Source organism: Xiphophorus hellerii, chromosome 5 (assembly GCF_003331165.1).
Source record: "Xiphophorus hellerii strain 12219 chromosome 5, Xiphophorus_hellerii-4.1, whole genome shotgun sequence".
NCBI lineage: Eukaryota > Metazoa > Chordata > Actinopteri > Cyprinodontiformes > Poeciliidae > Xiphophorus > Xiphophorus hellerii.
The window spans coordinates 6,595,293-6,834,684 of NC_045676.1; the positions used below are offsets into that span (position 1 = coordinate 6,595,293).

General features: G+C 37.4%; 13 protein-coding genes and 1 non-coding gene across 20 annotated transcripts; 9 read left to right on the plus strand and 5 right to left on the minus strand.

Moving 5' to 3' along the window:
- Window positions 1-1,642: 1,642 nt before the first annotated feature.
- On the minus strand, window positions 1,643-28,790 carry npepps (aminopeptidase puromycin sensitive). The gene is made up of 23 exons (XM_032563366.1): window positions 28,420-28,790; window positions 20,448-20,532; window positions 20,173-20,250; window positions 19,958-20,079; window positions 17,632-17,739; window positions 16,006-16,206; window positions 15,673-15,769; window positions 15,559-15,592; window positions 15,033-15,147; window positions 13,582-13,746; window positions 12,368-12,472; window positions 12,228-12,288; window positions 12,029-12,138; window positions 11,642-11,705; window positions 10,616-10,755; window positions 10,400-10,534; window positions 9,529-9,748; window positions 8,521-8,663; window positions 6,561-6,617; window positions 5,809-5,916; window positions 4,399-4,554; window positions 4,170-4,217; window positions 1,643-3,035 (listed from the first exon to the last, which is right to left on the minus strand). Exons 1-23 carry the CDS (start codon window positions 28,723-28,725, stop codon window positions 2,889-2,891), a joined length of 2,805 nt encoding a protein of 934 aa, XP_032419257.1. The 5' UTR covers window positions 28,726-28,790; the 3' UTR covers window positions 1,643-2,888.
- A 955-nt stretch (window positions 28,791-29,745) lies between these two features.
- On the plus strand, window positions 29,746-36,154 carry mrpl45 (mitochondrial ribosomal protein L45). Its single transcript, XM_032563403.1, has 8 exons — window positions 29,746-29,875; window positions 30,767-30,962; window positions 31,084-31,201; window positions 31,770-31,868; window positions 33,372-33,420; window positions 33,507-33,656; window positions 34,424-34,597; window positions 35,762-36,154. Exons 1-8 carry the CDS (start codon window positions 29,813-29,815, stop codon window positions 35,858-35,860), a joined length of 948 nt encoding a protein of 315 aa, XP_032419294.1. The 5' UTR covers window positions 29,746-29,812; the 3' UTR covers window positions 35,861-36,154.
- A 1,571-nt stretch (window positions 36,155-37,725) lies between these two features.
- gpr179 (G protein-coupled receptor 179) lies at window positions 37,726-60,909 on the minus strand. Its single transcript, XM_032563428.1, has 11 exons — window positions 59,403-60,909; window positions 57,223-57,331; window positions 52,117-52,213; window positions 50,349-50,569; window positions 49,403-49,471; window positions 47,817-47,926; window positions 45,679-45,917; window positions 44,163-44,301; window positions 43,974-44,076; window positions 42,458-42,604; window positions 37,726-41,076 (listed from the first exon to the last, which is right to left on the minus strand). Exons 1-11 carry the CDS (start codon window positions 60,296-60,298, stop codon window positions 38,038-38,040), a joined length of 5,169 nt encoding a protein of 1,722 aa, XP_032419319.1. The 5' UTR covers window positions 60,299-60,909; the 3' UTR covers window positions 37,726-38,037.
- A 2,934-nt stretch (window positions 60,910-63,843) lies between these two features.
- socs7 (suppressor of cytokine signaling 7) lies at window positions 63,844-79,948 on the plus strand. Of its 3 annotated transcripts, none has more exons than XM_032563377.1 (10): window positions 63,844-65,725; window positions 67,339-67,418; window positions 70,536-70,631; window positions 72,127-72,261; window positions 73,310-73,455; window positions 74,244-74,412; window positions 74,872-75,000; window positions 75,215-75,350; window positions 78,447-78,590; window positions 79,450-79,948. In XM_032563377.1, the coding sequence occupies exons 1-9, from the start codon at window positions 64,329-64,331 to the stop codon at window positions 78,565-78,567; spliced, it is 2,409 nt and encodes an 802-aa protein (XP_032419268.1). In that variant the 5' UTR covers window positions 63,844-64,328; the 3' UTR covers window positions 78,568-78,590; window positions 79,450-79,948. The 3 variants fall into 3 exon arrangements, with proteins under 3 accessions (XP_032419268.1, XP_032419269.1, XP_032419267.1); XM_032563376.1 differs by having other exon boundaries at window positions 63,846-65,725; window positions 79,414-79,948; XM_032563378.1 differs by lacking the exon at window positions 72,127-72,261 and having other exon boundaries at window positions 79,414-79,948.
- Window positions 79,949-85,290: 5,342 nt separating this feature from the next.
- On the plus strand, window positions 85,291-99,877 carry sp2 (sp2 transcription factor). Of its 2 annotated transcripts, none has more exons than XM_032563387.1 (8): window positions 85,291-85,349; window positions 88,504-88,577; window positions 90,406-91,134; window positions 92,144-92,362; window positions 93,626-93,923; window positions 95,865-96,042; window positions 97,332-97,525; window positions 98,807-99,877. In XM_032563387.1, the coding sequence occupies exons 1-8, from the start codon at window positions 85,304-85,306 to the stop codon at window positions 98,905-98,907; spliced, it is 1,839 nt and encodes a 612-aa protein (XP_032419278.1). In that variant the 5' UTR covers window positions 85,291-85,303; the 3' UTR covers window positions 98,908-99,877. The 2 variants fall into 2 exon arrangements, with proteins under 2 accessions (XP_032419278.1, XP_032419279.1); XM_032563388.1 differs by having other exon boundaries at window positions 90,409-91,134.
- Window positions 99,878-110,200: 10,323 nt separating this feature from the next.
- abcc10 (ATP-binding cassette, sub-family C (CFTR/MRP), member 10) lies at window positions 110,201-139,306 on the plus strand. 2 transcript variants are annotated; one of them, XM_032563356.1, is made up of 23 exons: window positions 110,201-110,399; window positions 116,609-116,823; window positions 117,894-119,226; window positions 120,387-120,614; window positions 121,706-121,862; window positions 122,550-122,701; window positions 124,702-124,781; window positions 124,864-125,035; window positions 126,135-126,233; window positions 127,169-127,358; window positions 128,726-128,803; window positions 129,000-129,185; window positions 129,788-129,926; window positions 130,042-130,234; window positions 131,693-132,036; window positions 132,685-132,854; window positions 132,930-133,090; window positions 134,528-134,781; window positions 135,676-135,821; window positions 135,906-136,003; window positions 137,132-137,244; window positions 138,842-139,015; window positions 139,066-139,306. In XM_032563356.1, the coding sequence occupies exons 2-22, from the start codon at window positions 116,648-116,650 to the stop codon at window positions 138,975-138,977; spliced, it is 4,605 nt and encodes a 1,534-aa protein (XP_032419247.1). In that variant the 5' UTR covers window positions 110,201-110,399; window positions 116,609-116,647; the 3' UTR covers window positions 138,978-139,015; window positions 139,066-139,306. The 2 variants fall into 2 exon arrangements, with proteins under 2 accessions (XP_032419247.1, XP_032419246.1); XM_032563355.1 differs by having other exon boundaries at window positions 138,842-139,306.
- On the plus strand, window positions 120,046-120,117 carry trnad-guc (transfer RNA aspartic acid (anticodon GUC)). The gene has a single exon. It is a non-coding gene; the product is annotated as a tRNA-Asp (tRNA).
- A 3,665-nt stretch (window positions 139,307-142,971) lies between the features above and the next one.
- LOC116720220 (neuroblast differentiation-associated protein AHNAK) lies at window positions 142,972-157,318 on the plus strand. Its single transcript, XM_032563351.1, has 5 exons — window positions 142,972-143,124; window positions 147,032-147,063; window positions 147,161-147,272; window positions 148,811-148,980; window positions 149,059-157,318. Exons 2-5 carry the CDS (start codon window positions 147,061-147,063, stop codon window positions 156,616-156,618), a joined length of 7,845 nt encoding a protein of 2,614 aa, XP_032419242.1. The 5' UTR covers window positions 142,972-143,124; window positions 147,032-147,060; the 3' UTR covers window positions 156,619-157,318.
- Window positions 157,319-158,342: 1,024 nt separating this feature from the next.
- On the plus strand, window positions 158,343-164,566 carry mrpl4 (mitochondrial ribosomal protein L4). Its single transcript, XM_032563408.1, has 9 exons — window positions 158,343-158,536; window positions 159,442-159,523; window positions 159,627-159,798; window positions 159,881-159,932; window positions 160,621-160,738; window positions 160,904-161,010; window positions 161,905-162,014; window positions 162,101-162,174; window positions 163,059-164,566. The coding sequence occupies exons 1-9, from the start codon at window positions 158,489-158,491 to the stop codon at window positions 163,202-163,204; spliced, it is 909 nt and encodes a 302-aa protein (XP_032419299.1). The 5' UTR covers window positions 158,343-158,488; the 3' UTR covers window positions 163,205-164,566.
- On the minus strand, window positions 163,241-174,395 carry hyls1 (HYLS1 centriolar and ciliogenesis associated). 2 transcript variants are annotated; one of them, XM_032563404.1, is made up of 12 exons: window positions 173,934-174,395; window positions 173,008-173,127; window positions 172,779-172,898; window positions 172,622-172,695; window positions 171,537-171,760; window positions 171,283-171,338; window positions 168,819-168,964; window positions 168,179-168,218; window positions 168,011-168,065; window positions 166,576-166,657; window positions 165,483-165,509; window positions 163,241-163,456 (listed from the first exon to the last, which is right to left on the minus strand). In XM_032563404.1, the coding sequence occupies exons 2-12, from the start codon at window positions 173,105-173,107 to the stop codon at window positions 163,325-163,327; spliced, it is 1,056 nt and encodes a 351-aa protein (XP_032419295.1). In that variant the 5' UTR covers window positions 173,108-173,127; window positions 173,934-174,395; the 3' UTR covers window positions 163,241-163,324. The 2 variants fall into 2 exon arrangements, with proteins under 2 accessions (XP_032419295.1, XP_032419296.1); XM_032563405.1 differs by lacking the exon at window positions 173,934-174,395 and adding an exon at window positions 173,350-173,623.
- Window positions 174,396-178,769: 4,374 nt separating this feature from the next.
- On the plus strand, window positions 178,770-203,268 carry col9a1a (collagen, type IX, alpha 1a). The gene is made up of 32 exons (XM_032563382.1): window positions 178,770-178,982; window positions 180,145-180,219; window positions 181,199-181,237; window positions 181,344-181,406; window positions 184,326-184,379; window positions 184,532-184,567; window positions 184,805-184,828; window positions 185,164-185,217; window positions 185,348-185,401; window positions 186,764-186,796; window positions 187,922-187,978; window positions 188,052-188,105; window positions 188,201-188,254; window positions 188,376-188,429; window positions 190,140-190,193; window positions 190,272-190,325; window positions 190,600-190,653; window positions 191,251-191,304; window positions 192,021-192,074; window positions 192,158-192,202; window positions 192,304-192,357; window positions 193,144-193,197; window positions 193,469-193,522; window positions 195,947-196,018; window positions 196,918-196,953; window positions 197,062-197,106; window positions 197,270-197,302; window positions 198,155-198,301; window positions 199,409-199,463; window positions 199,560-199,748; window positions 201,408-201,485; window positions 202,628-203,268. Exons 1-32 carry the CDS (start codon window positions 178,908-178,910, stop codon window positions 202,831-202,833), a joined length of 2,064 nt encoding a protein of 687 aa, XP_032419273.1. The 5' UTR covers window positions 178,770-178,907; the 3' UTR covers window positions 202,834-203,268.
- Window positions 203,269-206,240: 2,972 nt separating this feature from the next.
- On the minus strand, window positions 206,241-214,633 carry ptp4a1 (protein tyrosine phosphatase 4A1). Of its 2 annotated transcripts, none has more exons than XM_032563423.1 (6): window positions 214,476-214,633; window positions 211,164-211,830; window positions 209,694-209,786; window positions 208,869-208,999; window positions 207,476-207,550; window positions 206,241-207,361 (listed from the first exon to the last, which is right to left on the minus strand). In XM_032563423.1, exons 2-6 carry the CDS (start codon window positions 211,266-211,268, stop codon window positions 207,262-207,264), a joined length of 504 nt encoding a protein of 167 aa, XP_032419314.1. In that variant the 5' UTR covers window positions 211,269-211,830; window positions 214,476-214,633; the 3' UTR covers window positions 206,241-207,261. The 2 variants fall into 2 exon arrangements, with proteins under 2 accessions (XP_032419314.1, XP_032419315.1); XM_032563424.1 differs by having other exon boundaries at window positions 211,164-211,827; window positions 214,476-214,625.
- Window positions 214,634-217,070: 2,437 nt separating this feature from the next.
- lgsn (lengsin, lens protein with glutamine synthetase domain) lies at window positions 217,071-223,498 on the plus strand. The gene is made up of 4 exons (XM_032563384.1): window positions 217,071-217,888; window positions 219,275-219,929; window positions 221,439-221,605; window positions 222,187-223,498. Exons 1-4 carry the CDS (start codon window positions 217,865-217,867, stop codon window positions 223,378-223,380), a joined length of 2,040 nt encoding a protein of 679 aa, XP_032419275.1. The 5' UTR covers window positions 217,071-217,864; the 3' UTR covers window positions 223,381-223,498.
- A 192-nt stretch (window positions 223,499-223,690) lies between these two features.
- Window positions 223,691-237,394, minus strand: LOC116720231 (protein FAM83B-like). Its single transcript, XM_032563375.1, has 5 exons — window positions 237,254-237,394; window positions 235,228-235,672; window positions 231,250-231,414; window positions 228,978-229,102; window positions 223,691-227,118 (listed from the first exon to the last, which is right to left on the minus strand). Exons 2-5 carry the CDS (start codon window positions 235,648-235,650, stop codon window positions 225,168-225,170), a joined length of 2,664 nt encoding a protein of 887 aa, XP_032419266.1. The 5' UTR covers window positions 235,651-235,672; window positions 237,254-237,394; the 3' UTR covers window positions 223,691-225,167.
- Between the last annotated feature and the right edge of the window lie 1,998 nt (window positions 237,395-239,392).

A 239,392-nucleotide genomic window follows, 5' to 3' on the forward strand; every position in this document is an offset into this window, starting at 1 on the left:
CACCTGCTGTTGAAATTAATGATGCCTCTTCTTATTATTCTTTTCTTGTTTTGTATTTTTACTGCCTGCATAATCCCATGTCTAAAATCTCTGATAGCCAAAACTGTTGGACATGTTCTATATCAATATCAACTTGTTGCCTCTATCACTGAGGGGCACCCTGATGTCTAACGTTATGATGGATGCATTGAAAATGTGCCAGCAAGTGATGTATTCCTGATGTCTGTGTTAGACTTTTCATGCTTAATATGAAAAACAGGTGGGAAATGTTAGGAAAGTTATCCTCCTGTTCATTTACTCATGAGTTTATTTTACAAGTTATGTTTTCATATTATTCTTTTCATATTATTCTTTTATATTATTACTCTCATATTATTCTTCTTTTTATATTTACTTAACTTCTCTTTCTTTTGTAGTATGTTATTAACCTTGTTTAGGATGTTTGCTTAGAAGCTAAAAACGTTAAACATTCATGTGTTATTAGTTCCATATGTAACTGATTAGTTGTGGTCAGCCACATGCCCTTATAAGGGCATGTCCATGAGAGGTTCCAGAATGTAAAGACGGTTGGTCAATTCTCTGTGTGACTGTGTGAAGAGAAGCCCAACCTCCTTTTTCTATACAATAAAGAGAAATGCAAAGAAAGAACTGGTAGAATTGAGTCCGGACAGTGTTTGACAGCGATTCGTCGCGTCTGTTCTCAATTCTCCTATTCTGCAGAAAAGAAATCAAAAGAAACCTAATCTCTGTCTCTGGCTGGTTCTTTGCAGGTTGTGACAAAATAAACCTATCAGCTTGGATTATTTTTTTATAATATTTAGTTTATAAAAACAACCAGCTCATTCATCAATGGACCAAAATGGTTGATAATCTAATTCTAAACGCATCTCTAGGGTTGTGGGTGAATTCCTTAAAGAGTTTTATCACCTATTATGGATCCCAACTGTTGCTTTAACAAATAAAACTTATTTTAGGATGGAAAGAGTCTTAGTAGCTGCATTTCCATTAACCTTATAATTGCACAAATTGCATATTAGGAAAATATATCTGCTTAATGGACACGAAAATTTAGAACAAAAACTAATGCTTTCGCTAAATTTTTGCGTTAGGATGAGGTGGAATTTCAGCCGTCTCAAAATTAGTTTATTTCTCAAAACTGCAGTGGAAGCATTTTTCTCGCATAGCAAGTCCCATGATCAACAACCGGCGTCATTATTGGCGGAAATGACGAAGAAAACGACAAGGAGTGGTCAGAGGAGGATGGCGCAGCATGTTTTTTAATTACTTATTGCGTGAATAAACTTGTGATTCACACTCGGGTGTGATTTTAATTGCGTTTCTTATTTAATGGAAACTTTTTTCACATCACACGAGTCATGTGATCAACATTTAGACGTTACTACTGGCGAAAACGACGAAGAAAACGACAGGAGGTGGTCAGAGGAGGATGGCGCAGCATGTTTTTTAATGACTTATTGCGTGAACAAACTTGTTCAGGTGTGATTTTAATTGCGTTTCTCATTTAATGGAACAACGCAATTGTGTATTTTTTACATTAGCGGAATATCGACAAAGTTTTGCACACATTTGTAATGGAAACGCAGCTAAGCAGAAGCTGAATGATGAAAAAAAACACATCAAGTTGGAAATTTTAGATAGATATATTTTTTTTAACAAGTTTGCAGATCCTGCCATGTTGGATACAGTTTATGTTGATTGGAAGTCACCTATTATCTCCACATTAGGGCTTAATATTTACTGCAAACCAATTGGCTGCTTTAAGGCGGCCCAGTTTGACAGTTAAACTGGAAATCAATCCGTCCCATCAAGACAAGTCCGAGTTTCCTGGTGTCCCTTCAGAATAAAAGACAACATAAATGTTGCTATTCTTATTTTTTCCTGGAATAAAGACAATCTAAACACTTAAATAAATCACTGCATCTGTTGTCTTATAAAAAAAACTCCTGAATCGTCATTTAATGGCTGGAAGCGGATAGAGAAACGCGATTAAATTATTATTTTTTTTCTTCGACTCCAACTATACAAACCGATTTAGGTGCATGAAGGGAGGGTGGAGACATGATTTATGAATAGTTTCATTATTTCTTTTAAAAGAATATAAGAAAAAATGCTTGCATTAAACAGTTTACAATATAGTACCATGCTAGCGCTGCTTGCCCCCATCCTAACAATTTATTAGCAGTGAAGAATCAGTGCTGTTGGAAACTACAACACACACTAGTGTTAAGAAGCTCCCTCTGTCCAGACGCGCTCGGCTTTCACCCAATCACAGTACCCCGAAAGAGGAGGAAGAGGAGGCAGAATGAGGAAGAAAAAATAAAAAGAGAAACTGAAGTCATCAATTTCCATAAAGAAGAAAAAAAAGGGAAACAGAAGTAATCAAAGCTGAAAAATGACACTTCATGCAGAAGGAGTTGGGTTCACAGTTTTCTCAGCTATGACGGAGGGATGGAGGAAGGTGTGCATATTGGGGCACTTGAAACGGGTTCTGGACCGGCCGGGTTCTGCTGCATTTGCACAGCTTTAGTAGCGTTGCACACCGACGGATGACGATGGATATGTCCTCTGGTCATGGACAGACTGGGAGCAAACCTACATTCCTGGTCTGATTAAATGGACTTTTCTCATTAAATTCAGCTCCTCTCATCCTCCAAAAACAAACAAAAAACAAAACAAGAAGGTCCGTTCGATCCTTGGCTTTGTCTTCTTCTTTTGTACAGTTCAGAGTAAGGAAGCTAGGAGTTACTTGTGTCTCCCCGTCTGATATAAAGTCCCGGGATGTGGGCGAGACGGCTATGATGATGGGAGGAGGAGAAGCGGGGATGTAGGGAGGAAGGGATGGGGAGCGCATGCAGCAGGCAGGCGGCTCAGATGGGGGGCGCCTTGCGCTGCAGTAGATACTGGTGGATGTCGTCCGCATCGCGCTTCAGCCAGGCGGCGTTCAGGAGGATGTTCTCGCAGCACTGCTCCACGGTGCGCTCAGCGGCCGGCGCAGGGTGACTCTCAAAGAAACTCTGCAAAGGAAACGCACAAAGGCCTTTAATGAAACCAAGGCAGCCTGATGTTTATGAACGGTGGTCTGTTCATAAAACATGTTTGTTTCATTTTTTTACAGAAAGTCAGTGGTCACTTCTGAATATTTAACAGAACTCAATGTTTACGCTCGCATATGAAATGAAAATGCCTCCAAACAGATGCAAAATTATGCGACCACAAATATTTGAAAAGCAGAAGCGGAGCTTCCTGCACAACCAAATAGGATGCTACAAGTGGTTTCTGGATTTTACGTCAACAATAAAACACTTGTCTTTTCCAGCCGCCATTGTACTGCTAAAACTCTGGACTCATTTATAGATTTATATTCACATATTGTCACCTTCCTAAAATTATGGTTCAAGTCATTTTTTGCCAAAAGTAATTTTTGGAAAACAAACAAAAAACATTTTGGCAAAAAAGATTACATAGGCCATTATTTTAGAAAGGCGACAATAGTTGCATACTTGATTTCTATGTATTTAATTAAGTTATATCTAAATTAGTTATAATGTTACGTGTTATAAATGTTATGTCACTAATGGTTAGATTTATATTTACTAATATTTGACAACAAATAAGCAATTTCTTACTGTCTCATCTCCTGTTGCCAAGTTGTAATGCAGATGACAAATGTCAGTAAGAGACGGAAGAATGTAACCTTCAACATGTGTTGTAAAAAATAAAAAAAAATAAAGTTCAATAAAATAAGCAATTTCCCCTTGGTGATCAATAAAGTATATTCTATCCTAAAACCAACTGACCAAATGCTCTGGAGCTCATCTTGGGTTGCTAGGTAACGGTATGGGTTTCGCTGGGTTACTAGGTGAGGGGTAATGCCATTTCAAAAACCTCCAGAAACCAAAAAACATTAAAAGCTGGGGGGGTTTTAAGTGCTTGGGCTGGTTTTAGAAGCAGTAAAAACCCAAATGGAAACACAAAAACATGTAAAATGTGAATTATGCATAATAGTTTCCCTTTTATGGTGGGAAGTTGGGCGGATGTTTTGAAGGTAGGACGTGTTTCTTTAGCTTAAATATTTGAGTCGACAATCTGCAATTTTGTCCGGACTAAAGTTCACAAAGAACATAAAAAGTAAATAGTTTAAGCCTCACCTTGACTTCAGTGGCCATTTTATCAATTGCAAAACCGTCGACTGTGAGCTGCAAAGAGAAACAACTTAAATGTTCAGGAAAGCAGAATAATAAAAGCCTTTGCTACAATAGAAAAACTAAACAAAAGGAAGACATTTTATCTCAAATAAGTGATGATATTCCATACATATAATCACTACAGACATCCAACTGGATGCTTCCAGCAAATGAAAATCAGTTTTCCACTTACCTTGATGAGGCGTGATATAAGGAAGCCTCCTTGGTAGCGGTTGTAAAGCTCCTCCCAGTTGTCCCTGACAAATTTCCAGGCAGCTTTCCGGCCTTGCTTACTGCTTCCTGCCACCCCTCCGATTACAGACACCGTGTCCTGGGGACGAACCTCTTCCTGCCCGGGGCAACATCCACAACGAAAAGTTAAGTTGGAATAAAAACGAATACCACTGAGTTATCCAGTTTACTTTTTTTACACAACATCTGAGGAGGTTTGTGTCATAAGCAACAGGTGAAGTTAAAGTGTCTGTTCAGACTCTCAGAGTGGGAATTAAGTCAAATAAATGCTAGGCTAATGCTAGCATGTTTGCTCCATTTTAATATGACTCAATACTTCAGTTTGTAACATATTTCAGTGCTGTTCAGGTCAAACTTACCTGGATAACAAACAAACAGAAAAGGTAGATTTCCTGCTTCACAAACTTAATGCTTTGACCATTCTAAAGTTTATTGGTTGGTGTTTCAGCTGCTCTCTACAATAGATTAAGGCTAGGCTAAGAGTTTTTAAAATTTGTTTTAATGAGAAAAAAGGAATAAAGATGTGACGTAACCAGCTCAGCAAGTCTGTATTCTTTCTTCCAAACACAGTCGTTTCAATCGTTTCAAAGTTCTGCTACAAGTAATAATTTGATGCTGATGTGTTAAAAAATTAAGAATTTTCTCTTTTTTAAACTGACGCCAAAGTATAACTTCACAAGATTTCTCTTTTTAATTTTTTTATGTAGCAGATGTTAAAAGTTTATGACGTCGTTCTGGCATTTTTACGACTTTCTTCCGGCATTTTTACGACTTTGTTCCGGCATTTTTACGACTTTATTCTGGGACTTTCCAGATTCAAATATACTTTGATGCCAAAGTGTTGCTGTAGCTCTTTAATTCAAGATTTTGAGCTAAACGTCTACGTCTTGCACTTTTACAACTTAACATCATTTCAGCTATTGTTGTAAAGCTAACTTTATTCTAGTAATATTACCGCCATCATACTCCGTCGTAGCTCTCTGTATAGTTCTTCCTCAGATTGTTTTCTGGGGAAACGGTCACATGACAAAAAGTTATTGCATTCACTTTTCCTGTGAAAAAAAGTTTCTCAGCCTCAATAAAACAACAAATCAATGTGTGCTTGATGGGGGGATAGAGTTCTGTTTACTCAGGGAATCCTTTCACAGATTCTATTAAAAATGCGTCAAGCTGATTCGCGGGATTGGATTAGGACATTAATAGTCAATGTAGATGGAGATCAGGGACAGGGATTAAATACTGAAGTTGAACAAAATGAAAGATTTCTCGTTAAATTTCTTTCTCCTCTGTACAAACTGAAACTAAAACACTTGGAAGTATGTAGCTAAACAAACAAAAACAGTTTGCGTACCGAGAGAGCGAAGTTGAGGACTTTCTGGATTAGATCGGGAGCCGAGATGGCGCCGAGAACTCTCTCGATGCGATTTTTCTCCTCCTGCATGTCGGCTTGTTTATGGAGCTGCAGGAGCGAACAGAGAAAACACAGAGAACGGTGAAGAGAAGATAAAACTTTTCATAATCCACAGCTTTCCGAGAGTTGTGTCTCTACATCACAGTTCACCGTTTCTCAGCTGACTGGCAACATTTCTCAGTCTTGCTAGCATAGCAAGCAAGAAATTGAAACAGTTCTGACAAGAAAAACACCAAGACGACCCTGCAGTGGAGAAGACTACTGCAAAAAGCCAGAAGAACTGTGGGAATAAAATAAAATTTGATGCGATTAATATGAAATATTACTTATTTTGTCATAATTAAAAGAGTGGGTTTTGATGAAAAATATTTTATCTGGTAATAAACTTTTCCGCCACAGAACTTGTAGTCAACTAAAATCAGAAAATATAAGGCAGAATTTATGCATAAATGGATATAAAAATGATGGAATAGTGAATAAAAATCACTCTAAAAGTAAATTTTCTTTGCATAATTTGAAGCTTTGTCTATAGGCTTGCAATTGGGTCCCGAATCAAAAACTAATGCCGTTTGGTATGGAAAGGTTTGGGTCTCCTAGATTAATCAATAACAGATAATCGTTCATTGTAGTCCTGGAAGCATGCACTATAGAGAACTAAGTCTGAAATAGAAATGTTTTTTTAACCGGCGTACCTTCAGCATCGTGTCCAATGTGGCGGCGTCTCCGTGCTTCAGCACTGTTAGATACACCTGGTGAGAAAAGAGAGGAAATAGAGACTCAGCATTAAATGTTGATGACTTTGGGGCACAAACGATTCCCTATGTAATCATTTATTTGTCAAATTGCACATTTTTAACTGCTTAATTTTCTTCCTATAATATCTGCATTGAATTCCCACAAAGAGTGACACTGAAAGTATTACTAATATGGTTTTAGATCCATTTTCTTTGTCATTACATTAGAATCTGATTTTATGTTTAATTCTTAACTTCTTGAAGTTTTCCAAAACAGTTGGGTGAATGCCACTTTTCAATCCGTCCTGAACCTGAGCGCGACCAGGAGGTGTCTCGCTCCGGAAAAGGTTTATTGAGGCGTCATCGATCCCGTGCTGTGCGGGTCTCATCCACTCTGCCGTCCACCATCCAGGAAAACGCATTTCTCCACAAGAGATCTCCCCAGTCCTGACAGAGCTGAGGGAGAAAACGTTCTCACCGGGCACAGGAACAGACTTTGAGATATCGTGTTTACTGTAATCTGGCTCGACTGTTTTGGTGGCAGTACAGACAGGGAACTGTACTGGATTCCTTAGAGATGTTGAGTAACGGCCCCCTGGTTGTACTCCCATCTTCCACATCGCCAGACGACATAGCGTCTCTTTAAAGCTGTTGGGCGGATTTGGGGGTCAAACCTATTTGTCCAGGCTGCGGGTCAGTGTTAAATCACAAACACTGCCTCACCGACAACAATGTCCTGGTCTTTTTTCTGCCACAGTCGGCCAGGTGTAATTCTTCAAAACACAAAGTCATTCCCAACCCGAGCATCGATGTGCCAGGAGAATGTGGATCGGAGCGGTACCACCTGTCCTCCGTCATCTGCTGTGGTTCCGACCCAGGACAGTTTTACACCTACTTAATGCGCGGACAGCAGACACTGAAGGCTGTCTTCACTGCAGACCGCCACTGCAGTGAAGACATGTACAGAAGGGGCTTCATGTATGTCTACGAAAAACAAACAGATGAAGAGCAACACCAGGAAATCCCACCGAATGCGACGGTTTCTCCAGCCCCTCCTCCAGAAGACGATAAAGGTGCTTTCGGAGAGGAGCTAAAAATATCTGATTTGGTTGAAGGAAATATGGAAGATGAGAAAATAAGCAAGCATTTTGAGGCTGGAGAAGTGTAAGCGACTGGGACAGAACATGTGTGTCCTGATGGGTTCAGTTACTGAAACATTCACGATCAGAGACACAAAACTTTATGGGATCAAAGGGTAAAAAGATTTTACAGGTTTCTCTCCAGGCGCTCCGGCTTCCTGCCACAGTCTAAAATCATGACTGTTTGGTTAATTGGTCTTTAAATTCTCCATAGGTGTGAGTAAAACATAAATTTTGTGAATAAAACGGTTGCACAGTGGTTCAGTTGGGAGGACTGCTACCTTGCAACAAGAAAAGTCCTGGATTTGAATCCCCTCTCTCATAACCTTCTTTACTAGAGCCTTTATTTCAGAATAAAGGCTCAAAAATAATTAATGTATTTCTGACATTTAATTACAAAATGTTAGAAATACATTTTGCAATTAAATTTCATAAATAAAATATAAAAAAGACATTTGCAGGTTTCTTTCCGGCTTCCTGCCACAGTTTAAAATCGTGACTGGAAAACAAATTATATATATATATTCTATATATAGGAAGCTTATTTAAGAAGATATCATTAAGTGGGGAGTGACATACGGATTAAGACATTTTACATTTTCCATAAATGCCACCCAAAAAAAAAATTTTTGAGTAGTGCATCTAATATAAGAAAAACAAACAACAAAAACAATTGGTAAGGGAAATTAGTAAATTTTTCAGCATGCCCCTTTATTTTATTCATCTTAAACAGATTTAAAACACTCCCATGTGCTGTAAAAACTTTGAGCTACACCTACCGGGCTCCTCAGATCTGCAGGCAGAACCTGCTTCGCCTCCACATGCTCCTTGAATCTCCGTCTGGCCTCCTCCAGTGTGGGTTTGTGTCCCGCTTTGCCCAGTTTTCCCAAAACCAGGCCTCTCAGCAGGGCGTCCAGATGGCCTGAAGTCCAAAATAAATGTAAGAAAAGAAATTAGGAAATCATTTCAGCAGCTGCAGAAATTATTCTTCGGGTCTTGGAAGGATTTGAACAATAACAAAAAGGATAAAATAAAATAAACGTTTTGTTGGAGGAAGCCAAAAAAGTCATAACCTGAAAATGGATTAAGAATGAAACGAGTGGATTCATTTGATATCTAGAATTTTTGTACTGGAAAAAAAAATTTTAAATTGATGTTACACGGGAAAGTTTTTGAAAACTGGTCAAAATGGTTAAGTGATGTTCAAAATGTCAGGCCTTATTTTTGCATAATTATCCGATTCATTTTTAGATTTTTCTCTTTTTCTCCCACTAATGTTGAGGTTTGATTAAAAGTTTATATATGATGTACAAAATCTAAACATTAATAAAATATAGATAAAATATTACGACGATGTTTTAGGGCCACACTAAGAAAATAAATATAAAATAATAAAATTACAAGAAGTTATGGAATTACAATAAAGTCGTTTTATTAAGACTTTACTCTCGCATTATTTTGAATTAATTTTCATAATTTTGACTTTATTCTAATTATTTTATTTTATCTTATTTTTCTATTATGGCCCTAACACTCAGACGTACAAAGTATAAATGATAAAGAAAAAAAAGTCAAAGATTTGTTTTTATACCTAATAAAAAGTCTGTTCTTAAAGCCACTTTTGAATATGCCAAATATTTGATTGATTAAATAAAATAAAAGACAAACATGCTGAGAGAAATGTTATTTTTAAACATGTTATTTAATTAGGTGTTATTAAGAAGGAAAGAAATATGCATTTGGTTTAAATGTGAAGACGGTACTTTTGTGACGCCGTTCCTCCTCACCTTCGCCCGGCTTGCTGTCCCAGCCCAGCTTGATGCCGATCGGGGTGAAGAGGTCCCTGATGAACTCCAGGATGTCTTCGTGAAACTCCGTGTGAGACAGCAGCGATGACAGCACTCCCAGGTTGCAGCTCAGGTCGCTCCAAACGGTGTAGTTCGGCTCGTTGACGAACGCCTCCATCAGCTTCAGCACCTCCACTGTGCTGATCATTCCTGCACGAGACTGAAGCCACAGAACAGGAAGTGAGCAGAAACGCCCAATGATGAAATATAAGGAGTCATGGACCAGCTGCATCCTTTATTCATTGAGCACTATATTTGCTGTTTTATCCAGTTTTCACTCCACGCTGTTGTTTTTTATTTTTAAGCAGTTATAAGGCACAGTGGAGAAACTTTAAACTGCTGCTGTGCCAGTAGCTCCACAGGTTGTTGCTAGGTAACCATAGAATGGGTTGCTAGGTAACCAAAGAGAGTGAGTTAGCTGATTCCACCAACTTTGCGTAGCTGACAGAGGTTTATCAGCTAGAGTTTTTCCTCTGCCTACATCTCCCAGAATGCTGTGCGATTCTTGATTGGAGTTCAGTGGGTACTCCATATTTACTTTTTTATTCATTTTATTATTATTTGAGTTTTGCAACAAAATTCCGCTCAATATGTACATTTAAATGATGTATTATCTATTGATACTGATCATGTATCTTATCGCGATATATAATGCTACTGATTTATTGTTCAGCCCTATCTTGTATTGGTGCAGAAGAGAACGTTTACTGCACAAACAGAGGAGTTCAATACATCTCAACATGGACCTGAAATGTGTTTCTTCTCAGTAAAAACTTCACTTAGAGAGGACGTGTGCGTCAGTGAGACCTACGAGGGAGAAGAGGTCATTCTGCAGGCCGAGTCGGTCCACAGGCTGCAGGCTGAGGTCTCTGACTCCCGGCAGCAGGCTCTCCAACATGGACGCGCTGTACTGGATCCGGTAAAAGCCAACAGTTCCAGGGTTGATCTGCAAACAGAACGAATGTGTTACAGCTGGAACACATCCTCACACTGTGTTTTCAGGGTTTAAAGTGTAACATGAGCGCACCTTGATCCACTGATCCGGACCGACGCCATTAAGAGTCACAGTCGTCTCAGATTTTTCCAGCAAAATCCTGAGTTTGGAGCATTTGGGGTCCTCGCTAGTACAAATACTAATAGGCACCATCCAACTGGGGCAATTCTCACCTGTCCGACAAAACGGGTGGAGAATTTAAATTTACTCAAAGGATAAATAATCTTTGAGTGAAGTCCAAAGGATTAAAAAAAAAAACAGGTAGACAGACAGAAAAATCATCTGGTAACTGAAATCACCCAACTTCAAGTCCTGAAACTTGAAAATCAGATTTTTTTCCCCATCAGTAAACACATCATACTTAACTAATCCAAAGAATTGGTTACGTAGCAAATCACAAAACTCTTCATAGTAGAAGCTGTAACTGTGTGAACAGGACTCAATTTGAGATATTTTCAATATCAGGGTGGTGTTTAAAAATAAAAGCCCTTCAGATTTAAGAAAACATTTAAAAAAGAAGCTATTTTCTACAAAGGGATACTGCAAACAGTATAATGGATGAGCATTGTTGTCATAAAGTCCTGAAGGAGGCATGTAGCAAAGAGTAAGAGCTTCTTAAAGAGACAGACGCCCAATTTCAAAGCGTTAAACTATAAATTCAAATTTCTTGTAAGTTATATTTGATATATAAAGCATTTTTATAACAACTGAAAGCAACAGTAACTTGATTGTGCTATAAAACGGCACAATTTACTTGGAAAATATATAATACTGCCCTTTTAACATTTACTAATGCTAACTGCTAGGCCTGTTGATAAATTGTCCTGGAAATGATTAAAATATATAACAATGTTGTAATATTGTTTTTTTTCCAAGTAAATTAATATTAATAATACGCCCTCTCAAAGATCAATAAATTTTGATTTATAAAGAACAATTTACACTGGGAATTGGAAGATATTTTAAATATCCCAAATAAAAAACAAACACAGTAAAACCCCAAAAACAACTGAAATAATAAATATAACTGATTATTAATCGTAAATAGTCAGAGCTCACCATTATGTGGCCCACTGGCACAGAACTTCTTCTGCGATAGTTTAAGGATTCGGTCATCACCCTGCTGCAAATGACATCATCAGACAGCGACTTTAAGACAGTGGAAAATTACACCAGTAAGAAGACAGAACGTGAAGAAATTACCAAGAGATTTTCATTTCAATCAAGTTCAAAATATATTGTAACCGCTACGGTTGAAACCAATTACAAAATAATCTCAAAACGATGTACACACAAAGTTTTGTAATTTTGGTAATTCTAACTGACTTAAAGCAAGAACAGTTTGGTCAGATTTGACTTCAGACAGTGAGAAAAAAAGACACATCTTTTCATTTAGTGTATTTCCAGATGGTAAATAAATCAACTAAATTAAATAAAACGACTCACCTGCTCCTGGTCAACTACTATGATTGGGAAGCCCATTTGCTTCGTCCATGAACTCATCACTGCAGCAATGGGTTTCCCACTCGCCTGTTCCAGACAATCCCAGAGGTCCTCTGTGGAAAACGGCCCAAAATCAGATCAACAAGTGGCGGCCATTGTAAAATAACTTCAGCTGGACACAATGCTAACTGGCGGGTTTTACCTGTTGATGCATTTTTATGTTGGAACTTTAAAAGATAGGAATTCATTCCTTTCCTAAAGTCCTGTGAAGACACATTAAAAGATCGACTGAAATAGATTGGTGCAGCGACGGCGCTGGGCCACAAGTCGGAGACCACCAACCTTGTCTCCAATGTAGTTGTGCAACATGCGGATCACAGACGCTCCTTTGCTGTAGGAGATGGCATCAAATATTTCATCTACCTCTGATGGATGGCCCACGTTCACCTGAAACACACAGCCAGAAAACATCACGATAATTTCACCCTTGATGAAGTAAACGAAACAATGTGTTCTAGGGCTGCAACTAGTGGTTATTTTAGTAATCGATTGATTATTTTGGCAATTAATCACATTAAAAGAGGCCACATTTTTCCTTTCAGTCTTCTTTAGACCATATTAAAAATACATTAAAAGAAGCAACTAAATAATGTGAAACGCTCAAACCTTTCCGCTTGACTTATCTGGTTAATTTTATAGCGAAAGCTGGAGTTTTTTTTGCCACTTTGAGGAGCTGTAGGTATTTACAGACTATTATTTTCTTTATATGCATCTTAAATGCAAAATGTACATATCGTTTGTTCGATTTTGGCTTAATTGCTGCTCCGAATGCATTTTATTTTTCAGCAAGTGGATTATTATTTTTTTGAGTCTGCATACTCCAGTTAATGATTATTTGATTTCTAAATTAGTTGATGATCATTTCAGTAATCGATTAATCATTTCAGTCTAAATGTCTTATGATTCATAATCACCTTTCAGACAAACCATTTAATGACAGTAGGGTTGAAACAATTCATCTGATTAATTGAGATGAATCGATTATTAAAACGATCGTAAACTATTTTAGCAATCGATTAATCGCCAACTTAAGTATACAGACTCAAAAAAGGACACTTGTCAAAAAACCCAACATATTCATAGCAGCAATTAAGACAAAAATTTACCAAATGTAAACATTTTGCATTTAAGTTAAAAACTTTTTTTTTTCTATAAATATGTTTTAATCAAAACCCCTCAGGTGGCCTCATAGTTTTAGCTTCATCCAGTTCATATTCACTAAAGAAATTCTATGCTATTGCATTTTAGGCAATAAAACAGTTATTTTCTCATTTTAAAAAACAATTGATTTGTTTCATTACATCTTTTAATGCATTTCTAATATTGTATAAAAAAGCTGAAAAGGTTCAATATAATGTGTAGAATGTGCCAATTTTTAAAATCCAATCAATCGATTAATCGTCAGAATAATTGATTAATAAAATAATCGTCAGCTGCAGTCCTGATCAACGGTCTCCCCAGGAGAATAAAACCCGTCCGGTTCCTGGCTGTCCTACCTCTATGGGGTGGCTGCTGTCCAGCGCGTCCAAGTCCAGAGCCCGGGTGTAATCTGCTGAGACAAACTGGGTCCAGATGTCATACTCTGGGAAGCAGTGATCCACACACAGGTACTCAATCCAGGAGGCAAACCCCTCATTGAGCCAGAGGTGAGTCCACCATTCCTGCACACAGACACACATTCAGTCAGGGGAACGTTGTCCATGAACAGCTGCTGAATCTCACACAAGTGATCTGTGGGATAAGATCTTAATTGGGTTAAGTTTCACTTTAAGAGCTTCTATAAACAGACTGGTGAGATGTGCATCATAGGACGATCAATTAGCCAGCAATTCTTTTATACCAGATCCTATTTTAATATTTTCCCCCCTTGCTTTCTGTTCTAAAAAAGATTACAAGTCAGAAAATATTTTCAAAAAGTGGCTTTTATTTCAATCATCCCTTCATTGAGTTGTATGACGGAGTATAAGGGGAAATATTTGTTTAATGACGATGAGATAGTCAAAATATAAACAGAAAAAAACATTTTTTACCAGAAAAAAACTTCTTCAAATTGAGAAAAAACTTGATTATCGAGCTCAGTCAGTGATTCTTTATTAAAAATAGACATAGTTGTTTGCACAATCGTATCCAAACAAAGTACTGATAGTCTTTTAACACATTACATCAAACTATTAAGTTTTCCTATTAAGAATTATTGGTCAAACCTTTACAAAAATGCTCAACATTCATGTTTTTCTCTTAAAATTACATTATTCTTCTAATATTATGACTTTATTATTGTAATTAAAAAAATAAAATCTTGGGCGTGCCGTGGTGGCATAGCGGTTAGCGCGACCCATATTTGGAGGCCTTGAGTCCTTGACGCGGCCGTCGCGGGTTCGACTCCCGGACCTGACGACATTTGCCGCATGTCTTCCCCCCTCTCCCTCCCCGTTTCCTGTCAGCCTACTGTTGTATAAGGGACACTAGAGCCCACAAAAGACCCCCTGGAGGGGTACATAAAATAAAAAATTATAAAAAAAATAAAATCTTAGCCTGGCCCTTATATTTTGTTGACTTGAATTCAAAGTCAAAATAAATAGAAGCTACAAAACATTATTTTCAAACAAGATGGCGGCTCTGGGCGTGCTGACATCACTGAACTGTGGAAACTACTTGTGTAGGAAAATATATACCCATTTCACATCAGCTCGGAAGGCTAAATAGATTCATAAACATAAAAACAAAGCATATTATGTCTATAATTGTAATATTTTTTAGTTAGTTTCATAAATGTACAATATAGTTCCAGTTACCTATAAATTTCCCCCATTAACTGCCATTTTTATTTATTTCAGTTGGCAAAAAAGTTTCAGTTTTCATTAGTTTTAGTTAACTGTAGTCACCTCGGGAGGTGCAAGATAATATTTCCCTTTAAAAGTTACTAGTGAGCGTTCTGGATTATTACCATGGTCACCAGGTTTCCAAACCACTGGTGGGCGAGTTCGTGTCCGACCACTAGCGCCACCCACTGCCTGGATGACGAGCACGAGTTCTTCGGATCGATTAGCAGTGCAGTCTCCCTGGAAACAAATATCAGCTGTGAGATTTATTTGACTTTCTGTAAAATTTACAGCCTTACTGTTGTAAATCTGTTCAGTATTGTACGTTTTGTCTAAATTAACGTAATATTATCGTTCCTTTTTGCCAGATCACACAGTCAGTAGAGTTTATAACTACATTAAAAAATTAACAGCCAACCCATGTGATCTGTATTGCATATGATCAACACTCATGAGCGATTGGTATATTCTGAAAAGTTATAGTTTTAATTAAGCCATGTTAATAGTATCACAGTTCAAAAACCCCAACAAACAATTTTAAAATTGCTACTGCATTAGTAGTTTCAGCCTCAGGCTTTAAAACACTGCCAACGTTAATACCATTAATGTTTTACTACAATCCAAATATAAATGATTCTCACTGAAGCTCACCTGTATGTAACAAGGCCCCAGTTTTCCATGGCACCTAAGAGGCAGACAGAAAACCGAGTTTTACTCTAAATGTTTTAAATTCCTCAGAGAAGGGTAGGTTTGGTAGCTACTCACCAGCAGCAAAATCAGCAATAGCTATGAGATCAATTTTAGGTAATGGATAAGGAACACTGAAGTAGTCTTTGTAGAACGGTAAAGTCTTAGAAGCAACCTGTACAAAATTTTTTTAAAAGCCTGTTATTGTGACTTTTATCCACTGTCAGCACCTGAAAATAAGAAAAACTAACAAGCACACACAAAACATGGCAGGATAAAAGCACAGTCATGCAAGTTTCGGTTACATTTAATTTATTTGCTGCTTCAGTCATGATTTTTAGTGAAAATAAAAGAGAACATAAAGCGAACGGACCCGTTCGGTTGGTTTAATTCCCAACATAATATTCTCACCTCCAATGCAAATTTCCCTTGTTCTGCCTTCCCAACGGGCGTGTAGACCCGTACCTTTACGCCATCTGACGACTGGGTCTCCACAAAGTCATATTCACCGATCACAAAAGCTACGAGGTACGTGGACATGATGGGCGTGGTGCCGAACTTTACTTCCACGAGGTTTACATCAGCTGGGTATGGCTTTTGATGAACGACATCCTGGAAAGAGGAAACCATAACATAAATATATCGTCATTTGAAAACAGCACAAAGAAGAAACGAGGCAAAGACAAAAATTAAAGGCAGAATTTTAAATCTACTTATGCTTAAATTAAATGCAAGTAGAACAGACACTAGCTGTGTTTCTATTGACCATATAATTACATACAAAAAATAAATAAATAATTGTTTTTTGTAAAAAGGTTTTGGGGCAAAGATGAGGTGATTTTTATTTTGGCTACCAAAATTGATTTATTTTGCAAAACAGCAATGGAAACATTTTTATTTTATTTTTTTCAAATCAAACGAGTTATGAATCAACATTGCTGCCACTGGTGCAAAACACAAAGAAGAAGAGAACAAGAAGTAGTTGGAGGAAGATGGAATAGCACGTTTTTTAATGAATTATCACGCAGACAAACATATTCGTGTGTGATTTTAATTGCGTTTCTTATTAATGTAACCACCTCAACTGCGAAATTGTGTTCTTTTCAACATTATCAGAATGTTGACAAAGTTTTGCGCACATTTGTTATGGAAAGACAGCTGGTGTCGGCCTCATACCATGTTAAAAGCAAAGGAGTAAAAATGTGATTTTAAAAGATTTAAAGGCATCAACTTAAAGCCACCAGGGCAAATGTCTGATTCCCCCTCAAACAATTAAAATATTTGAGGTTTAATTTCTTGTTGAAAAAAGATGAAAGCCGGGGAAAATGCAACATGACCATCCAGACTCCAAACGCTTTGAAAGCAATCGGATATGTATCTGAATTAGCACCACATAGAAAATATCGGATTGGACCGTTCGGACTGCCGTGAAAAAGTCGGACTTGGGTCACAATTTTGAGGGAAACCCCCCCGCATTGTTCTGCTGTCTGAATGTAGCCTGAGATAATGCGTGACTTTTCTTCCTATGCGAAGGACAGATAATTTTCTACTCTGGACCAGTTTATAAAATGTTTTATTTTGCAACATTTTGGCAAGAAATTAATTCCATACATACCTAACAAAATGGTGTAAATGAAATAAGACTTACTCGTTAGCTTTGTTAGTCAAAACTTCCTGTGACTAACAAACTCCTAGTTTTACTCATTTCTCAGAAAGAGCCAGATTTATTTACCCAGCACACATCAGTTGAAATGTTAGCTATGAGGGGTGTGGTGGAATATATAACCTCCAACAGATAGTGGCTGCTGATTAAACGTAGATACAAAAGCTTTCACTTCAGACCGACACCCAATGACTAAGCTTATTGCTCATATAAATATAGCAGTAGCCTGCAGCAGAAAATGCCGTCCATCTGCCTAATGTTATGGAAACTGAGAGGACGACAAACACAGATGTCAGAAAGTTGGCAGCAGAGAGCAACTTGGGGAGGCGTGGAGACCAGAGTTTCTGATAATGAGGTGTGAACAGATGACATACCATATTGGACAAGGCGACTCTGTCCTTGGGAACTATCAGAGTGATGTCAAAGGTGGCTTTAATGGCGGGCTCGTCCCAACAGGGAAAAGCTCTGCGGGCATCAGTGGCCTGAAAGAGACGAGAGGGAGGAAGAAAAATTTTAAAAACTTGAGTTTTATTAAGACGTTGCTCAGTTCGGAGGGAGTTGGTCACTGGCTGGGTGATAAAAGAAAAACAGAACATAAGAAAATACCTAAGTAGGGGGCGGGGGCATTTATTGTATCGTTTATCATTTATCATAAATCCATAACAATATATCCCGTTAAACATGTGATCAATATCAATACATAATGAGTCTAACAGAATCTGACAGAAGTTTCACGGCCAGCTAAGCAAATTTGGCGGAATCAACTGACTCGCTCACTCTTTGGTTACCTAGCAACTCGCTCACTCTTTGGTTACCTAGCAACACCCTGTTGAGTAACTGGCACAGAATAAGTTTAACTTTTGCCACTGTGCCTCATAACTGTTTAAAAATTTAAAAAAATAGCATCATGAAGTGAAAACTCTGGATTAAACAGAAAAGGTCATAGCACCAGTTTGGCAGGATTTCATTTATTTCAAACAAAAAACTAGTCAATAATTATCCATAGATGATTAACTAAAAGCAATTAAAACGTAGTCTGATTTAACTTCAGACAGTGAGAAAAAATGTGTGTCTTTATATTAGGTGTATGAAAACATCTGGTTTCAACTGTAAGGTTTCCGAATTTAGACTTTTAACCAAGCATTTGATTAAACTTTATTATTAAACTGTGCAGTTTGAAAATTGATCACTTTCTAGACTTTACCCAGAAATTAAGCACGTTCCAAACCTAGAAAACACCAAACTGAAATTCAAGAACCCTGTTAATTTCACCAGGTGTCGTTTGCCCTCGATGTTGTGTTTATTGTTGTGTTTACTGATCAAAGATCAGCTGATTGAGATTGTGAAAGATTTAACGAGTTGCTTCTCAGGCTCCAGAAAACCAAACCAGTTCTTTTATAGAACCAGTAAAGAACCAGCGCCAGCGCCTTCCTGTCCATGGAGCTGCTTTAGCGGAAACATGGAGGACAGAGAAAGACATGCCCTGAGAGCAAATACCATCATTTTCATTTTTTAAATTATTACACCTTGTTTGTTTCAGTTGGGGTACCGTGAGATCTTTGGATCTTCAGCGCACTAACTGTAATGCTTAATGTGGCCACTAGAGGCGCTGTTGGAGGGAAAATGACGCAGGATTTATCTGCTGCCTCCCAGTGAAATATGATCTCTGAAAATCAGGAAAATATTCAACATCTATACCATGTAAAATCCTATTGTTACTGAAAGTTTTTACTTTTAGCTATACTCTTTAAATAGAGTTGTAATTTATTCAGGTAATTCGGGGCTGTCACTGTATCATTTACAAAGTTTAGGGCAGTTTCGTTTTGACTAGAAAAGTGGCGTCCAAACATTTTGCCTTGCCTCAACTACTGTTGGGACACAAAATTAAAAATGTAAAAATTAGTTTGTTGTGACTTTTTTTAAGTTTTACCGACTCAACAATAAGTTTTTTTATGAAACCTATATATTAAAGATCAAAAACACAAAAAGCAGGTCCTTCAGACTGTTCCTGTTTTACGACAGAATATCAGGGCCACCCTAAGAAGATAAAAAAGTTTAATTATCAGAATAGTCATAACAAAAAATTATTCCTGTGTTTTGCGACCTTATTCCTGCTACATTACAACTTTATTTTCATAATATTACTGTCATTTTTTTCTTAGTATGGCCCTAATACTCTGTTTTTCTTTTAATAATGTGTACAGTTTCCAAGTTTCATTGACACCAATCATTTTGTATTGGCGACCGATGTTGGCAACATTTTTTTAAAACTTGTGCTCAGCGGCCAAACAAAACCATTTCAAGGGCCTCAAATGGCCCCTGGACCGCACTTTTGACACTGCTGGACTTGACACACCAAAGGCTCAAACAGTGGCTGATGCAGACTGCTCTCCTTGATGTCTGCAACATCACTGGTTACAATAATTTCTCCTTGAGAAGTTGGACATGTGAATTCAAACGTTTAGAGAAAAACACATTAGGTTCATCTGTAATTGTTTTATTGCATTTTAGATTCATCCTGAAAGCAGAATATCAGGTATCAGGTATGCCCAATAAGTATTTGGTAGTACAATAAAGAAATAAAAACAAATTTCCTCACCTCTTTGTATCAAGTTTATTTCTTCAATAGCATCTGAATTGAGAGTATAACAATAAATCTGCCTAGTGTGTTTTCCCATCCTGCGGACGCCATCCACTCACCTCAAACTGTGTGACGGCTGCATACCGGGTCTCTCCAGCAGCCGTTGTATATTTACTTCTATAGAATCCTTTCATTTTGTCGTTCAGTTCCCCCACAAATTCAATCTTCAACGTGCCAGAGCCTGTGGAGGCATTCACAGAAAGAGCACCGATATTTGTTCTCGTTTTTGACACGTTTTCTGAACAACTCTTTGACAGGCAAAACCCCTCCATACCTTTCTGTAGGGAACTTGGAAACGACAGGGTGACTTTTTCATCCTCATTTTGATAGTTGAAGCCTGTGGCATTGATTTCTGAACCAAGGAAAACAGAGAAACACAGACAGAGAGAGAGAGAGAGAGAGGAAGGCTGATGACTTGGAAAAAATAACACTAGTGTGACTTTTCAGTCAGCTGACACAGAGGTGAAAGAGGTCAACACAATATTTTAGTGAGGATAGTGACATGACAAAAGGAAGGAGAAAAAGCCAAACTGAAAGTGTGACCCTCACCATCTGCTCCTTCTGGTACGAAGGAAGCTGTGATAATGTCAATGTCAGCGCAGTTCATCACGATCTGATTTGTAGCCTGTATGACCTGTAAATATTGACAGAAAACAGTTTAATCTACTGAGTCACAAAGTGACAGACATGATTTATGGTTGCAGTTTGTGTTTACGCACAATGCGACGTGTGAGAAATGCTCACCCATCCAGCCTGTCTGAGTATAGAAAGCCCTCAAGACCAAAAATAGTGTGTAAATTAACACGTTCTAAACCGTAGATAGCTGGATGAGCTGTTTTTATTTATTTTTTTCCCCACACGCAAATGTGTTGTGAATCTCAATGCACACTGTCAACAAACATTTGACACCAAAGTAAAAAAAACAAATAAAATGGATACCGAAGTTTTTAACCATTTTTTTTTGTTACAGACACTTTGTCTTCATTGTCTCTCTCAGTCTTTCAATTATGGTAAAAAGAAATTGAGCAATTTATTGATTTACTGCTTATTGCAATAGACTTAATATGGACGCCCTAATAAAACTCCCTCTTTAAAGTCTAGTTCTGCTCCATTTAGCTCAACTCTTTTCAGACATCCAGCTTGCAAGGAAACCCAAAGTGTAAATGAAACTTTGTCTGAATCTTGCACTTTGTACTGAAATGGGATCAGAGCCTGGAACACATCCAACATGTCTAAATGTTTAAAGGTTGGAAACGAAACTATTCCCCAACCCATCCAGCACAGAGCAAGGCGAGAGAAAGACACACTTGGCCCATGGTTTTCAAACTGTGGAACCAGGGCCTCCAGTGGTACTCAGGCTCACTTCAATGGGACTATGAAGAAATTTCAGCATTTATTAATTTATGATATAGTGACAACGAACAAATACCGGAAGATGTGAACTTAAACTTGAATCCAGTGATAAATTAATCAGAATCGCACTTAAATGCGCTCCAGTTCCAAGTTGGGAACCCAGATAGATTTGCTCAAAGCTTCATTCAATGATAATGTCAACAATATTAGCAATACAATGATTAAATCTACAAGACAATATAACTTCAGCCATTGCTACGCTGTTTGATGAATGGTTGCCAGATTGGATTTTGGAGTTGTGTGACTACATATATGGAAGATATGGACCTTGACGCAGCTCTCCTGGGTTCAATTCCCAACCCCCAGACACCATTTACTACCTTCCCTTTCTTTTTCTGCCCTTCTAAACAACCATCCCTCGAACTTTATTACTCAGAAACCCAACATCTAAGGACTATTACTTAAATTTCCAATCTTAAAGTTGGAAAAATTAAACTTTTATGTAAAACAAGTTAAATAATAAAACAGAATCATTTAATAATTTATGACAACAAGGCTGAAAAGTGCAGGTCTTTGTTGCAGCACTGCTTTGTAAAGTCTTACATGGAAAAATTGAGGATTAATGCAGCAGATCGTTCTAAATTGTGACGCAAAAAAATTTGTAGAAATGACTGTGAATTTATTGTTAAGGCGAACAGACCCTGGTGCACTGTAACAGTGACATTGACAGTTTGTAGCACGGGAGTTTTGACACGGCTGTCAGCTGTGAGACTGACAAGGCGGAAAACCGGCCGCAATTATGAAACATGACAGAAGGCAGAAAGACAGACTGCTGAGCCTTTGGAGCACATTATGTTAACCCGCTGAGACCTTATGCAACGCAAACTTCTCACTTCAAGACATGGACTGAACCAGGGTTGAAACTTTATTTTAAAATAAATGCTTTTGTCAAGACGTTTTCAAATGAGGTAGAGATTATGTGAAATGTTTTTGTTTTCTTAAGGTTTGTAAAAACTGAGGAATGATCCTCCTGTGTTTGAAATCAACTGTCAGGACAGTTTGCGAGTGAAGGCAGATGCTTAAACCTGAAAAGACATTTAAAATGCATTTCAAACTTCGCCAACAGCTGGATGTACATAAGTGATAGTGTGTAGTGTCTTTTGAGAGGGAAGCGCCTCCCTCTCTAAACTGCCTCTTGTCTATATACACACATTTTGTGATAGCAAAACAAGTGACCATCTGATTTCAGTCCAGTTTCTTAAAAAGTTGCTTTTAAAATTACAAAATCTGATTGTTGCAGAATTTGGTGCAACTGCGGATTGAGCAATCAAACAGGAGGCGTGGAGGGGACTCAAATTGGAACATTACAAATAAAATAAGCGTCAGAAATCAGCAGCATGTGATACTTAATCAACTATGACTGCTACTGAATAACACTAAGCCCAGCAGGACCCTCCCTATGTGTGCTAATGGTGAGAAACATCAAATGTACACAGCAAACAGATGCTCATTGTGTGCTTTCTCTTTCAAGTACCAGTTCTAACTGGCTGCACAAACCATCTGTCATCATTACCCAAAACACCTGCAATGCAACATCTGTTCACCTTTAGTTAAGCTGATATGTTGCTGTAACTACGTTGCTTTGAGAATATAACAAGTTGACTGAACCACAGGCCAGGAAATGTTTTTTTAAATCCTGCTTTTATTTTTTTTTTTAAAGTGGTCACGATTGCTAATAGGATTGCAAACAATCAATCAACTTACAGTTAATTATCGAGTAAAATCTACTTTTTTGTTGCAGTTTGGCCGCCGTCCAGCAGAGGGCGCCACTGGTCATCCCTAAGCAGAGCCAGCTGATACAGGAATCAAGAACGGGAAACAGAAACGGTCCAAAGGGACCCCGGTGTGGAATGTAAAATGCACTTCATGCCGTTCTGTTTTGAAATATAAAGAACTCGACAAGCTCCTTACGTTTCGAATTAATTGATTTAACTAATAACGTCTGCTAAGACCTTCTTTTTGTATTGTAGCGAGGGCGCCGCTGGTCATAAGCGGAGTCGTTAATACACAAACAAAGATGGCGTTGAACAGGAAAGAGAAACGGTCCAGAGTCCGATGCGGTTCTATTTAGAAATATAAACACCTCAATAGCGCTCTTTCAGCCTTGCTCAGCAGCCTCTCATTCAATAATTACTGATACGAAGGTGAGGATGCGATGATAGAAATTTCAAAATTATGGGGGAAAAACATGATGCCAATAGGCACGGTTGATTTTGAGGGCCGTCATGACTTGACACTCTCAAAGCAAAGTTCATGGAACCAGTTCTAACTGCCTGCACAGACTGTCATCATTACTGAAAACACCTGTAACGCAACTACTGTTCACCTTTAAACAAGTAAGCTGCTACCATTACAACTGCTGTGCTTTGAGAGTGTGACAGGTTGACCATAAAAAGCCCAAACATCCATTGGGCTTTTTGTGATCACACTTGTTGATGATCCAGTTGATCAGCAGCCCATAACTACGAATCTATGCTTAGTTTTCCCTCCTGATGTTACAGGAAACGTCATTCTCCATGACTCTGAGATACTACCGGTAAATAAAATGCATATTCCATTAAAATGTTAAATGTAAACTTTTCCATATCTACTGTCAAACAGCAGCACTACATTTGCTTTGAAAATATCCTGCAATATAAAAAAACAGGAGCACCACACAGGACAGTACTCTGCCCACTCCTTTTCACTGTTTACACCTGAAACTTCCACCTATAGTCATAGCCCTGCCACCTGCAGACATACTCGAATTACACTGCAGTTGTCAAGCGCATCATATATGTACAAGATATTGAGTACAAAGAGCAGGTGGACCGCTTGGTGGCATGGGGTGGAAACAATCATCTCTTCTTGAATTTAAAAACAAAAGTTAAGTTTCAGGAGAGACAGGAATGTGTCAAACAAGCAGCAGTAAAACAAAGCAGACTGTACTCCTTGTACTTTAAGTCCTTTGGCGTTTCTAAACTGCATACAGCATTTCTTCTATAATCTCGTTGAGGAGTGTGTAACCACTTCTGTCGTCATCTGTTGGAGTAGCAGCATCACAACCAGTAACTTAAGATGTTTTCACATCAGATAGTCCCGTAGATCCGGTTCCATTGCAACATTTGAACACATAAACACGACAAGTGCAACTTCCTTCTTCACTAAATGTAAATAAAAATGGAGCAGTCAGATTTTGGCAGTTGTAGGATTTCATTTTTGTTGTTGGTAAAAGACCATGAGTGTTACACTCACGCTTTGTTTTGTTTTGGTTGCATTTGCCCAGAATGCCTTGCACTATAGACTGCTTCCTGCTTTTGGAGCGGTCTCCAATCCGCTAGGCGTTCACATATGTGTTGCCAGAGTTTACTACAACTGAATCGAAATCTAGGTTTGTAGCCAGACCAGAGTTCACTTTCTTGGTCTGCATCAGAGTTTGATTGCACATTGACATCTCCCCAAACAAAATGAACTTTCTAGGCAAATGACTAGAGTTTGATTAAAGTGGACTAAATGTGGCTGGTGTGAATAAACCCTTGAAAGCTGAACAAGATGATAAAGTTGACTACGTGCTGTGTCCTACTGTGGAACCTCTGGAGATGACCGTACAAACGAGGACATATTGGACAACATGGACCATCCTCTTCACAAGACCAATAATACAACACCAAGTCATTACCATGTAAAACCACCTGCAGGTCTTTTAGGGTACATCTCTACCAACTTTGCTCGTCTAGAGACTGACATTTTTGCCTGTTCTACTTTACAAAATGGTTCGTGTTTGGTCATGTTAGCTGGATGGTATCCTCAAACAAAAATAATAAAATCTTGGGAATGATTTCCAGCTTGGACCTGAATTTTGGGGTATTTTAACACAAGAATACTCTCGATTGTTTAAAGTCTAGTCTTTTGCTTCCTCCAGTGTCTTTGCTTTGTTTTCTCCAACATTGACCTGTATTAGTTCTAGCCGTCTTCGCACTGAATCTCTGCAGCTCCTCTATAGTCACCAATAATTTCTTTCCATCCATCCATCCATTTTCTTTGCTGTTCTGAATTATGCTCTTGTTGTAAAGCTTGTCAGTTTAGGTGGATACTATAGTTTACTATGTTCACAGTTGTGCAATGATTTATTTTTGGATGGTTCTTCAAACATCATTCAGCAAAAATCTTCCAAACTTGGGATATTGTTTTATAACCTAACATTGCTTTAAACTTCTCCACAATGGTGCGGTGGGTTCCTTAACCTTCAAGGAACACATAGAAACAAACTTCTGATTTTAATTTCACAGAGGTGGAATGTATTTAATAATTATGTAACTTGGAAGGCAATTGGTTTTGCTGAATTTTAATACGAGATACATCTTAAATGCTGAATACAAACAGCAGAATATGTCGCAAAATATATAACATATCCTCTCAGTGTGCACAGTATTCATATTGCAAAGTTCAATTTGGAGGGCAATAATTGTTGGTTAATATTTTCCAAGTGATGGAGGCACTGGTGAGAAAGAGACGAAAGATGATTTCGTACCTGACTGTCATCTCAATATTTATCAAGAGCCAGATTTTCTAACATTGTGCAACACAGTTACAAAACTACAAAAATCTTTAGACTTGAAATTGTAAAAATTCAAGTGTAAGTGGAAGGAAAATGATGCAAGTGGAAGGAAAATGCATAATTTTCCTTCCACTTCATCATGCACTACTTTACTGTTTTACTTTGTGTCGGTTTATCACACAGGATACAATAAAACACACTCACGTTTGTGGTGTTAACTGGACAAAATGTGTAGAAGTTCAACAAGTATATTTACATTTCCAGAGCACAGCTAGCTATATGCAGTACTATTTGCAAATCCACATGTTTATACAAGAAAATAATAAGCTGGGTATTGAATTATGTTCTGTTAATGTGCAGTGAGAGAGAGTTTACAAGCAGGGACATGTTTGCACAGGTGGCTGATATGTTGGTGGCCACACAATGGGCGGAAGTGCACACTATGTAGAGCTACTGATTTTTTTTTTTATTGTGGCCTATTTTACATTAAGATTGGTTTTCTTAATTATACATTGGGTTGTACAGAACTATAATATAGACAGTGTTGAGTAGAGTAGCCAAAAATTGGAGTCGAGTTATAGTAACATCACGCCAACCTATTTTTACTCCAGTACGAGTAAAGATTAGCCGTCCAAGAAATTACTTAAGAGTGAAAAAATATTTAATACAAAAAACTACTAAAGTAATGAGTAGCTGATAACAGCTCATGTAATATTTTAAAATGCTGTCAGACAGCAAAAAATGATAGTTCTGTGCAAATTATGATTCTTCAGAGATTGGACATGAACTAAAACTTTAATTTAAATCGCCAAAAATAATCTTGTAGTGGCTTTAGCATCAATATAGTTTTTTTTAAATACTTATTGGTGGTATTTATGTATCTTTTTTTAGGGATATAAGTACATATTATGCTCCTAAATAGCCTAATCGTAGCTGGGTAGTGTAGCAAAACATTGTACAGAAGAAAGAGTATCACAAAGTCAACATATTTTTACTCCAATAAAAAGTAGCCATCCAACAAGTTACTCAAGAGTACAAAACATGTTTCACAAAAAGGCTACTGGAGTAACTGATCACAACATCTGATTTAATATTTTAAAATGATGTCGGATAAACAAAAATATAAAGTTATGTCAAAATTGTAAGATTTTAAAGACTAAAATAAAAACAAAATTTCAAAATAAATTTAGGAAGAAAAAATATTTCCAAATCAAATTGTTTACCGTTAAACTTATAAAACTAATACTTAAAGAAGATAGTGTTTATATGTTAAAACAAGGAAAAGTACTTCCAGTGACAATAAATAAACACTATGGGTTTTTTTTATCTCCAAGTGGCACAAAAGGTTCAGTAGTCAGAAAATAAAATAACAACAACAGAGAATGCTTATGTTAAGTCGCACGGCCCGATCTGTCATGGTGGAATGCAGTCCGGAAAGAAGGTTCTCCCTGGTTCTGGTCCGTTTATGCCTCATTCTAAAGGGGACAACATCACTATCTCCTTCTCTGTTATTTCAACTGTTAACTTTATGCTTTCTATATCCATAAAAGCTGCATCTAGTAGTCTGAGAAAAATCTGCCAACAACTAAACGTTCTTATTCTCCTTCCATTAACTTTTTACATGCATTTAAAACGTACTCCCACATCAGTCATTCAGTCAGTCTTCTTAACCTCAAGTCGGTTGCGGCAGACGACCCCTCACACTGAGCCAGGTTCTGCAAGAGTTTTTCCTCTCACGATCACTGCATGCTTGCTAAGAGAGTGTGCTGCAAAGTCAATGACACAATGCGATCTGCTGGGTTTCCTTAGATAGAAAACATCTGAAACTAATTTGAATAATTAACTGAACTCCATGCACTGTTTGACGAGTAGGATCAACTGCAATGTATGTATGATTGAATTGAAGTGCGTCGAGGCGTGTTGTGAATTGGCGCTATATAAATAAACAACTGAAAACTAAATTAACGGAGTATTTGTAACTAGATGCTACCCATCTTTGTGCAACTAAACTGCTGTTACAACGGGCAACTGTCAGACAGACTGGGTGAGCGAGTGGGAGGGAGCGACACGATGTTGCCATGATTTAGCAAACACTTGACAGCATTAGTTACGTGTACCTCGGCTTGTTTGAGGCAGTAATAATTATGATTAAAGTAATATTTAGTTGTTAGGCTATCTAAACTGGTCTAACGTTAGACTTGCAGGCAGACGCTGTTAGCATGAAGGCTAGCTTAGAAGATATTTAAACGGTAGGCTATGCTAACATGAGAGTGCAGGTCTGCTACCTTGTGCACAGCTGTGTTAGCTTTAGTGACTAGCCCATTAATAATATACAAAAGTCTCTTGCTGCTTTCCATGCCAATGCGAAACGCTTACAAATTTACATTAGCGACCTTCAGTTAACACACCCACAACAACAGCTAGCGGGCTAGATGTGAAAATTTACTCGTGATCAGTGAACCACGATAAATTGGCTAGCGAGTGGCAACGTTAGCTGGTCAGATTACGTAACAAAATCCCTGCTTGGCAGGCTCAGACAACATCATCCATGTCTGAAGCCAAGCAACTTACCTCCACTTGTGCCTCCAGCTTGCCGTCAAAGGTGAAGTCGATCAGATCTGGCTTCAGACACAACCCGTAGTTGACGGGGCAAACGTCAGTAGGTAACCGCACGAAGGGCCTTCTTTCGGGCATGGTTCCTGTATTTTGGCCGCTTGCGCTGCTGAACGAGGAACTGTGTGTAGTAGCGCCGTTTATCTTTGCGATTTTTATAAACACAGAATTGATGAAGTTGGGTTTCGGCAGTGCGGATGGACAGGAGCTGGTGACTGTACGCGTGAAAAGGAGCGGAACGGTGCGTCCGAAGAGCAGCAACATGAACTGAAACCCTTTCAGCGCTACTCTTCGTTCTTGTACAGCCCAAACAACTTCACTTAATCAGCGTCGAGTTCAAGAGAAGTGACGTCATCGCGTCTCGGCCTACGCTCAGAACGTGTGTGAGGCAGCGCAGACAACAAACTTTTTCTATTTTATTAATCAATTTTTACTAAAGATTCAAAACCGGAGGTGACAAAATAACTCATGTTATTTACTGAAGTATAAGTACAAATACGTCTCTAAAAAAGTCTAATAAGAAAATGTGTACAGGTTCTACAAATTAAGTAAAAAAACAAATGTAACCTCAATGTTCCAAGATAACTCTCTTGATGGACGTTCTAGGGACCCGAAATCTCACAAAACCCGTCTTTCTCCTCACAACGTCCCTTAAAAATACTGGTGTGTTGCTTTTAGATTTGACGGCTTTTAGGTTTTTTAGCAAAACATATTATTTTAACGGAAATTACAAATGAGGTTGTCCTAAAACAGAGAATTTTATTCTATTTATTGATTATGAACGTCGTGACAGCTGAGCAATAAACAATAACAATAAACATACGAGAAGTACGATGGATAAATAAGTGCTATAAGAATATAAAAATGATTATTTGACAAAAGATACAATAAAATGTAACTTAACAGTTTCCGGCTGTACGTTTTAGTGACAAGTGACAACAGTTCTACATGAAAACAATCAAATTGTCTGGACTTTAGAAATCTATTTTTGTGTATTTAAAAAAAAATCCTAAGATGACTTTTGGGTTGATTTTCAGATTCTGGACGTGCAGATAGTTTAATTTCTTTTTGCTGTTATTGCTTTTTTACAAAAGCAGTAGCAGAGAAATGTATAGACATTTGATGCACGTACAAAAACATCTGTAATTTCTTAGAATGAATTAGAAACTGCCGCTGTAAGGTGCTCAAATAATTAAATTAGGTGGAAGTTGAACTAACAATTATGAGAATTACAATTTTTTTTATCAGAAAAATCCACCTGAGCTTTGAAAAAAAACGGTCAATGTGGTGCTTTAAACCTGAAAGGATTTACCCGGAAGCTGCTTTTCACTTTCCGGATAATTGGGGCAAGATGGCGACATCCCTAACGAGGACGTTTGGGTCTCTTCGTATCGTTGCACGCAGAGGTTTAAAGGTACTATGATGTTTGAGATTGTCATAAAGTCAGCATGCCAATAAAGCGTTATTTTTTCTGCTTGTTTTGAACATTGTGTAATATTCAGAGGCCTCAGCGGGGTAAGACATGACGCATGAACGTCTTAGCATCAACCTACGAAGCTCAAGTTTTCGGCAGAAAATTTGTAGCACATATATATACATTTTCCTGTTTAATAAATAAAGCTAGAACAAAAATATTGCGACTAATACTAAAATATAGCTTGCGGGCAGGGCCGGTCCATAGTTTTATAGGGCCTTAAGCGGAATTTGACCAGAGGCCCCTTTTCCTGTTAAGGACTTCATGACTACTAACAGCATTTCAATACAGATTTGGTTTAATCTAGAAGAGGGAGAGAATGGGGCTTAAAATCAATCACAAGTAACTGGTATTGTTTGCTGGGATGTAGTTGTGAACAAACTGAGCTCTTAAGATTTAAGGTTGTAGCATCAGATTGCAACAATGGAAATATTACAATAATTCTCTGCACTTATACAGTGTAAACTTCCCAATTCCTTTCAGTCTTAAATTTGAAAATTAAACAACAAACACCATGCTGAAACTGTCAAATCAATTTTAATACTATTTTCATTCTCAATAAACAGAGATACAAATTTAGATATATGCGGTAAAAGTAGGTATAGCATGTATTGGAGGCCCTCTGATGGTGTGGGGGCCTGACACAGCAGCTTAATTAACTTATTCTTGGGCCGTCTCTTTTTATATATAATATTGTTAAATATCATAAAGTAGTTTTTTAACTGCTTAATCTCCATAAAGGCCATGTTTATTGTCATTTAGCTTAGCATTATGAATCATTTATCAAACATTCTCTGATGATTAATCACTTCTTTAAATTTCCACTCCCAGAATGCTGAATTAGCTCTGAATGTACGGCATCCTGGCCCACTTTTCTTGCCGGTTCGGACCAAGAAGAGGCACTTTATTCCTCCAGCGGTGGGCATGAAGGGGAAGAAGGAAGAAAACCCAGAGGCTAAGGCTCGAGCAGCTGGCATCGTCTTCCGACAGCAGTACTTAGAGAGACCCATTAACATCGCCTGCTCAGGTAAAGTTCTTTGCATGAGTGACTTAAACTCTTTTCTGGTTGAATAAACACATTCTTGTTGAAAATTTCATCTGGATTTAAGACGCACATTAAATGATCAGTTTTGTCCTGTTTTCATCAGCGGGAGTGTTTGACCCGTACATCCCTCCAGAAGGAGACGCACGCCTTTCCACTCTGTCTAAGGAAGGCCTGAGACAGCGAACAGAACAGATACGACAGAGCGCCGCTTCACAACTCGCGTAAGTCTGGTTTGCTGTTCATGTTCTGTTGTTAATAATCTGTGAAAAGATCGATCTCCTCTATCTCCTCCTTGTGGTGCTGTCTGAAGAAATGCACCGCGCAGGATCAAATATAACCAATCAGAGCCAGGAGGAGGGTCTTAGCGCTGTCAACAAACCTCATGTACTCGGAGCTAAATGTGCTAATGGTGGAGAAACAATTTATTGTTTAAAAAAAAACTGCTTATCCACAGTCATTGGCGGTTATGCTAATTAGTCTTAGCATTCATGACAGGCTGTGCTAGCTATAGCGTAGCAGAGATAAAGTGGGAAGGAGGAGTGTGGATGAGCAGCGCCACATAAGATTCTGATTGACAGCACTAAGATCCTCCCCTGGCACTGACTGGTTGTTTCTAGTTAGCACTGGTAAAAGGCAGAGGAGCTCGAGATATTTTCTTTTTTTTCCACAGATAGTTTGTCTCATACCATATAGTCACTGCATAGTGTTTCAACGTAAATGCAAAACAAATATTTTTTAGAAAATGTAAACTGCAGCTTTAAAATAAGGATTTTTAAAATCTTCTTTCAGGATTCGTAAAATCAAAGAATATGATTCACAGTTCAGCACAAAGACTTTTGCAGAGCAAGCTCAAGAGATCTTCATAGAGGCTCACAACGCCCTGACACAGTAAGAAGACGAACTCTTGCCTTGTTCCCCTCCCCCTGCGCAGAGGGCTGATACAGGCAGCCAGCAAAATATGTTTATTACTGTGAGGATTGTGTTTGAAGCTCGAGATATCCTCACACTGTTCTCAGATCTGCTGATGAAACATTAACTGTCATAATAAACAATGATAAACTTATGAGTAATTTATAAGGACCATTCTGGGTCAATGATCTTGTTAGTGCTCACTTAATGTTTTCCTGTACATTTCCATTGGTTATGATGTGGCGCATGTTATCCAGTAGGAGCTGCAGAGCTTGCAGGTGTGCACGTTACTGCTTTTTTTCATTCTTTTGACCCAGAATAGCATAGCAAATAAATATCTGTGACTTTGTAGTTATTTTTGATTTGGTACTCAGAGTAATTACAGTACAACAAACTGATTTTAACTGGTTAGTCAGTCAGGCTGTCTGCAGTAATCTGCTGCTCAACAGAAACACTGCTGGCAGCTTGTTAACTATAAAACAGTGTTACTATATAAGGGTATTTTATTGTCAGCTCCATGTTTGAACTGTTTTTCACATCTGGAAATATTTCCTACACTGCAAAAACATAAAAAAACATGTTTTTGTCTGGTTTCTCGTACAAATATCTTAGTACACTTGAAATAAGACTAAACTAAATTACAAGTAAGCTATAGGAACTTATTTTAAGACAATAGTTACTTTAGTATTGATTTTCAAAAGTACTAGTTCAACTGGGAGATTATTGAACTTATAAGAAGACTGTTAAAACGTTACTTGCAAGTTAGTTTTGTCATATTTAAAGTATACTAAGATATTTGTACTTGAAACTAGACCAAAAATGATTGGTAATATTTTGAGATTTAGTGTTTTTTTAAGTGCAGTGTTGACTTTAAGAACACCCTGTCTGTACTACTGTTGAGTCTGAATTTCAACAGCATTCTGATCACTATTTGATAAATAATTTCAGAAGAAAAGAAAGAACTCAAATAAAAGTGGTTGTGACATTGTGGTATTGTCACATTTTTGATTTCCCAGCCAGTCCCTCAAGTTTTTTGCAGTTCTGTAATCTCAGAAAATCACACACAATCAACAGAATCCCCCAATTTTTTTTGTGCTAATGTATAATTCTGAGCAAATTCTCTGGTTGAATTGACCAACTCCTACCTGCAGGTGGCAGTATTTCTTACTTCTATTACACTTCAGCCTTGTCAAGTTATAGTCCGTGATCAATAAAAATTGAGCTACCTAAGTTCTTTAAGTGATAAAAATGTGTGTGTGTCCCGTCTGTCTACTTGTTTTTAATAAGGAAGAAATATTGCAAAATTCCTTGCAAATATTTCTAAAGTAGAACCACAAAATCAGTATTTTCATCACAACAACAATCTTGAAATTCTGGAGGATCTGCCCACCTGGCAAATACAATAATTTACACATCAATCACTAGTCTGCATGTGGACACGTTGCTTTGGCTCCAAACTAACTAGATGTTTTTGTTTTGCAGATTCAATAAAGAGAAGCTTCATTCTCTGGTTACAGAAAGATGTTATCCTGTAAGTTTTTCCCTCTTCCTGAAGTGTCCACCCGTCCCTGTTTCTTTGTCCTAACTACTGTCAGTGCTGTGCTACGGTGTTTGCAGGAGATGACGAGAGGCAACCGTTACAAGACGATCCGGTGGAGGTTTGTCGAGTCACTGGAACCGCCCAGAGTGATGCATGCCCGCTGCCCCGACATGGTCACTAAAGGCAACCTGTATGGGCAGGTTACAGTTCGTATGCACTCCAAGCAGGTATCACTTTATTTACTAGGAGTTTTAAGTGTAGATGTTATTTACTAATTAGGTGAATCCTCAAAATAGTTGGTTGCATTTGATTTGATTTTGGGGCGTTAGAGTATAGGAGGCTAAATATAAATGTACGCCACGCTTTTCAGATTTTATGTTTTTAATATTTGAAAACCATGTATAATTTTTCTTCCTCTTCACAAATACTTTGATTTATTACGTAAAATCAGAATAATATACATTGAAGATTCTGTAGGTGACATGGATGTAAACGATTAATCAATTTATGATTAATTGTTTATTAATGATTTATTAGATTAAAATTAGTTCCAATTGATTAGCTAATAACGTTCAGTTTTTTAGTGTTGTAATTTGGCCGCCATTCAGCAGAGGGCGCCGCTGGTCATCCTCAAGCGGAGCCGTTGGTACGAGAATCAAGATGGCGGTGGGGGGAAAGAATTCGGTCCGTTGTGTGATGCAAAATGCACTTTATGCTGTTTGTTTTGAACTATAAACACTCAACAAACTGCTCATGTTTTACTACATTCGCCCTTTATGTTATGGAAATACAGTCATTCCTCTTGACAAGAGAACATTTTTAGGGAAACTGACGCTTTTCTATTAATCGCTAGTCGATGCTAAGATCAATCAGCTTTAGATCAACTGATTACTCGTCAACTAGCAACCTTGCAAGTGCTGTTTCGGGTTTTTTGGGGGGTTTATAATCAGGATTTCTGAATACTGGACTTTTTAAATGGCGGTTTTATTTACAGATGTTAGCGATCTATGATCGCTTCGGGCGGCTGATGCTGGGCAGCGAGGAGCAACCAAAGGACGTCCTGGAGTACCTGGTCATTGAAAGGCACCTGGTCAACCCCTACAGTAGATGGAGGCTACACGGGAAAATTGTGCCCTCATGGGCTCCTCCCAAAGACCCAGTTATTAAGGTAACTGTCTATTTTGGACCACTGATAATATTTTTATTTAGACTTTTAGACGGATAATTTTATGAGGACGAAAAATAACAATTGGAGAAAAAGTTCAAAATGGCTTAGATTTAATCAAACAAAAAATGTAGGGGTACTATGACTGGCAACAAACAGCATTTCCTGTTGACATTTTGAGTTTTTACAGGAAGACCAACAAGCACAAGCAGCTTGGACAAACTAGGCTACAGAGTTAGAATAATGTAGAGATAAACCAGAGGAGAGACATTATTTTATAGCTGAAGGTCATGAAGACCAGTGATCAAGATGTTCCGAGTGCTATTGTACTATACGTTTTAATGTCACTAGTAGGGTTGAAACAATGAATCAGTTTTAGAAATAACTGTCAACAAATTGAGTAATTGAGTCTGAACTGGGATATTCAGACTCAAAAAGGCTATTTGCTGAAACAACAACATACTCATAGTAGTAATTAAGCCAAAACTACAAGAAAATATTTACATTTTTCATCTGTAAATATATTCTGCCTAGAACTCCTCAAGTGTCAGTTTTAGCTTCATCTGGTTTAAATTCTGTTTAAAAAATCTATTAAATACATTTTTCTACCCAATTATTGATCAGTCTACCCTAAACATAATCAACATTGTATTAAATTAAGTATTTTTTAGCTGGAGATGCTGCAAATAATCAAGGGTACACTAAAGAAATATACTATTGCAGTAACATGTTTATTTTTTTATTAAAAATGGAAATTAACATTCTGTTTACTTGCATCTTTTAATGTATTTCTAACATTGTCTAAAAAGGCTTAAGTGGTTTAATTGATTACTACAATAATAAGTTGACGCCCTAGTCTCTAGTTTTTTTTATTCTTAATTATTAAAGTAATTAGCGGTTTGTTTTGATATGACCTGTCACTCGGTATAGGTTTACAAATGTGTTGCATAGATCTGATTTGGCCATTTTTTCATTGACTCTAGACACCATGTCCATCGGTTTGTAACCCAGCCTGTCTTTTTAGCGTTTGGTTGCTCAGTAGTGAGGTTACTGTCAGACTACAGTACATGACATTTATTGAATAATTTGTACATGTTCTATATATATTTAATGTTTCTGTTGAGCGACTTGTCGATAAACACTCCTCTGCTCCGGTGTCTCTTCCAGACGGTTGCCATACCTGGTCCAGAGCTGAAGCCATGGGAAGAATTTGATGCCCTCAACTATGAAGTTCCCAAACCAGCAGCAGTACAGTGGAATAAGTAGGTCAGCAGGGGACGCTGGTCATTACATTAAACTGAGGACATTAAGGAAATACTCATGACATTGAATTTTTGGATGGAGTTACTCTTGCTTGAGGAGGAAACCATGCTTTGTTTTTTTCTGCTTCCTTCTATTAAGAAAAAATCTTTTAGATTTTGACGGATGTGAAGAAAAACCTGAGTTTTGGTTCAAACAACCAGCTGTGCTCTGAAGTCACCAGATCAACATCATTTTTTGTTATGCTTGTGAGAATAATTTTATTTGTACATGCGAGAAATAAAAATGCACAGAGCTCTAGAAACGGAGTGGTTTATTTCTGCACCAAATGTACAAGATGCCGACTTCTGCAGTGGAAAATGAATATTGCTAATAATGATGGTTCTACCTGCTTTTCTTCACAAGGCAAATCATGGACTGTGTTGCAGTAATCCATACATATGTTTAAAAAGACGTGATACAAATATGATACAGAGCTTACAAAATAACTTGACAAACACAAAATAGTTCTCGGTTTGATGGTGAATTCTCAGAATAAACCATTTTCTTGAGTTCTGAGATGTACATGTAAGCATAATTTCTCTTATGTTGTAGGAACGTTATTATGCCACAAACATGAATTAAATGAAATGTAAAAATTATTAGCATGTCATCCATGGTAGAGATTACATTTTGATAAAAAAAATTGCATTAATGTTTGACATGGTAAAGTTTTACTTCTAAGGTAAAGAAAGGGTTTCTGTTATTCTGGAAAAAGTAGATTTTTTTCATTTTCTGTGTTTCTAATTTTGATGGGTTTTATAGCTATTTTTAAATCTATACCAAATACCGAAAAATAATTCAAGAGTAATTCTTTTAGATCTATGCTTCTTGTCATTTGGTTGGAAACTATGTACTTTTAGTAGTTAACACTGGGAGTACCAGAGAAAGGTCCTATTTTAACATTTCTACCTTTGGAGCCCAGAGACGGGTCGACTGACCTGAAGGATTTTAGCTAGCACCCTATAAGCAGTTTTGCATGATTTTCCACTCCTCCTTTCTGGCCTGACGGTCAATGGCCACGTTTACAATTGAAGAAGGGATGCTAATTTGAGCCATCAGAATCGTCAGTTTGGACTCAGGTCTTTTGACCCTCTTTCGGGACTTCAGGGAGAGGTCGAAACCCTGGTACTCCCAGTAAGTCTAAAAACAAAAACATGGATCTCTAAAAATAAAATTTTCTGCAGTCGATATTTATGAAAAATAATAAGCTGTATTTGTTAATTTGCAGCTCTAAACAAATTTTATTTATCAGGACTGAGGTCAAAATAATGTCTTTTTGGATCGTAAAGGTTGCAGACCCACAGCCTAGAATTTTAACTAAATTTAAGTTTCCTTTAAATAACATTTTATTGAAAAGTATTAAGCATTCATTGAAAAGCAGGATTCCCATACTGCATTTAAATCTCTCATAGCTGCAGGTTTAAGATCAGACTTAAACAAGCACGCATTAGACCCATAATAAAAAAAACTGACACAAAATACGTTTTCATTTAAAATGGAGAGTGAAAGCAGGAGCTGTTATTGCCATTCAATGTGCGTGCAATTACCTGCAGAAGCAACATAGGATGTAATAAATACGCAAAAGTAGAAAATAAAACTTGTTTGCAAAACATATAAGTAATTGAGTAATCTCTATGACAGATCTCACAACCAAACTCACACTACATTGTAAAAACAAAGTCTTACCAAGTTTTTTTTTTTCTAGTTTCTAGTGCAAATATTTTAATGCACTTGAAATAAGACTAAACTAGCTTATAAGTAACTTTTCAGCAGGATAAAGGATCTGGTTTAAAGTCAATAATTTCTTAATATTAATGTAAAAGTTCTAGTTCCACTGCCAAATTAATTAATTTATCTTGGGGGGGCTCGTTTATAAATTAAATAATCTTCCAGTTGAACTATTACTTTCCATGAAATTTAAGGACTTATTGACTTAAAACAAGCTTCTATATCTTGCTGATAAATTACTTGTAAGTTAGGTTTGTCTTATTTCAAGTGTACAAAGATATTTGCACTAGAAACTAGACTCAAAATACTTGGTAAAATATTGTGTTTTACAGTGTATAGTTCAATGTTAGGGTTGACAGTAACTGCTGCCAACTCAAATAGCAGAAAGCGTTTATTGTTTTATCCTTTTGATTTCATAAATCAGGTGGGAAAACGAGAGCCTCAGCAGCACACTCTGCATCATCTTCCTCATCTTCCTCTGGGATGTTCTCAGGCTCCCATGTAAAGACGTCTGTAGTATTGTCTGTAAATGAGCCTGATGTGCTCCTGATGATGTCCCATGGACACAAAGCGTCACGCCGACCCAAAGCCAAGTTGGCTTTAGACTCGTCCGCCTGCTCCGTGTCCATGTCTCCTGGAGTCTCATCTTCGAGAGTCCTCCGGTTGTCTGTGACATCTGCGTCACTGATGGTAGACAAAACATTTTCTGCAACAGTTGTGGAAACTCTTATGTCATCTCCCTGTTCTTTGCTACTAGATTGACAAACATCTTTGTCTTTAGTTTCTTCTGTCTCCCATGGGCAAACATCTGTCCGTGTGCTGTCTTGCTTTTTCAGCACTTTTGGGTCTTCTGTTTCCCATGGACACACATTTTCTCTAATACTGTCCTGCTTTTTTAAGACATTAGATTCTTCGTTTTCCCATGGACACACGTTTTCTCTAATGCTGTCCTGCTTTTTTAAGACATTAGATTCTTCGTTTTCCCATGGACACACGTTTTCTCTAATGCTGTCCTGCTTTTTTAAGACATTAGATTCTTCGTTTTCCCACGGACAAACATCTTCTCTTATGCTATCTTGTCTTTTCGTAACTGTAGCGTCTTCTGTGTCCCATGGACAAACATCTACCAAAGGATTGTCCTTGTTTTTGAGAATTTTTGGATCATCTGTCTCCCATGGACAGACGTCTGCCCTACCACTGTCTTGCTTTCTTAACACTTTTGATGGGCTTTGCAGCCCTTGAGACTCCATTTTGGACACTTCCTTTTTTTCACAAGACTTGGTCTCCCATGGACAAACATTCACCCTGTTGCTATCTGTCCCTTCAGTTTTTTCAGATACATCAGGTTTGTCTTGATGGCCAGTTTCCCAGCGACACACATCTTTGTTCACAGTCATTTGCAAAGCAGGGTCTTTGTGTGAATGTTCTTTGTCTCCCGCTTCCCATGGGCAAATATCTTCCATGGGTTTAGGTGGATCGGGGAAATCCCATGGACAGCTTTCAGCTGCTTTGGACAGTTGTGTACTTGAATTCAGGGCAGGGGATGTTGTGTTGTGTGCTTTGGTAACTTTTATAACTTCTGTGGATGAACTGGGATAGATGGCAGATTTCATGACTTCTTGTTGAAAAGGTACCATCAGCGTACCTTTGTTTCTTGCAGGATTTAGGTTTTCATATGTACTTTCATCCTTGTCCTGAACCTCCCAGGGACAAACATTTGCATATTCACTGTCTTGTCTTATTGAAATTTGGGGAGTTTCTACATTCTCCCAGGGACAAATGTCTACTTTAAAAGCTTGAGTTTGTGGATCTTTGGATGTCGTAGATTGGGGAGTGACTGGAATATCTTGTGATTCCCAAGGAAATGCTTCAACCCTAGTCTTCTCTTGTCCACTCAAAGTCCCTTGGTCTTGTGATTCCCATGGACAAACATTTGAGCGCTCCATCACCTGGGATTCCTGCGAACAGATGTTTGCTTTGATGCTCTGCTGCTTCTTTGGTCCTTCTCCTGGTTGTGCAGAACTTTCTCCATCCCAAGGACAAACATCTGTGTAAGACGCATTGACAGTTGGCCTGATGCGATTGCTGCCTCTTCGACGAGTTGAAGGGGTTCTTGAGCTGCTTATGGTCTCCCAGGAACTTATGCTACTACGTTTGCTGCTCTGCCTTGATAGAAACACATGTTCGTGGCTGCCCTCTTTTTGAGGATCATCAGCATCAGCAGGGGAAATGGTTGATCTTACAATCACAATCCTTCGTGGGCTTCTATCAGAGGAATCTGTAGAAGACAGTCTGACGGCATTCTGCTTCACAAGGCTGGGCTTTCCATCTGTTGTTGACATACTAAATTTCTGCAGTGACTTTTTGTCCATGCTTGGACGCCTACTGGATGATCCAGACACTGGTGTTGTGGAGGCACTCTCCTGGCTTTTTTGGGAATCCTCCCTGTTTAAATGTATCTCCTTACTGACCTTGCTACTGTCAACAGATGACATAAAAGATTTCACAGAGAGCCACTTATTGGTGGTGCGGAAGGATAAGACTCGTTGATTCTTCGTCACCTGGGGTCTTGGTGTACCTGGTGCACTTGCAGACACAGTTACTGGGGTTTTAGGTGACACGGTGTCAGCTTGGGAGTTTTTGTCCATTGAAGGAGTCTTCTCAACAGGCGTGAGATGGTCCCAGGGACAAACAAGTGCTTGTGGGGAGGGTAACTCCTTTTCTTCACTGTCCTTTGGGCTTGCGTATGTAACATGCTTTGTGTTCTTGTCCCCTGATTGTTCTGGTTCCACCTCCCAGGGACAGACCTCAGCCTTGTCAAATGATTCAGACTGGAGGGCACTCCGCGTCTGATCGCTAATGGAAAGGCTCTGCTTTGACTGCATTGCACTTCCACCAGATATCTTTGGGATGTTCTCTATGGAATGGGTGGTAGAGGAGCTTAGGCTCCAGGATTTATGAAGCCTTGTGTGATCAGGATGCAGCAGATTGGTATCGATTGTCAAGTTCAGAGCACTGGCGGACTTGCACACCCCAATTGGAATATCCAGGGAGTCAGTCTCAGATCGCTGGGAGGATCTCTTCACAGAATTGGCCCTTAACGTAGAGTCACGGAATGAGGAGCCTCTCTCTCTCACATAATGATGATCATTTTGGGACTTGCATATAAACGATGAATGGGATTTTATTGAACTTCTGTAGCTGATACTTACAGAATCTGGCGCCATCCTAAACGAATCGGAGTGACTCCCACGTCTAATGCGGAAGGATCCATCCCTCTCTTCACGGCTGCACTGCCGACTTACGGTTTCTGGGAACTCAGCAATTTTTTTGATAAGCGATCTTCCCAGTGCACATCGAGAACTGCGCTTCTTTGAGAGATGAGGGTTGTTTGCTGTCATCTTCTTCACCTTGTGGACCTCTAACTGGGCATACAACTTCTTAAGCTCATCCTTATTCATGTGAAGAAAGCAGGAAATTGGTGTTGGGATTGAGCAGAAAGTTGAAATGACCGAGAGGAAAAGACAATAAAAGAAACAAGTCAGAGGAAAGTCTAAATGTCATTTTTATGTCAGGAGAAAACATTGGGGGCGTAATGAAGAAAAGGTAAATAAAAGTCATAAATTTGATTCAACATGCCTTCTACTAAATTATGTAAACAGTATCACATTTAGAGATCTTGGGATTTTCTCTACATTTGGTAAATTACAGTTAAACCAAATATTTACATGCACGGTATAAACAAAAAAACCCAACATATTTTGTCCTTTTAAGCTGTATGACTAACCTCTGCCATTTTCCTGACAAGAACCAGTGTTTCTGATTCAGATTTTGATTTCCATGTTGCAAATTTCCCCCTATTTCACATTACCTAACCCTTCAGTCTGAGATTATGTTCACACAGAAGGCAAATTAGATCCAAATCCAATTTTGTTTGCCCATATGCAACTTTTTCCAATTACAACTTTTTTCCCCAAAGGATCTGGCTTGTGCCACTTCATAAGTCGTACTCAATCAGATCTGATAGATTTCAGAACGTTTGCAGTCAGAATGGTCATGATGCATTTTTTCCAACTTTTATGTCAATGATGCGAGACGTGCATCAAAATTCTGCACCAAAAGAAGTGAAACGCTGTACATCTGGGGGTAAACATTGGCTACAGCTAGCAGTGCTTTCTTTTTTCTTAGCTTATCTTGTGGCAACACTGTCGGATCGCACTGCTCAACAACTTCTACGTTCTACTTTTGAGCATCCGGGTCAGAAACTGTTCACACATAAGTCTGAACTTATTAAATGTGGTAACATTTAATTAGTACAATGAACTATAATGTAAAAGAAAAAAAAATCTGATGTTGGGAGAATCAAAATTGAGTTTACAGTATCAAGACTTGCTGTGTGAACGTTTAGTCTCATCAGGGCTACGGGAAGTGTCTCCAAAAACAATGAATTCATTTCCAAACTGTTTTCTGGCTTATTCCTGTCTGAGGGGCCTTTCAGCCCATTTGATATGGCTGTACTTTCCCAGGCCATTTATATTTGCATACAACTGTTTGAACAGATGGCACCTTCAGGCATTTGAAATAATTCTTCCTGATATCTTGCCTGATTTCCTTTGGCTGTAACAGGTGTTTGAGGTGCTGGCTTGAAACACCTGCATAGGGATTATTCTAATGAATCTTATTTGAATTAGGAGGAGGTACTCTTATCTAACTCTGAATAAAGATAAGTTTAGTCTGATCTTAAAAAACGCCTTTTTGGGGTAAACATCTAATTTTAACTGCATGCTGTAGTTTTAAAGCCTCCCTCAGGTGTGAGGGGACATGAGACTTTACCTGAAAGTCATCTGGGTCCATACTGCGCTCGCTCCAAGCAGAACAAAAGCTGTTGTTCAGGTACGAGGCAGAACGTCGCAGATCCATTTCATCTTCATACACTTCTGCTGCTATCTCCTCTCTTCTGGCCTTAGGCTCGTAAAAAAACTGCAGAAGATACACAAGTACATGGAAGCGTAACATATAAGAAAAACTGGTGCTGTATAGAGATTAACAAATAAACTGAATGTTAGGTTTGTCCATATTAAAGAAGCAGTGGAAACCCAAATAGAATAACAAAATCTTTCAAAATGTGAGTTTTGTATAATATGTCCCCAACTGTATGTGGCTAAGTCAGAACAAAACTGTTTTTATTTGGCGACAAAACTACCACTAACTCCGATTTCTGACTATTAAATTCAGCGACTGTCAAATAATGTAGGGATCACATTCAAAAAGGATTTAAAATTTAACATATCATCAAAGTAGTTCAGTCTGGGTTTTATCATCTACACCAGGGGTCCCCAAACTCGGTCCTCGAGGGCCGGCATCCTGCATGTTTAGTTCCAGGGAGAGTTTGGAGACCCCTGATCTACACCAACTATGATCACACTTTTAACTCACACTTCCAGACGGAGAAACAATCGGCTTCACGTCGATTTTAGAATAGGTTTTAAACTTTTATTAATTGTTCCTAAAGCTCTTAACAGCCTTGCTCCCCATTATGTATCCTCGTTATTGAGCTTCTCTATTTGCACCAGCTCCTTTTGGTCAGTCAATATTTACTTATGGTTCTTACGGTTACAAAGTACTTATGTTGATTTGACAAAGCATTTTGGAATAAACTTTCACTAGATCTTTAATCTATAACCGAATTTGGCCTTTTTAAATAAAAGCTCAAAACCTTTTTTATTCAGGCAAGTTTTTAATACCTAAAAATGTGATGGAACTTCTGGTTTTATTTACCTTCTTTTATCTACCTTGTTTTTACCATGTTTTATGTTAAAACAGAAAACATTTTAAATATTTTGTTCACCAATGTTGCTGATGTGTAAAGGGCTATATAAATAAATACTTGATTGGTTTTGTGAGGATTTGAGTTTTTCTGTGTGTTTATTTAGGTTTCTGTTGTCCCGGCTACCCCTTGATTGTTCCCAGCTGTGTCTCGTTTCCCTGATTACCCTCTGTATTTAATCCCACCTGTGTGCCTTGGCGAATCCTCGTCTAGTGTAGCGTCAAGTCTGTCATCTAGTCCGCAGTCTATGTGATTATTACCAGTTGCTACCAGTTTTGAGCTATTAGCCTTCTGCTCATCTGTGCTGCCTGGATTATTGTACTGATTCATCATTAAATTCATCATTTCTCAACACTACCTGGTCCACTGCATCTGCCTCACCACTCTACAACCACTATTCATGACGGGTTTAAGTATAAATGAAAATTTTATTATCTCGGAGCAAAATTTTTTAAGTTGCATTGCAACTTTTGCTTTTCTAACAAACTGCAAACCCATACATTTCATGTAAAAGTTAAATACCTTTGGAACGAGGAGCAGCGTAAGTGTAACTGTGATGGTGACATGGGTGTGCATGAAGGAGAGCAGCAACATCCAGTCAGGATGCAGAGACTGAAAGGTGAACCTAATGGAAGATGGAAACACATTAACGGTCGCTGAGCACAGTTTGTACTTCAGAGTACACATGAAATGCTGAAAGGGTTGCCTTACCGAAACAGGTGGAACATGGAGGAGAGCAGGAGCTCGTTGTGGATGGCGATGCCCATGTAGCGAGGCTCATGAAAGGCTGAGGGAACCGGCCTGACAGCGGTCCACAGGGAGCTGCCCCAGCACAGGAACAGGAGCTCAGCTGGAGTAAAAAATGGACCGAATTAGTGTTCGATTAGTAAATAATAAATATTTATTAGCTATCATTTAACAAACTCACACCTTCTGAGTGAGAAGGAACCATTTTCTTCCAGTGCAAACATTTAGAAAAAGACAATATTTTGTTGCACTGCAAAAACACAACACTTTACCAAGTATTTTTATTTAGTTTCTAGTGCAAATATCTCTTGAAATAAGACAAAACTAACTTGCAGGTAACTTTTCAGAAAGACATGGGAGCTTGTTTTAAGTCAATAACTCCTTAATATTGATGAGAAAGGACTGGTTATAAACGGAATAATCTGCCATCGGAACAGTGGTTGAGTGTTTCAGCATCTTCGCAGTTAGAAGTTTGTTCTAGATTTGTGGTACATAGAAGCTGAATGCTGCAGAATCCATACAGCAGCTTTAAAGTTTCATGTAACTTTAGTATTTTTTTTATTTGTTGAATTATCATCATGTCTTGACAGTATACTATGATACAGATAATCTGTCTTCTCCCAGTGCGAACTAGAAACAACCAATGACAGCCTCATGAGCAGCGCCACATAATCTCGTGTGCCGCTGCTCATCCCTCTCTACTTTTACCTGCTAAGCTGCAGCTAACAGAGAATGACATGAATGCTAAGGCTAGTTAGCATAGCCACTGATGACAGTGAATAAACTGTTTTCCTGTAATGTTATGTCACTTCTTTGCCATTAGCACATCTAGCAGCGCATACATGAGGATGATTGACTGTGCTAAGACCCGCCTCCTGGCTCTGATTGGCTGTTTTTGGTCAGGAGAGAAGTGTTTTTTCAGATGGCAATAGCTCTAGGTGGATAAGATAGATTTTTTTCCACATATGATCAGTTTTATAACAAACTCATGACATGGCGACAGTTTTAACAAATCTTTGAAAACCTTTTTCTTTATCAAGGTTACATACTGCACCTTTTAGTCTATTCTCTGAGATACAGAGAGTCAGTGTAAGGACTGTAGATCTGGAGTGATGTGCTCCATCTTCCTGGTTTTAGTCAGAAGCGAGCAGCAGCAATTTCTATCAGCTGTAGCTGTTTAATTAATTCGTGAAGACACTGTTGCAGTAATCAATGCGACTAAAGATAAAGATTATTTTCTAGATCTGCAGCAAACTGTTTTCTGCTCTCTGCTGTTATTTGATCTCAATGGGATGCGGTGGAACAACGTCTTGTGAAAGCAAAAGGTGTTCCAACCGGGTAACAACAAGGTATATCTCGCAAAAGATCCAATTTTTAGTAGGCTGCTTAGTTCGTATTCATTGCAGTTGAAATAAATAACTGATAAATAGTCTAATAGTATTTACCAATATCCATAATCATGTCTTCTGCCCACACTCACCCACAGCCATCATGTAGTCCCAGCGGTCCAAGTAGCACAGGGTGAATCCCTGGCCGTCTGACGTTGTAGCAGTAACAAAAACAGGGATGTTCCTGTCTCGGTTCTGGAGTACACCCACGGTCCACGCACACAGGAACCAGCTGACCGTCATCAGCATCACTCCCAGAATTCTCAGCAGGTGGAGGCTGGACATGTAGGGCATTCTCTGGGCCGTCCGAGAGAGGAACACCTTCAGCACCCTGGTCAGGGAGAGAGGCAGTCAGAGTTGCACTGCACAGCTTTAAGTTGAGATAAAGTCCAACCTGTCTATTATTATTATTTTTTTTTTTTTTTTACAGAAGGGGGAAAATAATGTGACCTTCATGAACAAGCATTTTGATAAATGGGGCAGTATTTTGTGCTATTCATTTTATAGCACAATCGAGTAGCTATATTAGTCTCAGTAGTGTTAAGAGGAAAGTTATTATTTAGCTTAATTTTGGAAAAAGCATGGCTCTCTTTCACTCCTGTTCTCCCGGGTCGCGAATGGATGTCGTCACGGCTGCAAAACAAGGTGAGGCACAATGACGTCACAGATCACAGAGTTTAATTCATACAAAGCACCGCTTGAATCCGTTAACAGAGCTGCAGAGGTACAGAGATATACATTTTATACAGACAAGGGGAAACAGACAACACGAAACACAGAGACAGACAAAGGCGCCCACGTGGAGAGAAAAAGATGGTAAAAAACTCTGTTTCTGGCTTGCTGACCTGTATTTTTAAATGTAAGAGGCGTTTCCCTATTTAATATATGCAAAAAAGGCGTTCTGCTCTTCGACCAATTAGAACTCCCTCAGGCCCCCAGAGAAAGCCGGGACTCCCTGATTTATAGCAAAGGTGTCTGTTTTTTATCTAAGCAAAGGGCGGACTACCCCGTGGTCATCTCTGCCTGATACGGAAGATCCCTGGCGCCAAGAAGTCTCTTCTGCCCCATCGGAATGTAACTTTATTGCTCTGTGTGTGGGGGAGGCAAAAGGGCCCTGCTATATCAGTTCCCACATGTTCAACAGAAAACTGTTCCAAATAAGAGTGTTGGCTGTACCTTTACACATGTCGTATATTAGCTGTATTAAACGCCAACAAATAATCATTTTCCTTTACAATCCCCCTTTTGAGGTCTTTATCAAAAGACCTCAGTAGTTATAAAAATGCTAACTATAACTAAAAAAACAATTTCCTTTTTTTTAACAGATTGAAATTGGGCCTCTGTCTCTTTAAAAACTTCTGTTCTTTGTGAAACTCCCTTCAGGAAGTCATCGCCACCTGGTTCCTCTATTAACACTTTAACATAGTTTTAACCAACGTTTCACTAACAAGGAGGTCGTAAATTCATGTAAAGCTAAAAAAAAGAGTTAACTTTACATAACACTGCTCCTTTAAATATGCGGATGATAGTGAGAAGCTGCGTTTTCATGAACCAAAAAAATTGCTCAAAATGAAATTAAGAAAATAAATTCGACAAAACTAAACAAAATTTTGACTAAAAGTTTTTGCGTTACAGTGAGGTGGTTTTTCAGCGTATCCAAACACTTTTTTCACGTCACACCCGAGTCGAGCGGTCAACAGCCGGATGTTACAACTGGCAGAAGAAGACAGGGAGAGGATGGAGGATGATGGCTTGTTTCTGCTTTTTACGGACTGTGTGCAGCCAGCTCCTCCAGGGCTCTCACAGCATCGCACAGTTCATAAAAAGCTCCGTCATTCGAACGTGTTGAACCCAAAGCTCTTCTGTAAAATGGCCGACTACAGTTTTCCCAAAACGCCGCTTACGTAGCCGCAGCCAAATACAGGAGGTTTGTTGCTCCTCTGATGGCTGAGACGATTACTAACTAGCGCCATGACTGAATTATGAATATATGTCTCATGTAAATGTTCACATCCTACTAATGACTTATCGCATGAATAAGCTTATTTATGTGTGATTTTTTTCATGGAAACCCCAAAATTGTGATTCTTCTGTGACATTAGCAGAATAGCGACAAGGATTTGCGCTAGCAGTGGAAACCCAGCCAGTGCCTGTGGTTTATTGGAGAAGATTAGCCGGCTGCTAGCTAAATGTTGATATAATGTTTTTCTGACGTCATATAATTCCTTACCTGTACATTTTCAGTGTGATCGTGCCATAAACAACGGAGAAGCCAAGCATTCGGACCCAGCGCAGAAGAATACATCTGAACGTGCTCGGCTTGAAGTACAGAATGAAGACCTGCAGGGGGAGACAAACTCAACTCTCATACAAGTACTAATGTAGCATAAAGGTGTTGATCAAAAGTTAGCAAAGTACCTGAGGGAAATGGGTAGAAGTGGCTATTTACAATTTAACTTACTTACAGATGCCTGTATTTTAGCAAAGTAAGTCAAATATTTCCACCAATGTAAATTATTTTTATTTATGTAGTTAGTTAGTTAGTATTTCAGGTGAGTAGCGTAGCCAAAAATTGTACTCAAGTAAAAGTAGTACTACTTCAACAACATATTTCTACTCAAGTAAAAAGTAGCGAAAATGCTACTCAATTACTGTAACATATAAATAGCATAGTTAAGTGTCAATAGGCATTATTATTTGTTTTGTAATTTTTTTCCGTTTTTACTTTTTATTGTCTGTATGAATTAAATACATAAATAATTACAGAATAGCAAAATCAGAAAAAAGAAATATTTTTCCAAATCAATTTGTTTCAATGTAACATTTATGAAAACTTCAATTTAATCACAGGTGTGTTTCTGTGTGAATGTTTGGTAAAAACATGTTTGTTCTTCATTCAGTGAAGTTACTAACAGTGGGAAATTTTACTCATGTAAAAGTAGCAATACTTCATTATGAAGTTACTCAAGTAAAAGAAAAAGCACATAGTAGTAAAAGTATTCCTAAAAGTATTTTTATTTTTCAAAAATGTTACTCAAGGAAATGTAACTGAGTAAAAGTAACCAGTTACTACCCAACTATGTTTATTTTACCGTACAAGATACATAGCATCTTAGTGAAAAGGGAAGAAAGTACTGTGCGTTAATGAATGAATATGACTGTGTTAATACTGACACTATCAGAACGTAAAGAAATTAAAATAACAAGTAATAATAGTGACAATAATAAATAAACCAATTAATTATCTGTAAGAGGCAAGTAAATGTAGACATGCAATGGAGGAATTTAAAAATGTTGTTCTAATAGAAAATATTTTATAATTTAACAGTAGATTATTAGAGGTAGTTACAGTAGCTCATAATATCCACAAATAAACACAAACGGAGTACTCTTCTACCCCATAAAAACACTTTGTAGTGTAATTGTAGTTTGTATAATAATTTATTATACAAACTACAATTTGTATAATAAATAAGTTTAGTATTTCTGTACGGTGGCTCCTCTGTTTGTACCTCCAATGCTGCTTAGCTGTTAAATGCTGATCACTTGTTATTTTTAGAAATGACTGTAAGTAGTTCAGAAGGGCAGAGCGGCCAGCCCATTAACAAGTTGACACGTTAAATCACTTCCCGTTAATGTGCCGCTCTGCACACACTGTCTCAGTCTGCAGGAACAATCCCTCATCAGCAGAGGCAGATAAACCAAAAGAGCATGGTAGATGTTACAAAATGAACATAAACACTGAGAAATAAGTTATGACTGAAGCTGAGAAACGCACACGTGTGTTTTGCATGAGGAACTTTACATCGTATTTACCGGGAAGTAAAGGAGCAGAGAGCCGAACAGGATGGTTTCCAGCAGCAGGAGACTGGAGGCGCGGATCCTCTGAAGGCAAAGAGGTGGAGGAAGAGACAGAAAACAAAATGTAAAGATGAAGCCCAGAGTACACTGCTAAAACACAAAATCCTACTGAGTATTTTTGTTTTGTTTCTAGTGCAAATATTTTAATACACTTGAAATAAGACAAAACTAACTTCTGAGTAAGTTTTCAGCAAAATTAGGAGCTTGTCTCATGTAAATAATTCCTTATTATTAATTTTAAAAAGTACTAGTTAAACTTGTATAAAAATACATTTTCCCATGTTGTAAGTGAAATAATCTAGTACTTTTTCCTCAATATTAAGGAATTATTGACTTAAAACAAGCTCTTATATCTTACTGAAAAGTTGCTTAAAGGTTAGTTTTGTCTTATTTTTGTGGACAAAGATATTTACTCAGGAAATTGGACAAAATACTTGGTGAGATTTTGTATTTTGGGAGTGTATTTTAGTTTTAATCTTACAACCTACTTCACTAGCTGCTACATATTCTCATACATTTCAAAATGTTTTATTTTACTGTAATTTGCTAATCTTGTCCTGCACGTTTTTAGTCATGCTATTCTGATATACAGAGTAAATGTCCAGTAATCCATAAAAACTTTGTGAAAAATATGAACTTTGAAAGATTAAACAAAAACATGATGGCATTATTCACTGCAAAAATACAAAATCTCACCAAGTATTTCTGTCTAGGTTCTAGTATTAATGTCTTAGTACACTTGAAATAAGACAAAATTAACTTACAAGTAATTTTTCAGCAAGATATAGGAGCTCGTTTTAAGTAAATAATTCCTTGATATTGATGAAAAAGTACTAATTATAATCTGCCAGTGAAACAAATTCATATAATTTGCCCTGATTCACCAAGACATGTGACTCACCCGGTTTTGACGGTGCTGATAGGACACCAGCATGCTGACAAAGACGAGGAACATGAAGACTCCCTGGAGGGCCAGCACCCCGGCCCTGAGGAGCTTGTCCTCCTGCACCCAGCAGGGGGTGCTGTCCTGACAGCTCTTACAGCCCGGGCAGCATGGGAGACAGATGGGCATGTTCGGGTAACACGCATCGCTGCTTTCGCTGCCATTTATAGGGTCTCCATCTGCAAAACAAATGTATGCATCTGCACCACCTACGCAAAGCCCTGTGCAACCTGCAGCTCTCTCATGCACCGGTGAAAGAAATCATATCTCTAAAGCTTTTTCTCTACCTGTTTTGAAAATTATCAAAAGTGTCACAGAAATAGATGCACACACACGTTATTCCCATCATGTTGCTTAAAACCTAATTTTTATTTTCTTTCTTTACATTTTTCAAATGATATATAGTTTTTCTTGTCTTCTCTTTAAAGCTGCAGTATGTAACTTCTATTTAATAAAATGTTTTTGATATTGGTTAAAAATGTGACCATGTTGTGAAAGTTTAATATGAGAGAGATCATCTATGAAAATATCGACCTCCACAATCACCTCCCTGAGCTACTATTGCTGTCTGAAGAAATGCACTGCTACCGACAGAAAACAACCAATCAGAGGCAGGAGGCAGGTCTTAGTGCTGCCAATCAATGCTGTTCAGTGTGCTAATAGTGGAGAAGCAACTTATTGTTACAGAAAAAACATTTGTCTGCTGTCATTTATTGGTCATGCTAACTAGTCTAGCATTCATGACAGACTCAACTGTCAAGAAGAAGCTGCACTCCATGGTGATGAACAGCGCTAAGGCCCGCCTCCTGGCTCTGATTGATTGTTTCCAGTTAGCACTGGGAGCACTGGGAAAAGGCAGAGGAGCTCGATTTTTTTCATACTAAACTGTCCCGACATGGTGACAGTAGTAACAAGTAGGCTATGAGCAGAGTCGTTCCCATAGCAACTGACTGACAACAGCTCCACTAGTGAATCAGGATTCAACACCAAGAAGCAACAAACATTTCCCACGGATAGAACAGAACATTCAGTCCATTACTGTATTGTGTTTTCAGGGTTGATATTTATTTTGCAACTATGTATACAGCAGTGCTAGATTAGCTAATTTAAACACCTTTTAACGTAAACTGACCCAGAACTCACCAAATCCCACAGCACATCTACATGCTAAGACTGTCATAGTCAAACTACCATTATTGACCTCCCTCCCTCTCTCTTGCTATTTTTTAATGAAAACTTTTTAACCAGTCTTGTTGTTGTCTTGATAATTAATAGCAAAGCACTCCATCCATTTTTCTTTTACATATCAGGCGCATAATTTAGGTTTAGAGCGTTATTTTAACAACTTGATAGCTAAAACCAATGATAGTTATCGTTTGCAAACTGTTTTTTCTTCAGTGTGTGACGTCCCGCTGCAATGTGTCTAGAGGCCAATGGCTGTAAAAATGTGATATGTGTGTCTCATTATGTAATTATACCACGGGAAAACAGAATGTCATGTAACTAACTTGAAGTTCCTTGAAACTTTCTTTTGTGACCCTGATGATTGCTGACCAGTCCAGAGTGAACCCTGCCTAATCACAAACAAAAATCTTCGTCCATTTTTAATATTCGTAATTTTTTCTATGCAAAAATAACAAAATAACATTAGTGTGTGCAGCAGTAAAGGTTGTAGCTTCTCTGATATTCATCTTGAAATTGATTGATGGTTTCCTGGTTGACTTACCTGAATCCTCAAGAGAGATTTCCGGGTTGTAGTATCCTTCCTTGCAACGGCAGCAGTACTGACCGATTCGAAATCCCCGGCCTGGAACCGGCACACACTGAAAGAGAGACGCTGCTTTCACTCTTTAAGTTCATTTACTTACAGGTTGTCTGATTTTGTTATTCTGTGTGAGTTTGTGGTAATCTTAAGAAGATAAAGAAAAGATTGTCATATTTTGTTTGTGAGATAGAGTCCATCTGATCCAATGGACCTGACTATGTCACTGATCTATTTATTGATCCAGATACAAAGATCCTGCGTTGATATATTTTTCTTCTTACCTGCTTTCAACCTGTTTTCGTGTCCTTTTCAATAAGAAAATATGATGCTATTTGTAATTAATTATGTAACTTTACAAATAATCTGTCTCATATTAACTATCCCAAGATGCCATAAAAAATTATACTTGTAAACGTTACATACTGCAGCTCTAAATCTGTAGTTTAGTTTGAATTTCTCTTCAATATATTAACTTGTCATAACTTGATGGATTTTGGAAAGCAGAGTTTCAGAATATACAACATCTATGAAGTCAGATTATGAGGGAGTGAGATTAATGACACTGGAGCTTGAATTGATCGTTTACTGAACTCCAACTGAAAACAACAGTAGCACCAAAAACCATGTATTTTTTAAAATCAAAACATCCTGTAGCCAAGTTGTGAGTGGAGCCCCCTGGTGGTCCGCCACAAGATTATTGATAATTAATCAAACATTTAATCTAAACCAAGCGTGCCCAGCTAATTTTCATTATGAAAAGATAATAAATGACCTGGAATGTCTTTAAATATGAACAAATAACTCTGTATTCAATAAGTACTTCTTAAATTTAAATAATACAACGTGAACATCTTTTCAAGTTGATGTAAATTGGCAGAATTCGGTTAAAAACAGCTTTGATTTGATTGCTAAAATAATATTTAAAACACTCAACTGCTTTCTCAAAGGTTCTCTAGACTCTTGAGGACCACTTAAAAAGCTATCGCGGGCAGGATTTGGCCCTCGGACTTTGAGTTTGACACGTGATCTACACAAAAGCAAAGACAATGGAGTACCTCAGGTTAAAAATAAAGAGGATGTGAGACAGCAGCACATTTATTCTGCACAGAGAAGCTAACAGGAACTGACTGAATGAAGGTTAAACTCAGGGTCACGTTACTCAGTCTCATTTTACTTCTCTCTTATGCTAGCATCAATTTAGCCAGTCAGGATACAGACACTAATACACACTCACACACACACTTACTTAGATGCTGTGTGTGTTAATCTAAGCTAAAAGCTAAATGGACACATAATGCCTCAACTGAGAGTATTATCTTTTTTTAGAGAAATCCTGTTCTCCAGCCTAGACAAACACACACGAACACACACCGACTGCAGGGATATTCAAACTCACAGCCTCTTTATTGAATGCTCAAAGACCTAATGGCACTAGTTGACCATTAATGTAGCATGGATTATACGCAGCAGTCATCTTGATTCTCTCCATGCCCACATCTACATTCAAATCTATTCCTCCGGCATGTTTAAGTAGAAATAACCAAAGCTTTACAACTTTATGTCTGCTCAAAAGCCATTTTATTGTTTACTACTGTGTTTGTAGTAGTAGCATTAGCTCTGACCTCCAAAGTCTTTGGCTTGATTTTGTTGTATATACAGTTAAACCCGGATGTATTGCATACACTGTATAAATATAGAGTATAAGTATTTCTTCCTCTCTGTCTTACATTAAAGCAGACCAAACCTCTCCTGTTATGGGTCAGTTAATATCATCAGTATCAGTTTCTATTAGCTAAATGTCACAGTAAGAGTGACATAAACTTTTTGTGTTTTTTATAACATTACTGCAGATGTGAAGTTCGCCAGAATTGGTTTATTTATTTTTCAAATTAGTTTTGTTTCGTAAACAAATTATTTTCTCTTGATGTTAAGTTATGCTGCTCTTGACGGATGGAGGTTACCATAGAAACCAGTAACGACTGGCTCCTCCCCCTTTTTCTGAGACTGTGTTTTTTTTTTTTACCAGTGCTATATATTTGTCTAAAGTATATTTATCATATACTTTAGACAAATTTAGTTATATACAGGGTTTCATATGTAACTTTGCCATGTTTTGTATATGTTTTTAACCATTATCCATTTCAGCTGTGTTTAGTTCTACAACTGTTAACTGTCATGTCAACTATTCATTGGGAATCATTGCTCTGTAGTTTATTTATGTTTATTTTACTTTATGTATAGTAAAGTAATACTATACATTATTACAGAAGATGCTGGCGTGATGTTAACCACCGTCTTGATTTTCTCTCTCCTTAGATTAGAATAATTAGAAAGCCTGAGTCTGTCCTTTGTGACGTCATCCTACTGGACCTGAGACAGAGGTTATTACACAAACACTAATAAGATTACTATGCCTTTAGCGATTTTTTTTGTATCTTAAATGCAAAATCTATATATATATTGTACAGTTTTCGTTTCATTGCTGCTCTAAATATGTTGTTTTTTCAGTAAATTGTATTTTTTGAGAGTATTTACTCCAGTTACTGATTGACTGATTACTAAATTATTTGATTATTATTTCAATAACTGATTCATCACGATTAATTTGATCAATCATTTCCTCCCTTGTTTCCAGATGCCTGATGATGCCGCATTCATTTGTTTATATAGTTATATGCAAGTATAAGCAGCATGGCAAAGTCCAGCTCTGTGTTCCAGAGATTAATGTGTCAGAAAATGCCTTTAGACAGTGAAACCAGTCCTGTACCAACATGGGCTGAAAGGCTGCTCAGCAAAGAAGAAACAAATAAACATAAAAACATAAAAAGCCAAATTACAGTAGATATATTAATGCAGACAGGGACCAATGCCTTGATTGTCCTGTGGTCTGATGAAACTACAGCTGAAGTGTGAGGCCACAATCAATGTCTCAAGACCTGCCAGAAAGTTTAAACTTGGGCACAAATGGACCTTATAAATGAAAAATGACCCTAATTGTATCACCAACGCAGTATAAAGTGACTTAAAACCCTCAAAAGTCCCAACAAAATAATAAAGTGTGTGTGAGCAAAAAGGCCTTCAAACCTAACTCAGTTACAGCAGTTCAGTGAGAAGGAATGGGCAAAAATTACAGAAAACTATTTTGAGAAGCTTGTTGGAAAGGTATGCAAACATTTGACCCAAATCATACAATTTAAAGATGATCTCCTTGAAGAGGTTAGGATAGGTCTATGGTTTATACAAAACATGTTTGTTAGATTTTTTTGTACAAAATCATTCTTTGATAATGAGATTTTAGTCTGCTCAGTTCTGCCTATTTTGAGCAGTTTCCAGACCTCTGTCACTTTAAATAAGCTGCTGCTGGCCACGCCCCCCAACTCAACGTTTACACTCTCACGTGAAAATGGTTGCAAACAGATGTGCAATTATACAACCCTACAGCTTTGAAAAGCAGAAGGGGAGCCTCCTGCACAACCAACAAGAATGCATCAAGTGGTTTAATGTTAGGGGCTAGATAATTCAAACATTGATGGATTGTGTCAAGTATCAAGATGATACTGCTTTAGGAATAAAAAATGTTTTTTCTGGGTTTCCTTTCTGTATATCCAGAAAAGAATGGCGTATAATGGGAGGTTTCTTCATATTTTATGTTATTCCTCTATAAGTATCAAGGCTTCACCTAAACCTTCAAAATCAGGTGATGATCTCAAATTATAAACCACATTTTGGCATTGAAAAAAGCATTGAGATGAAGAACAGGACAGTCCATATCCTGTCCAGTCAGTAACGTAGAAGTGTCAAAGACTGAATCGGGATGGGAAACTGGAGCCATGAAGTGTCAGAAGATTTTTCAAATGCTCTTCCCTTGGGCTTAGACCTCTATGAAAGAGGAAGTATGTCAGTGTGCTAGATTATGGCTATAATCCATCAGATCATCCTGCTGCCCGCCACCAACCCCATCCACTTTTAAATAGATGTCAACCTATCAGAGAGAAGGAAGCTGATGCAGGGCTGGTTGGGCCAACAGCCAACAGATGCTAATTTTGTACCTAATTTTGCAAGCTCGGCAGTAAGTACTACAGTAAATGTCACTGATATTTATGTTAATATTACATAGAGATGGGTAGTGTACTCAAAAATTGTGGCCGAATAATAGTTTTACTGTATTTATATTATTGATAAGTTAGGAAGAAGGGGAGAGCTAGTTATTGTGGCTTGTTTATTGTTGTCATAGCAACTGCCTGCCAAGATTTTGGTCAGTTACAAAGGTCATGCAGGTGTGACGTCACATGACAACTACGTTTTAACCAGAGGAACTGGGCAAAATTTGGATCCTGCTACATAGCAGAAAGCTTTGAGTGCCAAGGTCAGTGAGGGTAGGACGGCGTATCGGGGTCATTGTAGATCGAAAAGAGGAGTAGATTTCTGCCAAAAAAATTCAGACATTTTTGAGAAAAAGCAAATGTCTGAATTTTTGAGTTTGAAAGTTGAACATTTGCTTGAAAAAACTCAGGTTTTTAGCTTAATCCAAAAAAATTTTCTAGGAAAAGACTTCTGAGTTTCAAAAATCGAAAAATTTTGACTTTTGAGACTAAGAAAAATTTCAAAACTCAAAGATTTTGGTAGGGGTTTTTTGGGGGCAAATTTTTGACTTTATAAACCCAGAATTTTTTTTTTCTGGAAAATTTTTGGGATTAATTAAAAAATGCCTGAGTTTTTTGGTGGAAATTTACTCCTCTGTTTTCTAGCTCTAACAGACCACCATAGTGAGATAAACTCACTGGACAAAGTGTCAATGTATGACACTTGAAAAATTATAACCTATAAGATATTACATTCAAGCTGACCTTCATCATTGCAATACTGCGCACACTGATATTACAATGATGATTGCTATTCAAAATACTATGCTTCAATAACATTTAATTTTATCATAACTTCTTAACATAAATATTAAATAAGCCACCCAACACAAGGTCAGCTGGATGGGCTAATTCTTAATCAACTAAAAAAAAGAAAGTACTAAATCATTGTCTGTCTTGCTGGGATAATTTCTCCTTTGTTTACCTCCATGCTGGTGCGGTTGCACTGGTGAGTATCAGCGAACCAGCTGTCACCTGTTGCACACTGATCCAAGTCGATGTCCTGAATGTTCACATCCACGCGTACAACACCTCTGAAACACAAAGCATGGCCAACAATATGATTAAAGATAACAACGCAGCTTTAATCATCAATTCTTAACTGCTTTTTTGATTCAACCATGCCAATTAATCCTTTCTCCAGAAAGTAAAATCTCATTCTCCAAGAAAATAAAAATAGAAAATAATGAGAAATGTAAATATTTATTCTTATTTCTTAGTTTGTTGCTTGTCCTAAACTTTTTTTTTTAGTTTTTTTTTTAGTTTTTAGGCAAACTATCCGGTTTTACTGTCAGAATAGCAAGCAAAAACAGTTTGCTTGCTAATTTTGTAAAGGGCGGAATGTAAAATCTGGCAGCAATAACCTGTTTAAATGTTCACACACTGAAACTAACTGATTGTTGAAGCACATTTTGATTAAGCTACTTTAGTACTTGATTCTTTTCAGCTTTGTGTCAGGTACAATTTAGAAGAAGACAACAGGAAGTGGTTGGAGGATGATCGTTTATGTTTTTTAATTTTTTTTATTTGGACAATGTGCAGCTGACTCCACCAGAGCTCTCGCAGATTTGCACAGTTTATAAAACGTTGTGTCATTCCAACGTGTTGAATCCATTGCTCTTCAGTAAAATCATAGACTACAATTTCCCCAAACTGCCTGATTTTAATTTCATTTCTTATTTAATGGAAACTCTGCATTTGCAAAATTGTGTTTTTTTAGGCATACAGAATATAAACAAAGATTTGCGCACATTTGTAATGGAAACACCTTTACAGTTGCTACAGATTTGCCGGCTGCACATCCATGATGGGAATCTTCACCACATCCCAGTGATCAGCAACAACACTTAGGTAGGGTGTGGTGTTTACATTGGTACTGAGCTACTGCAAGAGTGCCAAGAAAATAACCCCCCACACCATTACGTCACCACAGCCAGTCTGGACTGTTGATACAAACAGGATGGATCCATGATTTCATGTTGTTTACACCAAACTCTGATCCTACCATCTGAATGATGCAGCTGAAATGAAAACTCGTTGAATAAGGAAACATTCTTCCACAATGTCATCATTCCATCTTGGTTAACCTGTGTGGATGCACTCATAGTTTCCTGTTTTTATCTGATAGCATTAGAACCAGGTGTGGTCTTCTTCTGTTGTTCTTCTTCAAGGTTTAATGTGTACAATCTGAGAAGGTATTTTGAATACCTTAGTTGTAACGAGTGGCTGTTTGACATGTTATCTTAAGTCAGTCTGTTCTCCTATTGCCTTTTACACCAACAAATTAACAACTGCTGGTCACTTCATATTTTCTCAATTTAAGACGAGTCAAAGTCACTTACATCCCCTTTCTTCTTTAAACTGTCTTCACCAAAAGTGTCTTAATCAGAGGTGGACAGAGTACCCAAAAATTGCACTAAAGTAAGAGTAGCAAAAAAAGTACTTGGTAAAAGTACAGAGTAACTGATCAAATTATCAATCATTTAATATTTAAAAATTACATAATCAGACAGACCAAAAAAAATATAAAGTTAAGTGGAAATTTTGGCATTTTAAGAACCAAGGTGATAAGAATTCATATAAATGACAAAAATTAACAAAACAAGGAAAAAAAAAATCCAAATCACTTTCTGTCAATCCAAAACTTATGAAACTTTATCAAAAATTGCAGGTGTCTCTGTGTCTGGTGAGTTTCTGGTTGAAACATGTTTGTTTTTCATTTAGTGAGTAGAGAATCCAGAAATTTCACTCAAGTAAGAATAGAAAAACTTCATGATAAAATTACTCAAAAGTAAAATGTACAGTCTAGTAAAAATACTGCTATTAGTAATTTTTTTCCAAAAAGTTACTCAAGTAAATGTAATTGAGTAAATGTAACTACCCAACTCTGGCCTCTATCCATTGAGTTGCTACCTTATGATTGGATGAGTTGCTAATTGTATTAACAAGCAATTGATCAGATGTATCTGATAAAATGGTCACATCAAAACTTTTTGAAGCAGTTTATCAGTCTCATTTTTAAATCACAAAAATCAGGCCTTTCACAAGGGATTTGTTCGCTTTTGAGGTTAGCCCTCATAATGTTGAGAGTGAGGAGGTACTAACCTGAACTCTGGTGTCAGGTCTGGCTTCAGTCCGTAGAAGGAGGTAGACAGGGTGAGAATCCACCCAGGCTCAAAATACCCGTCCTTACAGTCCAGAAACGGGGCACTGGCATACTGTACCCCGGTTCGGTTGGTCACGTAGCTGTCACCCTGTCCCCACTTTGGCGTATCTAATGTGGTGAGGTCATTGAGGAGAACCCGCTTGGACAGGGACGCTGTTGGTTGGCCGGACTCTGGGAACTTCAGTTTTCTAAACCAGCTGTCATCGGGGGCAGGAGATGGAGGGTGGAGACTCTCCCAGGCCTTGGATACGTCCTGAAGGAGGATGGCCTGCTGTTTGCCAGTAGGGTTGCGAGTCGCGCGAAGAACCAGCTGTGGCACCAGGACAGAGGGGTCAGCGTCAAAGGTAAGCAAAGCCCGTTGAATAAGCAAGTCTGCCTCCAAAAGTGAGCGGACCAGGGCGTGGTACCACTCCATATCCTCATCTACTGTACTCTCCCGAAGGTCGCTGGCCTGGAACACCATGTTGAGAAAGTTGGCGGTGTTAGCCAGCGCATCCTGAGCTGGTTGGAGTGGGGCGTAGAAGTTACTCGGCAGAGATCCAGTCTGCGCTTTGGTGCTGTATGCCCGCGAACAACGAGCCATATTCAAAGTGGAGGGGTCTCCGGTATACAAAAAGGTCTCTGCTGGTGACCAGTCATCCTCCACCTCGGTGGGCGCCTCTGATGGTGTCTCACCAAACTCAGGAAGCTCTGTGGGGGATTCCTCAGAACTTCTTGTGGTGTTTGTGGAAAAATCTGAGCTGTTGGCCATCTCCCCGGACAATACTGCTGGTAATTTTGGAGTCACTTGCGATCTTAGGACGGGTGCAAGCAAAAGAAAAAGCCAGATATTCATTCTGACTCAGTCTATAAGGTTGAAAAGGAACAAAGACGGCGTCAACAACTGGAAATCTGTGATCTTTTTGAAAGATCTTTTAGGAAAAATGCCTCATTTCACAGGTGTCTTGGAGGATTTTGCTGCACAGTTTGTAACACTCTTGCCAACATTTAGAGTAAACAACTACATGTGTGTGAAGTAAAGTCCCACAAGTTTTCACTCATCTCTTCTTTAAAGGACTTTTAAGCAAGCAGTGTTCTGTAGTTGGTGACAGATGAAGAGAAGAACCGCCATATTTCTTCATAGTCCACCAGGTTTTTCCAACTTTTCTTGTTCCATAGTTGTTGACAAGAAACAAATGCAGTCTGCTCTTAAATATAACAATAAAAATTAAAATGGCTCCCAAAATTCAAAGCAACATGTTGATCTGAAGAGATGAAACGTGAGTAAATTTCCGTTATTTTCCTCGACTCCTCTCGCTCTAGAGCTTCCAGCTCAACTGATAGAAACTTGAAAAGCTCGTTCACCCCCTCCCCGACTCGCTCCTCTGCCTCTCGCTCACCCCTCCTCCATATTGATGGGGCTGCTTACCAGTGCTGAAAGGTGATGAGAGTGGTCCATCTGTTGAGTGTGTGTGGCTTCGGAGAGAGGAGAGGATGATTCGGTCTGTCAGAGATGAGTGTTGGGCTAAGCTGTGCTGCATTTGGGCATCCATCAAAAATCACCCTGCAGGACGGATGGATGGATGGATTAACCCCTCCTACAGGAGAGTGGATGGGCTTTTTACTGCTTTCTGTCTCTCTTCTAAAGCAGATCAAATGTGGAGTGTTTAGAATTTTTATGAATGCAATTGTAGAAACAAAACAGGCATCTTGGTAGGTAACTGCAACTAACTGTCATGACAGTTGCCATGGAGTTGCTATGACAACAATAAACAAGAAGAAATGCACCAATGAGAAAAACAACCAAAGAGCAAGGAGGAGGGTCTTAGTGCTGTCAATCCAATTCATGTGCTTGCTGCTAAATGTGCTAATGGCAGAGAAACAACTTACAGTTACAGAAAAATTGTTGTTACAGGCTATGCAAGCTGCAGCGTAGCACAGAGCAGGGAGATAGAGGGAACGAGAGGCCTCCCACAAGATTGTGATTGACAGCACTAAGACCTGCCTCCTGCCTCGGACTGGTTGTTTCTAGCTAGCACTGGGAGAAGGCAGAGGATTATCTGTCTCATACAGTCACAACACGGTGACTGTTCCAACAAATATGTAAAAAAAATGTTTTAATAAAAGTCACAAAAGAATGAAACAAAAAAACGGGACAATATTTGATTGTTTAATATATGACGAGGGCCTTAGAGTCACTTGTGGCTACAGAGCTGCAAGTTGCAGACCCCTGATCTAACTGATGGAACTACACCTGAAACTCAAAGTGCAACAATGTAAATTAATTTTATTAGTAAGATAAAACTGCAATTTGTTATTGGTCCCTTATTGGTCTGTCTCAGCACATATCATCATAAGAAACTGTTGTAGTATTATCTCCTCAGGGCCACTGGCCCCGGTTGGCCACCATCTTGATTCACCCATGGCTGCCCACATTCATAAGAACTTTCATTATGTGATTTTGTGAAGATTCCTGAAAATTTACCTTCACAATTTTTGAATTTGAGACATTTGAACTGCCAGAACCTGAAATATTATTTGGACTAGAGCTGCTGCACTAAATTTCTTTTTTGTTTAAGAGGTGGCTGCATAAGGATTGCTTTATTTCAGTGAAAGTTGCTAGTTTAGCATATAGTTTTGAGGAGATGAGTGATGGGGGAAGGGTCTGTTCAAGTTGAGAAAAGGCTCAGCGAAACAATGAAAAATGAATGTGATTAATTTGTAATATTAATGCTGCTGAACTATGACCTCTGTGTTACATCACATCAGTGCTGAGCTTTGCTTGGCAGGTTGTTAGTTTGATTACTCCACAAAAACCTCAGATATGAGCAAACACTGCCACGTCTGGCTTACATATAAACACACGCGTACACGCACGCACACACACACGCACGCACACACACACACACACACGCCGCGTGGATTAATGGCCCCTCCTTTACTTTCCCATCATGCACTCTGTCTCAGTGGCGTCACCAATCAGTATTAAATGGTCTATATCGCCATCTGCCTGCCAGTTGGCATTAATGCAGTTCTCCAGCTCTGCTGTATGTTGTGACCATACATTAAAGCTGCAGTATGAAAACATAAGAAATATATTATTTTACATATTTGTCACCATGTTGTGACATTTTAATAAGGGACAGGTAATATGTGAAAAGATCAATCTCCTCCACCTCCTCCCTGAGTTACTATTGCTGTCTGAAGAAATGCATCACTCTCGACCAAAAACAACCAATCAGAGTCAAGGGGAGGGTCTTAGCACTGTCAATCACAGTCATGTACTACCTGCTAATTGTGCTAAACAACCTGTTGTTACAGGAAAACTGTTTATCTTCAGTCATCTGTGGCTACAGTCTATGCTATAACAGAAAGAAAGAGGGCGAGAGGCAGAGTGATTGGCAGCGCTAAGACCCGCCTCCTGGCTCTGATTGGTTATTTTTAGCACTGGAAGAAAGCAAAGGAGATAGATTTTTTCTCAGATTATCTATCTCCTAACATTTTGTCACGAAAGTGACAGTTTTACCAAATATTTAAATGTATATACAGTACAGACTAAAAGTTTGGACACACCTTTTAATTCAATGAGTTTCCTTTATTTTCATGACTATTGACATTGTAGATTCACACTGAAGGCATCAAAACTATGAATAACACATGTGGAAATATGCACTAAACAAAAAAGTGTAAAACAACTGAAAATACCCCTTATATTCTAGTTTCTTCAAAGTAGCAACCTTTTGCTGTGATTACTGCTTTGCACACACTCTGCATTTTCTTGATGAGCTTCAACAGGTAGTCACCTGAAATGGTTTTCACTTCATAGGTGTGCCCTGTCAGGTAAATAAGTGGGATTTCTTGCCTTATAAATAGTCATGAAAATAAAGAAAACCCATTGAATTAGAAGGTGTGTCTAAACTTTTGGTTTGTACTGTATATATTATAAAATGTAATATTTCGATTGCTAATTGAGTTGGTTAGGTCTGAGCTAAATGTTTGGTTTGGAAAAAAGTTTTTGTTTGGAAATTAAATGTTTAGGCTGAGAAAACAAAGATTTAGTTTGGAACTAAATATTTTATTTTCAACTAAATATTTAGGTACAATATAAATGTTTATATAGGAACTAAATATTTAGACTCCTAATTAAATATTTAATTTGAAAGCTACATATGTATTTTGCAAACTAAATGTTTCAAACAAAATAAATGCAAAATAAATATTTATTTTGGGAGCTAAATACTTAGAAACTAAACGTTTAGCTTCCAAACTAAATATTTAACTGGTGAATTAAATATTTAATTTGGAACTCTGAAATTAATAATTGTATGAATAACATAGTAAAAATACGACTTAAAAAAATTAACACCCATATTTTTTTCTTCATGACAGGCGAAATAAATCAAATTGTTATTTTTTTCACTTCACCCCACACTGATGCAATAACATTTAACTGTGATAAATGTTATTAATAATAGTAATAAAATCAGCTGTGATGCTGAACCAGAGTCAGTTTGTGGTTCCCATCATCGTTGCTGATCTGGATGCTGAGCCGAGCGGGTGGGGCCTGGCTCGGTTCAGAGACAGACTGTGCTCACTGACCGGAGACTCCTCCAGCTTTTTATTTCTCCAGCCCAAAATCAAACTGCATGTGTGACCCAAGGTCGGCCTGCTGCTGCTGGACCGAAGCTGCAGTCATTTTCCCGATCAGCCACAGATGGATGTTGCTCTGTCCTAAAGGAGGAGGAAGCGAAGGATAAAAAAAACCCACATTTGTTGGCATTTTCGCAGGAAAGGCATGACTCTTTATTTATTGTAAGGACGACATCTCCGCTGTTAGCAATGCGAAGCGCCTTGTGATTTTCATTTCGCGATCCTGTCAAATAATTATGAACAACGCGCAAGATATGTCGCCCGATTTCGTGTTGATGCGCCTTGTGTCCGCAGCCGAGGAGGACCGCTTGGAGGGAGAAAACGGGAATTTGCCGACGGGAGGAGTGGTGGTCGGGCTGGGGAAGGATGTCCTGGCTTACAGCGGCGTTAAATCGGCTTTGGATATCAGCCGAGATCCGACGGAGACGGCGGGGCTGGAGCATCCCAGCAGCCTCCTGAACAAAGGCCAGCCCAGCAGTGACACCACGGCGGCACCTGACAGCGGGGGAACGGAGGGCCGGGCCCCGCAGAGCTCCATGGACCCCCAGGGGTTCGACTTTGTCCCCAGCCCCGGCCTGCGACCGCAGCTGCTTGTCTTCTCCAATATAATGCGCAACGGAGATGGGATTTTGGATTTAGACCGTCGGGATGCGCTGGAATTGGGCCCAGCTGTTAACAACAACAACAACACCCCGAGTCCTGGAGACGTCGAGCGGCACCACGACCTGCTGGATCAGAGACCATCAACCTTGCAGTCTTCCGCCGATTCATCTGCGGAGAGTCCGGGATCTGCCGAGATGTGCCACCGGCATCGATTCATCACCAACCCCCACAACTGGCCCCTATTATCGGACAGATCCGGACCCCTTCCCGGAGGGGACTCTAGGGGCCAAGAGGACGCCGTGTTTGAGTTGGCAAGGCGGTTTGGTGAGCTAGGGGTCGAACCCAGGATGCTGTTTAAAGGAGCTGAGCTGCCGCAGTGCTCCTGCCAGGGCGCACAGGGTTCGGTAGATGGACAAGCAGAACCAAGAGACGACCCAACCGAGACCAGCGATGCCCTTTTGGTCCTGGAGGGGCTGGGGAGCAGAGGCATTAATGGCTTGGGTATAGAGGAGTGTCCAGAGGTTGGGTTGGATGATGAAAACGGACACGGTGAGTTTTTACTCAAAAGGAAACGGGAAATAATCCATAAGATGTCCGGGACTTTCTCCATCAGCAGCTTCCAAGTGGAACTGAGGACACAGATCGAAAAGATGGGCCTGCCGACGACCCAAGCAGGTTCTGAAGGTTCTCCTCAGGTTTTAGCTAAGTCATCGACACCTGCCCAGAACTCACCTTGGACCACCATGCCAAACCCAAGCCAAGCTTCTACGCCCAGAAGAGCGAAGCGGTGCACCAGTGCGCCCCGGACTCCCACCTACCGGGGTGCAGGTGGAGAGAAAACGTTCAAAGTTCCGGGGAAGTCCAAAAAGAACTCGTTAAAGACCCGATTGAGTAAACTGTTCCGGACTAAAAGCTGCAGTGGGTCGAATCACATCCTGGACAAGAGACCCTCGGTGTCTTATTCAGTGTCCTCAGCCATGAGTCTGGTGGACATGGAAGGTGGATCTGGAGCCGAGCAGGATGCCGACAGGTGGGAAACCTTTGACATACTTTATAATTAAATCAGATTATTGGAATCTTTTTATCGCTGGTAAAAACAGAAACAACACATGTCCAAATATACAGAGTAGTAGGGGTGGACTATCTTCCTAAAAAACATCACGATATAAGCTAGTCCATATCATAATTATTGATTATTTTTTTGTTTTAAAAAGTTTGAAATATTACTAAGGACTAACCAGCGACGTTAGCTTTCCTGTTTTATCCATAGTTTTCACTCCAGCCGTTGTTGTTTAATTTTTAAGCAGTTGGTGGGGAAACCTGAAACTGCTGCTGCAACTGGCTGTTGCTAGGTAACCAAAGAGTGAGTGAGTTGCTAGGTAACCAAAGAGTCATTCCGTCAACTTAGCTAGCCAGGAGAGTTTGAGCAGCTCTTCCCTTTGTTTACATCTCCCAGAATGCTGTGTGGTTCTGGATCGGAATTCAGTGAAATTCTTGGTTATTGATCACGTGTCTTATTGTAACATCTTGTTATTGATTTATTGTCCATCCCTATACAGAGTAGTCTCCAGTTTAGAAAATGAGACTTTATCCTTTTAAATAAAACATAATGGAAGACCCCAAATTACACATTAAACACAACAGGTTTTTACAAAATTGGAGCCTGAAACATAGGGACAGACAAAAAGATTTAAGGTTTGTAGTGATTACTAGAGTTAGATGTAACAAAAGTCTGGAGTCATCATATTTCAGTTATTTACACTTTTACTTAAAATTTCAGACGTTTAAAGAAGTATTACACAGGAAACAAAGCTAGAAGAAGACTGTGACACATACGATGTTCTATATACTCAAAGACGGACATTTGAAGCATTTCTAGCCAATGTAGCTTTCTGATATAAACATATAGTAGTATACAAAGCAAAACATGATTACATTAATCTGACTAAGTGTTCATTTAAATAATTGTCAACTAATTTAGTAATCTATTAATTGTTAATTGGAGTATACTCAATAAAAGCCATTTGCTGAAAAAAAAACACAAATTCACCATAATTACATAGTAATTAAGTCAAAGCTGTGCAAAATATATGTATATGTTGCATTTAATTAAGACGAAACCTTCCTTGTCTGTTCTACACAAAACTCCTCAAGTTCACATTCACTAAAGAAATGCTCTGCTATTATATTTTAACCATTAAGATGTTTATTTTCTTATTTAAAAAAAAAATTGAATTATTTGTTTATTTGCTTGTTTAATGTGTTTCTAATGTTGCATAAAAAGGCTTAAGTGGTTAGATTAAAAAAATCGTTTAAACCTGCCGTTCTTTGTCCAGTTAGCTGATTAATTGTAATCCACAGTATAATTTAGTACTAAAACTATTATTTGTTGCAGCCATATGTATAAATGATTAATTTTTATTTTATTTTCCAGACTGATTTACTTTTCGATTTGGTAGTTAATCTGACTGAAAATGCAGTTCATGTTGCACAGTGGAGGAACATAAAATATTGGTGGTGTATCTTATTTTCCCCACTGTCAAAACAAACAAAAACAAACAAATTTCCTCAGGGTATGCAGACCTTTTCAACATTTTATTGTCATGTCCTTCTGTTTCTCCCGTGTGGATGGCTGACGTGCAGCCACAGGGAACCCAGACTGACCAGGGCCCACAGTGCCTTCTCCCCTGCCTCCCTCTCTGCCTCCCTCTCAACTTTCACTGGTAAGAACTACTTCATAAATTTCAATATTTAACTTAAAGAAACGTTATTATAAAAATAATGCAATAATGCCCCTGAATGAGTTTATACTTTGATTTTACGCTTCTGCAGGCATCCACCAAGAATAGAGAGATCAATCTGTGTTTGCTGTCAATCTAGGTGCACATATTGTGGCGCTATTTGACATTTTGAAAATAATTTTGCTTAATTTCAAAAAGTCTCTCGTTTTTCGTGCTAGCTTGGCCGTAGCGAAGTTGGTTTATTTGCATCACAGGAGTCACATCATCAACAACCGGATGTTTCCACTGGAGCAAACCAAAGAAGCAAAGAAGACGACAGGATGTAATTAGAGGATAATGACAAATTGGGTGAACAAACTAATTCGCCTGTGACTTTAATTGCGTTTTGATTTAATGGAAACACTGCAATAGCAAAATTTGACATCAGCAGTTGCTACATGCGAAAACATTAAAGTTTCAGGAATTATATTTTCACATGCTAGTCCACAGATGCAGAGACTATGAATAGAAGAACTTCCACGGAACGTAAAAGCACATTTTTTGAAAATATTTTATTTTATATTTAAGTTCATTTCTCTTCATTTTCTGCTTTCTTTCTAAGAAAGCAAAAAAAAAAAAACCCAACATTGATTAAAATTGGATTTGGATTCTTTAAGTGCGATCACCCAGCCCTACTTGAGTATCAGTTTAATGTTCCTGTTAGAAACTGGTTTTTAGGACTCAGTTTGGATAGTTTCTTTTAGTGTGCTGACAGTATCATTACTAAAATAATGCTGTGAGAGGAGGAATCAAACATACAACAAATAAAAATACAATATTTAAGACCTGTGAAGTAAAAATTGTTTTATTATTTCTCTTAACAATTTTATTTAATTCTTTTATTCATTTAACCACATTAGTATTGTTCAACCTGTTAGAGTATGTAGGCTAGAAAGTTTCTGCAGAACCGGTCAGAAGGGTCCCTGCAGCAACTGCAGCAGGCTGATGGTGACTAATGCATCACCATACATACCACAGCAAGGCACCAGTATTTGTTAACAGATAAGAACAGATAGTTTAGATAATTATAGTTATTATTATTACTATTATAGTGTGATGGAATAAGCCCTGAGTCTTAACAAGTTTCTCTATGGAATATCAGAGTTTTAAGAAATTGATGCACTTGCTGGATATTCTGGTTTGACAATGTTCTTGTTATGCAAAATTGTTCCATTAGCAAACCTGATTTTTGGAAACTCACATATTTGAACAAGAAGATGTTTATCATCCAAAGAGTTAACTGAAACAGGAGTGACCACATTGTGTAACATAAGTTCTATATATTGTGAGGACTTGCAGCTCCAAATCAGAACTCAGAGCAGCTCACTGCTGTGTTGTTCTCCGTCTGCAAACAAAATAAAGCTTTGCTCTTTGCCATTTTCCAGAGTCTCAGCCTGATCTGTTATCACACAGATTTGGTCCACAGACCAGTCCACTTGGGAATCAGAAGTCGAATCTACAATAAATCCAACAATGTATAATCTAGGACATAATATAGATACAAATCATCACAGCCTTTAGCTGACCCGATCATTTCCCCACTGCAGCTGGTGCAAAAGGATTTAGGACAAATGTAAAAGTGACGAGGAAGCTTGTAGCTCAGCATAAAAAGCTATTTGCTCTCTGCTTGCTTCAGCATCAAAGTGCTGCCTCACATTACTTCACATTCATGTTTCAGCCGAGTGTTTCTGTGTATTAATCAAAACTTCATTCATCATTAATGTCTGCTTTATTCAAACTTTTATTCTACAGCACAGAATTTCACATTACTCAGTTGTCTTGGAATCTGCAGAGCCATGGTGTTCAAAGAGCGGTCCGGTGGCCATTTGTGGCCCTCGGAATGATTCCGGGCGGCCCTTTATCACAGTTTAAGAACAGAAATACATTTGTTTTAAAATCTTGAAATGGAAAATGTGAGGTGCAAAGCAAAATATTCACCCATGTTTTTGCTTTGAATTTAATTTATTAGTAATAAAAACCAAAAACATCCAGTGGCTTTTAACCAAAACGCAGATTTAGCCGTGTCCATTAAAAACACTCAGCAAAGAAAAAGCAAAACTGAGCCACATTGTGTTCTTGTTGCTAAAAAGACACAAAAGAAATCCAGAAAAACATGGATATGGTTTGCTGTTTCCCTTGTCTAAAGAAATATGACTGACACATAATATTTGTATGAAATAAAGTATTTTATAATATTATGACATAAAATATAGAATATTTTATCCACATATATTTTATTGACATAAAATATAGAATATTTTATGTTATGATTTTTTTAATTAAATAAAAATATTGTGTTTAGTTTGTTGATTAAGCAAGTAAAAATAATAACAACGTATTTACAATTCTAAAAAAAAAAAATACTAAAAATATTATGGCACCCAGGATACTTTCAGCTTGACATTTTTGGCAACCCATACAAAATTTGGACACTACAGCTCTAGATGGCGTCCTGGAAGCAATGCATTCTGGGAATTCATACCAGCTTGAGTTAAGGGTCAATGATTGATCTTATAACAATGTTTTCCAACCTGTGGCATTATTTCTACACGCTAGTGAAACGAGATAAATGGAAGGGTATGGAGCTATATTGGGGCCATAAAGTTTGTTCAAAATAAAATAAAATAAAACCGAAAAAAATTTTGAAACTGAAATTATTTTTGAAACAGAAAAAAAAAATTAAGACCAAGATCATGAATCATGAAATTGCAAGTCACATGAGCTAATGCTAAACCGAGCTAACCTGTAGAGAATAATAATGGATGAGATTACATTTGATTGGTTTTACTGCTCCTATCAGTTGATTTGAGTTTTTCCTGGCTATAAAACCGTCTCCAACAAGCAAAATTTCACTGAGGTAAAGTCAGTCTGAATCATTTCGATTAGTCTGTTCTTTATTGGAGTGGTTTGAGCTAATTCACTCAGTAAACGTCCTGCCTGGTTCTGCTTTAAGGGGCATAATGGACAAACACCAACATTAATTTTATTTTCTGTTTGTCCTGTTTCCTGTCCCTCTTTGTTTCTAAGCTTTTCCTCCCATTTGCCACTTTGTGTCCCCAGGCGAAACAGTTTCTCTGGTGGATGTGGATATTTCTCTACGAGGGTCGAAAACGTCGCATCCTCCAGCTCCTCCACGCCGAAGCCTCAGTCTGCTGGGTAAACTTTTTTTTTCTTATCCACGCAGTAGTCATGGCAAATCAAGTAATAAAAAAAGGCTTAATTGTAGGATCTGTATTTAAAAAAGAGGAAGCCCAGACAGGTGTGTGTGTGTGAGGTGCCTTTTATTAAGTTACACAGTAAAACACTGACAGCAATAATTTGGTTTATTTAGTCATAAAGACAAAATGTAGATGTCAATTTTTAAAAATTATATTTTCACCATGTATTTCATAAATGTCTAAATATGTAGTTCACCATCTAAATATTTAGCTTACAAAATAGATATTTAACTTGAAATTAAATATTTAGTCAGGAAACAAAATATTTAGTTTGCAAAATAAATATTTAGTACCCAAAGAAATACTTAACATGGAGCTAAATAGCTAAGTTTCAAAGTAAATATTTAATTTGAAATCTAAATATTTAGTTCACAAACTAAACAGTCAGTTTAGTTTGTAAACTAACTAAACTAACAAGTAATTGTTACTTTACAAATTAACAATTTAGTTTACAAACTAGTCATTTTAAAAAATTAAATATTTAGCTGGTGAGTTAAATATTTAGTTTGGAAATTTGGCATTAATACATGTAGGAATAAGATGCTGAAAATATGACTTTGAGAAATGAACACCTACGTTTTTTTTATGACTAAATAAATCAAATTATTGCTGTTCATTTTTTGTCGTGTGATGGTACAAATGGCACTCCACAGTTTTCATTTTAATCTTTCTATCTCTACCAAAGTCAAATTCAAAAATACTTTATTGATCCCAAAGTGAAATTAAACATTAGTATGCGTAGATAGCGTGACATTAAATAAATGGACGTCGGTCCATCATTTATCCCGTCACTTGATTTATATACAGGGCGGCCTTACCAGGTGGCGGCGGTAATGTTTCCTTTATTTTTTTGCCAACTAACAAAGAAGGGACTTAGGTCACTGCGCATGCGCCAACAATGGCGCTAAGTGTAGCACTTCTAGCTAGATAGCGAGTGTCCTCCGATTTTTAGCCCTCGGTTTTTCTCTTAAACTTAAATATAAGTGAGGGAGCTGGAGCAAGTAAGAAAACAAAAACTTTTCACATTTATGAATAATTAAATATATAAAGAATTCTCAATATATGTATAAATAAATATACGTTTTTGTATTTTTGTAGTAGGTAGATCATTTTGACTTGGTAATTTTTGTAAGTAGTTCGTATCGCATGCGGGCTGCGTTGTTCTCTTTGAGAGCTTGGAAACATCTCAGTCAGTTCAGTCCGCCATGTGAGAATGGACAGACTGGGGCACAACCAGGATCATCCATCTAAACCGGCAGGCTAGACATTAGCAGTAGAAGAGCTGCTGGTAATATAAAGATATAAAGAATATAAAGAAGGCACCTCCTTTCTTTTCTTTTCCTAATGTCGACTGCTGTTGTTTTTCTTCATTTTTCCCACTTTTTTGTCTTTTTATCCCCTTCCCTGATCTTTCCCTGTTGTCATTCCTCCAGATGACATAGCGGGGCCTCAACCGGGGCCTTTCCTAGTTAGTATTTTGGGCGCCTCCCTGCAGTCTCTCCCTCTTCCTCACCCTCCTCTTCCTCCTCCCTCCCACTCCACCATCCAGCACAGTCTCAGCCTCAATGGTAAGACGTCTATGATGGGAAAAATCCTCTAACTTCACGTCTAAATAACATAATATGCAGAAAATGTACAGTTGAAACAGTTTATTAAAAAGAACTCCCCCTTTTTCTGACTGATTATTCGATTATTCAGATAACCATCAACCAATGTAGTAATCGATTAATTGTTAATTGGAGTATACATGCTCAAAAAACACCAGAACAAATAACAGAGCAGTAATTAAAACAAAATTGTTCAAAAAATGTATATATTTTTATTTTACATTAAAGATTAAAAAATGTGTAATTGTTTTAGCTTCACCTGATAGAAATTCTGTAAAATTTAAGCAACTTTTACTATCCAATTATCAATCTGTTAATCGAAAATTAATCAGCAGATTATCTTTACATTGTATTTATGTGAAATCAAGCAGAAAGTGTAGATGCATCCTTTGCTACAAATTATTAATCACTCACAGAAGGAATATTATGCTATTGGATTTTAGGCAACATAATATTTATTTAATCATTTAAAATTTAATTATTTGTTTTTTCCATCTTTTAATGTTTTTTTAATATTGTATTAAAAAAAGGCTTAAATGTTTAAAACCTGCAGAATGTGCCAATTTTTCAGTTAATCGTCAGAAATATCAATTACTAAAATAATCGTAAGTTGAAGGCCTGGTCTGAAGTCAAATCTACTTTAGGTCAGATAGAATCACAAAATTATTTATTTTTGCTAAATTTCACAATAACGATAGAAAGAATATGTTAAAGATTTGTTTATTAATGTGTTCTAAATCACATTAATGATTTGTTAACTTTTAAATCGATTACTAAAACAATTGGTAGTTGCGAGCCTAGTATGAAGTTAAACTTCTTTTGTTTCAGGTCAATTAGAGTCACGACAATTATTTCTTTTTGCTAAATGCCATACTAACAATAGATAGAATAGAATATGTTCCAAATGTATTAATTTATCCAAAAATCAGACATTAATGGATCATGTGTCTTTGTATTGATTTGCATGTAAACCTTAAAATGCCTCATTTTCTACGTTCTCCTGACTCAGATGCCTTTTTCCGGGCCCTTCCTCATTCGAATCCTTTGCCGTCGGACGCCACTCCACCAACGAGACGGGCTGCTCCTCCGGTGCTGTGTGCGCTGCGGCGATCCGAAGCCAGCAACTTCACAGCCAGTCTGAGAGAGCTGGAGAAGGTCAGGCTTTTTGTTCAAAAACTAGAACTAGACTTTTTCTGCGTCAGTGCAGCTGTTCTGGGAAGGCCTCAGAGGTTTGTTAAAGAACATTAGAGAACAAACAGCAACAGGAATCCCAAAAAGACAGGCAGAGTAGGGTGGAAGCTGAGGAAAGGTTTAAGCTTTGAACATATTTTTTCAGTCATAAAACAGATAAACATTTAGCATAAAATTTCTAGCAATCAAATTATGGTTAAAATATTAACAGGTGGATGATGGGGGCAACTTGAATAAAATAAAAAAATTTCCTTGAAAAATTCACAAATTTTGAAATTATTCAAAATGTTCTAGAAAGAATATGGGACTTTTCAAACTCAGAAATTTCCACTTTTTTTCTCAGAAATATCTGAGCTTAATCTAAAACCTTTTTGAGTTTCTTTCTAGCAAATTTTCAACTTTTAAAACTCAGAAATGTCCTTGTTTTTTTTCTGAATTTTTTGGCAGAATTGTACTCCTCTTATTTTTTTTATATCCACAACGGCCCTATTATGCTGTAGTACATATATACCTAAAACTTGTTTTATTTTTTCTTCCAAGAGACAATTGTACAATGAATAGTTTATCTTGTTTATGTAGACATACCTGGCGTATTTTCCACCCATGTACCATGACTACCGCTCCTTTGCCCTCTCATGTAAAAGTTTCTGCCAGTCAGTTTCCACTATCAGGTTCTTTCTGCAGAATGATAGACAGAAGCAGAGAAGCTCTTACTGTTCTGCTGGGTGGATTGCTGGTGTCTCTGCTTGCAGTGCGGCTGGTACTGGGGTCCTATGAACTGGGAAGACGCTGAGGTGAAGCTGAAGGGTAAACTCGACGGATCGTTTTTGGTCCGAGACAGTTCTGACCCCAGATACATCCTGAGCCTGAGCTTCAGGTCGCAGGGAGTCACACACCACACGCGCATGGAGCACTATCGAGGTAAGAAACACTCACAGTCATGCAGCGTTTCAAGAAATCTGCTCCATAAACCTCAATCTTCATGATTGGGACTTGATAAAAAATTTAAACGCGTTAATTGAATGTTTGTACGATTTTGCTGGTCAATAAATCGTCCCAGTAGGGATTGCGATAAACAATAATATTGTTGTTGTCACACCGTTTTCAAGTAATATTTTGATAATAATGCAACTTCGCCCTGTCAGAGACACTAAGTCCTAATCTGAAGATGAATCCTTTTCTTCATCATTCTTCCATTGTTTACTGTAATAATTTCCAATTTAAGCCCCCTCTCAAAGTTAAGAGTTCGACAAGCTAACATAAACATGAAACACTCCTGTCTTCCAAATTCAGTTAAAGTTTTTATATTTTCCATATATTTGTCGCCTCAGTCTGAAACTGTTCCTTAAAGGTTTGTCTAAAGCTTCTTTCTGCTTCCAGGGACATTCAGCCTGTGGTGTCATCCGAAGTTCGAGGACCGCTGCCATTCTGTGGTGGAATTCATTGAGCGCGCCATCATGCACTCCAAGAACGGCAAATTCCTCTACTTCCTCCGCTCCAGAGTCCCAGGTAAAGAAACAAAGCAGCAGATCTCCCTCTACGTCTAGATATGAACACTGGGCCAGTTGAGCGCCCTAAACAGAAATGCAACTCGCGAGCATCTTCCCGTATCTGTGCTAATGACCAGCAGAGCTCATTAGCACAGATCAATCCAGTGGGGGATTAGAATTTGACTTTGTTAGCAGAATGATGTTGACTGTTTGTGTTTTTTTGTTTTTTTCAGGGCTCCCACCAACTCCAGTTCAGCTCCTGTATCCTGTATCCCGCTTCAGCAACGTGAAGTCCTTGCAGCACCTCTGTCGCTTCTGCATTCGGCAAATAGTCCGCATCGACCACATCCAAGAGCTTCCACTGCCCAGGTAACGTTCATCTAAGGCTCAATATTTTGGCTTCATTTAAATTTTAAAAACTGACTTGTGACCACAAACTTGACCTGCACCTTTAAGCTTTAAATCAAATTTGTTTATGGTTTGTGAACACAGCATGCCAAACATTACCAGTTTACTGCAACAACACTCTTCAGAGTGGACGCCTGTACTGAGAGAATACTTTAATTTAGTTAGTTAAATGACCGACGGGCTTAAAATTTTCCCGTCATTTAAAAAAATAACCGGTTAAACACGGAAAATATTCCGTTAATACGACCTCTGCTCTACATGTAGCCGAATATCCAGGAAAGCAGATACAATCTTATGCATTTTGTCCTTTCATCCACACAAAAACTGCACTTAACATCACTAAAAATTATTATTTACAAAAACTCCAACCAAAGTGGAGATCTGAGAAAACTCTGTATTTGTGTTTGTGTGTTTACATTGGAAAACTGTGATTTAGAGTCAACATGCGCCAAGTTATCCACATACTAGCCTTGACACAATTCCCAGTAGACATCGTTTTGTGTTTAATTAACTTTATATTTCAATATGCTAATTAAAAGTAGATAAATATAGACGCGTCTATATTTCAATTAAATAAATCATTAGATTCTGTGTTTGAGTCACTTTCCTACTTCCTAATGGGCTCTTTGCACCTGCCGCGCTGACGACACAACCGCATGCGCAAATGCGGCTCTCTTTTTTCCGCTTTGAGTTACCATGACAGCTAGAAAAGACAAAGTCGTATTTCAGACGCAAATAAAACAATATTATGAACATTGTTGTCTTCCTAATATAATGGGCTTTTAAGGTTTCATGGATTTCCAAGCGGTCCTGAATTAAGAAGACGATGGCTTGTAAATATTCGTCGCTACCAGTTAAAGCTAACGCCGCACAGCAAAGTTTACAGCCTTCACTTCACTCCGGATCAGCTTCTTCAGCCTAAAGAAGAAGGTAAAGGAGCCTCCTGTGTTATTTCCATGGAATCACTTCTGTACTCAGCCTGAAAGAGCGAGTTTACGGGAACGAGAGAGCAGACTAGAGCCAGACAGCCGAGCAACTGATCTGCCTGTACACACTGCTGTAAACACCGTCCTGCTTCACAAGAAGAATGCAAAACTAATAAAGCGAAGTAACACGGAGACCTTAAGGAACACGGCCATATTTTTCTAAAAGCAACAACTTTGAACCTGAACCGTCAGCTGAAACTCACCTTCGTATCTGTGAACGTATAACGAGGCGAACATGTTAAAACCTTTCTCCAGCTTACTTGTCGGGGCTTCGGATCGATGTACATCATTAATTGTTACCTTGGACAAGCCCTGCAAACACCCAGTGTAAAGAGCCTTTTTCAATAGATTGGAAACGATTGAGCCGCTTTTCCCCGAACGTGGAAGTTGAGGTGCAAAGAGCCCATTTCTCTTTTAAATGTGCTAGGTCAGTGGTTCCCAAAGTGTGGGGCGCACCCCCTAGGGCAGGGGTGTCCAAACTTTTTGCAAAGAGGGCCAGATTTGATCAAGTGAAGATGCCCGGGGGCCAATAGTTTGTTCGGACATTTTTTAACTACAAAAGTTTCATGCAAATACACTCTGTTATAAAACTATTTTCATTGTCACAATTATCTTTATCTTTCAAATGACAAAAAAATAAGCCACTCAGGCAGATGAGAACAACTCTAAAAACACAAATTCTGCAATTCTTTCATATCTGGAGAGTCAGATAACATTGAACAAACTGTATGAAATACCTTAAATTTACATGAGTTTAAAAATATCTTTGCCTCAAGAACATTTTAAACAGGAGTTATAAGTAATGCAAAGTTGTCTGTTATTATTAAATCTTAAAACAAGTTAATTTTGCTCTTGTCATTTACAACATCTTTCAGAAAGTAATAGTTTGTGTCACATCTACAGGTTCATAACATCAACAGTAATAACCAAATCTTACTCAAGAGTTTAATAAAAATAAATGCCATAAATCCAAGTGCATAAATGTTCTTTTGGCTCTTCACTGTTGATAGTGACAGATGTTATCGTTCAAAATACTCAATTTCATGTCCTCAGCTCTCCGTGCCACACTGTTACGTGCCAGGCAAACATTCACAAATTCTTGCTTCTTCTCAGGGCAAATGTTCTCCACCATTTTCATAACACAGTCTTTGATAAATGTATCTTCAGTAAAAGGTTTGCCATGTTTAGCTATTAACATGGCCACTTCGTAGCTTGCTTTGGTGGTATTTTCTTTTGACTCAGGCCTGCGTGAAGAATTGCTGTTGTGATGCCAGTGCAGCTTGGAGTTGCTTCACTTTTTCAGCACGGTCACTCCCTGTTAGCTTGTTGTATGCGTTAGCATGTTTAGTCTGGTAGTGTCTCTTTACGTTGAACAAGGCAACCGTCTCACAAATTAGACAAGCACAATTGCCTTGATTTTCAGTGAAGAAGTATTGTAATTCCCATCTCTCTTGAAAGCGGCGGCTCTCACTGTCAACTTGTTTTCTTTGCAGTGGCAGAAATGAGCGGAGAGCGGTTCGCTGCACGAAGGCAGACTGATAGTATTAAAGTGGTACTGCCACCATTTGGTGAAAGGAGGAATTACAGTTTCAAGTTTTATGATTTATTTATTCTGTTTGACAGTGCAGGCGGGCTATAAATAATACATTATAAGACCGAAGCTGCGGGCCATATGAAATCTGACCGCGGGCCGTGATTGGCCCCCGGGCCGGACTTTGGACATGCCTGCCCTAGGGGGTGCGCGGGAAGCGGTATGGATGAATGAAAAAAAAAAAAAACAGTTACACAAAAGTGTTTCACTGTAAAGACGGTTTGTAGTTTGTTTTGTTGCAACCTGAAGTGTGAAATAAACTTCAGTGGAGTTTGAAAACAAAATATGTGTTTAGGTTTATGTCTGGTTGAACGATGTGTGCGCCCAGTTGATCTTCTTTTCCTTTTTTGTGCGGGATTTTATTGTAATCCATAGGGGGGCCCAGAAAATCTTTGGGAACCACTGTGCTAGGTGAAACTATTTTTGCCAGTAAAAAGTCCTGATGAATTTTTTTTTCTTCTTTTTTTGTGTCTTTTTAAGATCACTGATCTCCTACCTTAGTAAGTTTTATTACTACGACCCTGAGGAGGAGATGTATCTGTCAATCAATAGCATCCGGAGGATCGTAGCAGCAGAGCAGGAGGCCAACCCGCAGACGTAGCAGCATACATATCCTAACCCAAAGTGAGTTATTTAATTTTTGTTGAATGTGTTTTTTTGTGTGTAACAAAATAGTTTGGGGGATTTTTTTGTTATCACATTAGCCTGTAATTCAGGCAAACCTCCATCATTCTCTGAGTAGAGGTTGCAATTTGTTATAGTTAATACAAAATTAAATACACAAAATAAAGTAGTTAAATTGATAGTCAACAAGTTGACGCTTTTCAGTTAAAATTAAACTGACTAATTTAATTTATGATAAATGTAAACAAATAAATGGAACTACAGAGCTGACCATGAAGTGTCAATCATTACAAATCTTTGCTTGTTAAAACATTTCTGCTCTCTTTATTCCAGTGTTGATATGAACAGCTTAATTTTTTGAACACATCAGCATCAAATTATTATCCGTAGTAGGAATTTGAAATGATTGTACAAAAGAATCACAGATTTAAGGTTGTAAGCTTTGCTACCTTTTAAATTACTTTTTTCTCGTAGTTTTACAACTTTCTTTTGGTCCTCTTGCATCTTTAACCTACTAATATTGCAACTTTACTGTGATAATATCTTGATTTTATTCTCATAATTTAACAAAAATCTTAGTCTGCCCATAATACTCCGTCATATTTAAAAGATTATGTAGTTCTTTATTCGTTAAAACAATACCAAAGTTCACAAGATGTTCAACTTTCCTGGTTGAATCCTGGTTTTTGGATTGAAAATATTGCTGATTTGGTTGATATGTAGTTTGATTAAAAGCAATTAATTCATTACAGGCTCATTAAAAATGTTAATCAAGTTCATTGACTAATACTGAGATATTTTTGTCTCCACTCACTGCCTGCAGGTCTCTAATGGAGGATTTATCTGCGCTGTTCTGCAGGTCTTCCAGCATCGGTCTCTGGAAGAGCGTATACAGCCAAACTGGAACAGACTCTACGTACGCAGCTCATCGCTTTCTGGAGAAAAATGATGGAAAAACCCCCCCCTGCTGTTTCTAAATCAGAAGAACTAAGAGAAAAGTTACTGACAGAAACTAAAAGAGCCTCGGTCAGCTCTGCTTTCCTGTTTCCTGAACCAGTTTGACTTTTAAAACATGATTCACTGGTCGATTTGTATAACTGTTGTTCCAAGGTAAAGGCCTTGTTTTTCTTTCTATTTTGTAAAAACCTGGGATTTTGGATTTAGAGATGCCAGCAGGATAGAAACGTACCTCGAGGCAAGCCAAGCCGGCCACCAGCACTGACAAGAAAACCTCAGACCTCTCCGGAAGACGGGTTCCTGCTTTTTGTGGATGCAGTGATCGTTCCTTATGTTGCTGTCAGTCAAACATGGAAAAAAGATGTTATATTTAGGAATAAAGACGCCCCTTCAGCCTCCTGCTTTATCTGCTGTGGTGTTTGCCAATCAAATAGTCATAAACCTACGGAAGCTCAGAGCCGATGTTTTCCACGTGGATTTTTTCAGATGGTTTTCTTGAGATGACGAGTCAATCTGGAGAAAACAAAGCTTGTTTTCTCAACATCACGAGGCGATTGGTGTGTGTTAAATTTGAACCCATCCTACAAATGCATGTCGTTGTGCATGCATGCACTTCTGGAGAAAACCATCGGGACATTATCTCGTTATCTCAAGGAAAGCATTGGAAAATTAACTCATTATCTCGAGAAAACAATCGTGAAAATTAATTTATCAAAGTCAAAGTTTATTTATATAGCACATTTACAACAACTCCAGTTGACCAAAGTGCTTCACAATAGTCACATCACAGGTAGATAAATTCAAATTTGGTAAAAATAATAAGACAATTACAAAATTGGCAAAAAATACCAAAAACTAATGATATGAATAAAAATCTAAACGATTGATGTAAAAAAAAAAACATCGGGAAAACACGGAAAACGTCCGCTCTTAACTTCTGTATAAACCTATAATGTTGCAACACATCTATTTTATCCAGTTATTGAGAATCTTTAGATAAGGATTGTTTTTGTTTTGTTTTTGTACCAGCCAATCTCCTACACTCAAACTGACATGAATTGAAAATACAAATCATGTAAAAATATGGTCAGAATATGTTATAATCAGAAAAAGGCTGAATTGTTTTTGGTATAGTATCAGGTTATCAACCAGATGTTCCAAAATACAAAAGTTTTGTGTTGTGGGTTTAAGGTTTTTTTAAATTCTTCTCACGTTTCCATGATATAATGAACAATCAAAAATATTACTCGGGTTTTAAAGGCTTTTGTCGGTATTACACCTAATCTAAGAATGTTTCTTTATTTAGATTTTGACTCAAAATTCAGATTTTTTTCTTCAATGGCCCTAAACCTCTTCTGTAGTTTCATTTGTACAGAACATAATTACATCAGTGTGAAAAGATGCTGGAAATTATTAAATTATAAGAAGAATAAATTGAATGCAGAGAGATTTTAACAGTTTGTTAATGAGAATACATTATGCCACAAACGGCTCTTTGAGATTAATGATCTTGATGTGGCTCCGTATATGAAAACAAGACAAATGCTACTCAAATGTTCTCTCATTGGCCCAAAAACCAAAATATCCATTTATTTGTTTGTTTCATTCATTTACAGTTTAAAATGCCACATCTTGACATAAAACTAAAGTTTTGAATGAAAAGGAGTAGTTTGAAGAAAAAAAAATCTCATTATTACAAATATATTGTCTTACTACTCTATGCAGAAACAAAGATTTAAATTATTTTTTGTTCCACTTACACTAAAAGCATATGTTCTGTTTTGAGTTTTAGTTGGGCAAAAACAAACTCTGACGTCAAAATATCAACATAATTTGGAAGTTTGAGGTTTATCACCAATATGGGTGCGAATCATTAAAACACAGTGAGAATTTTAGTATATTGCCAATTTGAGCTCATTTTAGCCACATAAAAGTTTTATTTTTGGGTGTCAATTAAAAGCAAGACTAATTTATTCCAATTGTTGTTGGTCTGTTTAATCTAATATTTTTTCTATTTTTAACGAGTTAAAATTTTAATTGTCCTTTGACTAAATGAAGATATAGTAGCTCCTAAAAAACTCTGTTAACTTCTCACTGCAGTTGCCATGGAGATAATTTTAGTTACATATACTTCAAATGAAAGACACTTAACTATCTCCATGGCAACTAAGCTCTGGACCTTGATGCAAAGCTTTGCTCTGTCTTCATGTTTTTCTTTGTGCTACTGATTAAAAAAATACATTTAGGTGAAATAATTTGACTAACACATAAAGACGGAACTTTTCCAAATATGTGGATTTGGTCACTTTAAATTCACAATATCTTCTTTTAAAAATCTTGTTAGGTTAGACTGAAATAATAAATTACAACTGAAGGTTGGGGATTTTTAATACATTTTTTGCACTAGTGAATGCAGCACTGTTTAGCGGCACAATAAAGGCGCTTCAGTCTACTGGAGGCTTAAAGACAACTTTGTGTTTTTAATTTCACATATTTTCTTTAAATGTTTAAGACTCAAATCTTCCTGAGGGGAATTCACAAAACAAAGTAATCATCTCCACTTTTTCCAAATCTGATTTTTTCTATTTCTGCTCTGGATTCACAATACAAATTGCTCTAAATACAAACAGGAGCAAATATATATATCTTCAAAACAGTAAGAACAGCACCTGATAGGGTATGGAGGACTAAAACTGACATAATTAAAAATAAAAACAGAAATCTACATTTTTTGTTTAAATTTCTTAACAAAATGCCTTTGTAAGAAAAAGGAAAAACACAAAAATATAGATTTCTTCTTTTATTTTAAATTATATCAGTTTGATCCTCCATAAAAATGTTGGAATGATGTTGGAAAACCAATAGGAAAACGAGTGATACTTGATTTTAAGTCAGGGGTGAACAAACTTCGTCACAAGGACCAAAATGGTCAAAATCTTTTTTTACATACTCAGCAATAAACTAAGCTTGCAATACTTTTATTAACCAAATAAAGTAGTCAAATTTGTTTCAGGAAAGGGATGTGCAAATTATTGTACAGAGTTAAAACTTTAATTTTGCAAATTTTCTAGATATTATTGGGGAAAAAATACAAATAAAGAAAAATTGTGTATCCTCTGCACTTTGAAACCCCTTGCAATGATGCAAAAAGGGCCCAGTAAGAAGAAACAAGTAATCATTTTATGAGGTTAAGTACATTATTTGGCAAAGACTGACTGTAAATAAAGACATTGTGGAGGGAGTGAGTAACAGAGAGACAGGTCTAAACAAAGTGCTGAAGCTCAGCTGATGCTGAGGACAGACGGGACTGACATCCAGAGGCACTGCAGGAATCATGTCAGGAGGTCTTTGTGACAAACAAAGCTAACAAAAAAAAACAAGTGTTCAAGTCTTTTCCAAGTCCCAGCCACCAGGTAGAGGCTGTGGCATATATGTTGCTGAAAATGTAATGTTTTTTAAAGAAAGAAATTGCTATTGGACTGGAGATGATGGTTAATTATGGATAAATCGAGAGATGAATGCAAAATATTATTCGACATAATCGTTTATTAGATTAAAATTAGTTCCCAATCGTTTAAATGATAACGTCTGCTTAGCCCTTTCTCTAGTGTTGTAATTTGACCGCTATCCAGCAGAGGGCGCGGACTCGGAGCCAGTTACAGAAACAAAGATGGCGGCCATTCCAGAACAGAAAGAGAAACGGTCCAAACACAGTTGTTGAATACAAAATGTACAGTATGCGGTTTTGTACTGAAATATAAACACTCGACAAGTTTCACCTTGATAGCGCTCATTCAGCCGAGCTGCATGACGAAGCTGCGTCAACTTCTCATTCAAAAATTACTGAGGTGCTACGATGACGGTGAAGGCCATTGTAGATAGAAAAAAAAGGAATACATTTCCGCCAAATAAAAAAGATTAATCTCAGAAATTTTCTAGACTTTTTCTACATTTCTAAGCTTGAAAAGTAAAAAAAAATTTTTTTTAAATCGTCAGAGGAATCAATAGCATAATTGAAATAATCGTTATTTGCAGCCCTATTTAGCTTTAAGAAATAGCTAGTGGTCAGAGTGGCCAGAGCTGACCACTCTGACCACCACAATAAAAAGCCAAAATCTATTTATTAATAGTTCTAAAAATAACTGTACTAAAGATGGTTCTGAGCTCTAATGCAGGTGCAAAAAGGCAAAAAACAAAACCTGCTAGATTAAAGGATGAACAAAAACAAAAGGCAGTGGTGAAGAACATCATTCCTCCCTGGAATGAACCCAGGACATCGGTCTTTGTAGAGCTGAATTTAAAATTAGGCTTCTTCTTCTACTTCTTTGATGGTTCTGGTTGGTGTCTTACTCTGTCATCCCTTCATTCTCTCTGCCTCCTTTTGCACTGACTTTAGCAATGAGATCACACAGAAATCACACCATCGTGATGTCATCAGGAGATTAAATGTTGCGTGTTCATGGCATGTGACCAATCCCAACATGGCAAAGGGTTTTATTTCTTCAAATCTTTTAATCTACATTTCAGGGGGACTGGGTTTTAAAAACAACACTTGGACATCATTGAGAGGAAGCAATACTATCTCAAAGTCTGAGACAGGCGCTGAAATATTGAAGTCAAGGACAACTCACAGAGTTTGACTTGTGGAGTAAGATAATTTATGTTAAAAAGCATTATTTAACTTTCAGAGATACGCACTGAAAAAACACAAAATCTTACCAGCATTTTTGTCTAGTAGTCCCTTTACACAGTACTCTGTGTTGGCCTATCATCTGAAATCCCCTTAGAGAAGAACTCTGCCACCTTCAATATATTATATTTAGTTCATACAAACTATACAGTCATCTTTTTCAATCAATACATGGCAAAGCAAGTTTATTTGTATATAAAACATCAAACAAGCAATAAATATTACATTTTAGTTGCAAAATAAAGAAAAACTGGAATGCAAAGTACAATCAATGATAATTAAAATGTGGATGGTCTGAAATGTTGATATGACAACAGATCTATTTACAGTCACAATAATTTAGAATATCACTGAAAAACCCATTTATTTGAGAAACTATCTTACATTATATAATTTTATTTAAATTAGAATACTACACCAGACTAAAATTACCTAAATGTGGGTTTAATAAAAATATATGTTCAATACCTCTTTAATGGTTATTTTAAAAAAATACTTTTAATCTGACAAGCAGTACTCATAAATCTATCAGTCTATATTGTTTTATTGTCTGATTGTTCCACCCTAAAATTTATCTGATCACTCCTGTTCAAATTTTCTTGGAGCGCCACTGCTAACATTATGGCATATGAACACCTTTTACCTAAATTTATGTCAACTTTACATAAAAACACACTATGTTGTCAAGTATAACGGTCTGCTCTTTAGGATTGCTCCTGAGTTCATTTAAACAGCACAGACAGGAGCAACTTAACGTTAATTGCTCCACACGGTTGTCATTCTTGCTTCGGCCGAACTGCCCCTCCAACATCACATTGGTCGCCAGCCATGTCAGTGAACGTGTAATCTCGCTGTAATAGGGTACTGGATTATCCTCTGGGAAACGCCCCCTTCAGCTCAAAGGCGACATCCTATTGGTTGAACCGTCGGACGTACAGAAATAGCCTTTTAGGAGTGGTTCAGTACTTTTCAGTCACTAAATTCCACAAAGCTGATTGGTCTGTTTGGCTGTCCATCAACCCGTTGCTGACCGTTGATTGGTGGAGCCGCGCGGGCGGATTCCTTCATGTCTTGGTCTTCAAGGCTGTGGAGAGCGAATGTCGTCATGAGCGGTGGGTAGGAATGAAAACATTGGTGTTTATATTACATTCTACTTCATAAACAGTGTATTGTTATTGTGGAGTAAAGCGCCGAGTGCTATGTGCACATATAGCCGTGTTTTAACAGAACTGGGTTGGTTCGATGCACTACAATGAGCCACGAACTTCCGGAAAAGGGCTGCATTTTTTTCTGTAACGTTATCAAAGAGTTTCACTGGCTAGCTGCGAATGCTAAACATTGCTGTGTAGCTGGTGGTTCACTTGTCCCCAATTTTTTCGCATTCAGTTGCTCCTCGTCCTAATAAATCATTTAGATATTTTGATTGTGCTAGTTCAGTTTTAATTGTAATTCGTGTTACAGGAGGGGGAAGTTGCACAGATGCTAAACCCGCCTGCTAGCTCGGCGCTTTCTTGCTAACGCTAGCAGCTTGTACAGAGGAAACTAAACCCAGCTGCTTGGGCTTTGCGAAAGCGCCGCTTTTGAATCCACAATGTGTTATTTTTAATATTTTTGGTTTTGTTCAGTTTTGAGAATTATTTAAGTGGCGTTATTATCAGATGAAGAATGCTGAAATCAGGTGTTATTTGCTGTAAAACAAAACTAGGAGGTTTCTGTTTAGTCTTTTCCTACTACACCTTGACAGAGGTGGGTACAGTACCCAGAAATTGTTCTCAAGATTAGCACTACTTCAATATATTTTACCATAAGTGGGTAGTAGCTACTTAGATATATATATAAGTAATGTTCTGTGGAAAACGATACTTTTAGGAGTAGTTTTATTGCACCATAATTTAAACTTTTAGTAGAGAGATATTAAGAATAGAGGTGCACCAATTACAGTTTTCTGGGAAATCACTGAAATTTAAAAAGCCTGACCTGCCAATTCTGATTTTAGCCAAAACTATTTTTCTTTTGTCTGAAATGTTGCCAAATATAGCAATAAAGTTGCTGAGTTGGCAACGATGGGGTGACAATTGTTAACTGCAAACATACAGACATGACCAGGTGGGCCGGTCTGTCAGTCAAACTTCTCGGAACAGAGGACAGAGATTGACTTTTTGACCTTTCCCGAAGTAGATAAGATTGGTGGATAAGGTCGGTTTCACATGTAAGTATCAGCTGAACACCGATCTCGCAAAATTAAGGATAACGGGCCGATTTACCAACGCAGCCTTAATTAAGAAGCTTTGCTACTCTTACTTATGTAAAATTTCTGGCTGCTCTACGCACTGTGAAGTAACTTCACTAAATAAGGAACAAACATATTTTAACCAAAAATGCACTAAACACAGCAACAAACCTACTGTTTGTTGACTTGAGACTTGTTATTCTCTATTTATATAAATGCTCAGTGGAAACCGTTGAAGCACTACTGCTGAATCTTGGTTTGCAAGCTGCGTTTGTTATGAATATTTTAGTATGTAGTATCAATTTTAATATTGCTGTGATTTACTATGTCATTGGTGAAGGTTGTGATAAATAATTCAATCATTCAAGTTTATTTGTACAACAAGGCATTTCAAAGTGCTTTACATGATGAAAACATTAAAACATCATAAACACGTTATACAGTCACTGATTGTAAAAACCAGTAACAAACATTTTGTCAAGTGCCATCATTAAAATCTTCAATACACATAAAAATGTTGGTTAACTTTCTATTTATAATGTTTCAAAAGTAACTCCAAACAGCTGGGTTTTTAGTCTAGAGTTAAAGGAACTCATTATTTCAGCTGTTTTGCAGTTTTCTGGAAGTTTGTTCCAGATTTGTGGTGCATAGAAGCTGAATGCTGCTTCTCCATGTTCTGGAGATGCAGAACCAGAAGACCTGAGAGGTCTGGAAGGTTGCCATGACAACAGCAGATCTTTAATGTATTGTGGTGCAAAGCCGTTCAGTGATATATAAACTAACAACAGTATTTTAAAGTCTATTCTCTGAGCTACCGGGAGCCAGTGTAGGGATTGTAGAACTGGGTGATGTGCTCTATCTTCCTGGTTTTAGTCAGAACGCCAGCAGCAGCGTTCTGGATCAGCTGCAGCTGGAGGATTGATTTTTTTTTTTTAGTCAGACCTGTGAAGATGCTGTTGCTGTAATCAATGCAAATAAAGATAAACATCCTGGATGAGTTTTTCTAGAGCTTGCAGAAACATTAGTCCTCTAATCCTGGAAATACTCTTCAGGTGATAGAAGGCCGACTTTAATTAAACTGTTCACATCTGTAGGCATTGGTTTCATAGCACATAAACCCCAGATAGAGAGTCTATAAAACTAAAGGAAAAATGAAAATTATGTCCAACTCCATGAGGTTTTATATAAATAGTTGCTTCTGGCTGATTTGGCTGTTTTGGTAATGAAACAACTTAGTTTTTTAATGACTGCACCAACTTTTTACTTTATAAATGTTCATGTGCTTCATCAAATAAGCGTCACCAAATATATTCGAGACATGAAGGGCCTGAGTGCTTTGTACATTTTTCTTTCACTTGAGTAATTTCATTTTCAAGTATTGCTACTTACTTAAATAAAATTTCTGGATTTTCTTCCCACTGAATGGACAAAAAAAACATGTTTTATTCAAAAATTCACCAGAGACGGACACACACCTGCAGTGTTTGTTAAAGTGTTGTAAGTTTTATTTTCAAATGAATTGATATGGAAAACCAATTCTTTTGCCTGATTTTTAAAAAATAATTATAAGTATGAGTAATTTTCAGTTTGATCTTTGAAATACCAACTTATTTTGGTCTGTTTGATGATGTAACTTTTAAAAGTAATGTTTACATCAGTTACTCAGTACTTGAGTGGCCTTTTTAACAAGTACTCTTTTACTTTTACTTGAGTAGTTTATTGAACGGATACTTTTAAGGTTTACTTCAGTAAAAATATGTTGAAGTACAGCTACTCATACTCTATCCACCTCTGTGCAAAACGCCTAGTGTTCTTTAATGTCTGCATTTATTATAGTCTAAATGCAAACATAATTAAGTTAATGTGAAAACAGACAGGCACACAGTGAGTATGTGAAATTTTTTCATCTATTAGCAGGATAACTTGGGTTTTTATTCTCTTCTGAGTGCATTAGATGTCCACATGTTTGGCTCATCAACAGCCAAACCGTACCTGCTGCAGGCATCCTGTTTCTGACTCTGCTTTGTGTTTTCTAGAACAACAGGACAGTATGGCCACTGTTGCTGTTAGTCCAAGTGAATACCTTCAGCCCTCCACTGCTTCTACACAAGTAAGTAACTGCATACGCTGCCACTCCATGCATTCTGATTATACTTATTATGTTAGGGCTGCACAAAAGATTAATAACAATGCGTATCGCGATAGACACGTGATCAGTATCAGCAGACGTTACATTCTATAGAGCATTCAGTTTTCACTGAACTCTGATCCAGAACCGCACTGCATTCTGGGAGATGTAGGCAGGGGCAAGGTTTTAACTGCTAAACTTCTCACAGTTAAGCTAAGTGGGCATGTTTGTCAGTGGGAGGGTGAAAGTATTGAACATTTATTTGTGGAGTGTGATATTTTGGTTAGATTTCCAAAAACTACTTACAGAAAAAATTGGAAAGAACATTGTTTTATAAAATTTGCTAATGTATCTCATCTTTAACAATTCAGCCTTTTCTTCAGATGAAATGTATATCCATCCATCCATCCATCCATTTTCTGTTCACCCTTTGTCCCTAATGGGGTCGGGAGGGTTGCTGGTGCCCATCTCCAGCTACGTTCCAGGCGGGAGGCGGGGTACACCCTGGACAGGTCGCCAGTCTGTCGCAGGGCAACACAAAGACATACAGGACAAACAACCATGCACACACACACACACCCCTAGGGAGAATTTAGATAGACCAATTAACCTAACAGTCATGTTTTTGGACTGTGGGAGGAAGCCGGAGTACCCGGAGAGAACCCACGCATGCACAGGGAGAACATGCAAACTCCATGCAGAAAGACCCCGGCCGGGAATCGAACCCAGGACCTTCTTGCTGCAAGGCAACAGTGCTACCAACTGCGCCACTGTGCAGCCTGAAATGTATATAATAAATGTATCTAATATTATGTTCACAGGTTGAAATGGAGTGAAATAAATTCCCTCATTTAATAATTTTAAAAACATATTCTTCCTCTGTTGAAAAATAATCAGAAACTTGTAAAAGCAATAACTCTTCTTCAGAAATTTAACTTTGTCTCAAAGCAGATCCCTTGTTATATTCTTTACATTTTTAAATATTTTTTTTTACTGTAACAGACCCTTCATTATATGTATTTGAATAGTATTTGTGGACACTTTTTGTTAAGAAAATAGTATTTGTGCAGACTGAAAGGTAGACATGGTTTTATTTTACCCACTTATGTATAAAAAATTTAAACTTTTGTTTTTTACTTTCTATTTTCCAGATTGCAACACACTAATGTCAATATTATTAATGCCTGTGGTTCTTTCTTATTTTTATTATAGTATTGTGATATTTGTCATTGTGTTAAAGATCCTCCATCTAATGTTATTTGTTTGAAACAAAGTGAAAAGAAAAAGTTGGTGGAATCAACTAACTCACTCTTTGGTTACCTAGCAACTCATTTATTCTTTGGTTACCTGGCAACAATCTAGTGAGTAACTGGAGCAGCAGCAGTTTAAAGTTTCTCCACTGTGCCTCATTGCTGCTTAAAAGTAGAAAGATAATGTTGCAAACTGAAAGCTGTGGATAAAACAGGAAAAGTTACATCATTAGTTTGACAAAATGTCAGACATTCTGTTCTATTCTATTATAAAGACAAATCGCTACAAGGGATTTTTCCTGTTAACCGTCATTCTATAATTCTTTGAAGAATTTAAATTAAGTCACAACATTTAATTTCTCTTTGGGATCAATAAAGTATTTTTAAATTTGAAATGAATTGAATTTGAATATTTAAAACAAAAAAATTCATCAATAACAATGGATATCAACTGATGTGAAACCCTTATATCGTAATACATTTCCCAGCCATATTGCCCAGCCCTAGTTCATAATGAAATGTATTAAATCAGATTGATTTTATTCCTTGTTTTCTCACAGCAGGACACACAACCGTCTCCTCTGGCCCTTCTGGCTGCTACTTGCAGTAAAATCGGACCTCCCGCCGCTCAGGCGCCCGTCACCTCTCCTCCAGCTCAGCCGCAGCCTCGCAGGCTTCAGCCCATAAAGCCCGCCCCCATCGCACCAGCTCCGCCCAAAAACCTGGGTTTCCTCTCAGCGAAGGGCAATGTGATCCAGCTGCCGCCCGGTTTGAGCCCATCCGCTCCCGGCAGTCCCATCGTGCTTACGATCCAGCAGAGTCCCGCTCGCACCAACGCCGCCGGGCCCGCCAACATCCAGTACCAGATGATGCCGCAGATCCAGGTGATGCCGCAGGGCGGTCAGATCCAGCTCATCCCAGGCACCAACCAGGCCATCATCACCACTCCCATGACCATGCCGGCGGCCGCTGCGGCGACTCCGGTCACGCCTCAGAAGACCGTAGCCATCAAACCGTCGCTGAAGGTACGGAAGCCAAACAGCGCCGCTGCGAACTTGATGCAGCTGCCCGCCGGACTCACTCTACCCCTCAACGTTGCAACCGGAGAAGTGGGCGGGTCTCCGGTTGTCACGGAGACGGCCTCCTCGCCTCCCATGCCTGGAAAGGGGCGAAGAGGGAGGAAGAAGAAAGTGGTTCTGCCAGCCGAACCGCCGCCGACTCAGGCCGCCTCGCCGCCACCGGAGCAGATGGAGACCATTTTGATTGAAGCCGGAGATAACATAATACAGGTTAGACTTAATCAGTCTAGGCCTGTCACAATAAATCAATAAATGAATTAATTGTGTGATCAAGTAAAGCAATATCAATAATTTCCATTTGGTTGATGTATCGTTTTCCTCTTTTCTCTCTTTTACCAAAATTTGGATGACAAAAGTCTTCAATCTGGTGCCTTGGTCTCAACTAGCCCTTTTTTTGAAGGATAATTTTATTTACGGAGACTTCATTATTCATTTTATTTGTTGTTTCTGTTATTTTATTTATTTTAAATATTTAAAATGTATCCCAGTTGTAGTGATAAATGTCCATTATAATTTAAAGTTTATTGATCTTTGAGAATGTTTTTGCATTATTATATTACTTGAAAATGGGCTCAAAACTACAACATTGTTGTTTATCCAATAACTTCTGTTATTGTCCAGCAAAATTTGTTATTGTGACAGGCCTAAATGATTCTACCTCAAAAATGTTCTCACTTCACCTGGTTGTTTGGCAAAGAGTTCATCTGGCAATCTTTCAAAACAATGTTTGTATTTTGTTTCTTGTTTGTTTTTTGCATTGCTGTCAAAGCTTGAGTGGCACAGTACAATGGCTGCTGGGAAATGCAAAACTTTTGTTGTTGACTTACTGTCCAGAAACTACTTACTCCATTCTTTTTGTTTGTGCGGGAGGCTCCACTTATGCTTTTCAAAGATATACGGTTTTACTATTGCACATCTGTTTGCAGCCATTTTTACATGTGAGTGTAAACTTTGGGAGGCGTGGAAAGTTTATACTCACGCCTCCCAAAGGCGTGAGTATAAACCTTATTTTGAGTTTAAAGTAACAAGAGGCCTTAAAACGGCTCATTCTGAAAGGGTAGAACTGATCGGGCTAAGATTTCACTGTCTAAGAAGAATTTTGTTCAAAAACTGTAATGAAAATGCTTTGTATAGCCATAGACGTATCCTAACCTGTTCAAGGAAGCATAATTTAAAGTTGTTGACATCCAACGATAAGTTTTCCTGTCTTTTTGTGAAGGCGGGAAACAATTTGCTGATCGTCCAGAGTCCTGGGCAGCCACCTATGGTGCAGCAGGTCCAGGTGGTTCAGCCCAAGGCAGAGTCTCAGTTGATCCAGATTCCCCAGCAGGCTTTGAAAGTGGTGAAAGCTGCGTCTGCCACGCTGCCCCCGGTCCCACAGAAACAGCCTGTCACTCCGAGTCTGCAGGTGACTCCACCGGAACCAACATCAACCCAGGTATCGTCTCAGTCCGTATCGCTACAGACTGAAAGGAAGTCAGCTGCAGCACCAATATTTAAATCGGAGATGTTTACGCTCCGTCAACTTTGCTTGAAGTGTCGTGTTTTCCACTGGTGGCCACATTTTACTAATCCACTAATAGCAGAACAAATTTTTTGTTTAGCCTTTTGGCGCTTTTGCTAACTCTAAAATATTTTATATGTTAAATAATTTGATTGTTTTTGTTGTGACACCATCTGGTTATGTTCTGTGTTTTTGTCCTAAATGTATACATTTTAATGTGTACCTATTTTCTTTGTTTGTTCTCTTATGGCTGTTATTTTGTAGATCAATACCTCTGTTTGTTAGTCTGTAATGTTTCTTTTATATGCACTAATAGGTGAAAAAATGAAAAAGTAAAAAAAACCAAAACACTTGGAAATATTTTAGCTCTCTCATCTTCCCCTAAATTAATTTTTTCAGATAAATAGTAAAGTGCTAATTTACTTGGCTGAAACTTCATTCAGCTTTCAGTTGAATAAAGTTGGACATCGACTGTGAAGAATTACTTCAAGTAGATGATTATACCATGCTCTTATTTTGAAGGGGATGAAGACTGTTTACGCCCGGCTTCCATTTCCTGTTCTCATATTACATTAGACGTTAGATATAAACATAAAACAGTATCTAAGGGCATTATAAAATATACTGCTCAAAAAAATAAAGGGAACACTTTAAGTGTTAAACACCTGTTTAAGTGTTCCCTTTATTTTTTTGAGCAGTGTATAATATATAAGATATAATTTGAAGGTTTTGCTTTAGCATTAGCTTCTGCTAAATGCTGTGTTGGTGTCGTGCTTTAGCATTAGCGGGACTATTATTTAAAATTTGTGCTTTAGGGTTAGCATAACTAACTTTTTAGTTCGTGACCACTACTGATTTTGTTTTTATGGAAGACGATGTTCAACATGTCAGATATTAATACTATAAAATATTTTGGAACAGTATGATTCATAGATAAATTAAACTTCATAATGGAGAAACGCTGCTGTGATAACTTATGGGAAAGAGTAGGGGCTTCTGAAAGAGACGGAGGCCAGTTTTAATGTTTCGTTATACAGCATTTCTATAGCAACTGAAGGGAACATAAACACTTGATTGTACTATAAAAATCCACTGAGAGCCTGGAAATTACATAATGCTGCCCCTTTAAGAGAAAAACTCTGTATATCGCCTCACTGCATTTCTCATTTTAATATTTTTAATTCTTTCTTTTCTTAGATCCTCTTCAAAACAGCTTCAGGCGAGTGGCAGTCAGTTCAACTACAAGACCCAGGCTCAAAGACCACGAGCCCTACCACCTCTGTTGCGCCCACGCCCCCCACATCGCCCCCTGCTGGCAGCAAGAGGACGCAGGCCGGGGCGCGAAAGGAGCGCACTCTGGCAAAGATCGCCCCAGCAGGAGGGATGATCGCATTCAGTCCGTCGCAACTGTCCTCTGCAGCGCAAGCAGTGCAGACGATCAGCATCAACGGGGTTCAGGTCCAGGGGGTTCCAGTCACCATCACCAACGCAGGAGGTGAGACGATGAGGCGTTCGTTCTCATTACTGAGAAGTTAGTTTACAGCACAGATAAAATAAGGTGTTACTTTACATTTTTGAACTGCCTTGTTGCTGAAATGTGCTGTACAGATAAACTTGATTATTGAAATAATGGCCAACTAATTTGGTAATTAATTAATTGTTAACTGGAGTATAAAGTAAGCAAATATTTTAGTAATTGAGTAATCTATCGATTAATCGAGTAATCGGATAAAATAAAGATAAAGTAAAACATTGGTAAATCTAACATAACAGCAGTATTACTATCGCATATCAACATCAGTCCAATTTTTCTCAGTTGAGCTTCCCTAACAATAACCTTTCTGTAGTTTAGAAATTTAACTCGTAACTATAATAGCTCACTTTCTATGTTAACCTGAAGAAAAGTTATACAAGAATCTGAAATTATATTCAATTTAATAAAAAAAGAGGCAGGCTCACAAATACGCTTATAAAAAATATCCATACTCCAGCTTTTTGTTTATACATTCATCTTCAGTCAATTTAATAGATGAACTCTCACCTTGTCCAGACATTTATAGCTTTTGTGTTTATGTTAGCGACAGGATTTGACACCTTCATTCGTCACAGAAACATCTACCAGCTATGTGCCGCCACGATGAGCTCCGCCTCACATTCATTGAGACCGGGATGATATGAAATTTATTTTCCGGTTCATCCGTAAAGCTACATTTACGTTAATTATCTAATGCGCAGCCGTCCGCAGTGTTCAGTCTATCAGCTCACCTGTATAAACACACCTGCAGCGCTCTTCCCCGCTGTTCGCGCTGAACCACCACCAGGCAGCAGCTCCGGGAGGAGAAAAGCTGCCGTACTCCAGGCATCACGTCAGTCATTTTAAGGATGCTTATTGGTCCCCCGAAAAACGACAAAGACCCGGACATCATGAATCAATAAAATCCTCCCAGGCCAAACTTGAAAACTGGACGTTATGCTGCTAACAGTTATCTTTCGTCAACAACTCAGGCGGAAGTGAGAGCTCCGCGCAACGCAAGTAATAACCCGGCTGGAACACGGTGCGCTAAATAATAAAATATAATTAACGAAACTTTGATGCAGATAAATTTTCCTTGAGGAATTTTAATAATCGAGGTACTCGAATCACTCGAGGAATCGTTTCAGCCCTAATATAAAGACTCAAATAAAAGCAAATTGCTGAAAGAACAAAGTATTCAGAGCAGTACTTAAACCAAAATTGTACAAAAATATATAGATTGTGAATTGAAAAAAAAATCTTGACGATCCTGAGGGATCGTTTTAGTTTGCCTGCTTCAAATTCTGTATTATTAAGCACATTTTGTTATCCATTTTTTAATTGGTTAATAAAAAAATGCTGCAAATGTTTTAGAGTTCACTAAACTAATGTATTTATACATTCAGATGTATTTATACAGGACTTTTAAAAACAGGTTAAAACTGCACAAAATGTTGCGTAAAGACAAAAACACTGTTACATTATTTTATTTTAGGCAAAGTAAATGTAATTTTTTATTTCAAAAAGGAATTATTTTAATGTATTTGTAATATTGTATAAAAATGCTTAAATTAAAAATCTGCAGAATGTGCCAATTTTTGTCTCATAAATCATCAGAATAATTGATAATTAAACTAACGTAAACATAATTGTTAGTTACAGCCCTAAAGTACATTTATGTAAAGAAAAAAAAAATCATTCCTGACTTTCATGTCGGCATTTTTTAATCTTATTTTTCGGGCTATTAGCCGCTACTTTTTCCCCACGGCATATATAATCATGCCGCTTATATATGTAAATTTCTAGTTTTTTAAATTTATTTTATTTTAAACTTTGTAGATGCGGCTTATAGTGAGGTGCGCTCTATAGTCCAGAAAATATGGTAATCCTGCTGCGTATCATTCATTGATGTGCTTTAATTAGGCCAACAGCACCTGACGGTGCAGACGGTGCATGGCGGAGGCCTGCAGCTGGCAGCAGCGCAGGGCCAGCCGACCATCCAGGTAGACCAGACGCTGACGCTGGAGCTGCCGGGTCAGCCAGGGGAGAAGAAACGTCGCATGGCCTGCACATGCCCCAACTGCAAAGATGCAGACAAGAGGTGAGCGCGGCAACAGACAAATACCTGCTGATGTAGTGGATAACTTTACAGAGACAAATTCAGTTGGTCACAAATATGTTTGGAAAAAAGGTTTTACATCCTGTTGATACTTGGTATGTTTCTTTAAGTGGACCTATTATGATAAATTCACATTTTACATGTTTTTGTTCTTCCATTTGAGTCCCAACTGCTTCTAAAAACAGCACAAGCGCTTAGCCATAGGCCTGTCACCATAATCAATTAATAATCAATCAGTCAATAATTTCCATTTACATGAAATTTGGTCTCTCTTTTTCTACCAATATCTTAATGACAAAAGTTTTCAGTCTGGTTTATTGGTCTCAACTAGCCTCAATTTTATTTACAGTCTTCATAATACATTTTATTTGTTGTTTTACGTATTTATTTTGGATAATTAAAATGTCTTCCATTTCCAGTGAAAAATGTTCTTTAGAGTTTAAATTTTTTGTCTTTGAGAATGTGTTCCTGCATTATTCTGCCATTATATTACATGAAAATTGCCTTAAAACAACAATATTTTTGTTTATCACGATAATTTCTGTGACAATTTATTATCCTATTAGACCTACCCAGCTTGCACCGTTACCTAGCAACCCCAGCCTAGCCCAGCCTCGTTACCTAGCAACCCAAGTAAAGTTCCAGCAGCTTCGGTCAGTTTTGTTTTACTGCCCTCTGCTCTGTACAATAGACCAACATTTTGATTTCTAAGATGACACTTGTGTACTGGTTTTCTCAATTGTTGACTGTGTTGTGTCTTCCAGGACTTTGTATTTTAGTTTTTTTATGATGTAAAGCACTTTGAACCACCTCCCGAAATGTAAACTAGATTGATTAATTGATTATCCTGGTAAAATAAAACAAAACTAGCAACCCAATCAGAGCTCCAACACGTTTGATCAGCAGGTTTTACTGCTGCACGCACTGCACAATGGCTGCTGGAAAAGAGCAGCGGTTTTTTGTTGACTTACCATACAAAAACGGCTTGCTGCATTTTTGTTGGTTGTTCAGGAGGCTCCACTTCTGCTTTTCAAAGATGTACGGTTGTATAATTGTGAATCTGTTTTCACATGTGAATGTAAACGTTGAGTTGGGAGGTGTGGCCAGCAGCAGCTTATTTGGATTTAAAGTAACAAGAGGCAGAACTGAGCGGACTAAAATCTCATTATCTAAGATAGATTTTTTGCTAAGAAATGTAATGAACATGTTTTGTAGCTATCCTAACCTGTTGAAGGAAGCGTGATAAGCCACCTTTAACATTTGCTGTGCAGGCCCGGGGAAGTGGGGAAGAGGAAACACATCTGCCACGTCGCTGGCTGCGAGAAGACGTTCAGGAAAACGTCGCTCCTCAGAGCCCACGTCCGGCTGCACACGGGGGAGAGGCCTTTCGTCTGCAACTGGGTTTTCTGCGGGAAACGTTTCACACGCAGCGACGAGCTGCAGAGGCACGCGAGGACGCACACAGGTAAACGCATCATGAGATAAGGCATCCCTCAGGGATTTGTGCTGGTTCTGCACAGAGTGGTTCAAGATGAACTAGTGGGTTAAATGTTGGGCTGAAAATAACAGTTGTTTTAGTAATTGATTATTCTGACGACTAATCGGATTGGAAAAATGGACACATTCTGCAGATTTTACATTTAATTTAACCCTTGTTTATACAATATTAGAAATTTATTAAAAAATGCAATCAAATAAATACATTTCTTTTTTAAATAAGGAAAATGCATTTATAGTCTAAAATGCAACAGCGTAGCATTTCTCTAGTGAATGTTTGATAATTTGTAACAAAGGACGTCTGCAGCTAAAAAAAATACTTGAACGCATGAAAAGCTGAGCCTTTCTCTTGACTTAATATCAATACAGTGTATTGCTAATCTATTGATTATTGTTTGAATTAACCAATTAGTAACTGAACATCAGATGATGCTTTTTTAATATTTTATTTTACAAAATTTGAACCAGGTGAAACTAAAACTATGGCACTGGTTGAGCTATAAGTACAACATATTTAGAGAATTTTATTTATTATTTCTCATCTTAAATGCCAAATGTGTATATTCTTTGTCAAACAGATATTGTTATTTATACACTAATAAGATTATTTTGTCCTTAAATAATTTTTTTAATCTTCTATGCAAATGTTTATGTATTTGAACAGTTTTGGCTTTAGTCCCGTTCTGAGTGTGTTCTTTCAGCAGTCTGTACTCTGCTTGACGATTAATCGATTACTAAATTAGTTGACGATTATTTCAATAATCGACTTATTACAATTAATTGTTTCAGCCCTTTCTGACTGTCTGCGAACTCGACCCACAGACAGACTAAGATATTAGTTTCACTTAGACTTTATAGTGATCAAAATGTTGAATGTAAAAAGTGTAAAACGCTGGTGAGGACGGAAGGGGAAAAAAAATACAACGAATATGTGAATAAACCTAAAAATATCCCAACAATCATTTCTGCATGGTTTTACATCACAGTTCTCACACAACCAACCCACAGGCAACCACAGACTCCTCCATGCAGATAAACATGTCGGTAACAAAAACAATCTGAACTTCTGATTCTGCAGACACATTCTTTCTCATAATTTAGCAAATAGAAATAATTTTAATAGTTCTAACTGACCTAAATGAAGAAAAGTTTGGTTTGATTTAACTTCAGACAGTCAAAAGTTTTATGTCTTATTAAGTTGTGCTTAAATTCATTCCTCATCATTTCTTTGCTTCTTTTTTTTTCACAGGAGACAAACGCTTCGAGTGCAGTCAGTGTAAGAAACGCTTCATGAGGAGCGACCACCTGACAAAGCATTACAAAACTCACATAAACACCAAGAACTTATGAGGTTTTTTTTTTACCAAAACACTCAGAACTTTACCACAGGAAGGAGTCAGGAAGTCTGTGCAACTCACACAAGGGAAATAACCCAGATGAAGCCCCCCAAAAAATCTCCTTTCACTGACTTGATGTACAAAGAAATTCTCCCCTGAGGCTGATCCAACAAAGCTATTAATTACAGTTTAAATCCATTTTAAAAATATTTTTCTGCTGGTGCGAAAAGCGTCTGAATGAAACTCGGCTTTAATTCTGCGGCTTGCAGGTGTTTAATTCCGTGTCGTCAACCCACAGAGTGATTCAGAGATCAACATGCTAACGGGGAATCTGCGATGGTTTCTGTCTCTGTTGTCTCTCAAAAATCAAGAAATGTTTTTTAAATTGCCCAAAATAAATGTTGCCTCAGTGGAATATTATTTAAGTTTTGGTCACTTTTCAACATATCATTTTTGTCGTTTTAGGAAAATCAATACGTTTAGTTGACATTCACTATTTTATGAGGGTAGCCAACAGCCTCCTGTTACTATAATTACTACTACTACTACTAATAATAATAATAAACATTTTAATGAAATCTTACACACTGATTAACTTGACTAGACCTTGGCTGAATCATTGGTGTCCAAACATTTTGTCCCTGTGTAAAAACTGGCAAATTTAATTGACTCACAGGCATCAAAATTAAAATGTGTTTATTTTGATTTTTTTTTTTTACCGGCTCGATAATGAACACAATTTTTATGAGATCTATCAATATTTAGACATCCAAAACATAAAAAGGCCTCAGATTGTTTCCTTATTAAAAGAAAAACAAACAATTTAGTTGTTTTCTGTTTTGTTGGCCAAATTTTTACCATTCTTGATCAATCAAAATCATTTCAACGCCCACAAATGGCCTGCGGACCACATTTTGGACACCCCTGGGCTTACTAGAGATTTTTTTAATTTACAGGATTAATATAACTTGCAATCAGAATGGAGGATTACACTTTCTCATTTTGATAGTTTTTGTTTAATTTAAAATACAGTACAGACCAAAAGTTTGGACACAACTGTGTGTCCAAACTTTTGGTCTGTACTGTATATATGAATCTCCTAACAGAAAAAGGCCAGTAGATCCGCTGTGAGTGAAACAGTTCAGTTATTGCTACAACCTACTGCTTCAGAGTGACCTGAACGCAGCAACATCAACATTTTAATTCAGTCTAAGATAAAAAAAAATTTGAATTTGGGATCAAATATAACTGATATGGAAATGCTAAAGTTACCAGGATCCCAGTTTGAACTGATTTGGAAGTTTATTAAAGTGATTTGTTGTGATCCACAAAAAAATGTTTAACTGCCAGAGTGAAGGAAAAAACAAAACAGGAGCAGCATTTTGTTAAAATGAGTAACTTTTTCATATTAAACTAGTTTTATATGTTGTTATAAGAAGATTTCTCTAATTAAGATCAAAATATGTTGTTTAATTATTATTATTATTTAAATTCCCTCTGGGATCAATGAAGTATTTTTGACTTTTGAATTAAATGAGAAAGACCGTAACAGCGAGAACACGGAGAGTCACAAGGAGCTAATTTATTCCATTTTAAGAAAAGAAAAACAACGTGCATATATTTGTCTTTAAATTGAAATACTGCGCCTAAATTTATTCCCCGTCTCTGGCGGTAAAATGTTTTCGTATTGATCACCTATCAAACCATTAAAACGAAACAAAAACTGTTTTATTCCCAAGATGTGAAGCAACAGGAGTGAAACTATGAAATGACACAAAATTCATAAAAACTTTCGCAGCTCTGAATAAAATAACTCATCTGTCCAAACGCATTTAGAAAATTGTCAGACATGTTGAAAATACAGAAACTTTTATCAATTTGAGTTTAATTAAGGAATTTAAAACAAGCCATTAATTTAAAATCGTCATTCAATCAGCTTACATCTTCTGAAATGTTTCCTTAAAGGTTTGAAAAAATTTAATTTATGTAAAATATTAGAGATTAAATGATGAGTAAATGACTCGAACTTTAATTTTGTTTCCACTGTTGGATCCAGGTACGGTTACATCTGATGAATCAGATCTCGATACGTTCGGTACTGTAAAATCACTTTTTCTCTTGTTAATCCGGTGACTTTTAGACTTTATTCCGCACAGGTTGTGAATTTTCTACTTTACTTTCTACTTTAAGATTTTGTTATAAACTAGAGAAGCAGATTTTTAGCAACACTAGAAGAATAAATAATAATCAAACTGATCTGTAAACAGCTGTGAACTGATTCGTCCTCCCAGTACGCCGACATTTTATCCCCGTCGCACCTGTAAACAAACCGCAGCATGTTTTTATCTCTCCTTGTTTTTCATGAAGAGATCTTAAAATGTCAGAATTCCATGTTTGATTTAACTGAATTTGAGGTTTATTCGCTTGCATTTATTCAGGTTCTGATCTTATTTTGCCTGTTGGTTTTCATAAAATATGACAGATTGCAACTCCTGATTAAACAAAAATTACTTTAAAACGTCAGCTGTCAAAGTGGGTACAAGTCGACGCATGACTGGTACAAAAAAGTTACGAAATTGTACGAAATGAAAGGGGCTAAAAGCCCAGCGCATATGATAGCCAGTTTATTTATTGTTTGATAAAGCTGTTAAAAACGTAAAGAACTCTGTGTAAATTTGATTATATGATTGGATCTGTTATTATGCGACAATCAGTCACAATATGCAATAAAATGTTTGTTTTTTTCCTTTTTATTTTTGTTATTCTCCACCATAAATCAAATCATAATTAACAGAAGATTCTGCTCTGATTACATGCGGTCCGTGTTTGATAAAACAGGAAGTGCCGACTTCCTTCCAGCAGCCTAAAATTGTTGATCCGTTCCTAATATTTATTGATTGGTTCACAGTTTACAAACCTTTGGCTTAATGTATGCCATTAAAGTTCAGTTATTTCACACAGGGTGACAGATTTCTTTAGTTTCGGGTGGCCAATATTTGTTGTAATATATTTTAAAAGTTGTCTGGAGACTTGTGGGTGGAAAAAAATATTTATGTTTTTCATAAATATGTAAATAGTGTTTTTTGGAACCAGTAAATGTAGGCTATCAAAAAAGTTACATAGGTATTCGGTTGGAAGGAAAGAACTTTGTACAGTTTGTAAGTTAAAGTATATAAATATATAAAATCTAAATATATATATATATAAATTGTGACATTGTATAGATTCATTCCTGCTTTGTATTATTTGTTTAGATTTTTTTAACTGAATGAGAGATGCCTTAGACAGCTGCGCCCAGTATTTAACTGTTTTTGTTTGTTTTTTTTTTGTCTAATCCTGGTTAACCTTTGTAAAACTGGCTTTGTGTTTCTACCTTATGTTATGTAATGTCACGAGCACTGATTATAAACCCCTAGGTTCCAAATTTTGTACAAAATTATTGCTGATTGTAATTAAATATAATGCTTTTTTTTTCTAAATTATGGCATTTCTGGTGCTCAATTTCTGTAAATGAAGCAATTCTTCTTCAAACCCAACATAATGTTCTTCAGCCGCTTTGTGTGTGTTTGCCAGAAGGACACAAAGAACCAGCAAATAATCATCAATATTAAAGGTGCTAACACACATTTGCTCCTTTTCTACAGTCACCTCAATAAAAAGTGCTCAAACCAGTCTAAACGCTTCAGTTCATTTGTTTTGGGGAAATCAACAGAAGTGATCAAGGCTAATTAATGATAGTATTTGCTAAATTATTATTATTTTTTAAATACCTTTTAATATGGTGATTATCAGTTGCCTATTTGCATGTGTGTAATTGAGAGAGGCCCAAGTGGACGGTGATGTTACAAGGAGGAAAAAAGGTAGGATTTTATGTAAGTTTTAAGTTGGTCAACAAATGTTGTGGAAAAGAGGTGAAAAATCATCTATTTTTAGGAAACATTTAAATTTGGGTGGGAGCAGTGTGAGATTGTAGTTGGTCTTTTAAATGTACTCTTTATTTTCTCCTTTCAGTTTTCTGTTTGCTCCTGTGAATAAAGAAATTTCTTATTTCTGCACATTAGAATAACACGTATGTTAAAAAAAATGACTGCAGAATAAATAGAATAATCTTTTATGTGCAGAAGATGTAAATATAAAAATATTTCACAAAATATATTTTTAAAAAAAATATTTTTTCATACTTTTAAAATGATTACAGATAGTAATTAATTTTTATTTAACAATTAAAATGTTTTTTTTTTTTATGTTTCCCTGTTATTGGACATTTTTTAAAAATAATACCGAGTCATTTTCATTCCAAATATGCAAAACAAGTAAAAAGTAACCAGATAAAAAGGCTAAAGCTGATTTAAAAGAAACAAAGAATGTTCTGTTCTGGAGACTAGATCTGGAGATTATGGTGCAGAGAAAAAATCTTAATAAAATCAAGAAAATTATTGACAATCTTCTTTGTAAAATTGTCATTAACAAATGTTTCCAACCCCCAGCCATTAGCATCTGTATCAACTCTTTGAACATTTTTAATTAATATGAGTAAAAACATTAATTTCCCTTTTGGGATTGATACAATATTTTTGTACTAAACTTGAACCGACAAATATAACTAGAAAATTTCTGAAGAAATTTAACCGGGGCCTGCCAAAGCGTGCCCGTCGGTTTGGGCCCGGCGTTGTCATGCTAGAAATTAGCATCAATGCTAAAGAACGCTGCAATGTAATCAGTAGCATGTGGAGAATCACAAGAATGTTAAGTAAGGTGGCCGTGCACCATTCAGTATGATTTAAAATTTTTGTCAAGGCTTTTATTTTGAAATTTTTGTAAAACTTCATTTCAAAGGGCCAAACTAAATCCATGTATAACAGTCATTGGATAAAATCAGTTATATAATGCTCAACAGAGCAATTACCTGATTTAAAAATATTCAAGGCTTTTATTTTGAAATTTTCAGTATGCTTAATTTTAAAGTTCCAAACTAATCCCATGTGTAACAGTTACTGAGTTAAATCAGTTATATACAGCCCATAGCAGCAATTAGTTCTAAAGGCCAGTTCAGTCCTGATCTGTTTCAACTGAGGGTTCCACTATAGATAGAACTACAGTGATGCGTATTTGTAGTCCTAATCAGCAGCCAATAGCCTCTTGAGATCCGTTGCTATGTTAAATAAGTTTCTCACCAAGGTGTGAAGTGTTAGTGAAAGAGCCTCAGACAGCCTAGAAAATCCTGTCGCATGACTTTGCTCTGAAGCACCGTGACAGAAAACCGTACGATCTAGATAAATTTCGAAAACATTTTACCGGAGCAGACAGGCGTATCAATGTCAGGACCGATTTTGATACCAATCGTGTGATATTTGTGGGCGTGATGGCGATTTCAAAATGATTTGGGGTGAAAAATTGTCTTCATTTCTCACTCTAGCAGAGGGGCACTCAGGAAGATTCACACTCTAATTTTAGGAAAAATGAGAAACTTTGGGTTGCTTAGAGACAAATTGTGGACAAACCGTAATTGGTATCGACGAGCCGTCTTCACTTTGGAAGAGATCACAGACGTATCTACAAAATGAAATTTGAATGGCATTTCTACGTGAATTCGTGACGACACAGAGAATCCTCAAAAATAGAGTATTTCTAGGATTTTTCCCATTGACTTATAATGGGGTTTTTTTTCATAGTTTTTTGCGAATTATGTCGCCATGTTAACCCCGAATCCCACCAAAAGTAATAGCTCCAATGGCGTGAATTTTCTGCACGTTTTGATACCTCATTTGTAGGTGTGCACCCAGCGGTATGAGCCGCATTAACGGTTACGGATGAAAAACTAGAAAATTTCGGAAGAAATTTAGCCGGGGCCTGCCAAGGCGCGCCCGTGGGGTTTGGGCCCGGCGTCGTCATGCTACAAATTGGCATCGACGCTAAAGAACGCCGCAACATAATCAATGGCACGCGGAGAACCACAAGAACGTTAAGTAAGGCGGACGTGCACCATTCAGTACGATTTAAAATTTTTGTCAAGGCTTTTATTTTGGAAGTTTAGTTAAACTTCATTTCAAAGGGCCAACCTAATCCCATGAATAACAGTCATTGGATAAAATCAGTTATATAGTGCTGAAAACAGCAATAATCTCATGTAAAAATTCTCAAGGCTTTTATTTTGAAATTTTCAGTATGCTCCATTTTAAAGTTCTGAACGAATCCCATGTGTAACAGTGCTTTGGATAAAAAAGTCACATAAAGCCAAAAAGCGCAATTACCTGATGTAAAAATATGCAAGGCTTTTATTTTGAAATTATTATTATGCTCCATTTTAAAGTTCCGAACTAATCCCATGTGTAACAGTGCTTTGGATGAAAAAGTCACATAAAGCCAAAAAGCGCAATTACCTGATGTAAAAATATTCAAGGCTTTTATTTTGAAATTATTATTATGCTCCATTTTAAAGTTCCGAACTAATCCCATGTGTAACAGTGCTTTGGATGAAACAGTCATATACGGCCAAAAAGAGCAATTACATGATGTAAAAATATTCAAGGCTTTTATTTTGAAATTTTCAGTATGCTTCATTTCAGAGGGCCAAACTATTCCATTGTGTAACAGTGCTTTGGATAAAAAAGTCACATAAAGCCAAAAAGCGCAATTACCTGATGTAAAAATATTCAAGGCTTTTATTTTGAAATTATTATTATGCTCCATTTTAAAGTTCCGAACAAATCCCATGTGTAACAGTGCTTTGGATGAAAAAGTCATATACGGCCAAAAAGAGCAATTACATGACGTAAAAATATTCAAGGCTTTTATTTTGAAATTTTCAGTATGCTTCATTTCAGAGGGCCAAACTATTCCATTGTGTAACAGTGCTTTGGATAAAAAAGTCACATAAAGCCAAAAAGAGCAATTACCTGATGTAAAAATATTCAAGGCTTTTATTTTGAAATTTTCAGTATGCTTCATTTTAAAGTTCTGAACTAATACCAGGTGTAAGAGTGCTTTGGATGAAAAAGTCAAATAAAGGCAAAAAGAGCAATTACGTCATGTAAAAATATTCAAGGCTTTTATTTTGAAATTTTCATTATGCTTCATTTCAAAGGGCCAAACTAATACCATGTGTAACAGTGCTTTGGATGAAAAAGTCAAATAAAGCCAAAAAGGGCAATTACATGATGTAAAAATATTCAAGGCTTTTATTTTGAAATTATTATTATGCTCCATTTTAAAGTTCCGAACTAATCCCATGTGTAACAGTGCTTTGGATGAAAAAGTCATACAAAGCCAAAAACAGCAATTACATGATGTAAAAATATTCAAGGCTTTTATTTTGAAATTATTATTATGCTCCATTTTAAAGTTCCGAACTAATCCCATGTGTAACAGTGCTTTGGATGAAAAAGTCATACAAAGCCAAAAACAGCAATTACATGATGTAAAAATATTCAAGGCTTTTATTTTGAAATTTTCAGTATGCTTCATTTCAGAGGGCCAAACTAATACCACGTGTAACAGTGCTTTGGATGAAAAAGTCACATAAAGCCAAAAACAGCAATTACCTGATGTAAAAATATTCAAGGCTTTTATTTTGAAATTATTATTATGCTCCATTTTAAAGTTCCGAACTAATCCCATGTGTAACATTGCTTTGGATGAAAAAGTCATACAAAGCCAAAAAGAGCAATTACATGATGTAACAATATTCAAGGCTTTTATTTTGAAATTTTCAGTATGCTTAATTTTAATGTTCCAAACTAATCCCATGTGTAACAGTTACTGAGTTAAATCAGTTATATACAGCCCATAGCAGCAGGTAGTTCTAAAGGCCAGTTCTCAGTCCTGATCTGTTTCAACTGAGGATAGATAGAACTACAGCGATGCGTATTCGTAGTCCTAACCAGCAGCCAATAGCCTCTTGAGATCCGTTGCTATGGCAAATAATGGTCTCAGCAGGTGTGAGCTCTGAGCTCTGAGCTCTCAAACACACAATTGTGTGTTTGAGCAAACACGTTTTACTGACAAAAAAGCATTGGAAACAAATCCTTCTTGTTCGGGAACCGTAATACATATTCGAAAAGCGTTTCGAGCGTATGAGAGGGCAATGTGTCTTCTGCGATAGTCCCGAGATTCATATCTGTACCTCACTCAGAGCATTTACAGCGATGAGAGAAAGAAATGTTGTGCCCAGATCTGAACCTAGATCGGCTGTCACTCTAATTTGAGCAAAAATGAGAAACTTTGGGTCGCTTAGAGGCAAATTGTGGACAAACCATAACTGGTATCGACGAGCCGTCTTCACTTTCGAAGAGATCACAGACGTATCTACAAAATGAAATTTGAATGGCATTTCTAGGTGAATTTGTGACGACACAGCAAATCCTCAAAAATAGGGTATTTCTAGGATTTTTCCCATTGACTTATAATGGGTTTTTTTTCGTAGTTTTTTGCGAATTATGTCGCCACGTTAAGCCCAAATCCCACCAGAAGTAATAGCTCCAATGGTGTGAATTTTCTGCACGTTTTGATACCTCATTTGTAGGTGTGCACCCAGCGGTACGAGCCGCATTAACGGTTACGGAAGAAAAATAAAGATTAAAGAGACGCTTCTCTCCGACAATAGTAATAGGTTCCTGCCATTGCTTTGCATGGCAGGCCCCAATAAAGAATTGGGAGAATAGCAATAGGTTCCTGCCATTGCTTTGCATGGCAGGCCCCAAATATAGAGAGAAGGACCTCGCTGCAGCAAACAGAAAGGGGCGGGGACGGACCACTGTCAGTCACATACCTTATTTGGAAATGGGACCATTGCACTCCGGAAATGTAGGGGGCGCTATTTCCTATATTATCCTCGGTCTCCCATTTTTATTTTCTTTTGAAATTTGTGATATATCTTCCTTTAGAAAGGAGTTTCACTCTCAGCATGTATTTGAACTTCTCTCTTTTATTTACTTCAGCGCAGCTCACAGTTCTTAACAATTTATTTATTTACTATATCAGAATAACAATGCCAATATCAAACAAGTCAATAACAAACATTACAAACAAAAAAATATCACCACTCCTACTGTTAACAGATCTAATTGATACAGAGGCTAGAGCAAAGTATTAAAGTTAATGGGGGAAAAAAATGAAAAAAATGAAAATAAATTCATTAGGGGGGACTACTAACTGAAAATCTTCCCTTAACTCAAACAATTTAATTGCGTTTAAATTCAGCATTTTTCTCAGACACCTTTTAAAAAAGGAAAGTTTGTTTTGGAGAGCAGAGATTGAGAGGGAGCATTTTGCATAGCGACATTTATGGATATAAAATTTTGTTACAATCATTAGAACATTGACTAAAAATTCCAAATTTTTTTCTTTTATAGATAAACCGAACTGAATGTTTTGTAAGGAAATAAAATCCACATTTTTTGCTTTAGAAGACAGAAAGGTGTAAAGTTGATCCCATAAGTTTAATACTTCTTCACATTCGTAAAGCAAATGTTTAGTTGTTTCCAATTGAGTTTTACAAAAACCACAATTCTCAACATTAAAATTAAATCTCTCTCTTAAGAACTCATTGGAAGGATATATGTTATTAATTATTTTAAAATGTAATTCTTTATATTTGGGAGGAATTGGGAATTTCAAATAATTTGTCCTAATTTTGACTATCATAGATTTGTTAAAATTTTGTAATAGAACTGTGCTTTTTGTTCTTCCTGGGTACATAATATTAATAGGATACTGATTCAAAAACTTGTTGCATTTATTATCTCTAATGTCCACGTGCTCAAATTGAATCTTATGGAGTCTAGGAATAGAGAAATTAGATAAACTGTTTTTAACTGATAAAATGAGGAAATTAGGGATACTACCTAAAACGTTTTTATAAATTGTTGGTGTAAACGCAATTTAAACGCAATTAAATTGCTTGAGTTAATGGAAGATTTTCAGTTAGTAGCCCCCTTTAATTAATTAATTTTTGTCACTAACTTTAATACTTTGCTCTAGCCTTTGTTTCTAATTAGATCTGTTAACAGTAGGAGTGGTGATATTCTTTTTTGTAATATTTGTTATTGACTTGTTGTTTGAGATTGTCATTGTTATTCTGATATCAATGACATATTGTCATATACGTATATATATATATATATATATATATATATATATATATATATATATATATATATATATATGTATATATATACGTCATATACGTGATATACGTATATATATATACGTATATGTTATTCTGATAACAATGACATATTGTCATATATATATATATATATATATATATATATATATATATATATATATATATATATATATATATATATACATATATATATATATATATATATACATTCTTCATATATACTGTATATGAAGAATCTAGACCAGGCATGTCCAAAGTCCGGCCCGGGGGCCAATCACGGCCCGCGGTCAGATTTCATATGGCCCGCAGCTTCGGTCTTATAATGTATTATTTATAGCCCGCCTGCACTGTCAAACAGAATAAATAAATCATAAAACTTGAAACTGTAATTCCTCCTTTCACCAAATGGTGGCAGTACCACTTTAATACTATCAGTCTGCCTTCGTGCAGCGAACCCCTCTCCACTCATTTCTGCCACTGCAAAGAAAACAAGTTAACAGTGAGAGCAAAATTAACTTGTTTTAAGATTTAATAATAACAGACAACTTTGCATTACTTATAACTCCTGTTTAAAATGTTCTTGAGGCAAAGATATTTTTAAACTCATGTAAATTTAAGGTATTTCATACAGTTTGTTCAATGTTATCTGACTCTCCAGATATGAAAGAATTGCAGAATTTGTGTTTTTAGAGTTGTTCTCATCTGCCTGAGTGGCTTATTTTTTTGTCATTTGAAAGATAAAGATAATTGTGACAATGAAAATAGTTTTATAACAGAGTGTATTTGCATGAAACTTTTGTAGTTAAAAAATGTCCGAACAAACTATTGGCCCCCGGGCATCTTCACTTGATCAAATCTGGCCCTCTTTGCAAAAAGTTTGGACACCCCTGATTCAGGGGTGCAATCCTGGTCCTCGAGGGCCGGTGTCCTGCAACTCTTAGATGTCTCCTTGGTTCAACACACTTGAATCCAATAGCTGAATCACCTCCTGAGTGCGGTCAAGTTCTCCAGAGTCCTGCTAATGACCTCATTATTTGACTCAGGTGTGTTGAAGTAGAGCTGCATCTAAAAGTTGCAGGAGACCGGCCCTCGAGGCCTGGAGTTGCCCACCCCGACGCTGCTAAAACAAAACAGGCAATCATGAGGGCAGCTAAATGTCTCTTCCTGCTAGCCTGTCCTGGTCCTTTATTGACAGTTACCGTGGTTGCCATGTCTATTTTGTCTTGGTCTATGATGGTTGCCATGAACGTAGAGGACATCTAATGTCCATAGTGTTCACCAGCACAAAGTTCTCCCACTCAGAGGATTTATAAGGCATTCTGCGGAAACCCAGATTGCCGATGCTACCCGGATGAAGTCGTCATTTACCACCACTACAGGTAGAACTATAACACCGGTTGTATGAGAAGACTTCTGAGCTGATTTTCCATAACTGGTGTTAGATTTATTTATCTCTAGTTCAGCGGTTATTTGATTTGCAACCAGCTAACTTGATAAATAAGTGAAAAAGTTTGATAATTCGCCTAGCTGAGCAATCCAGGTAGCTCTCTTTGTTGACATAATTGTGACACGTCTGGTTTAAAATCTTAACAGCCGGGTCCGTGTCAGTGTGCTAAATTAACACATTTTTGCTTTTTGGCTACTTAATATTATCACAATATTATATGTTTTATTACGATAGTGATAAAGTAATGATAAAAAAAGTCCTTAAAAACTTGTGGTAGTCTTCTCTGGTTGTATGGCTGGGATTGGTCTCCACTGCAATATTTTGAATTTAATTAAATTGAATCAAAGCCCCGCAAACAGAAATACTGCTCTTATTTAAAAAAAAAAAAAAAAAGAGAAAACAATTAACCAAAGGAAAAAGTTGCATATAAATGAATAGACCGTTTCAGCACACCACACAGACTAAGTTGGAGTTTTAGCCTGCAAATAGTAGAAGATATTGATATTTATTGCTGCTCTCAACCCGACAATTTTGTCGTTTGGGGTTAGTAAATATTGCAATTATTGTTGTCATGATGATTTTACTTATGGAGATTTAAAAAAATCTCTAATACAACAATTGCCCATCTGTTTTGCCAGGCAACCAGGCTGAGGTACTGCTGGATAAGAAAATAATTTCCCCCATTTTCTCCCAAACTCTGTAAAGTCCATTTCAATGTGCATTCCTCTCTAGGCTGTGGTTATCTCTATTGATTGTGCATTTTATCCTTCCACACTTAAGTTCATTTAATTTTCTTTTCTATTTCATTCACACAATAATAAATTTGAACAGTTCATGTAACAACTAAAATAAATCATGAATGAAACGGAGCAGAAAGAAATATAAATCTATAATGTCTGTCACAATTCTCTTCTGCTGTTGATAAATTGTTTAGCTGAAGTCAAATCTTGGATGGAACAAAACTTTCTTCACCTCAATCAAAGTAAAACTCAAGTTATATTATTTGGTCAGAGTCTTCACACTACAAATCCAGATCTGATTCTTGGCTCTTTAGCTCGGTTTTGTCAGACCTCTGCTAGGAATCTTGGTTTTACTTTTGATAGTTGTTTAAAGCTGGATAAACAAGTTAGCTCTGTCGTTAAATCAAGTTTTTATCACCTGAGGATTTTAGCAAAAGTTAAATCTTATTTTTGTTTTAAGGACCTTGAAGGACTTATCCATGTCTTCATTACATCTCGTTTGGATTATTGCAGTTCATTATATAGAGGCCGGATAAATCACAGATGCAGCGACTGCAAATGATCCAGAACGCAGCAGCACGACTTCTTACAGGAACCAGGAAGCGTGACCATATAAGGCCCATCCTGGCCTCTTTACACTGGCTGCTCGTCTTTTATCTAATAGATTTTAAGATTCTTTTATGAACTTATAAAGTTTTAAATTGATTAGCTCCCCCTTGGGGGTGGCAGCTCCTCCATGGGCTGCCACCTTATCGTGGTGGAGGGGTTTGAGTGTCCCAATGATCCTAGGAGCTATGCTGTCTGGGGCTTCATGCCCCTGGTAGGGTCACCCAAGGCAGACAGGTCCTAGGTGAGGGACCAGACAAAGAGCAGCCCAAAGACCCCAATGATGAAGGAAAACTTTGGACTTGGTGTTCCCTCGCCCGGACGCGGGTCACCGGGGCCCCACTCTGGAGCCAGGCCTGGAGGGGGGGCACGATGGCGAGCGTCTGGTGGCCGGGCTTTTACCCATGGAGCCCGGCCGGGCTCAGCCCGAAGAGGAAACATGGGCCCCCCCTCCCATGGGCCCACCACCCGTGGGAGGGGCCAAAGGGGTCGGGTGCAGTGTGGGATGGGTGGCAGCAGAGGGAGGGGACCCTGGCGGTCCGATCCTCGGTTGCAGAAACTGGCTCTAGGGACGTGGAATGTCACCTCTCTGGTGGGGAAGGAGCCGGAGCTAGTGCGTGAGGTCGAGAGGTTCCGGCTAGAAATAGTCGGTCTCACCTCGACGCACGGCTCTGGTTCTGGAACCAGTCTCCTTGAGAGGGGCTGGACATACTTCCACTCTGGAGTTGCCCAAGGTGAGAGGCGTCGGGCAGGAGTGGGCATACTTGTTGCTCCCCATCTCGGCGCCTGTACGTTGGGGTTTACCCCGGTGAACGAGAGGGTAGCATCCCTCCGCCTACGGGTGGGGGGACGGGTTCTGACTGTCGTTTGTGCTTACGGGCCGAACGACAGTTCAGATTACCCACCCTTTTTGGAGTCCTTAGAGGGGGTACTGGAGAGTGCTCCTCCTGGGGACTCCCTTGTTCTGCTGGGGGACTTCAACGCTCACGTGGGCAATGACAGTGAGACCTGGAGGGGCGTGGTTGGGAGGAACGGCCCGCCCGACCTGAACTCGAGCGGTGTTCTGTTGCTGGACTTCTGTGCTCGCCATGGATTGTCCATAACGAACACCATGTTCAAGCATAAGGGTGTCCATATGTGCACTTGGCACCAGGACACCCTAGGCCGCAGCTCGATGATCGACTTTGTCATCGTTTCATCGGATCTGCGGCCGTATGTCTTGGACACTCGGGTGAAGAGAGGTGCGGAGCTGTCCACTGACCACTACCTGGTGGTGAGTTGGCTCCGGTGGTGGGGGCGAAAGCCGGTCAGACCTGGCAGGCCCAAACGTGTTGTGAGGGTCTGCTGGGAACGTCTGGCGGAATCCCCTGTGAGACGGAGCTTTAACTCCCATCTCCGGCAAAACTTCGAACACGTCCCGGGGGAGGTGGGGGACATGGAGTCTGAGTGGACCGTGTTCCGTGCCTCCATTGTCGAGGCGGCCGATCGGAGCTGTGGCCGCAAGGTTGTCGGTGCCTGTCGCGGCGGCAACCCTCGAACCCGCTGGTGGACACCTTCGGTGAGGGATGCCGTCAGGCTGAAGAAGGAGTCCTATCGGGCCTTTTTGGCCTGTGGGACTCCGGAAGCAGCTGATGGGTACCGGCGGGCGAAGCGGCATGCGGCTCGGGCGGTTGCTGAGGCAAAAACCCGGGCGTGGGAGGAGTTTGGAGAGGCCATGGAGAAAGACTTCCGTACGGCTTCGAGGCGATTCTGGTCCACCATCCGGCGTCTCGGGGGGGGAAGCGGTGCAGCACCAACACTGTTTATAGTGGGGATGGTGTGCTGCTGACCTCTACTCGGGACGTTGTGGGCCGGTGGGCAGAGTACTTCGAAGACCTCCTCAATCCCACCAACATGCCTTCCACTGAGGAAGCGGAGCCTGGGGACTCTGGGTCGGGCTCTCCAATCTCTGGGGACGAGGTCGCCGAGGTGGTTAAAAAGCTCCTCGGTGGCAGGGCCCCGGGGGTGGATGAGATCCGCCCGGAGTTCCTTAAGGCTCTGGATGTTGTAGGGTTGTGTTGGTTGACGCGACTCTGCAATGTCGCATGGACATCGGGGGCAGTTCCCCTGGATTGGCAGACTGGGGTGGTGGTCCCCCTGTTCAAAAAGGGGGACCGGAGGGTGTGCTCCAATTATAGAGGGGTCACACTCTTAAGCCTCCCTGGCAAGGTCTATTCAGGGGTCCTGGAGAGGAGGGTCCGTCGGATAGTCGAACCTCGGATTCAGGAAGAGCAGTGTGGTTTTCGTCCTGGTCGTGGAACGCTGGACCAGCTCTACACCCTCGGCAGGGTCCTGGAGGGTGCATGGGAGTTCGCCCAACCAGTCTACATGTGTTTTGTGGACCTGGAGAAGGCGTTCGACCGTGTCCCTCGGGGAGCCCTGTGGGGGGTTCTCCGGGAGTATGGGGTACCGGGCCCTTTGATACGGGCTGTCAGGTCCCTGTATGACCGGTGTCAGAGTCTGGTCCGCATTGCCGGCAGTAAGTCGGGCTCGTTTCCGGTGAGAGTTGGACTCCGCCAGGGCTGCCCTTTGTCACCGATTCTGTTCATCACTTTCATGGACAGAATTTCTAGGCGCAGCCAAGGTGTTGAGGGGATCCGATTTGGTGGCCTTAGGATCTCATCTCTGCTTTTTGCAGACGATGTGGTCCTTTTGGCTTCATCAGATCGTGATCTGCAGCTCTCGCTGGAGCGGTTCGCAGCCGAGTGTGACGCGGCCGGGATGAGGATCAGTGCCTCCAAATCCGAGGCCATGGTCTTGAGCCGGAAAAGGGTAGAGTGCCTTCTCCGGGTCAGGGGGGGTGTCCTGCCCCAAGTGGAGGAGTTTAAGTATCTCGGGATCTTGTTCACGAATGGGGGAAGAAGGGAGCGGGAGATCGACAGGCGGATTGGCGCAGCGTCTGCTGTCAAGCGGGCGCTGTACCGGTCCGTCGTGGTGAAGAGAGAGCTGAGCCAAAAAGCGAAGCTCTCGATTTACCGGTCGATCTACGTTCCCACCCTCATCTATGGTCATGAGCTTTGGGTCATGACCGAAAGAACGAGATCGCGGATACAAGCGGCCGAAATGGGTTTTCTCCGTAGGGTGGCTGGGCTCTCCCTTAGAGATAGGGTGAGAAGCTCAGTCATCCGGGAGGGACTCAGAGTAGAGCCGCTGCTCCTTCACATCGAGAGGAGCCAGTTGAGGTGGCTCGGGCATCTGGTCAGGATGCCTCCTAGACGCCTCCCTGGTGAGGTGTTCCGGGCACGTCCCACCGGGAGGAGGCCCCGGGGAAGACCCAGGACACGCTGGAGGGACTATGTCTCTCGGCTGGCCTGGGAACGCCTCGGGATTCCCCCGGAGGAGCTAGAAGAAGTGGCTGGGGAGAGGGAAGTCTGGGCCTCCCTTCTGAAGCTGCTACCCCCGCGACCCGACCTCGGATAAGCGGAAGAAGATGGATGGATGGATGGATGGATGGATGGATAGCTCCCCCTTATCTTGGGGACTTTTTACAATTTCAGTCTGTGTCCAGAACGCTACGTTCAAATAATCAGCTATTACTGACAGTTCCTCGGACCGACTTAAGAGGAAAGGAGATCGGGCTTTTTCGGTTGTTGGTCCTATTCTATGGAACAATCTACCTTTCCAAATTAGATCTGCCCACAGCCTGGATCATTTTAAATCGCTCCTCAAAACTCATTTTTATTCTTTGGCATTTATTTGAAGTAGTGTTTTGATACTCAGTTTTTTATCAATTTGTGCTATTGTCGTTCTTGTACAGCATTTGGTGCAGTTTTACACCTGTTTTTAAAGTGCTATATAAATAAATTTGACATTGACATAAAAATAAAATTAGGCATTCAGCTATGAAGACACTTTTTCCTTCCACCTAATTTTCAACGCATGATGTTATTCGACAGCTATCAAGTTCGCCGTGTTTCCCGTGATTATGTGGGTCATGCTTTTCTATTTTAAAGATACTTTTTCCTTGCTCTTGTGTGAACTTTTAATCTTCCAAGAAACTGACTTTTATTTCTTAAATCATGATATGTAAACTGTGGAAATATACAGAGGTGGACAGAGTACTTAAAAATTGTTCTCAAGTAAGGGTAACAGTACTTCAGCATATTTTACTCAAGTAAAAGTAAAAAGTAGATGTCCAAGAAATTACTCAAGAGTTAAAAAGTATTTGGTAAAAAGTCTACTCAAGTACTGAGTAAGTGATCAAATTATCAATCATTTAATATTTAAAAATTACATCATCAGATGGCCCAAAATGTAAAGTTAAGTGGAAATTTTGGCATTTTAAGGACAAAAATAACAAGAATTCATAAGTAACAACAACAAAAATATTCAGGTAAAAGAAAATTTTTCCAAATCAGTTTCATTCAATAAAAAACTTATGAAAGTTTAACATAAACTGCAGGTGTGTGTCTGTCTGGTGAATTTTTGGTTAAAACGTTTTTGTTTTTCATTCAGTGGGTAGAAATCCAGAAATTTTACTCAAATAAGAATAGAAATACTTCATAATAAAATTACTCAAGTAAAAGTAAAAAATACAGCGTAGTATAAATATTCCTGAAAGTACTCCTCCCTGAATGTAGCTAGTTACTCCCCAACTCTAGAAATGTATATATTCCTCCTATGTATGATGAATTTATAAAGTTTAGGTTTTGCATACTGAATTTGACTTTGGATGATATTGTAATTTAGTGACCTCCACCTGTATGAACCTATAAAGAAAAACAACTCTGTTCTGGCACACTTTCTCTTTCTACAGATGTGTTTTGAAATGGCGTCCGTCTAAAAGGAGGTCAGGATGAGGGACTCCTGGCTCTCTGAGCTGGTCTCAGGCCTGTGTCACACGCCGGAGGACGACCCTTTTCCTCTGTGGCAGGATGGGAACCTCAGTCCCTGCTTCAACCAGCTCGTCCTTGGAGCCTTGCCTCACGCTGGGATGGCGGTTTTCAGCGCCTGCTACCTTAGCATGGCTAGGTAGGTCTGATCCCCAGTTTTAACTACCTTATATACACATCCCTGAATATTTAAAATGTATTTTTGTTTTAATACGTGGTTCAAGTGAATGAGTTAGTAGACGTAACAGGCTAGCGTAAAGTTATTTTATGATAAAGTTAAATAAAAATGCAAGTTTAACAATTTAGACAAAAATCTAAAACAAAAAACACTATTATTTAAATAACTATTCCCGAGGTCCCAATAAATGTGTAATTTAGTACATTTATGTCTGTGTTTTAAAAAAAGAAACGTTTTAAGTCAATTCTTCACTGTTTTTTGTATTGGCCGATGCTAACCCTCAGATATCGGTATCTGTATTGGAAGTGAAAAAAGTGGATCGGTGCATCTGTAGCACTTCTTTATTTGTCTCAGGTCCAGTAGGTTGACTTCACAACAGACGCACTCAGGTTTACTGTATTTATTCTAACAGAGGAAATCAAATTGGTGGTTAGCATCAGTCCAGCAGCTTCTGCCCCTGTACATTAAATAAAATACATTAAATAACCCTAAACAAACCACACAGTAATAGCTCCCAATGAGCAGTTAACAGCATTTAATAGTAAAATTAAACACAGCTAAAATGAACAACATTAACTGTAATAGCAATTAAAAACATATACCAAATGTGTATATGTAAAAATTACACAGAAAACCCTGTATATAAATACATTTGTCTAAAGTATGTGTTAACATATAATACATGTAAAAGAAACAGAGCTGATCCTGATACATACCACAGTTAACAGATGGCAACAGAAAAAGGGGGAGGAGCTGTCAGTTACTGGTTGCTATGGTAACCACCAACTGCCAAGAACAGAACTTCAATAGCAATGAATGTCGAGAGAAAATACGTTTTCAACCCCCAAAAAATAAATTTGACGAATAAATAAACAATTTTTTACAAACTTCACATCTTTAATATTACTAAAATAAGATCATGTTTACACATTCAGAATAATGGACTCCAACAAATAATAAAAATTAATGAAATTAATAATAATAAACTAAAAAATAAATATGAATATTTCACTTTTTTATCTGTTTTTCAGAAGCAACCTCCTCCAGACGTCGGCTCCGTGTGGCTGGACGCTCCGACTGGTCTCGGCGCTGCTCGCCGCGCTACTCTTCACCGCAGACGCCATCTTGGTGGGCATCCTCCAGCAGGCGGACATGTACCTGGATGTCTTGGCTGACGGCTCGGCCCTCCTGGCCTGGCTGGTCCACTGTAGCGCCATCGCAGTGCTACTCAGGTCTAGTTTCAGGAGAACCAGAGGACCGCCGCTGCTGCTTGCTATCACTCTCCTGTTGGTGCCCAACATTGTCATCACCTTGATGATCTACTACGACAGCCAGGAATATTTTACAGAACCAATTAAACTGACCAGGTTGGTCCTCACCTCAGTCAGGGCGTTTCTTTTACTCGTTTACCTTCTTGCCTTTGCTTTTCCTTGCATCGGTGAGGCTGATTACACCCTTAATATAAACACAGTGGATGGCTCCCCACTCCTTCCAGAGCCAGACACAGGTGAGATAGTCGCAGAGGACGGAAGCGACTGCCTGTCTCGGCTCTTCTACCTCTGGTTGAATCCGTTGCTTAGGCGAGGTCGGCAGGGAGATTTGGGAAGACCGCAGCATGTGTATCACCTTCCCTGGAAGCTGCGCACCAGAGTTGTTTGGCGATATTTCCACCAGTGTTGGGAAAGGTGTCGAAAAGGGGCAAAAAGAAGCGACCAGCAGGACCAGCGGCCTCAACCGATGAAAGGTTCGGACTCTAAGGAGGAGCTGTTGAAGCTTGAGGGGGATGTTGGGTTGTTGAGAGTGTTGCACAAGGCGTTTGGGTTGCGGTTCTACCTCCTGGGTGTGCTGAAGGTGACGGTGATCTTATCAACGTTTGCAGGGCCTCTCTTACTCAGCAGTCTGGTGAACTTCATTGAAGAAAAGGAGGCTCCTTTCAGTCAAGGCGTTGCTTGTGTGTTGGGCCTCTTTGCCACAACCCTTGCAGGTTCTGTTCTCCGGAACATCTACACCTTTCAGGTCTCCAAAGTGTTTCTGTTGGCATCCGCCTCGCTTGTGTCGGCCTTCTACGACAAAACCCTGCAGGTGAGCAGCTGCAGCCTGACCGAATTCACGCTGGGAGAAGTGGTCAACCAGATGAGCACCGACATCATCCGCGTTCTCAACTTCTTCAACAGCTTCCACGAGCTCTGGAGCCTGCCCTTCTGTTTTTTTGTCACCCTCTACCTGCTGAACCTCCAGGTTGGTGCAGCTTTCCTCGGGGGACTCGGTGTGGCGCTGATGCTGGTGCCGTTCAACAAGTTCCTCGCCTCCCGTATCCTTAGCAACAACACGCAGATGCTTAAATACAAAGACGACCGCGTCAAGGTGAGATATTCATCTTTTTGTTTTGGGCAACACTTTTAGAAATTACTGTGAGAATGTTATTATCATACTGGCTTGTCATATAATATCAAGAGGCGGATAGAGTATCCAAAAATTGTACTAAAGTAAGAGTAGTACTACTTCAACATATTTTTACTCAGGTAAGAGTAAAACGTAGCCGTCCAAGAAATTACTCAAGTTGTAAAAAAGTATTTGGTAAAAAATTTGAATAACTGATCAAATTATCAATCATTTAATATTTAATAATTGCATCATCAAACAGACTAAAATATAAAGTTAAGTGAAAATTTTGGTATTTTAAGGATGAAAATGACATAATTCATATAAGTAACAAAAATAACAAAATCATTTTTCCTAATCAGTTTTTTTCAATGAAAAACTTTAACAAAACCTGCAGGTGTGTGTCTGGTGAATTTTTTAGCTAAAACATGTTTGTTTTTCATTCATTGGGTAGAGAACCCAGAAATTTTACTCAAGAGTAGAAATACTTCATAATAAAATTACTCAAGTAAAAGTAAAAAGTACAGCGCAGTAAAAGTACGCCTAAAAGTATTTTTTTTAATAAAAAAGTTGCTCAGGTAAATATAACTAGTTATTACCAAACTCTCATCATATCTAAGTCGCACATAACAATCTGTGTGATTGAAATAAAAGTTTTTGTTAAATTAGGGTTTTGTTTTCAGACCAGTCAGATGTAAAAGGTGTGAGAGAGACATTTTAAAACAAAAACAATTGTAGAAAACCGTAGAATGTTTTCTACCCTGTAGAAAACTACCACAAAAAATAAGTCATATTATATTCTCCTCGTTAGTACAGTGGTGAGTATCCCTGCCTGTCATGCGGGAGACCGGGGTTCGATTCCCCGACGGGGAGTGAAGTTTGTTTCAGGTCGCCCTTGAAAATGAGATCTAGATCTCAACGGGGATTACCTGATTAAATAAAGGAATAATAAAATAATAAATATAATTGTGAACTGATATTTTTTTTAGTTCATTTATATTGTTTTTATCTCCAAAGTGTGGTACTGGAAAGGTTTGAAAACGTAATCATGAAAATGCTTGAAAAGTTCTTGAATTTTACTGAGTGAGAGAAATTCTAACCCTGCGTTTCAGAACCTAAAAGGCTTTTTGTTTCTTCCAAAGTTAATGACGGAGATCCTCTTTGGCATCCGTGTCATTAAGTTCTACAACTGGGAGCCTCATTTCACCCAGAAGGTGGCCAGGTGTCGGGAACAAGAGCTGGCACACCTCAAGAACCTCAAGTACCTGGATGCCATGTGTGTGTACATCTGGGCCGCTCTGCCTGTCATCATCTGTGTCCTCACCTTTGTCATATACGTGCTGCTTGGACACCAGCTAACAGCTGCCAAGGTAGAAACTATTTTTACTCTACTGGCTGTCTCGAATGTTACTATGCTTTTATGTGAAGTTGATGTTTATGACACCTTATTTTCTGGATTTTATTCAACTAGGAATCTCACACTGAGATGCAATAATAATATCTTTCATACATAAATTGAAAACTCAAAGACAAACCGTGTTCACTAAGCAAAACAAATGGAAATAAACCTTTATTCAAAGGGGACCTATTATACAATACTTACATTTTGAATGTTTTTATACTTCCATTTTTGTTTCTACTGCTTCTACAAACAGCCCAGGTGCTTGAAAACAACACCCAGCCATTTTTAGGAAAATGAGACATTTCAAAAGCATCCTGATTGTTGAGTCACACTGCGCCGTTACTTAGCAACCCCGGCTGAGCTCCAACACATTTGGTCGGCTGGTCTCACCGCTGTATGGACTGTACAGTGGCTGCTGGAAAAGACAAGTGTTTTGTTGCTGACTTACCATCCAGAAACCACTTGCTGCGTTCTTGTTGGCTGTGCACGAAGCTCCACTTCTGCTTTTCAAAGATGTACAGCTGTACAATTGCACATCTGTTTGCAGCCATTTTTTACGTGTGATTATAAACGTTGAGCTGGGCAGTGTGGCCAGCAGCAGCTTATTTGGATTTAAAGACATCCTGAAACAGGCTTTATGTATGTTTTGTGTATCCTAACCTGTTCAAGGTCACCTTTAAAAAAAAAAAAAAAAAAAAAAAAAAAAAAGCTATTTTTTGGCAATAAGTTAAAGTTTTTTGGTGTCAGGAAAACGAGCAGTTTGCAGCGTATCCAACACAGAGAGCGAGAAAAAAGGTGGTTTTGAGTTGTTCATCGGTTTTTCTGCGTTATTTTCCCCTTTGCTGTGGCGCACTGCACTGAATGAATAATTCTTACGTCTCCAGGTTTCATTTAGTTAACGGGATTGTTTCACCGCAGCAGCGCGGCTACAGACGACACGTGGAAGAATTATCTTTTTGCTCTCCAGCGCTGTGTGGATGTAAACAATAACATGCTGGGGGTCCATAAAATATGAAAATGGAGCATTTAGAAGGTTTTGAGGTTTCCTGCCCCTTGCAGGTGTTCACCACCGTGGCGCTGGTGGGGATGCTGATCACGCCTCTCAATGCTTTCCCCTGGGTGATGAACAGCATCCTGGAGGCCAAAGTGTCTCTGGAGCGACTCCAGCGCTACTTCAAACTGACCAACCAGGATCTGGAGGCCTACTACACCCAGGGTGGGATTCTGCTTTTTTATCTAATACACAAACCTGTAGCAATTAATCAGTCATTGAAATGAGCATCATCATTTTCATTTAGATGATTAAATCTGAATTAATTATTATCACTAATCTGGGTCAGTAAATTTTCTTGTCCTGTTATGAGTCAGTTTGTAATCACTTAGTTTAATTAGTTGTTTTTTTAGTGCAGTAAATTGAATGAAAACCTTAACATGCTTTTAAATAAAGATTTTCGGCTCATTATTGAGTCGGTTAATGAAATACTTCATTATATTGAGATAGGGGTAGGATCAAATAAGTCAATCATATAACGAAGTGTGATTTATATCTTTAAACTCTACCGTAACTGTATTTAATCAAGTTTTTAATTTTATTGGTGTTTATTGAACAAACAGTGAAAAAATAAAAAAAATACAACATTTAAAATTGTTATTTAGTTCCAGTGTGAAGTAGAAGTTTGTATTTATTGTATATCATGATCAATTTCTTATTGTGATAATAATTTTGATTTATTGTAACAATAAAAATCAATTATTCATAATTTTTCTCTTTGGGTGAAGAGAGAAAAACGATAAAGATTGAGCTCATTTTAATTGATCATATAATTAATTGATTTATTGCTTATTGTAACAGACGTAATCGGTGTTTTTTTTTTCTGCTGAAACATGAATTATTTGTCCACAGTGTCTTCTGAAGACACCAACCAGACGTCCATCCTGCTGAGCCAGGCCACGTTTTCCTGGCGGCTGCCTGACGGCGGTGAAGTGGGAGAAACAGGAAGTGGAGCTGGGACAGGAAGTCTGCTGCTGCAAAACTTGAATCTACATGTAACTAAGGTGGATTTGTTGCTTCATGCTTTGATTGTCTTCATTCCTTCTTGGCTTTTTGCTCTTCAACATTCCTGCAGAACTGGTTCAGACAAATACATGGTTCAGAGACGTAGCCGAAACGTGTCTCCAACGTTTTAGTTATTTACATTCCAACCACTTTTATAGTATTACATTATGCATTTTTAAACAATTAAACAACAATATGTTGTGTAACTTTGACTGGTTTCACATAAATCAGTGAGAATTACATTACATCGAATAATAATATGTATTATTTTTAGACTTGCGACTAACAATTAATCGATGATTAATTGACTAATCACAAAAAAATTTTCACATTCAGATTTTTTTATTTAACAACTTAAGCTTATCTTATACAATATTAGAAATACATAAAATAAATGATTTAACTCCTTTTTCAAATAAGAAAATAAACATTTTATTGCCTAAAATGCAATAATATAAGTTCCTTTAGTGTATGTTTGATCATTTGTAGCAAAGGATTCAATAAAAAAACTTCTAACATCTAATTGAGATAATTTCTTTTACAAAATTTCAAAATTATGCGACTCAAAGTGTTTTGGATCGAACATATTTACAGACAAGCATTTTTAAAAATCTATTTATGAAATGTATATCTTTTTTGTGCACCTTTAGTTTTATTGCTGCTCTAAATATGTTTATTCTTCAAGCAAATGGAGGTTTATTGAGTCTTTAGGGGTTTAATCGATTACTAAATTAGTTGACGATTATTTCAATAATCGATTCATTATGATTAATCCAGTAAAAATTTCAAGCCTAATTATTTTAATGAAAGAAAATGGAAACATTGTGATATTCTGGTTTCAATCTGCTTAAGTTAAAATTAACAGTTTAACAGCAGCTGTAATTCTAGTTTTTTGTGGGTTTTTGTTCATTTTTCCTGTCTACATCCTGACTGTCCTTCTCTGGACAAGTTCATGTTTGTTAGCCACCACATTGTTTTTTTGTTTTTTGCTTTTTTAAACATTTTTACACAGCAAAAAGTGCAAAATCTTACCAAGTATTTTTGTCTTATTTCAAGTGGAAATATCGTATTACTCTTGAAATAAGACAAAACTAACTTAGAAGTTATTTTTAAGCAAGATATAGAAGCTTGTGTTGAGAAATTAATTGAATAAGAAATAGTTCTTATTATTCAGATAATTTAACTTATAACAAGACATTTTCCTCATACTATAAGTGATATAATCTGCTAGTGGAATTAGTAGTTTTTCATTAAGAATTATTTACTTAAAACAAGCTCCTACTTGTTTCTGAAAAGTTACTTATAATTTAGTTTTGTCTTATTTCAAATGTAGTAAGATATTAGACACCAGACAAAAAATACTTGGTAAGATTTTGTATTTTTGCAGTGTGTATTGTCCTTATTTTTGAATGTGTCTGCTTTTGTTTGTAAATGCAAAATGTTTATATTTAAGTCAGATCAAATTCATAATCTTTAGCTTGGAGCTAATAATGGTGCAATAAATTTAAATATAATAGAGTATTTGGGTAACACTAATAGTTCGTCAAACACTGCAAAAACACAAAATAGAAATCTTATTTGATCTTCTTTGATCTTAAAATAGAAAATAATTATTTTTTTCCTCTACTTTCTAGTGCACATTTTTAAATAAACTTTAAACAAGATAAAACTAACATATAAATAACTTTTAAACAAGATAAATAAGCTTGTTTAGAATCAATAATTTCTTAATATTGATGAAAGAGTTTTAGTTCCACATAAAAAATGTTATAAGTGAAATAATCTGCCAGTGGAACTAAAACCTTTTCATCAATAATAACGAATTATTTACTCAAAACAAGCTGAAAAGTTACTTGTAAATTAGTTTAGTCTTATTTCAAGTGTACTTAGATATTTGCGCTAGAAACTGGACCAGAAATACTTTGTAAGGTTTTGTGTTTTTGTCAAATCTGTTCATTTTTCTGGTGTCCATGTGAGCAGCATCGTGTGTTTTCCTCAGGGCTCTCTGGTGGTTGTTGTGGGGAAAGTCGGCTGTGGGAAAAGTTCCTTACTGGCGGCCATCACTGGAGAACTCAACAGGTACCGAAACTGTTTCTATCTGCAGAATGGACTTAAATTCACAGCTTTATTTGAGAGTATTTAATTGTCCTCCGCTCTGCAGAATCAGTGGCGTTCTCTATGTGGCAAACAGAGAGGCTGGTTTTGGTTTAGCCGCTCAGGAACCGTGGATCCAACACGCTTCAGTACGAGACAACATCCTGTTTGGAAAAGACTACAGCGCTGCTCTCTACCAAGCTGTGATCGAGGCCTGCGCGCTCTCTGACGACCTCGATGTATGATTTTCTCATAACTATTTAAAAAACTGTAATTTCACTGCATTTTCTTATTGATTCTTTCATTTGTTTCCAAGTTGTGTTCGTCATTTTGCCACTTTTTAATTTTTTTTGGCATTCAGAATGAAGCTGTCTCCCATTTTATGTTTTGTACCATCTGTGCATTGATTCAAACATCCAATTATTTAAAGTACACTGTAAAAAACGCCTTTAGTTTAAGGTAAAATACCGACAGCTATAGTTGCCTGTATTTTACCGTAAGTTAGATATGTTTTTTTTGTTTTTTTACAGTGTAGCATCTTGTTGTTTGATGAGGGAATATAAAGTATTCAGGGACATGATTTTGAGTATTTTTTGTAATAATCTCTCTGTATTAAATTTAAAAGCCCAAATATTCATCACCATTATTTACTGTATTTCAGACACAATATATGAATCATATAAAGATAAAAACAAACTAAGTCACAGTTAAAAAAGATTCTCAAACCCCACTGAGTCCATGAAGTAGAAATATGCTAAATAGAGCTTAGTCGTAGTGACAGTGTATTAAGGCAGATAAATTGATATATGATATGAATATAAAAGGATATTTTTTTATGTGCAGAATTTGGAAATAGGAAGTAAATTGGAAAAACCCAAGATGTTACAAAGTATTTTTAGTCCAATTTGTAGTGAAAATATTTTAGTACACTTGAAATAACATGTAAGTAACTTTTCAGCAAGACATCGGAGCTTGTTTTAAGTTAATTCATTTATATTGATGAAATTGTACTGGTTCCACTGGTAGATAATTTTACTTATAACATGGGAAAATGTATAATAATAAATCAAGCAATCTGCCAGTGGAACTAGTATTTTTTCATTAATATTAAAGAATTATTTACTTTATCTCTGTATAAAATCTCTGTATCTCGGTGAAAAGTTACTTCTAAGTTAGTTTTGTCTTTTTGTAGTGTAATAAGATATTTGCTTTAGAAACTAGACCAAAAACACTTGGTAAGATTTTGTCTTTTTGCGGTGTGATGAAAAGGTGAAGCTCAGGTCGAAATAAGTTTGTGTTTTGTGGTGAATTGACTGGGATTCGTTTGTGTTGTTGCAGGTTTTACCAAACGGCGATAAAACAGAAGTGGGAGAAAACGGAGTGACTCTAAGTGGAGGACAGAAAGCCAGGCTGGCCCTGGCCAGAGCGGTTTATATGGTCAGTCAATAATAATTATAATATTTTATTTAGAAACCACTTTATATTTAAGGTAAAGTTTTACACTCACTGAAATGATCTTGTTTAGTGTTCTTACATCCACTAAACAGAGACAGATCAGATCAAGTTTCACCTGCATGTCCAGGAGTTAGAAACTCCAAGAAACAGCCAGCAAAGAAACTCAAAGGTCTCTGATAAAAACTGAATCTAGCATTTGCACAACTGTAGCTGCAAGCTAATCATGGCTAGGGCTATCTATATGTGTGGGGAATGAAGGGAAGATTAGCAGATATGATAAAAACAGATAAAATATTAGTATTATATATATTACTGTTGTTAGTTTATAAATCACTGAATGGCTTAGCACCACTATACATTAAAGATCTGCTGTTGTCATAGCAACCCTCCAGACCTCTCAGGTCTTCTGGTTCTCTGCATCCCCAGAACCAGAACCAAACACGGAGAAACAGTATTCAGCTTCTATGCACCACAAATCTGGAACAAACATCCAGAAAACTGCAAAACAGCCGAAACACTGAGTTCCTTTAAATCTAGACTAAAAACCCAGCTGCTTTTTGAAACATAATCAGTGAAACATTAATGATGGCACTTGACTAAATGTAATGTTGCTGACTGTGATTTATGATTTTGTATTTTTGTATTTTTATGATGTAAAACACTTTGAACCGCCTTGTTGCTGAAACGTGCTGTAAAAATAAACTTTGGTTTGATTTGAGTCCTCATGAATGTTTATGACTGCTGCCATGAAGTGTCATTTGAAGTATATATATGCTTAAAGGAAATCTGCCTTAGTAATTTGCCAGTTTGAAATTGGGCTTCTGTCTCTTTAAGAAGCTCCTACTCTCTCCGACACATCATCACATCAGTGTTGTAATCATGTGAGCCTCCATCTTTTTTTCTGGCCTCCTCATAAGGACAAAGAGATCTACCTGCTGGATGATCCGCTTGCAGCGGTCGACACAGATGTGGCTGAACACCTGATGAAGAAATGCATCCTGGAGCTCCTCAAAGGGAAGACCAGAATCCTCTGCACCCACCGCATCGAGTTTGTGGACAGAGCCGACATGGTCGTCCTCATGGACAACGGAACCATAATTAAAACAGGTAGCAGCTGAACTCTGTTTACTGAAGACTACGGTTGTTTCTACGTTCTGAGACGCTACGTCTTTCTTTCTTGCTAAAGTTTTTAAACTGTCACAGCAAGTCGGGAACTCGTTTTTTTGGGTCCCCAAACTGCAGTTCAAGTAAAATTATTACAGAAATAATTTTCTTACAATGAATAATATTGTATCCATTATATTTGTCTTTTTACATATTTTTATCCACATGAAGCCACACAAATACACCCGTTAGCTTTGTTTTATACATGCCAAACCCATAGGGGGCAGTCTAGTGCAAAACTAAAATTTATATCAGCCAATCAGATTGGGAATCATGTCAAAGCAAGTCTGTGGATATATTGACACATTATTTGTCGCGGGACCCTAAATTTCAGTTTTTCCTTGTATACACAAGCTTTTCTAATATAAAGAGCCATGTTAATCCAGAGACTTTTACTCAAATTCCGACTTTGCTTGACTTAAATCAGCTTTTTTAAATTGTTTTATTAAACTTTGTTAAATTTACAAAGAGACCCAAATCCTGTTTTTATAACTGAGAGTAAATTTGTTCAAGCGAACCTCAATGAATTTGAAAACTAGATGTCTTACTTTTAATACAGAAAACGTTCAACATTTTTTACAGTTTTGGATCTGCCATGAAAAACACGACGGAGTGTTAGGGCCTGGCCCAGAAAAAAAAACCAAAACTAAATTACAAGAATAAAGTCACAGTACTACGGGAACTCCAACACAAAAAAACAGTCTTAAAACTGTGGTAAAATGAGGAAGGTTGAAAAAAATAAGTTATTCTTTGGTTTTATGAATAAGGAAATACTTAATCTGTCAACACATCAACATCAGATTATTATAATATAATAAGATAATAATTTGATGCAGATGTAGTATTTACTTTAATTGTATTCTGGTAATATTCTGACTTTGGTCTCATATAATTATGACTTTATTCTTGTGTTACTACTGTGACGTTATTCTTGAAACATGACTTTATTTTTGTAATATTATGACTTGCATGAGGTTATTGTCATAATACTATTACTTTATTCTTATAATTTTATTACTTTATTCTTGGTATTTTGTTTATTTTTTCTTAGCGTGGCCCTAAATACTTTGACGTAAAAAAAGAAAACTTTTTTTTTTCTTAAATCATCACTGCGCTACCATATGAGTGCCGTTAACATATTTATTTTGTGACACAAAGAATTTATCTCAAACTATTCCTGAGTCACTATAGATTCATTTTAGTTTTTGTTTCAGTCACTGTGACCATATTACTGTAATCCTTTAGTCCAACCAGATACATGGAGGAAGAATTTGTAGTTTTATTCTGCAGAGTTACTTTTTGTTTTACAGGAACGCCAGTGGAGATTCTCCCTCTGATTCAGTCTGAGCCAAAAATGGGGAAAAAGGATCCCAAAGCAGATCAGAAAGGTACGATGAGGTCCTGACCAAATCCTGCAGAATAAATCTCTGATTAGGGATCATCTCTGATACTAAATACTTTAACTTTAGCTGAGACAATACAACTGTGTGCTGAATCAGCTGTAGCTACTAAATGAAAGCTACTTTAACCTGATGCTGCATGATAAGAATCTAATTTCTGTTTTATTTTCCTGATTGAAACCAGATGAGCAGCAGAGTGAGGATGAGCTGGCTCCTCTCCCTGATCTCTGTGTGGACGACGATCCTGATCTGCTGGGCGCGGAGCAGAAGCGAGTGGGTGGACTGGCGTGGGGAGTCTACAGGACCTACTGGTTTGCTGTGGGTGGGATCCTGGCCGCCGCCATCTTGATGTCTCTGCTCCTCATGCAAGGTCTGGAAGACCAGAAAAGACTCGCTGCTCTGACTCTAAATGCTTATTTACTAGAAAATAACCAGGAAAAAATATAGCAGTCGAATCTCAACGCAGTCGGGCTGAAAGCAAACGTTATGTGTGATTATATAAGAAACAAAAAACAACAGTGGGTCTGGGACAATCTACAGCATCGATGAGAGACGATCTTAGGACTAAAATACAGTAGACAAATTATAAGAATATTTAGAAATTAAGGTAAAACAATCTTAAAGTGTCAGTAATGTGTAAAAAAAATAAAGTTGTATAGCTGTGGCTGATATTTCTGAATAAAATATTTTCCATTTAGAATCAAGTTATTTATCAAAAATTATACATTTTTGTTTCTGCAATCCTGTCAAAACATTACGACCAAAAACCTGCAACGTTGAAAGTCATTCCAAATCCCACCAAACTTAAATACAAAGAAATAAATTGATGTTCCAAGCATAACAGAAAATACAGGCGACACTATTGGGAAATTTTAAGATATTCTTAATGGGGGATTGTAGCAGAAATACAATCTGTACAAATTATGATAATATCTGCTATTAATTTTGTGCTCTGTAAATTTATGTTTTAAGCCTCGAAGAACGTTTTTGATTGGTGGCTTTCCCACTGGATCTCCTCACTGAAAACCAACGGTTCCAGTTCTGCGAACGATTCGTCTTCAGTCGGTCTTGTTCCTCCTCAAGTCCTTCTTTTCTCACCCGGAGGCTTGATGTAAGTTATTCAAATAGAAAAAATCCTTTAAATAAGATGAAGAACTCAGTATAAATATTATTTAACTAAAAGATTTGAATTTACTGAATTAATATATTTTCCTCCCTCCATCCAGAAACCCTTTGCCCTCTGTGGAGGTTTTTGTTTCCACCAACGCCACCAGTGACGTTAGCTTCTACCTGACCATCTACAGCTCCATAGGCGCCTTCAACACCGTGTTCACAGCGCTTCGGGCCTTCCTCTTCGCCTACGGAGTCATCTGTGCTGCTTCTGCCATCCACAACCGGCTTTTGGACCGGGTCCTCCAGGTACACTGCGGCGTTTGGCAGCAGTGGCTAACGGTTAGCGGTTATTATGGGATGACTGCTAAATAGAAAACATCGGTTAAAAGCAGTGATTTGATTCACACTTCTTGACATTTTGTCCTTTGTTACAAATTTCTGTGTGATTTATTGGGATTTTACATGAGAGCTCAACACAGTGGATTGTGTGTTTGTGTAAAATTGTGAAGTGGTGAAGAAAAGGGTACAGGCCCGAGACGATAACAAAGTTTGCTAGACAATAAATTATCCGAGAAATTATTGCGATAAAATATATTGTTATTTTGAGATCTGTTTTCAACTCATATAATGACAATAGCATAATAAGCCAAGCAAGCCCTCCATAGATAATAAGCTTTCATTTCTAAAGAATTTCTTAAAGGGGGCGTATTGTGAAAAATTCTAATTTTGTACGTTTTCATGTTTCCATTTGGGTCTCTGCTGCTTCTAAAAACAGCTCAAGTGCTTAAAAAACACTCACTGTTTTTTTGGCAATAAATTTATGTTTTTTGGTGCTTGAGAAATGAACCCCAGCCTAGCCCGGCCTGTTGCCTAGCAACGCAAGCAGAGTTCTGGAACGTTTGCTCAGCTGGATTTACCGCTGTATGCACTCTACAATGGCTGCTGGAAAAGACAAGTGTTTTGTTGTCCAGAAACCACTTGCTGCATCCTTGTTGGGTGTGCATGAGGCTCCACTTATGCTTTTCAAAGATATATAATTGCATAATTTGTACTTTTTATCAGAATTTTGACATAAATCTCAAATTTACCAAATTTGGGGCAGGCTTTTATTGTGGATAAAGTACAGGTTTACTAATCCTATAACAAGGAAGAAACAGCTATGTGATTATTTTCATATAGTCAGAACATAATTGATGTATATCTAAGAATGTTTGGTTATTTATTTGGATTTTAGCATAAATTGACACAGAATTAGAATTCCAAGGGGAAAAAATGTGGTACTAATCTTTTTCTCAAATACAAGACAAGATTTGTTAAAACAAGTTAAATTAAAATATACATTCTTAGTTGAATGAGAACTATGAAATAGGCATGCATTGATTTATTGACACCGATTTCCTTAATTTTTTATATTTATTTTGAAGCCAATCTTATCCACTGATCTTACCTACCTCAGCAAGTGTCTAAAGAACCGCCGCTGTCCTCTTCTGTTCTCCTGTTAGAGCGGTTTGGCGGACAGACCGGCCCACCTGGTCATATCTGCATGTTCGCAGTTAACAATAGTCACAACATTGATGCCAACTCAGCGACTTTCTTGTTATATTAAGCCACATTTCAGACAAAAAAAAAGGGTATCGGCCAAAATTGGAATTGGCAGGTCAGACTTTTACAATATCGATAATCAGAGACTGGCCAAAAAACCTCAATCGGTGCATTCCTGCTATTAAACAGAGTAAAGAAAACCTGTTTTGTGTTCCTCTCCAGGCCACGGTGACTTTCTTCGATGTCACCCCGTTGGGTCGCATTCTCAACCGTTTTTCCTCAGACTTGTACAGCGTGGACGACAGCCTGCCGTTCATCCTGAACATCCTGCTGGCCACCGTCTTCAACCTGCTGGGCATGCTGGTGGTGATCAGCTACGGCCTGCCCTGGGTGCTGGTGCCGCTGCTGCCCCTGGCTCTGCTCTACTACCGGATCCAGAACTTCTACAGACACACGTCCCGGGAGCTGAAGCGCCTCTGCAGCCTTACCCTGTCGCCAATCTACTCGCATTTCTCTGAGACGACTACTGGACTGGGAACCATCAGGGCGAGTTGCAGCGCTGCCAGGTAGTAGGCCGGGAATTACAGTAATGTTTCTCCTGTTATAAGCGAAACAATATCCCAGTGGAACCAGAACTTTTTCATCAGTATTAAGAAGTTATTGACTGGTCAATGTTTCAGCAACAACATATGTAGCGATAGACACATGATCAATATCAATAGATAATACATTTGATGGAATATTCAGTAATTTCACTGAACTCTGATCCAGAACCACAAAGCATTCTGGGAGATGTAGCTAGATGAAAAGTTTTAGCCGCTAAACTTCTCACAGCTAGCTAAGCAAGGTTGGTGGAATCAACTAACTCCACCAACCTTTGGTTACCTAGCAACAACCTGCTGAGTAATATGTGGTTACCTAGCAACAACTTGTTGAGCAATTAGCGCAGTAACAGTTTAAGGTTTTGCTTCTCTGCCTTTTAGCTGCTTCAAAATAACACAAAACACACAGTGGAGTGAAAACTGAATAAAAGAGGAAATGTCAGCCACCAGTTTGGCAATATTTCAAATATTTAAAACAAAAAAAAAAATCCTAATCAATAATTATCGATATCGGCTTATGTGAAACGTTTATCTAATTTTTCAGCCATAATCATATGTGTGACTCTGTTTTGAAGAAGGAAGAACAATCTGGAGTGATTTCCCCTATGTCAGGTTCAGGGAGGAGAACTTCGAACGTCTGGACCAGTACCAGCGCTGCCTGTTTGCCAGCAACGCCGCCATGCAGTGGCTGGACATCCGCTTGCAGCTGATCGGCGTTGCCGTGGTGACGGGCCTCGGAGCGATAGCGGTCATCCAGCACCAGTACAGCGTTGTTGATCCAGGTGGGATAGATCGGACACCAGTAAAGGAGGTGGTTTCTGCTGCTCAGACTGACTGGCTGCCGCTGCTCTGCTCAGGTCTGCTGGGTTTGGCCCTGTCTTACGCGCTGTCCATCACTCAGCTGCTGTCTGGCCTCATATCCAGCTTCACAGAGACGGAAATGCAGCTGGTGAGTGTGGAGAGGACGGAGGAATACGCCACTGAATTACCAACTGAACCACAGCAACTCAACGCCCAGGTAAGAGCTACACTTCACTGCAAAAACACAAAATTTACCAAGTATTTTTGTCTAGTTTCTGGTGCAAATATCTTAGTAGTTAGTAAACAAGACAAAATGTACTTACAAACTGAGGTGGGCAGAAAAAGTAGCTCTACTTCAACATATTTCTACTCAAGTAAAAGTAAAAATTAGCCATCCAAGGAATTACTCAAATAAGAGTAAAAAAGTGTTTGGTAAAAAGTCTATTCAAGTACCGAGAAACTGATCAAATTGTCAATCATTTAATATTTAAAAATTATATAGTGAGATAAATAAAGTTAAGAAGAAATTTTGGTATTTTGAACTCAGATTGAAATTAAAATAATTTATAGATTTATAAAATAAATTGGGCAAAAGGATATTTTTCCAAATCAGTTTCTTTCAAAATAAAACTTATGAAACTTTAACACAATCTCCAGGTGTGTGTCTGAGTCTGATGGATTTTTGGTTAAAACATGTTTGTTTTCATTCAGTGGGTAGAAAATCCTGAAATTTTTCTCAAGTAAGAGAAGAAATAGTTCATAATAAAATGACTCAAGTAAGAGTAGAAAGTACAGCGTAGTAAAAATACTCCTAAAAGTACTTTTTCTTTTTCCCCAAAATGTTACTCAAGTAAATATAACTAGTTACTACACAACTCTGGTTTAAAGTAACTTCTTAGCAAGATTTAGGAGCTTGTTCTAAGTAAATAATTCCTTAAAGAGGCAATATTATTATATAAAGTTTTTTAAAAATCTTCTGTGACTCCCCCACCCAGCTCCTTCAGACTAGCCAGCAGCAATTAGCAAACACCTGGTGGAACTGCAAATCTGTACAGCTCATTATAGGAGTTACTTCTGAGTGAAACGCTGGTAAAAAATTTGTTAAAGGATTAAGAGAGGAGCGATGGTGAGGACTTCCTGAAGGCGGAGTTTCAGGAGATTTTAAGACAAACTGACATAAAACCTTAAATTGTTTCATATCAGTTTTAAAAGTCAAGAATGTTAAGAGAAACTTTGACTTTAAAGTCAAGTTTCTCTTATATATCATTTTCATAACAACTGAAGGGAGCATAGTTATTTGATTAAATGGCACCAGGTGCCTGGAAAATACATATTAATATTGATCAGATTGATGAGATTATTTCACTGGTAAAATATCTTGTTATAAGCAAAATTATCTGTTTTTTTTTTTAATCAATATAAAACAAGCTCCTTTATCTTGCTAATATACTTGTACGTCAGTTTTGTCTCATTTCAAGTGTGCTGAGATATTTGCACTAACAGCAAATAGACCAAAAATACTTTGGTGAGATTTTCTGTTTTTGCAGTGAAGGACCACAAGCTAATAACTAAAGCAGCGAGTTTTAGTTCAACCTCAGCCATAAAAACTAAAGAGGAAATCCTCATCTCGTCCTCTTTCTGGTTGTGACTCCAGCTGCCGGCCGCCTGGCCCCAACATGGCTGCCTGGAGTTCTGCGACGTGGTTCTGGCCTACAGAGAAGGTCTTCCTAACGCCCTGGACGGAGTCAGCCTGGCAGTGCGACCCGGGGAGAAGATCGGCATTGTGGGACGCACGGGTTCTGGAAAGTCCACCATGTTTCTGGCCCTGTTTCGCATGGTGGAGCTCAACCGGGGGAAGATTCTCCTGGACCAGCTGGACATCAGCTCTGTGGGCGTCGCCCAGCTGAGGTAGGACTGGAGCCGCCGTGGAGGCGTCTAAAATCTGACGAAACCAGTCTGTCGGTCTGAACTTCAGGTCTGTGCAACCTGGGAGGACCGTGAAACGTTTGTAGTGACTATCAAATGTTTACGTATCCATGACTGTAATAACGAGACGAGGCCTTTTTTTGTGTAGCATATTTTATCAACAAGGCAATAATTCAAAGTGCCTTACATGATTAAAACATAAAATAACAACAAAATGCAGTGGTGTAATAGGAAAGTGATGGAAAGTTAGGATTTTAGCAATATTTTTTGTTTTTAATCTATTCATTTATAATATGAATTATTGTTTCTTTTTTATTCTTTAAAATAAAATATTTTTTAACTTTGTTTTTTAATTATACTTAAAAAAAAATGCTTATTTTCAAAAGAAAAATAAAAGCAAATGGGATTTTAGCCTGTTTGTGTTATTTTACTTTATTTGATAAATTTATATTTATTAATTTTTTTGTTCATTTAAACAAATAAGTTTTGAGCCTTTTTATTTTTAAAATTTTATATATATATATAAAATATACAGCATTTATACATACAGTATAGATATAAATTAAAAAGTGTTCATAACCTGTTTTTATTTAGTTATTTTTTTATTTTAGCCTTTTATTACAATCAGATTTATAATTTTCTTTAGTTTTTTTTAAAATCTTATTTTGTTTTTTCAAGACAAATTAGTTTTTTTTTAGCTTTGATTTAAAGGAACTCAGTGTTTCAACATCTTTGCAGTTTTCTGGCAGTTTGCTCCAGATCAGATGAAAACTGGTCAGCAGGTCCAATCAGATGAAAGCTTTTCCCTCAGTGTCTGTATAGATCTCTGTGTGAAAGAGGCTCATCATTCTGTGTGGTTTCGTTCTGGTTTTGCAGATCTGGGTTGGCCATCATTCCCCAGGATCCCTTCCTGTTCAGCGGGACCGTCCGGGAAAACCTGGACCCGTGTGAGAGACACGAGGACCAGCAGCTGCTGGACGTTTTGGATCAGTGCCACCTGAGCGCCGCCGTCAGCAGGATGGGTGAGCGTTACTGGCAGGAAGTTCACTCTGTCCCATGATGGACTGGTGTAGACGTAAACACCGGTTCGGGTCTGTGGGTTTCAGGTGGCCTGGACGCCGAGGTCGGGGAGCGGGGAAAGTTCTTCTCTGCAGGACAGAGACAGCTGCTGTGTCTAGCCAGAGCTCTGCTAACTCAGGCCAAGGTGAGTCTCACATTTATTTCTTTATTTAAACAGACAAAAGTAAAAACAAGAAAAAGGAAAAAGAAAATTAAAACAAATCATCATCATGCCAAGTGACATGCAATTTTATATTATCTGTTTGAAAAGGAGCAGGTAGAAGATACAAGATCTTATAATGTCCTGCACCTTTCATACTCATCAACTTATAATCAATTAAATATCCAAACACCAGAAAAACATAAATTACTTATCATACAACTGTAACCAAACACTTAATTAAAATTTTAACACAAAGAGAAGGGAAGACAGACAAAAAGGGAAAGCAAAAAAATCCATCCATTTTCTGCTCACCTTTGTCCCTAATGGGGACAAGGGCCAATAATTTAGGCCAATAATTCCTTAATATTGATGAAAAAGTTTTAATCCCATTGACAGATTATTTTACTCATAACAAGACATTTTTCCTTGTTATAAGTGAAATAATCTGCCAGTAGAACCAGTACTTTTTAAAAAAAATCAATATTAAGGGATTATTGACTTAAAACAAGCTGCTATTTCTTGCAGAAAAGTTACTTGTAAGTTAGTTTTGTTTTAATATATTTGTACTGAAGACTAGAACAAAAATATGTCGTAAAACTTAATAGGATTTTTTTGTTTTTGGCATTGAAATAAGCTCCATTTTAAACAGTTTTTAAAGCTGGTTTATATTTGCACTTTGTTTGAAATAATCCTTTAATCCATTAAATAAATCTACCCCCCACACTGATACACAAAACAGTTTTTGGTTGTTTTAATGAATAGTTTTTTTAATTTCCTTCTCCTCTTAACCTAAAACATGTTTTTGTGATTTCTTACTTTAAACATGAATTGTACAGTTTTTAATTTTACAAGGTCCCAGAATTTAAGTACATTTGATTTAAAAATAATGGTAATGGATTCATATATTCCTAATTTCCTGCTTCATGTTGTATTCTGATTGCTTTTTTTTACGGCTGTAAATTTGTTTTGAGTTTTTTCTTACTTCTGTTTTCACACGATCATTACCAAGTTTCTAGTGGTTCCTGCACCTCTGGAAACCCTTCTGATAAATAATCTGACCTTCAGATGTGAATATTTAAGAGTAAAATGCTGATTCTTTCCTCCATGAAGGTTCTTTGTATCGATGAAGCCACAGCCAGCGTGGACCAGAAGACAGACAAACTGCTGCAGCAGACGATTAGAGAGAAGTTTCAGGACAAAACGGTTCTCACTATAGCCCACAGGTTAGATGCTCTGTCATTTCATTTTCTGTCCCCCAATTTGGTACCAGAATAAGACAATTTAATCCCTACAGAGTGTGATGTTAGGATTAAATTATAGTTTAATTTCTGCTTCTCAGCAGAACCACATCTCACTGTTGGATGTGTCCACCAGAGGTCGCCATAACTACATCCTTAACTAAATTACATTTTTTATTATTTGTCTATACAGACTGTTTAGTGCTTCATGTTTTCTGTTTATTCAATGTTTTACCAAAACCAAGCAGGACTCTCCTTCAATTTCAATCAGTTTAATTTCAGTTCAAATCATCTTCTCTAAATGTAAGAGTAATTTGATCAGAAAGCTTTCTCCCACAGGAAAAACTGAGCATTAAAAGTTAAAACGTACTGTGAAATTTTACTAAACATTAAAAAAATCTGGGACTAAATTCTGATAGAAACAAGTGTTTGTTTTAAGACAACACCTGCTGAAATTCTGTTCAGTTTATTTATGTTGAGCCATGTACATCAAATTTAGACACATAACTACCAAGGTTATTATGGTTAAATAAAACTAACCAAATAGCAAAAACTGAAATTGAGAAAATATTTTTGTTAGCTGAAATAAAAACAGTAATTAATGGGGAAAACCATAACTAACTGGAACGATATTGGGTGTTTATAAAACTAAAACTGAAATTATAGATATATTATCCTTCATTTTTATGTTTATGAATCTATTTGTTACAAGAGTCAGTTGGTTGTTCAACAATAACGTAATATTTATTTTTGAAAATGGCATCTTCTGTTGAGTATTCATTACCTTATGTATACATAATCCATATAAAAGTCAACAAAACCATGAAAAAGCTAAAACCACTAATATAACTCATAAAAACTACGGTAACTGAATTAGGCAAAGCAAAACCCAAAATAAAACTAAACTATAACAAAAAACCCAAAACTGTTATAACCCTGATAAATCCAATCAATTAAACATATTCAGTTTTATTTTAGTTATTTATTAGACAATGTATCAAGTTGAGGTCAATATTCAAATTTATAGAAAAAATATTATGTAATGTAGGGGTGTCCAAAGTGTGGCCCGAGGGCCATTTGTGACCCTTGAAATTATTTTGTTTGGTCAAAAATAGTAAAAACAACTGATGGCAAAAAAATTAATAAAAATAGAAAAATGTCTGTTTTTCTTTTAATAAAGCTTATTAAATTCTTATCCTTTAACAAGGATAAAACTAAAGACTTGTTTCTGTCAAAATTAAAACATTTTTCTTTTACGTCATTAAAGGTTCACCTTTAATAATGAAACTTTTTCAAAACATGAACCTTTAATGACATAAAGATTTGACAAAAATTGTTTATTGTTGAGCAGGTAAAAGAAGCAAACAAACACAAACCAATAACATAAATTTTGCACTTTTAATTGAATGAATTTTGTGGCCCGCCTGTAGCTTAACTTTGCCACTTTTGGCCCCTGGGCCTTTACGTTTGACCCCACTGACTAAAGCAAACCCAGCAGATTGCATTGAGTCGCAGCATTGCAAGTGTAGCGACAGTGAACAATCGCTAACATTGTGTCGTCATGATCTGTTTGTTTTGTCAGGATCAACACCATCATGGACTGTGACCGTGTGCTGGTGATGCATGCTGGGAAGGTGGTAGAGTTTGACACGCCCGCTGCTCTCTGTCAGAACGATACTTCCATCTTCCACAGACTGGTTGGTGGGCGAGGAGATTAGTTCATCAAGAAACAAATGATGAATGAATCCAGCTTTTCTACTTTATCCTGGACGTTTTACTGAGAACTCAGTAAAATGTATGTTTTATTTACTGCATCTTCCTGTTTATATGTTGCTTTTATATTAGAAACTTGAATACAGAAGGAAAAAAGCACCTTAATGCCTGTGGACATGGATGAGATACTCAGGAATACATTACTGCACGTTGTAGGATCTTTTTGTATAACTCTGGGGATTTATCTCCAGTTTATATTATTGGTAAGGTGAGGAAGACATCCTGGTTTGTGTTGAAACTGACTTTGTAATAAATATACTAAAATATTATCTCATAAGATTTCCATTTGCCTTCTTCAATCAGATGCGGTTGCTCTTACATTATTAAAAAGGGACCTATTGTGTTTTTATTCTACCATTTGGGTTTCTACTGCTTCTAAAAAACAACTCAAAACACTTAAAAAAACATCCAGCCTTTTGTTGGCAATAAGTTAATAATTTTTTGTGTCTGCTTCAATAACATCAAGAATATAACGTCACAAATCAGCAGGCTCTGCCCGTTACCTAGCAACCCCAGCCAAGCCCAGGCCGTTACCTAGCAACCCGTCGTGAAAACTGGTATAGAGTTGTGAGATCTTTCCAGGTATACGCAGAAAACAGATCATAAAGGCCTGAGCGACATAAGTGATCTTGCATTTTGATTTACTGTTGATTAAAATATATAGATATTCTGCATTTTAATTAGTGATTGGAAATAAATTCTTGTATTTTGATTTGTTAATGATTATAACATGAGGATTTTTGTACTTTGATTTACTGATGATTATACAAAGAGTTGATATAATAAAAAGCAGATCAAGAAATGAATAACACAATGAATGAATGATGAATAGAATTAACCTCAGATGATTATTATAAGAAGTTATGTTTGAATTAAAACAGAAAGTTGATTATGTTTAATGATTTATGATAATCTACAGAATTGTAACTGAAGTAATGATACATTGTGAAGCGAAGTGACATGTTTTTCTCAGACTGTGTTGTAACTAGAGCAGACGTCAAAACTGAGCTGAGCGGGGAGGCAGGGGAGTTTCAAAGAGTAAGTAAGATGTTTTCTTCTAAACTAGATTGGGGAAGTTAGCCAGATGGTCGGTGGACAGGCAGCAGAAAAGGGGAAGAAAGCCAGATGTTGACTGCTGTAAGAATTGGTGCTTTCCACAGACCCATCGAACGTTCGAGAAATCACGTAGGCCATCACCCCATACACAACCATGGGATGAAAGAGTATAAAGACCCATGAAAAGAGGAAGAAGTGTTCTTAGTCCGCAGTGCTGAAGCCAAGCCAACAAGAGGACGCAGATCAGCAGAGGACCGCACCCTGGAGCCACGGGGAAGTGAAGACTCCACGCTGCTAGAAGGGACAAGACCCATCGACCCTCAACCCTGGTTCCTGATTCGACTGCCTACTCTGCCTCAACCCAAAGATCTCAAGGCTACTGCAACAGACTTGGAGAAAAGACAAAGGTCACTGAGTGATGAAGATCCGGATGTTGGAAGACAACAACCAGTTCTGCTTTGCTTCTATTCAAAAGAGGATTTTGCCCTAAAGACAAAGATTCTGACCAAGAACATTGAAGTTTTCTGTTGCCGAGATCAACTCACATCATCTGGCTGTGAGTTGAACTGCTCCCCAAAGCCTCGCTCAGTATATTAGTGACACAGTCTAGTGAAAAGGTTAGGATAGATTGAAGGTGGTTTGTAATGATTTTAATTTTTATTCTTGATTTGTAATCATTGATAATTATTCTGTCTGTCACATACCCTTGCTAAAAGCTTGCTTAAAAAAGATGCATTAAAATTTTAATAAGATCGGTGAACAGTGAAATTAATTGAGTCATCAGTTATTTTATGGTTCTCCTAACTAGTGTAAAATCAGTGAACATGATTCTTGTAATGTGGTGGCTTTGGAGATTCCTATAGTGTTGGTAAAATAATGACCTTGGGGCTTATGTTGAGCCACTAAAAATTATCCAGCCTGTAACAAATGCTCGTTATTGATAGAGAGAGAGCTACTGTTTACAAGAGCGGTTATTGAAGTTATGCAGTTGTGAGGGCTACTCAGCTGATTGGTTCTTAACTGAAAAGGGTCATAGCTCTTGGATTGTAGGTAGTTAAAGCTACATGAATTTCCCTCAACACCAGCTTAGACGGATTATCTCTCCTAGACCTGGTTCAGGGTAAGACTCGGGGGTTTAGAGGGTTTCCGGACCCATTAGACGGAGAGCTGGTCAGTAGTCAGTCCATGGGAGTTGTGAGGTTTGGGGCGGGGCTGGCTACTGCGCAATAACAGCAGAGTTCCGCCTGTTACCTAGCAACCCAAACTGAGCTCCAGGACACATGGTCATTTGGTTTCAGTGCAGTATTCAGTTTAGTTCAATTAAAAAGTACTTTATTCATCCCAAACAAAATTAAATGTTGTAACTTGTATTAATTAAAAATTGATTGTAGAGTTATTGTAGGTGCTGATGGCTGTGGGCAGAAAAGATCTCCTGTAGCTGTCTGTATTACAGCTAACTTGAAGAAGCCTCTGACTAAAGACACTGTGTTTTTTTAAGGCAGTCTCAGGAAGAGAATGCTCAGCAACCCCTTATAGTCCATACATACATAGTCTTGTACATCTGTAAATAAACATTTATATCTCGTAGAGCACTTCTGGATAGATGCAAACTACATCTCGTTGCTTGTACTTGTGACAGTGCAATGACAATAAAGTTGAATTCTATTCTATTCTATTCTATTGTCTATAATTTTCTTGATTTTTATGTAAAATCATCTCTACACCTTCATCTCCAGTCGTTCTGCAGTTGTTCCCAGAACAGAGCCGGCCTTCATCTGGCTATCGAGCCTTTTTAGATCCCTGCTGTGATGCTGCTGCCCAACAGATGACAGCAGAAGAGATGGTGCTCTCAACGATAGACTTATAAAAGATATCAGTTGTACAATGGCTGCTGGAAAAGACAAGTGTTTTGTTGTTGACTCCAGAAACCACTTGCTGGATCCTTGGTTGTGCAGGAGGCTCCACTTGTGCTTTTTCAAAGATGTATTGTTGAATAACTAGGCAACTGTTTGCAACCATTTTCATGTGCGAGTGTAAACGTTGAGTTGCGGGTCGTGGTCAGCAGCAGCTTATTTGGATTTAAAGTGACATGAGGCCTTTTCATTCTGAAAGGCAGAACTGACCAGACTAGAATCTCATATCTAGAATGATTTTGTGCAAAAAATATAACAATCCAGACCTATTTTAACTTGTTCCTGAAAGAATAATAGGCCCTGTTAAAGTAAACATTTCACCTTTTGATTGCAACTCAAACTAAACATTGAACCAATGACTTTCAGATTTATTTGCATTATTTATTATGCCAAGGAACAGCTTCACAAGTGCTTTTTACTTGCATGTGATTACTAAGAACAACGGGCCCCCTGGGTGTAAACACAGCCATCCACCCAGTTTGTTCCAGTGGGGTGTGTCTGATAATCATTATTTCCTATTGTATTATCAGAGGTGATGTTGCGCTGCAGCGATACCAGCGCAGCGCAACCCTAACCCTGTAGGTTTGGGTCGGGACTCTTGTTTTTGTTCCCAGATTTGCTCAGACAGCAGTCTTTGTGCCCAGCCTGAGACTGTAAGGAGCGTGAGTCATCCGGTAAACGCCCGCCGCCGCTCCCTTGGCTCAGGTCAACATTCTTCTCACACCACTCACGTTGTCAGGAGGAATGTTTGGGTTTTGTTTTCCCTACTGTCCGCCGTTATCATACCCAAAAAAGTGTCTTACCTGTAGCAAAAAATAATAATAAAAAGATGAGATGCTGCTTGGTGAAAAGCGGGTCAAACTGATACTTTATTCCCGCGCCGCAACGTCCGCTTTGTGTTTGCATGCATGTGAGACGCAGGTGTGTTGCAGTTAAGGCGTGTTTGCAGGAGGGAGGATGAAGTGACGGTTTTCCACATGGTGGCAAGATGTTCCAGGCCCAACCTGTTTGTCTGCTTCAGGAGGAGTATCCACCTGCCTAACATGTGCTCCTCTCAGTGACAGCCAGGTGAGCTGTCAGCACGGACTCAACTTCAACCTGGACCGGCCGGATGGATCCCCAGGTCGGCTTGGCTTTTAATTTTACTAAGTTTTATCTTCATTTTTTTCAGGGAATGTGCTGCATGGGCTTTGTTGATGTTTTGATGAATTTGGAGGTGAGAAAGCTGCTTTCCAGGTGTTGGAGTTTCTGGAATGCAGGCAGTTTCTGTCAAACCAGCATGAGATTTGGGCTTTGCTCCAGGCATGCTGTACTTCATCCAGCAGGTTTCAGCCACAGATAAACATCTTCATAATATGGTGTAATGTTCAGAAGAGCTTAGAGTTGCTGAAAATCCATCTCCATAAGAGTATCACTACTTTCTACTCAAGTAAAAGTGAGAAGTAGCTGTCCACACTGCAAAAACACCAAGTCTTACCAAATATTTTTGGTTCACTTTCTAGTGAAAATATCTTAGTACACTTGAAATGAGACAAAACCAACTTATACGTAACTTTTCTGCAAGAAATAGCAGCTTATTTTAAGTAAATAATTCCTTAATTTTGATGGAAAAAGTCCTAGTTCCACTGGCAGATTATTTCATTTACCAAAGGGAAAATGTTTTGTTAAAAGCTAAATAATCTGTCAATGGAACCAGAACTTTTTAAAAATCAAAATTAAGGAATAATTTACTGCCATTTCTCGCTCTAATGTTACTTGTAAGTTAGTTTTGTGTTATTTCAAGTGTGCTAATATTTTTGCACTAGGAACTAGACCAAAAAAACTTGGCAAGATTTTGGGTTTTTGCAGTGTAAAAAAATCTTCCAGTATTTAGTAAGAAAGACTAATTAAGTATTGCATAATTGATCATAAAATCTGGCCTAATATTTAAAATTATTGACAACAATGTAACTTTATATGCAAATTCTGGTGTTTTAAATAGTAGATTGGACTTTTAAAAAAATATAATAATTACAAAATAACAAGAAGAAAAATGTTTGAAAATTTGCTTTTTTCTATATAAAACAGTAGTTAATGTGCAGAATAAAGAGCTTCCAGTGACAATGTGAATAGTTTGCTGTATCTTCAGATGTCTAAATGTCTCAACAAATAGAAAATAAGATAAAGACAAAGCTGGTGTGAAAACATGAGGCTTCACTTCAATATAAGCTGTAGATTTGTGTCTGTATCTGGTGCATTTTTCGTTAAAACGTGTTTGCTCTTTATTTATTGATGTTACTCGCAGTGGGTTGAATATTCAGAGAGTTTACTCTATTAAAAGTAGTCATACCTAATAATATTGTTCAAGTAAAAGTAGAAAGTATGTTCCAGTAATTCATGTTTTCTTTTTTTCGTTGCTAACTTTTGGTTTTGAAGAAGATATAATTAATTTACACACACCTACAATTTGAAGGAAACTCCTGGTTTCCTTCAAAATACTGAAGGAAACCAGTATTGATGGTGTTTCCAAACACCATCAAACTTATTCTGAAACTGATATGGAGAATGTTAATAAGTTAGATAACCATACAATTTACATAACAATTGCTTTGTTGAATGTTAATGCATTAGCTCAGTATCAACGGCCAATGAACAGATGTGATTTTGAAAGTTCATTATGAATCTGCACTGATGCTCAGATTATTTTAGTTTTAGTTTATTCAAATTATTTTAGTTTTAATTTAAGGGGTTATGACTTTTTAACTTTCAACTTTTTAATTTGAGCATTTTTAAATAAATATACCTTTTACCCAGGGAGTTACATAATGTGCGATTTAAGTCTCAAGCCACTACCAGCAGCTGACAGTTGTAAAATTAAATAGTTAAAATGCACAACCAAAATTATAACTGTTAAAAAACAAGGCAAAGCTACAAATGAAACTCTGTACATAATTACATTCGGTTACTGGTTGCTATGGTAACCACCGACTGTCAAGAGCAACGTTACATAACTTATGTAGCAATAAAGGTCAGGAGAAAATTACTTTTTGACCAGACTAAATTAATTTGAAGAATAAGTAAACCAATTTTGACAAAATAAAACCTTTTTATGCACAAATGGCTTTTCTGTCCATCCTGTAATTCCTCCCGTAGCTTAAAGGCCTGGCAGTTTATCTTAGATGAGCCTTTAAAGCTCTTTAAAAGCGAGTGAACATCTTTCTGTCAGTGGAACGTGTTCTTCAACTGACACACAAGACATTTCTTTTTTTTTCCAAGATCCAAAGTCTTTCCCAACTGTAGTGCGTAAAACTGTATTTTTTTTTTTTACAGCAAGGTGATTTCCTGAGTACATTTTCTGCTGTGTATGGATAAAAACATGTAAAGAACAAAAAAAACAAAAGACAAAAAGATATTTTTAGTCTGAAAATCCCATTTAGAGGTAAAATTTCAAAAGTGATTATCATTAGAAACTGGGAATATCCAGCAAAATCAGACGTGAAACCGTTTTAACTGAGCAATTTTGAGAAAATGGCAGTTTAAATGTTAAGTTCCATAAAAATTAGACTAATATTTAGTAGTAAGAGATTTTATGAACAATCTATTGTTTATGCAGAAGTTACCTTTCTGCATAAACTTATTTAGTTTATGCAGAAAGGTAACTGCACATAAAAGTGTAAAAAATCACTATGTCTTAAAACATAATAACAACAACAAGATATTGAATGGGCAGTGTAGGAACTTTGGAACGTCGTAAAGATGTCATGAATAGTTACGTAGACCCAAATGCAGGAAGCAGCAGGCAGAAAAAGTGAAAATGTCTTCATATAAATAAACAAAAATCTTATATAGCTAGGAAACTAGCAACAACAACAACAAAAACAAAAGTACCAGAGACACAGACGAAAACAGTAGAAACCAAAGAACAAGTGACTCAGAGGGAAAAGGGAGGATCTGACAAAGAATCAACAGATAACTGAGGTTTATAGGTGAGGAGGGTGATTACTGGACCAAAAGACAAATGAGTCAGATTAACTGACAAACATTTAGAAGTGAGCTAATGATCAATAATAGCTTAAAACAAGTACATGCAAAAAAAAAAAAAAAAAACCAGAGCAATCAGGGAATTTAAACAAAAGGAAAACAAACTAAGCCTATAAACCACACAAGGTAAACACTGATAGAAAGGACATCACTAAATAAAATCAATCCATAGTGACACAAAACTCAAAACTGGTTCTAACACACTGACAACCAATCCTTAAAGTTTCTAAAAAAAATCACATGAATGTTTGTCATATGTTTAGGCTCTGCTAAGAAATCAACATGAGCATTAAAATTTTTTTTACTTATGTCAATTAGATGCAAATTCAGTTTTTGACTTATTTAGCCATTTTGTTTGCATTTGTTTTCAATCCTTTCTTGCAAGACATAAAGAAAGGAAAGATGTTTCAGCTTTACTTTATTTGTTAAACAATAAGTATGAAGTTTATCTAAATGTTGTTTTTATAAGAAACTCGTCCAGCTCATTTTGTGTGATTATGAAATAACATAATGCGCCAGGAGGTCTGCTGTATTAGAAAGCAGTCTGCATGGTTTCTCTGACTGTTTGTTTACAATAAAGAAACGCCTAAAAAAAAGCAGTTGCACTCAACAGGAACCGGTTTCTGGTCTCCTTTAATGACCCAACGGCTAAAAGGCATAACTTACATACTTACAAAGTTTCCTGGGTGTTACTTATCTAAATACACATAGTAAAAAAGAAGAAAAATACATGTTATTCCTGAAATCTTCCAGATTTTAAAATATGTTTTAGGCAGACACATGTATTTTTCTACTTCTTTAAAGTGAAAACCTCAGTAAAGCTTTTTTTTTTTATCATTTGCTGAACTCAGTGAGTAAAAGAGCAGCACCTGCTGCCAAGATTTAAGCTTTTATAGAGGCAACATGCATTACGTTTTGAAGACGCTAACTTTTTGTCAGTTGTGGAGAGTTTGATCATATTTCTATGACATCCATTGACTTTTATTCTTGACTTTTATTCTTTTTTCTAGGTTTAGATCTACAAACGACCATCAAAAATATGGTAAGAAAATACAATTATGCCACAGTGCTTGAGTTTTTGTTTACTTTTTCACTTGTGGATAATCACGGACACTAATTAAATAATATTTTGCATCCAGGCAACACATCGAAGGGGGCGGAGCCTCTCTGAGGCCTTGACCCTGGACGAGTTGGAGAACGGGGCGCTGGTCATTTCCAGCACTACCGAGTCCTCCCACAACCTGAAGGAAGGTATGAGCTCTCACTACTTCTTGTCCTCATTTCAAAAGTCAGATTGTTGTCATAAGATTGACAATTAAAAACATGCTGAGTGTAGTAGTTGAGGAAATTATTGTCCCCTGTACTAAAACCCAACTTTTCTTTTTTGGCTATTTCTGGAGTTATATGATGAGTGTAGCTTTAATTATGTGTGTGATTGTGACATTTCCCCCTCATATTTAAAAAATATTCATTTGGACCCAGCACTGTTTCTAAAGAATCCATTCCACTTGATTGATAGAAGGATGCTCATACTGCTAAAACTCCACTGCGGGTTTTCCTGGTTACCTACAACCAAATAATGAAAACAAAGAACATTTTGCAGAACTGCTTGTACCAGGACAAAAAACAGCAAACAGTAAAAATCACCTGAATAACTCTTTTCAGGATCTTAGAAACAATAAGAAGGTATTTTATTTACTTTTCCCAAAAATATATATATATATATTTGTATTCCCCTCCAAAAAAGAAAATGCTATTAAACCAGGTCACTTTAAATACAACAGTGCCACTTAGTGGACAGAAAAGTATATAAAACAAACAACTGTAACGCCCATACCTGCTGAAGATAATAAAAACATAAATCAGCTGTCTTCTGGCCTTATATGGAGTTCTGGTTTCTACATGTGCAAAAAGGCATCTGTGAAAAATAAACTAACGGCAAACTAATAAAACGCAATTACAATAACTCGCCACAAGAGGGCTTGAAATGGCAACCATTGGACACAAAAGAGTACATTAAAAGTTATATTTACGGTCAAAATAGCAGCAAAGTGTCACAGTAACAATTGAGAATATATCCTGAACAATAGCCCGTCATATTTAAAACAAAAGAGGAAATATGTACAAAACACCAGCACCGTTTCGAAATATAACCTACCCTTACAATGCTTAATAGTGACGATATGAGGGAGAGGAAGTCACGTAGGCACAAGTTGACAAGCGCACACAATATCGGACCTTCAAAATAAAAGCTCAAAAGAAAAAAATCACACATTTGAAATAATTAATTCAATAAATAGTAGCATAAACTGTTTATTTAACAGTGCATTTTTAACTCTTACATGTGCTCTGCCAAGAAGTAAATGTGACTTGTGTCATGAGGTGGTACAATCTCCTGGTTTATCTGTGCTAGTGGTTTAGTTGAAGTAGCTTGAAAGCTAATGCTAATGCACCAAATATAACCATGTTGATACCCACCATGTTTCAGTGACACATCATGTGCTACAACATAGTATATCCCCCTCAACAGGGTTAAATTTGTTATTCCACACCTAACTGTACCAGTGGATTTATTGTTATTGTTGACTATTGCTAACTTGTCTGTTAATTTTGCCTAACTGGCCAGGGCAGTTTTGATGAAAAAGTTCAAAGGACATCAGTAGAGTTTAAACTATTTATTTGCTTCACCGCATCACAGGTAGAGAACAATGGCCCTAGCCAATGTGTCCACCCCTCCATATTGAACAAATGAGTCAATATTTACACAAATATCTCATTTTCTTTCTTAGGGGATGAAATTTTGGGAGCAACGATCAATTTTAATCAGCTGTCGAAAGAGGAGGTGATAAATGTGCTGAAACTGATGGAGCCATTTGATGACAAGGTCAAAGTTCTTACCAGAAGCTGCCTGAGCAAGAGTGTCGACAATTTGGACCAGTGTGCCAGAAATCCAGAGGCAGTATGTTGAACTTGATAGCTTAAAATTGATGCCTTTGACATTACGTTCTAACCAACTAGTTTTGCCTTCACTTTCTAGATGCTGATGGATTCCTATACTAAACTTTACAATGCCAAAATAAAGAGGTTTGTGAAAGATGACTCTGCTGCTGGTAAAGCCGCCTCATCTAAGGTCAACCTAAAGCGTGACATGGGGCTGCCTCGCCTTGGAGTTGATTTTGGACTTCTAAAATCCACATCGTTGAGTGCAGATGCTGATGCAGATTCTGAGTTTGAGGTCAGAGATCTGATGGATGGCACCAATCTGAACCTTCCACCACTTGGTGGCAATTTGAATGGACCAAGACCAAGACTTGATGCTAGAAATCCACAGTCTCATCTTGGAGACTACCATCTCTCTAGGACATTACCAGATGATTTAAATGGCATGACTGCAGCTGGTGGTCTGAAAATGCCAAATCTTGAAAAAGTTCTGGATACAGGATTTGGCTCAAAAGGTTCAGATGAGTTCCTTCCAGATTATGATATAGAGGTTATGGGACCAGATGGAATGTCAACAGTTCCTAAAGGTAAACTCAGTCTGAAGCATGCCAAAAGACTGAAAACCCCAGATCTAAATTTAGATGATCCATCTGGTCTTGTGGAATCACCAAAACTTAGGCTGTCTGGGACACTACCTCAAATGGACCTAGGAAATGTCAATGTGGATACTCCATGTGGGTCAGTCCAATTGCCTAATATGGAGTCCCCTGGTGAAAGTGTGGGTGCTGATAAAACAATTGATTTTAGTGTTAGAACCCCTAAGATAAAAAGTGGCATGTCTGCATCTGATGCTCATTTATCCAAAGTCGACTGGAAGGGAATAAATTTGGCCACTGATACTCCTTCTGCTAGTGTCAAAAGTAAAACTGGAAAGTACAAGGCTCCTAAATTTACGATGCCCAAATTTGATTTGCCACATATTCAAGTCCCAGATTTAGATATGGATATTTCAGGTCCATCTGGGAAATTTAAAAAGCCCAACCTAAACATCCCTGACTTGAGTCTTTCAGGTCCAAAGACAGGGGGTCCGAACTTGGACCTGGGATCACCTGATCTGGATGTCTGTGCACCTAATCTCCGAAGTGACTTTAAAACCCCCAAACTAGACCTCAGTGGCAAAAAGACTGACTTAGACATGCCCTCAGGTACCATAAAAATGCCTGAATGTCCCGACTGGGATGTTAAGGGTCCTTCTGGAAAACTCAAGGTGCCCAAAACCAACCTTTCAAGTACATTGCCAAAAGGACCAAATTTAGACCTAGATGCAGATCTCAAGTCACCAGATTGGAGTCTCAAAACACCAAAGATCAAAGGTGGGATAAATGCTCCTGATCTGGACTTGCCTGACATGGACCTTAAAGCTCCCAAGTTGGACTTAAATACACCAGATGTGAACACACCAAAAGGAAAGCTTAAAATGCCTAAGATGAAAATGCCCAAATTTAGCTTCCCAGGTATCGAAGGGCCTGAACTTGATGGCAACCTAAATGGTCCAGATATAGATGCAAATGCACCTAATCTAAACCTTAAGGCACCTAAAGCTGATCTAGATTTGAACATGCCTGACCTGTCTGGGAAATTCAAAAAGCCCAACCTGACTATGCCTGACTTGGGTCTTTCAGGTCCAAAGATAGATGGGCCCAACTTAGACATGCCGTCAGGAAAGCTAAAAATGCCTGATATTGAAGGTCCTGATTGGGATGTTAAAGGTCCATCAGGAAAACTCAAGATGCCGAAAATGGACCTGTCAGGTACATTACCAAAAGGACCAAATTTAGACTTAAACGCAGAGCTCAAGTCACCAGATTGGAGTCTCAAAACACCAAAGATCAAGGGTGGGATAAATGCTCCTGATCTGGACTTGCCAGACATGGACCTTAAAGCTCCCAAGGTAGATATGAATACACCAGATGTCAACATTGGATCACCCAAAGGAAAGCTTAAAATGCCTAAAATGAAAATGCCCAAATTTAACTTCCCCGGCATCAAAGGACCTGAACTTGATGGCAACCTAAATGGTCCAGATATAGATGTAAATGCACCTAATCTAAACCTTAAGGCACCTAAAGCTGATCTAGATTTGAACATGCCTGACCTGTCTGGGAAATTCAAAAAGCCCAACCTGACGATGCCTGACTTGGGTCTTTCAGGTCCAAAGATAGATGGGCCCAACTTAGACATGCCGCCAGGAAAGCTAAAAATGCCTGATATTGAAGGTCCTGATTGGGATGTTAAAGGTCCATCAGGAAAACTCAAGATGCCGAAAATGGACCTGTCAGGTACATTACCAAAAGGACCAAATTTAGACTTAAATGCAGATCTCAAGTCACCAGATTGGAGTCTCAAAACACCAAAGATCAAGGGTGGGATAAATGCTCCTGATCTGGACTTGCCAGACATGAACCTTAAAGCTCCCAAGGTAGATATGAATACACCAGATGTCAACATTGGATCACCAAAAGGAAAGCTTAAAATGCCTAAATTTAAAATGCCCAAATTTAGCTTCCCTGGCATCAAAGGACCTAAACTTGATGGCAACCTAAATGGTCCAGATATAGATGTAAATGCACCTAATGTAAACCTTAAGGCACCTAAAGCTGATCTAGATTTGAACATGCCTGACCTGTCTGGGAAATTCAAAAAGCCCAACCTGACTATGCCTGACTTGGGTCTTTCAGGTCCAAAGATAGATGGGCCCAACTTAGACATGCCGTCAGGAAAGCTAAAAATGCCTGATATTGAAGGTCCTGATTGGGATGTTAAAGGTCCATCAGGAAAACTCAAAATGCCGAAAATGGACCTTTCAGGTACATTACCAAAAGGACCAAATTTAGACTTAAACGCAGAGCTCAAGTCACCAGATTGGAGTCTCAAAACACCAAAGATCAAGGGTGGGATAAATGCTCCTGATCTGGACTTGCCAGACATGGACCTTAAAGCTCCCAAGTTAGATATCAACACACCAGATGTCAACATTGGATCACCCAAAGGAAAGCTTAAAATGCCTAAAATGAAAATGCCCAAATTTAACTTCCCAGGCATCAAAGGACCTGAACTTGATGGCAACCTAAATGGTCCAGATATAGATGTAAATGCACCTAATCTAAACCTTAAGGCACCTAAAGCTGATCTAGATTTGAACATGCCTGACCTGTCTGGGAAATTCAAAAAGCCCAACCTGACTATGCCTGACTTGGGTCTTTCAGGTCCAAAGATAGATGGGCCCAACTTAGACATGCCGTCAGGAAAGCTAAAAATGCCTGATATTGAAGGTCCTGATTGGGATGTTAAAGGTCCATCAGGAAAACTCAAGATGCCGAAAATGGACCTTTCAGGTACATTACCAAAAGGACCAAATTTAGACTTAAACGCAGATCTCAAGTCACCAGATTGGAGTCTCAAAACACCAAAGATCAAAGGTGGGATAAATGCTCCTGATCTGGACTTGCCAGACATGGACCTTAAGGCTCCCAAGGTAGATATGAATACACCAGATGTCAACATTGGATCACCCAAAGGAAAGCTTAAAATGCCTAAAATGAAAATGCCCAAATTTAACTTCCCCGGCATCAAAGGACCTGAACTTGATGGCAACCTAAATGGTCCAGATATAGATGTAAATGCACCTAATCTAAACCTTAAGGCACCTAAAGCTAATCTAGATTTGAACATGCCTGACCTGTCTGGGAAATTCAAAAAGCCCAACCTGACTATGCCTGACTTGGGTCTTTCAGGTCCAAAGATAGATGGGCCCAACTTAGACATGCCGTCAGGAAAGCTAAAAATGCCTGATATTGAAGGTCCTGATTGGGATGTTAAAGGTCCATCAGGAAAACTCAAGATGCCGAAAATGGACCTTTCAGGTACATTACCAAAAGGACCAAATTTAGACTTAAATGCAGATCTCAAGTCACCAGATTGGAGTCTCAAAACACCAAAGATCAAGGGTGGGATAAATGCTCCTGATCTGGACTTGCCAGACATGGACCTTAAAGCTCCCAAGGTAGATATGAATACACCAGATGTCAACATTGGATCACCAAAAGGAAAGCTGAAAATGCCTAAAATGAAAATGCCCAAATTTAACTTCCCCGGGATCAAAGGACCTGAACTTGATGGCAACCTAAATGGTCCAGATATAGATGTAAATGCACCTAATCTAAACCTTAAGGCACCTAAAGCTGATCTAGATTTGAACATGCCTGACCTGTCTGGGAAATTCAAAAAGCCCAACCTGACTATGCCTGACTTGGGTCTTTCAGGTCCAAAGATAGATGGGCCCAACTTAGACATGCCGTCAGGAAAGCTAAAAATGCCTGATATTGAAGGTCCTGATTGGGATGTTAAAGGTCCATCAGGAAAACTCAAGATGCCGAAAATGGACCTGTCAGGTACATTACCAAAAGGACCAAATTTAGACTTAAACGCAGATCTCAAGTCACCAGATTGGAGTCTCAAAACACCAAAGATCAAGGGTGGGATAAATGCTCCTGATCTGGACTTGCCAGACATGGACCTTAAGGCTCCCAAGGTAGATATGAATACACCAGATGTCAACATTGGATCACCCAAAGGAAAGCTTAAAATGCCTAAAATGAAAATGCCCAAATTTAACTTCCCTGGCATCAAAGGACCTGAACTTGATGGCAACCGAAATGGTCCAGATATAGATGTAAATGCACCTAATCTAAACCTTAAGGCACCTAAAGCTGATCTAGATTTGAACATGCCTGACCTGTCTGGGAAATTCAAAAAGCCCAACCTGACTATGCCTGACTTGGGTCTTTCAGGTCCAAAGATAGATGGGCCCAACTTAGACATGCCGTCAGGAAAGCTAAAAATGCCTGATATTGAAGGTCCTGATTGGGATGTTAAAGGTCCATCAGAAAAACTCAAGATGCCGAAAATGAACCTTTCAGGTACATTACCAAAAGGACCAAATTTAGACTTAAATGCAGATCTCAAGTCACCAGATTGGAGTCTCAAAACACCAAAGATCAAGGGTGGGATAAATGCTCCTGATCTGGACTTGCCAGACATGGACCTTAAAGCTCCCAAGGTAGATATGAATACACCAGATGTCAACATTGGATCACCAAAAGGAAAGCTTAAAATGCCTAAAATGAAAATGCCCAAATTTAACTTCCCAGGCATCAAAGGACCTGAACTTGATGGCAACCTAAATGGTCCAGATATAGATGTAAATGCACCTAATCTAAACCTTAAGGCACCTAAAGCTGATCTAGATTTGAACATGCCTGACCTGTCTGGGAAATTCAAAAAGCCCAACCTGACTATGCCTGACTTGGGTCTTTCAGGTCCAAAGATAGATGGGCCCAACTTAGACATGCCGTCAGGAAAGCTAAAAATGCGTGATATTGAAGGTCCTGATTGGGATGTTAAAGGTCCATCAGGAAAACTCAAGATGCCGAAAATGGACCTTTCAGGTACATTACCAAAAGGACCAAATTTAGACTTAAATGCAGATCTCAAGTCACCAGATTGGAGTCTCAAAACACCAAAGATCAAGGGTGGGATAATTGCTCCTGATCTGGACTTGCCAGACATGGACCTTAAAGCTCCCAAGTTAGATATCAACACACCAGATGTCAACATTGGATCACCAAAAGGAAAGCTTAAAATGCCTAAAATGAAAATGCCCAAATTTAACTTCCCAGGCATCAAAGGACCTGAACTTGATGGCAACCTAAATGGTCCAGATATAGATGTAAATGCACCTAATGTAAACCTTAAGGCACCTAAAGCTGATCTAGATTTGAACATGCCTGACCTGTCTGGGAAATTCAAAAAGCCCAACCTGACGATGCCTGACTTGGGTCTTTCAGGTCCAAAGATAGATGGGCCCAACTTCGATTTGGGATCACCTGATCTAGATGTCTCCGGACCTAATCTGAGAGGTGGAATGAAAATGCCCGACATCAATATGCCTAAGGCTACCTTTAAGACCCCCAAACTAAATCTCAGTGGCCCAAAGGCCAATTTAGACATGCCATCAGGAAAACTAAATATGCCTGAAGTTGAAGGTCCTCACTGGGATGTTAAAGGTCCATCAGGAAAACTCAAGATGCCGAAAATGAACCTTTCAGGTACATTACCAAAAGGACCAAATTTAGACTTAAATGCAGATCTCAAGTCACCAGATTTTAGTGTCAGAGCGCCGAAGGTCAAGGGTGGGATGAATGGCTTTGAAATGCCTGATGTAGGGTTTGGGAGCCCATCAGGCAATCGTAAAAAGTATAATATGAAAATGCCCAAAATTGGATTTTCAGGTTCAAAGTTAAATGACTCTGATCTTGATATTCCAAAAATAAAAGGTGGACTTGATTCTCCCAACCTGAGTTTAGCAAACAAAGACTTCAGAACCTCCATGCCTGATTTTGATGTTCCAGATGTTGATTTTGGTAGTTCACCATTTAAATTGCCAAACTTGAAAATTCCTGATGTGGGATTTTCTAGTCCAAAGCTAGAGGACCCTAAACTTGATTTCACATCACCAGATTTTAATGCTAAATTACCAAAGGGACAAAATCTGAAATTAAATCCGCACCTCAATTCTCCAGAACTGAATCTCAAAGCGGCAAACATGAAAGGTGGAGTCAACTCCTTTAAGCTTGGTGCACCAAACGTCAACCTCCAAGCTCCCAAGTTGGATATTAACACTCCAGGTGGCAATGTTGGTTTACCTGGTGCAAATGTAAAAAAGTCCCAAATGAAGATGCCAAAAGGCCTCAATGCTAACTTAACAAGTGACTTTAACATGCCCAATATATCTGGTAATAGTCCAAAAATATCAGGACCAAAACTGAGAGATTCTGATTTTAGTTTGCCAGCTTTAGATCTAGCTGAATATGGAATAAATGGTCCAAAGCTGAGTGCAAAACAACGTAATTTGAGAGTAAATGGCAACATTGGACCATCAGAAATGAACATCTATGACCCAAGAATGAAAGGAGATTTAATTGGTGCACACATGGGTATGAATTCTTCTTTGACAGACATACGCAGTCCTCATTTAAGATCTCCAAATCTTAACATTGATGATGCTTCCATGAATTTCAAGGGAGCCTCGTATAAGAATCGCAGATCAGATATGGCAGGTATGAGTTTGAAAAGACCGGACTTAGACATAGATCAAGACATTCGACTTAATAAAAAGTCTACTAAAACCAATGTGAGGTCCAGCTACCCTGCAGTGGATCATGCCTTACACCAATACATTGATTTTAACCATTCAGATCTCAACATTGATGATTTCACAGGGAGAGACCATGTGCTTAGAGCTAGGGGTTCACAACCAGACCTCCGAGCACAATCTAAACATCAACAATGGATCCCGTCTCCTGGGGTTCATGTTGACCCCAGAAACAGTGGAGATCACAGTATGCATGGTTTACCTCAAAATGACCCTGACGGTTCAGGAGGATACTTTGTCACTGTTTTCCCCAAACAAGCTCTTCTGAAGAGTAAATACAACACAACCAGTAGGCTTGGGTTGCCAACAGCAAAAATGGACCTTGATGTTCCAGATGAAAACTACCTAAAGGGCTCAACCTACTTTTTCTCCAACCTTGTATAATCATGGGAGCACTCGCATGTCTCTACTTTTGTATATTTCATATTTTGCTTGATTTCTTTATTTATTGTGACCATTGTTCCTGTGTGTGTTTTGTATATTTTTGTACATCAAATCATTTGCAATTTGGCCGAAGTGCATTGTAACGGATATTTTCTTCAGTTGTTTTATAACATGCTACAACAATTTTTTTTACTTTTTTTTTTTTTTTACACAATACTTTCTCAAAATATTTTATGGCATTTTAAAACTTTTTAAATAGTATTTTATTCGTTATTTAGTTGTTTTGATGTTGAAACTCCTGGATAACATTGTGCAATCAATTGTTTTTATTCTATTTTAAAAAGAATCATAAGTTTTAAATCGTTTGTTGCCTGTTGTTCTCTGTAATCGAAGGATCATCGGATGAAATAGTTAAGCATACATATTTTCAGATTTTAGCTTAAACTGAACTGTGATTTCTAATATAAAATGCATAAATGATGAAGTTATTGAATTGCTTGTATTTCCCCCTTAATAACAGAAAAGTAGTTTCTTTTTTAGTATGGCATACAGTTTTGTTAAAAAGTCTTGGCAATGACATAAATGTATTATGTAACTTTTGTACCATTTTCATGTTTCTGGTTTATTTTACATGTGTTCACATATACTACAGTATACAGAATAATTAAAAATCATAAATAAAATTCCTTCATTTTCATGACTTCTGCAATTTCTTCTGTCATACCGGATAACAATTTTTGGTGATACACTGCGATACAGAGTTTTCCTACTTACAAAAAATTGAGAGATTTGCTATTTTGGGGAGATTTGCTTTACATTGTAGGCACATTTTAATTGTGAAATGTACAATTAATTTAATTTCCCTTTGGGGCTATTTAACTTTCCTTTAGGATCAATAACGTATTTTGAATTTGAAACACCAAATCTGAAATAAAAAATCCAGAAAATTACCTTGTATGATTTTTAACTAATTAACATTTTATAGCACAAAATAAGTATTTAACCGTCTACCAACCAGCAATAATTTTGACTCTTACAGACCTGTTAGTTTGTCTTTAAGAAAATTTACCATTGTCATTCATTCTCCATCTTATAACAATTTAAAATGATCTTTTTTGTAGCTTCATTTTAAAAAACTGATTCATATCTTTACATTGTTTCAATCAATCATTTAATCCATTCCAAAAATCCACCTCACTTATTATTTTCCTGCTGAATGGACATGCTGGAATATTTTTTTTTTTTATCTTAACGCTTTCTAAGTTTCTAAGCTTTCTACCTGTCAGAGAACATATTTGGAAGATTCTCTTAAAGCTCTTTGTATCTTGCTTAAACATAAATTGTGCAGTTTTGTACTGAACCAAATCACAGCGTTTCAATATATTTGACTTTAAAAGAATGTTCACAAAGTCCTACTTGTGCTATGAATAATTTTAAATAGTATAATTTGTGTTTTCCAGCAGATTTTGTGGTCTAATAGCACCCCCAGAAATATAATTTCTTTTTTCTTTCTATTTCAACTTTATCAATAATTTTGTTTGTATATCTAACAATATTTTTATATCTAAATTTAAATCTTTATTTTTGTCTTCTGTATATTCTGAGTTTTGTATTTTGTATTCTTCTCGAATATAGCTTGTTATTGTATTATTTGTAAACAACGTTTATTCTAAAAAGGCTTTTTGTGAACTGCGCATGTCTGAACTTCCATAAACGTCATCAATATGCGCCTCTATCTCAGCTTACGGAAAAGGCTGTCACACGACCTTTCCTGCTGCCTCCGTTTACCATGTTTGTTGCTGTAACTTGGAGTTTTTAAATGTAACAGGGATAAAAGTTTCTGTTCGTAGAAGAAGAAGAAGAAAAGAACATGCTTCGTTTCTCTTGTTTAGTTTTCAGCAGAGGAGCGGCTCGAAGGGTGAGTTATTCCCAGCTAGCGGTCTCCATGCTGCAGTCCGTCTGTTATTACCGTCATATGTAGTGAAAATGACAGAAAGATAACACCGTTAACCTGCTGTTAACCATGACAGGAAAGGTTTAGTCCGATTTAATTTTACATAAAGGACAAAAATGATATTAAGAGTCTTTTTATGCATTTTTAAGTGAATATCTGGTCTCAATAGCAGTCAGAAATCAGGGTCAGATAAAGTATCCTGTTCAGCAGATTCATACTAAGGTAAAACAATATAAGGATAACAGACTTTAGAGTAAGAACAAACTTACAGCATAATAAAAATACTGTACAGTTACTAAAATGGCATGCTAAGATTCAAAGAGCTCTACAGCTGGGTAGGGTAGTTTAAATAAATATGTATAAGATGTGCATTGTTAGGCCTGTCAGAATAAATCAGTTAATCACATGATAAATTAACACTATCTCCATAATTTCCATTTCCATGATTTATTTTTCTTTTTTCTCTCTTTCTACCAAAAACTGGATGGCAAAAATCTTCAGTCTGGTCCTTTGGTCTCAAGTATCTGCGTTTTTTAAAAGACACTTTTGTTTACAGAGACTTTATAATTCCTTTTATTAGTCATTTCTGTTGTTTTGTTTATTTATTTTTTATATTTAAAATGTCTTCCAGTTCCAGTGTTAAATGTTCATTAGAATTTAAAGATTATTGATTGAGAGTTTTCTTCCATTATTTTGTCATTACTATTATATTACTTGAAAATGGTTTCGAAAATAGCAATTTTCATGAAAGGTCTACTCATCTAGTATTCCTGCATTCAGCTGCAGCTAAAGTGTTTGATTACATTTTAAAACTTGTATTTCTCTTTATGCAGTATTTCAGTATTTTTATTTATTTTTTCTCTCCTCAGTTTGCCTCATCTTTCTCCAGTGAGACCACTCTACCTCCAAACTTACGCCTTCCCTCTAATCTTGTGGATCCTGACAGATTAAGTAAGTCTAACATGGAGGTTAATTAAATGACTTTGATCTTAACAGCTGGTTAACACAAACATGTAAATTTTTCTCTCTTCACTTGTTTCATTTATCCTTGCAGAGCGTCCTCCACCTCCAGTAGACTCCTCCCTTCCTGTAATCAGGAAGTGCGATGCGGCACTTTCTGCTCACCTGAGCCCCGTGCGGACGTGGGTGGACACTCTGGAGAGTAAGGACAGCGAACCGTTGGGTCTGACTGAACTCCACCCTGATGTCTTTGCAGTGACTCCAAGGTATGTAGAAACCTTTCATCATGCTGAATTAAGATTCTCAGACCACTGCAGGTTTAAACTGATCTTTGTTCTCTTAATACAGGCTTGATATTCTACACGCTGTTGAAACCTGGCAGAGAAATTACAAAAGAATTGTAAGTTAAATACAGCTGAAACCAGAAGTTTACCTACATCTTTTTTTCTCATTGTCAGTTAGAATTATCAAAATTATTTCCATGTGCTGAATGCTACAGTGTGTTATTAAACTGTATGATTAATTAGTTAATTATTCTAATTGGTTTAAAAATTTTAACCAAAAATCTGGGTTTCCTTATCTAAGGAATAGCTGTCATAATATTACAAGTGTACAGTTGTACAACAATAAAGTTTAATTAATACAAGAATAAAGTTTTAATATTACCAGAATAAAGTCATAATATTAGGGCAATGAAGTAGTAACTTTGAGAACTCCTGCACAAAAAATACCAGAAAATTAAAACAGTTGACAATCTTGTGAAGTTATACTATCAGTTTTACAGATAAAGAAGCAATAAATCTTTTCACACAACATCATCAAATCATTGTCAGTAGGAGGATTTTGAACTTTTTGATTATGCCACTAATAATACTAATACTCTGTCGTACAACACAGAAGGGATGATTGAAATAAAATCCACTTTTTGAAAACAAAAAGTGGATTTTAAAAGGTAATTTCTATTTTTTGTTTTTTCAGAAAATGATCTATTTAAAAAACGTTTTTAGAGTTACTTTGTTTTTCTAAGTTTATTTTCTTGGCTGTGATGAAAACAACTAATAATCTGACATTATTTTAACATTTCACAGAGTCATGCTAACACAAAGGTGAGGTCAGAGGTGCGAGGCGGAGGCAGGAAGCCATGGAAACAAAAAGGAAGCGGAAGAGCTCGCCATGGAAGCATCCGATCGCCGCTGTGGAGAGGAGGTAGCTTCATCTGCTGTTTAATTTAGTTTTTAAATAGGTGCCCTCCACTTAAACTAAACTGTTGCACTTATAAAGATGGCTAACTTCTTTCCTGAGCCATAAATTCAGATGCAGCTTCCTTTACTGATGTGATCTAGAAGGATTCACATTGTTTTTTCCCCTCAGGTGGAGTTTCTCATGGGCCAAGAGGACCCAACAGTTACTACTACATGCTACCCATGAAAGTACGAGTTCAGGGGCTGAAAGTGGCACTAAGCTCCAAGATGGCTCAGGTAAATATGATATTCAGTTCAGTTGGTTATAGTACTGTCAGCTGTGGCATGGAAAATAATTAATGTCAGTAACTTATGTTAAAAATATGGAGTTTATTAATGCTAACCAGATCATGTGTGCAAACAGAGGATGATGGATTGTTCTTCAGCAAGTACAACAAAGGATTCTGTTGGCAATAAATGTAGATTGTATTCAAGTTATTCTGGATTAAGTTGTTGCGTTACATTATTTAGTGGTGCTTCCTATTAGATTGCAGAGTAATAACTGTTTTTAAAAATAATTTAATCTTTTTTTTTATCGAGCAGTATGCAACACAAAAACAATCGCGGTGTCATTTGTCGTCTCCACACCTTAGCTAATGTGCTAATAGCTGAGCAAAATTTGCGTTTAGCACTTTAGCTAACTTTGAAAATAATAAAATAAATTCTGGATAAATTCTGAAGCGCTAATTGGCTCCCCTGTTTCTTAATCTTTCGGTTGAGAAAAGTTCGACAATCTATGTTGACATTTTTATGGACCGTTAATTCTTGAAGTAGTCATGCTCTTATTTTGAAGAGGATGAAAACCGTTTGCGCGGTAGTTCCGTTTCCTCTCCTAACATTTTCTCTCCCAATAATTTAGTTTCACACAAAATAAAACAAGAATAGTTATTGTATTTCTTTATATTATAGAACTTGTAAATTATGTCAAAATGACGTTGTTGCTGAAGAGTTGTGTTAGACTTAAATTGTAGATATAATCTGAGTCTAGCGCTGTAGCATTAGCTTCGGCTAATTTCAGTGTTAGTCTATCAGTTTTGGGTCAGTGCAGCTACAGTACATTTTCAGTTAGTCTTGCCCATCACTCGTCTCCATAATATTTTTTTGATAACTCTGACCTCCTGTTTTCTGTAGCAATACCTCCACGTAGTGGACTCCCTGAACATTCCCACGCCAGACTCCCAGTACCTGCTGGAGCTGATCAGAAACAGACACTGGGGAGAGTCTGTGCTGCTGGTTGATGTGTGGGTATCTTACCTTACTGGTGTAAATCAGAACAAATGAGCTTACATAAATGATCTATTCCAATTTATTCTATGGCTGCGTTTAGGTCTCAAGAGTTCCCTGAAAATATCCTCCAAGCTACAGCAAACCTAAAGACAGTAAACCTTATTCCAGCCATCGGTGAGTAAAGTACTACCTGTGTATTAGAGCCATTGCAGATAGAAAAGAAGTAAATAGCTGCCAAAAAACTCTGAAATTCTGGAAATATAAAAGATTTCTGAGTTTTAAATGTTGAAAATTTGACTTTTCTAACTCCAATGTCCAAGTTTTTTTTATATAAAATTTTCAAAACGTGCTAAAAAGAACCTCAGATTTTCTAGAAAACTTACAATTTCTGAAATTCAAAAGTTAAAATTTGTTAGAAAACCCAATTAAAAAAAAAAATCTGTAATTTTCTAGAAAAGGTCTAAACACTAATTTCCAGATTTCTTTAGTTTTTTTCTAGCAGGTTTTCAGATTTTGAAACTCAATCTGAAATTTTATAAGTGTGAAAAGTTGAATATTTGACTTTTCAAACTCCAAATTGGAGATTTAGATTCAGAAGTTGAAAACTTGCTAGAAAAAAAAAATCTCAGAAATTTTCTGGGGGGAAAAAAAAATCTAGCAATTGCTAGAAAGCTAAAAATTTTAAAATCTCAAATTATCTTGAAAACACTTCAGAAATTTAGATTAATTTCAAAATTTCTTGGTTTTTTTCTCTCAAGTTTTCAACTTTTGAAACTCAATCTCAGATTTTACAGAATAATGTTGAAAAGTTTAAATATTCTAGAAAAACTTTGGACATCTGAGATTTCCAAGATTCTTGGAATTCTTAAAAAAGCTGATTTGGAAACTCAAAATTCTGAGTTTTTTTTCTAGTGTGCTTCAAGTTTTTTCCTAGAAAATGTAATTAATTTCAAAACGTTAGTTTTTAATCCCAGATTTCCAACTCTTTTTTTCTGAATGCTTTTTTCCCCATTGGGTTGTTTTAATCGAACTGAATTAAATGTTGTTTTCCCCGTCAGGTCTGAACGTGCACAGCATGCTGAAACATGAAGCCGTCATCCTGACTCTGGACACGGTCAGGTTTCTGGAGGAGAAGCTCCTCTGGCACGACGAGCGTTACACGTTTCTTTACCCGTTCAAGCTGCCGTACTCCGACTTCCCTTAGGACAACTGATCTGTGTCAAATTCACTGACAACAAGACTGTTTTTATTTGTTTATTCTGAATGTCACAATAAATAATTATACTTGTAAAAAGTACAAAAACAGTTTTGAAAATTGTGCAGCTTAAAACTGAGAATTAAACTTTTGTGGGAGGCGACGGTTTGCCAGATCGTTCCTGATCGTCCAGCGAAGCTCGGAGCGTTTCTTCTGCGTCGGCACCGTGTAGGTGTTGGGAACATAAACCCTTCGGGGCTTCTGCTCAAACACAATAAAGACAGCAGATTAGAGCGCCCTCCTCGTCACACCTGGGCAGGATGCTTTGATCGTTTCTTCCAGAACAAGGTGTTCTATTAAGAGCAGGAAGTGGGAGGTGACGCATTGTTTAAACTTGAGATCTCATATTACTTAACACATTCCCAGCGACGTTACATCAGCTCTTAGACATGTAGTTCAGATTTTTTTTTACCTCACTGTCTGAAGTTAAATTAGATCAAACTTCTTTTTTTAGGTTGGTCAGAATTACCAGGATTATTTACATGTGATAAATGCTACAATAATGAGAAAATATGTCAGATTTATCTATTAATGTCTTTAAAGTCAGAGGTTTTGCAATCTCTTTAAACAATGGTGATGTCCAGACTTTTGAAACATGTTTGAGTTAATTGGAGGCACACCTGTGGATGTATTTTAAGGCCACACCTGAAACAAACTGCTTTCTGGTTTGACACGATTAGAAAGTCAAAACAAATCAGCCGAGACATCAGGAAGAGTCTGGATCACTCTGTGAAGGTGATGCGTTCATCTGTTTCAAGGAATTATGCACAAGTATAGACGTGATGGGAACGTCCAATTATCAGGCCTTTCGGAAAGGAAACGGGTTCTGTGTCCAGAGATTAAAGTTTTTGGTCCAAAATCTGCAGATTAGCCCCAAAACAAAAGCTAGATACAACGTGAAGATTCTGATAAAGCTGGTCATCATTGCATCAATATTAAGTGAAACGTGTCCTGTACCAACATGGGCTGAAATGCTGCTCAGAGACACAGAAGCCATTTTAAAAATCTTCATTTTTGGAGACATGTGTTGTGGCCTGATGAAGCTAAAGTGGAAATGTTTGGACATAATTACCATTTTTACAATTGGAGGAAAATTGAGGAAACTTTTAACCATCCAAACTGAAGTATGGAGGTGGCACCATCATGTTATGGGACTGTTTTGCTGATTGTTTTCTTACAAATTTCTGACTTTTCAATATCAGAGAAAATATGGTTTCATCATGAATTGATGCAAATTTATGGCTTTTTGACTAAATATATTCAAGTTTTCACATAATTGTAAAATTAAACTCTAAATTTATTTCTCCATGATCACATTATTATCATTTTTTAATCCATAAAGCAGAGTTGTACGTGTGTCTGTGCATTTCTTTCCTCTGAATGAGGAGGAATGTGACTCAGCTAAAAAGTTTTAACTCCTGGCATTTCTGCCCAGAAGCAAAACTGGTTATTATGCAATCAGCAGAGGCTATGCTGCCCTCTTCTGGTCCAGATCTGACAGTGCATTCATAAATCATAAATCCCTGTAAACAGATGCTACTACTGCTACACATAAAAAAAAAAAAAAGCAAAAACAATAAAAATTCAAACAAAAATCTTTCTGATGCACCAGCTTAACACTAGAACGTGATTGTGTTGCAGTCAACTCTCATTTGTTGATAAACTTCTTTATTTTGGTGAATAAAACAGTTTTGTCCTACATTTCTCTTTTGTATGTTTATCTGTAAAATCCTTGACTGCATCAAAACAAGCAACATTGTGTTAAATTTTTCATCCTAGAAGAGTTAAAATACACCCAGGGATAATTTGAAGAAGGTTGGAAGAAGTCTGAATGTTACATTCTGATAAAAAATACTTAAAACGTCTCAGTTTAAACACTTTATGCTCTTCTTAGACTACACTCTGAGTTGAATTTATGATTTATCCTTTCAATCATATTTATTAACTTCATAGTAAATTAATTTGCACATGTCCTGAAAAGCTCCATGATGAAAACAAAAACCTCAACACAAATATGTTTGTTTTTTTTACAAAGTGAAAATAGTTCTGTTTTAAAGTGTGCATAAAAATCTGTCATGGAGTCAAACATGTTTCCCATTGGTGTGATATCTTAGCTGAACCACATAATAAATTAAACTACAAAATGATCCGTGTAACTGACCAAAACTGTGAGGAAAACTAATTCTTTATGCTACAGGTTTCAGGACAAATAATGGCGAATACTTACCGGGAGAGGCTGGAATGAAAGTTTTTCCTGAAAAACAAACAAAAATATGAAGTAATTTAAGTTTATTGACATTTACCAGGTATTTCTAAACTTAACACTACTACTAATGCACCAATCCACCAATTTTTTTTACTTCCAATACAATCCAAAACAAAAACAGTTCTGCATTGAAATAAAATGTTTCTTTTTTTTTTTAAACAGACAACTAACTGAACTTAGTTGGCGCATTACTGCCACCTAGAGGTTGGTGAAAGAACCAACCAAAGAAACCTGGGATGCACCGATCCACTTCTGTCACACCGATGTTGTTGACCAATACCGATCCGATACAGAAAAACAGCGCTGAATTCAATACATTTTTTTAAAAACAGACATAAATGTACTGAAGTACAAATTTATGCACCAGTAGAGTAAATTTAAACACCAACAGCTTCACAAGCCTGGTCAAACATGTCAAAACAACTTTAATATTTTCACTCATTAGGAGTAAAACATCCAATGTAAAATAAATAATAAAGAGACTGACAAAAACTGTAAGCTGACTACCTTGGTCGAGCATGTAAAAGTAAAACACAGCAAAAACTAAATATTATCATGTATTTCTGGTTTAGTTTCTAGTGCAAATATCTTAGTACACCTGAAATAAGACAAAACTAAATTATAAGAAACTTCTGCTAATAGAACCAGTTCCTTTTCATCAATAATATGGAATTATTGACTAAGAACGAGCTCCTATATCTTGCTGAAAAGTTACTTCTAAGTTTTGTCTTATGTCAAGTGTACTACACTGTTTGCACTAGAAAGTAAATTCTACAAAAAGTAGAATTTATCTCTCAGAGGATAAATTAGACTCAATAGATCCGTTCAATTTAGAATTTGTTTTCCAATATCTGGACTGATACAGATGTTAATATCGGATCTGTGAATTTCCACTTAACACAAAGAAACATTAAATGTGTAATTTATACAAATACTTCTACATCTTTGAAAAACTAAATTGTACGAATGTGATATTGGTGCATTGTTCCAGTAAAGCAGTTAAACCGAACATTGCTCAATGAGGAGAGTTTGAAACACGGCCATGTTTCCGTACCTTAATCTCCCATCGGAGAGCTTTCCTGACGTTGTCTCCAGGCACCTGGAACGCGTCCCACATCTCCTTGTACTGGAAATACCTGCAGAGGCAAAAGTATCCACAGCAGCTGGCGTCAAACTAGAGCAGCAGACTCCAAAAGCAAACAGTCAAAGCGAAAACGGATTTTTGAAGACCTTTATACCAAGGATGACGCCAATCAAAGACTGCAGTGTACACTACACAATTCAAGTCTGGTTTTATGTATTCATTGTCATATTTTCTGTCACATCTTTATAATTTCTAAAAATTATTTCCACAAGGTTTCGGAGTCCATTTATGGGAATTTTCCACCGTTGTCCCAGTAGAGCATTTGTGAGGCCAGACACTGATGATGGATGAGAAAAACCATTTGTGTCTTAATCAACCCCAAAGCTGTTAAATCAGGTTGAGGTCAGAATCTGTCCAGTTGAAACTAAAGAGACCAAAACTAAAATCTTTCTACGAAGCTGGGAGTGTGAAATTGTCCAAAATGTGTTAATATGTTCAAGAACCAAAAGTTCCCTTCAGTGGAGTTAAGTAGTCAAAACCCAGCTCCATAATCCTCCCCCACTGAATGGGAATCTGACCTTTTCTGCTGGACCTGGTGATTTAAAGGTGCAGTATCGTGTAAAATCAACTTTTTTGAGCTTTACATCATGTTATAATGTTATTTCCTCATCAAAAGCATTCCTGGAGTGTTGCCTTGATTCTTTCATGCGTGCTTGAGGAGTCCTCGAATCTCCATGGCAACCATTAAGCTGTGAAAAACACCTGGGTGGACCGTCAAGGAAGGCAATAAAATTCATTTTAAATCATATTTGATATTTATAGCATTTCTTTTTTTTTTTTCTCCGAAGAGTTTTTGCAGCGCTAGTGGCTCGTATTTTTTGCAACAGTAGGCAGACAGGAAAGAGGGCAAGGAGAGGGGGAAGACATGCGGCAAAGGTCGCAGGGACCGGGAGTCGAACACGCGACGTCCGCGTCGAGGACTAAGGCCTCCAAACGTGGGGCGTGCTAACCCCCTGTGCCACCACAGCACGCCCCAGCATTTCTATATCAACTGAAGGTAGTTGTTATAGAAACAGGGTGTCAACCATAGTTACTTGATTATGCTATAAAATGGCACCATGTGCCTGGAATACATAATACTGCCCCTTTAAGGCTTCGTACTGGTGCGTGCCCAACAAAACCCTTTTAAGGAAAATCTACATCTTGAGATCAGAAGCCTGTAATTATTCACTCTGCAGACTCTTCAAACTACATGTGGTTTTAGGAAAAATTAAGAGGTAGTTTTGCTTAATTTTAAACATTTAGCTCTTCATTTGACACAATAAAAAGATTATTTTATTGTTTTCTTAGATTTGACCCAGATGTGGATAAATGTTTGTGCTTTGCAGAGATATTTCTAACTTACCTAGTCACTGGATCATTCTTCTTAAAGGCTTTTTGGCACATCACCGGGCGGATGACTGAAACACAAGTTATCAAAAAGTTTAAGTATTTTACAACAATGTATGGAAATAGAGAGATCTAGAACGATAAAGCTTAGCTGTGATCAGTTCCTTCATTGATGGTTACTTACAGGATTTTGGTTTGGGCCGTACTTCCCGATCACTTTGAGTCTGAAGGTAAAAATGTCAAAAATCAGGCATTTTAACATTTAGAACTGCAGAACGTAACTTTTGTAAAAGTATGTTTTTTCCATATTTATTAAAACTGTCACCATGTTGTGACAGTTTAGAATGAGACAGATAATTTGTGAAAAAATAATCAACCTCCTCCAAATCCTACTTTTGATCTGCAGAAATGCTCCAGGTCAAAAAAACAACCAATCAGAGCCAGGAGGTGGGTCTTTGTGCTGTCAATCATCCTCTTGTAGGCTGCTCAATGTGCTAATGGTGGAAAAACAACTTATTGTTACATAAACGTTTATCAGCCATCATCGGTGGCTGTGCTAAATAGCCTTAGCATTCATGGCATTCATGTGAACCAGCTGTAGAGAGTGATTGACAGCTCTAAGACCCTCCTCCTGGCTCTGATTGGTTCTTTCTGACTAAGCTGTGTATTTCTGTTGTTAGTACTGGGAACACTGGGATAAGAAGAGGAGCTTGATTTGTTTTCACAGATACCGTCACCAGTGATAAATACGGAAAAAACTATTTTTTAAATAAAAGACATACTGCAGCTTTAATAAATGTAACTATGAAAACTGCTTCACTCACCACGACGTCAATATACGATTTTAAGGCAGTGAAGTCGACAGCTTCGCTCTCTGAACCCTGGGAGTCGTTCTCATCTGCATCGTAATCTTTCCGATCTGAGATTAGATCAAGCTCAGCCATTCGCTCTTCTAAGCAGCTCGAAACATCTGATAGACAATGAACAAAATTACGCTTTGCTCTCAAATAGTAAAGCTCTGGTTTTGAAAGCATGAGCAGGAGGTTGTATTTGTATACAGAAGTGAAAAATGAAAAAGGATGACTGCAGTCTACAGATAATGTTTAGTTTTTTTTAAACGTACAGACATCTTTTCATATGACCACCAGGTAAACTCTAGCCTGGCCATTGTCTTATGCAAGCTAACTCGATTCTCATTCCCCTTCATTGCTGCGTCTGGGATTTCTCCCATTGACTTGGATTCTTCCGGTAGAACGTCAACCTGGCCAGCCAACAAACAGAAAAATAAATTTTGAACAATGAAGTCAATTGTAGTTAGCCTGTAGTTTTAGGAATGGTGGTGGAGGAAGCAAACAAAGCCGTTCAGTCCATGTTAGCTACGCTTCTAAATATTGAATTAACATGAACAGCCATTTTGTTTGGCTCTGCATTTCCCTCTTGGAGGACGGTTGTTCAGTTGGTTGTTCAGCACAGGCAGCTTCAAGTTAGCTTCATAGCGGCGAACTGGTGCATTACAATGTCACAGTCAATTGGGTAAATTTAAGAGTTTGTCAAAGTCCACACCTGCAGGAAGCAACCGTTTCTCAATAGTTGAGGGTTCAAACCCTCAGTATGAAGCAAAGCATAAAAAAGGGGTGTCCAAAGTGCGGCCGCTTGTGGCCCTCTGGGGGATTTTGGGCGGTCCCCTGACCTGCAGCATAATTGGTTAAGGCAGACGGACACTTTTTCATCTGGATAAATAACATTAACAGATTCTCATTTATTAAAGTCTTTGCATTCATAGCAATTTAGGAGCAACTGCAATCACAATTATTGATTGCTATTCCTCAAAAGCTAGTCTTACAGAGAGAGAAAAAATGTAAAAATCAACCCCGAATAAGAAAAAAAAAAGAAAATCAACCCCAAAAATGTAGAAACTATTGGCCTGTCTTATACTAATGCAATCTTGCAAGATTGGCACCAGCAGCCCTCATGATTCTGATGGGATAAGAGTGTAAGAAAATGAATGGATGGATGAGTTAAAATAAGCTTTTATATCTTGCTGAAAAGTAACTTATTAGTTTTGTCTTATTTCAAATGAACAGCGATTTTTGCACTAGAAACTAAACCAACGGATAAGCGGAAGAAGATGGATGGATGGATGGATGGAAACTAAACCAAAAATACTTGGTAAGATTTTGTGATTTTGTAGAGTAAATTTTTGTAGCAAAAAGTTTGGACAACATTTGTGCAGGTTTTTACCAGGCAAGATAAAATTCTTCATGGAGTTGAAGAACCTGACACCTTTGTTTCTTGAAGATTCGTCTTTAACATCAATCGCTGACACGCTTTCTGCCTTTTCCTCCAGATTGTGCAGCAGTTTCTCCTGTTTTTCTTCTTCGCCTCCATCTATCCCATCTTCTAAACCCTTCTTGTGAAACAAGAGCGCATCAGTGTGAAGATGCTGTTCCTTTGGTTCTGGTTCTACAGGTAGTTTCCCGTCAACTACGCCATCGGACACAAACTCCACAGGCTCCCTTACATCCAGTCTATGCGTCGGTTCATTATCAAACTCAGTGAAGCTACTGAGCAGTGAGACTTCTTTATCGTCTCTGAACTCAGAAAGATCTTCTTGGCTGTTTTGAGTAAACCTGTTCACAGAATGATCGTCCCTCTGGTCTGCTTGGTTCTGCTCCTCCGCTCTGTATGTGCCATATCCAGAGGTCATTGGGCTTTCTGCTGCACCATCAGTAGTTTTCCCATCATCACTATAATCACTTTCCTCTTCCAGAGTCCCCTCATTAAACAACTGCGGGCTTTTTAACTGTGGGTGTTCCTCCCCTGAACTCTCTGGAGGTGAATCCTCTGAATCATTGACGGGTCTCATAATTTCCACGTCCTCCTCCTTGTCTTCCGCCTCTCCATCCGACCAGAAAGAGGAGTAAAGGGAATCCTTCTCGTCATCGCTCTCTCTGTCCCACTGATCATTATACATTTTGTACATGGCGGCAGCACGCTTGGCTGAGGTGTGTGGGGTGAAGGATCAACAGAGGCAGGAGGTTGGAGGAAGGAGCTAAGAGGATTAGCTGAAATCCAGAGACCTTACACGCCTCTTCTCACAGCTGAAACAGCCCCAGCTGCTGGAGACTATTTGGTAGTATCTCTTGATTTGTTTATATTGATTTGTTAACCGATATTTACTCTACTTTGTGATTGTTTTAATCAAATAAAAATAAATTCACGGAAAACACATCAAAGTTTGTGGTTGAAGGTGGATGAATACTGGGTATATAAATTGGTCTACATTACCTGAGTCATCTGTGTAAATCGATTCAGAACAGATGAAAGACTTTCCTTTTCGTTTTCTGAGAATAAAAAGTAAAAACAATGACATCAGAAATCACATGGTCAGTGTTTCTGTAAAACCTCTGCAAACACCTAAGTGGTATAAATTATATTGATTATAACTTACATTTTATTAAAAATGTACATTTCAGGGTTTCCCCCACACCTAAAAAAAAGCAAAAGTTGAAAAGTTTGAGCTTTCCTCAGCTTAAACCCACCTTAAAACCTTTCTCTTTATTAATCGCCTCTGCTGGTGGTCTGAACAGGAAGTGTAGCTGTCAGACAGCAGAGAGTCCAGGGTGTCTTCGGTATCTGGCTCCTCCTGTAGCCTGTTAGGAGCATCAGCTGAGAAATGCAGCCTCGGACCCACAGACAGTGCAGCGTATGAGTCGCCACAGCTAAGTGACCGTCCACTGTGTTCGCTCTTCTGTGTATTGGACAGCTGTGCATTTACAAAATTGAACAAGTCAACCAAATAACGTTAACTAGAGTGTTTTCTTGGCAGGAAAAAGCAATTACAAATCAATACATTTATAGTTTTTCTTGAGATCTTATTTGTAAAAATAATAATAACTTGGATCAAAACATTCTTGAGAGAGACTGGAGGACTATTTTGGTTAGGGGTGCACCGATTGTTTTCTGGCTGATCAGCAATTACCGATCTTTAAAAATACTTGACCTGCCGATTCCGATTTTGACCGATACCAATTTTCTTTTTGTCTGAAATGTTGCTCAATAATGCGAAAAAGTTGCTGAGTTGGTAGCAGTGGGATGACAATTGTTAACTGCAAACAAGCAGACAAGACCTGGTGGGCCGGTCAATCAGTCAAACATCTCTTATAGGAGAGCAGAAGAGGACAGAGGCTGATTTTTAGACCTTTACTGAGGTAGATAAGATCGGGGAATAAGATTGGGTTCACATAAACGCATTGGCCGATTACCGATCTCCCAAAATTAAGGAAATCAGGGCCAATAAATTGGCTGACCGATAAATGGGTGCACTCCTAATTTGGTACTGGTGACTATTTATTATTGAACGATAAACAAGCCTCCAGTCACTACGTGGCTGCAGGGCAAAAACTAATCAACAGGCTGCCTTTTCAACCCAGTAGAACTTTTATTGGTGTCGCAGGCACACCAGTGTAGAGAGCTGACGGAGGAGGAGAGATGAATAAGTTTGTGATAGTGAAAAGAAAAAATGGAAGAGGTGACAGATGTAAGTAAAGCAAGTGATGGTAGCCAGCAACTACAAAGAACAGTGAAAAAATACAACTACATCTGGGTGTAGCTTCATATTATTTACCGTTGAGTCACGGCCCGTTTTTTCTTCATGTAGAAAAAATCCATCCCCTGATTTGTAATTGTATGACAGGTTGACTGTGGGGAAGTAAAGCAAAAATTAAGGAAAACTCCGCTACCAGCATCATGATTAGGTGGGTTTAAATAACTGTGCCGCTCACCTTTTTCTTTAGTATAAGCAGGAAGACTTGACAGAGATGCTGCTGCCTGAGCATGTATGCTTATAGGTGTGGGAGAGGCCAGGTTTTTCCATTGCCCATGGCGTATCAGTTCATCAAGATCTGACAGGATGCATACAAGAAAAATAAAAGATTTGTTTTCTTGTTCAGCACATAAATATCTACAACTTCAAAATCTTCCAAGCAGAGGCATATGGCTCATGAAGATGACCTTGCTTAAACTCCAGCAGCCTGTGTTTTGGTATGGTCTTATAGCCAAGTATAGCCAGTTGCTGTTGAATTTCTTCTTCTGAGAAGTCCAGGTTGTCCATAATGTTGTCAATTTTATGTTCTTGAGAGAGAAAGTAAACACACAAAAGCCTAATATTAAATTTTGTTAATTATTTGTACATCTGCACCAGAAATTGTACATAACTTCATATTTTCTGTCTGTCAAATGGTATCATTTTTAAATATTAAATCAGATGTTTTGAATCACTTAATCAGTGCTTACGCAGCCTTTTTACAAAATACTCTTTATTATTGAGTAATTGCTTAAATGGCTACTACTTACTTGTTTAAAATTATGTTGAAGTAGTTTTACTCTTGAGTACTCTACCCATCTCTTCCTATAACAGTTTCCTTTTAAGCTCAAGCCATATTTATTGGGTTTATATAGCCCATATTTCAGCCACACTTCTTATGTCAGGGTTAAACAAAGTGCTTTTTATATACGGGAGGGTAAAGAAAGACACACAAAGTATGCTACCGTTAGCTTAGCACAAGTTAAGGTGATGTACAAGCAACTACGCCCTAATGGACATATGTAAACACCTCATGCCTAAAATTCATACACACTTTAGCGTTATTGCTTATTATCAATATTTTAAAGAATGTATGTTTCAAAAAATATCAAAAATAGCATTAAATATATGGTTAAAATGTAACGTGTAATCTGAAAACAATAAGTATTACCGTAACAAAGATTAAATGTCAGACTGAGCGCTGTGTGTATTTTTTCAAGAAGACTAACGTAATTTATCATTTATGCCATTTTTGTTTTGATTTAGCCTTTTAAGTTATTGGTCGGCGATAAGTAGATTTACTATAACATAGGCTGATGCCATTGTGTTGTGGAAAATAAAAAATTTGACCTACCTCCGCGAAAATCTGTTTAAAAATTCGACACCATAAAAAGTAAGACAGCGGTTAACTGAAAAATAAAACAACCTTCGGCATAATGGTCGCTTGTGTGTAAAAATCAAGCTCTTTAACAAGGTTGCTGCCTAAAAACTCAGCAACATTAGCTAATAAACGGTGCCGTTTAAAAGCGTACACACACAAGCACCAGGACAACAGCCGTTAACGAGCTTTGAAAATAACGCCATCTTCTTCTTCCTCGTCCTCTCTAATGCTTTTCGGTAACTACCGCCACCCACTGGTCAAGAGCCTGTAAGATCACGTCAGATTTTACTTGTTCGGGCATACTAGAGCGTACGGATTGCCTAAAATGTTCTTGTGACAAATTCTTTAATCTCCCAACTGATACTAGCACGTTTGATGAGTTGGGCGCCTAACTCTGTTTTTTTCTCCATTTTGAAGCCTCGACAGACCCCGTTCTCTGCCGCTCCCTCCTCCACAGCTCGGAGGTTCACTTAGGGACCGTCAACAAATTTCCGAACCAAACTGAGAAGCAAAAGTAAATGGATGTCTTGCCTTGTGACCATCTGGCACAAAAATGCTAATTCGTGTTATTACATGAGGCATACTCATTCTATTTAATGTAAAGTAATTTAAAATATTAAAAATAATTTTCACATTAAAAAATATTTATTTTCTTCATTAACTTCTCAAAATCAATGTGAAATTATTTTACTAAATTGGATAGATGAGGCACATTCATTATTCCATTTTAGGTTTATTCTACATTTTATAGGTAATTTTATATTTTAAAAAATATGTTTTTTCTTCAATAGCATACAAGTCACGTGACCTATTGATTTAAAATCAATGTGAACTTACTCTACTACTCTGGCCAGATGAGGTACAGTTATTTTTTATTCCATTTTAGGTCTTTTAAAAAATATCTTACAAGTAACTTTATATGTAGAGAATAAGATTTTTCTTCAGTAGCTTCCACCTCATGTGACCTACTGACTCAAAATCAGTGTGAAATTATGCTATTAGACTAGGTAGATGAGAAACACTTACTTTTATACCATTTTTGGTCTTTATATATTTTTTAGCACTTTTTTCTGTCTAAATTTATGATTTTTCTTCAATAGCTTAAGGGTCATATGATCTATTAACTCAAAATCAGTGTGAATTTGTTCTACTACACTGGAAAGACAAAACAAAAAAACTAATCAATTATTATTGATAGACTGATACAAAACACTTCTTTTGTGATATGTATTTCAGCCATATTTGGTTTCTAACTGCTGGTTTAAAGTGAGCTATTTCTTTTTGTTGCCGTTTCATAAGATGAAGATCGACAAATTATCAACCAATTACGTTTTCCTGAAGCTAACAGATTAGTGTTTACAATCTGCTGAATTGAACAAAATTGATATGTTTGCCTTGTAAGGAAGCTTGATATAAAAAAAATTCTGAATCACAACATGAAAAGTGAAGTGAACTAAATTTATAGAAATTTAGAAAAATGGATAAGTAAAAAAAAAAAGAAGATTGAATCAAACTTGACTTGTTTTGACTTGCATTTCAAAACAGCCTCCTTGTGAGTCCAGAGGTTGGTGGAATCAACTAACTCACTCGCTCTTTGGTTACCTAGCAACTCACTCACTATCTGGTTACCTAGCAACAACCTGCTGAGTAACTAGCACAGCAGCAGTTTAAAGTTTCTAACTGCTTAAAAATAGAAAAAAACAACGCAGTGGAGTGAAAAATGTGGATAAAACAGAAAAGGACACAGCACCAGTTTGGCAGTATTCCAGATATTTCAAACAAAAAGCTGTTTCTCCCTGTTATCGTTCTATAATTTGAAGATCGAATTATGTACGACAACTTAGTTTTACTGAAACTAACAAATTATCGTTTGTGATCTATTAATTTATTACGGTAATAAAATTGAGCGGTTTGCCTTGTAAGGAAGTTTGATATGAGTGACTGAGGGTCACTGCGCGTAACGGAAACCCTGTAAATTCTAGACACTAACAGGTACCATAGAATTGCACAAAAATCTGTGAGGGGAGTCCCTGCTCGAAATTCTGTGAAAGAGGTGTACGGAGCCTTGTGCCAGAAGCCCATTAAAATGCTGCCTACGTTGTTTTAAACTGCGATTGTGAACGTGAGTGGGAATAAAAATAGCAACAGGTATTTTGTTCCATATAACACAGTAGGAGTGTAACAGGTAAACCTTCTATGGATGCAAACTCGACTAAAAACCCACCTGTTTAGGATTGTATTTGAAACGTAATCAATTACAAATTTATTGATGGAACCTGACTTAATGTCGTGTTTTGATCGTTGATTCTATGTTGCTTTATGTTTCTGTGTTTGATACGATGTAAAGGACTTTGAAATGCCTTGCTGCTGAAATGTGCTATACAAATAAAATTTGATTGATTGATTGATTTATATATTCTTTTTTCTGAATCACAACATGGAAAGTGAAGAGAATTAAAATGTTAGAATTTTTGAAAGATGGTTATATGAAGAAAAACTAGAAAATTTCGGAAGAAATTTAGCCGGGGCCTGCCAAGGCGCGCCCGTCGGGCTTGGGCCCGGCGTCGTCACGCCACAAATCGGCGTCGACGCTAAAGAACGCCGCGACGTAATCAGTGGCACGCGGAGAACCGCAAGAACGTTAAGCGAGGCGGACGTGCACCATTCAGTATGATTTAAAATGTTGTCAAGGCTTTTATTTTGGAAGTTTTGTTAAACTTCATTTCAAAGGGCCAAACTAATCCCATGCGTAACAGTCATTGGGTTAAAATAGTTATATAATGCTCAAAACACAAGTAGCTGATGTAAAAATATTCAAGGCTTTTATTTTGAAATGTTTGTTAAGCTTCATTTCAAAGCGCCAAACTAATCCTATGTTTATCAGTGCTTTGGATGAAAACGTCAAATAAAGCCAAAAAGAGCAGTTACGTCATGTAAAAATATTCAAGGCTTTTATTTTGAAATTTTCAGTATGCTTCATTTCAAAGGGCCAAACTAATACCATGTGTAACAGTGCTTTGGATGAAAAAGTCAAATAAAGCCAAAAAGAGCAATTACGTCATGTAAAAATATTCAAGGCTTTTATTTTGAAATTTTCAGTATGCTTCATTTCAAAGGGCCAAACTAATACCATGTGTAACAGTGCTTTGGATGAAAAAGTCAAATAAAGCCAAAAAGAGCAATTACGTCATGTAAAAATATTCAAGGCTTTTATTTTGAAATTTTCAATATGCTTCATTTCAAAGGGCCAAACTAATACCATGTGTAACAGTGCTTTGGATGAAAAAGTCAAATAAAGCCAAAAAGAGCAATGACCTGATGTAAAAATATTCAAGGCTTTTATTTTGAAATTTTCATCAAGCTTAATTTTAAATTGCCACACTAATCCCATGTGTAACAATTGCTGGGTTAAATCAGTTATATACAGCTCAAAAGAGCAATTTTCTGATGTAAAAATATTCAAGGCTTTTATTTTGAAATTTTTGTTAAGCTTCATTTCAAAGGGCCAAACTAATCCCATGTGTAACAGTTACTGAGTTAAATCAGTTATATAATGCTGAAAAAGCAAGTAGTTGATGTAAAAATATTCAAGGCTTTTATTTTGAAATGTTCAGTATGCTTCATTTCAGAGGGCCAAACTAATACCACGTGTAACAGTGCTTTGGATGAAAAAGTCACATAAAGCCAAAAAAGAGCAATTACGTCATGTAAAAATATTCAGGGCTTTTATTGTGAAATTTTCAAAATGCTTAATTTTAAAGTTCAAAACTAATCCCATGTGTAACAGTTACTGAGTTAAATCAGTTATATACAGCCCATAGCAGCAATTAGTTGTAAAGGCCAGTTCAGTCAACCTCTGTTTCAACTGAGCGGTCCACTATAGATAGAACTACAGCGATGCGTATTCGTAGTCCAAACCAGCAGCCAATAGCCTCTTGAGATCCGTTGCTATGGCAAATAATGGTCTCAGCAGGGTGTGAGCTCTGAGCTCTGAGCTCTCAAACACACAATTGTGTGTTTGAGCAAACACGTTTTACTGACAAAAAGCATTGGAAACAAATCCTTCTTGTTCGGGAACCGTAATACATATTCGAAAAGCGTTTTAAGCGTATGACAGTTCAATATGTCTTCTGCGATAGTCCCGAGATTCATATCTGTACCTCACTCAGAACATTTACAGCGATGAGAGAAAGAAATGTTGTGCCCAGATCTGAACCGAGATCGGCTGTCACTGTAATTTGAGCAAAAATGAGAAAGTTTGGGTCGCTTAGAGGCAAATTGTGGACAAACCGTAACTGGTATCGACGAGCCGTCTTCACTTTCGAAGAGATCACAGACGTATCTACAAAATGAAATTTGAATGGCATTTCTAGGTGAATTTGTGACGACACAGCAAATCCTCAAAAATAGGGTATTTCTAGGATTTTTCCCATTGAGTTATAATGGGGTTTTTTTCGTAGTTTTTTGCGAATTATGTCGCCACGTTAAGCCCAAATCCCACCAGAAGTAATAGCTCCAATGGCGTGAATTTTCTGCACGTTTTGATACCTCATTTGTAGGTGTGCACCCAGCGGTACGAGCCGCATTAACGGTTACGGAAGAAAAATAAAGATTAAAGAGACGCTTCTCTCCGACAATAGTAATAGGTTCCTGCCATTGCTTTGCATGGCAGGCCCCAATAAAGGTTGAATCAAACTAGACTAATTTTTCCTTCCTCATTTAGTTTCAAAATGGCCCCCTTGTGAGTCCAGGGGTGTATTCGCTCCTCCTTCAGCCCGCTGAGCCTCACCTTCTCAGGAACAGTCAGGACTTTCTCACTTCCTCCCTTCTAGCAGGCGGTGGGCTTTCAGTCGGGGGGGGAGCACCGGTAAATGGACTGACCGAAAGCCTCGTCTAATCTGGTAGAAAGGAGATTTTTTAGTATCTTCCTGGCTCTTTGGGAAAACCATGGCTGTCTTCAGGACCCATCAGGAGCCTCTGCTGGTGGTTTTACTGCAGATTGTGCTGATTTGCTCGGCTCAGGTGAGAGGCGTTTTTCATCACTGCTGCATGAAAATAGATAATGAACTTTTTGTGATTTCTCTAAGCAGGATGTTATTTTTTTATTTACCAAGTCACTATATTTTGGTACCTAACTCGCCTTTAGCTGCTTACTAAAGGTTGAGTGTATTTTCTAGGACGTTTTTTTGTAATGTGATCCCGTTAGAAATTAACTTTAACTAATTTATATACATTTGAGGCTATAAGTCATGGACTTAAAGTTTTATCACAATATTTTGTGTTGATATTGTGATAATATTATGATATTTTTTAGATAACTTTTTGGTTCTGACTGCATGCCACAGCAATTATAACCCCCAAAACACAAATGCTGCTCTTGAAAAACATTCCCATTTGTAATACGCTTCTTTAGGTCACCAGTCACATAAAATAGTGTGATTCATGTTACTAAAATGCACACATATTTTAAAATTTATTGATATTTTCATTGAAAAAACAGCGGAGAAAGTAGTAAATATAATATTCCCAACAACATGGACAGTTTTGAGAGGGTTTAAACATCATTTCTGGAATTTGTTTTGTCACAAGAATAAATCAAAATTCTTTTCATGATAAGATATTTATCATGATAAAAGATAAATGATATGATAATAAGCAATACTTCAGAACAGTTTGTATTGAACATCATCACTTCAACGGAACAAAATCTCTAGTTAAAATAAATGAAACTTATTGAGGATGCTAACATTTTATCACTGACATTTTTTATTTAAGCAACTGAGATGTTTATTTAGCATTTTAAAATATTTATATCAAAGAATGACCTAAAACGCCTCTTTATCCCAGCATGTTCAGCAGTGAGGTTTAGACAGATACTTTGTTTTTGTAGTTGTTTGGTTTTTATCTTGTTCTGCTGCTGTCTAACCCAGGAACTAAGATTTTATTTTATTTTTTTTAATCTGAGTTAAATAAAGATTAAATTAAATGAAAACAAAAATGAAAACCGTGGTGCTACTTAAGCAGTTTAATGGGTCTAAAATGAAAGCCGGGTCGGGTTTCATGACCTTTCCTCTCAGATCAGCGGCACAATAAGTCTTTGTGTGATCGTCCTGCGCAGTACAGCAGCACTGCATGATGTTTAAGGAGGAAAAATGAAAATCTGTTTTCTATGTTTGTTTAAAAGAGGAGCCTGGTTGGTCCCACAGGCCCCCCCGGGCCGCCAGGCATCGCTGGAGTACCTGGAGTCGACGGAATCGATGTGAGTGTTTATTTATTTTATCCCTCAGTGAAGCCAAACATCAGCTGTTTCAGATTTACAATTTTTCTTACTATACATTAAAACAACTTTCACTCATGTAAAAATGCTTACTTCTTCTTCTTCTTCTGATAAAAGGAGATTAAGGAAAACACTCTAGTAAAATCAAATAATACACTGAAAAACAGAGGATGGAACTCCAACTTAAATTTGTTACATATAATTGAATTAAGTTTGTCAAATTTAATTTATTTATGTTTATTTAACATGACAAACTTACTTGGATAAACTTAATTTGATACAAATTAACTGAATTTCATAAAGTTGGACCGCCTGTTTTCCTTTTTCAGTGTATAGTTACAAATGTGGGACTATTTGAGGAAAGTCAAACAATAACTAAGAAAAATAATAAAAAGAGATGAGGCAAAATATTCTAGTAAAATAAAATAATATGGTTAAAATCTGACAGAAAAATTTAGTTTTCCATCGTGTCATTTGGATTTTTGAGACATTTATTCAGTCTTTATTTATACACAAAGGTTTTGCTTATAAATAGGAGGCAATGAAAAGAATGAAACCAATATAAATAATTTGTTTGTAGTTTTGTTTCCAAATGAAGGTAATTTTCAGTTGTTTGGCTTCAACTTTGCTCTGACTGAGAAGAAAATCTTTCGTTTTTCATAACTTTTATCTAAGATACAGTTTAAAAACAACATCAATCAGCTGTTGGTGATCAGGAAATCTTAATTTAATTATTCCAAATATACTTGATTTATTTTGTTTTGGGTTTTTCTGCATTATTTGAATAGTTTTTTTCACCTAAACATAACAAATATCTCACAAATATCCATTTGAGAATGTTGTTAAAATCACATATAAAATCATAAACAATGGGTTGAGTGGCCAATTTATAAAACAAAACCTCTACATGTATAATTATTGTTTTTTGTGTTAATTTTAAATTTTTTTCCTGCATGTTCAGGGTGAGAGAGGGGAAGACTCCACTCTAACTGGCCCAGTAGTGAGTGATTTTCTAATTCTTACATGTAGAGTTTCATAATGAACACAACATTTTAGGATTTATTTATTAAAATGCATCATAATGAGTTGAACATTCCTGTTTCCAGGGTCTTCCTGGAGATAATGGCAAAGATGGGTCTTCTGGAGCTCCAGGGCTTCCAGGAGCAGATGTAAGTAAAAAAACAAAAACATGTAATTGAGAATGTGTGTATTTATTAAATCTGAATTAAAAGGATGTTTTTGACATCTTGAAATCTGAAGTCGGAGAACTGGGGTTACCAGTGTCTGCTGGTATCTGAACTGTTTGGATTTTCCACCTGTGGGCAGAAAAGTTGAGAGAGGAAAAATGTCCCCCTGAATAAATCAGTGGGGCTATTTAGGGTTGGGTCTCACGTGGCTTCCTGACAGAAACAGGGGTCTTTTTGTCCGCACCTGAAAGGAGTTTTGGGGGGAAAGGCTGTTCAGAAATGGCTGACAGGAAAGACATGTGGAGTGGTAACAGGGAGTTTTCTGTCTGTCAAGAACGCCAGAGTGATATTACACCATGAAGGTTAAGGGTTAAGCTAGAGATCTAGAAGCAACACAGTTTATTTTTGCCAACTGTTAGGATGGAGAAAAGCGTTTTGGTCGCCTTTAGATGGGTAACTGCTATTTTATCACTCATGCACGGAGAACGGAAGTTCAGTGGAAGGCAAACACTGCAAAAACACAAAATCTTGCATTTAGTATTTTTGTCTAGATTCTAGTGAAAATATCTTAGTCCACTTGAAATAAAACCAAATTAACTTACAACTAACTTCTCAGAAAGACATATGAGCTTGTTTTAAGTAAATAATTCCTTAATATTTGTGAAAAATGACAAGTTCCACTGGCAAATTATTTCACTTGACACGGGGAAAGGTCTTGTTATTAGTGAAACAATCTGCCAATACAAGTACTTTTGTATATCAATATTCAAGAACTATTTACTTAAAACTAGCTCCTACATACTGCTGAAAAGTTACTTGTAAGTTAGATTTATCTTATTTCAAGGGTACTAAGATATTTGCACTAGAAACTAAACCAAAAATACTTTATAAGATTTTGTGTTTTTGCAGTGAAGGGTAAAAAAAGACACCAGATTTTTCCCAAAACATAATTCAAAGAAAGAATGCAAACAATGTTTAACTGAAGAATGAGGTAATCTGATACATATATTTTACTTAATGTGTTTGTATTTTCGCAGATTTATTTTTGTTAAATTTAGTATATCCTGTTTGGTAGAATCACCTTTTAAACTGTATGAGTTGGGCCAGACATTTTGCTGAAATGTCTGACATTTTGCCGAACTTTTGGCCCATTCTTCCTGACAGAACTGTTATAATCTGCTTTAACCTGAGACCCTGCATCCTCATATGAGGACATTACATTTTTGCTGTTCTGCACCATGATACTTAATTTGTAAGAATTTTGACCAATTGCCCTCATCTGGGGGCCCTGCCTGCACCACCTAGTGGTCTCATAATGAAATTACACTCATTTGAAAAAAAACAACATGGCGGGGATAACAGCGAACGTCTTCTACGGCAGCTCCCGACAGAAACATGGACAAGGTAAAAATCCTAATCAAATTTTATGATTGAAACTAGTTTATTTATGCACAATAATGTCTGTAGCTTCACGTGGCATGCTTATTTGATATATTTGAGTAATATTAGCAAGCTACAACGTCTGTAAACATGACGTACTTCTTTAAGGACATCAGGTCTACCTTCAGTGCAAAAACGTAAAATTTTTCCAAGAGCATTTGTGTTATTTCTAGTCAAAATGTCTAATTTCTAGTCAAAATAAGTCTTATTACACTTAAAATAAGACTCATCCTGTAAAAAGTAACTTGTTTTTAGACAATCACCACTTGTTTCAAGCGAACTTTCACTAAAAAATAAGTAGAATAATTTGCCAGTGGAGCAAGTTTTTATTTCCTATTACAAGGAAATAGATTGTGCATTTTTATCATTACATTATTGTTTGAGTTTGCTATGACACGTTCATAATGATGCTCATAAACGTTGCACTTTTCCATGCAAAGCCTTTCACATAGGCAAGCAGGAATACTTGAATTAATGACTGAGTTCGCTATGACATGTTCATAATGAAGTTCATAAAGTTTGCACTTTTCCATGCAAAAGCTGCACACTTTTATCTGCACTTTTATGTTTGTTGACAGTATAAAATAAAGTTTTGTACTTTGTTAACCAATGGTGTCTTCATTATGAAAGTCTGGACAGAAAGCAGCGTAAATGTACATACTGTGAAACACAGATGTAAATAATAACATTGATTGAATGGTCTTATCGTCACACAGATAGACCCAATGTCATCGTCTGAGGACATTGGGTTTTGAGATAACCACTTATTGTAGAAAGCTAAAATTTCATTTTTAGGCTAATTGGGTCCTTATGATCCCAAATGACAAGGAAAAAATGTATATGCAAAAACAGACCCATTGTCCTCATATGAGGGCATTGGTTTTGACATAGTTCAAGAGCACATAGAAAGCTAAAATTTAATTTCAACTAAAATTAGGTCATACTAATCCCAAATAGTAAGGAGACATAAAAAATGCACATCAAACAAAAGCCCGGGTCTCAGGAGGTTAATCAGTATTTCCACATAATCCACTTACGTCTCCACATGATGCTGCCACCCATTCTCATATTTCACAGTTGTGATGGTGTTGTACTTCAAATATAACGATGTGTATCACAGCCAGACACTTTATTTTTAACTTCATCAGACCACATGACACGTTTTAATGTCTCTGACCCTGAGTGCATTTGTAGAGTGTGATCTGGCTAATCATGGTGCATTTGGAGTAATTGTTTAGCTCTTTCACCAGATTCAGAAAGCATCTTAATTTATTCACAGGTTTATTTACATCTTTATATAACAATAAGAGTGGATGTGTCACTGTCAAGCATCTGGAAATTGTACAAATGTAGATGCATTAGACCTTCAGTTGGAGCGAGCTAGCTAGCTAGCTAGCTAGCTAACGAGCTAGCTAGCTAGCTAGACAGATAGGATTTTAATGAAATGTGTGTCGTCTGCAGGGACCTGTGGGACCCCCGGGAGATCCAGGCCCTTTGGGCCCAAAAGGCTCAAAAGTAAGTTTGTCATATTTACAGCATCAATAAGAACTTTTCAGAGCATTTTCAGCAGCTGTGGCTGTAAAAACACTGATCACTGATTTCTAATAACTTCTGTGACTCTGAAAACGACAAACACAGACAAAGTTTCTGCTCTCTTTTGGTTTTAGGGGGAACCTGGAGCTCGGGGACCTGCTGGAGAACCTGTAAGTAAACTTTTTCAGCATTTCTGTTTTATATCCACACTCTGTTTCAAAGAGATAATCTCAGAGATTATTATAACATAATAGAATATTATAATCTCCTAGTTGTTCCACCTAACCTTGCAGTAAACTGTAGCGTTGCTGCAGAGATTATTACTGCTCCAGTTCGCCTTTTGTCTGATTGTATCTTCTGGGTTATTCCAGATTAAAACATCCTAATCTCTGATTTGTCATTTGCAGGGAGTAGGACTTGATGGGACTGATGTGAGTAAAGAAGAAGTTACAGACACGTTTCATGGTTATGCTTTGTTATTGTAAAACAAAGCTCTTTGTTCTATGGAAATAGAAAAAAGAAGAAAATAATTAAATTCATAGTTTAAAAGGAAACTTATTTTATTTTGTCTATCAAACACAAAACCTTATTCTGTGAGTAATACAAAAATATCCACGTCAAAGTAAAATCAGTTTGAACTTTTTCAGTTTTTGTCTGACTCTGGAAATGGCAATTTATTATTGTTTTTTATGAAGCAAACATCAAGAATCTGATGTTTGGTACCATTTTTGAGAACACATTACAGTTTTTGCTGGTTCTGCTACAGGGTATTCCTGGCACGGATGGGCTACCAGGTGAACTGGGGAAAGTAGGACCGCCTGTGAGTAAACAACACCTAGTAGAAACTTAAAGTAGTCAACTGAAATGGAAACTTTTTTTTTTTACATAAGAATATACTTTTTTTTTTAAGGAAATAAGATGACTGATGAAAATTTCTTTTTGTGTTTCAGGGAGCGAAAGGGAGGAGAGGTGCCGTTGGTCTGCCTGGTCCTCTTGGTCCTCGGGTAAACATCCGTCTACATCCGTCTGGTTCACTTTATAGACACGTTGCTTGCTATTGTTTACATCTGGAAATAATGCCGCGCTGCTGCGTGGAGCAGTATCTTTAACAAAATGAAACCAGGACACGTATGTATTATAAGTTTAGTGCAGTGCACAACAGCAGAAAAGGGAAAAATACGCTGAAAAACAGTTGAAGAATAACTGAGTACCACTCATGTTGTTCTGTTTTCTTGCTCTCGGTGTCGGCTACGCTACACACAGACTGGTTACCATAGCAACCGACAGACAACAACAGCTCCACTAGTGTTTCAGGATTCAACACCAAAAAACACGCAAACATTCCCCACACAAAGAAAGGAACTTTCAATCCGTTACAGTTTTATATTTTTATTTTTTCAGGTTTACTGTTTATTTTGAGATTGTCAATAAGTGATTATTGCACTGCTATTAGCTAAATCTAACACTGATCTACTGATGATCTGTCAGTGTGTGGGTTGCTTTTTTTAAAAACTAAACCAAAACACACCGAATCCCGTAGCACATCTATTGTCAAAGTCAAGCTGGCATAACTGACTAACTTACCTATTTTCCCTTTACTCACTATTTATTTTTATTAAAACTTTTTCTTGACCTGTGAAATGTGAATCCATGAGTAAATGGAAAGTGTAGAGCACTTGAAGGCCACATTTTAGAGAAAAAGAAGAAAAAAAGAAAACAAAGCATTTACTTCTTAGGGCATTTGTTTTTATCTCTAATAATATACTATTTGACAATATTTCAAAGCAAATTTTTGTAGAAAATGAATTTGTAAATCATTGTTGATCCAAAATGTTAGCAGTATCCTCCACAGTTTCTGGATTAAATGAAAAGTAAGTATTTTCTAAAACTATTTTGGGGTTTATTGTCCTTGTTATTTCTTCATGTTTCATAACAAAAGTCCAAATCAATTTAAAAATACTTTATTATTTGTAACAAAATGTAATCAAACATTAATTAAAGAAAAATACTTTGTCTTATACTTGAGTTAATAAATGATTAAGAAGATTTTATTGTCCGTAAAAAATTATGATTTAATTGCGAATTTGCTCCATTTATAAATTCTGGACTGAGGGACCAAAGAAAACCATCCAAAGGCCTCAAATGGCCCCCAGGCCACATTTTGGACATCCCTGTCCTCCTTGGTTACAAACCAGAAGTAACCTATATATTTAAAAATGTTTCAGTCACATCTTTTTTATAGAAATGAACTTAAATGTTGAACTTTCCAAACTAAATAACTAAAGAACGCTGCACATCCCTACCAGATGTTTGAAGCAGAATATTCTCCCACAACCATAATCTAATTTCATTTTTTGCATTTTTAGGGACCTCCAGCTGTTTACCAGGGTGAGGAGCTGGTAAGTGGATTTGTTTTATGTCCATTTAGAAGTAAAATAACATTATAACGTGATTAATCTAACAAAGGAACAGGAGGATAAGAGACCTTTATCATCGACTTACGCAGGAAAACTGGATGTTTCAAAGTGATTGGTAAAAAAATAATTCTGATTATTTACTGTTAAAGTAACTCACACCCTGCAGAGGATTGAAGTGTAGATAAGGGTCATGACCTCAACACAAACATTTTTACAGATTCAGTTAAAAAAGCGGCACAATTCCAACACAACCATCAAAAACAGCCAGTATGTTGCATTTATTCATTTTCATATCCGTTTTAAAAAAATCTATTACATTTCTGAAATGCCAGCTGTTTCTTTGTCATATTTTGGTATTTGGGTTCATTTTAAATTCTAATTCGGTAACTCTTTATTTGAAGGGATGTGCATACACTGCAAAAACACAAAATCTTACAAAGTAATTTTGTCTAGTTTCTAGTGCAATTAGCTTAGTGCACTTAAAATAAGACAAAACTAACTAAAGTTATAAGAGCTTGTTTTATGTCAATAATCCCTTAATATTGCTGAAAAAGTACTTCCAGTTCCACAGGCAGATTATTTCACTTATAACAAGACATTTTTTCCATGTTATAAGAAAAATAATCTGCCAGTGGAACTACTAATTTTTCATCAATATTTAGAAATTATTTACTTTAAAACTAGCTCCTACATCTTGCTGAAAAGTTACCAATAAGTTAGTTTAGTCTTATTTGAAATGTACTGAAATATTTGCATCAGAAACTGGACCAAAAATACTTGGTAAGATTGTGAGTGTTTTCCCTTTTTAAAGCAAAGTTGCATTAAAAGTCCATTAAAACTGTTAACTTTGTATTAAAAGTTTACAGAATGACACTTTATGAATGTAATAAACATTCATGAAGACTCATTCATGTTCATGACTGTTATTTCAGTTTTATGAACACCCCTTCAAATAAAGTGTTACCTCAAATTCTGTATTAGTTGTTTTTTTTCTCTCTTTTTTGTTGGTTTTGTGTATTAGTTCTTTCTTCAGTGTTTCCTGTTTCACCTGTGTATGGAAAGGTTCAAAAATGATCGAAATAAATAATTAAATGTTGTATTTTCCAGTGTCCCAGTGCCTGCCCAGCAGGACTGAATGGATATTCTGGACTCCCAGGGATGAAAGTGAGTTCACTTTTAAAGATCAGTTTCAGTTTTCATTTTTGAGTTGATTTTAATTTGAACTTTTACTCCTCAGGGCCACAAAGGGGCTAAGGGCGAATCAGGTGAGCCCGGAAGACAAGGACACAAGGTGATGTCATGCCAAAGATTATAACAGATAAAAACCCCCCCCCCAGAAATAACTCTATAAAATTAAAACATTTCTATAACTGCAATAATTAACAGGGAGAGGAGGGCGATCAAGGACCGGCTGGTGAAGTTGGAGCTCAAGGACTGCCAGTAAAATATTTCATTTTTGTCTCCAAAATGGCCGCTCCTTTCTAAACTGATAATGTTTATTCTCAGAGAAATGATTTTAATCCAGCATACTAACTCCTCTCTATCTGCTGAGTAATTTTAGGGCCCGGCTGGAGCAAGAGGCCTTCCAGGAATAACAGGCCCCAAAGGAGATCGGGTAAGAAAAAATGGGGTTTGAATCAGTGATGTTCTCCAGTTTACTCATCATGGCTAAAAACCTCTAAAAGTTTTAAAATTATTGCCAATTTGTTGTTTCAACCCAGTCAATAATAAAGCGCTTATAAAAGATTTACAAATCTCTGTTAAAATATTGTTTTCTGTTATGTGAAAAGAAATTAGGGTTTGTTTTTTTTGCAGCCACAACATGACTTTTATTTTCAGTCAAATCTATGTGAAAAAATAAATAAAAGCTGCAATAATCTGGCGACACAAGTCTGCATATCTTTAAAATAAAATGTTGTTGAACAACCTTTGACTGAGTTCTGGGTTTTGGCTTTGGTTGGTTGGAGTCTATCAGTCTGCTTCACACTTTGATCTGGCTAAATTTATTTTCTGTTAGAGAAAAAAATCACTCTAAATTCTGGCCTTTTACAAAAGTTTAGCTGTTCTTTTATAATTTGGATGCTTACTTGATGCTGAAAAATCAAATAACTTTTCATTTTGTGGTTTGAAACAGGCTAATGTCTGGGATTGTTTGATTTTTTTCAGTCAACTTGACCAAAAAGTTCCAGTTCCAACTTAAGAAAACTAACCCCAAAGTATGACACTGCCAGTACAATATTTCTCAGTGCATAGGCTGCTGTCCTCCTGGTTATGTACAGGGACATTTTTGAAATTGATTGGTAGTTTGGTTTTAGACCAGAACACAATCTCCTCTAGGATTTACTATTTTCTTTATGAAAAATGACTTTTGTCTTGGAGCCATTTCCATTTCCATATTTTTTGTTGTTGTTGTCTTTCAATAGAATTGTCAAAGATATGTCATACTATTATGAAAAGTTTGTAAACATTTATTATGGTTTGTCTTTTTTACATTTCCTAATTCTTGCTGCTTAATTAGGGTAGAAACTTATTATAGTTATATTATTTCTTTAACACTAATCAAGATGCCAAAAAATAAACTCTTATTGTGTTTGGGGAAAAGTAAAATCATGTTAGATTAGGGCTGAAAAAGATATCGCAGTACAAACGTTTCATATCAGCCGATATTGATAACTACTTATTAGGTTGGTTTTTTTTGTTTTAAATATCTGAAATACTGCCAAACTGGTGACTTAACCTTTGCTGTTTTATCCACATTTTCCTCTTGAGGTGTTGGACTCATTTTCTCCTTTCACTCAACGTCGCTGTTTTTTATTTTTAAGCATTTTTAAGCATTTATGAGGCCTTATAAACCTTTATAAACCTTAAACCTTAAGCTGTGCCAGTTACTCAGCAGGTTGTTGCTAGGCAACCAAAGAGCGAGTGAGTTGCTTGGTAACCAAAGAGCGAGTGAGTCAGTTGACTCCACCAACTTTGTTTAGCTGGCTGTGAGAGGTTGAGCAGCTAAAGTCTTTCCTCTGACTACATCCCCCAGAATGCTGTGCGGTTCTGGATTGGGTCTCAGTGAAATTATTGAACATTCTAGACTCTGTGGGTTTTCTATTGATATCAATCATAGTAAATATTGTTATTGATTTGTTGTCCTGCCCCATGTTAGATCTTTATAAGGAGATCCAACTTTTTTCCAGTATAAAACAAGTTTTTCTATGTATTTTAAGTAGATATACTCCAACAACATATGAAACAAGTACTAACAAATAGAGGGAGTAAATCATGGTGAATCAGTTAATTAATCTTTAGCTGTTTCTACACTTGATCTGAGCAGGGACCTCGTGGAAAACCCGGTGATGTTGGTCCGAGGGGAATTCAGGGAGCACCAGTGAGTGGAAATCCAACTGACTGTAGAGATTAATCAATTAATCAATCAATGTTACTGATGAATGTTTTCACTTTTCAGGGGGATCCAGGTCAACGAGGAGCAATAGGGGAGAGCGGACAAATAGGAGCGCAGGTAAGACAATTAAAAGAGTACAGAGAATATTAAAAAGCAGGAACTTTTTATGGTTTATCTCATCTGAGATAAGTACTTTCACGCTTTCTTCACTTTCTCTTTCCACCATAAAACCCTGATTCCCTTTTTGCTTGTATTGTAAATGAGGTGAAATTGAGATTATTTTCATTATTTTCTCACAGATAATAACTGAAATTGTGCTTTTAAAACAAAAACCAAACATCTGCACCAGTTTTTTTTTTATCAATACTTCTTATTTGTGTTATTTTTTTAGGGGGAACGGGGCCCACAAGGAATCAGGGGGGTACCAGGGCCAAAAGGAGAAGCTGTAAGTCACACTTCATCGTATTTAAGCCAGAAATGCAAATGTTTACTCTTGTGCAGTCGAGGCGCACATCCCCGGCTCTTTCCAATCCACCAGTTATTGGTTATTATAGTCTGGCTGTTATTGCTTCACCACAAAAACACCAAAGGATTTAAGTTTGATAAGATATCAAACTTAAATAATAAAAAGTAGCATTTTGTCATACATTTTAAAAGACAATTATCCCCGATAGAGACCAAATGTATGTAAACATTTAATAATAAACAATATATAGAAAAAATCCTTATTAAACTATTAAAATATAGGTGTTTCTGCATTTGATTAGTACTTCTTAAAGTTAAATAATATTGACATCTTTTCACATTAATGTAATTTGGCAGCATAGAGATAAACACTGCTTCAATTTGATTAATAAAATAATATTGTTTCCTCGAAGGCTGTGTTTATATGTCTATCTAGAGTCCTGAGGGCCACATAAAAGCTTATGGTGGGCCGGATTTGGCCCCCGGGCCTTGAGTTTGACAAATCAAAACAATGGTAAAGATATCACAGACAATATTGAATGCAAAGATTTCTCATTGCTTCCTCTCTTGTTGACAGGGCCTTTCTGGTCCAGATGGCCGTGAGGGAATACCTGGACTGCCTGGCTCAAGGGTAATGTTGTTATTGATGCTGTACAGTGAAATTATGCAAAACTACAGTTAAAAATAAAATACTTTATTCACTAGTTTAGGTTTTTGTAAACACAGTTTAGTTCCCTCCTAACCTGTTTATCACTAGCTGAGTTTCCATTAAAAATGTACGTAACATTTTGTCTATATTCCCCTAATACCGAAAAAACATAATTTTATAATTTCAGTGTTTCTATTAAATAAAAATCGCAATTAAAATCACACACACTTCAAAAACACAAAATCTTGGTAAGTATTTTTTGTCTAGTTTCTAATGCAAATATCTTAGTACACTTGAAGTAAGACAAAACTAACTAACAAGTCACTTTCTAGCAAGATATAGCAGTTTGAGTTAAGTCAATAATTTCTTGATATTAATGAAAAAGCACTAATTCCATTGTCAGATTATTTAACATATAACAAGACATTTTTCTGATGTTATAAGTGAAAATAATCTGCCAGTAGAACTAGAACTTTTTCATTAATATTAAGGAAACAAGCTCCTATATCTGCCTGAAATGTTACTTGTAAGTTCATTTTTTTCTTACTTCAAGTGTACTAAGATATTAGCATTAGAAACTAGACCAAAAATACTTTGTAATATTTTGTGTTGTTAAAGTGCATGAATAAATTTGTTTACCAATAAGTCATTAAAAACATGTCATGATCTGCTCTGCCTTTCCGTTGTTTTATTTTCAGGGTCTTCCAGGAAAAAGTGGCGCTCCGGGTGACGCAGGCACACAGGGACTTCCTGTGAGTTTATTTTTTTTATTATTAATGTTTTTGCCTTTTTTTCTCAAGCTATAATGTTGTTGAACATCATTTTGTTCATTTAGGGTTTACCAGGTACATATGGCCAGAAAGGACACAGCGGCACAAAGGTATGATCAAAACTTGTGCAGCAGTTATTATGGTAGAAAAACTTTATAAACTCACTAGACAGGTTGAAATTAGTAAAAGTTATTCCTTTTTTTCCAACAAGGGTAACTCAGGAGACCCAGGAGTTGTGGGACTGATGGGATCTCCAGGGAAGCAAGTAAGTTTAAGCAAAATCAAACCTTTATTGTATGTATTGACTAAATTTGTGTATATTCACTTCAAAAACACAAAATCTTACCAAATAATTTTGGTGTAGTTTCTAGTGTGAGTATCTTAATACACTTGAAATAAGACAAAACTAACTTACAAATAGTTTTTCAGCAAGAAAAAGGAGCTTGTTCTAAGTAAATAATTCCTTAATATTGATGAAAAAGTGCTGGTTCCACTGGCAGATTAATTAACTAGACATTTTTTCTGTGTTAAAGATGAAATAATCTGCCAGTCAAACCAGTAGAATTTCATTAATGTTAAGAAATTATTTACTCAAAACAAGCTTCTATATCTTGCTGAAAACTTACTTCTAAGTTTTAAAGCTTATAGTTTTAAAGTTCAAATGTACTAAGATATTTTCACAATAAACTAGACGAAAAATACTAGTAAGATTTTGTATTTTTGCAGTGCAAGTCATTTTGACTTTGTTTTGTATAATCTGTGTTTATTTTCATCAAGACAAATTACTTATTGTCCAGGGACAACAAATGAAAAGTAGCTTTTTGGCTAATTCTGGTGCCTTTACATAAATAATACTTAATGTGCATTGTGTCTCCCAAATAAATAAATAAAATTCAATTAAAGTCCAAAATGTTACAGCAACCATTCTGAGACGAAGAGGTAAATATTCTCTTTAAGTTATTCAAAAGATAGTGATTTTAAACTGTTTAACTGAAATAAATGTCACCTGAAGTTTAAATGATTATCTCATTAGCGTCGTATTTACTTCCAGGGGGAGCGAGGAGACCAGGGGGAAGTGGGACCCGTGGGACCCAGAGGAGGACCTGTGAGTTTTACATGTGTCGACTTCATATTTAAAGTTTTATAGCGAAACTTCTTCCTAAAACATGAAGTTTATTTACTGCACACTTGATTCCAGTTTGTTCTGATAACTCTGTGCCAAACCACTGATGGGAAATCTGGTTAATCAACTGAAAACATTCAGAGTGCTTAGCAGTTGTACTGCAACAACCTTTTCACTCTTACTGCTGATTATTTTTAACTAGCATACACTGTTAGACAAACCACATACAGTTTAATATTCTGTCCTGTTGTAGGGTGAACGTGGGGAGAGAGGACCTGATGGACCGCCAGGATTACCCGGAGGCAGGGTAAGACCTGACAGGTGGCTTATTTCAAGGGAAAAATATGAAATGAAATTTCCTCAGAGGTACATTTCAAGTGGAGTGGATGTGAAATATTGGCAATAATTTATTTCTAAGACCATCATCCTGACCTGCATTAACATAAAGAAAGGTTTGTGACTGCCCCATCGAGAAGAAACAGGAAGAAATGTTGATTCCTCACTTTTGTCTGGTCTGAATAAATCAGATCTCATTACTGTGCAAATCTAAAGAATTGCTTAAGAGTAAACTATGATATTTGTGAAGTTATTTTCATAAGTTTGGAGACAGAAAAAATGGAAGATGTGGCCAGAGAAGCTCTGCCTCTCTCAAAAAGGAAGTGGTCTTAGTACAAAACCCTGAGGAACTCCAAATTGTAGTGACAGTCAGTTCACGGATGATCATATTAATAATTTCGGCTTTTCTCATTTTAACAGTAGCGTACTGGAAACATGTTTCACTGGAATCTGTTATAAATATTTATGTTTGTTCTGAAACAGATGAGAATAAACAGAAGTGATGCAACGGAAAAACTAATGTAGAAAAGTATTTCATTAATAACATAAACTCCAACATTGAATTCTCCAGCCATGTTAATATTGCAAAGCCTTATTAAACTCCTGATGGCAGAAAGACAAAAATGGGTATTAAGGTTAAACCATGGCCTCCCCAAGTGTCATGTTTGGTTTTAAGGCACGACCCACATTCAGAGTGTAATAGAAAAATTAAATAAACAAAGAACTTAAACATTGGGCAGAGATAAATTAAGGAACAGGCAGAGAAACACTGAAAAAGATGGAGGAGCCAGTGGAGAACAACGTAGTGGAGAATGACATGAGAACCAGAAGAGCTGATCACAAGTGAGTAGAAGCAGCTGGAGAAGGGAGCAGGTAAAGGCAGACGAAGAAGTGAGAAACAGCTGGGAAGAGGAGCAGCCTGGCAGGCAGAATGAAGGAGAAAGATGGCAAAAAACATTTTGTCACATGGACCAAAATCATCAGCTAAAAATTTCTTGCGGGTCAAAAAATATCATTTTCGAACACTAAAGTCACCAAAATGATGTGATTTTTTAAAAACCTACTCAATAATGAACTAAGCATGAACTATTTTAACTAAACAAAGAGATAGTAGATCCAAAATTTTGAATGCTTTTTACATGTTTTCCTTGTTAAATGAAAGTCATCCAGTTTGTTTATTATTTTGGGCTCGATTGAAGAAAACAGAAAAAATATTTTGTCTGTTGTCAGCAATAAAAACAAGATGTAGGCCAGTCTTCATTTGAAATGACTGTCTGTGTTTGCCAAGTTTTAAAACAGAAATTAAAAACAGATTTGAGTGCAGTCACTTGTAATTTAGAGATAAGTCAATAAGTAGATGTGGTTCTATTTATCATAAAATCAAAAGAAATCCAGAACGCTTGGAAAAGATTGTCACTTTGTGTCACATCTAACATTTTTGTAAGTAGAATTTAATTTACAAGCCGTAGTCGTGTCGTAATTTATTTAAATTATACTTGAATTGTAGTCGAGGGCCGCACAAAGTCATCCCAGGGACCACAAATGGCCTCCGAGCCATACTACGAACAGTCATAAGCAAGAGTAAATGAACCAAAACATCAAAATCTAAACACAAGTAAAAAAACATCTAAGGAAAGAGTGATCCAAACACCAACAAGACAAAAACAGAAAACAAATATGAACTAAGAATGAGCATAAATAATAAAAATGGCGACCAAAGAGAAAAGAACAAACCAAACAACCTGGAATCCTGACAGCAACAGAGCTAATTCTGAAAGAAAAGCAACAAGATCCCAATGTGGCTTGTCGAAAATATGCAGATAAAATCAACTGAAACTAGGTTTTAAAAATGCCAAAAGTCAGAAAGACTGTTGGAACCTCATTAAAGCTTCATACCTCCTGATCAGAGCTCTTAAGCCTTCAGTCAGCGGAAAACATGCATGGTCTCTTGTTATGGGTGTATTATCCAACATAAGAATACCTTGCAAAGTTAAGCTCTGGGTCTTGCTCAGACACCCATTGTGTGTGTTTTGTGCTTGCAGCTAAGTCTGTAATCCATCTGTGGGTCGGCATGAAAGGCCGTTTGTTGCAGGTGTTTTTTTTTTCTGCAGCTCAGAGGGGATTCGGGACAGGAAAAGAAACAGAGAGGCCCTCAATGAAATCTCTGTTCTCCAGGAATGCCCACATACCCAAACCCAGCCTTACCCACCCGGAGCGAAGCATGCTAGCTGGGCGGCTGGTGGAGCGGCCGTCGGTGCACATGACCTGAAGCATGAATGTTTTTTGGTTTTTTTCCTGTGTGTTTACGCTGAGGCTTTAAACACATTCGGTTCTGTATGGGTTCTGAATGTGTGTCAGTGTTTTCTGCCTCAGTTTATGCATATGTGCTTCACAGGGAAGCAAAGGGGACCCAGGCTTTCCAGGACTTCCTGGTCCTGCCGGTTTCCGAGGCCAACAGGGAGACAGGGTAAGAATTTCACAAGGATCTTTCATCAGATAAGAAAGATCATAAAGGGGACCTAATTATATGAAATACACATTTTGCGTGATTTTATACTTCCATTTGGGTTTCTATGATTCTAAAAGCAGCCCAAGTGCTTTAAAAAAAATCACCCAGCTGGTTTTTGGCAATATGTTAACGTTGTTATCTGGAAACTGCTTCCAAATGCAGCGTCACAAATTACCAGGCACCGCCCGTTACCTAGCAACCCCAGAGAAGCCCAGCCCATCACCTAGCAACCTAAACTGAGTTCCAGGACATTTTGTCAGTTGCTTTTTACCACTGAATTTGCTGTACAAATGCTGCTGGAAAAGACAAGACTTGACATTAACAACAAAATACTAGCGCCAGATTATTTCACGGATAACAAGACATCTTTCCCATATTACAAGTGAAATAATCTGCCAGTTTAACTATTATTTTTTTCATCAACATTAAGCTTACTTGGCTGAAAATAAACTCCTATGTCTTGCTGAAAAGTTACTTGTAAGTTAGTTTTGTCTTATTTCAAGCTTACTAAGATATTTGTACTCAAAACTAGACCAAAAATACTTGGTAAGATTTTGCATTTTTGCAGTTACACTTGCTATTATATCAATATAGCCATATGGGCCATATAGAGTGCATGGACAGAATTGTATATATACTTACAGAATAGCAGCTGTGGGCCAAGTTGCTAAGTGAACACATCTATAATTAATATTGCAAACGGAACAAATTAAGATATTTTTGGTTATTTTAAATTCAAAATATGTCTCTTGTCCTTTTAAGTGGTCAAATCTGACTTGTTGATAGTATAAAGAGATTCAAAACTGATCTTAGTGTGTCCTCTATATAATCTTAATTCTTACCATTCTGTCCATCAGGGTCCTGTTGGTCTCGATGGCCCCAAAGGAGACCAGGTATTTTTAATAATAACTTGTATTCTCACTGCTGTTATCCAGACTATGTGATACAGATGATAGATGGTTCAGCTGGATTTAATAATCGGCCTTTTGTCTTTACTCCAGGGACCTTCAGGTGCTGAAGGGATACCAGGAGAGGGAGGTGAAGTGGTGAGTGACACACAGACTGAGTGACATAAGCTAACAAATCCTGCCGTGAGAAACAATAAAGGTCTGTTAAGATTATATATAAATGAAAGTCTGGTAGAAAAACCTTCCTCCACATTTACTGGAGACATGAAATATTAATGGATGTTCTTCATTTTCATTTCAGGGTGACCAAGGAGAACCAGGAGAGAAAGGATCGGTATGTAGGCCTGAGCTACAGATCTGTATCTTCCTGAAATATGTTTATAGCTGTTATACTATGTAACATGAGTCAGCAAATTGTAAAGAGCAACTGCAGTGAGGATGCCTAACATATCAGAAAAGGCTTTTTAAAAATTTTCTTAAACCTTTCTTGCAGTGTAATCATCTGTTTGAGTATTTTCTATGGTTTATCTCGTTTTTATTCACATAGTTTTCAACATTTTAAAATTAGCATGGTTTGAAATGTTAAAAAGTCAATTAGATTTTCAGACTCACATTTACAAATTTCAGAGTTTTGTTGTAACTGGTTGCACTTAATCAGTTGCATTCACTTGAGTAACGTTTTGGAAATATATTTTTACTACGCTGTAGTTTTTACTTCATACTTTACAAGTATGAGTAAAACTTCTGTACACTCTTCCCACTGTGAGTAACTTCACTGAAAGAAAAATAAACATGTTTAACCAAAAGGTGGAGGGTGATCCACCGGAGGCCCCGGGAATGCAAAACAAAACATTAAAATTAGGAAAATGAAATGTCATCCAGGCCTTTACATCATCAAGGCACTCAAATATTGACTGCATAAAGTATCTTTCCTCTTGTTTCAGTGTAAAATAAACCTGGCAGTCATCAGTATAAAGATAAAAAGAACATTTGTGTTTTCTAAAGATGGGAGTAACTAAAAAAAGGAGAGGCCCAAGAACTGAGCCTTGTGGAACTCCATTAAAAACTGAAACAGAGGAAGATTTTAAATATTGCAGGCTACCACAAGATCTATCTATCTTTAGAAATGATTGTGATGGGTAGTTTCACAAGTTCATCTCTCTTAATTCTTTTGTGTTAACTGCAGCTCGGTCCACCAGGAGAAACAGGAAACAAAGGACCTGAAGGCGGCCGCGGGCTGCCAGGCAAAGAGGGCAAGCCGGGTCAGCCAGGACCACGAGGCATGCAGGGAGACACGGGGGTGTCGGGACTACCTGGACACCAGGGACAGGCGGTGAGAAAATGCAACTGAATTAAACCGTATAAAACCAAAGAAAAACATATGGTTGTAATTGTGGAGAAAATATAAATTAGAGGTGTAAGTAGATTCTCCTTCTCAACTCCTGTGCTACTAAAAAGCCTTTCCTGCTAATCTAACGGCTGTTGTTTAAACAGTATTGAGTATTGTTTTGTTTAGTTTCTGTCGCCCTTAAAGGTCATCAAACAAATTTTAATATCAGACTAATAGCTTTAGTCTGATAGTCAAAAGGAAAGGCAGTTTTCAAACCATTATTTCATTTACACTACAAAACACAAAATCTTACCAAGTATTTTTAGTCTAGTTTCTACTGCAAATCTCTGGGTGAGCTTGAAATAAGTCAAAACAAACTAACAAGTAACTTTTCAGGAATAAATAAGAGCATGTATATTCAAAGGTCAAAATAAATATATCAGAAACGAAAAAATAAGAACGGGAGACTGTACAGCAAGGACAAATTTACAACACAGGAGAAATAATACGGTACCATTACTAAAAAAAAAAGCATAATCAGGTTAAAAGAAATTTGTAAGTAAGTTGGGTAATAAAATATGTATCTGTACAGCAGGACAATCAATCAATAGCAACATATATCACAATAGACAAATGACCAATGTCAACAGATAACACTACTGACAGAATATTCAATATACAGAATATTCATTGAACTCCGATCCAGAACTGCACAGCATTCTGGGAGATGTAGGCAGAGGAAAAACTTTAGCTGCACTACCTCTTTCTGCCAGTTAAGAAAGATTGGTGGAATCAACTTACTCACTTACTCTTTGGTTGCCTAGCAACTCACACATTCTATTGTTACCTAGCAACAAACTGCTGAGTAACTTGCGCAGCAGCAGCTTAAGGTTACCACACCATGCCTTACAGCTGCTTAAAAATAAAAAAACAACAGATTGGAGTGAAAACTGCATAAAACAGGAAAGGTCACCTCACCAGTTTGACAGTATTTGAGATATTTAAAACAGAAAAAAGAATCAATAATTATTAATGTCGATTGATATAAATCGACTGATATAAAATGGTTATATCGTGATACGATTGTCAGCCTTATTGTCATACTTTCAGGGCAAACCACCAACAGACAGGCACATCAAACAGGTCTGCATGAGAGTAATGCAAGGTAAGTGTTTGTCATCTTCATACTAACTTGGCTTTAGCATTCAGTTGCTTTAGCATCATCAAGTCACCTCATATAACTCACATGTCTATGTCACAGAGCAGCTGGCCCAGTTAGCGGCCAGCCTGAGCAGGCCTACATCAGGCATTGCCGGACTTCCCGGCCCCCCTGGTCCGCCTGGCCCACCGGGTCCATCTGGAGAGAACGGTTTCCCAGGCCACTCTGGGTCGAGAGGTCTCCCCGGTTTGAAGGGTCCACCTGGGCTAATTGGCCGCAAAGGACCAAAAGGTGAAATCCAAGCTAAAATCTCTTATCTGTAATTTGCCCTGTTTACTTTAAGAATGTCCATAGTTATTAAGATAGTTAATAACAACCAAGTGACATTTACTCAGTTTGCTTGAGTAACTTACTGGGAAAAGAATTTACTCTTAGGCATATTTTTACTTTCGCTTGAGTAATTTTATTATGAAGTATCGCTGCTCTATCGACTGTGAATAATGTATGAAATGACATCATCAGAGGGACCAAAATATAAAGTTATGTGGAACGTTTGGTATTTTAAAGATCTAAATGAAAGTAAATGATATAAATAACATCATTACAAAATAAAGCCAAGAAAAAGAAACATTTTACTCACTTTTTAATGAAACTTTAACTTCATAAAAAAAAGTTAAACTTTTGTTAAAGTTTCATAAAACTTGAAACTTTAGGTTTCAAGGTGCACTGCAAAAATACAAAATCTTACCAAGGAGTTTTGTTCTATTTTGTGTCTTATTTCAAGCATACTAACTTACAAGTAACTTTTCAGTAAGATAAATCAGCTTGTTTTAAGTCAATAATTCCTTACTATTAATAAAAAAAAACAACTACTAGTTCCACTGGCAGATTATTTCACTTATGACAAGACATTTTTCCCATAATCTGCCAGTGGAACTTCTTCATCAATGCTAAGGAATTAATGACTTAAAACAAGCTCCTGTATCTCGCTGAAAAGTTTATTGTCAGTTAGTTTTGTCTTATGCCAAGTACACTAAGATATTTACACTAGAAACTAGACCAACAATACTTTATAAGATTTTGTGTTTCGGCAGTGTATGTCACAACAAAAACATCCTTCTGGTGCAGGGATGCAGTGATTCTTTGTTGGCGCATTACTGCCACCTAGAGGTTGGCAAAAGAACCAACACAAAAGAAACATGGGACGCACCGATCCACTTCTTTCACACCGATGTTGTCGACCAATACCGATCCGATACAGAAAAACAGCGCTGAATTGAATACATTTTTTTTTAAACACAGACATAAATGTACTGAAGTACAAATGTATTTGATAAATTTGCACCAGTAGAGCACATGGAAATAGACTAATGGCTTTTAAAGCTTGGTCAAACATGTAAAAACAACTTTAATTTGTTCAGTCAGTGGAATTAGGAATATAACAGTCAATGTAAAATAAATAATAAAAAAAACTGAAACTGACATAAACAATAGGTTGACTACCAAGGAAAGTGCAACAATTCTTCATTCAAATGGTTCAGAAAAGGGCAATTAGGAATTTTAAATATAATGTAAAACAAGTCATAAGTGATAGGTAAACATGATGTTGTTCAGAGCACAAAGCATAGAATTAGACTGAATAGACTGGCCCTTATGGATCGGGAACATAGTCACCGATACCCAATCCAGAATTTATTTTTAAAAATCAGAATCATCTCTAAGAGAAACTGAAAACTCAATCACAAGAAAAAAATGATGAGTTTTAAAATTAGATAAGAAATCCTTGAAGCAACAAACATCTGAAAATCTACAAAAGGTCTCTGTTTTCTCATAATAAGAGTCTGTTTTGTCATTGTAATCAGTCATTTTATTGCTAGTGTTTTAGTCCAGGTTGCTATGGTAACGTTATTGATGTTTGCTCATGGTGATAACTGCTGTCGCTTACTGCAGGTGACCAGGGGGACATTGGGGATAGAGGGCCCACACTCAGGGGACACAAAGGGGAACCAGGAGTCCCTGGACTACCAGGTAAAGCAAAACTCGCTGACATGACTGTCTTTCATTAAAGTATTATTTAATAAGCACTGTTTTTTTAAATAGTTTGATAGTTTTGATTAAGATTTCCAGAATGCTTTAGCTATTATGCTATAAACCACAGGAAATCCCAGTAGCATACAGACACTGTAAGTTGTTTGAAAAATCTAAATTTTGGAATGACCCCATATTCTGTTACTTTTAATTTTAAGACAAACATTCCAGTATGTGACAAGATGCCCTAAAATCGCTTATTCTGGAAGGAGCTGAATGTAGGAAGAACTTATCAGACTAAAATGTCATTATCTAAGAATAATTTTGTGCAAAAAATGTCAGCTGCTATCAAAGAGGCAGTTTTAGGGCCTCCTGACATTAAATCCACATAAACTGCTGCTGGCCACACCCCTCCTCCCCAACTCATTGTTTACATTCACATGTGAAAATGACTGCAAACAGATGTACAATTATAGTACACTTGAAATAAGATAAAACTAATTTAAAAGTAACTTTTCAGCAAGATATAGGAGCTTATTTTAAGTGACAAACCCTTAATACTGATCAAAAAAGTACTAGTTCCACTGGCAGATTATTTCACTTACAACATGAAAAAAATGTTGCTATATGTAAAATAATCTCCCAGTGGGACCAGTACATTTCACAAATATTTAGTATATTTAATATTAGTAATTAAATATTACTTGTCTTTTACAGCAAACAGAGAGGTAAAACCAACTGACAAAATATCCTGGAATTCTGTTTGGGTTGCTAGGTAACGGGTTGGGTTTTGCTGGGGTTGCTAGGTAACGGGCAGTGCCTGCTGGTTTGTGACTTTACATTCTGAAGGATTTTGAAACAGTTAATTTTCCAGACAACAAAAAACACGAACTTATTGCCTGAAAAACACCTGTGTGTTTTCTTTTAAGCACTTGAGCGATTTTTTAGAAGCCGTAGAAACCCAAAAACCCTTTGACAACATTTGTGATCTTGATACTGCCCAAAATGAAAATGAATTTGACACTCCTGGGCTACACTCAGTACGAAATGTAGTAAAATGCTAAATCAGTTTTCAAACAGTGTTATGGTCATAAAAAAACAAAAACAACTGGACTTCTTATCTTTGTTCGCTCATCTTCCAGGTGAACCCGGCCGACCGGCTTACGGCACGAACGGCCGCGACGGAGAGCGGGGGCCGCGCGGCGTTCCAGGAATCAACGGCGTTCCAGGCCCTCCGGGTCCCGCTGGCAGGAATGGCTACTGTGAGCTGTCGCAGTGCATTCCTCCCAGGGTGGAGTCACCCAGCCTTCGAAAAAACTCAGAGACAAAGGGCCCCAGCGACGACTGAGAGGGAGCAGAACTAAAAAAACTAATCAGCAGAACAAGAGTATGTTTTTAAGCCACAATTGGAGGTTACACTGACATTAATGCTCTAAAAACCAACCAACCAGCTTTTCCAAGTTCTTGTTTTTACCTCAGTTTTTCCATCTCTGTACTGTAAAATATAAGGAACCAAAATGAAATAACTGTACAGTCTCACCTGCTCAGTTTCTGCCCTGTTTCTCTGTATGTTTATGTAAATGTGTCAATATATATAACTGGATAACAGTAGTTTGATAGTATTTAAGGTGGTTTAAGTTGCCATCATTTCTGGACAGAAGGGGAAGTGATGTATGAAAGATCCTGACACAGTTTTGTATGATTTCTTATTTATTATATCAAGGTTCAATGTCATGTCTGCAAGTTGTACAAAGGAGGAAATATACACATTTTGGTTACCTTTTCTGTGAAAATATTCTTTCACAAACAGAATATAACAGAGCCGGCCCAAGGCAATCCAAACCCAAATTATCAGGTTCAAATTTTAACACAGTTTTAGTGTATTAAGAATGATAATGTTATTAAATTTGCATAGATCTAGTAAACGATTTTTAAATTAACAATTTTAATTTAAGATGTACTAGATGCTTAGTGTTATTGTTGCCCTTCAGCCCAGAGTCAAATCTTTTGGACTTTAACCAGCTTCCGACCATCATACTTATCTCCTGCCAAAGAAAAAGAAAACCCGCGGAATGATGCTGCTTCACCACAGGTTGATGTGCAAGGTTAAAGTTGAAACCAGAAGTTGAAATACACTCAATAAAAAGACACATCTTCTTTTTCTCACTGTCTGAAGTTAAATCAGACCAAATGTTTCTTGTTTTAGGTCAGTCAGAATTTCCTAAATTATTTCTATTTGCTAAATGCCACAATTATGAAAGAAAGAATATGTTAGAGTAGTGTTTTCCTATAGTGGGGTTCACCAGGGAGCATTATAGGTACCTCTGAAATATTGAAGAAAACAAATGTAATTTTTTTTTACATTTTGAAATCATAAATTTAAAATAAAGTAATACATTTTTCAGTAAGTATCATAAAAAGTAAGTTTAAAAAACTCATTGAAGTTGGAGTTAGAAGACTGAAATAGCCTTTATTGTACCATAGACGGGAAAGTCAGGGAAACGTTAATTTGACATTCTCATCTTTCTTATTTAAGCAAGCTAGAAATAAACAAGTTTCTGACAAGAAAAAGACAGAAGGCGCCTCTGCTGCGGCGGACACTGCTGAAAATAATAAGATGTGGAGATTAAATGAAATTTAATGGGATTAATCTAAAACATATTATTTTAGATTATTTTCTATCAAAAGAGATTTTTTTTTTATCTAGTAATGTATTAAGCATCAGATTAATAAAGTATTAATGTATTATTTCCAAAATAGAACTAATTTCTTGCTGAAATCAGAATATATGAGGCAACATTTATGCTAAATGAATGTAATAACTACTGACTGAAAGTGAAAACAAGTTTATTTACCGGTACATATTTTGCAGAATTGTTTGTGGCTTTCCAGAGGGAATGTCTGACCTGAAGCTAAAGCTGTTTGGGGAACCCCTGTTTTCAATAATGTCTTCAAAATTAAGAGTTTAAATACCGAATAACTACTGTCTCCTTAAATGAGAGAAAGCATAAATGATGACGTTATGTGTTTGGAAACAATGTGATAGGTTAGCTGACATATTTGAGTTAATAGGAGGCTCACCTGAAACATCCTGCTTCCTGGGCTGACACGGTGCTAACCTGGTCATTTCCTCTGGGAACAACAATCTCGCTTCCATAACAGTCCAGGTTTTCTCCCATCGACTCGGATTCGCTCCTGTTAAAATTTCTACCGGGCCAATCGGCGAACAGAAGGACAATTGTGAACGATGACGTCGATTTTCTAGCTGTTTTAGAATGGTAGTCTTCCTCTAGCTTTAGCAATTGCAGCGGAGGAAGTTAAGGAAGCTGTTCAGTCGTTGTTGGTTCCAAATATTGAATTAACATCAACAACCGCCATCTTGTTCAGTTCAGCTCTTCTCTCTTGGCAGTGGAGGACGGATGTTAGCAGCTCAGACGACTTCCGGTAAGCTTCTAAGCTTCAAACTCACTGGCGCATTACTTATGTCACGGGTTCGGTTGCTGCTAGAGGTCTTCTGCCGGCCTGGTTGTATTAGAATATTTCTGCAGCATCATCATCATAACAGCAAACTAGTAAAACTTGTCGTTATTAAACTGGTGCATGAAGACCAAAATTCCTGTCGAAGTAATAATAATATTTAAAAAACGGTTCTGAATTCAAAGATCTTTTTATTTATTTATACATTTTTCTTTTAATCCAGTGTTGTAAAATTATAATGTCTCTATTTCAAACAAAATTATGCAGAAATATTTACTTTTTTCTGGTTTTCACCCAAATTAAAGATTTACCCTGTATTGGTCAGTCTTGGAAATATAGCAGATAGGAATTGTGCATACCCTCAGGGTGACAATTACTGCACTGTACCAGATTATTCAAAAGAGAAGTTAAAAGTAAAACGTCTTAAGTGAGCATTACAATGTCCAGAATGTATGTACATATGCAATTTTTGGACTTGAAAAATGAAAACTAATGTTAGATTAGTATTACATTTTCAAAAACCTTACAAAAAAATCTTGAAGTGAGATGTTGCGCTTGTGCCTAGGTACTCTGACAAAAACTAGAGCTCCCCTTGTAGTTAGTATAGAGGAAGGTTATAAAAGTGGTTATTGTTTACAGCTAACATAACTTCCAAAAATGTGTTTCTAACAAAAGTACATCAGATTTTTAATTTAAAATATTATGGCAAACACAATATGGATGAACACCATAATTAGTTGTTTCAGCCATAATCACAAACTAATTTAGTAAATGATTAATTAACTGGAGTATACAAACTCAAAAAAGAACATTTGCTAAAAGAAAAATATTCAGAGCATTAATTAAGCAAAATCTGTACAAAGATATACACATTTTTGCATAAAAGATTAAAGCAAATATTCACTGCATTAAGCCAAAACTGTACAAAAATATACATTTTGCATTAAAATTGAAAAAATGTAAATATGTTCTACCCAGAACTCCTCACATGGCAGTTTTAGCTTCACCTGGCTCAGATTCTGTAAAATAAAATATGGCACATTTTGGATGTTATTAATTTGTTTATCCAAACCTGACCTACACTGTATTAATGTTAAGTCAAGCAGAAAAAACTAAGCTTTTTACGATTGCCGTAGTATTTTTTTTGGCTGCAGATGAATTATTTGCTACAAATAAGAGTATAATAAAGCATGCTGTGCTATTGGACTTTAGGCAACAAGTCCTACATATAATATTCAACCTTCTTTCCAACAAATAACTCAGAAAATGAGATGTCCATTTGTTTTTTTTCAGTGTCATTTAATGTAATCTCACAAGTTGGTGAACAGGTACAACTTTGTCGCTCACTGTACTAAATCACACATCCGTTGATAGTATAAATAGCCAACCTAATAATAGTACACATTTTCAAATACATAAAATCATCAAGTATGCAAGTTTTAAGTTATGGACATCAACAGAGAAAAAAAAAAGGCATACACATTATCGCAGATGGAGGAAGTCCAGTTTGAAGCTGAAACAGCTTGAACGAAGATTTAAAAAAGAAAAAAGGTAACCAAATGTTGTACATGGCAGTGAAATATTAAACAGACGGTTTGATAAATAAAATAAACTCATAGACGTTCAACTGATAAATATGACAGCAAGGTAATTTAAATGAAAAATTAAATGAAAGGGAAGAAGTGTAACTTCCTGCACAAGACAAAGGCAACAGGTTGTTTTTTTTATTATTCCAAGTAGAAAAATGAAACACCTTTCTTTCCCAGACGCCAGTGGCACGACTGCCTTGGTTTCACTTCGTAAGGCATTTATGAATGATCCATGTGATCTGAAGGAAGGCATATCTCTTTCTACTCTTTTGAAACTGAATTAAAAAACAAAAAACAGGAGGAAGGGAGAGTGGACTTTAAATCGTCACGACTTTTTTCTGCAGTACTTCAACGTAGTGGCCAATTAAAATCTTTGGGACACTTGCAACAACTATAAATCCAACATTTCACAAAGATACAATGCAGCACTGCCCTTTATTTTTTTTAATAGTTTTAATTTTTTATTGGGCAATGTGGTTCACACAACTTGTTATCCCTCAGACACTTGTGATTTAATTAAGCCTTGAGAGGGGAAGTTGAATTACAGCACATGGTTTTTCAAAGTAAAATACTTCAACACGATGACAAAAGACAAAGAAAAAAAAAAACCCTGCCAAAAAAAGCAAGCTAGTGAGGAAGAAATTAGTTTTTCAGTAATGAGTTTTAGGGAGGTTTTGGGCTGGCATGGCAGGAGGGAATGGGGTTTGGCTCTACTGGATGCAGCAGTTATTGCGATGGCGCAGGCGCATCTTTGGACGATATTTCTCCAGGTAGAACAGCTGCTTGCTGTTGAACGCTCCTCGACGCTTCCTGGAAGAAAAGACGGCAGCAAGCCGACTCAGTGTTCAAAATGTCCAAAAATAGAAAGTTTTTACAGCATTTTTATGACACTAAATCCCAATTTTACCGGTTATACAAACTTACTGTCGAATGAACTGGACAGCATCTTCATATTTCATCCCACATTCTATCAGTGCGAGCGCCACCAGGACAGGAGCTCTGCAGGAAGACAAAATCTATTAAAAACTTGAAACTTCATTCATTATCCTAGGACATTTTCTTTCACTATGATGGGAGAAAAATCAGAATTATTTTATTATTATTATGCAATTACATCACAATGATCCACCGAAGTGGGAAAAACCTCAAACTTTCCATCAGTGAAGAATTGAAAGTATATTAAAGTTAATTTTATCACGTCTCTTCTTAAAAGAGTAACCAAACCCCAAATCAACTCTCTAATTTTTGCCTTTAAGCCACACTGTATAACTTTTATAAAAAATATATATATATATATAAAATTGTGCGTTTCTGATATGGGATACATGGGCAACCACCCAGGGCAGCATCTTGTCAGAGGAGCAGCATTTCTGAAGAGAAATTAATTTGTATGATGATTGCATTTATGTTATTATAAAAGGGAAGAAAAAACATGCATGACCTGAAGCTTCACAGATATTTTATAATCCACATTTGATCTCAAAACCAAATTACTAAACATTACAGATGCACCATAATTTTGCTGGACAGTAAATCGTCCTACTAATTACTGTGATAAACGATAACGTTGTTTTGAGACAATTTTCAAGTACTATGTTGATAGTGGAATAATAACGCCAGTTTGTCCTCTCAAAAACAAAATTTTTTATTTTGAAAGGAACAGGCAAAACTGGAATTGGAAGATATTCTACATATCCAAAAATGAAACACAACCAAAAAACAAACAAAATGAATTGTGATGTCTGTAAATAAAATTTCCCTCAAAAATATCAGAATGTAAATGAGCTCATTTGGACCTAAATTAATGTAAATTGAGCTAAATTTACACTAAATGAATTAGTTAACACTAACATTTTTAACTAATACTCAACAGTTTTGTCATTCCAAAGGCCAATAACTGATTACATACCTGAAAACAATAAAAATTAGGGAGTAGAAATGTAAAGCTTTCACATCAATACTCTCATCAAGACCAGAAACAGTTGACTCTTTAAAAAAAAAAAGAGAAAATTCTGAGAATTTTTTGTTGTTGCTAATTTAAAGTTTTCCAAAATATATAAAAAACAAAACAGTATCTTTATATTGGGTCGATAATTATTTTTTTGTGGCACTGGTAGCTTTTGTTGACAGTCTGATGGAAAACGTAAGGAAGAGAACACAAAAGAAACAACCTGTGTTAAAAAGGCCAACAATACAATTCATTCATTTTGGATAAATTAGTGGTATTTGGTTGTTGCATATTATTATAAGAGGATATTTTGATGAATTGAATTGTTGCAAAAAGAGTCCTGCATTATTAATACAGATGGATTTCTACCTCCCAAGTCCTGCCACACAGTGGACAGCAATGCAGCAGCCAGGCTCCTCTCTGAATTTCAGCTTCAGCAGGTTCAGCCAATCATCCACGATCTGGTTGGAGGGAGGAGCGCCATCATCAAACGGCCAATCCTGCAGGAGATGAGGGGAAAAAGAAAAAAGAGGAAATGATGTCATGCATCCTTGTTCTTGGAAACAAGGAGTGGTTGAACTGGTTACAATGGAAAGAAAAACATTGGAGGTGGAACCTGTTGAGCATCCATGTCTAATTATACATTAAATACTGACATAAGATTTGAAAAATATGCTGATGTGACATTTTAACAAGATATTTTACAGATTTAGATAAAAACTGGATTTTTGTGATCATTATTTTACATTTTTAACAATGCAGCAGCAGAGATTAAAACCCTCAGAAAACACAAATCTTTATCAAATTATTTATAAGAACTGAAAATAATATTTCTGTTGCTGCTTTGACCTGTCACTATAACAAATTGTCCCAGAAATTATTGCATTATTTTGAGACCATTTTTCAAATAATATAATAACAGCATAATATTGCAAGTTCATCCTCTAAAAGACTTCAATATTGTAAAGAACACTTGACACTGGAACTGAAAGACTTGTAAAAATTCTAAACAAATAAAATGAGGGAAAAAACTCACCTACAATCAAAACCATTAATAAAATGGATTATGAAGTTTCTATAAAGTCTCTATTCAAAACAATATATCAAAGTGGAAATGATCAATTTATCTTGAGATTAATTTTGACAGGTTTACTGCTGCTGAACTGATCAGTCATGCAATAGGACTGGACTTACCAGAACCTGAATCCCCTCTTTTACCACCAGGGTGGAATCATAAGTGGCCTCACAAACTCTCACCACAGTGGTGACACCATACTTCTTCAGCTCCTGTGGGAAAATATTGACAACTGATTAGGAAACCTGATAGCGGAACTGCTTTTCCATATTTATCCAAATTATATGCTTCTTTATATTTTATGACTAACTGGTCATAGGCATGCAAAACAGTTTTAAAAGCTCTTGAATCAAAATAAAGGTTCATAGCAAGAAATCTAGACAATATCAAATATCAAATACTTTCCAAATATGACTATCTATATATACATATATAAACCTTGATGCAAACATTTTAGTTTATTAAGTTCTTCATGACACTGCTGCTCCACCTTTAAGAAAATTTGTCTGAGATCAGATGACATGACTGGAGTCCACAAGGGCGCCCTCTGGAGGCGAGTGCAGCATCCAAAAATGTAGGACTGATTTTACAATAAAACTCTTCTCCTGTTTTGAGGGGTCACGGGAATAGTTTGCCACATTCAAAATGCTGTAGTTATAAAATGTTTGCACATTTGACAAAAATATGTCTATCAAAGCTGCAGCATGTAACTTATAAAAAATATATTTCTTTACATATTTGTTAAAATTGTGACTGTATGAGAGATGATCTGTGAAAATATTGATTTCCTCCAACTCCTCCCTTGGCTACTATTGCCATCTGAAGAAATGCACCTTTCTCAACCAAAAACAACCAATCAGAGCCAGGAGGAGGGTCTTTATGCTGTCAATCGACTCATGTACTCACTGCTCAATGTGGCAAGGGTGGAGAAAAGAACTTAGTGACAGGAAAACATTTCATCTGCCATCATTGGTGACTATGCCAACTAGCCATGAACATTCATAACAGGCTGTGCTAGCTGCAAAGGAGGGTGATTGACAGCACTAAGATCCACCTCTTGGCTCTGATTGGTTGTTTCTAGACAGCACAAGGAGAAGGCAGAGGAGATACATTTTTCAACTAGATTATCTGTCTTATACTAAATGGTCACCACATGGTGACAATTTTAAAAAAAATATGCAAAATATATTTTATAAAAGTTACATATTGTAGCTTTAAATAAGCAGATTTGCATTCATTATTAATGAAGCCAAAGAAATTGTTTTATGAATAGTTTGTTGGTTTATAATTTTGGTTTGGTTGGTTTTAGTGAAATCTGAACGAATGAATTCTTAGAAATTTATGCAATTAATTATACTGGCTTTTCGCCAATTCATGATTTGTTAAATCTTACATGATTACATCAACATGTCGGGGGGGTTCAGATGGAAATTAGCATTTTTTGCTACAACCTGCTACTGTTTTAATTTTTTGTATTTTAAGTTTATAAGACAACAGCAGCATTACTCAACAAAAACCTAAAAGTTTAAATCCTATTTCACTGATTCATACTGATTTGGCAAAAACTCAGAATGGAGATTGTGTCTCACCTCAATGAACTTGGTCAGGGTGGCATTGGTGGGATTGTGGGTAATGAGGAACCTCATGTTTTTGTAGGTTATCTCAACAGGGGCTGGTCTGTTCATGCGAGCCATTGTAACAATGTAAAAATGGTTAAGAAAAGGTAAACTTATTCCAAAAAACAAGACAACACAAGTGTAAACAGTTAGAGGGAATGTAAAACAAAGGTCCAATGAGCTCAAGGAAGCCCAGAAACAAAAGATCCCCCGGTCTTCGTAGAAGGTTGGCAAGGCTTAATCATCAAAAATGGCGGGCAACTTGAAGGAGATGCCAGTTGACGAAGTGGCAGGCAATTAGAAAAGCAACTTAAAATCCTCTCCTTTGGGATGAAATCAAAAGAAAAGAAAGCAAAAAAACAAAAAAAGGCTGGTTCCACCTTGAGTCTGGCCGGGTGGAAGCCAACGAGGGCAGTGTGCAGCGGGTGGAGTTACCCCATCCAGGCTGAAGTATCGCTGGTTCTGGGAGGTTTCCCGGTCCTGTAAACTTTCCAGGGTCCCTCCGGTGGCTCAAGTATGTAAAATGGATGGCAAGTTTTGCTGTTCACTCGTCTGCATAGGCAGCGTGCTGAGCCTGGCAGTAGTCTCCACTGCCCTTCAGAAACTCCATAAATGTGCGACCCAGAACACCACAGAACTGCTGCGAAATGAGACAATAAAAAAAACAGAAGAAAGTCCTTAATGATCTATTAAAACACAGAAATTTGGTTCATGACGCATAGGCCTGTTGCACATGTTAGATTAAATTCCTCTGGACTCATTTATAGATTTATTTACAGATGAACATATTTCCAAGACTTCAGTTGGTCAAATTCTCACGGATAGCTAAGCAAGGCAGATGGCATCAACTAACGCACTGATTCTGTGGTTACCTAGCAACTCACTCACTATGTGGTTACCTAGCAACGCGAGCTGAGTAACTTCTGCAGTAGCAGTTTTTTTAAAAAGCTGCTTAAAAGTAAACAAAGGAGTAGAATGAAAGGAGACTATTGCAATACCGACCCAAAAGAAAATAAATTATATCAGCAGTTTGGCTGCAAGTTAGATATTTAAAACTAAAAAAAACTTAATCAATGATTATTGATCGACTGATATGAAACGCTTATATTGCAATACATTTTTCAGCCATATTTCCCAGCCCTGGTTTCTGATCTGTTTTTAATTCACATGAACGCTGTTTATATTATAAGCTGTGGGTATAAGTCTCTGTGTGAGTATGTCAATAATCTACTTATAATTACAATATAGCCTTTTAAGTCTTAATCAAATTATGATTTCCACCTCTGGCGCTGAAAGGCGGAGTAGAGCAAAATGGTTCGGATTTGGCCTTTGAGACGTTTTACCTTTGCCTGTGATGAAAAATGACTATTAGAAAATGAGTATTAGAAATACTGGCAGCCTTTTGGAAATGTAACTGCTAAAGTAGTAATCAAAATTTTCTACGCTGTCGTTTGTAATGCTAACCACACTAATATAAAGTGATAAAGCTAGTTTAATATGAACTCTCCATTATTATTTTTGCTTTAAGACAGTAAAATAGTGTTTTGTAGTGTCTGACTACAGTGACCTCATTCACACAAGGTGATGTCACCTCTGCTCAAAAGACGATTAATAACTATTCCCAGCTGGATGGCCTTGAGATAAAATATACTTTCTACATCTTCTGCTAATGTAGTTCTTGAATAAAAATCTTAAAACCAGATCAAATTGGAATTGGTAGTGCCAGAAAATTAGAAAAAGACATGAGAAATCAGAAAATTCTGTATGGCTCATGTAGAACAATGTTTCATAAACTCCGGTCTCCATGTTTTAGGTGTTTTTAATGCTTCAGCGCACCTGACATCAAATGATATCCGATTAACAGGCTGTAATCACCTGAACCAGGTGTGTTAAAGCAGGTAAGCATCTAAAATATGCACGGCAGTCTGCACTGAGTATCAGGGCTGGGAAACACTGACGTCAGTCAAATTTTTCTGCTGAAAAATATGTCTACACACCTCTAGATTGTTATGTGTGACAGACTTAGAAATATCTAAGATATTGAGAGAGAAATGAAAATATACTATTTAGAGCAAAATCCTGATCTAATAGTGAAACAAATGTCAATATAAAGAAATTGATTCAATGCATAACTGTGATTTAAAATTAAACTCTATAAAAGGTCTAAAAGTAAAAATGTGCATGAATTTATACACAACAGGTGGTAAATTAATCAGTCTTAATGGGGTTGTCCACTAAAACTAAATAATTTGCAGCAGAGCAGATGATATGGAATAAGGGGGAGAAAAAATCACCTACAGCAATGCTGTGTAGTATCGTATGTAATGGCCACCAGTGTTATACAAAGGATGTCTCATTTCTGACATCTATGCCAGATTTTTGTTTTTTCATGAGGCCTCCATTACAGATTTCATAATATTTATTGTTTTAATTTACCATCAAGCTTATGAAATTGGTTTTTACTGTGTTTTAAGGTGCTAATGTTTCAGACCATTACACTAACGAGAACTCGGAAGCCCAGTTTTTCCACCAATGGCGCTTTTCCTCATTTATGGCAAATCTAAAACCTAAGCTCTTCAATTATGCTGCGATAATCCGCTATTTTCTGGCTGAACGGTAGCATTTGGTGGACATTTTGTGGATCGAACAAAGAAGCTATTAAAAAGGGAGGCGATATATAAAGATAAAACTTGGAAAAATATATTCATCCTTTATTAACCAATATAATTTCGCCATTTCGTTAAAAACTTAAAACGTGTCCTTCCAGCTCAGATGGGGCGCCGTCACATAACAGAGGCCTGAAAACATAGCCTTCTTTTTACGGTAAAAAACTAACGCCTTTTGCCAACTTCACCAAAAAAAAGCAGTGTATAAATCCAAAAGGAAGGTATTGGCTGTGTTTATGATTGATTTCATCAAAAGATACGTTAACTTCAACCAAGAGAAACTTCGAGTGACCGGCTAAGACCGGTTCAGCTGCGCATCCGACCGCTGCTTCCAAAGCATGGCGACCAGCACAAAAACCTTCACCACCGTTAAAAACCCGGACAGAAGTAGGTTTACTTTGACTTTCAGCAGCGAAATCCCCAAAATTAAAGACTCTAACGTCTGAGTAAGGAGAAATTTGATTTAATTTGTGCCGCGTAGGCCGCGGTTTTATCGAGGAAACGTGAAGGCCAGCTGGTGAGAGCTTCCGTCCTGATTTTAGAACAAAACCCGAAGAGGTGAGCCTGGAAAAAAACACACACAAAAAGCAAAATGGCAGCCAGAAAAACCGCTACTTACTGGGATATGCTTACTCATTGAAGATTGTAGCTTAATCATACAGCCGGTCCCAAGAAAAACGGTCAGAATATGAAACGGTTCTCCACCATACAGTCCGGTGTTGTTTCTCCGAGCTGAGCCGAAGTCTGCAGATCTGCCGGGGAAGAAGACGCTGACACGAACCGGAGATGAGGCACAGCCGAGTGACGTTTCCGATCAGGACTTTCACAATAAAAGACCAGCATTTCAAACTGAATAAAAACAGTCACCAACATGCAATATTTAAAACACTCACAAATGACTCATATCAAGACTAACTACCTTTTATTGTGAATGAAATTAGGCTTTATTGCTGTATAAACTTAATGGTTTATCACAATATTTTGTGGTACTATTGTGATAATTACAAAAGTGACGATAAGAACAATTACTATTTATAGGTAACTATTTTTTAGTTTTAAAAAATCAATTCATTGGAATTTATTGTGTCAACAACAAATCAAAATCTTGTTACAGCAAGAAATTTTTATAATAAATGGTAATACGATAAATACTTCTACTTTAAATTGTCTTACAGATACTTGGAAATCTATTTATTACTATGAAGAGAACAAGTATTATAATCCCCAGTGAATTATGTTGTGCTGCAAATACAAAGTTGTCCTTTTTAGTCATTACATGCTTAAGCAGGATTAAATGTCTCATGCAGTTACATAGACTTCCTGAAGTATATAATGTTTTACTAACTTACCTTTTGTGATCAGATGACTTTGTGCTGAGTTACAACTTGGATTAAATTGCATTGTATAAAAATAGGAATGTGACCCTGATTGTTTTGTATTGCTATGAACTTAAACAGTTTTTTGTAACTCCATATGAATTGGACCTTTAAGAAAAGTTCCTTGAAATGATAGCAGCTGTAATTTGATACTCTATTATAAACTTCATTTACTAGAATTTTTATATTGTGCAGGTTGATACAATTTTCATGTCATGTGCAATATTTGTATAATTCACATCTTTTTTATTTAAACTTGTAGCACAATCTAAACATTTGCATCCGTTATTTTTATACATATGCTATTCTTTCAAAAGCTGTCTTTCAGATGCCATATGGCTAATTGTTCACAAAAGAGAGTGTAAATTTTACAAATTGCAACCAAATCAAGAACTAAAGCTGTTTTCTTGATACAGAGACTGCAGGGTGTGTAAGGGCTCTTCAGATATGAAAACTCTACTGGTGCAATCGGTTATTCATTGTTTTTCTTGCAAATATTTGGTGCAAATTCTGCATCAATGTCCTTATTTACTAAGATAAAATCATTATCAAGAGCTAGCAGGACCTGCTGATCAGACCTGCTCTCCACAATGTCTATAAAATGTGCTCTATAAAGAGAACTTTTATGATACAGGTACTTTTATTTTGAACTTTCTGCTTCCGGTTTCGATTGCTTTTGTGTTTCACTGCCAGTGCCTTGATGCAATCCCTGGAAACCCCACCCTGAAAATGTGCGGCGTTATGCCCAGACTCATCCCGAGGAGGCGCAGGTCAGGTGGTTTCTGACGCCCGGGACATTGGATCACCACACGACTCAAAACTCAACCCGAACACTTTACTGCGAAACCATGGAGCCAGTTTGACTCGTTTCTCAACAACAAGTCAACAGCTTAGGAAGAAAATAAAATTTGCTAAAAATAAATATGAGATCATTACTGCCGGAGGAGGTTTAGTCAAGTCATTATGGGATACAACAGCAACAAAACAAAAAACTCTGCAGAATAAACTGTACAACTCAAAATTCAATTGTCCTTAATATTTTTGCTATAAATCAAGCAGACGAAAAAAAATCACTGAATTACTGATTGTAGAAGAAAATAAATCAAGAATAACAATCAATAAACATCACAATTAAACATATTGCATATATATTCCCCATATTTTATTTTATATGTACATTGGGGTGGGCAATATAGACTTAAAAATTTATCACAATATTTTGTGGTACTATTGTGTAATAACGATAAAGAACAATTTATTACTTTATAGGTAATCATATGATTGTGACTGCGGGACACAGAAATTAAAGCCTCACATAAGCAAGTTCTGTTGAAAAAGATTCCCATTTTACTTCTTCAGAGCACCCGTCACATGAAGAAGTGTGATTTATAGCACTAAACTGCACACAGCAATTGAATTTAATCATGTTTTGAAATTTATTGGTATTTATTGATACTTAGAACAAACAAGGGAGAATATAGTGAAACTAACAATCCTAACAATACAGACAGTTTTTAAAATGTGTTTAGTCAAAACAACAGAACACAAAAAGTCTAGAGCAATCTCTGTTTGGCACTCATCAAACTTAATTAATACTCTTGATTTGATTTGTTGTTCAATTGCATGTTGAATAGAAACATTGGTGTATATATCCATAGTAATTATTCAATTAAATTAAAAAAATTCTTAAAGATCCCATGGGAAACGGGTTTTTTTTAAAGTAAAACAAAACAAAATAAAGTAGCTAATAATGTTCATTGTATGTGTTCTTTCTCCACACACTTTTTAAGCAATAGTTAAATGTTCAAACTACATTACACAATAATGTTTCATGTTATTGCCTCCTGGTGGAGACAAGTCTAGCTCTGAATATTGTCCTACTTTTACAGGATGTGTAAATTATTAGATGAATTATAATCATAGTCATTGCGTTTCATTTTTGTCACTATTTCAGAATTAAAAGGTGTAAGTTTTCAATTGTTGAACTGATAAACTCTTATTTAACTACTTGTATAAAATTCCCAGTTTTTCAGAGCATATTTTCCAATTGTAAATTATAGGTGTGTTTTTGAGATTTTCAAGTTATTTGTAAAAAAAAAAAAAAAAACAACAAAAAAAACAGCCATCTGAAGAGTACTTTCAAATAACACCAAGATCATGTGTGTAGGTTAGAAAATTAGTGTTTCTGGAAGCTAAAATTAAGGGTTATTTATCTCCTTGAGTTTACATCAAAACCTGAAAAAGCTAAGAACCAAAATCACATGAAAAGGTCAACAAAAAACTACGATAATGTTCTGCCTTTTTGGTGACTAAATGTCAGTTAACTGACTTCCACCAGACTCTGGATAATAGGTTTAGAAATCCTGATCTTTCTTTCTGGAAACTGCTCAGATCTGCAGTTTCAATTATTCCCGTTTTCCACCAATGGGATGAGAGCAACATTGTTTCAGTCCCTGCCAGTGGCTGGCTGGTGCCAGTTTGCAGCTGGTCTCCAGTGGCTGTCGGGGTTGGAGAGAATGTTCTAATCCGTCACCATTGTACCAATTGTCTATAAAAATTAATGTGCAAGTGAAGCTCTGCCTTCAAATGGGGGCAAATCAAATTCCAATTTCCAATTAATCAGCACAAAGACATGAATGACTCTGAAGATTTCAAGGTAACAATTCAACATCTATTTTTTCTTTATTTAGTTGAATTTACTGTAAAGGTGTGCAACGAATATAGATTGTATTTTAATCGAAAAATATAAATTAAGCATTTTTTTATTTTCAATGATTCAAACATTTTTTATTGGTTTTTGTCTCTTATTTTATTGTGAAGTACAAAATGTATCTTCATAACTTTTATTACATTTCTTGTTGTACTAGCCTGACTGTTTATCTCGCCTCTAATCTTTCGCCCACTGACTTGGATTCCGGCCGTTAGAATTTCAACCGGGCCAATCAGTGAACAGAAGTCGATTGTCGACGTAGATTTTCTGCGCCGTTTTAGAATTGTAGCCTACCTCTAGTTTTAGCAATGGCGGCAGAGGAAGTGAACGAAGCCGTTCAGTCTGTGCTTGCTACGCTTCAAAACACTGAATTAGCATTAACAGCCGTCATGTTCGGCTTAGCAAAGCTAAACGTTGTTTACAGCACAGAACATCGGCAACTTCCGGTAAGCGTTATAAAGTCGAACTGGCGCGTTACATACGTCACGGGCAAACGTTAGCGATTGGGTAACATTTAAAACGTCAACAAACAATCGCTTCTCAACAACTAAGGCGGGTAAAGTTATACTCAAAAATTATACTCAAGAAAGAGTAGTTCTACTTCAACATATTTTTAAAAAGTAGCTGTCCAATAAATTACTCAACTAAGAGTAAAAAGGTTTTTGGCAAAAAGCCCAGTCAAGTACTGAGTAACTGATCAAATTATCGATCATTTAATATTTAAGAGTTACATAAACAGACGGAACAAAATATAAAGCTAAGTGGATATTTTGGTATTTTAAAGACTGAAATTAAAATAATTTATATAACAAAATCAGGCAAAAGAAAAATTTTTCCAATTCAGTTTCTGTCAAAATAAAACTGATGAAACTTTAACAAAAATTGCAGATATATGTTTGTGTCTGGTGAATTTTTGGTTAAAATTTGTTTGTTCTTCATTCAGTGGGTAGAAAATCCAGAAAGTTTACTCAAGTAGGAGTAGTGATACCTAATAATTTTACACTCAAGTAACAGTAAAAAGTACAGTGTAGTAAAAATACTTCTAAAGGTATATTTTTGCTTCAAAATGTTACTTAAGTAAATGTAACTAGTTGCTACCCAACTCTGTCAATAGCCGAGGGTAAAGCAAAGCGTAGAACAAGGACCTATTTTTATAAGGCTAATCGTCTTCGTAATATTTATTACAAAGATGTTTGAACAAACAACAAAAATGTTGTCTTGTCATTTTTCAGTGCCAACACATTTTTATTGTAGGAATCCAATGACAAATAAAATCCTTTAATTATTGATTTGTCAGTGTCTCAGCATCAGTTTTGGGACTTTTTTTTACAGGAGAGTCACAGCAGAAGCAAAGACCAAACAGATGGAACAAAAATGAGTCTAAGCAAAGAAGAGAAAGGAGTTAAAGTAACTAAGAAGTATGTACCTCTGATGGGTCAAAGTTGCAGAGGAGGAGATCCATCTCCTGACCAAAGTTTGGCCAGCTCTGAAACTCCGTCAGTGCCTCTTCCATTTTCCGCATCTGGTCCCCAAGATGAAGATCTGCGACTGGAGGAACGTCCACATAGGGAGGACTGGATGAAGGACGAATCATCCCAGACAAAGGTGTCGTTTGGTGGACTGGGTGTCCACCAGCAGACCATGGAGGAGCTGAAGAGCATCCTGAGGGACAGTCATCTGCTCAGCGTCCGAGGGAGAGAGGAGGGGAAACCAGGAAGTCCGTTTACGTACCTCCATGGGAGCAGCAGCGGCGAACGCGAGAGACGGGGGGACGATGACAATCCTCACAGGACGTTCAGCACCTTCAAACCTCAGTCTGATGCTTCCAGAAGGGGGGGCAACTCCAGAGAAAGTACGCCTATTCATCTGCCCCCCACTGTGGATGCATCCAGCTCAATCAGGTCTGCAGCCAAAACAAATAGGCAGCCTGGAGTCAGGATCTGCACACATTCAAGCAGCAGAGCCTGGGGAGAGACGGGAGATTCAGGTGAGTGACGCTCAGAGTCGGGCAGTAACTAGTTAGTTACTTAAGTAACTTTTTAGAAAAAATTTATTTTTAGGAGTATTTTTACTACAATGTACTTTTTACTCTTACTTCAGTGACTCATCATAAAGTGTCATCAGAGTTGGGTAGTAATTTACATTTACTTGATTAACATTTTTGGGGAAAAATAATTACTTACAGGAGTATTCTCACTATGCTGTACGTTTTACTTTTACTTGAGTAATTTTATTATGAAGTATTTCTACTCTTACTTGAGTAAAAATTTCTACCCACTGAATGAAAAACACGTTTTAACCAAAAATTCACCAGACACACACCTGCTGTTTTTGTTAAAGTTTCATATGTTTTTTTATTGAAAGAAACTGATTTGGAAAAAGATTTCTTTTACCTGTTTTTTTTTTGCTACTTGTATGAATTATTGACTCTTTTTTTTTTTTTTTTTACCTTAAAATACTAAAAAAAAATTTTTAACTTTATATTTTGGTTCATGAGATTGTATAATTTGTGAAAATTAAATGATGATAATTTGATTAGTGCCTGAGTAGATGTTTTACAAATACTTTTTTATGGCCATGTTTTACTTTTCTTGGGTAAAAATATGTTGAAATAGTATTTTGTGTAGTCTGCCCATCTCTGATGATACTTTGGGGGAAAGACAAGTTAGTAGAAATATTTATAAACAGATCAAGATTTAAAAAATAATTTAGCTTTACCAGTTTTTATGGTTGTAGACAATGACAAAGCATAATGCCTAATAAGCTTCATATTTAATTTTATTGTACTTTAAAAGCTTTGATCATTTATTTAGACAAGGTCCTTCTAGTGCATGGGTGTTCAAAGTGTGGCTCTAGGGCCATTTGTGGCCCCTGCACTGGTTTTGTGTGGCCCCTGACCACAATTCAAGAATAATTTAAATAAATTAGGACAAAACTACAGCTTTTAAATTAAAATCAACTTTCAAAAACTGATAATCTTTTCCAAGCTTTGTGTTTCTGTACATCATTGACTTCTACTTCAAAGTATACCTTGGGGGTTGTAGGCCATCGAGTTTCCATGACAACCACCTGGAAAATATCGACATGACAGGGGATTGTTTGAGAGTCATGCCTAGAAAAGGACTTTTTTTGTTCCACCATCACAAATATAAACATCTGGAACCTGCTAAACTGTTCTAGAACTTTTAAAAAATATATTTTTTTAGACTAGTGGCCTTATTGAATGGTAAATAGACAGGAAATATGGTAAAGAGGAAAAGAGAGAAGGGGAAGACATGGAGAATTGAACGCAGTTGTCCACCAATAATTGTGGCATTATTGATTTGTTCCCCACTGAGTAAATTAACTTAACTGATTTTTATATCTTTAACTGGAGGCAAACAAACGTATCCGGTGTTAGACTTTATGTTCGTAAAAGTTCTTCAGAGAACACTTGAACAATAAGTTTTAAAAATACAACATTTATTCAGGTCAGATGTTAAATTGTTTTCCACAGATAACGACAACAAAGCCGTTGAATTCTCCAGCAACTTGAGGTTTTTCTCAGCCATGGAGCAAATCAAGCAGCAGATTGCTAGAGAAAACATCAACTTCGTCCGTTTTGAGGCCACCGATCTCCACGGAGTGTCGCGGTCCAAGACGGTGCCTGTCCGCTTCTTCCATGTAATAAATTCAAATAATTCTTTATCGTATTTATTCGGGTGTATTTATCTATAATGACAGAGACAGAACTTAATTTAAGTGTCAGTTGGTTTCTGAGAGTAAGGAGAAGAAGAAAAGGTATTTTGTTTCTCTAACTTAGGCTACGTTCACACAGCAGGTAAATGCAACCCATATCTGACTTTTTCACCGCTGTCTGAATGATCCAATCCTGATTTTTTTCACAGTCCCTCTGTACCCCGTCCCCAAAAATCCAATCTGTGTTACTTCAATATCTGTTACTAAATCAAATATATACCCGATTGTTTTTGAAGCGTCTGCAGTCGCTTCAAAACTGAGCTTAAAACAAGCTTAAAACAAGCTCACATGTTTTGCTGTAAGTTAGTTTTGTCTTATTTCAAGTGAAATATTCACACTAAACTAGACAAAAAAAATTTTTTTGTCAGATTTTGTTTTTGCAGAGTGAACAGCCACACACATAAAAAAAAGTCTGAACTGCTGTGTGAACATAGCCTAAAACTAAACCATCACTAAAGGCTCTACAATCCTGTAAAGTTTCTAAAATGTTTGTACTGTCATCACAGGAGAAAGCAATATATGGGGTTCCCATGCCAAGAAGCTATTTGGAGCTGACCCTGAGCCCAAAGAGCAACGAAGTGGACCACGCCAACACCGCCATCTTCAGCAGTGATGTTCTTCTGATCCCTGACCTTTCAACTTTCAGAGTCCTGCCTTGGGCTGAGCAGACAGCACGGGTCATATGTGATCCATGCACCATAACAGGAAGCCCCCTCCGCACCTCGCCTCGCCTTATAGCGAAGCAGCTGCTCGGCCAGCTCCAAAGCTTGGGATTCTCCCTGCACTCATCGTTCACCTACGAGTGCTGTGTTCTGGGAGCGCCGGACAGAATCGGTCCAAAGACGCTGCTGTTCCCTGCCACCACGCTGCTGAGCAACCACGACCTCCCGTTCTTCCAGCAGCTGGTGGACAGCATGTACTGCATGGGCGCAGACATCGACAGCATCGCCTCTGCTAGTGGACCCGGCCAGATGGAGATCAATTTGAGGCCGGAGTTTGGGATCGCAGCTGCAGACAGCGCCTTTACCTTCCGTACTGGCATTAAAGAAATGGCTCGTAAGCACAGCTACATCGCCAGCTTTTTTACCGATGACGGTCTGTATAACGCCGGTGTGCTCTCCCATAGCCTATGGGACGCTAATGGGCGGCGCAGTCTCTTCCAGAGTGGCGAAAAGGAAGTAGATCTGTCTGAGATTGGTAGAAAATGGCTGGCGGGGCTCCTCACCCACTCTGCAGCGCTCAGCTGCCTGATGTCACCCGGCCTGGGCTGCCGGAGCCACATCGCCAAAACCATAAAAGACCCCAAGCAAGTTCTGTATGCCACCTGTGGCTGCAATGACAACAGCAGTTCCTTCAATATCAAATGTCACGGCGGGAGGGAGACACACATCGACAACAAGCTAGGTTCAGCTATGGCGAACCCTTACATTGTCCTGGCTGCTACGGCGGCCGCAGGACTGGACGGCATCAAGAGAAACCTGAACATTGAGAACATTCTGAACAAAACCCCCGGCCAGCAGAGGGAGTTCGCCATTCCCGTGAAGCTGGACAGCGCGCTGGAGGCGTTGGCGGAGGATCACGTCATCTGCAGCGCCCTCGGAGAGCCGTTTGTTCAATACTTCATCGCCATGAAGAAGTTTGAGATCGAGACCCAAGAGCTGGACGATGAGAGGAACAAGTGCCTTGAGTATTTCATTTGAACTTATTTGTGGTGTTTTCGCTCATAATTTTACAGATGAAACAGTTTCTCTCGTCAAGCAAGACAAAGTTTTCCTCAGATATTTTATTAAAAATGAATAAAAGTGAATTCTGAAGTCATGAGATGTATGATTCATTATTGTTTCATCAACATCATAAAAACATGATGCATTTTACACAATAGCAAAATGGAGAAGACGCTGTTATATTAGAAAGCAGATAAAATCTGCTTTAATATTATAAAGCATTTTCTTCATCTTGTGTCGTTTGCTTACATCCACCTGAAGCCACATGTAACGTGTGATCTAAAAATCTTGGAGAAAAAAAATTATTTAAATTGACTACATGGCTGAAAGAGTTCATGAATAGAGACTTTTGTTAAAAAACAGAATTATGTTTAAATCATGACACTGTGGGGAGAAGATGCCGAATCTCCTCTCTTTCTCTCTGGGGACATCAACCAAATTATTTAAACAAAATTTGCTAAAATATTATAAAATGTACACTTAGCCGTGGTAAAAACAACTTATTCTCTGTTTTAAAATATAAAAGATTTTGTCTTTACAAAACACAAATTTCACCACATCATAATTTATTAAAACAAAGATGGAGCAAAATGGAAAAGTACTTTCTTTTTACCATAACTGTACAGTAATATTTAATATTTACATGGATTTATTTGAGACACGTTGCAGCTTACTGTTTCAATATTATTAGAAAATCCCTGCTTTGTTACAGATTTCTTGTCCAGTAGAACTACTGCAACACATTTAATAAAAATAAAAATACTCTTCAACAGAAAAACTTGCAAAGTGCAGATATGTAAACATTAGGTGTGTAAACATCAGGGTTGGGTACGGGATCCAAGCAACAACACAACGTAAGAGAGAGAAGCCTCAACTTCTCTTTGACCTTTCACCTTTCATCTCTCTGTATCCCTGCTGTCTATCTACATGTAGCAGTTTCCTCCCTTCCTACTTCTCTCTATTACCTGTAAGCAAAGCTTTTCATTCTCTGTATTTCATGACATTTGGAGACACATAATCATGGAAATGTTAAAATCCAGCCCTCTTGTCCATTGTCTGTAAATGCTTATGCTTGCAGAGGCACGGGTGTCTGGAGGCCTTTCTCCGGCGGTTATCGGATGAGAGACACCCTGGACAGAGACCAGTTAGCCACACAGTTGTGTTTTTGGACTGTGGGAGGAAGTGGGAGTACCTGGAGGGAACTCACCATGCTCTGGGAGAACATGCAGTCTCCATGCAGAAAGGCCACATGTTGGGGTACCAACCCAGGACCGTCTTGCTGCAAGGCAACAGTCCTAGCAACTATTGCACCATGCTAAAGTCAATGCTAAAATCTCACAAATAATTTAGTAAAATAGTTTATTTGCAAATGCAGAAATTTTATTATATTTTTGAACTATGATGACAGGTCTGCTTTATTGGTACTTAGTGTCAGGAATATCTTGAAAAACGTAATTTTGATTCCTTTGTATGTCTGCTACATGTGAAGATTGAAGAATCTCATTTATTTTGGATATTATGTGTATTTTTCAATTTGCCTCTTGTTAAACATGACAGTTTATGACCCCTGCTGCTACTGTTGATTTATCCCATTGGATTCACATTAAGCTATTAGTAGAATATAGAAAATTACCTTCAATCATGAAGGTATGGATTGACACATCACCTGTATGAATTGTCCCACAGTGGGACATACTGATCAAAACTACAAAGGTTCAACTTAGAGAAGGATCAAACTGACCAGCGCCCCCTACCGGATGTGCCTATTTATTTTTATTCATCAGATTTCCCATTCGCTGCATTAGTCGCCCCAGTTTGTTGTCAGCGCCCCCTTGTGTCTGATGCGTACGAAAGTCGTCACCCCGTCTAGTTAGGGACAAGCTTTTCAATTTGTCTGAGCTCTTCGTTGACCTTCCTGTCTTATCCAGGTGGATGTTATCATTGCTAATCAGGAGCTCATAGCGACTGTAAGCCCTTTCTCTCTTGACTTGAGAGCCCGACGCTGCTTCTTTGTCCGGAGCGCCTGTTGAGCCTTGGTCCTGATCTGCAGAAGGGGTTGTCTTTCTTTTGCTTGATCGCTGAGAGGACAGCTTTGAGAAAGGAGATTTCTGTTTCTCTGTCCGTCTTTCTGTCTCCAATAGCCCACTGAGAGAGTTTTGCTGCTGGGACGTTTCTGTTGACGGTTCTTTCATATTCAGTCGCCCTAAAGAAGACGCTTTAAAAAGGTCTGCCTGGAGCTCTCGGTTTGAGTCCGAAGTGTCCTGGGATTTCAGTATGGCCTGTTTCTCTTTCATGGAGATTTTCTTTTCCTTGTCTGTAAACTCCTTCAGCGTGTGCTCTTTCTTTGTAGTAACTCGACCAGATTCTGCTGAGGGTACATGAAGGGATTTGTTTCCTTCTCTTGGAGGAGGTGAGTCTATTTTATTTTGGATCTTACCATAACTTTTACCAGCCCTATGATGATGATTTGATTCTACAGGTAAGCTTGATTTCTTAAGGTGTTCTCCCTGGACAACATTCTCATCTTCAAATCTCATTTCATTTTTGTCTCTAAGTGCTGATTCAAAGCGATCACCACGAGCGTTTAATGCCTCTTTTTCTTCAGGCATCTCGGTCAAAGACTCCATCACCCTGGACTGCCTGAGACTGCCAGAAATTAAACTAGAGATCTTGAGAGTTGAATCACTGAGTTTTGAATCTAATCCAGTATCTGATTGTGTCCCTGCAGGAGCATAGTTGTGCACAGGCATCGCCTTTCGATCGGCACCCATTTTGATATTGCTGTGAGAGGCCGAGCGTTTACTATCCATGAAACTTTGTTCTGTTCTGTCAGATTCCTTAAAGAGTTCATTGTCTTTCAGATTGAGAGTGTTTTCTGTATTTGGATTCATTTCTACACCCCTCGGTCTTCCACGATGAGTTCTCATATGTTGCGGTCTTTCTGCAGTTGAGTGCAAGGATCGCAACGATTCTTGACTTTGCCTGAGATTGGCATGCTCCTGCAAGCTTAGCCTTTTTAGCCTCGTTTCCTCCATTCTAGACTTAATGTTCATCGACCTGTTGTGAATCATCTGTGACTGATACTCATTTAAGCCCATGTGACTGCTATGTGGACTACTCACAGGGGGCTCTGCATCAGGAGGTATATCGCTCTGTATTAGGTATGTGTCCATCTTCCATTTGTTAAGAGATGTTTCAGAGTTGAACGGTATCAGATTGTGGTCTGTGCCATAGCGAGTCTGGTGCCTCAGGTGCTGCTGAGATGCTCTGTTTGGTTGCTGCACGTTTCTGCTGTGCCTTGGGGGGGTGCCAGAAAGAGGAACTCCAAGGTTCTTGGTTCCCATTCTCAGGCGACTCGTGGAATTCAACTTCTGCAAATCTCCACCATAACTGTGACCTCTCATTAAGTTCCCTGTGTCTGTAAAGTGAGACTGATGCAGCATCTCCTGCACACTGAAGCCCCTGTTTAAAGTGGCTGCATCATTAAACCTGTCGTTTATTGAAACTGTCATGTTAGGTCTGGATTTCATGTGAAGATTGAGAGAAAGCTGACTGGACTTTGGGTACGTAGATGTAAGACTCCCAGTGGACAGAGCTTCAGGAATTATGGATCGACCGTATAATCTTCTGAACTCCTCATCGTAGGAAGAAACTAGTTGACCGGTAATAACTAGGACCATGCTCAGGTTGATCTTCTCAAAGGACCAGGTGTAGCTTGAAAAACACAAAAGACACAGTATATGAGGGAGTATTGCAGTATAAAAGATGTTGCTAATAGCTAACACAATAAACATCTACATGTTTTAGCAGTCAGCCATGACATAGCTAGAGGGAAGGCAAGGTAAGAGCCATGGCAAGATGAGACCCAAAGTAAAATACGAGGCAAAGCATGAAGTAAGACAAGAGGAAAGGCAAGGTAAGAAGCGAAGCAAGAGGAGAGGCAAGAGGCAAGGCCTAGTTTATTTGAATAGGACATTTCAGCAACAAGGGCTCCCATGTAGGCCTATTACAGTTTGGGGCCAGTCCCCAAATTTGAGGGAAAGCAAGAGGCAAGACAGGGCATGGCAAGAGGCAAGCTAGGCAGAGACTTTTGTATTTTTATAAAACATTTCAGCAACATGGGCTCCCATGTAGGCCTATTGCACCAACGACTTAGGGGCCTGTTTCGGTTCCCGAACATGTTTTAAAATCAATTTTGTGTTTTTTCCACAGGTTCAAATTGGGCACTGCTGAACGGTTGTTTTTTCTGTGCAACAGTCACATGACAGATCATCTGAACAAAGAAATGCCTAACAAAAATGCCAGAGAATAATGTGCAGATGTGCAGTGGTCTGTTGAGGAAACCCAGCTACTGATTTCATTTTGGGCTCAAAAGCAAAGTCATGCCATCTCCGTTATCACCTGGTAAATGCGTCACTGTACAAAGTTATCAATTTCTCTGTTGTTTTTTGACATTAGCCTCTGTAACGGAGAGAAAAATGTGTGTGTATGTGAATTTTACCCAAAATATTAATAATAATAACAGTATGTATTTATAATGAGATTTTTAATCAATGCATATGTTCAGAACCACCTAGTGGTGTGATGAGTAACTGCATGCACCGGGTCCTTCGGTCTGAAGCAGCTCTTCACTACTGTTTTTTTTTTTTTTACTTAGGGTCATATTTTTCTAGTTCAGCAATTAATGAAATACTGTAAGAACTTCTAACATCTAAGAATATAATTTGTAAAGTTTTCTTGTGGTTGGGCTGGAAAAATATGACCCTATGAGTGGGAGCTGCGCCAGCTGGTGACTGACCACTCAGTCGCATCACTAACTGTGTCTTTTATTTTTCAGATGTGGGGCCACTTGCATGCAGTCAGAAGTCACATTGTGAAGAGTGTTTTATTCTTTGTCGTATGAGGTGGGTTCAAATATAAATTATTGATTTGTTTTTAAAAAAAAGTGTTTTGTGAATATCGTAACTGCTTTGGCAGTTGTCTGTTATTTTACTGTTTTGTGTTGATGGATGTTATTTTTGATTCATGGAATAAGAATGTTTTGTTTTGTGGAATTAACTGTTTCATCGTTTTAAACTATACGATCACATCTATAAAAAAAACAAAAAACAGAATCCTGAGGAATGCTGGTGGAGCTGTGGGGCCACTTGCATGCAGTCAGGAGTCACATTGTGAAGAATGTTTTTATTCTTTGTCGTATTAGTGAAGAAGGTGACAAACATCAAGCGAGGAAGGCTACACCTGTCTGTTGTATCTAGTAAGAGTGAACACTGTATTGGTGATCAGATGAAAGTTCAATGGATGTGGAAATTAAACGAAGACATGTAAACAAAGTAATGCACACAGCTCAGTCGGTTCAGCCATCTTGCTAGTACGCTCTCCTACCACGGTGTGTAACACCCACTGTGGACAATGCATGATTGGTTCCCCAAACAAAGCACCAAAGTTTGAAGGCAAACAAACTGAATCAGTTCAAGAGCAAGAGTATTTTCAGTGGAATCATGCTAATAATCTTATGAGCAGGGCTTTTATGGACCCAGCATATAGATTTTGACCCACCAAGACTGACTCACCTATATGTTCCATATAAAACCGTCTGGCAGTCCACCAGAATAAACCGCTGTTCCAAGCCTCCATGAAACTTCGCTGCCGACCGACACTGATACTGTTCCCCCTGAACCGTCCGAACACGAAGGCTCTGAAAGAGACGAACAAAAAGTCCAGTTAGAGGCTAAGGATATCTATCGATCCATTATCTTAGACTTTTTTCTGCCTGCGGCTAGCAGCTGTTTTCCTAGACTGTAGCAGCAACCCGAAAGATCTCTGTATCAGGTAATAGTGATGGATGTGGCCTTGATTCATAAAAATTAAATATAATCATGTAAAGGAATCTTATGTGATCAGACTGAGCTAATTCAGGACTGTTGTGATAAGAGGTTGTAACTAGCATAAAACCGGTACGGTGGCGTAAACAAATTTTTGTGTTATGTCAGCAGCCTTTTTGAAAGAAAAACTCTGGATTATAACTGGAATGTGACTTTGCCTGTTTCAAAGCCACTGGAGTGGATGGAGGCTGCATAAAGCATGTTTGACATCATTTACAAAGAAAAAGAAAATAAAACAGGAACATTTCCAGCGCAGTGGCTTTTGTTTTCTGGGGTATTTCAGTATCTAACCATTTGTGGTTAAGCGCTGGGTGTTTTTAGATAACAGATCCCGTGTGCGGTGAAAAACATGCAGCAATAAAACAAAGATTCACATTTGGGATATTTGTTGCTTGAATGTTACAGCAACACTGAGGATTAATAGTATTTAGAGCTCTATATTGTGACTCCCAGAAAGAGTCAAACCCAAATTAGTCACTTTAATGTAAATAGTAACAGAAAACATAGTGAACTTATAGCTCTGTCAGTTCAACCACTCCTAAAACCATCCAGTGAACATTTTCCAGGTTTTTTTTATTACTACTAGTGACAGATAAACTCTACAAGATCAAACTTGTCAGTTTTTACAAGGTCGATGTTATGATGTGGCGGCTGAGTGCTTTGCACTACAATCACAAAGCTGCCATTGTGCTCTCCCTCCTCACACGTTGTTTGCTCTGCTGAAACATCATCCTGATGCCATTTAACAGGAAAACCCAGCCGCACTGACACAGTTGTGCCGTACGATAAGAAGTAGCAAAGCAAAGAGAAAGGATAGACTTTTTAATATGTGTGTGCAGAAATTAGCCTTAGTTGAATAATTACTGGAAGAAGGGCAGTGCTACAGGCAACATGCAGAGATGTTTTCCTTTTAAGTTCCAGGGAACCTTTTAGAGAATATCTTAATGAGGTAAACCAGCTTGTTTGTTTACTCCAATTATAGATTTTTTAATTCCTGCCTTTCCGTGAAATCTCTTGAGATCATCTTACCTGAAGTCACTTTGCCAATCCTTAAACCTTTAAAATGTGTCCAGAGGAGACATACCTGTCACTCACTCATTCCTACAGTCTGACCTAGCATAGCATGCTCATTGGAGGTTAAGTCAGGTTAAGATAGTTAAGTTTAATAGTGTGTTTACTTGATATATTGATTTTTACTGCTACATGCTGCTATACTTTGGAAACTGATGGAAACGACGGGGTGTTGCAGATGCAAATAGTTTTAAAATATCAGTGGCTGATGACAGCAAGCAGCCAGAGGGAAATATTCACTTAGGAAAATAAGGAGTTTACCTTGTTTTAGGATTTTCAGTGAGCTAAATGGAAAATGTATCCCTCATAACTTCAACAAGTTCGAGTAAGTTTATTTATCCAACACATTTAAAAACAACTGCAATTTTGACCAAAGTGCTGTAGAGAGAACAGAAAAGTTCAAAAGCACACTGTCTGTGACGCATCTTTATCTTACTTAAAGCTACAAAACTGAACTTTTAAAGAAAAACTTTTCTTAACATATTTGTTAAAACTGGCACCATGTACTGACAGTTTGATATGAGACAGATAATCTGTGAAAAAAATGTATCTCCTCCTGGAAACAACCAATCAGAGCCAGGAGGAGGGTCTTAGCGCTGTCAATCATGCTTGTCGTGAATGCTATGCTAGTTACCATAGACACCAATGACTATGGTAAGGATTCACAGGATTCAATCATATTTGTTCTGTTGTAAACAGAGTTACAGCTTTAGCTTCACAAAAGGTGGATAAACGGTTTTCCTGCAACATTCAGTTGTTTCTCAGATTATACTGGCACAACATGGTGACAGCTTTAACAAATATAAAAGCTATATACTGCAGCTTTAATGCTAATCAAAAGGTCCAGCTCCATCCCACATGATTGATTGATTGATTGTATTTTTTTTACCTTGATGTCGTGGAGGTTAATGCCCATACTGCGTGACATGTTGAGGAAGCTGCTGACCCGGGAGTCATCCAGGAGGATGTAGACTACCACCCCTCTGAGAGCCGCGCTGATTAGCTCCTTAAAAATGTCCACATCGGTGAAAACGTCCATCGCTATGGCAACAATCTGCAGGCGCATAAACACAAATACACAGGATTCAATCATATTTGTTCTGTTGTAAACAGAGTTACAGCTTTAGCTTCACAAAAGGTGGATAGTTGAGCTAATCTCTCATCTAAGCAACCGAATTCAGGATTTATTAATTTTGTAAAACTCAACAAATTATTACATAACTGAACAATTCTAGATCTGGGCACAGCAAGCAATTTGTTTAATCTTTTGTTTGTTTCATTGTCAATTCATTATCTAAAATTAGACAGAGTATGGCACACCTGCAAACCCTTTAAGACATAACAGTCCAGTTAAGCTGACACGCCTATTAGTTGTGGTTTCTACAAGTTTGGCTTTCATGGAGTCAAGGAGAAAATCGTTAGATTTAGATAATTAATTTCATTTTTTTGTAGCTACCAAGCCATTCAAGAGACACAGCAAACATGCAGAAGATGGTGCTGTGGTTTTATCTACATGCAAAACAGTCTGTGTGTTGAAAAACCAACAGTGCCCATCCCTGAACGCCTCGTCAGCTCAAGAAAACAAGCTAGTGGGAATAAGTATCTGGATTAATTGACTGCTTTATGGGTGGACTCTCTATAAAGTAACCTGTCAATATAATTTATGATTAGATTTAATTCCCCCGAAAACTCAAAATGATTGGTTTTGCAAAATGGGTGGAATGAGAAACAAACTGTACTGAATGGGTTGTGGAATGCTTCCCAGTGACGATCAGTTCCTGTTTGACCTGTTTCTGTAACAACTGTCACAACTGCACAAACCGGCATGGAAACCCAGACATGCACTCATGCTCAGTCTGTATCCATGGCCAATAGGCTGTACCTTCAGGCAGAATGAGCCTCCAGTTGTTGTTTGGACCTGCCATAAACTGAAACATGTGTTGAGAAAGTGGCTGCACAAAAAGCTTTGTTGGGCTTGAGCAGATACACAGGTAATCATTTACATTCACACGTAAATAGCTCTTCCAGCTGCAGCTTTAGTAGCTTGACTAGTTCACAGAACAACAGTATATGTATGTGAAAGTATATTTAGGTATATTGTGACTGGAATATTTTGGACAGAAACTTTGGATGTGGTAGCAGGGGTGTGCAAACATTTTGTCATGTTGGCCAAAATTGTTGAGTCAAAACTAAGAAAATAATAATAAATAAATAAAATCAAGCTATAAAGTCAATTGGTGTCCATTTTTTTGTACAAAATTGATGTTATTTTTCAGGATTATGTGCAACATTAAGTCTGACATTAGATATCAGTTAAATACAAGAGGTCCGAGGATGAATGTGAGAAAATGTAAAAAAGTTCAAGGACTGTACGTTTGCAAGTAATTTTGTAGATCCCAATAGTTTACATTTAGTGAGTAGGTGTATTAAATATAATGTGTTTTCAATGTGCAATGTGGAAGCAATTAACCTATTTACAATTAATTGTCGATAAATGGTTTAGTAGTTCCAATCGATTCACTAATAACTTCCCCTTAGATCTTCTTTTAGTGTTGTAGTTCAGCCGCCATCCAGCAGAGGGCGCCACTGGTCACACATAAGCGGAGCCATTTACAAAACCAAAGATGGCGGCTGGGCCATGTGAGAACGGGAATGAGAAAAGGTCCAAACTATCCGGTGTTGGATGTAAAATGCTCCTTATGCGGTTCTGTTTTGAAATTTTAACACTCGACAAGCTCCGTAAGTTTCCCGATGTCTTTGTTTTTAATCCAATATATTATGAAAAATGTGTTTCTTTATGTTATGGGAAGACAGTCGAAAAATGGCGACTGATCGCTCATTAACGAGAAATAGCATCCTTAGCCATGTTTAGTGCTAAGCAGGAAATGCTCGGCAGGCAGAAGCATCCGAAGCCGATAAAGCACAGCGCTCATGTTTTAACTTCAGTATCATGTTTACAGTGATTAAACTAAACCCACAGAAGCAATGGCATCTGGTTTAACAGGTTACTGGAAAAATGATTTTATTCCAGTTAGTGAGCACGTTTAGAAAGAGGTGTTTCCTTTTTCTGAAAACTAAAAGATGTCAGCTGACAATCCAGTGCATAATTGTTTCAGGTAGTTTTAACCAACATACAAATTGTGAAGAAAAAAAACACTTAAGTGAAGTTCCCTCATCAAATTAAACGAGACGACCTCTGGAAACTTTAAATTAAAATCTTTAACATCATAACATTATAGCATAGATGAAACGTTTTGCTGCAGCACATTGTTTGACACCAAGTTCGTTTAAATTGAAGACGGTTGAGGACCAACGTCATTCAGGTGAAAATATATAGAAATATTATTGCATATTACAATTAACTAGGTAAAATAATATAATTGTTGCATGGGAAAAAGGGTCCTGGTGCATCTATTTAGCTGCGTCTAAAGGTGGGACAACCAGCTGTTTTCCCCCTTCATTGATGAACTCATCATCTAAAAGCAGTTTTTGATATTTACCCAGGTCATTTTTGTCTGGTTTTAAAAAAGAACTGCAAAAAAACCAGTAAAACTTTGCACATATGCCCTGTAAATACGCTGTTAAGGAGATATCCTTCAAGAGGCACACATAGAGATAGAAAATAAAAATAACTCGGAGGTTATTTGTAAAGGATATTGATTATTCTAATCAGACTACAAAGCACCTTTCAATAATGTGAACGCAGATTAGTAAATAGAAGATTTTAAATGCATTTTAGAATTCTTCTGCAAAAATATAAAACCGTACCAAGTATTTTTGTCTAGTTTCTTGTGTGAATGTCTTAGTAAACTATGACAAAAATAACTGACAACTAATTAGCTTTTCAGGAATATGTCAGAGTTTGTCTTGAGTAAATAATTCATTAATATGGATAAAACAATACTACTTCCACTGGTAGATTATTTCACTTATAACAAGAAATTTGTACCATCCTGTAAGGAAAATAATCTGCCAGTCATCTAAATTAAGGAATTATTTACTTAAGTTCCTATTTCTTGCTGAAAAGTTACTTGTAAGTTGGTTTTGTCTTATTTGTATGATGGTCTATTAGGGCCATTGTAGATAGAAAAAAAGTAGTAAATTTATGCTGAAAAAGTCAGAAATTTTGAGATTAATCTCAGAAATTATCTAGAAAAAAACGTGGAAATTTCTGAGTTTGAAAAGTCAGACATTTGGAAGAAAAAACTCAAATATTTACATTAATCTGAGAAATTTTATAAGAAAAACCAGAAATTTCTGAGTTTGAAAAGTCCAAACGTTTGCAAGAAAAACGGGAGTTTGAAGAGTCAAAAATGTTCAACTTCTGAAACTGAAAATTTCTAAAAGTAGAAAATTTTTTACTTTTGAAACTCATAAATTTTCAAGCTTTTTCTAGAATAGTGCTGAAGTTAATCTAAAAACTTATAAGTTTTTTAAAAAATAATTTTAAAATTTACAAGCTCAGAAATTCCTAATTTTCTTCTAGTGAATTTCTAAGAGTAATCTCAAAATGTCAGACTTTTACCATTTAATTTTTGACTTTTGGAGCTCAGAAGTGTCCAAGTTTATTCTAGAAAATGTCTAAAAATTGGTCTAAAAATAAAAAACACTGTTGTAAATTTCAAGCCCACGAAGTCTTAAAACTTCACCACCTTCTTAAACCTCATTGTACTCAAGTAAGAGTAATTCAGCATATTCTATTCAGGTAGTAACTAATCAAATTATCAGTTAATATTTAAAAATTACATAATCTGATTGACCAAAATCTGAAGCTATGTGGATATTTTGGTATTTAAAAGTTATTTCCACTAGAAACTACGGCTGTGTTTTTGCAGTGTACAGAGAACAGGTAGGGTTCAGATCTCACCTGTCGCGCCTGCTGGATCTGTTTCCGCACCACCTCTTTAATGGTCGGCGTGTTCTGCCGGGGCGGGTGGAACAGCAGGCTGATGCTGGTGTCGGCGGCGTCCGGCCGGGCCTGCGGCCAGCCCAGCTCCAGCTCCGGAACCTCCTCATCGGACTCGCTGGGGAAGTAGGTAGAGGGGCTGACCCGGTCTGCGTTTCCTGAGTCCTCATCCACAGCCGGTAGCTCTGCGCTTTCCAAAATGAAGCGGATCTCCTCCTCGGACAGGAAGTGGCTGACCTGCTCCGCCTGCAGGTACTCCTCGTAGGCGTCGACGCCGCCGCACAGCAGGGCGTAGACGGCCAGGCGGTACGACTCCCGGTAGTGAGGCTGGATGTAGAGGCTCTCGTCCTCGACGGAGGACAGCTCGGACAGATTGGACTCCATGGATGACGGATTCACTCCGAGTCTGCGTGTGAAAGCATCGCATCAGTTTAATGTTTATAATTCAGGTTTCACCGTCTGGTTTAAAAAGGTGGAGAAAAACGTATCAGACCAGATATTTGTTCTAATATTTGTTTTCAATAAAGTAGATGCAGAGTTCGGTAGTAACTAGTTATATTAACTCAATTACATTTACTTGAACGATGTTTTTGAACAAATTTACTTTCAGGAGTATTTTTACTATGCTGTACTTTGAGTAATATTGTTATGAAGTATTTCTACTCGTAAAATTTCTGGATTTTCTACCCACTGAATGAAAAACACAAAATGTTTTAACCAAAAATTATCCAGACTCAGACCTGCAGTTTCTGCACATGTTTGTTTATTTAAAGTTTTTTAAATTTAAATAAACTGATGTGGAATAATTTTCTTTTGCCTGATTTCGTTATTTTTTGTGACTTGTTTGAATTATAATTTTTGTTATTAAAATACCAAAACTTCCACAAAATCAGACTTTTTTGATCTGCCTGATTAAGTAATTTTAAAATCTTAAATGATTGATAATTTGATTAGTTACTCGGTACTCAAGTAGACTTTTTACGAAATACCTTTTTACTCTTACTTCTTAGATAGCTACTTGGATTTGAGTAAAAATATGTGGAAGCAGTGCTACTTTTACTTGGAGTACAATTTTTGTGTACTACTCTGGTAGTAACTATCTACATTTGCTGAGTTGTATGTGCCTGAGTACTTCTAGGATTAGTTTTGTGCACGTACTATTTACTTTTACTTCACTAATGTTACGATGGTTTATAAACATAAACCTTCTGGATTTTCTACCCACTGTGAGTAATTTCATCAAATGAACAAAACCATGTTTATAAAAAAATCCATGGGACGCAAACGCAGACTTATAGTTTCTGTCAAAGTAATGTAACTATTAATTACATTTACTCAGTTACATTAACTTGTTTTTGCTTTTTGGAAAGAATGTACTTTGATGAGTAGTTTTACTGTACCTTTACTTTTTACTTTACTTGAGTCATACTACTACTACTACTATATAGTAGTATATAATAAAGTATCATAAGCCTTCTGGGTACTCTATATACTTTAAGTAACTTGAATGAAAGAAACAAAGTATCACCAAAAAATATCTACATATTATGTCAAAGTGAGACGTCTTGTTTATATGCAGTCTTTCTTGTTTTACATAAATACAAATATATATATATATAGTAATTTTACTTTATACATTTTTTTTCATTTTACTCTTTCAAATACCAGAATGTAAAAATAACTTTATATTTTTCTGTCATTTTTAAATAATAAATCAGATGTTATGATCAATTTCTTGGGATTTAAATATTCTAAATACTTTTTTACTCTTTTACTTTTACTTGTTGAAAAATATGTTGTAGTAGGGCTTTTATTATTTAGTACAATGTCGGGTACTCTATCCACATCTAAGTAGAAGGGATTCTTGTTCATTTAAACAATTATTGTTCTTGCAGTGAGAGGCTGTTAAACTGGAATTAAAAACAGATTAAATTCCCAGTCAGACTGCATAAAACTCTGATTACCAAACCAAACAGAAAATACTTACTTGATCACTGCAAATCCTGGTTTCCTGTTCTGCTGTGAACCTCAAGCATATTAAAATATATAGAAACTAAAAGCCCAGTGTTCGTCCGTCTGCCTCCAGCAGAGCAGCCCATCTGAACTCTGTCAGTACCAACAGCCTGCTGTACCTGCCCCGTTTCCTCCACTCACAGAAACTGTGACAAGCTCCGCCCACCTGAGCTCACCTGGCTCCGAGGAACAGGTTTGTTCAGCTGGTTACCTGCCAATCACTCTGCTGGGTCTGAGCGCCACCATTTTACCTTTCAGCTCAACTCGCTGCTGCTGAATCTACGATGATGATGATGATGATGAGGGGATTTTATTGTCACCAAAAAGCAAAAAAAAAAAAAAATCACTTATAACAAGACATTTTCCTTTTGTTATAAGTGAAATAATTCTTCAGGTTAACTATATTTTTTCATTAGTATTAAAAAATTATTTACTTTAAAAAAGCTCCTATATTTTGCTGGAAAGTTATTTTGTCTTATTTTAAGTGCACCAAGATAATACTAAGATAATAATATAATTCTTATTATAATTATATAATTATTATAATTTTATAATTATATAATTATTAGATAATATTAAGATGCACTTGAAAGTAGACCCAAAATACTTTATCTTTTTTTTTTGCAGTGCTCTAGACTTTTCCTCCTCTTGTTTTGTAGTGCAGTGGTCCCCAACCCCCGGGCCGCGGACCGGTACCGGTCAGTGGACCAATTGGTACCGGGCCACGCAAGAAATAACTAATATTCCGTGTTATGTATTGGGTCTCCTCCCCCGGTTTCTATTCCTACACGCAACCCCCCCCCCAGCAAATTTGCGAAGTCTTAACCGGTCCGGTCCGCGGTACCACTGTTGTAATGAATGTAAAGCTTGTGATTTACACTGCAAAAACACAAAACTTACTAAGTATTTTTATCTAGTATCACAAATAAATTTGTACACTTGAATAAGACAAAACTAGCAAGATATAGGAGCTTGTTTTAAGTGAAACATTTCTTAATGTTGAAAAAATACTAGTTTTATTTCACTTAAACTATACAATTTTCCAATAATCTGCCAGTGGAACTAGTATTTTTTTAAAAAATCAATATTAAGGAAATATTTACTTACAAGCTCCTTTAATGTGGCTGAAAAGTTACATGTAAGCTAAGTTGGTCTTTTTTCATGTATTATATACCAGCATATTTTGCATAGAAATCGGACCAAACATACTTGGCAAGACTTTGAGTTTTTGCAGTGTACTAGACTTTTCGAGTCTCTTATTCATCCTCTCATTTTGTGATGAAGCAGAGACAGCAGAATGAGGTTGATGAGTGTATTTTATTGCCATTACAAAGCACTGCAGAGAAAAAAAACCCAAACAAAAAAACAGGACAATCCACGAACAGATGGACTGGTCTGGCACAGGGATGAAGGCAGGAAGTAAATATGTTTATTTACATTCCCAGTAGCAGGCTTTATTTATAATGACATTAAAAATTAAGTCTAATAGGAGAGAGAGAGCAAAAACTAACGCGGTATTCTGGTGAATCGCCTACTTTAGCTGCGTTTCCACTGACTTATAATTGCGCAAATTGGAATTACGGAAATAGATTTACTTAATAAAAACACGTCAATTTTGAAAAAAAAAAAACAACAACAAACCACGTTTTCTGATAAGTTTTTGCACTAGAATGAGTTTTTTCCGTCCGCCTCAAAATGAGTTTATTTTGCAAAACGGCAATGGAAGCGCATTTTTTCGCATCACACGAGTCACGTGATCTACAAACGGATATTAATAATGGCGGAAAAAATGAACAATACGACGATATACATATTTTTAAATCTGTGTAACATATTTAGCATCCCAGTTCACATTAGTTAGTGTGGATAAAAACCCGGACATTATCATAAATCAACTTAAACAATGGACGCTATGCTGCCAACACTTAGCTTTCGTCAAGAGCTCATAAGCGGAAGTGAAAGCGTTGCCATGGTGGCGGCAATGTACGGCTAACCGTTGCCTTGGTAACCGCCATAAACAAGAAGACAGAAAGTGGGATTGATGGTGCCCAGTATGTTGTTTTAATGACTTGTCGCCGAACAAATTTATTCACATGTGATTTTTGTTGCATTT

What these genes read in the sequence shown, in the direction of transcription:
- sp2 (XM_032563387.1), top strand. Translation starts at nt 85,304, where the DNA reads ATGTCTTGGTCTTCAAGGCTGTGGAGAGCGAATGTCGTCATGAGCG. An exon ending in AGCGAATGTCGTCATGAGCG is followed by an intron (nt 85,350 to 88,503) that starts GTGGGTAGGAAT and finishes TGTGTTTTCTAG; the next exon opens with AACAACAGGACAGTATGGCC. An exon ending in CCGGAGATAACATAATACAG is followed by an intron (nt 91,135 to 92,143) that starts GTTAGACTTAAT and finishes CTTTTTGTGAAG; the next exon opens with GCGGGAAACAATTTGCTGAT.
- gpr179 (XM_032563428.1), bottom strand. Translation starts at nt 60,298, where the DNA reads ATGAATATCTGGCTTTTTCTTTTGCTTGCACCCGTCCTAAGATCGCAA. An exon ending in CTCTGCTCCTTTACTTCCCG is followed by an intron (nt 47,927 to 49,402) that starts GTAAATACGATG and finishes CTCCCCCTGCAG; the next exon opens with GTCTTCATTCTGTACTTCAA. An exon ending in GGACTACATGATGGCTGTGG is followed by an intron (nt 44,302 to 45,678) that starts GTGAGTGTGGGC and finishes TTTTTACTCCAG; the next exon opens with CTGAGCTCCTGTTCCTGTGC.
- mrpl4 (XM_032563408.1), top strand. Translation starts at nt 158,489, where the DNA reads ATGCTTCGTTTCTCTTGTTTAGTTTTCAGCAGAGGAGCGGCTCGAAGG. An exon ending in TGTGGATCCTGACAGATTAA is followed by an intron (nt 159,524 to 159,626) that starts GTAAGTCTAACA and finishes TTATCCTTGCAG; the next exon opens with AGCGTCCTCCACCTCCAGTA. An exon ending in AGAGAAATTACAAAAGAATT is followed by an intron (nt 159,933 to 160,620) that starts GTAAGTTAAATA and finishes AACATTTCACAG; the next exon opens with AGTCATGCTAACACAAAGGT.
- abcc10 (XM_032563355.1), top strand. Translation starts at nt 116,648, where the DNA reads ATGAGGGACTCCTGGCTCTCTGAGCTGGTCTCAGGCCTGTGTCACACG. An exon ending in GTCTCTGCTCCTCATGCAAG is followed by an intron (nt 129,186 to 129,787) that starts GTCTGGAAGACC and finishes TTATGTTTTAAG; the next exon opens with CCTCGAAGAACGTTTTTGAT. An exon ending in CGCCGCCGTCAGCAGGATGG is followed by an intron (nt 135,822 to 135,905) that starts GTGAGCGTTACT and finishes TGTGGGTTTCAG; the next exon opens with GTGGCCTGGACGCCGAGGTC.
- LOC116720220 (XM_032563351.1), top strand. An exon ending in CTCCCACAACCTGAAGGAAG is followed by an intron (nt 147,273 to 148,810) that starts GTATGAGCTCTC and finishes TTTCTTTCTTAG; the next exon opens with GGGATGAAATTTTGGGAGCA. An exon ending in GTGCCAGAAATCCAGAGGCA is followed by an intron (nt 148,981 to 149,058) that starts GTATGTTGAACT and finishes TTCACTTTCTAG; the next exon opens with ATGCTGATGGATTCCTATAC.
- mrpl45 (XM_032563403.1), top strand. Translation starts at nt 29,813, where the DNA reads ATGGCGACATCCCTAACGAGGACGTTTGGGTCTCTTCGTATCGTTGCA. An exon ending in CATTAACATCGCCTGCTCAG is followed by an intron (nt 30,963 to 31,083) that starts GTAAAGTTCTTT and finishes TGTTTTCATCAG; the next exon opens with CGGGAGTGTTTGACCCGTAC. An exon ending in TTCGTATGCACTCCAAGCAG is followed by an intron (nt 33,657 to 34,423) that starts GTATCACTTTAT and finishes TTTTATTTACAG; the next exon opens with ATGTTAGCGATCTATGATCG.
- ptp4a1 (XM_032563423.1), bottom strand. Translation starts at nt 211,268, where the DNA reads ATGGCTCGCATGAACAGACCAGCCCCTGTTGAGATAACCTACAAAAAC. An exon ending in TGTGTGGCAGGACTTGGGAG is followed by an intron (nt 207,551 to 208,868) that starts GTAGAAATCCAT and finishes GTCTTCCTGCAG; the next exon opens with AGCTCCTGTCCTGGTGGCGC. An exon ending in GCTGTCCAGTTCATTCGACA is followed by an intron (nt 207,362 to 207,475) that starts GTAAGTTTGTAT and finishes CTTTTCTTCCAG; the next exon opens with GAAGCGTCGAGGAGCGTTCA.
- npepps (XM_032563366.1), bottom strand. Translation starts at nt 28,725, where the DNA reads ATGTTGCTGCTCTTCGGACGCACCGTTCCGCTCCTTTTCACGCGTACA. An exon ending in AAGGGAAATTTGCATTGGAG is followed by an intron (nt 15,770 to 16,005) that starts GTGAGAATATTA and finishes AATTTTGTACAG; the next exon opens with GTTGCTTCTAAGACTTTACC. An exon ending in TATTGCTGATTTTGCTGCTG is followed by an intron (nt 15,593 to 15,672) that starts GTGAGTAGCTAC and finishes TCTGCCTCTTAG; the next exon opens with GTGCCATGGAAAACTGGGGC.
- hyls1 (XM_032563404.1), bottom strand. Translation starts at nt 173,107, where the DNA reads ATGGACAACCTGGACTTCTCAGAAGAAGAAATTCAACAGCAACTGGCT. An exon ending in TGCTTATACTAAAGAAAAAG is followed by an intron (nt 172,696 to 172,778) that starts GTGAGCGGCACA and finishes ACTTCCCCACAG; the next exon opens with TCAACCTGTCATACAATTAC. An exon ending in GATTTACACAGATGACTCAG is followed by an intron (nt 168,965 to 171,282) that starts GTAATGTAGACC and finishes ATTGTCTATCAG; the next exon opens with ATGTTTCGAGCTGCTTAGAA.
- col9a1a (XM_032563382.1), top strand. Translation starts at nt 178,908, where the DNA reads ATGGCTGTCTTCAGGACCCATCAGGAGCCTCTGCTGGTGGTTTTACTG. An exon ending in TGCTGATTTGCTCGGCTCAG is followed by an intron (nt 178,983 to 180,144) that starts GTGAGAGGCGTT and finishes TTTGTTTAAAAG; the next exon opens with AGGAGCCTGGTTGGTCCCAC. An exon ending in GCGGACAAATAGGAGCGCAG is followed by an intron (nt 190,326 to 190,599) that starts GTAAGACAATTA and finishes TTATTTTTTTAG; the next exon opens with GGGGAACGGGGCCCACAAGG.
- lgsn (XM_032563384.1), top strand. Translation starts at nt 217,865, where the DNA reads ATGAATGACTCTGAAGATTTCAAG. An exon ending in ATGACTCTGAAGATTTCAAG is followed by an intron (nt 217,889 to 219,274) that starts GTAACAATTCAA and finishes TTTTTTTTACAG; the next exon opens with GAGAGTCACAGCAGAAGCAA. An exon ending in TGCCTGTCCGCTTCTTCCAT is followed by an intron (nt 221,606 to 222,186) that starts GTAATAAATTCA and finishes CTGTCATCACAG; the next exon opens with GAGAAAGCAATATATGGGGT.
- LOC116720231 (XM_032563375.1), bottom strand. Translation starts at nt 235,650, where the DNA reads ATGGAGTCCAATCTGTCCGAGCTGTCCTCCGTCGAGGACGAGAGCCTC. An exon ending in AGATCCAGCAGGCGCGACAG is followed by an intron (nt 231,415 to 235,227) that starts GTGAGATCTGAA and finishes ATGCGCCTGCAG; the next exon opens with ATTGTTGCCATAGCGATGGA. An exon ending in GTTTTATATGGAACATATAG is followed by an intron (nt 227,119 to 228,977) that starts GTGAGTCAGTCT and finishes GTGTTTTTCAAG; the next exon opens with CTACACCTGGTCCTTTGAGA.
- socs7 (XM_032563377.1), top strand. Translation starts at nt 64,329, where the DNA reads ATGAACAACGCGCAAGATATGTCGCCCGATTTCGTGTTGATGCGCCTT. An exon ending in GCACAGTCTCAGCCTCAATG is followed by an intron (nt 72,262 to 73,309) that starts GTAAGACGTCTA and finishes CTCCTGACTCAG; the next exon opens with ATGCCTTTTTCCGGGCCCTT. An exon ending in GCGCATGGAGCACTATCGAG is followed by an intron (nt 74,413 to 74,871) that starts GTAAGAAACACT and finishes TTCTGCTTCCAG; the next exon opens with GGACATTCAGCCTGTGGTGT.